Raw genomic sequence first — 288,358 nt, forward strand, 5'->3', positions numbered from 1 at the left:
TGATACATTTATTTACTGTGATCTGCTCCATTGTTATGTTTTAAAACCAGAGTGGACAAGTGAAGTCATCAAAACACCAAAATATTTCCACTAGGGATGCACCGATATATCGGCCGAACATCGGTAGCGGCCGATATTCGCCTCGTTTACTGATATCGGCTTATCGGTAATAAACTTGACTTTCACCGATATCATTGGCCGATGTTCATATTTGTGGTAAAACCGCTGGGCACGTGCCGCGGCTGGGGGAGCAGTCGCTCCGTCGCCCTCCTCTCCGCGCCGCCGGAGGCTCAGTGTGCGGCACCGGGAGGTCCTCATCCGGTGGCACCTCACGGCGCCGGTGCGGAAGGCGGGCCGTTGGAGGGGACTGGGTAAGCGGTCAGCGGCGGCCACTCTGGACGCGTGTCGGGCCCTTCTCGCGGATCACCTCAGCTACGGCGACCGCTGGGCGAACCCTCCGGATGGCGCCTAGCAGCTGACTGAGAACTGGTGCGGACCAGGGGAATCCGACTGTTTAATTCAAACAAGCATCGCGAAGGGCCACGGTGGGTGTTGACACGATGTGATTTCTGCCCGACACTCAAAACAGGTAAAACTGAGGAGGGCTTGTTAAGTTATCTTGACTCACGCAGTGTAACTTGGTGTAAAAAGTATGAGTGTAGCGTCTGTTTAAGTACTTTATTCTCATGTGCACCGGCTCTATTCATCCGTCTCATGCACAGGTAACAAGGGAATTGACAACATACGTTATACACACAGAAGCCGTAACACATCTAATAAACGGGCAATACTGCTACCGTAAATCAATGAGAAGAGCGTTCTCTATAATGATACTTTAACAGGGCTGTTTTAGACAGGGTAAAAAGGTGCTGTTTTAAATTATCCTTGTGGTATTTTGACCAAAATATGTTACAGACATTTCATTAAGATCCCAAGGAACCATTTCAACTTGCGGTAAAATGGGCCTAATATGTCTCTGTTAAATAAAGTTTAGTTAAATCAGAGATTGTTTCATAAATCTGATTCAATTTGTGCTCATTAAAAGATAAGAGTGATGAATAGTGCTTTTTTAATAATGATTTAATTATTTTTCTGGCACAAAAGTGTGAATGAATAACAACAAAAAGAAAATAAACAAATATCGGTATCGGCTATCGGCCAGATTGTTATTTTAAATATCGGTATCGGCCAAGAATTTCCATATCGGTGCATCCCTAATTTCCACCTATCGATGTAAATATAGTTCTGCTCTTCATTACATGTCGAGTTTGTCCCTGTCAGGAACCTGTAGAAATGATATACTGTATAGTGATCTGATTAGTCAGTTGCTGACAGGTTTTGATTCATTATTCTGATCTGGAGCCAGTGATGTGTGTAGGGTAAGTAACCATGGCAATGTTCCGTCCGTTAGGAAGTGAGCCACTGTGGAAACTCTGAAAGGTTTAAGATTAAACCACAGGTTATAAAATCCAGTTTCATAATCCTCCCTGTGGTCTGTTCCTCCAGTCACAGAGATGCGTGTTTAACTTGAAAAAAGTGTGAGTCGTTTCGGCTGAAACTCTTCTGGAACAAAGACAACTGGATGAATACAGAATATATAAATAAATTGACATATTGTGGCCACCAGGTTGATCTTTAGCAGCTGGAATTACCTCAGGACCTCTGCTGCCCACGTTTACATTAGAAAAGTATCTGCTTCGTAGGCGGTGGTGCAAGAAGAATTCGATTCTGGTTCGATCCCGGCTCAGTCTTTCTTTGAGGAGTTTGCTATTCTCCCCAGGTTGCGCTGGGTTTTCTCTGGGGACTACAGCTTCCTCCCACATGCCAAAGACCTGCAGATTGGGGTCAGATTGCTTGTAGCCGTGAATGGTTGTGTGCTGGCCCTGTGCTGGGCTTTGACCTCTCCACCAGGAGGTATCCCGCCTTACATCAAATGTCAGCCGGCATTTGCTCCAACTTCCCCCGAGATAGGATAATGGATGGAGGGAGAATCTGCAAGAAAGACTGCAGACAAGCCAATTTTGGGGAACAAGGGAACTATGTATGTTTAGGTGTAGGTTTAATCTATCCTTTTTTTTGTCAAAACCTGGCATGATTTAAAATGGACCCTGATAAATTTATCATTCGTAAGGTTTAAAATACAGAGAGCAGACTCAGGAGAAGGATTCATCATACTGTATGCACCGGGGTGCTTTTTCCTTCTGCACGAGCGGGGGGAGCCGCAGGCACATGCACGCCTTAGGTCGCTATAAATAGCTTGATTTTCCCAGCATCCCTTGAGGCCAAGGGAGGAGATGGATGGATTGATTGAGGGGCAACGAGAGGGGGTGAGGGAAAGGTGCTAATATCACTGTCAATCAACATCTAATGCAGCGGCAGCAGCGAGAGTGAGCGAGAGAGAGAGAGGAAACGAGAGAGAGAGAGAGCAGGTCCTGATCCTGTGTACATAAAAACGACGGAGGAGTGCCGCTCATTAGCAGCGATAGAGGACAACATCAAGGCCCAGCATTCAGGCAAGATGCACCTGAGATAATGAACGTTATGGAGGAGCAATTGATTTATGAATTTACATTATTTGTGCATTAGTTCGAATATTAAATCTGAAAGAATGAAAGAATGTTGAAACTAAGAGAAGGTGGAGTACTCATCGGTCTCGTCACTCCATCCAGACTCTGAGGAAGCTAGAAACGATTCCTTTGCTCCTTAATTGTTTAAATACTTATTCACCAAATGATTATGTGGTAATTAGTCGGGTCGTGTGAGTTTCCTTTTTTTTTTGTCCTTTAATAAGACTTGATGTCTTAATGCTTGAGTAAGTCTAATGAACACTGGTCGCTGTCTGTCAACCAGGGTCGTAATTATGTTCGCTTGTCACTTCCTGACACAGCCTGTAGCTTAGCAACCTGCCACGGAGACAGGGCTAAAGTTGGATCTCATTTGAATAATTCCCAGAGACATACAAGAAAGAAAAGTTCAGACGGTTTCATGCCGCAGAGTTTGCATCCTCTAAACTTGAAGGCAGCATCTGGACATCTCCCAGAATCCTCTCTCACGCACCCTCACAGCGCCCCAAGTTCTGCAGACAGAATTTCGCAGAACGTGATATGGATGTGGGCGGGTTTCATAAATTACTGTGTGCTGTTAATAAATCAAAACATATGTTTTGGCCGCTCTGCCCACTGAACTCCCACCACTCTCATATTAATAGAACCTTTTTCTCCATGTGCTGTAATTGTTTTGATCAAGGTGCGAGGAGATGGCACGTTTTCAGGTTCATGTGCATTATATAAGTTTGAGAGTATACGTGTTATACAGTATTTTTCTTACAGCATATAATATCTAAATGGGATTTCTGTTTTTGTCAAAAGCAGGGATGCCAAACAGACTCATTTAATTTTCCTTGTACATTGTATCATTTTATTGAAATCTACATTATTTGATATTCATCACAGAGATATTTAGACTTTTAGTGCATGATATAGTGGAAAGCTGGAGCCTACATTTACCTAATGCATTGCATTAGTGTCCTACATTAGGCTATTGGCTATATGCATAGAAATTAGGTAACCATGAAGCAATATATGACCTAACAACTTGTGGAAGAGACAATTAGACCCCTGTCTTTTTTTTATTAGGGGATAAAATGACATTAAAGTCTAGTGTGTATGATTTCGTGCCATCTAGTGGTGTAGTTGCACATTGCAGCCAACTCTTTACCACTCACCCCTCCCTTTCTAAGCATGCGGGGAGAATCTATGGTTGGCTCCAGTTAACATCAACACATGAAAAGGCCGTCTTTGAGAAAATAATTACTAGACCTGTACTTTTTAGTTTGATTAATGTCCTATACACTAACATGGAGGAAGCGTGGCGTATGACCTATACTACAGCCAGCCACCAGATGGCGGTCAAAATAATTTGTGTTCATAATGAGCCATCATGTTTATGCTCATCATATTTAAACAGTCTATGGATTAGACTCTCCCTACTCCTCAAAACACCCATGACCCCACAAACTGTAACGTACATTATATCTATTATCTATTATTATATCTAATATAAATTTGCATTCACCTAGCTCCCCTCTTCTGCTCCTTAAAAACAAGATGAGTGTCAACATACGGCTCCCTCTGCACTCGCATCTGTTCCTCTATGTCCCCATGTTTACTCTGGAGGTGTGTGATCAAAGCACAAACTGCAATCGCAGCTTACTCTCAAATATAATTGATAATTTGTTTTGGAGTCATTATTACAGAGTGGGGGTAATTACGTTCTGATCAAATGGAGCGAAGCTTAATATCTGATGTTGAACAGCCACCGTCTGCATCATGGGGGTGAAACAGAAAAAAAGAGACCCCTAAGAGGGAGAGGAAGTTTTATTTCTGTTGATATGAAATAAATGAAGATAATTACTGACCCTGCTTCTTCTTCATTATAGTCCACACACAACAACACCAACAGAGTTTAAGTGAGATTAAACACCAACTAAGCCACTTACTTGACAAATGGCTTTTATTGTGCTTGATGGGTTTAATCAGTGGATGCCAAACACACACACACACAAACACACACACACACACAAACACACACACACACACACACACACTCTCTCTCTCTCTCTCTCTCTCACTCTCTCTGTAACCTGGCCTGATACATTATGCATCACAGCTAAACGCTTCTGTGTGGGTCCTAACTGTGTGTAAGCATGCGTGAGTGAGAGTGTTTTCCCTCCTCACCTACCGATGCATTATGCAGGGAGACAGGAGGCAGATGCATGGAGTGTTGGCAGCCTCATCGTCTTGTAAGAGTGTGTGTCTGTGTGTGTGTGTGTGAGTGAGTGAGAGAAAGAGAAGCTAAAAGGTGACTGGGGAAACAAGGGAGTTTCTGATATGTTATATGCATCGTTTGGTCTCCAGCCAGTGTGACTACTGTTGAGTTCCATGTGAATGTGAATACATTTATTGTGCGCTGAGATGTAGTGTATGTGTGGGTGTGTAGGAAGATGACTGATGTACAGTGACGGACCGAGAATGTCGTAAGACTTAAACAATCATCTGACATCACAGCTATGCACACATACACACACATTGTATGCTATATGTTGTTCTTCTTGAATTTCTAAATAAGATGGACGACATGACATTTTTTTAATATTGGTCTCATTGTCTCTTTTATAGGTTAAAATGGCCAAATAGGCTATTGCTACATAGTGGCCTCATTTTTATGCATATTTACCCATTTATATAATAAGAGTACATTTCGCTGCATGACACAATATTTACATACACTATCATTTGCAGTGAGTGAGTCAATCGTGATTAGCTGATGCTTAAATGGTTAAACCTTTTTTGTTCAACTCCAATCCACTGCTCTCACCGGAGAAATAACACGGTAAGGAAATAGCCCCAAGACGATCATGACTCATGACAAAAGAAAAACATTTATTCCGAGCTCCATCTCACAGGACCCTGACGCGCACCCGGCAGAGGAGGCAGAATGGAATATGAAAAGGTCTCTGTTGTAACCACCCACTGTAAGGGTGATAATAATTATCAGGAATGGCATGTATGCGCCTTCTGAAATAATGTCAGTGACAGTTGGAGGCAGCGTATTGCTTCTCCAGCCAGCAGCTCCAATAAACTGAGGGATTGCAAAGGACACTGCAGGGATATACTGAGTTATACAGAACTGCAATACACACACTCTGAGATATTGCGTACATGTCTCCATCTTAAACATGCATCTCATAACACATTGTCTGGAGGAAGGATTTATGTAATGATAGTGCTATATTTTTAAAGGAACTTGTTTATTGTGACACTTTGCCGGTGGAGCAGAAGGCAGTGATGGTAAATAGATTGTGTTTATACAGCTCAAGCACTTTTACAGCAGAATTCACGCACACACGCACACACACACACACACACACACACACACACACACACACACACACCAAGCACACACACCATTTTATACACTATGGCAATTTGGGGTTGAGTATCTTTGAAGTATCTAGGACTACATACTACCACCGACCCTCTAGCAAATGGATAAACCCGCTTTACCTCCTGGGCCACAGCTGCCCCAAGTACCTGATCATTAATGTTTAAATCTTTGAAGCCCTTTTACATATAACATCACATCCATCACACTCGTGGCTGTTTACCTGAAGTAGTTGCAAATGTTCAGTGTACAATGGCCCTGGTGCTATTTTTGTAAACCCTCTATCTTTTGCAATGTGTTTCATTTGTTTTCTACACTTGTATGATGTTGTCGGTCTGTCAAGTACTTTTAATAAGAGGGAGATCAGTCGTCACAAAATACCATGAAAGTTAACTGAGTTGTGACAGTGGGCAGAAGATTGTGAGTTGAATTTACTCTACTTGCCTCGCAAGTAATAACTTTTCCATAGGAAACAGCTCCGTGAATTTGAGTCATTCATTATAACTATGTAAATAACCAAGTGGTGGAAAACAAAGAAGTCTCAACCTGATTAAGCCAACACGCAAAGTAATATTTGATACGAGCACTGTGACAATCACACATAAAGAATAAAATGGAGAACTCGTAAGCCTAGAAATATCACATGTTAACCTGTTAAGGTGACAGGGTGGGGTCGTTGAAGAACAAAAGGAAAATCCTGGATCTGCCTCAAAATGTAATGGATCCTTCCTCTTGACCCATGTACCATTCGAGTTTCATGGAAATGTGTTTGGCTATAGATTTTGAGTAATCCTAGTGACAGAAACAGAAACAGGCAAACAGACGGTGGCCAAAGCAGACAGACAACTGCACAAAGAGAGAATATTAGTCAGACAGGCAAACAGTCAGGAACAGGAATCAGGCAGATGAGCAAACTGTGGTCTGGAGAGTTTGGCTGTGAGGACACTGGAGCGTCCGGCTGGTGGGACACTGAGCAGAGCGGTGGCTGGGTCTGAAATATTATAAATAATAAGTTAGTGACTGGCAGATTCACTGGTAGAAGTGGGAACCATGACAAGAAAACAGTTAATGTGCCTTTTTAAAACATGAACAGCAACTTCAACAAACGAGCCGTCTCATGTGTAACGAGATTTTCCCTGTTCTCTCATTCCGTCTATACATCCCTCCGGCTCCTTGTACCTCTCCACCTCCTCCTCCAGATGGCTTACCCTAATTATTTCTCTGCTCCTGCAACTTTTATATAGAGAGCAAATCTAAGAAACAAATGTGTCTCTGTGTCTTTCTGTGCTTTTCTGTCCTCACCTTTGGCTCCAGGAAACAAAAGGCTCTCTCTGGAGGCTCCTCTTCTAATTAATGGTTCAGAGCCTCCGACACTTACACAAGCTAAATGTGTGTGTGTGTGTGTGTGTGTGTGTGTGTGTGTGTGTAGGATGGGGATATGAAAAACAAAAAAGTGCTTTGCTCTAATGCAAAAATATTAGTGTGTGTGCATGTGAAAATATCAAATCTAATAACTAACCTAGTTTTATGTGAGCAAATTTTGAATACAAAAAATGTGTTTAAGCTGTAATTCCTGCTGCTGCACAACTTGTACAGACGAGTATCTCTGACAAACATATGCTCACAACAAATCCAAGCTACAACCAGTTAATCCATAAATCCGCTATAAACAACGTTTTGGACTCACAAGCCTGTTTCTTTGAGCTGCTAAAGAACAAAATAAACATTATTATTCCCACATCACTCTCCCACATTTGTTGCTACAGCCGTTTGGCTACACTTTGCATAAAGATTGGAATCAGGAGGGAAAAACCAATCTCGCTCTGCCTCAGGTTAAAACAATCCACCAACACCTGCAATTTGATTGTTAAATCTTGCAAAACACAAAGTCCACTAACGATAATTTGGCATTTTACAGATGTTTATGCACTGGATTTCTTTCTTTCCCACGACTGGCAACTTTCTCAAGTTTCAGCTGTTGCCTGACAACAGCTCAGAACCAGAGAAATAAAGATGAGAAAATGTAAAACATGAAGTGAAGCCAAAGCCTCTCAGTCATAAACCCTCCATGTCAGTGAATGAGACATTGACCAAGATAATATTGTTGTACACGTGAGATACATTTTTCTCAACGTCATTTTAGTTTGCTCCTATCACACTGATGATTGTTTATTAAGTCTGATGTAGATATGGCTCCAAATGCACCCATATGAGGAGTATTGTGGCTTTATTTCTAGATAGAGGGAGGAAGCCGAGACTTGTTGATTGATTGTTTTCCAGTCAAATTTATAATTATGTGTTTAATTATATATTATAACATGATTGTGATAATTATGATATGAATATAGCAGCTTCGGCTTTGCAGCCTCTCTCCATAAAGTGTAGAAACAACATAAAACGAGAGTCACTGACAGAAAGTGAACATTTCTGACCGTTAAAAGAACAAGTCCCTACTTGTGTTTCCAGTTTGATTTAGACGGGGGAATCTGTGCTTTTTCATCCCTCCAAATTGAGAGAGAGAGAGAGAGAGAGAGAGAGAGAGAGAGAGAGAGAGAGAGAGAGAGAGAGAGAGAGCTAAAATACTGTATTTACCAAGTCATTTCCCCTGTGAACACTCAAACTCTACAGACTGTAGGTCCTTCTGACTGTATAATCAACATTTGTATAATCATCCCAGTTTGATTTTATGAAAGTCTCTCCTGTGAGCCGGCCCCACGCTGCTTGATGTAATTAGAAACTGCGTGATATGGGTCAGATGGAGAGCAGCCATCGTGCCACTTGTTTGCCTCTTCCTCCCACATGTGCTTTTCACTTCCAACGTAATGAAGATCACTCCGAAGTACACGAGCAACAAAGCAAATCAATCCTTGTTATAATTATTATTATGATCACATACCGAGGATTCTTATTATGAGATCAGGCCGCCTGGGTCTAATCTTTGTCCGTCGTTTGTTTAGCGAGAGTTTGATTGGTTTTTCATCTTCAGGTTAAATGATACGTTCTCTTCAAAGGGAATATAAAAACTTTGTCTTATAGCACCATCTAGGGTCCAGGTTGGGCAGTAACGTGTGAGTCAGGGCTCAAAACAGGAGTCACATTTAAAAATCTTTGAACATGTGAATCGACTTCAAGCATATTTAAACAGCTGTGTGTGTGTTAGTGTGTGTGTGTGTGTGTGTGTGTGTGTGTGTGTGTGTGTGATCGTGTGTGCGTGTGTATTTCTATTACTTAGTTTACCTTTACTTTTATATTATTATTTCTGTGTTATCTTATTTTTGGGTTTAATCTTGTGTAAATGGAGGACAAGCTATGTAAGAATTTCCCATTTTTGCTGTACATATGAAAATCTATTCAATAGGCATAGCTACTCTCTATACCCAACTTTCCTGTCTAATATGAACTGTAAGACGCACGAGAATAATATGATGAAACAACACACTTTTAATTTGATTAAACACTCGATTCACATGTTTATGTACTATTTAAAAAAAAAATAAGAGTCTGTATTGGATGAGTCACTTTATTCAAATCTTAACATAAGATTGTATCAGCAGGGGAGCAGCAAACAGCTGTATGGAAAGGAAGTTTGGTACATAGGCAGAAAATAGGTAGACACAGACACAGCAACGAGACGCAGATACAGGTGAAACACACAGATGAGGAATTACACTGAATAAATCGGAGAAGTTAGTTAATTGGGCAGAAACACTACGAACTCGGGATGACATCATCTGTTGCAATTAAATCACAAAGCATAAAAAAAAAATAAAAAATTAAAAATCAAGACACAAACACTTAAATGAGCACGTTTCTGAAACACCTCTGCTGCGTCCCTATGGCTTGGCAAAGTACTAATCAAGTTACAAAACAAAGGATATTACATTTGTTGCATTTAGTCCATTAATAATAATAATATTAAAAATAGTAATAATAAAGTTGTCCGTCAATTATGTGTGTTCTTCCCTTCCAAAAAGCAAAAAATGTCATTCATTACAGCACACTGTATTTATTCTATATGGCTATGTCATTTTTGGTCTCTTTATTTTTCATATTTCATGTCAACAGTCATTGATTCATAGAGCTGCACAATATTTACAGTACAAAACTGCTCACCATAAGAAAAACACCTGCAAAAAACAAAATACGTTATATGTTTTCTACCCTGGAGAATAATCAACATTTAAACAACAAAGAGCTCAGGTTCAGTAGAAAATGAATACTTTGAATATTCTTGGTCTTGTTCATGTAACTTTGAACTGATTCACAGTGAACTGGCAGACTTTGTAGTAGGTTTGGAGTCTTTGTCAGTGAAAATACATTATAAGCCTAAAAACCTGGACATTTAACTCAGTGTTATGCGGTTTTTCAGTCATTACCTCCACCCAAGTCTGTTAAGCAAAAAATACTGAACCGATTTTATTGAGACTTGGGGGAAAAGTGGCATATGAGCCAAAGAGGAAGCCATTAACTTTTTGAACGGATTTAATTCAGGTGGTTGAACCAGGAATGCCATTTCACTTTCTTTAACATTGCAAGATATTTAACATATTTGTGAATGTCTCCAGAAATAACGCAGAAATCCTTATGAGAAAACGTCAGGCATTGTTAGGAGTCGGATATCTATTAGGGTACGTGTTCCAGTGCTGCTTAATTGAATTTAAGGGCCGTGGGCGTCAGTATTTGCTCTACTGAGTTCCACTCTACTTTTAATTTTAAATATCGCGATCCTAGATCTAGTACAAGCTGTAGCCAAGCGAATATTGTAGCTGAACTGTGTATGAAACACCAGTTGAACAGAAATGACATGAATATATGAGCCATTTTGGTCTGTCACTGAGATGTAACAGAGATTTTGCTTTGACTTTTGAGATGTCACATGTGTTGTGCTTCTCTGGGAAAATCCTTTGACGCCAATCGATGTTTGAGTCCAGCACCTCCTGATATCTGACACCAGAAGCACTACCTCACTCGCCTCTTGTCTTCACCACATGAATCTCTGCGTGGCTGGGCTGTCTGGCCAGTGGAAAGTCTTAGTGATGAAAATGTAAATCGTGGCAGCATTGACCACCGTGTAGAGGGCAAACTCCACTCCGAGTCTGGGAAGAGAAGGGAGGGGCATGTGCAGGCGATACATCAGGTAGGGGACAATGAAGTATCTAAACTCCAGCAGCTTCTGGGGCACCGTGGCCGCCAGGAGGCACGCCAGGAACGCCAAACTCCAGAAGAGCGAGCGCGACCTTAAGGAGTCCAGAAAATTCCACCCGGCGAACACGTACACAGGGACAAGGAGGAAGCGCACCAGCTCGTGACTCTGGTAAAGCTTCCTCCACACGTAGAAGGGGAAATGGCGGTTATCTGCCAAGAGGTACTTGTGGACGAAGGTGAACTTCCACACCAGGAGCAGTGAGACGCCGGTGATGAAGAGGAAGAGCAGATGCTGTTTTTTCAGGGACTGCAGGAACTGGAGGACGCGTTGGTGACAAAGTGAGACGGGGAGGGAGAAGAAGAGGGTGAAGGAGAGGAAGTAGAAGAGCTGAGGAAAATTGAGGCAAGCCTCGTGGCTCGTCCTGTCACCCACCACGATCCCATCATTCAGCACCCCAAACACCACGAAACCAAGGCCGACCACTGCATATGGCCACGCCACCAGCAGCACTGACTTCATGTTACTGGGTGACGTTAGGAACTCCAGTGTGAATAGTATTATTTTCTTTGCCCCGCTTAATGTCAGAGGAACTTGGGATGGCGGAGACTTCTCATCCCTTTTTTTCGATTGCTCCACCCGCCAGGCTTCATCCATTTTGGCAGCCACCAGCGTGCCTGCGCAGAACGCCACCCAGATGATGTTGGTCTGGCGGAAGAGTACGGAGCACACACCCAGGAGCGCAGAGGCCTTGTGGCAACCGTAGAGAGTCATTAGGTAGGTGAAGAGGATGAAGAAAGTAGATCCGGCATCGGTGTAGTAGAGGAAGTTGAAGAAGTAGAGCACAGGGAAGGTTGAGAGAGACAACGCTGACAGGATGCGGCGTGAGGTTGTTCGTGTCTGGAAGAGAAGAAACAGATCAGGAAAACAAGAAAATGACAAAAGTCAGGCATGTCAAATTCGTAGTGCTCTGGGTCTGATCTGACCTTCTCCTTGAGGTGCAGTTTGCAGATGAGCAGGTAGAGCAGGTAAAGGATGCCACAGTTGAAGAGCAGGTTGACGAAGCGCAGCATCGCCGTGGAACATACTACCGCGCCTGTCAGGTCAGCCAGCCACACCACGGGCTTGATGACTCCCACGGTGATGAGGTACAGGCCTGGGAGGGTGGTGATCATCGGGTCCCACTGCATCAGGATCAGAAACATGTTAATGGGGCGCTCCATCCATTTCAAACATGAACATTAAAAACTTAATAAACTCATTTTCAGCCATTTAAAGGAAGTACATGTTGCACGTTCCTATTATATTTGTTTGAACTCTTCTTCAGGTGTGACCTTCAAACTAAATCATAAAAGAAGTTCTCTGTCATTCATTCTCTGTACCTACTTGATTTTCAGAGCAAGGCCATACAAAAATGATAAAAAGCATCACTTCCATACAAGGTCAAAAGCAATCGGTTGCAAAATGTTTTACTCTGCTGTTCTCTACTGGATGGGAAGGATTGTGCTTTTGTGTGAACTACATCATGTTTTTAAAATACGATTCATAAATCTATCCCACATTTATACTGCTTCACTCTCAGTCACATACACACTGACACCATCATCAAATGTATGTAGGACAGGGAGATTAAGTCCCTGCACCACGATTAACGACAGGATTATAAACAATGGCGGACTGGCCTCGGAGAAAAACCCGCTTTACCTCATTGAATCTGCCCTGACAGTATTTCTGAGCCTGCGGGACGTGGAACACCTCGTCCATGTAGGGCAGCCTCTGCTCCCGGGTCACTGCGGAGAACAGCAGGCAGGAGATTAGGAAGTTGCTGCTGCACAGTGCAGTGAAGATGTAGCCTTCAAATTTCTCCATGTTTGACGGCTTAACAGTGAATGATGTCCAGAAGTTAAATGTGATGATGCGTTAGACGCATAACGACGACCCCGCGTGTTAAAATCCCCGCACAGCCACTGATCGTAGGGGAACAGCTCAAAGTCACTGTTGTTGTTTGTTATAAACGGAAGAGATCTATGTCAGCTGGACGGTACGTTTCTGAAACACGCTCGGTACGAAACTCATCTTAAATCGTTAGTTCCTAGGCTGCGCGACGTTGTTTATCGCCATTATTAAATTGTTAATTGACAAGTAAATTCATCTATGTGATAAATACATTTTTAAAACGTAATTGTAGACAACATTTTTTAATTTTGTGGGGATTTCCCCTCTACTTTGCTAAACTTCCGGTGAAGCGGCGTCACCGTGTTTTGGTTCCCGCAGTGCGTAGACCTCATGTGAACATCTGTTCCCTTCTTGTCGGGATTCTCCTACATTTCCTCTCGAATCTTTTCAACATGCATCACACACACGAGCTGGAGCTTTTCCCCGATCGCACAGTGACTCAGGTCCTTTTTAAGGAGGTGAAAAACGCCGCAGAGCTCAGAAAGAGTGCAGTGGACGGTCAAATAAACGCAGCTCTGATCAACCCCACGATGGTAGAACAATTTTTAGCGAAGATTTCATAAAACGCTGACGAGTCACATGTCAAATTTTTGTGTGCATATTTACTACAATCTTCTGTCTTTTCTCATCTACAGCTGGTGCATCCTCTCCAGGTGCTGGTCGCTGCCAACAAAGCTGTTCACCTGCAGAACACTGGGAAAATGAAGACAAGGAGTCTGAACTCAGAGATAATCTTCAACATGTCACCGACTAATAAAGTCAGTACACTCCTGTCGTGATGCCTGTGCATTACCCACACACACTTAGTCTCAGTCTCTGTCTCCTCTTTTCCACGGTATTGTTCATTCATTTTCGTGATTGTTTTCAGGAGTATTTTCAGGACTTTGGACCCTTATGAGGGTCCAAACATGAGCATATTATTTAGTTGCACACAACACACACAGGTTGACTACAAACATTTTGTGGCGTCTCTCTTTAGTTGTTTTGTCTTTGTGGTCCTTCTTTAACTTTGTGACGTTTTGTTTTGTGATAACTTTTCAATAATCTGATTTTTAGTCATTAAAGTGACTTAGAGATCTTGAAATACAGTGTAGTAGTAGGTCTTGAATATGCTTCTGTATATCTGGATTTTGTTGACATGAATTTAACACTACTTCTCTTCAAATAAGTTACGTTTCTGTGTTAGAAAACTCTTTTGGTAGCATGCATGTTTATATCCATGTGCTATGGTTTTCCTCACCGATACAGGTATCTTCGCATTTAATAGAACTACGAACAAGACAAGGAATACCCACTTTCTCTGCCTGTAGTTTGAGAGATAACGTAGGGAGAAACCTCTGGGACTCTGATAGTCCATCATATCTGTTCATACTGACCATAAACCTGCAGAAACAATCTTTGACTTTTTAAACTTGTGTTGTTTCTCTTTTTGGCCATTTCATGTCTCTCTTAAGTTTTTTTTAAATTTATTTCTTTTTAGTCATTTTGCGTCTCATCAAAGTTTTCAAGTGCAGTCAGGCAATGATAAGTCAGGTTAACCCAGGTCTGTGCCCCGTAGTCTCATTCACTGTGTATTTTTCCTTCCTTTCATAAAACAGATCTCCGAGGCCTTTAAGAGGTTTGGGATCTCAGATGGCGATGACTCTGTGATGGTGGTCATGGTTCATGACAAAAACGAGTCGCAGCTTGTGGAGGACATCGCGACCAAGGTGGACGGACGACAGGTTCCAGTGGAAGAGCTTTCCTCATTGTCGGACTCTGCAAGCATCAGAAAGGTTCAACTTCAATCCTTAAAATTATGTGACTCATTCAACAGCATATTGACTAATACGTGCTTCTGTGTGAGTTTGACTGGACAATTACTTTTGTCAAATATACATAATGTTTATGTATGTTATATATATATATATATATATATACTACATATTGAATAAGCTGAATATACAGATTTATTTCTCTGCATATTTGATTACTAACTGTTAATTACATGGACATTATTGATTGAAAATTATAAGTTACGTAGCAGATTTGATTACAAAATGGGTTTTCCTCTCCTCTCCACTCCATCCCTGTATTTGTGGACCTGGATGTTTGCTCTCTTGAAGTTACTGGGTTGATTTCAGAAGCATTAAAAAAATTCTATTCCCTTTTTCTGTCTCCATACCAGTTGTATAAAGTTTGTCCTCAGGAGGAGACGTGTGGGACTCTACTTGATGCGGTCATCTGCAGAATGGCCACCAAGGACGTCATGTAGCTACAACAAGAAATAAGAGCAGGACACAACTTTTCTTACTGAACACTTGTTGCATTTTTTCATATAAGCAAAGTTAAGATGGGTTTTTCTTGATACTGTTATTTCACTTCATTGTCCCAAGCCTGCAAACACTGTCCTTCTTGTTTTCATTGCAAACTGAACTGTATATCAGCTGTGGAAAATTATTTCTCCCAGCTGAGCTGAATATATCTTATTTTCCCTAAATCTTTTCATGAACTTTTCTTGATTTCTTTTTATTTGATCATTGCTAACATCATAGTTAGACACTAAGACATATGGAAAAAAGTTGAGGATTTGCTGCCCATTATTTAGCATCACTAGTTACTACATCAAATTTAAATGCTTCTTGTTAATCTGACACTTTCCAGGGATTTTACTAAAAGGGACATTTGTAAAAGCTGCTCTCATACCAGCAGGGGTAACAATCAAAGTGGTTTGGGCCAAATATTAGCTTAGTCCTGGATGCAGCTTTTGGCAGATGTGTATTTGCTACAGCTTTGTTCTTCTGAATCACCTTGATAGATTTAAAGAACTCTAACAATTTAAAAGTTAAAATATCAGCGCATCACGGCCGTGGGTGTTTATTTTCATATGCTAAAAGTTTGCTCTCTTCAAACCTTGATTTTCAATCTCAGCTTTTCTGAGGACAAACACATTTACATAGTCAAAATAAAATGACATGAGATTGTTTATTAAAATAGACTATATTTCCATACATTTCAGAAAACTAACCTTCCATTGAAATTAAATGTGAATTGATTTACTTGAAAAGTGCCACTTTAAATGCAAACGAAGAGATGCAGCATAAACTCAGTTTATCATTCGATTAGTCCTTGATTTTCTTCTCAGCAGCAAAACATTGGCTCAAACTAGTCAGGATCAGTCACATGATGAGGAGCTGACAGACATCTTGTCAGTCTGGGAAGTTCGCGAGCTCGTCCTTTCCGATGTTCCCTCCGCTGAGGATGCACACAACGTTCTTCCCCTCCAGGTCAGGGATCTTGTTGTTAACGATGGCAGCGAAGGCAGCCGAGCCAGACGGCTCCACCACCAGTCCTGACCTGTAGAGGGTGGTCACCGCCGCCTGTAGCTCCTCATCGCTCACCAGGACTATCGCCTCCACGAAGCGCTGGCACAACTCGTATGGAAGCCTGCCTTGAGCCAGAGTTCAGGATCAGTGACATTCATTCAACAGAAAAGTCTGTTTTTCAATCACCAAGAACAAAATTCTACTTTTTTATATTGACTTATTTTTTGGCAGAATATTATGATAAGACAATTTGTTCTTGGGCCTTTCCCAAATAATGAATATTACAAAACTTTGGTGCTACAGTAATATTTCTGGTACAAAAGCACATTACAGTAAAAGTATTTCAGACCGTGACCACACCTACATGCCAAAAAGATGTGAGTCAGTAATAGGTATATATGACTGGTATATGAGCTGACCAGTAAAAATCAGCTGATATGAGACTTTCAAAGATGATCAGCATTTCTGTAAATTTTCCCTCTTTTTTATTGATAGTTGTATTTATAATTACAGCTTTCTAACTATTTTATGGTTAAAGTGTAAAATATCAAGCCTCACTTACATTTCTTTGTAAGAAGGGGTTGATAATGACATCTTAGCAATCAAAGACATGTTTTTAAATACATATAGAGTGGATATATAGGTACTAGAAATGCTTTACTCTGTAATATCAGCATTAGCATCAGCCCCTAAAAATCCTTGAAGTTCTTATATATAATCAAAACAAAGTCTTTGAAATTTGGAATCATACCCAGGGGCGTGGCTAGAAATGTGGGGCCCTGTGAAAGAATATTTTCTCACAGTTTTACAGATTGCTGACCCTGATACATCACCTCGATGAAAGAAAAACCTTTTTCAGATCCGGCTTTGTTTAGCAATGGACTTCTACTGGAACACAGGCAAGTTAGTGCATTGAAAGATTGTAATGTTGATTCTCTAAAGTTTTATTATCATAAAAAAGTTTATTTCTTCCACTCTTTGTTATTGTCTCTCCTTTCTGACGACCATTTTACCATTTCTATCACAAAATAAGAACTGATTGATTTGTATAGCCCATGTTCACAAATGACAATTTGTCTCATAGGGCTTAACAAGGTGCGACATTCTCTGTTCTTAACCCTCGACTAGAGTAAAGAAAAACTACCATCAAACCTTTTAACAGGGGAAGAAAACTGTAGAAACCTCAAGGTGAGTCACATGAGGAGCAACCCATGTTTGTAGCAGAGCAAAGCAACATAATAATATTTGCAACCTTCATGACCGAAAGGTTGAGTTATTCTTACCTGCAAAAGGTGGTGCAAGACCTGAGGCGATGCTCTTGGTGTCCATCCCCACTGGTTTCTTCTCAATGAAGCTTTTGTACATGGTGCAGGCTGAATTTAAACACAAACACAAAATTAATGTTAAGGAACTGGGTGACTGCTGATGTCACAGATGATTCTTTGAACACGACTGTAAGGGAGTTTTTACCTCCTTCTGGTTCCACGCCGTAGATCCTGGTCTTTTCACAGCCTGACAGTTTGATGGCAGCAGCTACACCGGCCAGCAGCCCCCCACCACCGCAACACACCACCACCACATCTGGCTCACAGACCACCTCAAGCACCTCCATACCCAGACTACACACACACAAAAAAACCACACACAAGAACAGAGAATAGATTCAAATGTACACAATAAGCTCACAATCTGAATCCCCAAAACATGTGCACATCTATTTCTCATTCAGTGGTGTAATTGCTGTAGGGACAAATGATTTGCTGTACCTTGATGTTTACATTTTTCTGCTTCGGAATTCTGCAAATTGACCAACTACTCTCTGAATTTGAGCTGGAGAGAATGATTAGGATCATTGAGGATCTGCTTCGCCTTTCATGTGCTCCAGTTTGGCGTGATCTTGTGGTTGCATATTTCCAATGGTGCAGAGTAGGAAGGACAGAACGCACTGCAGTACAGCTTTGTAGTACAGCGGTAGGATGTGACGGTCTGCTCTAAAATGATTCAGTTTCCTTAGAAAGAACATCCTCTGTTCTAGTCTTTTAGACTTTGCTCCCTGCACATTCGTTACATTTTTAGCGATTGTCAGACCAGCTCAATAATTCACCCTCGATCCTGGTGGAATGATTGTATGAAGTACAATGAGTATACCTGGCATGTCCCGCTATCAGATCCAGGTCATCATATGAGTGCAGGAATGTCATGTTGTCCTCCTGAATGCAGCGGTTAACCACGTTCATCAGACTGGAGGTGGGAACTCGCTCAACCTCGACCCCAAAGCTCTGAGGACGAGAACAAATGAGTTCAAACATATCTGAAGGAATGCTTCAGAAAATAATCACAATCTCACAATCTAATTGGTATTCATATTGCCACAACTTATTTTGTGGAAACACTTCTGTAGTTAGAGAGAACCATACAGTTTTCTCTAGGAAGTGTTTTAAATTGAGGTCTCATAAGTAAAATGTAAGCAGGGTGGAATTGTAATGTCTTGTAGGGGAGAGCGGGGTAATGTGGGACAGAGGGTAATGCGAGAAACCCCCTGTATCTAGGCAACGGAACAAATTTGTGGTCATTTGACCATTATGTTTTCAAGCCCCTCCCATTCCCCCCTTGCAATGAAGGAGAAGTTGGTGCTGGTGCTGTGGAAAGTATGTTTTTTCACAAAAATGTGTTTTTTGCATGTAAAAGTAAATTTTCTTGCTTTGAACTTAATCAACTGTTGTGTCAAAACAAATTGAATCAGGTAGAAAAACTTATATCATACATGTTGGTGAACCTCCAACATATAAAACCATGTGATTGATGCTAGCTGAAGATTAGCCTGAATTGCTAAAAGATGTTGTTTTTCTAAAATGGTGGCTTCGGGGTAAAGTGGGACAAATGTTGTGGGGTAAAGTGGGACACTGTCTCACTTTACCCCACCATGAACCACAAGTTAAGTTTAGTCTTAAACATATTTTAGTGTTATACTACATTATGTATGTTTTATTTTTAATGTCATAAACATTGTAGAAAAGCCATCATGCCAAGAAAATATACACCAGGAAGACAACCTGGGGCCAAACACCCCTCACAGAGATGGAGAGTGCAGCCACTGAGGTCATGCAAGGAAAGAAGTCCTTAAGAAAAGCTGGAAGGGATACAAATATTGATAAGACAACCCTCAAAAGATTCATAAAGAAAAAAGAGAAAGGGGAAGTAAAATCAGTAGCCTGGGGTGCAGTAGCTTAGGTAAAGAGAATATTCACAGATGAGATGGAGGAGGAGCTTGCCAAACACTTGAAACAACTAGCTGACCAGTTCCATGTCCTTGCTTCAGTTAAGTGCTGTGAACTGGCATTTGAATACGCAGAGAAAAACAATATCCCTGTCCCTGCCAATTGGACAGAGAAACAATGCAAGAGATCACATGAATCATAATAATAATAAATGTGCTTAATTGACCAATCCCCATGATTCTGTTACTAGTCCGATATTAGTGGTTGTCAATCTAGCTGTCAGGATTTTAACTATTACAACATGTGTTGTTATGGTAGTTTAAAAGTGGTAAAAGTAAGTGTCCCACTTTACCCCGTAGCCGCGGTAAAGTGGGACACAAGACCACTTTTCTTAAAACAATCATATTTTCACTGCCCTTTGTCCTGAAGACATTCTGATCATTTCCATTGCTAGGAGACATCCTGAATTAATGGGAAATGTGTAAATTTGACTGATATATCATTTTAGCTCGCCTAGAGGGGAGCAAATGTAAAAAATGTCCCACATTACCCCGCTCTCCCCTATTGGTTCCATTTGATACGTATTATTTCCCACTGTAACCTTAGCATTTGAATATAAAATGAAACATTGCTTCTTTAAATTATTTCAAATATAATTTTTGAGGGTTTAAGGGAGAAATCGAGCACATGCTGATAAAACATATAAAATAAGGTAAATATCTTAGTCCCTTTCTTGACCTATTACATCTTGTGATTTATATTTAGATACGTCTAAAAGTAGAATTAATATGTGATTCTTCAGGTTTAACCTCTGATGTCAAATCCTGCTTCTGTCTGTCTGTCTGTCAGTCAGCAGATGACCTCTGACCTGTATGAGGATGGATCTGGAAACTGGGGCAGTTTCGGGCATCACCACCATACCCCTCGACCCATAGTGTTTTGAAGCGTATGCAAACGATTTCCCATAGTTCCCTGCAGACATGGTGACAAAATGACCGCCCTCTGGTCTCCTGGCAAACTGATTGGCCACCCCTCTGATCTTAAAGGACCCTGTCAATAAAAAAACATGCGGACACTAGTGTCATTACATCAGCTCAGAACTGCAAGAAAACATTTATGAGTGAGAGTCCGAGTGTTTCCCACCGGTTCTCTGCATGTTTTCCAGTTTGATGTGAATGTTGCAGTTGACGTCGAGAGGCAGGGTGGTCTGGCACCAGGGGATCATGGGAGTGTTGATGACATCCAGGGGACTGAGACGCACCGTCTCCCTGGCGTCTCTCAGCAAATCCAAGGTGACAGCATCTGCCGACACCTCAGCCATCTGTGTCAGAAACACAAACATCAGGAATACCATTGTATTGTTTGGGCACCATTTTATTCATCAATCATTATTATTATTATTTATTATTATTATTATTGTTATTTTTATCATTGTTGTTAATTTTGTATTAGCTTTCCCAAGCCCCAATAAGCCATGTTATTATTTGTAGTATATTAATGGGTTATAACATCATAATAGTCATTGTATTTTATTTATTATTTATCTATTATTCATATATTATCGTAAGAATGTCATGTAACCCGGAAACTCTCAATGATCCCCTGCACAAAATAGCTATAATAATATTAGTTAAAATCTATAAAATTTGTCTGAAGGATTTTGGTTAGTTAAAAGTAGTCAGATGAACAGTTCAACACATTCCTGAGCACTTTAACATTTATTAAGAGGAAAAAACAAAGTCCGTTATATAACAAAGCGTTTGATCATAGAAAAAGTCGTTGAATTGACGTGTTTAGTGTTTTTTGCCTACCTTATCCTTTCCTTGGACTTTTCTTCTTCTCTGAAAAACAAGTGAGAGCTCCGCGTTGTTTACGGTGTTACAACATCTGCGGCCCCGGTCACCGCTACGGTTCCGGTTTGAGTGGTGTTTCCAGACGGAGGTTATAATCAAACGGACCCTAAACATGGCGGCTTCTGTGTGTCAATGGTATAAATTGTGTAAACTTTCCTCAGCTGCAACAACAGTGTGTTAATGAAGATTTTACTTTGAAAACATGGGTTTAGTTAGGCATGTCGTGTGCGCCATGTCAGGCGGCGTCGACAGCTCGGTCACTGCTTTGTTACTGAAAAGAAGAGGTGAGAAAAAACAACAACACAGAGAGAAATAACAAGCTAATGTCAAATATTATTAAGTAAAACATAAAAAATCAAAGACTTTCAGATGTGGATGTATTTTCTGACTGCTGCCTCTCATGTGAAGGCTTCAGTGTGACAGGGGTTTATATGAAGAACTGGGACCCTGTGGATGAGAGTGGAGTGTGTACCACAGAGAAGGACTGTGAGGACGCCTACAGAGTGTGTCACACTCTGGACATCCCCTTCCACCAGGTGTCCTATGTCAAAGAGTACTGGCATGAAGTTTTCAGGTATTTTCCATTATTCTGCTCCAATCGATTAAGATGTAAAGGTGAAATATGTCTCAACAGCCGCGGAAAACAGGAAAGTCTTCAGCATTGATTTTAAATATAAAATTTGCAGCTGGCCTGCAATTCTCCTGGAGACTTCAGAGACTCATTTTTGCTCCCGAGTGAAGATTGTGATTTTAAAATCTCTTTAATGACAAACACTTGATAAATAGCAAAACATTCTACAAAACTTAGGTCAATCAGTGTAAATTATATTGTGATGATTATTCATATTGTTTTATTGCACAGCCCTAATTTGCCAAAGCTGTAATATTGAGTCACCCTTTATTATTATTATTATTATTATTATTGTTGTTGTTATGGTTTTATACATGTCACATCTGTCCTGTTCCATTTGCAGTTATCTGTTGAAAGAGTATGAGAAGGGCAGGACACCAAACCCAGACATAATTTGCAACAAGCACATCAAATTCAACCATTTCCACAAGTATGCAATCAACACTCTGGGTATGTTGTCGTCGCAAAGATCATACACTGATTCTCTGTTGTTTAACATTAGTTTGACTTATTTATTTTATTAAATTGATTTCCTACCAATCAGAGTCAAATACTTTTAATTTCTATGGATTAAGGTGCGGATGCCATGGCAACAGGCCACTATGCCAGAACGTCACAGGAAGATGAAGATGTCTTCCAGCAGACGCACATAGCTCCGTCCACCACGCTCTTCAGAGATCGATTTGAGATCAGAAATCGTAAGTGGCTCCTGATCATAGCTAAAACTTAGCAGTGATAGTTTTCTGGCTTTAAGGCCAGATCCTCCAACTGACGGTTTGTGTTCTGTCTGTCTTGCATCAGCGGCGAGGTTGTACAAAGGAGCAGATCTCCTCAAAGACCAAACCTTCTTCCTCAGTCAGATCTCCCAGGATGCCTTGCGACAAACCATGTTCCCGCTCGCTGGACTCACCAAAGAGTTTGTCAAAAAGATTGCTGCTGAAGCAGGGTTTCACCACGTTCTGAAGAAGAAAGAGGTACACAACCAACAAATGATGTAATTAATCATCAGAAAAGCATACGGGGGAAATGTGTTAGAAACACATTGTATTCTAAATATATCTGAATGTGTTTCTTTTTGTCAGAGCATGGGCATTTGCTTCATCGGGGAGAGAAACTTTGAAAACTTTATTTTGGAGGTGAGAAAATTCCTCGATTTGTTCCACATCACAATTTACCTGGGGTTTTTCTTCAGTGTTTCCTTTGCTTTGGACCAGAGCCTCTGTTTGTTAGTCAATTGTTTGAAGCCATCATTTCTTAACATACATGTAAACTTTGTTTTCAGTATCTAGAGCCGAAACCAGGAAACTTTGTCTCCATTGAAGATGGGAAAGTATTGGGAACACACAAAGGTTTGTAGTTCAGAGACTCTCAAGTTGTGAACATCTCTGATAAATTCAAGACGTGTGTATGTCTGGCTTTTACTATCTTATGTTAGGCCAATTAAAACAAACCAAAAATCCCTGTTTTCTGTTTATATATTTTCCACTGTGTTCTCATGTTTAGTCTTCATCCTGTCCTGACTTGGTGTTTTCCCGACTGTTTGTGTCCACACAGGCTGGTTCACTCTGACTCTGGGCCAGAGGGCGAGGATAGGGGGTCAGAGAGACGCTATGTTTGTGGTGGATAAAGACATTACAACAGGAGAGGTGTTTGTGGTGAGATTGGGGAAATATATTACTGTCCCTCTGTTGTAGCCTCCATTTAGACCAGACTAGATCTACAGATCTAGATTTGGAGTGATTAGTTGCTTTTGTCACTGCTGATTTCTTCATTGATTTTCAAACACAACATGCATTTTAGTGATTGTTGTTTTCTCTCCCTGCACATTTATCTAATCCTGAGTACGTTGTGTTGTTCAGGCTCCGACGACAAATCACCCAGCTCTTTTCCGTGACACTGTACGGACAGACCGCTTCCACTGGCTCACAGTGGACCCGCCCCCTGAACTTGTCAAGACCAAGATGATGGATTGTCACTTCCGCTTCATCCACCAGATGCCGCTCAGTGAGTGTTGTGTTGTCAGCGTCTGTTCACAGTGGTGCGGAGTAACAAAGTACATTAACTCAAGTATTGTATTCAAGAACATATCTGAACATTTTTTAGTTGAATATTTTCTTGTTCTGTGAATTAATACTTCTATATCTTCCAGTTCCCTGCACGGTGACTCTAAACATGAACGGCTCTGTCTGGATCTCACTCTCCCAGCCAATCAGAGCTCTGACTACTGGACAGGTAACTACTCCCACACCAGTTACAGAATACAGTGTAATCGCTCACGGCGATGCTGTTACACCAGTTACAATAACAAAATATATTTTTTTTAAAACATACATTTCCTTTGTTGTATAGGTGCAAATTATTTTCGTTTTTCCCTGTGTTTGACTTTCTTCACCAGTTTGCTGTGCTCTACAAAGGGGACGAGTGTCTGGGCAGTGGGAAGATCACCCAGCTGGGGCCCAGTGAATACACACTCCAGCAGGGCCGAGAAAGGTTAATGGCAGCGGCGCGGCAAAGGGAGGAGCTGACGCCACAACCGCCCAGCTGAGAAGACCTCATAGGTCCAGATGTTGTCTGTGCGACACATTAGGTAGAGCAACACTGTTCATGAAAACAGGCCTTAAATGTCCCCCTGGTGGCCAAACCTAGGTGGCTGTGAACAGTTGACTGGGTTGTTTAATACTCATATTTGACATCTCAGCAGTGTTGAAGACAAAGGAACCAAATAGTTGCTTTCTGTGTCTGCTCACTGCTCAGATATATCTTCCACATTCAAGGTTTTTATTAAACTTGGGCTAAAATAAGATGTGTTTTACAAAAAGAGCTGAATCACGCTCAACCTTTTGCAGAATTTTTCATATTTTATTCTTGTTGTTGATTAAAAACCGTCCACAAACTCAAGCTGCTATTTGGAGCTTTTTTAGCTCTTCGTGATTCTGGTGGGATTAGATGTCAGCCAGCCAAGCGACGTGTGGATTTACAGATGTTGTACATGACGATGACACAGTCTGGTGGAATCAGACTAATCTGTAAATTAAAACAACTGTAATATTCTTCAGATTCAAACCTCCCTCTCTTCTTTCTCACTGTCACTCATGTTCACTCTGCCTCTGAGCCGACTGCAAACCTCCACAGCATTTTTTTAAATATGTGTCATGAAACTTAAAGCTACATGCAGACATATTATCTGATGTTGTAGTAACCGGTGACTCTGCGTAGTTCTTTGATTCACTGTCACAAAATGAGACTTGAATTGTAGTTTTTCAACTACAATTAAGGAATTCACTTCTTAAGCACTAAAGTTAGAACAATGTACTGCGAAGTGTCTTAACCCTTTTTTGCGTTGTTTCCTCTTATGTGAAACTCTGTAAATTATGGTAGGCGAATAACAGATGTGTGCAGCTGACAAATCTGCAGAAATGATGGGATGCATCATCTCAACATGGAGCGGAACCTCAAATAAATGTGTCCAACCTCTTGTTGATATGAAGAAATTGAGTGAGGGAGGCTGAACCCAGTGATTAGTACAGTGTTTCAGGTAAAGTGCTCAGTGAGTGTCTGTCCTCTGCTTATTTATTACTTAGACGTGTATCCGCAAGGGGGCGCTATTATACAAGGTTATTCTCCAGGGTGAACCTGTCATTCTCTAATATGCATGGATTTGCATAACAACATGTTGCATATTTTCATTAAACAAATAACAGTCACGTCAAAGCAACCTTTGACTTTATTGTATAATCTTTTTTCCCGGAAAGAGATCTCTCTTTTTTAAACTTTCTCTGTTTAGCATAACACTTTTTTTGTGTTTGTGGAAAAAAGTAATGGGGCTCAAACGACCCTCATAACCCTATGAAATACAAGTTTTTCTTTAGTTTTTCTCTATTTAAAGAAGCAAAAACAGACTGCTGTAATATCAAAAATAATCTTACAACAAATTTCCAACACAGAAATAGTAAATGTGAATCTCACACTTTCCACTATAACTGTTTAAGCTCAAGGAGAAGAAGCCATGTTGATTTTCTGAGCTACAACTTTTCCCTGTTACTGTGTGATAATGATGATGATGAGATCCCCCCATTACAACACATAACAGAAGAAATAACACATTCATAATTCAGTTTATAAAATTGTATCAGTCCTATGATTTACTGAAAATAGTTATGTTTTGAAGGTGTGACAGTTGTGATTCATGGGGCTGAAAATAAGTTTACAATTTTCTAAAGTTTTGGACTTGTTAAACTACTTGTATGTCTTATTTTAAAGTATTTTTAATAAAGAGTTTGGGAGGCATTAGAATGTTTTCCCCTCCAACTCCCAGCCCATTTTAATAACAATGCACTTGTGCGCGTTGAGCCACTTCCCTAAATCTGCATGAGAAAAAGAATAAAGAAGCAAGCCCCCCCCCCCACCACCCCTCCCTTGAAAGCGTCCCAGAGGGGGAACACAGCAGGTTCATGGTAATACGCTCCTGGGGAGGAGGAGGAGGAGGAGTGGAAGATCCACGGAGCCATTTTGTACTCATTTTAAACTCAGTGCTGGTTAACGCAGCCGCCGCGCGCCCTGGATACGCAGGGACTATGGATACCGTGCGTCTTTTTCCACACTGAAACTTCACCATGAGGGATAAAAGCAAAGCGCGGTGTCGGGAAAGTTAATGCGCGTGTGGAGGTGTTTCTGTGAAGTTGAGAGTGGTTTTTTTTGGCAGCTTTACGAGCATGGAGCCACAGAAGTATTGGATGTGGGTCTGTGTCCTGCTCAACGTGCCGCTTGCGAGGTGTCTGGAGATGCGTCTTTCGGAGACTTCACTGCCCGGGACCGTCCTTGCTAACCTGTCGCTGGGACCTGGATGGACTTATAAAATTGACAGGACTTTATCCCACAACTTCCCCCAGAGCCTTTTCCAAGTGGGGAGGCAGGATGGGGTCGTCCGCCTGTCCCGAGAAGTTCAGTGCGCGAACACACTGAGGAACCCTGCGCCTGTTTATTTCAGTTCAGGTTCCTCCACATCTGAGGACGTCGTTTTGACACAGTTCAACGTGTTTGTCCATGGCCGAGACTGTTTTATTAAATACAAGAGAAGGAAAGCGTCAGGTAAGCCAGACATCCTCATAAAACACCTTTATGAAGTGGAGGCAACTTCCTGCTTACCCGCAGGTAAAGTGCTGTTGAATGTAACAGAACATCTGCCTGCTTTTACGCGCAACATCGCTTTTTTGGACACTGAATGCGTCGGGAGAGACTTGGTTGCAGTGTTCAGACGTGGGGATTTATTCTTGGCCAGGGACTTGTGTTTAGGTCACAGAGGACAGCCAGAAGTTAACTTGCACTGCGCCTTGCACAGCTCCCAAGGCGGCATACTCTCCGTGCAGCTGAGTCTGACACTCGTGAAAGTGCCCAAACCGCATGGATCCTTGTCAGATTCTGTCCAGGAAAAGTCTGGCAGAGTGAGCCGCAGGGGAAAGAGACAGGTAAACACGTCTCCCCAGTTCCAGCTCCCCAACTATCAGGTGTCCGTGCCCGAGAATGAGCCTGCGGGAACGCGCGTAATCACCCTGAAGGCCACTGACCCGGATGATGGAGAGGCAGGGAGGCTGGAGTACAGCATGGAAGCCTTTTTTGACAGCAGGTCCAGTGACTTTTTCAATATTGATTCTCAGACAGGGAGCATAACAACTGTCCAGCCCTTAGACAGAGAAGTCAAAAACACCCATGTGTTCAAAGTCACAGTGACTGACAGTGGCACCCCAAAAAGATCTGCTACTTCTTACCTCTATGTCACTGTAAGTGACACTAATGATCACAGCCCGGTGTTTGAGCAAACTGAGTACCGTGTTAGTATCCGGGAGAATGTAGAAGTGGGTTTTGAAGTGATGACAATCCGAGCCACTGATGGTGACTCCCCCTCCAACGCCAACATGATCTATAAGATTGTGAACGGCGAAGGGGTCAACACTGTCTTTGAAATCGACCACCGCAACGGCCTGGTCCGGATCAGAGAAAGGCCTGACAGAGAGACCCGGTCCCAGTACCAGCTGATTGTAGAGGCCAACGACCAAGGCAAAGACCCAGGCCCCCGCAGTGCGACCGCCACTGTCAACATTTCCGTGGAGGATGAGAATGACAACTACCCGCAGTTCAGTGAAAAGAGATATGTGGTGCAGATCCCAGAGAATGTGGCAGTCAACACAAAAGTCATTCAGGTGGATGCTACGGACAAAGATGAGGGGAACAACGCCAAAGTCCATTACAGCATCATCAGTGGGAATGTTAAAGGACAGTTCTATATTCACTCCCCCACTGGTGTGATTGATGTCATCAATCCTCTGGATTATGAGATAATTAAGGAATATAAATTGCGGATTAAGGCACAGGACGGTGGGAGGCCTCCGCTGATAAATGGCACAGGAATGGTGGTGGTACAAGTGGTGGATGTGAATGACAACGCCCCCATGTTTGTGAGCACACCTTTCCAAGCTACTGTGTTGGAAAATGTGGCCATTGGTTACTCTGTGATCCACATTCAAGCTATTGATAGTGATGCAGGAGAAAACGCTCGATTGGAATACCGGCTCACTGACACCTCACCAGATTTTCCATTCACCATCAATAACAGCACAGGCTGGATCACTGTGAGTGTTGAACTTGACAGAGAGACCACCGACTTCTACACCTTTGGCGTGGAGGCAAGAGATCAGGGGATGCCTCAGATGTCCTCCTCCGCCAGCGTCAGCATCACGGTGCTTGATGTGAATGACAACGTTCCCACGTTTACAGAGAAAATGTACGCGCTGAAAATAAATGAAGACGCTGTGGTGGGGACCAGCGTGTTGACAGTTACAGCTGTGGATAGAGATGTAAACAGCGTCGTCACATATCAGATCTCCAGTGGCAACACGAGGAACCGATTCGCCATCACCAGCCAGAGTGGTGGCGGTCTCATCACCTTAGCCCTCACCTTGGACTACAAACAGGAACGCCAGTACGTCCTGACCGTCACCGCCAGTGATGGAACACGCTCCGACACAGCTCAAGTGTTCATCAATGTGACAGACGCCAACACACATCAGCCTATCTTCCAAAGTGCCAACTACCAGGTGATGATCAGTGAAGAAAAACCAGTGGGCTCCACTGTGGCGCTAATCAGTGCAACGGACGAGGACACGGGGGAAAATGCTCGCATCACTTATGTGATGGAAGACAAGGTTCCTCAGTTTAAAATTGACCCGGATACAGGTGCCATCACAACACAAATGGAGATTGACTATGAAGACCAGGCCTCCTACACGTTAGCCATCATTGCTAGAGACAACGGCATCCCTCAGAAATCTGACACCACATATGTGGAGATTATCATCCTTGATGCTAATGATAATACTCCTCAGTTTCTCAGAGATATGTACCAGGGGTCTGTATTTGAAGATGCACCTGTCTACACCAGTGTTCTCCAGATCTCTGCTTCAGACAGAGACTCTGGTTCGAACGGCAGATTGAGCTACACATTTCAGGGTGGCGATGATGGAGAAGGGGATTTCTTCATAGAGACGTACTCTGGTATCGTGAGAACAGCTCGCAAACTGGACCGGGAGAATGTTGCTGTGTATAATCTAAAGGCCTTTGCTGTAGATAAGGGAGTTCCACCTCTAAAGGCAGCTGTTTCCATTCATGTTGTAGTGCAAGACATAAATGACAATGCCCCAGTGTTTGAGAAGGATGAGCTGTTTATTGATGTGGAGGAGAACAGCCAGGTCGGATCCGTCGTGGCCCGGATAACTGCTGCAGATCCCGATGAGGGCACCAATGCTCAGATCATGTATCAGATCGTAGAAGGAAATATCCCAGAAGTTTTCCAACTGGACATTTTTAACGGTGACCTCGTTGCACTCACAGATTTGGATTATGAGACCAAAACAGAATATGTCATAGTGGTCCAGGCCACCTCAGCACCACTAGTGAGCAGAGCCACTGTTCACATCCGCCTGGTAGACATGAATGACAATCAGCCTGTGCTGCAGAACTTTGAGATTATTTTCAACAACTATGTCACCAACAAGTCTAACAGTTTTCCATCAGGAATAATAGGAAAAGTACCAGCCCATGACCCGGATGTATCGGATAAGCTACGGTACAAGTTTGAGTCTGGAAATGAGCTACGTCTTCTGCTGTTGAATGAGGACACCGGGGATCTGAGGCTGAGCAGGGATCTGGACAACGACAGGCCCCTGGAAGCACCCATGACCATCTCTGTTTCAGGTAGAGTTCAATTTTCTTATCTGTTTACCTGTGTGCATGCTATGTGTTTTTTCTCCGTGGAAATTCTAACTTTTCACGTCAGTGACATGTGTCTGAACCTGCAAAGAAAAATCGAATAAGCGGGTTAAAATGGCAAGTCACATGTGGTGGCTCGTTGTGTTTTGTCACCACGTGGTGTGTATCCTTTAACTGCAGAGTGGATGAAGAATTCTCTGTTGAATAGACACAGGGCAGGTCTCTGCTGTGTGCTGTTGACGGTATGTTCAGTCAGTGTTTGCTGGAGGCTCTCTGCAGGATCCGGTTGTGCTGCTTTTATGCCATTCGGATGATAAATGAATTACGTGCAAGTGGTTGGTTGGGGTTGTAAAAAGTGCTATTAGAAGGGTGCCCTTATAACTGAGCCGCTTTGTTGTTGCAAATATGTGAGTTTGTGTCACAAGTAGGAACTCACACATGCATATGGTGCAAGCATATGCACACTCGTGATTTATCCCCCTGAGAGCCCGTACAGGCCGCACTCTTTGAGGAGCCAGACGTTTTTCGGCATTTTGCAGGTGCGCTGCAGGGGTGTGAATCAACAGCTTGTGGCAAGATGTTTCGCTAATGTTGCTTTTCACACTTGAGAAGTGTTAAATCCAGAATTATGTTTGGAAGAGGTTTCTATATCAAGTGGTTTGAAGCAGAAGGCGTGTGAGTTCATGCTACAAGGTCATGCACAAGGAATTTCTGTTAAGTTGCTTTTTCTTCCCCCACTACAGAAGCAGACTTTGTTCTTTTAAGTTAAAGATTAGACAAACGCAAACACTTGGAAATTCACACACCTAAATTGGCAAGTTAACAGCTACAGTCCAGTCAAACACACACACACACACACACACACACACACACGAGAAAGCACAGTGGCATTAATCAGGCAGTCAGAGGCAGGCAGGGTAAATCCAATACCCTGACAGAATAACTACCCTGTCACATACTGACAGCTGGTTGCCCAACCTTTCTTTCTTTCTGTCTTTCTCTCTCTCTTGTCTCTCCCTATGTCTGTATTAGTTGCTCTCTCTCGAAGCACATTAAGCGGAAAATGGGCAAACAGCCCAACGTAGCCCTCCTGCTCTCGGTGTCATCCGATCATCTCTCAGAGCTCGAGAATTCCAGCATATCGTACATAAAGTGACAATACACATGAGCTGCTGTGGACATGTCTGCACCACGGCAAACTCACATTCGCAGCACAAAGTCAAGCCTTTGGTCATTTTATGGCTCTGGATATATATTGTTAATGACTTTGCATGCATTATCTTTTTTCCATGCCCATTCTTGGAAACTTTTGGCAACTTGAACATCCTTCTTCAATCACATTCTCTCCCAGTGTCTCTGGGCTAGTGACAGAAACATTGATGGGCTTAATGCAGTGGTTTCCTCGCTGGTCTTAATGTTTGAGTTAATGCAACACACGGTGGTTCATCAGGCCGTGTTAGGCTTGAACCAGATGTCTCTCCTTTTACCTCTGACAGGATTTTTGCTGAAGTATTTATGGCTTCCCTTTGTCTCGGAATAAAGACAGACTCTCCTCTTACAAACGCCTCTCATAGTTGTTAAAGACGACCTGCGGAGCATCTGAAGAGGCAGTTACTGACCACAATAGTTATGGCCCTCATTCAGCGCCTCTGCATTCATGTTCGTCAATAACGGTTGACAGTGCCTGAAGTATCCCTGACAACAGTGACCTCACGGTAGTCCCCAAGAGGAGTGGACATCATTAGTTGTGGCCATGTCCACACACATACACATGCATACAAGTAAGCGCGTGACTATGCACAATTGAATGAATGTAAACTTAGATTAAATAACAGCTCCAACCCCTCCTTTCCTGGTGGCGCACTCTGATGTCAAATGTTAGGTAACCATTACGGCGGATTTCTTGACCTTTTAACCTAGTACTCCTGGGAGAGGAAAGCGTGTGTGTGGTGGGGGGGAATTGGTGAGCTAACAGCGCCCTTAACAAGCACTAAGAGACAAGACTCTGGTTTTGTGGAGCATTCAGTTTAATGGCGTGTTTGTTGTCTGTTTTGACCTTTTCCCTGTCACCATCTGTTTGTTTCAGGCTTGTTTGTCAGAATTTTAGGTTCGGCTGGGTCCAAATTATACTCAATCTGGGTTAGGGTCTGGTTTTACACTTATAGATCTCAGATCAATACCTCATGTAGAGTAGAACCAAAATAATTAAAGGTATGACAAAAACATTTGTTCATAGCTGCTTGTTAATTGACAGTCCATCATGCTGCTGTCGATGCACTCTCAATTAGGGTCTCTCTAGGTTGACAGCATTTCATATCTAATCTTATTATCCCTATCTGTTTGGATGTGTCCTAACTGTTCTTGGAACAGGTGCTTTTATTCTGGCGAGCAAAAGGCCTGAGAAGAGTTCTCAAGCCCTACCCTGAAACACAAGAATGCCTTGATAACTCCTGAGATACACTCACTTAACACACTCTGCTAGCCATAACACTGTTGAGTCTGTCCTCGTTCTCACTCCCCCTCCGCCTGTGTGGATGGGTCTGTGAAACTGTAGCTCATTGGTTTGATTGCTGAGGGCTATGTGTTCTCACTGTAAGAGCTCTTATCTGCACTTGTTAAATTTCACCTAAAACCTTTGGAGTTTTCACTCTGTTTTCCAAAAGATGAGTATCTGTCAGTTTCTTTTGACTGCATTGAGTGTCACTGAATCAGAGAGGTGCAGCATTTCAGTGCACTGCAGCTTCATCCCTCCCTCACAGCCAGTTGACTCTCAGGCCCACAATGCCAAAATTTACCAGCACTTGACTGACCTTTTTTTTAATAAGACTTAACCATCTGCAATCCAGAGAGAGACTTTCTAAAATGGCGATAAAAAGAAAGGCTTGCTTTTTAATCAGCCCTGAAGGGACTTCTGATCTTTGGGAAAATGTTGACATAGAGTTAAATTGATCCCAAGGAACCAATCAGAGTTGATGCAGTTTATGGCCACTGCACAAGGGTTCACTGTCAAAGTGTAGACTTCTAAAAGTAATAAAAGAAGCAGCATGCTACATGTGACAGAGGAGAGTGTCTTATTAGTCAGTAGGTGCAGAGTAGAGAACAGAAGCATGTGAATGGAGGTGTCGTCTGTGATTACCCATCTCCCTCTGAGTTTGATTCTGCCCTTTTTCCTGTTGTGACATTCACATGTTTGTCTTTTAATGCAGCAGAATGTTGTCCTGGTCCATTGCTTTCACAGCAACAGCAAAAATCTCCAAAACACAGAGTTTTGGTTTACTGTGCCGGTCCTTATCGCCAAAAGCTCTCAAATCTCACTGTCTCTACAAGCGCACATCTTTGTAAGTGTCCTCCGTGTGTGGCACCTGTACTTCATCGTTCGATTTTTGTATTTTTCCCATTTCACATTTGTTTGATTGTTTCATCATCTACAAACCAACTCTTTCACTTCGGACATGTTCCTGCTGTATTCTCACATAGGACATTTGAGCTCTCACATAAAGACCGTCCAGATCATTTCAGGAAAATGTTCGGCCCTCAGTGCATGAGTCTCTCTGAAGCAGATGATGTTGCATGTGTCTTTCAGGGCAGGGAAGGCATTTACGAGCAGTGTAATATGTCCCCGCTACCAGCTTAGTCAGACATGTAGCTGCCACATTCTTGAAGTTTTCTGCTTCCTGATATGCAAAAGGCATCACCTAATGTGCACTTGAGGTTTTTTTTCTAGGCTGATGTGTGTTTTTTCCTTCGAGTTCAAACTGCAAATGTTAAATCTTGCTTGAACTGGCTATAGGTAAAGCTGTGCTGTGATTGTTACTTAAATGATTAGAAATGATTGATGCTAAATCATTTTTTCCACCCTGGCTCTGATCTCTTTCCTTACCCTGTGTGAGCGGGACAGCGTGCTGCTACATGCAGTTATACCCTTGAAACGCCCCCAACCCCCCCTTTTCCCCCATGATGCTTTGCTTCCAGCTGCTTCTGCATTGGCTCTTAATCCAGAACAAGGAGCAGCATAGCTAAGCTTTTTAACATTTCTTTTCTCATCCGTTCCCCCAATACACACCTCCTGTGCTTTCTCTCACCACTCCCTCTCTCACTATTCTTAATTAGATTTCTACTGTGACAAAAGAACTTGAGCTCAGCTGAGATAAAATGCATCTGCTGCTGAACTTTCACAGGAAGACCACTTGATAACATTCCAGTTAAAACTAAAGCTTTGTCATTTATAAGGAAAGAAAAGTATATTACTCCGTCTTTATGAGGCTCAATTACACTGGAGACTTTTGCTTGTGATGCGTGGATCTCTGTATGAATTCATTAATTTCACCCGGCAAGAATCCTTCCTCTCAACTCTCTGCATCCTTTTTTCTTGGCGTTCTTTTGCTTTCAAACCGTTACGCTTGTTTTTGAGATCACACAAAGGCAAATTGCTCCCTGTGTGAGTCAAGGGACCAACCCTTTCCTGGCGCCCTTCTATTGCAGTTTTCCCATCTTTTGCTGTATGTTCTGACTTGAGAAATGTGACTCCTCACTAGAGCACAGGCGTGTCAGCGATGCGCAGACACAGATAGTGATGCCTTTTGACCTCTCACGTGGGAGATCAAAGCAAGACATGGGGTTTAACAAAGATATAACCCTTTACTTTTCGACAAGACTTAAGCCGATGGAGAAAGTGGTTGTAGTAAAAGGGTGCTCTACCATGCTCTAACTTAAATCATGGTGTTTGTGTGTGTGTGTTTGTGTGTGTGTTTACTTGGTAGAGGTCTGTGTGTCTCAGCCGTATCTACAGCAGCTCATATGTTTTCCTGCTGTGTCAGTGTGAGATATGCTGCCATTCCAGGGCTTGGCACCCTCAGTAACTGATATCAGGAGATCCCGTTCATTCCTAAGATATCACACACTCTGGCTTGGTTACAAAATTTGCCCCTCACCTCATTCCCCTCCGTCTCCTCCCTTCTACTACATAAATCTTACAGGTCTGTCCTCTCAACTTCAGTCTTATTGTTTTTCTATTTGTCCTTTAAGTCCTCTCTGTACATTTTCAAAGAAGGAACCTGTTGCCCGTCCCAATTGCTTTGTGTGTTGTTCATGTCTCAATCAAAACATGTGTCTTTCTTTACCCATTACCCTGTCTTCATCTTAAGCTTTTTTTGTGCAGCAAATGCTCAACATACACAATACATGTTAAATGTTTTCTTGCACCTCATATATTTTAGCACCAAAGACTCAGTTTAATCATGGGATGTTTCCTGGGTTGGAAGCAGGGAAGGAGAGTTATTATAGAACACTTGCAGGTGTCTCCATATTTGTGTGCTCAATGAATGGGAGAGGAATCACATTCATGCTTAATCTTGTACATCCACACTGTGCTTTAGTGTGTGTATATGTGTGGGTGTGTGTATGTGTTTGCCTGCAGGCTGTAGTCTAGTTTGAAGTGTAAATTCCACAGGACCGGTCAGTGTTCCAACTCCACTGATGTCTGAACGCTCAATTACAGGGTAGAGAGACGTTTAAGGATCCAAGGCTGTCTTCTAATGCCGTCACTGCGAGTGAGAAGCATTATAGCCACACTCGGACTGTGGGTTGGGTGCCCCCAACCACTCCCCCAAGAGAGATGCTTCCCTTTAATTTGTGTGAAAGATGAATTAAAAGTGTTGAGGTCAAAAGGTTTTGATTCACAGGAAAGCATGGTCGTTTTTTAACATGCAAATCCATTTCTGTCAGAAATCCGCCATACATTTTTCTTCCCACACACTTAATCCATGCGCTGCTGTCTCCAGATCAGTGTTTTTATTTCCACCAGGAAATCTCTGTGAGCGTTTCGCTGGGTTCTGTCGCTGGATGGAAAGTGAGGTGCAAAGTGTGGTATCTTCCCATCATGCAAGTGTGTTTGTTGTGGGGATTTCAAAGAGGGATTGTTTGTTTGCAAACACCTAGGCGTTGGGCTCGGGCTCAGCAAGGTAAGGGGGGTAAAAGTGGGGGTAGGAGAACAAGGCTTAGTTTTTCCATGTGGTGTGTGATAATTCTTTGGATTTTTGCAATACCTTTTTAAAACATTTGAGTGTATAATTGTATTTTTAAAGTGTGTGTGTGGATGTCTGTGCTGTGTTGGGATCCGCATCCAGTTATACACACAGATGACACACACACCTTTTCTCCCCTCACTGTCACACGGCCAGGGTTATCTCTCGTTTACATGCTGCAGGACAGTGATTTCACCACTCAAACTCCAACAGGCTTTAGGTGGTGGAGGGGTCATATTTGATTGTAACCCGACACACCTCCGTCAGCCTCTTGTTCCAATTCATTCCCTCTCACTCGGATGGCGACACAATACTTGTCTTTGTCTCCCTCGCTGTGGAGGCAAGGGAAGCATCGCGGCTCGCAGGCAGCTCACGAGTGTGACATTACATGCGTCATGATGCACGATGACCAGCTGCTGGAATGTTAAGTGGTGGCAGTGGAGGTTGAGTTTGGTGGGCCCTGAGGGTTCAGCTATACAGTATGTAGCTAGAGTGAACGACGAGTATGACAGTAAGGGGGGAAGAGGCAAAAGAAGAGAAGGAAGCGGGAGATAGGGAGACAGCTGAAGCCCTCTTTTTTTGTGTGTTGGCCAGTGTTCACACCGCAGGGCCTCATGCTCAGTTATTAATTGTGGCTCATATCTGATTTTGTGGGATGTAGTTTACGTTGCCCGTAGGAACCTGCATGATTGACTGAAAGGGATGTCTAATGATGCTGTTGCAGAAAAATAACTTATTCCAAACACATCCCTGTTTATCTGCTTGTGGCTTTTGCTCCATTGTTTTGTCCTCCCATACAAACTCTGGCTCAGGCGAACTGCTCTGGTGCCACATGTGAGTGACATGACATTTACTTGCTGTCAAAGCAGCACTGACAAATTTAGACCTGAACATTAAAATTCCAGTCGTGTGTCTATTGCATGCCATGGGGTCAAATTTTATGCGGATGCACTGTAAACATGTGTTCATCAGTTTGAGTTTGATTTTTACGTTTCTCGGGTTACTTTATAAATGGTTTGGCCTTAAGCTCCATCGTTGACCTTTTTACTTGGGGAAACCAGACTTTACCTTGAGGAATCCCGTCTGGTCCCCAGTCTAGACCAAAGACCAGGGGAAGCAAAATAGTCACCACTAGGGCCCCTACGATGATGAACAACCTGCCTGAGGAGCAGCGGTCATTTGTCTCATTGTATTTAGCTTGCTGCTTCTTGAAAAGCACAAATTAGGCACATAACAGTCCTAAAAGCTCCTCATCCAGGACATAGAGAAAAAACAGTAAGTATTTTTTAGATTGGATCGTAATAAGTATCCCTCAAAATGTTGAATTGCCTCCTAAACTGACTCATCTCCATCAACACCCTCTTTTGGTATACGTCTGTCCTGTCACTTTTTCTGCCATGCCCTGTAACTTTATATCTTAGCCATTACTAATAAAGAAATCCTTGCTTGCGGTGTGACAGTTCTATGCGTGATGCAATGGGCTACAATCTTCTCAGCTATTAAGACTTGGCATTGGCTCTGACAATGCAGGTATTAAAATGAAATGTCAGACGGCTTAAATGGATTGAGGTCCCTGGCAAGAACAAACCATTATCTGTTTAACGTTTAAGGAACTTTTGCTTAATCCAGAGCTAAATAAACAGTTTCCCTTTTGCAGAAACATAGTTCAAACACCAATTCCGACATATATGGAACGTTTTTTAAATAAGGACAATCCCACTAACTTTCACATTGTCAATAGCTGAATTGCCTATTTGTTCAGACTGAGTGAACCGCCACCTGTCATCAATCTGTTGCTTCTCGTTCACTTGTGGTTTTGTCAGTATTCAGGCCTCTGTGTTTTACAACTTGTTCCAGCACTGCGCTCGCTCTTGCAGCCCCAAGTGTAGCCCACTCTCAGTGAATACTCTCAGTGTATACAAATAAGTTGTAGCCACATGGGGGTTAGATGTTAATGTCTTTTTTCTCCAGTGTGACAGAGGCTTAATAAACACCTAGTTAAAAACAAACCAGAATAGCTTTTTGAGTTACAGATAGATGAAAACTTTTCTAAGAGCAACTTTCCCGCAAACTGACACCTTCCCGTAATTGCCCTACTTCAAGAAGTCCTTGATTGGGGCTTGATCGCTGATCCTCTGTGAATGCTGATCTTGGACTCCACAGAAAGACTTCATGCCAGATTTAGTTCTCAGAGGTGTCATTCCCCCATCACCAGAAAAGAAGTTGGTGACAGGTGTAATCTTGACAGTTAATAGCTTGTGTGTGGGAACTTGTCGATTCTCGCCCGGCTCTCAAATTGTTGTCCCTTTTATGCCGTACTGTCTGTCAAACAGCACTCGACATTCTCAAAATGTTATCTTTTGATTCGTTTGGTTTTGTTTATAGGTTACAGGTGGTGTAGATGGATCTGTGGTTTCTGCTTTTCCCTGTAAGATTTATAACTGAAGTCGTTGGCAGCATGATAGATTACCATACTTTCAAAGCCTTTAATTATATAGATTGTATAGACAGTATTTCTTCCAGGGCATTGAGTACAACCTCGCCTCACCAGGTAAATTGAAGTGAAAAAGGGACGTTAAACTGGTGGCCGGCTGCTGTTTAAGTCACTGTATGGCGGCTGCCTCCTCCGTGTAAGCCAACAGACATGAGCCAAAGTAAAAAGCCACAGTACTTTCAAAATACATTTTTCCCAAAGATTCTTGCTGATGTTTTAGGTCATTATTATCACGCTGATGTTTGTTGTGTGTTAGTTTTGTGTGTTAGTTTTCCGGTAGGTTCGGTTTTGAATGGGGTGAATGTTATGATTGACAGCTGAGACTGGCAGGATCTCGCTACTGCGGATCCATCTCCTGATCGCTACCACATAGGCTCCATCTTTAAATAAGATCTTTTCTGCATAGTGGGAGAGAGTGGAGATGTTTTACATACATATGGTGCATCCTCACATCTGCCAGTGTGGTTATAGAGTTGTATTTGCTGAAAGGATGTCACTTGTCTATGATAAATCAGTGTTGTCAATCATCTTTAGATTCAGATATTGATCACATGACTTATATTACAAAATGTATGTTTTAAGACTCCATCTATTCCCACAAAGGTAAAATTGCTTCCTCTTGAGCAGGTCAAGCACAAAATAATTGAATATCTTGCTCACAGGCACTTCAGTGGCCTGGACATTTACTGTCATGGAGGATTTTGAACTCTGACTTAGAGGGGACACTGATTTTGGGTTGACCCCTACCCCCTGTCTTTCTCTGGTATGTCAGTCACAGACAACTGCTGTCATCATGGGTGTCCCTTTACAACCTCCTGACAGCTTCTGTTCTACTCTGACAGCCCCTTCCAGGTTTGAGTTGGAAAATACACGTGAATACACACTTACATATTAACACAAAGCAAACATTTATTTGTGAATGCATCTGCAACAAATGACCCATTACCTCATATTTTATTATAAAGAGTGGAGCAGGGTTAGCAGGAAAAGTTTACACCACACCCTGAGCCATACTTGGCTCCTACTGGCGGAGCGGCTTAGGCCTCTATAAGCATTTCAAAGGAAGAGTCTAAGAAGTGCGGATTGAAGCTTTGTATGTTTTCTCCAGACCCTCCAGGCCTGCTCTTTTAACAGAGAGTGGGAGACACGGATAGCTGTAGACAGAGGGAGCTCCAAGGTGTATTTGGTTTGCTTTGCCGTTTGATGGGGTGTCAAAATGCTCCTTTTGAACTGAGACATCCTCCTGTTACATTTTGGATAGGGTGACTCGTGCACACAGGTAAAAAAAAACACACATTAACTGTACAGAAGCATGCATTTGCATCTGCTCTCGCACATGAACAAACAGGTACGGTCCCCTGCCTCATGTCACACACGATCTAGGTCGTAAACCGGACGTGGACTTTGCAGTGGCCGACCTCTTCCCCTGGAGTGTTAAGGCCAAGTTTCACACAAAGATCTTCTCCTTCTTTTATACAGCACACACAAAAAAAACCTCACCCTTCTAAAATGTCTTCAGTTACATGTGTATCAAAGTCGAGGCTACTTAATCCTTCAAGAACAGCTTTTACCCAGCAACTTTAAAATGCTGTCTAAGGTTTCCAGGGATTTTTTTCTGGCACTTGTTGTTACATCCATATAAAAAACTATGAAGCATATTTATATAGATTTTAAATAGTACTTTACTAATTCTGAAAAACTTTCCCTTTATTTTTTAAAGTTGACTAATGAATGGGTGCATTCATCACTCAAACTACATATACATGTTATTATCGTTTACAAGAAGATATAAGGACATTTGAAGTGTTACCACCCTTTCCCCTCATCAGCTACTCCCACAAATAGAATCTACTTCTGTATGGAACACTGATTAAAGTGTTTTTATCAATATGAGTATTAGATGTTCAGGAACACTCCTGACACCTCTGCCATGGAGCAGGACCCACAATGCTCCTCTCTGTTTGTCCCATGTGATGTTGGGAAATAACAGTCGTGCTGCTGTCTCCCTTCAATAGCCGCTTATCAAATTACAGTCTGGTTTAAAATGAGAAGCTGTTTGTCTGTGTTTGCACGAGTTTAGTGTCTTTGTGTTTCTGTTTGTTTGTGTGTGTGTGTGTGTGTGTTTGTGCGTCTTACCGGACTGCAAACTTTCTTATTAGAAGGAGAAACTCGGGGTAAAGATGTGACGGTGCCGCTCAAACTAGCAAACTGAACTTCTGTGACCTAATTTTTTTTCCACTTGACGTCACCTCCCTTCTTTTTTGTTCCTGCCGGTCGGTGTCAACACTGATGCACTGCAACAAAGTGGGTACATCGGCTTGTACCAGTGCGTCAGTCTAGGCTGTTAGCCAACTCCTAATCCTCCTGGAGTGCTGTAAGAGACTGATGGCGGCACTCGCTGTCTGACTGCAGACGCTCCTGATAGCACACTGACTGACTGGCTACCTCCACTCTGCTCAGGAACCTCGAAGACACTACCTTGATTGATTTCCACTTTGATTTAGCTCAGTCAGTAATGTAGCCGTCAGACTCATTACACTTTTATAATGCTTGTAGAGGAACTGCTGCTGCCACTCAGAACTAGAATAGTTTGTTTTTAATTGTCAGTTTATCAGAATATGAAAAATAACATTTCAACGTTGAAATCCATGTCTCCTAAATAGCACTTAAGCCAATTATAGAGCGCTGGTATCGTCAAGAATCTCCTTCGTTCCATGTCTGCTTTCTGTCAGGTCAAAAAGTAACTTACCTGATGAGGCAGTGCAATTTCACAGTTTGTGACCTCTGACTTTGGACTTTTTCAACTTTGACACCCAGGAGGTCAGGCAGACAAAGTGGAGGGCTCAGGCTGAAGCAGCTGAGGGCTCAGTGGCTTTAAACACAGGTCTTATCTGAGTGAACCTCCACTTACTGTGGGGTCATCTTGACTGCCACTGTCTGTGCATCACAGATAATGTCACAGCCTCCTTTTATGCCGTACTGTCTGTCAAAGAGCACTCCACATTTTTGTTTGTTTTTCTTATAGGTTACAGGTGGTGTAGATGGATCTGTGGTTTCGGCCCATCCCTGTAAGATGTATTACTGAAGTGGTTGGCAGCATGATAGATTATCAGACATGGAATAAGTTACATTCCTGGTTTCATCAAGCTTTAATGGGACCCTTTTCTGTTTTTGTTGTGTTACATGCATGTTCCTTCCAGCCTTTTATGGGATTTTTACTTAAAGATGATGTCCAAACTGAATTACAGATATTTTCCTGAAGGGCTGTATGTGAGAATGCAAAGTCCGAGCTTTCCTGCCTGTCTTCTACTAAAATGTCAGAGAAATGTTGGAGAAGACGGCAAGAAAATGTTTAGACATTTTTCAGCAAGCGAGTAGGCTTGTTGAAATTATTTCTTACATGTGGTGAAACACAACTGAAAAAATCTATCTCTGGGTGAAAAATAGGTGCCATACACATAGAAGTTGCTGATGAAGATAGCAAATTGGAAAGACCACGGGATTCGAGAGCTTTTGGTTTTAATTCAATGGGCCTTAAAGAAAAACATGTGATTTCTGCAGCACTACAACATGCCCTGTGTCCAGGTATGCTCCACCCAGACTCCACCCCTCACCTGAATATTCCAGACATTTTCCTGTTGTTCGAATTCCTTCATGCGGTCCTTGTCCAAACCCAATTTTCATACATCATTTGGAGCTTATGTCTGAAAACAGCTTTAGAGAGTTGCAATGCTCACATGATATTTGGTGCCTGGTGTGAGAAGTACTACTACTACTGAAGATCAGCTGTAAGTTGAAAGGTCGATATGAAAGAAAGACACGTGTTTTCTGATCCCTCACATGCGGCATCAGGATTTTTGACTTTTGTGGGCATCTTTTCTCACAGTAAATCATTTTCTTATCTGATTCATCCTTTACTTCAAAGCCAATACAATTGCCTGTTTCACAATGTTTGGCAGTGTACAGGCATAAACCGTTAAAACCTGTTTGCCCACCTGCTGTGATTAATTTAGCTGGATATTAATTTCAATAACGCACTTGAAAATAGAATGAACATGACGTTCAGATCTGATGAAGATTGAAACTGATTGGAGTTAGTGTGCCGGTGTTCTTCTGTGACATTTTAAATTACAATCAGGTTTACTGTAAAGCTGCACTGTTTACAAGGGCCTTAAGACAGGGAAACAAACAAGGACATTTATAGGAGTGGATGCTTTTACATTGGCAGATGATTTCCTCTCTTCCATTAGGCCTCAGTGTTTGTCTGATTGATTTTGAGCTGTTTGCACAGTGAGTCCTATCTTCCGCTCTAACGGCTGGTATTCGCCCATGCAAACTGCACTGCGATTGATTTACCTTGCGGCCATAAATTATCATTTAGTCGTGCAACGTTTCCTCATAAAATATTTAATAGCACATTCTCACTTAATAGCCAGATGCAGTTGTTTTCATTCTAATTTCATGCGAAGTATTCGGCGCGCTCATGGTTTACACATTTAAAAATCAAACCTCATGAAATCTGTTAATGGTTGGTCCAAAATAATGATTTACACATCAGAATAATGGTTTACAGACTTAGTGAGTGAGACGTGGATGTTTTCCTCTAAGTAAACTATGCAGTAGAGAGCGGTGGTGATGCCAGAAGCAGGTAGACCATTGGCATTTCAGGCTGACGCGACCAAGCCCATGGTTTCAGACAAACAAATGTTCCCGGTGCTGACATTCAAGCGTCAGGCTATCATTTGCATTTTTTATCTTCCTGTATATGGGAACTTTTTTCTGTTGGGGGATACATTACCTCTTCTCTGTTTTAACATGTTAAAAGTCTGGATTTGTTTGTGCCTTTAAATGCTGATTGCCTTCTAAAGAGCCAGTGAGCAGCTTTCTGTTTTAGGTGTGAAGTGCTGATCTCAGCGTGTCAAGAGTCACACAGGTTATAATGGGCTCACAGGACAATGCATTTCAACAGAGACTTAAGAGTTTCAGTGGAAACCCATTATTATTTGGACCACTGTTAGGTTGAGTACATTTAAAGGCTCTGGAAGGTTTGTCACATCCAATTGTTTTCAGTTTGCTTTTAGCCACAATTCCCCTTTTTTTTTTTGTGGGACAACATATTATCATGTTGTGTTTTTAATGTGAACCCTAATTTAACATATGTGTATCAATGAAATGATCTACATAAGCCCTAAATAAAGTCTGGAAATGGCAGAGTGACCTCTGAGTGCTTCATCTTTGCACTGGGCCGCTTCCTGAGGTATTCAGTGTGTGGTGGTCGCGGCAGCTTTGAGGAATTGGTCATACATCTGAGCCGTGAAACCCTGGGGCCCGAGAGAGGCCCCTTCGTGTCCCACCAATGTGTGTGATGTGCGGAATGAGTCGGTTCAGCTCCAGACTCCAGTGCTTACGATCCCCTTACTGAGGGTACAGGGCTGACAGCTGGCTCCTCATGCCTGGCATGCTCCTGCATACTGGTGCCATCGAACACATTCATCACTACGTATACACACAAACCTATACTTGTATATAACATTCCACTGTCGATGGAGAATAGCTGGCTACTGCTCCTATTAGTTTGGATAACAAGCTTGGTTGAAGCAAATGGAAAACTACTTTTACTTTCCTGTGCATATAAACACAGTCATGAAATATATATACACAGAGAAGAACTAAAATAAATGTCATATAAACTGTTTTTCATTTAAACTTTTGATGCAACATTTCTCATTTTACAAGCAAAATAACAAGAAGAAACAGTGCTTCCAAATTCTTTACAGTTATTTCCCCCATGTCTTTTTCTAAATGTTGTGATGGACATGATTTGTGTCTGTCATTTTTGAAGAATCAAGAAATAAGGGGATTTTTCAGTAATAATATTTAGTTGGCCTTCTTTACTTCAGGGAAACAGCTAATCTGGGTCAGTCCAAAGGTAACAAGATTCACGGTTTATATATTTTCAGCAAGTTTGGAAAAGCGCTTGGTCTACAGGCTGTATATTCTTATTAATTGAACAGATGCTTTAGGAAAGTGGTACAAAATTAAAAAGTGTATTTCCCCAAAGTTCTTTTAAACAGACTGATTCATACATTCCTTTCACCTGCAGGTCAGCGTGTTGTTGGACAAAAAAGGCGACGTACTGTGAAGGCTTTTAAAGAACATGGGAAATGTGATTGGCTTTTCATTACAGAACACGTTTTTGCTTGCTAAGTATCCAACCAATTGAACCAGAGTTCCTCGAGTCCTCAGCTCTATAGGAAATGAACAGATTTCCCCTACTTCTATTTGTGTTGCTTGAAGGGTGAGCACACTTATTTACTCTTTAAGGTGTGTTTCAAGGTTGACAAAGACAACACACACACACACACACACACACACACACACACACACACACACACACACACACACACACACACATCTGTGTGTTTATGGCGGGACTCTCCCCTACACACTGTGCATATAGGACACACAAATGTGAGTCAGTGTTGTAAGACAGTATCCACATGAAATTATAGAGGAGAGCTGTGGTTAGTTGTTGTGGTTTTGCTTCGGGGGGATATTGGTTCACTGTGGGGATTATCACCCCACACACACATTCACATGTATGAACACAACACACAACCACCCTTGTGTTCACATCCATACCTGCTCTCTGTAGTCACTCATTTATTCAGTGGGGTCCAGAGGGCTGCAGGGCTGATTAAGTGGAAATGGTCTATTATTACTAAAGCGATGACAGTAGTTGTTTGAAGGCATCAAACATAGGCATACCTCTGGCAGTGTGTAAGCGGAACTGTCCTTTATTGCAGTTTGCACACTTTTATTCTTTTTCTGCAATTCAGTGTGTTTTTTAGTAGTGTTCATCCTACACATTCTTATTTAAAGACTGTTTTCTCTTCAGCAAATTTGACTTTCTCAGAGACAACTATCTGTAACACGTTTGAGAAACATATATTATTTAGAAGACTTGTGTACTCACATTTCTATTTCCATACAAATTAAATATGTACTATGTTTCTGAAAGTAAATCTATGCATAGTTATAGTGTTTATTTTTAGCTGTGCCAGCAGCATGGCTCTATGAATTTTGGGTTGGCCATTAGTTCCTAAGGCGTTCCAACGCATTAATGAAAAGCTATTAGATTAATTGAAAGTTCATACAGACATTCATCGTCTCCAGGGGATGATCCCCCAAAGTTTCATCTAGTGCCACTACCAGCTAAAAACTAATATTTGTCCCACACTTATTATGCTAACACGATCAGCTGAGATTCTAACCATGGTAATTGGTAGAAGTATAGACACACGCGCAGACACTTTTCTACGACCATTAAAGGGCAGTTATCGTTCCCTCTGGTTATCAAGTCTTGTGATGACCTCCCACCAGGATCACACTGGATAACTTGGCACAGATGCAGGATCAATAGAGTGCTCAAACTCGTTTGTGCTGTACTTGGCGTTATGTTTTGGATGTCTCCCACAGATTTCTTTTCCTACTTAATAGTCTCCACATTCCAGCCTGCACCACAGGAATGACTTCACCTGCAAGCTAAACCAAGAAACATCCTTGTAATTTGATCGAGATTTACCAATAAATGTGTGTGCAATCATGCGAGTGCACCTTCATGGAGCATGTGTTCAGCTTTTGCCAATAGATCTCAAAGTACACCCTCAAAACAGATGCATAACATTAGCAAACTACCAAGTTAGAGACATAACCGAGGAACCTAATAAAACCTTTAGCTTTTGTCTTATTCTAGTGACCTTGTTCCTTTTCTTTCCTTCATGTCGTAACATATCTCCCAACTTCAGTAGCCTTCCTTTTTTTTTTTTTGCAGAAATATTCTCGTTTTGTGATTGATTGAGGGTTAGACAGTAATTTATGGAACTATTAAAATGTGTCTCTCTGGGGGTCGAGTCAATAGCTGTGTGATGTTGGGGCTTGTACCTGCAGGTTGAGCCGAAAACAAATCTTCAGTGTTTCCCCACTCTAATAAATCCCCCTTCATGAGCAGAGAGGGGGACGTAGTAATTTAAGGTGACAAGAAAAACACATCTGAATTGTTAAAGCTGGTTGGACAAAGACCAGACAAATGTCTGTATGTTGTGTAGGGTCATACCTCCTTGTTTGAGTATTAATATCTATAGCATGATTGCGAAACAGGGAGTAGAAAAGTAAAGTGGTTTTGGTCTGAATATTGAACATGGCGCTACTGCCCCCATTAGAATAAGCTGTTAGTAGTGCTATATGACACGCTGACAGTAATAACTACCTTGATTTAAGTTAGGAATGTTGTCAATTTGTCAGGAAGGGTGAGAATCAGAGAGAACACACATGCTAAAACTATGTGGGTATGTAGCACATATCCACCAGTCTGTAATACTACTTTGCCGATATATAGACCACAATCAGAAAGGTGCAAAAAACAGCTGCAAAGCTGGAACTAGTGGATTTATTTAGGCCCTTCTGCTTGAAAATGTTCTCAAAGGCCCCTCTATTTATTAGCATAGCTGGTATTGATTGTTTTTCTGTCAATCTGTATATTGGAGGTAGTTTATTGGTCTTAATCAGGTCTGAATTGGAATAACTTTATTATTTATTGAATGGCTTTCAATAAAAGTTCTTTCTGAATGTATCAATAATTGGCCATAGGAGCAAACACTGTTAAACCAGATAATTAATTATATAAAATATTAACTGTCGACACTTTTAGGAAAGTGCATTGCCAAACAGAACCTGAACTACATCGAGATTCACCAGAAAGCACCTAGTAGGTTGACAGAAACTGATCCGTTTCGCTGCCTCCCTCCTTTTCTTCCTTGAAGCTGACTCATTACCACGCACCATTCTTGTCAGCCATGTCAGCGAGCACAATACAGTGACATTTAGCTGACCCTCAGGAGGAGAAGAGGAGGGGAGAAGGAGAGGGGTAAACAGAGGATGAAGGAAGAGACAGATACAGAGCGAGAGGATGGAGGGTCTGGCTGCGATAAGCCATGAGAAGAAGGGAGTAAAGTGAGAAATAAGGAGGAGGGAAGACAGGAAGGAAGGATAGAGGATAGTGGGAAGAGGTGGGGGGTCATCTCCCTGTTTTACCCTCACATTCCCTCTTTTTCTGACTTCAAAGAAACTCCTGGTGAGAAGGAATTATTCCCCTCCGCTCAACCGTACTGCTTTGTTACACCACTGTTTTCTACCCTTTCTTCCTCCTCCTCTACAACCCCCACCACAGCCATCTACTTCTTTGCTTTTAGTCTTGTAAATGGGATGTTACCCACTTTATTTAAAACCTTCTAGTGGTGCTAAGTGTCTTTGCTGTTACTTTATTTTATTTTTGCAGTAGCTATCTCTCTAAAGCCACTAACATCTGGATTTTGTCTTCAGCTATCGCCATTCATTCCTGTAACTTGTGTTGAGGTCAAGTTTACCCATGTTTAAAGAAGGCTGCATATTTGCACTAGTTTTGTTGAAAAAATAGGATGGATTTTTCTTCCTTCAAAGGAACACAAACCTTAGGGAATTACTAAGATCCCTGGAGATTAACGAGATGAAAGCCCCAACCATTAAAAACCCAGTTAAGGGCCCATAAAACCCAGACACACGGGGAAAAAAACACAAGGAGCACAAACGGCCTTTGTGAAATGCACCTGAGCTGCCCCTTTTCAATCTTTCGGCGACCTTTTAAATCAGAGAAAAGGAGAGAGAGTAAAATGTTCCAGTTGTGGCCCGTCCAGCCTGAATCGCTGACGGCAAAGGGCCAGAGGAGGATAGAAACATCAAGAGGTCATCTGGCAGCCAGCAGCTCCTGGTGGGCTTTGAGCCTGGTTGAGTCTGAGATGTCTGTGCAAGCGCTCAGACATCTGTGTCTGTATCAGCATTGTTTCAAGCTACAGGCTGGATCGCTTGGTGACTAACTGATGGACTGAATGCATGAATGAATCAATGAATTTGACTGCTTGACTGGGTGCCGGGCTGACTCGTTTAATTACCTCATGAATGACTCATTGATTGAGCAAATGTTTGGCTGGTCGACCAACTGGCCCACTGTGCATGAACAGCTGATACACTACATATGTTACAACTAGAGGTGGGAGCGATTAATGGATGTATTCTCAGCCTCCCGAGAATCTTCAAAAAAACTGTAAATCCATACACATATAGGATTAAGAAGTTAAAACAGTCTTAAAGGTCAGATAATCTACAGGTGTACACATTCCATCTGAATCATGAATGGAACTGGGGACTACAACACAACAAGTAGAACTGATATTGGTGATTTGTTTCACTAGATTGTTCCATTTCTGACATTTTTTCCCATTGACATCAGAGATAATTGTATTCGAGGAAAAGGTAATGTCAGATTTGATATAAAAATATGAGTCTCATGCAGATTTGTTATGACAGCATTGTTGGTGATTATGTAGTAAGGGTTTTTATGAAGTCCATTTGAATTCTCTCATTTACCTGTGCACCTCTGCCTCTGGTGCAACTTTTGATATCATTGATAAGGTGGCCAATACTATAACCAATGCTCAGTTCAAGCTACGTGATTTTATCCGGAATTTCTGAGTAATTTGATTCGTCAATTGCTATGTTTGAACTATCCAAAGATATAATTCGAGAGCAGATCAGTCACAGGTTTTTCCTGGAGAAAGATCATGTATCATGCCACCAACTGCAACATTTCCAACTTTCAACTTTCAGAGTTTGTGTATTTAAAGTTGATTTGAGAGCACCACAATGCCCCCGGACTTTGTACTACAGACATTATCGTTGCCTCATGTCTGTCGCTGGGCCTACCCCTCCCTCACAGTTTTAAAACCCCTGGAAAATAGTTTCGGTTTCTGCCCGGAGCAAAACTGGAGGTAACTTAGTAAAAACTGGAGGTAACTTAGTAAAAACTGGAGGTAACTTAGTAAATATGCTGAATATCAATTTTTGAGACTCAACACAGCATCAAAACAGGATTTTATTCAATGAATGTGTGGTGATCGACTACCCTCTGCTCAGTTGAGGACACATCATTTATTCAAGAAACATCTCTGAAGACCGTTTACAACCCCAGTGTGTATATAACTCTGCTCGCTCAGCATTTGTCGCTCTGTCTTCTGATAATTGTCGGTTTTCGCTCTTCCTCTGACAGCCCCACGGATCCGGCTAATACATTAACAATTTATAGTGTTTCTCTAGACTTCCTGAAGTTGACAGCATGTCTGAAAGCGAGCCTCCAGGCATGGAATTCTCGACAGGAGAACAAAGGCAGAGGTGGCTGGGGAGTTTTACCGTGTCTAATTAGGAACGAAAACTAACAATTATAGCAACCTGCTTCTGCAAAAGTCACTATTCTGTGGAGTTTGATCAGCTTTTTCCTGCCTTGGTAGGAGCTGACAGAGGACCTAAAGTGAGGCATGGCTGGTATTCTCTTCTTTTAGCTCACCATGTAACCGTCACACTTGCCACTTGCTGAGGGGCACTTGGACAAAACGCGGGAGGATGTCCTGTAACATCTCAATTTAACATGTCTGCCCAACACTTTTAAAAGATCAACAACATATTAGCAATACATTGTCAGTTATAGTGATGCGATGTAGTATTCTGAATGTATCAGGCAATTTGAGTGAAATAAGGGGAGAAAAAATAAGAAATACTTAATTGTAAATTGAGACTTGACTTGTATTTCTGTGTACTCTTCGTGGTTAAAATTGTACGAAAATAGAATTAGAATCATCATGTTGTTAATTTCTACAGTATCATTAAGTCTTCAGTGGATTTAATAGATTTGTTGTCGTCTATGTCATTGTCGTATGTAAAACAAGAGTTTTTGTGCCAAAATGTAAATCAAATATATTGTTTTCAGCCTAGGAAGGACAATTACTGTTCTGGGTGGGATCATTCTTAACCAACTGTCCCTTGACTTTGTCTGTGTAAAGGGGGCGGAGTTTGGCAGAGTGCCCCTTCAATGCCAGCGGGGGGAGGAGGCAGGAAGGGGGGTATTCAGGGGGCATTCAGCAGGTGTCGGTGGGCTGTTCAGGGGGTGTTGTTAGGGTCAGTGTCTCCCAAGCTTTGTCCCAGCGCAGACGACGAAAACAACTCCATGTTCGCACGTATCCACATCCACACACTTGAGTGTTCTCCCATGCACGAACAGATGCAAACACACACACACACACACACACACACACACACACACACACACACACACACACACACACACACACACACACACACACACACACACACACACACACACACACACACACACACACACACACACACACACACACACACACACACACACACACACACACACACGTCTTGAAGACTTGCCTGACTCTATTTAAATTGACACAAGTCTCATGGTTTCCCAGAGTGACACCCCCCCTCCTTTCCCCAGTAACACACACACCAACCTGCCCCTCTCCCGCCTGCTTTGTTGAAAAGAGCCAATCGTGCGTTGGCCGGTAACTAGGCACCCTATTTATCTGTTACCAGCGCCAACAATAACTGTAACCCGACACCTCCGCCGAAAGAAAGAGACGGAAGAAAGTAGAGAGAGTTGGAATGAGATGGAGAACGAAAAGGAACGAAAACAGAAAGTCAGGAATTTTCAATCAAAATTAGTTCGAATTCAGTTGATGGTTATATTTAAACGATTTCTTTCATCATTCGCCTCATTTGTTTATGTAGCTATGTCCACCTTTTGTTTTTGGCAGTTAAAATGGTAATCTTTTTACAACACCAATAACTTTTCAGTAATAAAAGTAAAATAATGAAATATGTGGCATTAAGCCAGGATGAGCAGGAGCTAACGACAGAGGCAGAGAGAAAGAGAGGATCCAGTGTCGCTGTAATGGATACTCGGGTCCTATTAGGCCATTCATGGCTGGGTAGCTCTTAAGAGAGTGGTGCAGGCTGACCTGTGAGGAGGCTTATGATCAGTGTGCCCTCCTACTGCTCCAGCTATTTGTCCACTGTTAGCTTATCAAACGGGATCAATACAATAGTGGTTGGAAAGGAGGAGCACTGTGTGCATATGTACATGTGTTTGTGTGTGTGCAGAACAGCAGAGAATGAGCAACTGAAGGCTGAATCGCCACAACATAGTGTGTACTTGTGTTTGTGTGCATTCCGGAGTTAAAGTTGATTGATTCCATCCTACGAACTCGAGAATGGCCCGTTTGACTCTTCACCTTTCTATGATCTTTGAACGAGGACTTTGAAAAGATCTAATAATGCTAATACTAATGAGCTGACCACCCACACACACACTCACACACATACAGAAAGGCCTGAACACCATAGTGATACTACAGCTAGTCTGTTAATGCATATGTAAGACAGGTGTAGTCTCTTTATTTTGTATTTAGAAAAAATAAAGCTTATTAATTCCTTATTGCTTATTGAAAGTTCTGATATTCAGCAGAGGATCTCAGTGGAAGAATGTGGTATAAGCTAGGAAAGAGGGGGTGGATCCCGGAATTTAGCTAATTACAGATATTCCATCATAAAATCCAGCCCCTTGTTTGCTTTGTTTTTACACCACAAATGAGCTGCACCAGATTCAACTGAAGTCGAGATTGGTTCACAGCTTTTATGTCAACAAACCAATGTATGAATCAAAATCAGTCGGTCTGAACTATGAAAACAAATAGGTCAGGTATGAAATCACTGATAGTTTTCTTCTTATTCATCTTCCTTTCATAATGCTGCTCTGACAGGTGATAATGATGCTCACTCTAGTTTTTACATGATGTCAGGGGCTAATGGCTACCTGGAGGTGATTTACATTACAAGTCTGGACTTGTGCTGGAGTAGAAATGTGGTCTTTGCCTCAACTGATCTCTGTACAACTCAATCTCTCATCTAATGTATTTGTCTCCAAGTCTCTGTTAAACAACTACCTCACTCGTTCCACTTATCTTTTCCATCCTTTCTTCCATTTCCCCCGTCTTCCCCTCCAATTTGAGAGAAACAATGAACGACATTCGCCTATAAAAAAACAGGTAGCTGCAGTTGTTGAATTACAAATTGGATTAAAAACAAACCGTGATATCAGTTGAAGGTCTTCTGTGGAAACTGGATGACACTTCTACCACCAGATCTTTAAATGATAAAATATAAGTGACGGTTAAATTACATTTAGCAATAGAGGTCTTCAATTAAACTGTCTCTCAGTTGTTAAACAAGACAGAGGAGCTGTTCCTGGATAATTTTTCTGTCTCGTTAATTAAACCTTCCGACAGTGTTAAAACTTGGCACTTATTTTAGCCTAAAGTTTTTTTTCCCCCCATTTCGTCATCAGCTGAAAACAGAGCCAGGCGGCACCTGGAAGCCGTGACCTTTGAACCTTTAATAAGAGTAAGTGTGGGGCTTTAACATGATTAGTCGGCTCAGGAGGAAGGACAACAGATATTAGAAGAGAGAGAGAGAGAGCGAGGGTTGACACAGCTAAAAGTCAGAGATCCCAAAGTGCTGGAGTGGAACAGCTAAGTGGATTTAACAGTGTTTAAAAATCAATTATGAAACCAGTGCTGAGATTTGATTGTGCTTTTATATTTAGAGAGCTTATGGTACGTTATACATGTGCTGGTGCCATCTCAAGGCCCGATCCTGTCCCATGCAAGTGATGCTTTGCACTGCAATGTTAGAATTAGGTTTGTTCATCGCATGACACTCACATAATTTAATCGACAAAGAATTTATTTCTCAGTGATTTACTCAGGTTTTTTGGCTTAATGCAGTTCCTCACTCCCCGTCTTCCATTCCTACTCATCTCTGTCCCGAGGGTGTCGTCTCCAGCTTGTTAAACACCAGAATGTGATGTACACCGCCAGCTGCTGATAGTATCATCGGTAACCGTGTCACAAAAACAAGCCCTGATGCCCTTTTTCTCCCTCTCTGCTTTCAATCTCATGTCCACATCTGCACTTAACCGATCAAGCTCTCTCCAAGATCTTGGTGATTAATTACCTTCATTGGCAGTCGTCAGGTGGGCGATGAGCTAACAAGTGCGCTAACGCCAGTCAGCCCTCAGGCACCAAAACAAGCCCGGCGTTCATTTGGGCTCGTTCGGCATTGTCTGGCTTCCTCATCCGGGCTTCGTTCGCATTGTCTGGGCAGCAACAGTGCCTCTATTCTCCTCACCCCTCTCTCCCAGGGATCCTAAATGGGACATAGATATTCAAGTCGGGTCAATTTTTGGCCCCGGTGCTCGATGCCCCTGAGTGCTCTGCTTAAGCACAGTCACTAAGGGCACTTGTGGACGGCTTGTGAAAGTCCATTCGGCCTCAAGGTGAAGGTGGAGGAGAAGTTGATGTGGCGGGCGTAAGCTTCCGAACTCCCTCGTGTGCCAAGAGCGAGAGGTTTCAAAGTGTGACATCCCAGTGTGTGGATGGTTTCTCGCTCCAAGTGTAAACAGTACAACATTTCAGATGCAAATGAGACTTTACTACCGTGCTGGACATAAATATGTTTTTATCAAAACAGCTGTTTATAATAGAATGTGGTGCTTGATGCATTTTTCTGTCCGGGCTCAGTTTAAGTATAGAAACCCTAGAACAAGAACAATATCATCACACTCGTACTTTAATGGGCTTTACTGAGATTGTGTTGCAATGTGCTGGACATGGTATTAAGAACAGCAGAAGAGTGAACAGCAGAACTAAACCAATTAAACACTCCCATTCTAATAAATGAGGAACGTATGTTATTTAATGTACTGCTTTTGTGTGTCTTAACATGGCAAATGGTATAATCCAATTTATATTCTCTAGTGCTGTGGGATAGTCCTATATAGTCAAGTCCTTAAATGTGCTTGATTTGGTATAGTTTTCAGTCTAGTGCAAAAAGGATTCATGGTCATGGGTTTCTTACTTCTGCTCTGCACACTGTCGTCCCACCTGTTCGTTCAAAGGGCTGTTTGATTGCTTCAATCGCTGATCCTGGTCTAGTCAGCGCGTCTGTGTGTAATCCCACCTGTTCTCCAGCTGTAGTCGGGATGTTATCCTTCTGACAAGCATGCACCCACCCACCTGAACACCCCCACCCACAGTCCTCCCCTCATGTCCACCACTTACTGCTGGGGTGAATGGAGTCGTTTCTGTGTGCCTGCCTAGTGTGGTCACTGCAGTGAGAGGAGGGTGAAGAGTGGAAGTGAAGAAGAGGTGGAAGGGTGGATATTAGACCGCAGCAGCTGTGTCTTTATGTGAATGTGTTTGTCTGTGCGTGTGAGATAATATATGGTCACACATGCACACACAATTGGCAACTCTGCCACCATAGTACACTACAGGACATCAGTGAAATACACTATTTCTTATACACATTGGTCATTCCAGTTCTTTATTGTTATTTTTACTCCCTCTTACTCATGATGCATATTAAACATTGTACAGTGTAGAATCTGCATCGCCTGCCATCCTCTAAGTCCTTAGATTCCCTCCATTTCCAGATTTCACCCTGGTGTCCGACAGCCAAGTGGTCTTCACGTCCGTCAAACTTTATCTGCACGTGTCTGTGTAAGTGTTCAAATCTCAGCCCCCATCTCTCCTCAGCCCTTTGAACAGACGGACACACGGGCATGCATACCTGTGAGAAATATGGCCGACAGCTTGTGGAAGGAGATGAGAGGGTTTTTGAGTGCTTCCAGATCGAAAGCACACACACACACACGCAGATACACACACACACAGACACACACACACACAGACACACACACACACACACACACACACACACATACACAGAGGAAGGAGCAGATGAGTGACAGCAGATAGAAGCGCTCTGATGCTGAGTGTAAGCCGATAGTTGCTGTGGAGCAGAGTTGTGGCTCGGTCAGTTTTCGTGTGAAGCTGCGATTACAGTGATAGCGAAGCTGTCCTTGGCCGTGACCGCACTTGTGCAACAGCCTTGACTTTTGGCTTTGTTCCTCCAGAAGAAATCATATCGTCACTGCTGGAATTACTCCCCCTTCGATGTGAAAATAATTATTCTAAGTAGCCATGATATAAAACACAGCAGGAGTCATGGTCTTCTGTATTTCTTTCTATGCGTATATAAAACTCTCTCTGTGGTCTGTTTCTGTTAACCTACTGCCTCTGGCATTCCTGTAGTTAATTATCTACTCCTGGTTAGCCGGTGTTTGCATTTGAATTACCACTCTGTCATTGTTATACCTGAAGAATTAAAACACATTTTTTATGATAGGAAACATTATAATTCTGAGCTGTAGTGATATTATGCCCAAGAAAGAATAGTGAGTGTTTCTTTTTTAAAAGAGGAGGACGCTGATTTCGACTGATTTAGTCCCAGATTATTTCTTTCTTTCTTTTTTATATCCAGCAGGGGTGACCAGGCTCAGGGGGAAGAGAGGGTTGTCCACTAACCAATTTGGTGGTACGATCCCAGGCTCCTCTGGTCTGCATTTTGAAGTGTCCTTGGGCAAGATACTGAACCCATATTTCTCCTCACAGCTGTGGCAACACTGTATGATAGAAGAAGGGCTGTCCATATACCAAAGTTTGGCAGGTCCCACAATAGGCAGATGCTCTATATCATCATTCAAACACATTTTATTAGTGATATTTTCCAGGTAAATTGAATGACCTTGTCTGAGTTGGGGGATATGGATATTTTATACATTTTAAAATGTACCCCTAGTTTTGTCCCGTCCAGTCTCCCTCGTTTCGCTCATTTCCTGCTCTTGCTTAATCTCCTTTTTCCTGTTCGTCTTTCTGGATCTGCAGAGCTGGCTATGGCATCTTTTGATTGATGGTGCTTTGATTGCATTCGCCTCGGTGTGATTTTTGCCCGGTGATTTCTCTCCTCTTCCAGTGCACAGGATGTCAGTCAGTGTGTCTGCAGGCGGCTGATACAGGGTCTGATGTCATGAGATAAAAGAAGAGAAAAGGAGATGAGACTTGGCATGATATTAGACTCAGTTTAAAACTATACCACAAGCGTGGGACAACACTGTCATTTGTGGGAAAATTTTAATTGGAGAGAAGAAAACACGGGAAGAGTAGAGATGCTGCCAGATTACATTGTTCATCGTGTGTGTGAGAGAGTGTGTGATCACTTCCAAAGCTTTGTGTGTTTCTCTCTTCCTGATAGGCCAGAGGTGTTCAGGTGGGTCCAATAAGGAGGAGCTTAAGTTTAAATCTCTAACCAGCGATTGGCTGGAGGCCACTCATCTTACTGCCTTTGTAATGGTTCAAATATTTGAAACCTTCTTTTTTATAGGAGAACCAGAGAGACAGTGGGAGAAAGGGGAAAAGAAAGGGAGGACGAGAGCTCTGCTATGAAGGATTTTGACGAAAGTTTTTAATTGGCTTCTCTGCTGTAAAACTGTAACTGTGCTGTAAAAAGTGTTGCGGGGCGAGAAAAAATGCCAGATATTCTTTTTTTAACAATGCCCTGTCATAAAGGCTTCCTGCTTTCATAATGTCAGGCCTCCCCTTAAGCTTGTAACATTTAAAGCTCTCAATTGCTAATCTCTCGTTATTGGAAGGTATTTACACTAGGAAAACTTTTTGAAGATCATTTTACAAGAATGAAAATCCAGAAAGAGTTTATAAAAAGAACAGAAATGGAACCAGTTTCTTGTTTTTAATTCTAAATGTATATAACGTTCTAGATTTCAGTTCTTTCTAGTGTTTTAGGGGTTGATCTTTCTTTGTGTGTGTCTCTGTGGTGGGTTTGACACTCGTGTGAAACCTGCCACAGCTACAGATGTCACGTTGGTTTGCTGTTGTTTTACTGACCCTCCCTGTCACTAACTGACCAAACACTTCTGTTTATTTTACGCCAGGGGGTTGGGGATGGGGGTGGGGGTCGGGAGGGGCCACCAGAGTTGAAGTTGACTGTGTCTCTTTACAACAAGAATATGCAAATTCATAAATGAAATGTTTGCTTTATAAAACCGTTAAATATTCATGATTATTTTGTGATTATAGAATTATATTTCGAATACTTTTTTATTATAAACTTAATATGTCGAATGATTGCCAGGCTTTGAATAAGCTCTATATGTAATTTAAAATGTGCTTTTATATAATCGAAAAAAAATTCTTACATGTATTTCTTAACACAACCACATAGACTTTGATGTAATTTAGGCATATAGTGCGTTCATATATATATATATATCAATGTGTGTGTGTCTGTGTTTATTTGTATGTTGTGGAAAGCTGTGTGTATTGTAGCTTATGATGACAGCTGTCCGAAGACACCTGTGTGCGTGGTGTGTGTGTGGGACTGTTTGAGATAGAGAGAGAGAGAGAGAGCAACATAACCAGGGAAGCATACAGACAGCTGCCAGACAAATGTATGAGCTTTTTGTGTATCCGTATTTGTGTGTGGTCACTTGTCCTCAGACACAAACACGGGCGTGTCATTGGTTAATGAGCTTCACAGCTCATTAACAGCCCTTATCACCTCTGCTGCCTCCAACACATACACAGACGGAATCAAACCGTGTGGCCTGTGATATCTAATCTACCTCGCAGCGCAACAAATCCTAACCGCAATGATGACTGAGCTATTAGACTCCAATTACTGTGTTCAATCGTGCAAATGTTTTATCATGGATACTCATTTATTAGTGCTGTTGGGCTGTAAAAGTGCTGTAATGTTTGTGTTATATCAACAGCGGAGATACTGAATGTGCCACGTTAGAGATAAGGCAGTGTGTGTGTAGTTAATAAATGATTCACCCGTTCTATATCAAACATGGTCAGATTACGGTGCAGCTTTGATGCTCCCACCTCTTGTTTTTACTTGGAGGGTCATCTATGAAAACCTTCTCAGTAGTAATAAGTCCTTTTAAACCTGTGCGTCCGTTTGTGCTCATCTGTGGTTGGCAGTGTCTGTGTGTGTGATAACATGCTTACACACACAGAATTCTCTTTTCCATGGCGTCTGTCTGTGACACACCCGTTCCATGGTTCAGCCCATCCTCTACATGTGTGTGTCATCCCAGGGGAGCAGCTGGTGGGCTCTATAAATAATGTTGGATGGGGTTGCCCCTGGAGAGAGGAAGAAAACAAGCAAGTGTCTTGTAAAAATCTGTCAAAGCTAAAATATGAACAAAGTTATTCTATTAAATTCTTGGTCATACTTTTGAGGTCACAGATACTGCCCTCTCTCTTCTCGCCGATGCGATCTCAATCAGGTTTCCCAGCTCCCCCCTTGTGTTTGGCTGCCTCATTAATTTTATTTTACATCTTTCCATGACTGAGTGATCATTTCCGTCATGCTCCAACAGTTTTGGATCCAGTGCTGGTCTCCAACAGCGCCCTTTAGTGCTTCTTGGTCCTTCACACCAACGGTTCCCCCCGCCGTCCTGTGCCAGTCACACTGTCTCAGCTGTGCACATCACTTTGGGAGGCGAGGACTGTAAATCACGCAGTGCTGACTGTGCCCGAGTGCTAATCTGCAATAGTTTATTTAGTCAAGAAATAACTTGGCTTGTAGCGTCGGTGTTGAAGTCTCATGTCAGTCAGTGTGTATAAGCCGTGAGCTGCCATTGCTTTCAGTCTGTTATTTAGTGGGAAATAAAGTGGGCATGAGCCATCAAATCAGAATTGCATATATAGTGTGACTCCATGCAGGATATTTTGTATCTGTATGTGTTTAAACCAAGGAGCTGAAGATTCTCTGTCAGCCTCAGGAATGCCATTGTATTCCCAGACCCAGAGGGTAAGACAGTAGCCAGCAGATCTGTTAGCAGTGTGTTTAATGAAAACCTCCATTACAGCAGCCGAACACACCACAGCAGCTGCTTAATGTCACCGTCCTGCAGAGTGACTTGTTAATGTGAGTCTAAATTTGCACGTATGCCTTTTGTTACTCTTCGTCCCACCCACCTTTATTTGTCACTGCAGTATCTTGGCTTTACTCAAGCGGCTGACCCTCATGTTACCTCCCTTTGTGGGTTATCCATCCTGACGCTGTTGGAGTTGACCTCCAGTCTGGTTAGCCGTTAGCACGAGGCTTGCCTGACGAGCGGGCCTGTCCACACCCTCGCTCTGATTGACGGTGCGTCTGTGTTTGAGTGAGGAGAGTGTGAGGTCCTGAGAAGTGACCTCATGTGTGTCGTGAGACTGACAGGGCACCTGTGGTCAAACCTCCACCGTGACTCTTTCACCCCTGAACCTACACACTGGGATACACCACACACTCAAGTGCTCGGTATGGTGAGGCAAAGCCGTGCAACCTGACCCATCTCACTGCCCCTGCTTGAACAGTATTATACCCCCTGCCAATTTCATCTGGCCTCACCACCTGTCGTCAGCTGTATTTCACGCTTGTGCAGCTTATAGCCTTCTGCTTCCCTCCATAGGCACCAGAGCGTACAGTAGTGAAGAACAAGGTATAAGAACCAGACCCAGACCTCCCCAGAGGCAGAAATCCTAGACTGATCCAATTACTCTCACCCGAGGCTGGAATCACACAGAATCTGCACCAACTGGCAACTACTTAATTTAATCTAGTTGGAACAGTGTTACACGGTAAACAAGTCGAGCTGTTAAGCTTCACAGCAGAGAACACAGAGAAGCAGAAGAGACAGAATCTGGTTTAACATATGTGGGTTTAAGCTGTTAAGGGAAAGCAATTTGCATACAATCAGTTTAAAGCCATATTCAGGCTTGAAAGTGACAACAGTTGTATGAAGGTGTGACGTTTAGTGTTGAGCATTAACGTCAGTTTTTTGCTCCTCTAGGTTTCAGGAGGTTTTTCTTTGAATGACTTTGCCTTTTTATTTTAGAATGTTTTTTCTATTTGTTTTACCATTAAAGTACATTTCTATCACTCGGATCGTCTGCTAGCGAGGATGCGCACATTTAGCTTGTTTTACATTTAACAGATATTTAATTAAAAACACTTTCATGCATCTCCACATTGATTGTGTTGAATACAGTGGGATAATAGCAGTTGAGAAAGACCAGCAGCTCAGGCAGGAAATACAAGTCTTATTGTAACATGATAGTATTAAGGAAATAGGTAAAGAAAGACTCTATTTACACATAATTAAAACAGCATAGTACAACAGGTCTATTATATTCACGACTTTCTCTTTCCCTGTTACTCCTTTTAAACCTTGGGAACATGCTTGGCTTCCAGCAGTGTGTTGTTGTTGAATGTTCTGGTTTCTTGGTATGCACAGTATCTAGGCACTCATCTTAATGAAAGCTGACCTCATGTCTAAGAATAGGTAACCCGTCTTTGTGCTTCTGTATCAGTCTGTTCTGTTTATTTTCCTTTCTCTTATGTTTTGTTATTTAAAAAATGTATGGGGTGTATAACGGTGAATCTTCTCTCTTTCCTCCAGATGGTGTCCATACTGTCGTGGGCCGCTGCACGCTGCGCGTCACCATCATCACTGACGACATGCTGACCAACAGCATCACCGTGCGTCTGGAGAACATGTCCCAGGAGCGCTTCCTCTCTCCCCTGCTCAGCCTCTTCCTCGAGGGCGTAGCGGCTGTGCTCTCCACCAAACGGGAGTCAGTGTTTGTGTTCAACATCCAAAACGACACAGACGTGCAAGGCTCCATCCTCAACGTCACCTTTTCGGCAATGCAGCCTGGAGGCGTCCCGGGTAAAGGGACGTTCTTCCCCTCGGAGGAGCTGCAGGAGCAGATCTACCTCAACAGGACCCTGCTCAGGCTGATATCATCTCAGGAGGTACATGAGCACACAATCTGAAAGTTGTATATTTCAGAACTCCAAAACCAAATCAATTAATGTGCCCAAAATGTCATCCTCTCTCCAGGTGTTGCCGTTCGATGACAACATCTGCCTGCGCGAGCCCTGCGAGAACTACATGAAGTGCGTATCGGTGCTGAAGTTCGACAGCTCCCCTCCCTTCATCGCCTCAGAGACGGTTCTGTTCAGGCCCATCCACCCCATCAACGGGCTGCGCTGCCGCTGTCCCCTCGGTTTCACCGGGGACTACTGTGAGACCGAGATCGACCTGTGCTACTCAGGGCCGTGCAAGAACAACGGCAGGTGCCGCAGCCGAGAGGGAGGATACACCTGCGAATGCCCGGAAGATTTTACCGGTGAGTTGGCTAAATGGAAAATTAGACCTATTTAAATAATTAATACTTATTATTTTACTTTTAAAACAAGTACAATGTTATCTTAAAAATGTTCTTCTGCTCTGACCCAATTTAAGACAATCTGGGCAAAGCCCTTTGAATCACAGGAGGGCCGGATCATCTGTGTCAGGCTGCCAATAGCAGCATCACACAAGCATAGGTTTAATATGTATTATGATTATTACAAAAAGAAAGCCTCAACAACACTATACTGTAATATGCCTAATACAAATAACTATTATAGTAATATCTGTATGAACATTTTTTCAAAGAAACCACGTAAAGTCTTTTTAAGTATGTGCGATCTTTCCTCTTGTGTCTGACAATGGCTCTAATGACTTGTACAAAATGGCTTAACCGCACTGACAGGTTGTGAGAGCTCTCAACCGCCTATTGTTGTAGCTTGAGGTCGACCCCGGTGCAGGGAGCAGAAAGCGTGCTTTGTTATACTGTAGGTTTACAGCCACCTGCACTCAGAGACACACGTATGCACATGCAATACAGTTGATTTATTGCTGTATAGGTGTGTGAGGAATGCTGACGACACTGGTCCAACCAGATCTCACTAGAATATCAGTTAATCCATCAACCCCAAACCACATTGACTGAAATAACTTTAAAACTCAAAATAATTGTGAAAGACGGAATTATAACTAAACTAAATTATAACTTTTATCAGTATCTTTTTATATACAGTACAATGGAAAAAAGCTATTTGAAATTACAAATATTCTCTCTTTCTGCCTGGAAGCCGCTCGTAAACATGACTCTGCACAGCATTAAGTGAACTATGGGAAGATTCTAAGGCTTTCATCGTTTCTATTCAAATCATTTTTGTGAAATATTTCCCGATGTCAGTGATCTTCCGCCCGTAACTTCCCCCTGGTACATCTGATACCTGAGCGACTGTCTCCGCTCCTCTGTGACTCCCTAATAGTCTAGTGGACTTCTGACAGCCTTCATCCCTCCTTTCCCCCCCAACACTCCACCTCTCCTCTCCTTCTCTTCCTCTATCTTATCTGATCTAATTACCTGATTATAGCTGCCTTTGTCACTCACTGGCCCTCTCGCGCCTTCTTCTCCTTCTGGGCATGTCCATCTTTTCCGCCCGCCGTCATATTTCTTCCCCTTACCTACATCTCGGTGTCCCCTTATCGAAGGTCACAGTTCAACTAAGATAGCCAGGGCCCATCAGGGGCCATTATGGGGCTGATGACAGCGGGGTGGGGGCCCGCTCTGTCCTCCTTGGGTTACCTACATTACAGGGAAACAGATCCTTATAATTCCCCCCCTCGGAAAAAGGATTACGCTGAGGAGAGAAGGGCCATTAGCTGGTTCCAAGCGGCGGTGTTAGGGTTCTTTCTGTGGGTATCCAGGCTGGACAGATTTTGTCTGGACATCAAGCTGACACATAACACTGCCTGGGACATTGAGGCACCTACTGCAAATAATATTACTGTCAGAAAGAGGTCTCCTGCTGTGTTAGTGGAGGAATGTAAATGGGGCAGAGACAGGAAACTTGGCCCAACCGATTTTGAGCAAAACTAGATTCACGTGGTCATTTGGGAGGAATTTCCCATGATAGTCACACTGCAGTAAGTCATAAATTACATAATAATATCAAAAAGATTAATATCAACATGCAGCATCAAAGTTGGACGCGAAACCTGACCCATAAAATGTAGTTGCACACATAGAGGACGTCCTATATAGATAAATTCTATATATATAATTTAAATGGTTTGACCCACAGACTTTATATAAAGACGCACGACATGACAGCTCACAAAAGTGAAGCAAAAGCATCTTGATCTCCACCTGTTGGCTGGCTGCAGTAAAGGTTTTAAACCCTACCTCCTCAATGTCAATGGTTGGGACATATATCCAACTAAAAAGTCAAAGAACACGTCAAATAAGTTTTTCTCAACGATGGTTTCCATCATTTTAGGTAGTTTGAATCAGACGGTTGTAGGTTTTGATTTAATTACATATTTGATGCCATAGTAATCCCCTGATTTCTACTGGGCAGACTGGCTCCCAATGCGCAAGATGGCAGTGTTCGTATCTGGGATATTTAAGCTTCATTTCTGGAGGGAAGTGGAGACGTGTTGTCCATCTATATATACATCCTATATTTTGACCATGAAGTGACCAACTCTACACTCCCCTAAACTAAATATGAATTGGTTAATACAACACACTATAGACTGATAGACTCAAGAAATTTGGACCAGGTCAATTTGTAGAGAGCAGGGTTAAACTCCCATCTACTGAGGTAAATGTTACTACTGCTCAGTCATTTTATGGACCAGTTTATATTTTGTTTTCTATCTTTTTTCAATTTGGCAAGACACAAAAATATATATCCATTTTACCACTGCTTTATTTTACATGCAAATTGTAGGAATGTAGTTTAGTGTTCTCGACAGGCCATTTTCTGACACTTCCTAAATCCAAGCTGCTGTGATGCTTAGAGGGATTTAATTGGTCAGCATTTTACCGATCTTCATATTGCAGGAGAAACTATGTGTTGGGCTTAAATGTCTCATCCCTCCTCAACTCCACTCTTTTTTTCTCTCCATATCACTCCCCTTCCATTCTCTTTGCTCCTCTTTATCTCCCATCCTCTCTCTTCTCTCCAAACATGGCCAAATTACTTGGTTGCTAAGACCTGCTCTTCCCAGAAAAAGCATAAACACAGAGCTCTGCAGTTTGCTGCTAATGTTTAGACCGAGAAAGGCTTTTTTTGAACCAGTGTTTGAGAAGGAACCATAACAACATTATACTGACGCTGTTTTTGACCTGCAGATTCAATAGAAGAAGGTAGAAGTTACGTGTTTAAATTAAAGTAAAGTTTTAAGATTGATTGATCAAGCACAGTTTTTTAATCATCTCTTACGAAGGTTTGAATATGAGGCCTATTCAAACCAAGGCAGGTGTCAACCACAGCTGGAAGTAAAACATCAAAACACAAATGACACTGAAATACATACAACAGCTGCACCACAACTCTGAAACTGTGTTAAAATGGTTCCTCCTCATTTTCTCTCGCAGGTGAACACTGTGAGCTGAATGCATCATCAGACCGCTGTGTGCCTGGCGTGTGCAAGAATGGCGGCCAGTGCGTCAACCGTCTCGCAGGTGGTTTCATGTGCGAGTGTCCACCAGGGGAGTACGAGAAGCCCTACTGCGAGATGACCACCCGCAGCTTCCCCGGACAGTCCTTCATCACCTTCCGAGGCCTGCGGCAAAGGTTCCACTTCACCGTCTCTTTCATGTGAGTACACTTTCTAACCCTACGTTCTTCCTTTGTTCCCTTCACTCCTGTCTTCGTTAATTACCTCAAACGGCCAAACGCTCCCTTTTTAATAATTGTGTCTGGATGAAATTCAAGACTACGCCTGTAACAATTTCCACTCTCTCACTGATAAAAGATAAAACTATATTTGTGCTAGTTATATATATATATATATACACAACATCAGACTGGTTTGGGAAAAGCTAACAAAAACTTCTTAAATTGACAAATATTGCTTTTAGATAGTAGAATAGCTTGTAAGAATGAATTACTTATTTTAGCTTCATGTATCTTCCACTAAATTTGAGTAATTCTCTTGAGCATTGTAAAGGTCTACAAATAAACTTAATTTACTAAATCTTGGCTGGATAATCTAGATAATAGTTTTATTCTCGCCCATGCAAGTTTGCTAAACCACATAACTTCTAATTGTAGACTGTAGCAGCAGTACATCTGAGATATTGTAGCAAATGGTAATCAGTGGAACTGCACAAATAAACATAGTTGGGCTAAACGGTCACAACTGGGGCGTATCGAGACATGTGCACACTTTTTCCATTGTGTCTCAGTTCCCTCATATCAATATGTGCATACCTACACATGGGAGAGCAGGGAAGACACACACACACACTCCGCCTAAACGTGCAAATTTATGAGGCGTGCTTGTGTTCTCAAACAAACTGAAACTGCTGCAGGTAAACAATCCTGGTTCGGCAAGTTTCTGACACAGAGGTAAGATCAGTTTAAAAGTGCGAGTTCATCGGCCACACGGCGACGGTGAGAGAGGTTTTTGCAGTGCGGTGAAAACAGGAAAGGCTGTCTGATGAGTTTCCCTTATCAGTGTTTGGCTACAGCCGTCCTGACTTCCTGCCCTCCTGGTCTCACTGGCATCTGCTTGCTGACTCCTCTGCCCTCACCTTGCGCTCCCGGCACACACACAAACAAGCCCAAATGTGAACTTTTCACGCTAGTAGAAAAAACACACGGGAAGGTACTGGCTCAGTTACCAGGTATTTCTCCCTCTCTCACATGTGGACATGTTCATGCATCATCTAAAGCACGGGAGCCGCTTCCTCTCTGCTGCCCACCGGGTTTACACATCCTGCCTTTCCTTTCCAGGCGACTTTTCCTTAAGAGCTCCTCGGCCCTTTCATCCTGAATGCATTTAACTGCTCTGTCTGTTTGCGTTGGATAGGTGCTTAGAAATGTGATGGGAAACTTAAGAATTCAGAGAAGAGAAAAACAACTGGAAATCACTCCACCTTTTCTGATCCCCTAACCGAAATGATCCATGTTTGGTTTTAAGTCTTACTTTAGAAATAATAATCTTTTAAACAGCAAATTCTAAAAAAAAATTCTCCCTGTGACCTTCCTGTAGACCTATCTAATAATAATAATAATAATAATGTTTAATAATATTAAATAATAAAGCCCTTTTACGTTCACCATGAATTCTTTATTATTATCTTCATAAATTTTTGGCTTGATCAATATCCTTGTCTTGCATTCTTGCTTGACAGTATTTAGGAATAAAGAACCTTAAACAGCGGAATCTCATTTGTCTTTGCAGGTTCGCCAGCAGAAAAAGAAACGCTCTGCTTCTCTATAACGGCAGATTTAACGAGAAACACGACTTCATCGCCCTGGAGATCATCGACGAGCAGATTCAGCTCACCTTCTCTGGAGGTGAGGCCTCGCCGTGTGTGTGTGTTATTCTGCCTGTGCATTTGTGGTCACCACTTACAGTAACTGCACTGCTAGTAGATTAACTCGGGTGTAAACACACATTACCTCAAGTGACTTTCACAAAGAGGTCGCTAAATAATTCTTATCAGCGTGTGCATTCTTTTGACAAGAGTGTGTGTCAGTCCGTGTCTGCATGTATCCAAATGTTCAGAGTTTTGATGAGGGATGGGTGTGTGTTACCATTTTGAAAACAGCTGCTTTCTCAGAGTGGAAGCTGCCACACTGATTAATGATGGCCAAAAAACACCTTCATTACACACCCAAACACACACACACAGAGTTTAAACCCGATCAAACAAACAGCCGTACTGATTGCCAGACCTGGTAACCGTTGGATTGCAGATCAAACGCATGTTCCTTGGACTGGTGACTCTTGTTCTCAGAGTCGCTCCACTTTCCCATGGTACTGCACAGGGAGGAATCCAGTTCAGTATGATTATGTTGGGCGAAGCCTGTTTGGGAACCAGGCCAAGTCCTTGTGCCCTGCTTCACATCTGAACTAGAACCAAATGCTGAACGCAGGAATCGTCAAATCCGTCTGATTCTCAAGTGCACAGCCAGTAAACAGATATCATTTATTAACTTATTAACACACACACTCACACATACACACACACACACACACTCACACACACACACACACACACACACACATAAATACAAACCCTGGCATTGCTTGTCAGTGTAGCTGTACGGCTTACTGATTTCCAGAGCAGTGGATTCCTGCCCAGGCTGCCCCTGCCCTTGACAAACAGAGTATAACCCCCAGTAAATCTGGGGCCATTGTGCTCTACAATCTTCTCAACTGAGAGCCATTGATACCGCAGACTAATTCTGGCTTTCCCAACAGTTGATTTACGACGGCGGTGTGTGCGTATCTTAGAGTATTAATCTGCGTACGCCAAGTAAGGACACAGAGTTTTCCCTTTAATAGCAACTTATCGACAACCTGCAGGATATATTGAGTGATGTAGATATCCCTCCTCTCATTGGCCCACATTAAAGCAAGACAATTTAACTTCTGAAAGATAAGAAAACACACAGCTTCCTTTTTATAGATGAAAAGCTGAATTCATTAGAAACTAGCATGGCACTTAGAAGAGTACAAAGTCCCAACAGTCCCCTTACATTCTATAAACCAGCACCAAACTGCCAAAACTATTGCTGCTTTCATACAATAGGACATTTTCTGGATGAGGTGACGTATGTGAGAATGCAAATGTCCAGGTCACTTGCTGTGGACGCTTTTCTTGCTAGCCCCCTAGTAAACTTTCTGGTGAATAAATGAGGGAGCCCTCGTGAGAATACAATTGTGTCTTCTTTTTTGTTTGGAGTTCATTTCTGAAAACGGCTTTAGAAATATGGGGCCCCTAAAAACGCAGATTTTTTCAATCAAGATCCATGAATAATTATGTTTTGGTGGAGGTAATAAAATGCACACTTGTTCAGTTCAATACACTCAATGCTTTTACAGTTACAGCCTTTCTTGGCCTGACCAGTAGTTTATAATGGCACATGTTTGTCTACATCATCAGGAAACAGGTTTATTTTAGCGCAGTGCCACTCACAGAAATGTTTTTCATACTGTTGTTTGAAATTGACACGGTGAAAATATTAAAGATCTGAACTGACTTTTCTCTTCTGCTCTGGTTCTTTCTTTCCTCTTCCTTCCACTCATCTTTCCTCTCACCCCAACGTCACCATTTTCATTTCACTCGCTACCTTCTCTTCCTTCTCATTCTCTTAACTCCCCTATTCCACCAACTTAACTCCCATCTTTCGTTGCCTCGTCTCTCACCCGGCTTTTCCTCCCTCTCTCCTTCTTCCCGCCTTCCCTTGTTACCCAGGTGAGACAAAGACCACAGTGTCTCCCTTCATCCCAGGCGGGGTTAGCGACGGCGAGTGGCACTCTGTTCAGCTCCATTACTACAACAAGGTAAGGAACTCAACCAACCAACTGACCGACCGTGGCTTCTCCTGCTTCACTAGGCTTTTTAAAAACAGCCTTTTGAGCTCAAGAAAAATGAGATGAGACTGAAAATATAGCATTGTTCCTTAAAGTGTACAGCCCATATAAAAGTTCAAGATCTTACTTGGCTACTGCTAAGGCTGAGCGGTGATGTTGTTGGAGTAAAGAGGATGATATGTGGCTTTCTTTGAGGGTTGAAAGCGATTGACCTTGGCTGCTGATTTTGGAGATTATCGTCAGAGTACAGCTTTGACTGGTGATGTTCAGTCTGAGACGAGATCACCGCTCTGCTCTTATGAGCGCAGAGGCCTGGCTTCAGCCTCAAGGGTTAAAAGTTCATCATCTGTATGCTCAACAGCTTAGATACACATGTGTCTCTGAGTCAAAGGTGGATGCAATGGAACAATCTTTACCACCAACAAGAGTTCTTCTATCTTAGTTCACTTCATTCTCAGAGTCTAAAGTCATTATTCAAGATGTTCCCACGATGGTCGAGTCTCAGAATAGAGACTCAAGTAACCACTTCAGTTGTGGTATCATATTAGAAGGGCTTACAGTGCAGTCAATTGCTGGTGTTGTTTTCGAACAAACTTCCAGAGCCTGGGGACATTGTTCTTATAATATTAAACCAGACAGGAAATTAGATAACACCGGCCTTCTGAAGAGGTGCAACAGTATAGTATTGCCCGGTTACTGTATATTTTTCGCATGAAAACTGGGAGTTTAACAAAACTCCTCCAAAATAAAATGACACATCTCAAGGGGTTCATACCATAACAACACATTTCTAACCTTTCTTTCCGTCTATCCATGTGATTGTGATATTGTGAACATGATATTTCAAGAACGCCCTGAAGGAATCTCTTCAAACTTGATACAAACATTCTCTTAGACTCACGGATGAACTGATTAGAATTTGGTGGTTAAAGGTCAAGGTCCCTGTGACCTTACATATCACGTTTTAGGTCTTGTGAACGCAATATCTCAGGTACACCAAATTTGGTACAACAAAATGTATGTAGACTGAAACTGCACTGGTTAGCGGTGGCATAACCGCAGGGTGGTATTTCTAGTTTTCCCCTGATTCAAAGTTGTTAGAGCAGTTCATTTGTCATCTTCCCAAAGGCAAGCTATTGGTTCAAACTCAAGCATCTGAGAGTCGCTATGTTCTGGCTTTATCTCATAGCCTTTCAAAGCTAGTATTCTTTCAGGTATGCATGTGCTGTGCTATGCTGTTACATCTATCTTTTTTTATTTCAGCACTTTCCCTCATCTCTTTTCTTCTCTCTCTGGCTCCTCCTTCTTGTATCTGACTCTGGGAGCTGTGGCATCACCTGGCTCGACCCAAGACAATTGTTTTGCAACTTGTTAAAAAAAAAGAATCTGCTGCTTCTTGAGCCACCGCCAGCCTGCAATGCACAACATCTCACATTTCACTCGCTGTTGGCCTCTTTGTTTCCAGGTATAGAGCCCATAGCATACTCTGCAGCCTTGACAGTGAAGTGTGCATCAAAGGAGATGAATCATGCTTGAATACCGTTCTGTGTTAGCTGCAGGGTGACACCTGTATCTATTGTTTGAGGTGTATTCTGGCTGTATGTCCCTCTCTTCAACGGACGGCCTTTATGATGATAGAGACAATGGCTGAATCCTTGTAGGGCTTGGTGAAAACTGCTGCCAGGCTATTGACGACCACAGATATTATTCGCAGGATACAGAGCATTGGCACCAGAGTATTCTTTGTTTTGTTGGTTTGCTGGGTTGTCTAGTGTTTGTAGGGATCACCGTGGAAATGAGAGATTAATTTCCATGTACGAACAGATTTCCTGCTTCGTTCCTCTTTGATGGAGTTTACTTCTCTTATTTATTCAGCTTTACCGATCACAAATGCCTCCTGTTTGCTGTTCTGCACACAAACGCACTCACACACACTATTACATGGGTTTATGGGCATATCCTTGTGTTATTAGTTTGTAAAACAGGGGGGTGGGTGCGTTCCACCGATGTCAGTCTTAATGAAGACCAGGGATTTGCAGAGCTGGTGACACATTCCGTTAAATTAGCCTGAGGCTCGACTGCAGAGCTCATGCAGGGTCAGCTTTTTCTTCACGTGTTGAATGATCAGAAGTCAAATTGAGTGATGGTAATCTAACCAGACATGAGTTGCTGCAGGGATTATTGGAAATGAATATGGCAGATCGCGGTAATGTTCTCACAATAGATTAGACGTGTTGACGTGTGAATGTACGGACGTGAATGAAGGCGCGCACATGTTTGCTGGATATGAAGTAAGACTCACATTTCTCTGGAGGTACCATTGTTGGCATAGTCAGGAGAGACTTGATACCAAATCTTAGACAGTGATGTAATCCAGATTTATGTAATGCATTCACAAACAATCACACATATAAATACTGTTCTTTTTCTTTCCTCACATCTAATGGAAGGTTTTGTAGCTGTTGTAAGTTACCTGTTGCATTTAGTTTACTGTGGTTATAAAGTATTTTAGTGTTTAAGTGGAGGTTTATTTTAAATTTAAGTTTGTCCCACTCAATAAAGTAATTTAATTAAATTGTGTTATTTATTAGTCAATCAGTTAGGTGATACTAAACACTTCTTTGTGATCTTTCTGAGAAACATATCTGATCATAAATTCCATCAAAATGCTGTTTGATATAAAATATCTTACAATGCAATTTACACCAAAACAACCACATTTAAACCCCTACATTTGAACTTAAATACATTTTTAAAATAGTTATATTACAATAACAGTGTCAAGGGAAAAGTTTAGAGGTTTTATGGAATATGGTCCATATTCCATAAAACTATCCCTGACAGATGTCTGACAGGAAAGCTGATACTTGTTAATGAACTGGCAAGATTTTAAAATAACATTTAGCAAATATAATTCTGATAACTCTGACACTTGTTTCTCCATTTATTATAATATTGTTATTATCATTACTGTTAGTAGTTGTAGTAACAGCAGTAGTAGTAGTAGTTGTATTCTCTAAATAACACACTTCATTCTTCTGACTTTCTATTTTTATGAAAAGATTTGATTACAAGTAAACAATATAAACATTACTTAAGTTTTTTTACTTGACACATTCAATATTAGAATCAGCTTTAGTAAATCAGTAGTAATAAATAAGTAATAAATTGATTCATTAAGTGCTGGTGCAAACTAATCCAGGGTTATTCATCTTATATGAGCCCAAGTTGTTTTTAACGGTCCTCACAGAGTAAACAAACACACACTCACACACACACACACACACACACTCGCAAACACAGATGGTGATTTATTGGGTCAGTCGATGATGCTCTTAAAGTTGTGCAGGGCTGTACGGGTGCCCCCTTTTAAATCCGCTGCAGCTCTCTTCAGAAGAACTGGGGTGCCTCCGTTAAAAAACAGAGGTCAAAGGTCGGGGAGGGTTGGCATGACAACAGACGTGGACCTGCTATTGTTACAATGATCTGGGTCGTTTGGAAAGCTGTGGATGCGTGTGTTTGCATCTGTTGGGGGGGCAGACAAACAGAGGGTGTTTCTGTGTGTGGGGGTGTCTGGGTGTGTGTTTGTGTGCTTTTGAATGCCTGCATGTGTCCATACAACTATTAGGAATATTACACAATAGTGGTGGAAGGATAAAAACATTTAGGAAATTCCAGAATGTAACGTCTCAAGGACAGTTGACTGTCAGCATGACAAATTTAAACAGAAAATAAACACACACACACACACATACAGATTAAGTGCAAAGGTGGATGTTCTTGAAGCAGCAGGAGGTTTTGTCTTGGGTTTTTATGTGTGCTAACTACAGGAAATTATGTCTTTGGTCGCAGGAAGTGATGCTATTTAGCTGGAGACTGGACAGGATGTCAGTTGTATCATTGTCTCCTCCACACCACTAGCAAGAATTACACTGGGATAAAATAGAGCCCAACAGAAGAGGAACGCATGTTTTATCCCTGATCTTTACCATGACTACAATGATAGTCTCACACTAATTGTTCCATTCAAAACAAATGCAATTTAATAAAGGAGCTTGTCTTTAATGGAACACGAGATGAACACTTATTGTCGTAATTGACTTTGGAAGTTTGAAAAAATAAACTTTTTTCATTTTCAGACCCACACACACTGATCCTGTTGCAGCTGTTGCACATTGGACTGTTTTGGCTTTTTGTTTTACTTCTATCTTTTGGTCTTGCAGCTGTCATTAATGAATAAGAATCTCATTTGTAACTTTTCATTTGATGTAGTTCAGAGTGGTGACAGGAAACATGATGAGCCTGCAGTTCTGGGCAGAGTCAATTTGATTTAACATGGGACGAAGACGTCCAACATGAAGAATCTTAATGACTTTTGCATTTATCAGCTCGCCTTTAAACAAGAATAGAGTTTGATTGCATTTGAACCTCAGCTATAAATATATTATAATTACCCCCCATGTGATCCATACACATGCTTTCAGTGCAGCGAAGCAGAGCACGACTGCAGATATGACGAGCCTGTGTGTTTGCAGCATTTTTCTAATGCTGCCTGAGCAGCCTCAATGCTAGACATGTTTAATAGTGTAATACTGGCTATTATGGGATGTGGTATTTACAGCCAGGGTCTATGGACAGCATTCCCAGACAGGCTTAGTTGGCTCTTATCACCAGCCAGTATCAAAAGTTCACTCTTTCTACCTCTGCTGTTCCTCCGCCACTCTCACTTCGTTGCTGTTTACACGCCAGCGCTTTAATCATCAGAACATACCTGCAAATTACTTCACAGCATAGCTTGAAGTACTTTTGAATGTACCATGGGTGTATTTTTGCATTCCACCTCTGCTGGGTTGAAACACTTATGTAAGTCAAACACTCAGCTGAATAAGGAAACCAACTGGGTTTACTTGAATAAAGAAGACACTCCGTATGTGTCTGTCTCTCTTGTCTCTTTGTTGTTGTTTCAGGGTTTATTGCACGGACAACCTGATATTCAAACGCACATACACACACACACACAGTGACACACACTGCATAGTTACAATACATAAACTGCAGAGAGCCCGTAAGAGCCTGGAGTTGTCATCTCTCTCTTTGTGATGTCGTTTTAAGTGGTACTTTCCTGGGTGGCCGCACTGACTAAGAGACTCGCCTCCACACACACTTACACAGACACACACACACGATGAGAGACTGCTCATCATCATGTGTTCCTGCACACACACGGGTGCAGGTTTGTGTATTTTCGCTGCCACGTCCTTTTTGGAAAGGTTAAGTAGTTATTTTTCGAGTTGAAGCCCCAGACTCCACATTCCCCCGCAGGGTGTGTTGTTAGAGGAAGAGGCCATGTTAGTCTTTGTTCTTCTTTGACGCACTGTATGATTCCACAGACCACAAACATTTAAGTTTATCATCACTTGTCAGTGCACACATTACCTTTCAATAACAGGAGTTTCTCTTTCACCAGATATAACGCATTTAGACACAATTCATAAATAGCAAATGGTGTTATACTCCCTCTCAGAAGATATGAAAAGTATGGTGTTTAGTACTTAATTAATCAGACACAATCAGAACACTTTGTAATTTAATACTGTTGCGTGTAAACAGACACAAAATGTATGTTTTGTGTTCGTTGTGTGGTGAATCTGCTCTTGTAGACACACAGTAGCTGCTTTTGGGTTTTTTCACACGCTTGTGCCGAAAGGAATATTCCCTATGTTCTTCCTACTGTAAATTTCACCTGCTTGTCACATAGTGTGACACTTCACAGGGGGATACATATCTAAAAGAGACACCTTTGTCCGAAGGTGGCGAGCATGAGATGTCGCCTATTGTGTGAGGTAGTGGGGGGGGGGGGTTCTTGAAGTTGGCACAGAGGAATAACGTTTTGTCAAGGATGTAGTTATTGTTGTGGCAAAGTGGCTGGTAGCAAGTGCAATCACAGACAGATCAGCGGGTGTCTGCACGTACACATGCGTATGTGCAATAAATGATGACAGCAGTGTTTGTCTTAATATTTCTGCTGTCCTACTGTGTAGTGCACACACTGTTTATGTACAGTTAAGTAAATGTCAAGAGCCCGACTGATTTCGATTTTTTGGGCCCGATATAGAGGGTATTAAAAAAATGCAACACTGATATTATTGGAAAACCGATAAATCAGTCAGGCTCTCGAAAATACTATAGATGTACTGTCATGATGGTTTGTTATTGAGCGCTATTAATACAGTTCTTTCTGCACTCAAAAAAAGGCAAACAATCTATATGTGATGAGACTTTGTCATAAATATGGACAAACATCATACACACATACACACAGTGCTGTGGCTTGGTTGTGAGCTGCAGGTCTAATGCGGTGTGTCTCTCTCTCACGGTGTCTCTCTACCAGGAAGGGGGGAGTCTGGTGGACTCCAGTGGGGCTCTGCGGCTCCCATTCTTTACTGCCTGGCTGGAGCTCAATCAGAAGGAGGTAACCTTTGACCTCTAGCCTGTAGTCCCCACTGGTGCTCTTTTCTCCCCCCCTCCATGGTCTTATTTAGTCCCTGCTCTCCTTCTAGTCTGCTTGACTAACTACTGTACTTGCTTCCCTCAGGTAGCCAGAGGTGTCATGGCTGCTAACAACAGGGTGTGTAGTTTAGTGTGGCTCTGGTCAGGTGTTGACTGTAGACGGGGTTGTAGTAGGTTTTGGTGCTTTTGTGGTTTGGCTGATGAAGGTTTGTGGTAACCTGACTTTATTCCCTCTCCTCTGTATTTGACATTTAGGTTTATTGTTAACATATATACGTTTGTCTGTTCTTTGCTTGCCACCATACACCGCTTTCAGACCTGCATTGAAGTCTGAATTTTTTCCTGAATTCTTCCCAAAAAGAACGTAGATATCAGCCAGTTTTCTGGGAATTCTTCAGAGTAAAATGTCTGAAAAATGTCTGATGATGAAAAAGCAGTGCTATACATGTAGGAGACACCAACAAAGACGCCAACTAAGAATGACACAGAGATCCCTGAGCCTTTGGTGATAAGGACCGACGCCGATTCAATGTGCTGTAAACAAACACACGTGGTTCGGGACATCTTCCTCATGTTGTTAACGCATTTCACTTGGACAGTTTACTGCTGCGCTCTTTGTTTGTGAAAGGCAAACTCCAAAAAACTCCATGTCTGAAAATGGCCTATCAGTGTAACACCACTAGATAAAACAATGTGCATCATGTTTCCAATGTAATGTGTGTTCTTGTGCACATATATGAGTAACATAAAAAGGGACCCAACGCTCAAATACTCCACAAGGTGCCCTGTATCAAATTTAAAAGTAGATTTCACTGTGCTTTCCTGCCTCAGCCTGGTTTTTGCATGTTCAGGTTCTCTGCTCAACATTTGACACAGATGTTTTGAGAGCCAGTGCTTTGTAGCTTTGGAGGATACTGACCTTACTTTACTTCATCAATCAACACTTGCCCTTGTCATGTTTATCCAGAGGGGTCAGAGGTAAAGGTCTGTGCAGGTGAGGCAGGTAGGGACAACTCTCAGACAGGGATGAATTAAGTCTGTGGTCTCTGGTACAGATCATCTCTCATCGTCACTGAGGACTGTCATTTCATCACTACTGCATCTTTCTGGCTTTTATTGAAATGTTAAGCCATACACAGTTTTATTCTTCCTATCACTCATCTCTCATCTGCTTCGCTCTATTTATGTTTTGTGTTGAGAACCTACTAATATCTATAAATGAACCAGTGAAGTATCAGCATGACTGAAACAGTAACAGGCTTCTTGCTCATCTGTCAGCTCTCATGACGTCCTCCACTGAGGTTTGTTCAGGTGTAGTAAACATGTCTGAGCCTCTGCAGACAGGCAGGCAGGTAGGTGGACTCCCACAGAGCAGTGATTGTGTTTTCCTTGGCAGCACAGTGGCAGGCCTAAGCACCCATTCAGTCAAAGACAAGGAACAACATAGTTGAAGATGTCGCTCCTGTAATGAGCATGGACAGCAAATGTCTGAGAGATGACATGCGTCGGGTTAGACTGTAGGTCAGTTTTAATTTTAGATTGCGTGCTTAGTCTTGTCTTGTGATACACTAACATGAGTCTTTGTTGGTTCTTATACACTCAAAAGAAAAATGATTTCCTTCCATTCAGGCTTTTTAGCTCTGTGTCAGAAATCACCTCTGTCAATATAACGCACCTGTAAATGCATATATCACATGACCAATTACACCGGGACTGATTGGTTGATAAAACCAAGGACTTTCACACAGAAGACCGCTCTCTGTTTCCTGTGGTTTGTATTATTACCCTTCACCATTTGGCAACCGGAAACTGAGTGTTTATTGTTATAATTATGACCTCAAAGATCCTCTAGACTTAAGGAAGTACTTATATTAACCCAGACCACTAGATTTTCCTAAACCTAACCAAATCGTGATCCCTGCCACCTAAATCATGTGTCTATTATTGTTATCATCACCATGAAGATTTGATGCCCGGGCTTTTGAATTCAAGGGTACAGACAAGCCACCTAAATGGTCCTTTAGGTTGGAGGACTGGTTAATCACGAGCCTCTGCCTTTATAAATATATGGTGGCCCAGTGGCAACTGCCATATGAGTTTATCTTCTTGCTTCAGAAACCAAACCATTCTCTACATATAACCCAAGTCTAACAAACTAACCCACACCGTCAAACAGTTTGTTGCTGGTGGCCAGGGATACCAGAACAACTTCCTTGATCAAAAAAGCTAGAGAAAATTTTTATATCTAATGGGGGGTTGTACTTGCCGTATTTGAAGGTATTTTGGCACAAAGGTTGTGACAATCAACACAGGTTTAAAATTCACATCAAAATCAAAAGTGCTATGAAAGAGATCAAAAGTCTTTAAACACACACTATCATTAAACCTTAATGTACAGACTTTGTCTTCGTGTGTGTGTGTGTGTGTGTGTGTGTGTGTGTGTGTGTGTGTGTGTGTGTGTGTGTGTGTGTGTGTGTGTGTGTGTGTGTGTGTGAGTGTGTGAGTGTGTGTAGATGAGTAGATGAGTAGATGAGTGAGTTACCAGTCAGCAGGAACAGCGGATGTATATAGCATTGTGTCATAGAGGAATGACGATAAATCTGATAAATCTGTCACTACAGACCACCTCCATATCTGACTGACTAACCCACTGCATCTTTATCCTTGTCTCATGTCTACTTTCTCCCCACCCTCTCCCATTTTTACATTCCTCTCCCGCTCTTGTGATGTGAGGGAGTGTGTGTGTGTATGTGTCAATGCGAGGAGGAAATTTCACACACCTCACCTAGCATGACCCAAACCTCTTATTAACGTTAAGAGAGACAGGCAGACAGTGGAATTTGGGGGAGAAGAGAAAAGAACAGATACAAATGCTGTGTAGGAAGTGTAGAGAGAGAAATATAGTCCATATATATTATAACCAGGCCCTAATGTGTCTTCCTGATCCCTCTCTTTCGCCTCTCCGTCTCCACATCACTCTCTCTTATCTTTTTACACTCTTATGATGCCTATCAGGCCTTGTTTTATTGTCCTACTGCTTTTACTGCCAAACATAAGCATCAATCGCCGATGTTCATGGTTGTTAAGATGAAGGTTAGATGGTCACCGTTGAGGCTCCACTGCCAAGATTTAGATAAGAAGATTGATACGACTGTCATATGCAAGATATGAAGCTCGACAGCCTAGCTGAGCTTTAAGACTTATAAACGTCAAACCATAGCTTGTTGATTTTACGTTATGTTTTGTTATGGTTTAAAAAATCACATACAACATGACGGTGACACAGAAGAGGAAGGGGGGAATAAAAAACGATTAATCTAACAAAATAATTGAGAGACAAAACCTGTCTGTGAAATATGCTTTAACAAATGGATGAAAAGAAGCTAATACCGTTGATGTCAGTGCACATGCAGGTGACCACATTTGTCGTGTTGTCGGAGGAATTTTCCAAACAGGATACGGTTTCCCTTACCTCAGATTTTATGGCATCTGCACATTTGTTTCACCTCTTGAAAGCCAAAAAACAACAATGGCCACTGTCCATCTGTTACGCTGATAGATGTGAGACACCAGTAACATGTCGGCGGCTTGAAAACAGGACATCGTAGCTCTGTGTAAAGCCTCTGGGAACCGTGTGTGTGTGTGTGTGTGTTTGTGTGTTTGAATAATTCACACTTCTAGGTTTACATAGCCAGAGGGCAGGTGAGGTAATGTGGACATGATAGAGTCTGCCAGAGGGAAGGTTGGACATACTAGCCTCGGCATGACAAGGCCTAAAATGAACTCCAAACACACTCACATTCACACTCACACCTCTCATGTTCTAATATCCATCAAGAGTCACTTTTTCACAGGAACAATAGCACATCCTCAGGCGAGCCCAAATATAATAAAAGACTGTGCGCCCCCTTTTTCCTTTATTATCGAAATGAACTGTTTGGCTCTCTGCAGCTCCGCTAGCTGCTTCCTGGTTTACACATTAACACACACACACACACACACCCACACACACACACACGTGCACACACTGCTTGCTCAGTCAACACATTGCACAAGCACCACAAACACATTATGCAGACATCCTTCCTATACTCCCCAAACACGCGCACAAACACATAATCACCACCAGGCATTCCCTCCATCTCATCCTCTACACACACAAACCCACAGACACACACTACAGGGTCATTAGGGGCTCATTTTGACAGTGTGTGTTTTTTTACGAACTATGTTTAGCATGTAACTCCATCTGAGCGGCAAAACTCTTTGTCCCGGCCGCAGGGCTGGTTGAGTTATCTTGTCGGCTTTGACAGGCAGCCTTGTCGTAATAGAGGTGTCAGTGTGTGTGCCCCCATTGGTGGGAGGGATAATGTGTGCAAATGTGTTAGTGTGTGTGTGGGGGTGTGTGTTTGCAACTTGGGTGGGTCTGTGTGTAGACTGTTATTGTTGGGAGAAAGTGAAGGTGCTTCGATTGCAGTTGGCATCGTTTTTGGTGAAGGCGGAAGATTTTAACTGTTACTGTGAGTTTGTTTGGGAGTTCGGTGTGTGTGTGTGTGTGTGTGTGTGTGTGTGTGTGTGTGTGTGTGTGTGTGTGTGTGTGTGTGTGTGTGTGTGTGTGTGTGTGTGTGTGTGTGTGTGTGTGTGTGTGTGTGTGTGTGTGTGTGTGTGTGTGTGTGTGTGTGTGTGTCTGTGTCTGTGTGTGTGTGTGTGTGTGTGTGTGTGCGGGTCACTGCATCTGTCCACCCGTGTCCTCTGCCTTCCTCGCCTTTGTGGCTAGCTGTGGGGATCAAGTGCGTTGCCATGGCCGCAGCAAGCATTTCGCCCCTGGAGACGACACCTGAGAGAGAGGGAATCTTCAGCAGGTCACAGTCGGGGGGGGGGGGGAGGGTACATAAGAGACTCTCATGGGGCCCCTCACTGTCAGGGCCAATTGCACTTAAAACGAGGGTCCAGACAGAAGCTTGAAACTAAATACAGTGCAACCAGCCACACGCACATTCAGTTGAGGGTAAATGTTAAATTGAGAACATGGCCTCCACTGAGTGAAGTCGTTTTATAAAGGAATATCGTCCATATACAAAATCGTGGTAATTTATTTGATTATAGCCAGAGGTTGTCTGCAATAAACATCACCTTTATGTAAAAGCAATCGTTAAGTTAAAAAACTTTTTTTTTCATTGATTGATTTACTTCCTTAAACTTTTCCTTGAAGTTTTCCTTTTACGGTTTATGACATTTACTTTATACAGGTTCAGATTCAGAGGGCATTCCTTTTTTGTCATGGACATATAAGGATTTATTTGTATTGAATTTCTCTATCATACTACTTATTTATTAATATTCTATTGTATGAGTTCAATTTTAAATACAAAGCAAGACAAGACTTTTTTATTACCACTCATCACAGTATACAGTATGGGTACAGCTCCATGCATGACATCATAATAAACTTGATTAATTTGTTCAAACATACTGTTCGTCACATGCAGAGCATCTGAATATGTGTGTCGAATAATTGTGCAGAGTAAGAACTCTGTGCCTGAAACAACAGCAGCTTTTATATCCCTCACAAATTACACACATACATTACACACATTCCATAAATACACAGTTTAGCGCTTACACAGTGTGTACTGTACACTATATTGTACATGCATGCTTGTGTGTGCGTGTGTGTATGTGTGTGTGTGTGTGAGTGAGTCTATAAGTTACCAGCACATGTAACAGCTGCAGATCTTAGGTTGTGGGTCCATTATGTGGGTATGCTCTCTCTCTCCCATGTTTTGCTTCCTGTCTTTCTTTATCTCATCCCCTCCTCACTCCACTGAATTCTTTAAGCGATGATAAGATTTTAATCAGCGTGACTTCATATTAACCCGAAGAGTCTTTCTCATACCATGGTTTTATTTATCTTCAACCTCTTGCCTTTTGTAGCATGTGAAAACCTTATATACAGTTATCTATCACACGTATCTTCTCATTTTCTCACTGGTTTGAAAAGGAATTTGAGTTCATTGTCTTGTCATTGATTACTTTTAAAAATATTGAAACAATGTGAACATGTAGCACAGTGTACTGTAAAACAGTGGGGGAGTAAAAGTGAAAATAATGCTACATAAATAAAGTAAAGATTAATCAAAATTGAGGTGAAAGGATAAGGAAAGCAAATTAGTGCATTTCTCAAATTGAAGAGAAATAAAAAATGAGGACAGCAAAATAAATAGTAGTAATCAAATTGTGCTGTTGTTCAATAAACAATGCCGAAGAGGACATTGGACATTTTCTTTTTTCTCTCTTCCTCCTTTAAGTGTATTTTCCTTTTCCACTGTGGAATCTCTTTGATTATTTTGGTTGCTCGTGTTCGGGTCGTCATTGTTCTCCTTCAGGCTCGACTGCTTTCTGAATAAAATCAGATCTTTTTTTGTATTTTTCTCCCAGGCTTGCCACAGGGGACTTTTCTCCATGTGTATCTCACAGCAAGTTTATGCATGAGGTTGTCCTAATTACCAGGATACTGCTTAATCAACAATCTGGCCTCAAGTCTGTGTTCATTTCCAACCTTGCTGAGCACGTGGTGTGTACCATTCATGTGCCTCACCTGAAAGCAGCTGTGACATAGATTTCCTGAAGTGCAGCTCATGTTCTCTCAGGAAGAATCCGAGTTACATAAGGACACATTCAATCATGAGACTCGTCCTTCTTTTCTGCCTTGAGTTATGGCGCTCCGGCCAGCAGTGGGAGGCCCCGACACGAATTTACTGGTTCGCGCGTGTGCCGTCTGGATAGAGACAGATGTCTGTGGTCGCCATGGTGACGCTGGGAGGTGGACTGGGTGGGTTTTATTTAACGCCTGTAGATACCTGTGCCGAGACAGGGGTGTGGTTTCCTACCAGCATGATTGTGTTCGACATGCAAGGTTGATTATACAGGAGGCTACTGATGACACACACACAAACTCAAACCCAGAGGGAGAAGTTTGGCGTGAAGCATGTGACCAAATATGTATTCAAGCAACAGGGAATTCTTATTTCCTTAATTAAGAATTGTATGATTATATGAAATATATAATAACTAGAAAACCACAAAGTTAATGGAAAGTAAATAAGTTGTATGTACCTAGAAATAGATTTATACTTTCACCACAGCTTGGTCACTCAAGTGTCTGTGTGTGACAGGATTATACCTGGGATTAAGTGAAAAAACATGCTAGAGAACCTCCGCAAAGATCCAAGATTCATTTTATCAAACCAAATTTAAATTCACTAGATCTAGATTTTTTATTTGGATCTGCACCAAATTGCAGAAACTGATAAATATCATTTTTTTCTGGATCCGCACCCTGATCCATTTCTACACCCCAAAAACCTAAACCTAATGGGTTCTCTCCTGATTTATTCAGTTTCGTGTTTGTACTTTTTGAAAACGTAAGAGCAGCAGTTGTGTGAGAGGATGTTTTACTGTCTCTTTGTCTTTATGGAAAGTGTAGACTTGTTTTTCAGCAGAATTAGTGGAAACAGCACATTAGCGGGAGGGGCAGAGACAAACTACAACAACTCTCCCCCTGGGTCGGAAAATATGCTGAGGCGAAGTCCACCTGAGCCAAAATAGAAAACACTGCACCCCTCTGTCGCTCTTTTTTTTCTACCCGTCCCGTCTGCCGGTCTCTCTTTTGTCTTTCTCTTTCAGTCTCCTGTGTCTGACCCTATTTCTCCCTGTCGCTCTTTCTTTTCTATTTTTCTCCCTCTTTTATTTCCTCTTCCTTTACTGTGTGTCTGCCCCGCCAGTATCTCATTACTCTAATCCTATTTGTGTAGGAGACAAACACATGCGCACACATTGTCTTTCTATCCAGGCCTGGGTTTCCCCTCCGTCTCTTCTGTTACTTTCTCTGGTAGTTACTTTTCTCTTATTTTATATTAAATCAGACAAAATACCAGAAATGTTGTGTCTTAAAAGCATTGAGCAAATTTTATTTAAATTGTTTTTCTTTTTTCCTTAATCGACCCGTCACCTCAGCGGTTTGAAAGTCTCTCTTGCTCTCTGTCAACCTGTCAGCCTTTAAGGAGGCCGGGTGCCTAGTGTAAACACAGCGCTGTGATCAGATCTGGGATCTGCTGTCCCTTTGTTATGTGTTTTTGTAGTCTAGAGATGTACCATTCTCCCAGGAGAGATAGAAGAGAGAGCAGACTAATCACCACTCAAAAAGGAAATGACACGGTTCTTTATTTGATTTCAAATTGAAAGTGTTTTAGAATGACTCATATCCTCACCCGCATTATTTCTCTTGCTTCACTTTCATGCCTGTAATGAAAGGAGGTGTTATTTTCTAATTGGTGGAAACATTTGGAGTTTAACATTTGATTAAACTCCTCAAATACCTCCAGCTCCCTGTTGCAAGTCCGCTATTATCAAGAACATGCTCCAGTAAACTTCGGTCTCAGGTTCGATATTACAAGAACTAAAGCGATTTGTTGGCCTGGTTTTCTAAGCTGATCCAACATTCGTCGGCCACAAGCCTTGATGGAGGAATTAGCCTACTTTGTAATCATTAGTTGCGAGCAAGCGCACAATGGGCTTCTTGTCGTCTTAAGCCAGCAGAGCCTGTGTGCCTCCGCGGCAGGTTGGCTAAAGCCAGCGAGACATTGTTTGTGTAGCGCTGACCCGCAGCGATCGAGCAGCAGAAAGCCGTCCCGGCCGACCTGAGAAGAAACTGAGAAGGAAAACTAAATCTCGAACTAAATTCAGTTGGCTGAGGTCATTTATCATTACAATAGTGTGATAAGCACAAGAGGAGACGATAGATCTGCTTCCTGTCCACTTTCTATTTATCAACACACATCCACAGCCTTTCATCAACACTTCCTGTCAATAATTGCCTTATGGGGACTTTTTGTCGATGCTGGTATTAGGGAGTACAAAGTGCATTATTTTATGAAGAAAATTATACAGATTCCTAAAATGCCGTCATCAATTAATCCCTAATTACCAAGAAATGCACCTGAGGGTTGATATTTTACAGTTTAACCACAAAGTTTATTTTAAGTAACTAAAAATGAAAAAAAAAAAAAAAATATTTAGAAAAAATACTTTTTTAATCGTTTTTTTTAGATCAACAAACATAAACGCAGATACTGATATGTCTGATGTTTATTGGAGATTAGTTAATAAATAATCATATAAAAAGTGTGATATAACAGTTTTGTTTATTTGTGATGTCAACTGACAATTAAGCTTTTTTTTTTTTTACCATTTATCCCTTATTATTATCTTTCTATTTCATGTAAGGTATCTCAAACATGTATCCACTAGATAAACACTAAATGTCATTGATTAACTGTTACGGTTGTAATTTCTTTTGCTCTTCAGCCTAACATCGGGCGCCTGGGCATCCCTCATGGACCCTCTGGAGAGAAGGTGGCTGTGGTTGCAGTGGACGACTGTGACATCTCCATGGCGATTCGCTTCGGGAGGCAGATCGGCAACTACTCCTGCGCTGCCCAGGGCACCCAGACCGGACAGAAGAAGTAAGCTCTTCTTTTTCTCTTTCTTTTCATGCATCCTTTATCTTTTTCTCCCCTGTCAAACGTCAGGTCTGGACCACTTAGAAACTTATGGGACAATTTTGTACCTCGGAGGCCACAATCGCCTCCATTACACCAGATTACCCATCTCTCTTTTCACCACCCTCTCCTCCTTTTGTATTTTAATCTGTGCACTCATCCTTGTGGTATTCCTGCTGTCAGACACGGCCTTAGACAACGAATAGCTCCTCAAAACACGGGCTTAAAATGACTTACCGTGCGTTTGCCAGAGACTAATTGATTTTTATTTCTATAGCGTGAGACATTTTTACTTTAATGAGTCTTTTGAAGAGCTAACATGCTGAGGCCCATTTAGTATGCAGAGGGTGGGGACACAGCGCTTCGAGGGGAGATAATGAGGTTACATTCTTTAAGGAACTTGTTGCACAGGTAAAAGACGCTGAGAGGAGTTCAGAGGTACTTAAACTGTGTCTCGCCTGAATTTGCAATCATACGGTACATTACAATGTTATGTAATGTGCTGCCTGAACAGTTTCACTTTTAGAAATGCATGTCACTAACACAAAGGAAGAAACCACTTGGCTTTCAGTGCTGGGAAAGTGTGATTTGTTTTCACATGATTTCCTCCCAAAGGCACCGTCTTATATATAGGAAGTATAAGATACTTGGCCAAACATTATAACAGGCTATTGTTTTATTTTCAGATTTTGGATATGAGAGAGGCATCTGGTTAATTCTAATCGTCTTACAAACTTTTTAATGACATGTTTCTGTAAATACTTCACTTGTGAAACTTAGAACTAGAGCTAGAAATTAATTCACAACCTAATACCACTGGTGTTGATCCATAAATCTGGATTATTAATAATTTCACATGCAAATTGTCACATTAATATTCTTGGGGAGGTATTTCTAAATTAAAACAGCTTTAAAATCAGTAGCAGTTTGCAACAGAATTGATTTATTTAGGGATTTAATTCTTTAATTCTAAGACTCCTCGACTAAGCTCCACATGCTCCTGGTCACACAACACTGTTTGTACTTTACTGTACATGCCCACAATTTATAAAGTCGCTGTTTGAACATGTTTTTGTGCAGCGTTGCTTCACATTAAGTCTCACAAAGCCTTGTGGCTATTGATGTTGAGGGGTTTGTGGGTGTAAGCAGCTTCCTCAATGACCTACTGTGTAGATCCGGACTCAGTTGTGGTGATGGTAGCCCTTAGCCTTGTGCCAGCCTTAATCCTCAGGAAAAATAACTTTATTTTACAAATGGCAGTCATGCTAAGGGTTGATGCTTTACCTCGGTCGCCCTTTCTGGGGCAAAGTTGGGGCATCGATGGGTTGTTACAGTCCAGTCAGTTACATTTTGAATGTTATGTTTTCAAAGTGTCAAAATATGAGTTTGATCCTTGTAGACCCTAAATCCAAAGAATTACTCTGCAAAATAAATCAGATTGTTTATTTTTGTTTTGGACGCTATTCTGATTTACTGTCTGTGTTGTCTGCAGGTCACTGGACTTAACAGGCCCGTTGTTGCTAGGCGGCGTTCCCAACCTCCCCGAGGACTTCCCCGTCAGGAACCGAGACTTTGTGGGCTGCATGAGAAACCTCAACATCGACAACAAACCCATCGATATGGCCAGCCACATCGCCAACAACGGCACCACAGAAGGTTCGGCGTGCTGCAATTTAAACCAAAACGGTTCACAGACACTGAACATACACTACACGTACAGATTAGAGACATACTGCACTTCAATGAAATATATGACTGTTCTTTGATGAGTAACGTAGATTCGAAAGCGATAACACATTAACGTTTTACACGTCTTTACTCATGACATTTATTTATATGTGAAAAACTTAACACCCTCTAATCAAAAGTGTGACCCTTGACATTTGGATATTCGCGTATGTGTGATCCGGCCCCAAACCACCACATCGTTTGTAGGTAGGCGGGTCTCAGGGTGAAGTTACACTTTAACAAATTATTATTTGTGTGTGTTTAATGTCCAGGTTGTCCGGCGAAGAAAGACTTTTGCGCAAACATTGTGTGTAAGAACGGAGGAGTGTGTGACAACAAGTGGAACACCTACGGCTGCAACTGCCCAACGGGTTACGGAGGCAAGAACTGTGAACAAGGTAAAAGATGCAACTGTGTGTGTGTGTTTGTGTGTTAGTGTGTTCAACAGGGAGACAGAGAGTGTGTTTTTCAGTTTCTAGTCATTAAACATGAATTATCTCTTAAAATAGTCAAAAAATGTCTGGGTTTACAGTTGGTGTCTGCCTGCATCCCGGTGAGCTTGTGTGTGCAGACAAGTGTGTGTGTGTGTGTGTGTGTGTGTTTGTGTTTACTAGCAGTAAGTGTATGGGTCTCGAGGACTTCCAGGAAATGGTGTGAGCACGGGGGATCAACTGGGATAGTGGGATAAGGAACTCCTCCCTTGTCTCAGTCTGACTCATGCAGCAGTCACAATAGAAAGTCAGAGTAAAGCCCCCCCCACGTGCTGCTGTACACACACACACACACACACACACACACACACACACACACACACACACACACACACACACACACACAAACACACACTGCAGTAAACCCATAGCTGTCCCAGTTGCCACCTCAGCTGCCATGTGACAAGCAGCTCATGTTATAGTGTGTGGTTCGACTGTATACAGTTTATCTGCAGCCATACGTGCTGAAAGATTGATCAGGACTTAAGTAATAATAAATGTGTCAGGGAACATAAAATCATCACTTCCCAACAGTGTTGATATTTACCTCCATCTCATGTTCTCCTAATGTAAGGCGAGAACTTTGATTCCCCTCCTTCAGGGCGAACTTCCAAACAATATGCGAAGGTGTGAATACCTCTCGCTGCCATCTCGTCTATGAGGTAGCCGCCTCGGCAGTGCCAGCCTCCGGTATCCGGTTTCTGAACTGGGCCCGGGATCACAGCGGCCTGGGAAGAGGGTTTTTGGCTGCTCGGCCGCATTGTTGACACGTTTGGTTTGAGGCTCCGTGCGACCTCGACGCCACCGCAAGAGAAACAAGGGATTTGTCATCATTTATTTTTCCACTGCCAAACGCATCCAAACTGGAGACGTTTTTTCTTTGTATTCAATAAGAAGAGGTTTCAACTGTACAGACAGATTTTTTTAAACCAGGGAATGAGTTGTGTCATGCTAACTGAAAGCCGGGCTATGTATAAGCTTACTATACACTGGAAATAGGTCTGCATGCTCACGGGTGGCATTAACTTGTTATGACAAGTAGAGTTTAAATCTCTGTACTGGTGTCAAACAAGGTGGTGTAGCAATTAAACGTGTTTAATGTCAGTATATCTGGTGACCGGTTTTGGAGTCTTCACAAAAGGAATCATGGAAGTGGATATGGTTCTCAATGTAGGGTCTAATTTGTTTCTGGTCAATGCTGTCCTGTGTCTGCTCTCCCATCCACAAACTGCAGCTCTGTTTGAGCTTCACCCTTATCCGGAAGAATTTAAAGACTCAGATTAGGACCACTAACCAGCTTTATGCCCAATTGCCTCTTAACACTATTCCAAGAAAAGATGTGAGGTTTGAAAACGCTAAATAAAGCCATTTGTACACATGAACTTTGCCTTTTTCTCATATGAACGACACAGCAGGTGATGGTTAGAGTCAGACGCGTCCACTGAAATCAGTGTTTTGTGTTTACAGCACAACGACACCCTCATTACAGAAAGATCTCAAGTGTCGTCTTTCCAAGTCTGTGTCTTCCACGTGAATGACACCTCTTTTTCATCCTGACATAGTCTTTTTGTCTGTTATTCAGTTTTATGATCACAACACCTACTTTCCTCGCTATGGACTCTCCAGACATTTTCCTGGTGTGTAATCACATAGACTCACTCAAACATTCTCGAGTAGTTGATCATTAGTTGCTGTTTCATGACATTTAAGAACTCATCTTTTTATTTCGAAGATGAAAGTTTTGTTTTAATGTCTTAAAGAGGTTTAAAGGTTTTGTTTTAATGCAAACAAATAAGAGGAGGAAAATCTGCTTCACTCAACATATTTTGCAGGTTGTCAATAAGTTACTATTCAAAGGAAACTCTGTGTGTGTCCTTAAATGACGTTCGCAGGTTCACAAGGAAATATCTTTTTTCATTTAGCCCATAGCAAAAGTAATCAGGGATTTTCTGTCAGCCACAGAAGAATCATAGTTCTAGTGCTGATTAGCAGATGATAGCACACTGAAGGATTGGCTCACAGAAGCCCTCTTCCTGCCTTCTTCTTCTTCTTCTTGAAAGAGTAAATGAGAACCGAGAAGTGGATGTTTTTTCCTTTTACGCCGCACTAAGCTTTTAGCAAAGTGCTCCGACTCAAACGGCTGCAGCTACCTGCGACGGGGAACAAATATGTGGTTTATCTCTTAATTGCAGCTTTTGTGCGCCTGTGTTTGCGATCGCTTCAGTTGAAATCTGTGCCCCGAGGAGCCATACATTGTCTACGCTGCAGATTTTGCAGGAGGAAACACAGACCATATGCTCTGCTGAAAGGTTGACCCATAGTGTGTACAAGTTCATACATATAAAGCACCTTTTTTCTGTATCGGATATTGTGTGACGTCTGCAGACATTGGATTGGGAGTAACAAACCATACAAATTCATCATTGTTACCAAACTCTAAGTACTTTTCTGTGACACTTCTGTATAATCTCTATAAATGAGAAATTCAGTGGTTGCAGATGACTTTATTTGCTAAGTATAAAGCTTTTGGTCTTTACAAAAAAAAAGGCTCACGTCCATTGTTTGATTCTTTCTCTTTCACTGCACCCAAGCGGATAATTATGTGGGATTTCACAATTGGCTGTTCCCTCTGCGAAATTCTGAAAGCTTGTCCTGTCCTGTATAAAACTGCCTCTCAGCAGACGTCTGATAATTTTTTTTGTGAGTTACATAATTGTCTCTGTTTAAATATAGCAACGTCTTGCCCTTGAAGGTTATTCATAGCACCTTTAAACAAATAACACCAATCAAATTCTTCTGTCGTGTCTTTCCCCAGTGATGCGGTCTCCCCAGTTCTTCGACGGTCAGGCGCTGGTTTCCTTGAGCGACCCGGACATCACCGTCGCTGTTCCCTGGTACATGGGCCTCATGTTCCGCACCAGGCAGCCCTCTGGCACCCTCATTCAGGCCAACGTCGGACCCTCCTCCACCATCAATCTCATGGTAAGATGAATAGCTTATTGTCAACGGAAATGCCAGCAGCTTCACCATATAGTGCAATATTTTACAACTTTTCTACAATTTCGCATTAATTAAGAGTTCCTTGTCAATAAATGTAATCTTCCCCATCGCCCAGGTGAGTGAGCAGCAGGTCCGTATGGAAGTGTGGCTGAGGAAGCAGCTTTTGGCGTCGCTGAGCTTCCCCCAAGTTCGGGTCAATGACGGAGAGTGGCACCACTTGCTGGTAGAATTGAGGAGTATTAAAGACGGCAAGGACATTAAATACATGGTCACGGTTTCCCTGGACTATAGCATGTACAAGGTAAAAGGCACATTATATTACGAGTTGTAAACGTGCTGCATTAAGTTTCATGCATGAAAAAGTATAACTTTTTCTTTCTTGCAAATTCTTCTTTATTCAGAAGTCAGTGGAGATTGGTAACGACTTGCCAGGTTTGAAACTGCAAACTCTGCATGTTGGAGGTTTGCCTGGAGAAGGAAACCATGTCAACAAAGGATTTGTTGGCTGCATACAGGTCAGTGTGTGAGTGGGTGTGTGTGTGTGTGTGTATGTGTGACTGTGTGTGTGTATATTTCATTTGTTTCGCAAAAAATAGTTTGAGAAATATTGCGGTCTTAAAAGGTATCAAGCAACTTTTTACCATTTTCTTTTCTCGTCCTTCTTCCTCGTCCTTATGCCTCCACTCTTTATCACTTTGTCCTGTCCATCAGGGTGTCCGTGTGGGTGAGACATCCACCAATGTAGTCAACGTGAACATGGCTCAGGGCCTGAAGATCCGTGTGGAGGACGGCTGCGACTTGGACGACCCCTGCGACTCCAACATCTGCCCCGACAACAGCCACTGCAGCGACGACTGGAGCACGTACACCTGTTTGTGTGACTCAGGTAAAAATACACACAAGCATCAACACAAGAACTTTTATAAAGTGTTTATTTGACTCAGTTACTTCATTACTCACTTTTTATCTGTCCAGGTTACTTTGGTAAGGGGTGTGTGGACGCTTGTCAGCTCAACCCCTGTGAGCATGTTTCCTCCTGTGTTCGCAAACCAAGTTCCTCCCATGGATACACCTGTGAATGTGGACCGAACTACTATGGCCAGTACTGTGAAAACAAGTAAGGTCACCTCCTCTCTCTGTGTATGTGTCTTTTCAGATGCTTTCAGACTTGCACTGAACTCTGGAGAGATCATCTGGAGTTTCTCTGGAGGAGGTGCATGCTTGAACGTGAATATTTGAGTGAACCCTCTGGACTTTCTCCACGTAGCCCCTTAGTCGATGTGAGAACACAGCAGGGGATCTTCTAGTCTGCAGGATTCACTTCGAGAGAGTGGGTGTGTTCTAACGCACGGTGGACGCAAAAACTAAAATATAAATAAAGAAAAACAAATATCTCCGCACTGACACCTGCAGAGGATTTGTAGCTGTTGCGAATGCGTATCTACACAGCATCTCCACATGTGCATGTGTGAAAGGCAAACAGCGGTGAATGTCAGCACCCAGTCTTAAACAAAGAAGCATCCAATTCATTTCAGCAACTTCCTCAAAGTGATACTGCACACTTGAATGTGTTTTTTGAGCTGTAACCTAAACTAAACGACTGTTCTTTAATGAAATATGTTAATGCTGGTTTTTAAATCACACTTATTACCAAATTCGTTAAAAGTCTGCAGGCTGCATAAAGCTTTGCCTCTCAACACTGCCTTCTAAAGGCAATTTTAAAATGCCCCGGTAAAGACACTTCAGGATATTCCTTTAAATCCTCATTGAAAGACATTTGAAAGACAGAAACGTTTTGTGCCCAATGATCCCTCCAAGACATACCAGAGTCCTTCGTATCCAGATGTTAAAAATAACCAGACTAAAAGTGGACTTTGCCTCCCTCTGAGACAAAGCCCACTAATCCTCTTTGTTGTGTTAGGCCCTTGCTCCTTTCGTAATGTTGCCAATGTCCTGAGTCTCTGAGAGCAGCTTTATTACTAAGTAATCCAAGCTGGAGAGAGTGTGTGTGCCTGTGTGTGTGAGGAGAGAAAGACAAAGAGAAAGAGTGTGAGATATCAAAAAGAGAAGAAATTAATTTATTCATTCAGAGAGAGGTGTGTTGACTTGCACAGTCAGCGTTGTCATACAGTTCCCGTGAATTAGCCAACCCTGATTGAGAACCAGTCATTTCCTCCCTTAACCCTGACCCTTCTGACACGCATCACTTCCTGTCTGGAGCAGGATGTGGGATTCCCTCGTCACACCTCACTGATCCTCTATAGGTGTTTAGTCTCAGTTCCCTCATACCAGCGCTTGTCCCCTATCAGATCACATCACTCCACCGGAGATCCCATCTCTCTCTCTCTCTCTTGGGTGAAAGGAAGTCTCTGTGTGTTGAGTCACACTTGATTCAGTGACTTCAAACTGTGGAGGCAGTTTATTCTAGATTCAGGCCAGCACAAGACGTTTAGTGAGAGATAAAGTTAACTGATAGGAAGTAATCAGATTTGTACAAGCTGATACCAAGTCAGCAACATGTTGACACCTGATCAAACATCACGTTGAATATACAGCAGATGTAGTGTGTTTTTTGTTGTTTTTTTCAACTTATTCTCCTGAGCTGGTATAAAGAGCAGCTGGAGGAAGAAAATTCTACTTATTCAGTTTGTAATTTGAAGAAAAAATACAAATCTGAGGCTGCATGCGAGATTAACCTGCATTTCTGGAAGAATTAGTGCATTAGAGCTTGACTGATTTATCGGTTAGAGAATGAAATTGGCTGATATATCGGTATTAAACCTTTATTATTTGTGTGTTATTTATTCTTACTTACCTGTAAAATATCAAGCCCCAATTACATTTCCGTGTCATAAGGGTCTTCAATAATTCCAGGTTATATTTTCTTTCAGTTTAAACGTAATAAATATATGTGTGTGCTGAGTCTAATTCAATTTGTCCATGTCTTTCGATGACAGAGTGGAGAAGCCGTGTCCCCTGGGCTGGTGGGGCAGTCCCATGTGTGGTCCCTGTAACTGTGATACTTCCAGAGGATTTCACAAAGACTGCAACAAGACCTCAGGAGAGTGTCGCTGCAAGGTACAAAAACACACACCATGAGATTTCACAGGTTAAAAGGGAATATACAAGGGTTTGTGTCGTGATTAAGGACAATGATTAGAAGAAAGGTTACACAGGACATTTTTGTGGAAACCATGTGGTGTGGTTTGACATGTAGCTCGAGAACTCATGAATTATTGAACCATTTATCTAACATGACTTATTTTCGCTTGCACATCTTTAACATGTCTCAGTATCATACTGTAAGCGTGGCTTATTGCTGCTGTTAGGGAAAAACTACCTGGACTCATTTCAAAGATGCACAGATGGCGCCTCAAAATATCTTAATGTCCTCCGGCTCTCTTTTAATGTACTGAATATTTCATTAGTGTAACTCGTCTTCTTGTCCCACAGGACAACCACTATCGTCCCGAGGGCGAGGACACCTGTTACCCCTGTGAGTGCTTCTCAGTCGGCTCTGAGTCTCGGACGTGCGACCCCATCACCGGACAGTGCCCCTGTAAGGGAGGAGTTATCGGTCGTCAGTGCAACCGCTGCGATCACCCCTTTTCTGAAGTTACGACCTCTGGATGTAAAGGTATTTGAATTCATTCATTTTCCGAACGTAATGTGATATTTCCCAATTCTTTACACCTTTTTTGCAAGCGACATTTAAATTATCCTCAACTGGAAATTGTGATATTGAAATCAAAACTCATATTTGTTAAGGTTAAGTTAAAAGTAATAAAGAAGAAGCAAAATTACGCTACAGCTGTTTCAGCCAAGAATAGAAATATATAGACAGATCAAGACAATATCAAGAAAAATAGAAATGCAAAATATAGGTATTAAAGTAGTATACAAAATAAAAACAAAAATAAAATAATTAGGTTGTAAAAAATATGTGCACTATAATACAAAATATAAAATACACAACATAAGATAACTTAACATAGCTTGTCCGTATCTGTGCCAAAAGGCTGACTAATCACATAAATAACACGCTGTTCATGAGAAGTGAAACCATCCATGAAGGTCAGATATTTATGACAAGGACAGCTTCGGGTGTATTGGGTGTATTTTTCCTTTAACTGTTCTGGTTCACAACGTGTACCCGGATGAATTGATGAAGTGTCAGGGGGAGACAAATGGTGTCGCTCACATCTGCCGGTGCTGCAGTCGAGCTAACTTCTCTGGCTTTGTCGCCAGCCAGCCAAGCAGAAGAGGCGAGTCTGGCTTGTGGGCAAACTTGGCAGCGGCCGTGCACACACACAATACAGTAGAAATGAATGGAAGACAAAACCGCGAAGGCCCGAGAACAAATGTCAATGTCGTTACTGTTTGACCCAATTTGAAGCTCTAGCACGCCTCGGAACGTGCTCAGACTTTGAATGGAGCTGGATGTGGTTCTCTTTGTTAATGACAGATGTTCCAAATCAGTGGGTTTTATTTGTTTGATATGATTTCAGATATGATAGTTTCGTGTGGATATGCTTAAATGAATCCTGACACGAGGAATTGACTAAGGAAAGTGGCGAGGATGAAAAAAAGACAGAGTTCTTTGGTTATGCTGTACGGGTCACTGAGATGTAACCATCCATGTCAGGCCTCATACCGATCTGTCAGCTCTGCAGCCCAGACGACAGGAAGCCTCTTGAAAACTCAGTTAATGTCACCATAGCCGCTGATGATGACAGATGCTCTCATGGTTTAGAAAGAAATTACCCTCGAGGAAAAGGAGATGGAAATGTAAAAGTGATCATTTATTATTATTATATTAATAATGTATTATTTCTATTGAAAAATGAAAAAGGTTTTTCGATCGCATTTCACAAACAGGCCCATATTAAACAGACTTGGAGAAGTTATTGGTTACTGCAGTGAATTTGCTACAGAAAGTGAATTACACAATGTGGGACTGTCCTGGACGTTTATAACTCAGATATGCTGAACCTCAACGTGGTTTACTGCTTATGCAATAGAGAGAGCGGCGCCGGCCACAATTCCCTGTCCGACCCACTCACATAAGGAACTGAAGTTTCATCCAGGCAACAACAGCGTATGTAATCAGCGTAAATACAAATCGTACTATTGTCAGTTGTCTTTATGTTCATGAACCTTTCTTGAACTCAACTGTACCTTTTGTCAATGGAACTACTTAGCTAAACCAACCATCATTGTTTATTTGGACTTGTTGTCTGCAGTTGTTGCCAGGTAAATATCACAGATTAGCCCCGTATCCCCAACAAAGACAGAAAGTCCTAAATTTGATAAATAATTCTATAGTTTCAAGCAATTTACACCAGATCGGGTAACCACACTCTATTGTGCAGTGGCTCTGTAGGATTCATTTGTCACAAATATCACTGTGTTAGTTTGTGTGGCTGTTTTTTTGACAGTGTGGGAGATGTAACCAGAGCCCATGTCAAGTTAATCTCAAGTATTTCAGGTTCAGTTAACGATTTAACTTCTTAAAGGGCAAATTTTGTCCGACATCACACCACCTGAACCATCTACTCTCCTTCTTTCCTCCACAGCGGTGAAGATGGGCTGCCCCAAGGCGTTCGACGCAGGCATCTGGTGGCCCAAGACCAACCCTGGCCGGCCCGCGGCCATGAACTGTCCCAAAGGATCCATTGGTGAGTGCTCTTGAAGGTGATGGTTTGTGACTGTGGAGAAGGACACCCCCTCTTCACTGCTCCTTCAGAACCTCCACCCCCCACATTCATGCATCGCCAATAAGGTGAAACACTGATTTCAACAAACATTAGCATTAAAACCCTCTGATGCCAGCTGCATAGTGTGGGGTAATTATTGTGTTCTCCGAAACAACTAAGCATGAGGCCACAAATGGTCAAAATTATAACAAGGTCAATGACAAGGTTGAGGTCAAGTTGTATTTGTAGGGGGTAATATGACATTTTATTTTAAGAGTAAATATAGTTTTGCTTTCATCAGTTTTTATGCCAAAGTAATCAGAGTTTTTGTGTCACACCAGTTTAATTCACCTGTGTGTGTCTGTCTGTTTGTTCTTGAGTGATTATATATTAAGGCATACACTGAAAAAAACTGTAATGAAGCTCCCTGATTGGTCAGTTAATCCAGCAGAGCTTTTCTCACCCAAAACCCCCATGTACATTTACTTAGAGTAATACCCGCCTCCGCCAGTTCTGTGTCTGTGTCTGTGTCTGTGTGTGTGTGTGTGTGTGTGTGTGTGTGTGTGTGTGTGTGTGTGTGTGTGTGTGTGTGTGTGTGTGTGTGTGTGTGTGTGTGTGTGTGTGTGGTTGACACGAGAGAATGGAGGTGAACTCAGAACTTGAGCTCGCTGACCCGTTCTCAGTACAGCGCCATCACTTTCCTTGTTACAGCCCCTTAGTAACCGCCATCACCATGGTGACCCCTTTTGTCGACCGCCCCCAACTTTCTTTAGCCATTTCTTCTTCTTAACAAAAGCACGAGAATCGACTTCCCATTTGGATGAAGTCTTGACGGATTCAGATTTTCAAACATTTTTAACTGTTTAACTTCGGCACATATTCTGACCAGTTTCTGATCACACATGTGCTTTTACTATAAAGAGCACAGCCATGGTCTTTTCCATCAGAACTTTTGACTAATGTCTTTTCAAAGAATCTTTTTAAGACAATACTACACAAAAATGAAAGTATAGATTATAAGATTTCTTATAAAACCCCTACAGTCATACAATGCAGTTTATTTTATTAGCTCAGCCTGTAGGTATTTCCTACTGTACATCCAGCAACCTGAGAGGAAAAACCCAGGACATAAAATATTATTTTTTCTTTTGATTTCTAAAATAAAGTAGTTATTTAGTGACGTAAAGTAATTTTTTTAATTTATTGGTTCTCTGTTTGAGCGTGAATTGAATTTTCTTTCTCTGTTTTCGTATTTTCAGGCACCGCCATCCGCCACTGTAGTGAGGAGAAAGGCTGGTTGTCGCCCGAGCTCTTCAACTGCACCACCGTCACCTTTTCCCACCTGAAGAAGCTGGTGAGTGAAATGAAATTGAACTGTTTGAGATGAAAATCCTCCACTCAGGTGTTTGTCGTGACAATGTCCGTTGAGTAAAGTGCAAAATCAACTCTGGTCTTTCTATAATTATTATTCAGAGATGCACAAATGAGCACAGAGAAAAGGAAATATCAGTGTTTTAAACCTGCTGGTTGCTTCACATATGAGTTAATCTGTTCTCAGCATTGTCCTCAGTCAAGTGTAATTTGATCAGCAGTCTATTGGAGGTTTTTCACATATTGTGTTGGAACCTGAACCTAATACTTTAGTCTTGAACTTTCTCAAAGTCTCACTAATCCTGGAATTGACCAGTTTCTGTTCTGTTTCATTGCACCCACTCAGCGCTCCTTCTCGTTCTCTTTTCACCCCTCCCTCCCTCCCTTCCTTCTTTCAGAGCGACGACCTTCGGCGCAACAGCTCAAGGATGGACGGCGAGCAGTCCAAGAACATTGTGCGCTTGCTTAACATCGCCACCAGCAACACCCCGCATTACTACGGCAACGACGTGAAGACGGCCGCCCAGCTGCTGAATCTTGTGCTGCTGTATGAGAGCCAGCAGGCGGGATTCGACCTCACCGCCATGAGGGACGCAGAGTTCAATGAGGTAGAAAAGAAAAGTGTCTGGATATAATAATAATCTTAGATTTAATGACTTTTCAAAAGGCTTTAAAAGGGATCGGAAAGATTTCCACTTGGAAAATAACTTAAAGCAATGCTTTTACATAGCAACAGCGCCCTCTGCAGCCATACGTGGGGTTTATTTATGTTTAGCTCCATGTGTAGCGATAAGGAATTTTCATGTAGAAACTGAAACACAACTGAACATTGGATATAACCCTTGATCCTCGGCTTCCTGAACAAATACACCAAACTCTGTTTAGAAATCTTAAAAAGTTTCCAGGAAGAATATTGGAGATAAAACTGTTTTGAATGAATTGCTCGTCTTTATAACAGATTACAGTTCAGCATTTCTTTTAATCTTGCTGGGCCTGATTCTGGTAATTTAAGCTGCTATTATTGGAGACGGTACCCAATCACCATAGTTACAGTTCATGGAAGATCAGGCGTTCAGGATGAGGAGTGGGAATGAAAGCAGCGCAATTCTCCCTTTTCCAACACACACAATGGGAAATTGTGTGTGTGTCTTCAAATTTCCCACTCATGCTACATGTTTATATTTTTATCCAGAATTTGGTACGAGCAGGCAGTGCCATCCTGGATCCTGAAACCAAGGAGCACTGGGAGCAGATCCAGAAGACCGACGGCGGCACGGCACATCTGCTCCGCAACTTTGAGGACTACGCCAACACGCTGGCTAAGAACGTCAGGAAGACCTACCTGAAACCCTTCACCATTGTTACGTCGAACATGAGTGAGTGGAAGATTAGAAAACCCGCTGAGGGACAAACAGGTTTCACGGTGATGATCACACCATGATCACAATTTTCCCTCTTTGCCTGTTTTCTAGTTCTAACCGTGGACTACCTCGATGTGTCGGATCCTGAAAGGGCGACGTTTCCTCGATTCCAGGAAATCAAGGAGACTTATCCCAAAGAGCTCGGGTCGTCGGTCCACTTCTCCCAGTTCCACTTCGGCTCCCAGGACCACAGAGGTACAATAAAACCACACTAGTTTCATAAGTCTAGTGAAACACACTTGATTGAAACAGCATTCTCAGTCAATCACTTTATCTTTCCATCTAACTCAGCTGAACCCAGTCCGGCCCCTCCGACTCCGACGGACCCCCCCCAGGAGGAGGACCACACAGTGTCTGACAGGAGACGCCGACACCTCGAGCCCGCCGTCCCTCTGCCGGTTGCCGTGGTGATAGTGTACAAATCACTGGGAGAGCTGCTCCCGGAAAGATACGACCCCGATCGCAGGAGTCTGAGGTAGACGATTGCATTTTATCTATAAAGTACTTTCAGGCTTTAAGTCAAAATGTTCAGACCTATACACAGTTACATTTACTCCCACTTTCTCACATACTCTGCTGGGATTAAATCATGATGTGTAAAGCAGTCAAACAGACGAAGAGTGATACTAAACAGAGGCCAAAAGAAAGAGCCCACACTCTGTCTGAACTCTATACCCTCTATATATCATAATGTTCTGTAAACTGAGAGACCCCACATCACATTTCCTCTTAGATGTTAAAACAAATCATATTTACATTGAGTGTGTTTGAAAGAGCCACGTTATCCCTGCCCACGTAGGCCTCTGTGATACTGAGAAAATATTGAGTCGGGGACCAAAAAATATGATACTGAGACAAGAATGGGACATTAACAAAATGATAAGATAAGAGAATAAAGTGTTTTCAAACATCTGGGCCTCCTGAATAGACTGTATGTAGCTCCCAAAAGGGAGGCAAAAGCACCTTGACCAACCCCTGGTGGCTGGTGGAAGTATAAGTCATGATTGGTGAGCGCATGTTATCCAGGGAAGTGGAGAGGCGTCGTCCATTTGTATTTACAGGCTATGAATCTATGGTCTGTTGTGAAAACTTGCTAAAGCTCAGTGTTTAAAAACTGAATTGTGTTTCCAGGCTCCCCAACCGTCCGGTGATCAACACGGCCATAGTGAGCGCCACAGTCCACAATGAGGGCATGCCTCTCCCACCCACCTTAGACCCCCCCATCACCCTGGAGTACATCCTGCTGGAGACAGAGGAGAGGACCAAGCCTGTCTGCGTCTTTTGGGACCACTCCATTGCGTAAGTTGGACTTTAGTTTTCAGAATCTCAGAGATAAGCTTTTGCAGGGTTAGTGGATGTAGCTATGTTCTTTGATTCTCCAAGCAGTCTGTTGTACTTTTCTACATTCCTGATTTTGGTGTATGTGTGTGCGTTGGTGTCTAGGATCGGAGGAACAGGCGGCTGGTCTTCTAAAGGCTGCGAGGTGCTGAACAGAAACAACAGCCACATTAGCTGTCAGTGTAATCACCTGACCAGCTTCGCTGTGCTGATGGATATCTCCAAGAGAGAGGTGCGTCCCTAAACCTTTGTCTCTGCTGCTTCATCGCTTTATAAAAAGTTTCCTTTGTATGCATTTCCTGACTCCACCTCTGAATCTCTCTCCGCAGCACGGTGACGTTCTCCCCCTGAAAATCGTCACCTACACCACAGTGTCCGTCTCCCTCACCCTGCTCCTCCTCACCTTCATCTTGCTGTGCCTCTTGCGCCGGCTCCGCTCCAATCTCCACGCCATCCATCGGAACCTGGTGGCAGCGCTGTTCTTCTCTGAGCTCGTCTTCCTGTTTGGCATCAATCAGACCGACAATCCGGTGAGTGTGTTTTTTTGTTGGACATAACCCCACAACCCCGTCAGATGGACTCATGTTCACGTTCATCAGCACCACCAAGCATGTTCCAAACCTGTTCTTTTAAAGGGATTTAAAATTGGATGTTATTCAACACTATTATTTACACCAGAGTGGTTATTGTTACACTGATGTTTGCAGAGAATTGAACTGTCTGCCTCTGTGGTTTTATCGAGTTTCCACTTATACAACTTGTAGTGGCAGAAGGTGGACGTTTTCAGGTCTTATCCTTCCATTACTTTAAGCTTTTTCAACTGTTAATTAAACACACTCAGCAACAGTATTGAATTTCAGTGCATTCAAGTGTTACAGGTGACTCAGGGATATATGCTTACCTCTGCCATGGAGGTTGTGTTTTCACCCCTGTTGGTTTGTTTGTTACACAAAGATAATTGGAAGGATTTTCACGAAACTTGGTGGAAAGAGGCAGAATGGGTCAGGAAAGATCACATTCGATTTTGGTGTGGATCCAGATCAGGGAGCGGATCCAGCCATTTTATTCCCTTACTTTAACATTGTTAGAGAGGGGACGTTTTTTTGAATTTTGTTCGATTGTGTTGGATATCTTGAGTGATGTATAGAAACAAGATAAAAAATACATCCAGGGCATTTTGATGGAAACAACACAGACTGCAAAATGAATACAGACACACACCAGTTAGTACATTTTCCTGTGCTTGTGGTGCACTTTTGTGGAACATGAAGCGGGAAAAAGATGTCTCTGTGTTTACTGTATTAAACTGCCAGGCATCCGACAATAATTTGTTTGGCCTGCGGGCTGCCGTCTAACGTCGTGTTGACAGGGGTTTACCACGCTCAATGGGCCGAGGATTACCTGAGAGTCAGTCTTTATACGACAGATTATGTGTTTGGACGATCAGCTAATGACTATATTAGTTAGGAATACACTGGTTGCCAGAAACCTCTTTGAACAAAACCTGATATAACCAGTTTATTATACTGTCTAAGTTAAAAATGACCCTAAATTGTTTTAATTAAAGAGCTATAGGATGTAGGCTGAGAACCTCTACAGTCTGAGTCTGTCCACTGAGCTGATTAGTGTAGATTATTGCATTCATAATTTATTTTGGAGTTAGGTCGGTCACAGAAACATATACGCACACATGCACAGTGAACATACAGTTAAGGATCAAACAGTGTGTTTGATCCTTTACACACAGCTGTACAGCTACACACACACACACACACACACACACACACACACACCTCCGTGGGCCAGTAGCGGAGGAGACGTGCTGTGACTCGTACCTCTCTTCAGAAGCAGGCCCCGGGGTTGAAGACCTCGGCAAAGGTTTCCCAAAACGACTCCTTAGTTTTCACTGGATGAATCTCTTACGTGTCTGCTACAGAAAACATCATTAATCTCTTAATTTACAGGTGCTGCTCATTCATTTTGAATGCACTGGGGTTTGGAAGGTCAAAATACTTGATAGCTCTTGGGGAGATGTAAAAAACAAGCAGTTACGTCGTAAAAGTAAAATATTTGAAAAATGTGAAAAGTGGCTTTGTGAATTTGATAGTGACACGGATGCCACGTTGGCCTGTGGAACTTAATTGTTGTTGTCATTCAGACACTTGATGGGTGCATATTGAGGCCTTTAGCTTTCCATAGCTACTGTGTCTCCTGAGGTTCAAGTCTTCAAAATAAGGCACATGCAAAGTAACAATGCCTTCACGTGGTGGCGGAATAATCTGAATCATTTGTTCAAGTCCGGGAAAATTCATGTGAACGCCCTCTCAAGTTGCCAAACTGCTGATGTTACTTATAAACCAATTAACGTAACTTTGCTATTCAAATTTAACTTATTTAATGTTACACTTTTGTCACTTGCAAACTGTTTGTCCTTTGTGTGTTTTTATGATAAATGCATATAGGTTTTTAATTAGTTTTATTATATTGTAAGGAGGTTTGAAGGTGTTTTTTTAAACGTTATAAACACATAAATACAAACTCTCTTTTTGTAAAGTAAAGTAAAGTGTATAAAACAGAAGAGTCACAAAATCAACAGATAGAAAGTAGGAGAATAGCAAACAGATTTTAATTAATTTAATTACATCTTTCATCTCTTCTTTCACAAGTTACACAATCTCCCTTTGTAACCAATGTGTCAGTTCTGAGTTGCTGGCTCAACCAGATGTTTACAGTCGTTACACAAAGACGTCACCGGATCATCAGATCCAACTGTCAATCCTGAACCACCATCATGGGTAGAAGCTGCTGAACGCCAGCTGTCAGCCAGATGTTTGGCTCTGACCATGACACTGGAAAAAAGTGAAGAATAACCTTATATCATAGACAATATATCAGTGGAGGTTACGAGCTAATACTGCAAACAATTTTTTAATTATTTCTGTCTAGTTCTCATCATATTTGGACAAGAGACATAAAAGTAAATCTTTCCAGACAGCATTCTGATTCTTCCAATACAGAGTAGATGACCTATTCTGTACCATCCATAGCATAATATCTCTGTCCGAGTCCGACCACCAAACCAGAATAAAAGATTAGGAGCATGTATGTTTACAGGTTCCAGGGGATCTGCGGGAGTTTTGTTTTGTTCCTGTGACAAATGTTCTGACTCACAGTGTTTTGACTGGGAATGGGGGGACTGAGTTACACGCTGCGTTATCAGCACCTGTATGAATTGTAGAAGCCAAGACTGCAGGGAGTTCTTTGAGGAAAGGTTTTCATCTGTGGTTTTCCTTTACATATCTGAATTCGTAAGTGTGTTTCTGTGCAATGTGCAAGCACGTCCTTGTGTGTGTGTGTGTGTGTGTGTGTGTGTGTGTGTGTGTGTGTGTGTGTGTGTGTGTGTGTGTGTGTGTGTGTGTGTGTGTGTGTGTGTGTGTGTGTGTCAGTACTGTGGAATGCTGTCAGTGTGTGCCCAGGGCCATCTGCACGGTGATTTATAACCCTGTCAAGGTAGTCTATATCTTTCTTTCTCTCTCTCTGTCTTTCTCTCTCTCTCTGAATCATTGCTTCATTACATGAGTTGGTGAAGTTTGGCATAAAAAACATTGAGATATACTGCCGAAAGCCTGAAAGTATTATTTTACCCCTCGACTAATCTGTTTATACCTTTTTTGACAACGTGATTCGTTAATAGGTCTATTTAAGTGCTGGAAGGTCGAAAACATCATCATAATTTCGGTGACATACAAATAAAATCAAAGAGCTTGTTATGACTGCCAAACAGCCCAGTATTTATATCTGTTTGATACACATTGGAAAACCTCAAATGCTCACATTGAAGAAGCTCACAACCTGTCTTGAATGGATGAACTCACTGAGTGGTTCAAAATAAAGCAGCTTCTCTTATTGCTCGACTGGATTCCATCAAAATGTAAACACATACTTACAGATCTCTGTCTCTTCTCCCCTCCTCCCTGCAGTTCGTGTGCACGGTGATCGCCATCCTCCTGCATTACTTCTACATGTGCACCTTTGCCTGGATGTTCGTGGAAGGGTTGCATATCTACCGCATGCTGACCGAGCTGCGCAACATCAACCACGGCCACATGAGGTTCTACTACGCCATGGGCTGGGGCATACCGGCCATCATCACAGGTGAGGCCCTCACACACAGAGACACACACACCCACACACTCACAGATACAAAGCAAATGAAGATGGCAGGTTGTCAGGGAGATTCGTGCTGGGACTTGTCTCCTCTCTTTAATCCTCGTGGGAAAATTAATGAACAAGAAACAGAGGAGATTTCAAAGACTGAGACAGACATATTGTATCGTGCCATGTTTTAGAAACCCACAATATAACACAAAAGTATTATGCGTCTTTTTATTCTTTCCTAATTTCTAAGATTTCTTTTAACCTGCTCATATCTCCAATTAGTCACTGTTCATTAAGCCTGTCACTTTCTACATATTTTACTGTTGTAACCCATCTTGTAATGGATCAAATGCTTTGTGATGTACTGACATGCTTGATTGGAGACCAGCAGAGCTTCACCTGATTGGAATTTGGATTGAGAAATAGTGCGAGACAGAGGCAGCGCTAAATACACAGAGATCCAAAGGATAGGAAATTGCAAATGACAGCGATAAGTGACGGATATGACAGTCGGAAAATTGGAATAGGAAGAAAAACAAACAGGCACCTTGTGTTATCAAACACAGACGTCAGGGAAGTTTTTTAAATAAGTTCAGAGAATAATACTGTGTGTGTTTGTGTGTGGTCAGGTCTGGCGGTAGGTCTCGACCCTCAGGGATACGGGAACCCAGACTTCTGTTGGCTCTCTGTCCACGACACACTCATCTGGAGCTTCGCGGGACCCATCTTTGTTGTCGTCCTGGTACGTACACGATCTAAAGTCGTCCGCACGCAGCTCAACACGGAGCAAACTCTCAAAGCATCAATTGACTCGAATTAATTTGAAAACAGATGTGATTTGAAATGTACACCGATGTGAATAACCTATGAAATATACAGCGAAAGACAGATGCAACTGTGTGTATCGAAAGAAAGTGTAATAAAACTAACTTTCTCCCTCATCTCCTCCTTCCTCTTCAGGTGAACATTGTGATCTTTATCCTCGCTGCAAAGGCTTCCTGTGGACGCAGGCAGAAAGCAATGGAGAAGTCAGGAGCGATGTATGTTTCACTGTCACATAGGACACAACACGTGCATGTTCATTTAACATTGGCATCTTTATTTTGGAAAGAGCAGCAGCGTAAGTCTCAGGAATCTCATCGTGTGTGTGTGTGTGTGTGTGTGTGTGATTCACTCTTCAGCCCTGCGCTCCGGATGGCCTTCCTCCTCTTGCTGCTCATCAGCGCCACCTGGCTGCTCGGCCTAATGGCAGTCAACAGTGACGTGATGACTTTCCACTACCTTTTCGCCGTCTTCAGCTGTCTGCAGGTAACACAGGGTTGACGCTGGACCTCTCAATAGAGATTCTGCTCTCATTCTCTATTCGTTTAAACACATGCACAGAGGTGTATCCTTCCCCATACACACGCTGCTGTTAAAACAAATGTTATTGCTTTTTTTTTATCACAGGGAGTCTTCATCTTCTTCTTCTATGTGGTCTTCAACAAAGAGGTGAGGAAAAACCTCAAGAACGTGTTCACGGGGAATAAGAGCGTGCCCGACGAGTCCAGCACCACGAGGGCGTCTTTGCTCACAGTGAGTGATCAGACACACAAACACTGTGTTTCCTCCCCTTGCAGTTCATATCACAGAAGGCTGTGTGCCATTTGTTTGGGACCGTTATTTTAAATGTGCTCAAACTCCTTCCTCCATTTTCAGCGTTCTCTCAACTGCAACAACACGTTCACAGAAGACGGCCCGTTGTACCGCTCGGGCATCGGAGAGTCCACCGTGTCCCTGGACAGTACGCTCAGGTCAGCTAAGAGCCGCAGCAGCTACCTGGCTTACGCGCTCAGGTACAACACGCTCACTGACTGCATGGCTGCTTTTACTACACTGCTGCACCACATGTGTGTGTGTGTGCAACAAAGCATGTTTATTTTTGGACCTGTTTCCCTTTCCCTCTCTGGTTTTTCTTAGTCGTGCTTGCCGCGCTTCTGTCGATGCTTCAAATATCTCACACATACTAACACATTTCAGGCTCCATGTTTATGCCCACACGCTTGACGGTCACCCTCTGTCACCCTGTCCTTATTCCAAGCTCTGTCCAAAACTGGGGATATATCAAGCGGCTAAGTTTCTTTACACTTTTGTTATCTCTGTTTCCATACGTGAATGCTGCCACATAATGGCACCTGCACGGAGATGTAATCGGGTTTGCATGTAAGATGAGGCTGAGCTTTGCCAGCGCATGGTGCACGGCCTTGTTGCAAAACACCATACAGACATACCCGTACCTACTTTCACAGATACCCAGACAAAGGAGCATCATATCCACTGTGCATCCATTCACTCTACTCAGCCATTACTCATTGTTGAGTGTTGTGTGTTTTATTTTAACTTTGATCATGCTAATTTTGATTTGATGCATTGTGTTGTTGAAGTGAACACTTTATGGTATGCAGACATAAAAAACGGCAGCAGTAACTAGGAGGAGGGCAGCAGCAGACATTTAGGCTAAGAATGTTTTTTAATGTTTCAGATCAAGCTCGGTGTAGTTTACTAGAATTAAAATGTTTTAGTCTAAATTACAAACTGCATATACATCAATATCCTTTCTTCAACAAACATATTAAATCAGTCTCAGGCACTTCTACACTGTAAATATGTCTAATTTATTATAAAACATGCTGTAGCATGTCCTTCTTTTACTTTTTATTTATTGCAGCTTTTAAAGAAACATAGGGTGTAAATAATGTCAAAAACCAATTGAGTGTCGTAGATTTTTATTAGCATGTATAAATCTTCATTCTTTGTTTGGATTTTCTTAATCAGCACCTGAGCAACAGCACAGGTAACGTTGACATGTTGAGATACAGCCCTCCCACGATCGAGTGGCTCCTCATCACAGGCTAATCTCCCCTGTTTCAGACTATCACAGGCGTGTTTTCATCGCAGTGGGGTGGTGTTACATGTACCTGGTGTTTTAAAAGAGTTTTACAGATTCAAGTTGAGGTCTGACTGTGCGCCTTGACTCATAAAGCTGTCATCTGGGTAACGCGAACTGACACTGGGGTCAGTAAGAGAGCAAAAATGCTGGGGGCGAGCAATGTGGCGTGCTGTCTATCAGAGACTGAGTGAGGGAAAAGGGGAGAGGTTAAGGAAAGGAGGGTATATACACACACACACATACATGTATGTATATATATATATACACACATCTTCCCTGGGGCTGTTGGCATGTTTGCAGCTGCTTCCAGAAACTCCTCTCAGAACAACCATCAGATAACCAGAGTCTCCGGTATCATGTTTTCCCTCCAGCTAAAATCTAAATCCAACCTGGAATAAGCAGGAGGAGATGACTGAGGAGTTGACTCAATTAACAAATCACTGAAAGAAACTATATAAATATACTATAAATAGACCGAAACAGATGATGCACGTGTAATGATTTGAATTTGTATCCATTCGTCTTATTTGCGTTGATGATCAAGACTTTAACCTGATGCAAGGACACCTAAACCACCTGTTATTTGTTATTCTTCTCTTATTTGAAGCCAACAACAGAGGCAGATGTTTGTATAAAAGTTGTCTCAACCCTTAAGTTGGGGCTTGAATTTATTTCCAGAGACGCTGTACTTCCCCCCTCTTTATCCTGTTTATCTCAACCTCTTCTTTTTCACTCCCATTTCTTCCACTCCCTGTCCTCCTCTCCCTTCCTCGCTGCTGTATCTGTCTTTATCTATGAAGGGAGGAGACGGGTCAGAAGCCCAGCGGCTCCTCAGGAGCAGCTAAAGGACGCACAGATCTGGATGGACCTCTGTTCCATAGAAACGGCACCAAGGGAGATGGTGAGTTCGCCGTAGTTTTTCAGGGGCTTGTACCAGATCAAAGTTTCTCAGTTCACTAACCCTCCTTGCTCCCTCCCCCCCCCCCCCCCCCCCCCCCCAGACTCGGACTCAGACAGTGAGCTGTCAGTGGATGAGCACAGCTCCTCCTATGCCTCCTCGCACTCCTCGGACAGCGAGGACGACGACATCGACGTCAAGCCGAAGTGGAACAACGAGAGGCAGCCCGTTCACAGCACGCCTAAAGGTATGTGGGGTCCGACTGAGGCTAATGGTGAAGCTCAGTCAGTGGTTAGGGAGGTACTCTAAAAATGTCATACTTTAGACATAGTTTTTTCATTATATGCTACTTAAATTATTCTACCCGCCTTCATGAGATCAGCAACGATTTGGCATTTTTAAACATTTCCGTAATTTTTCTGGAAATAATTCAAGGATCTTGATTAAAAATAAATCAGGAATGTTTAGGGGACTGATATAAGAGTCTGGCATGTTGGGCCTTGGTGGAGGTATGCAGGCTTCTGCTTCAAATGTGTATCTTTCCCCCCCCATCAGTGGATTCAGTGCCGAATCATAGAAAGCCCTACTGGCCCACAGAGCCCACCACAGCCAGCGACAGCGAGGATCCAGCTGGGGCCGAGAGGCTGAGGGTGGAGACCAAGGTGAACGTGGAGCTGCACTCGGAAAATAAGCTCAACCACACCGGAGAAAGAGGGAGGGAGTCGCCCCAGGAGAGAGACAGACAGACGACCAGTAATGCGAAAGACACAGCCCCACCTAGCCAGCACAACAGTAACCATCAACCGGAGCAGAGGAAAGGTAAGAGAGAAGAACTCAATTGAGTTCAATCAAATTAATTCATTAAGATAATTGTTTAACACTGGAACTGGTTGTCCAAACTCAGGCATCTTAAAGAACAAGATCAGCTACCCTCCTCCGCTCACCGACAAGAACATGAAGAACCGCCTGAGGGAGAAGCTGAGCGACTACCACTCCCCCACCATCACCTCGCCGCCCCCCAACAACAACAACACCACGTCTTCCCCGCCTCTGTCCTCCGTCAACATCATGACCCCGTCTTCTCGGCCGCCCTCGCTGGCCTCCAACGACGGTGGCCACCCTGGCAACCACGAAAACAGCTCCCTCATCAAGCCGCCCGTGGCCCCGCGGCCACAGGTCCCTGTCGGACCCCCGCCGGCGGGCATCTACCGGGAGACCAACGGGGGGCTGGCCATGCACTTGAAGTCAGGGACCGTCAACGGAGACAACGAGTCAGACTCAGAGTAGGTATTGTTTGAGCGAACAATGGCAGCTGGCACCCTTCTGTGGCCTAATACAACATAAATAATAATATAGCTGAAGTGAATGATCCAAAATCAATCAACTAGCTTGTGGAAATTCATTTTCAGCAACCATATGGAGGGGAATGAAATTATGTCAACCATTATACATGAAGAGTTCAACATATTGAAAACTTGTTTAACTTATTAAACACTTCTTGCTGAGAAAATGAATACCAATCGCATGTCTGTAAAGCTGTTTTCAGACAGAACTCCAGAAAATTGGGTTTCAACATTTTCCGGACTATTAGAACCTCCTCAGGTCTATCATGTAATGAAAACACAGCAGGAGATAGTCCAAATCGGACACGTGTACAACACCAGTAAGATGTGCATGCATGAGGCAGGACGTGACATATAAATGCAGAAATCTCATGTTTTTCTTTTGCAGCACAGCAACACAGACCATCAAGTCAAACTTTTCATTTGATTATAGTAGAAATTAGATACGATTTGTGTTGTTTCATCCTCCACCCTTTCTCCCCTCTTCTTTCCCTCACAGAGGCAGTAACGAGACTTCAATCTGACCTGTCAGGACAAACCCAGACCGGCCCGCCCCTGGGAAAGAAGGGAGCGAGCGGGACAAACCACCAGGGAAGGAGAGCCAAGAGTGGAGGGGAGTCGAATGAAAGAAGAAATTAAGATGGAGGGCAGCCGAAGACAAGGGTGAATTGAGTGGGAAAAAGCTCCTCTGCCTGATCCGTCCTTCCATCCCTCTGGTGTTCCCTGTCTCTGGAGAGCAGTATTAATTGCAGACTTTAAGACTGCCTGAGAAGCAGAGATAACGAAAAGATTTGAGAAATAATAAAGGGAATACCGTGTTGGACAGAGGATGAAATGGAGCCACGTGTGCCAAAACCACTAAAGTAAAGGGGAAGAAGATGAAGAATGCCCCCAGAATGCATTGCAATCCCCAAAAGGATCGTTATTATGACACTTCAGTCAAAAAGCTGGACAATATTTTGGGACTTTGCTTTTTTTCTCATGGAGAAAATCGGACGTATAATCACTGTGCAGGAACCATACGTGCCGGTACTGCGGACGTAAACCCGGCACAAGCTGTTCCCGACACACGCCAAGTGCTTTTCTTCTTCTCCTCTTTTTTTTAACTCCAAGAAAGACATTCAGTGCATTTAGAGTGTAATTAATGTGTAGATATTGTTAAAGAAAATGATCTATTTTGTATTTCAGCGCTGCAGCAGGGATGAGTTTCGACAACTAAAACAATCATTATGCCTGTGTTGCACTAGGAATGCTTTCCCGTTGAGAAAATCACTTGATATGCTGGTGTAATCGACTGAGAACAATTACCTGCGTGCCTTCAGGCCTCAATCCAGGGCGCACACACACACACACAAACACACACCGGCTTACATACTCTTACTGTATAAGCCCGGAGTGGGGTTCCAGGTGATGTAACTCACTCTGGCAGCATTTGTTGCCGTACAGACAGACACACACACACACACACACACACACACACACACACACACACACACACACACACAACGGATTAAAGACTGTTGTGTTTGAGTGTGTATGGAGTTTTTCAGTTGGAGCACTATGATCCTAAAACCTTCTCTTTCCAGTGTCCGTCCTGCCTCTTTTTTCAATGCAACAAATATTCCTGGTTACCAAAGTCCTCACATACAGTCAACATGCAGATTTAAGTTTGGGTCATTTCACTTTGAACTTAGTTTCTTGCAGGAAGCATGTTGTACAACATAAAACGCATCATGTTATAACGTCATTACTTATTGTTAAACATAAATCTTTCCACGTCATAAATTGTTGAACATATTACGTTATTAAGTGATTACATACATTTTTAATATTGTGACTTAAAATATATCAAGTTATAATGTAATGATCAATTTTTATTTTTCTGACTTGTCAGCTGTACGTTTCCAAAATGTTTCAAAAGCAAAACCATAATTAATGTAAACTCTAGAGCATAAATACAAATTGTTCCTTTATTACCATATGTCTGAATCTAAATTCAAAGTGAAATTTGCACCATCTGTATCCTGCAGCTTGTATAATGCCACTTAAAGCCTTGTTTACCACTCACTGAACGCCTTAGTACCACACAGACTGTTCGTCCTCAGTGTTTCGCCGTCACGCAGTCGAGGCGGCCGATAAATGTCCTCGTTGTTTTATTGATCCCAGACACTGGAAATGTTTTGTAACATAATGTATATTTATTTTTTATGGTTTTCAGACACTGGAAAGAAAGAAATGATTGTGACTGTAAAATTAAAGATGACATGATGACTTTTTAAAACTGTGTTCTAGTCATTTAGTGAAGTTAGCAGTACACTAACCAATGAAGATCAGTGTGGTAAAAAAGAGAGGTCTCAGCTCCTTCATAGTTACTGTTGCCCCAGCAGGAAGGAGCTGATGTCAGCACATCTGCAAACCAATCATGACTCTGCAATATTTAAACCAACCTGTGATGACAGACAATGTACTTTAACTGCGCACACTGGGTTTAGACTCAGAACTTGTTTTTTAAATCATGAATAATTAATTGAAAAATTTGAATATTAATTATTAATTGAAAGTAGAATAGAATAATTATTTTTGGTAGTGGGGGGGGAGAGAAACTTAAATAGACAAAGAATCCACCAAAAAAGATTGATTTAAAACACAGTTTCAAACTGAAGGCCTGTGTTTGCGATGTAGATGTTGTCCATACAAGGTCATGTATTGAGAGAGCAGTCTGACTGTCTGAGACAACTGAGTAAATCTAATGTGTGTCGGTACATAGTGAGTGGCTCTGATAGGCTGCCTCACTTTGATATAGGCACACACACACACACACACACACAGAATCTAAACACATCCTTCCTTTGGAATTTAGGAAAATACTTGAAAATATTGAAATTCTGACAATTCAATAGTAAGACAATGACAAACATTGCCAGAATGAGTAGTCTAATTTCTATTTGTTGAAAAGCAACAATATAAAATGCAATGAAAAGTGAAAGAAGCTATTTATTTATAAAATAAACCCAACTCTTGAGCTTCATGAATCTTACTGATTACTCACTGCAGAGTCTTTTCCCCCAATTCACATTATTTACATTTTTGGTCCACAGCTCAACTGGATTTAGAGCCGAACACTTGGCTCTGGCATTCAAAGGTAAAGCCGACTATGCGCAACCCTTCGCTTTAACTTTTGTCTGCAGGAATGTGTTTTCAGCCATATGCAGCAAATGCACTTAAGGTGGTGGCAGATCAAAGAGCCAGGGGGAGGGTTTCAAAGGCCACAAATGTTCTTTTCACTTCAACTGGGATGGGAGACAGAAGTGAATTATAAGGGGCATGCAATCCTCTTTTTTCTTATCTACATTTCTCAGTATAAATCAGCAAAGTGTCCTGATGTCACTGTTAAAGTAGTTTTCTTGTGTGGGGTTAAAAGGTAAGATGTCATGTCAGGGCCCGGAAATGGCCTCCATGCCCAGTCCGTCACAAAGACACATACACATGCAACCTGCTGCCGCTGGGTACTGCCAAGTAAGTTATTGTAAGCAGGCAGACTGCAAGGCTAGATGAGAGGGTCAGGTTTCAGAAGGCTATTGGATAGGTAGTTGTTATGGCGACAGACCACCCGTTCCCTTTCGGTGGCACAAGGTGTAAAAATGAAGAAACCGTGGTGGCCTGTTAAATTAATGCAGGATTACTCGTCACAGAGATGCAACATGTTTGTTGTTAGTCTACATTTTGTTACACTCTGACATTAGATTACACCGACTTCCATTACAGTAGTGATAACTCAATCAAACAGGCGTGACTCCATCGGGTGGTCTATGTTTCACTGGACTGAAACCTGAGGAGTGGAGGAGGCAGTGGTGACACGCTCAGATCAGACTGACCCTCTACCCTCCTCTTTATCTCTGCTCCATCACAGCCAGGCTGACTGAATAATTTACACTGTGGAGAAACACTGGGTGATCTGAGCTCAACAGTTCCCTGGTAGGACGAGAGAGGACAACTGATGCTATTGTGCCCTCTACTGGTCGATAAATGTAAAGACAGGACGAAGGGATGCCATGTCACTTAAAAAAAAGAGGAAAAACCAAATTATTTCTCATTATAATCAAAACATGAATTCACAAGTGATAAAACTCATCACTGCAGAAGACTTGCAGTTTTTTTTTTAATGTGAACTTTATTTGATCAGGCAGTTGAGATTGTCTGTCTTTCTCAAGAGAGACCTGAGAAGAAGAAACATTTACATACAACACAACAAATATGTTTAATCATCAAGATAAGACTTCAAACAGACAAGCAAACAAGCACAGAGGAAATCATACAATCCTCTTTGTAAACCTCCTGATAAATGGTTACCCTCGTGATGTTTGAGGAGGTAATAACCTTCTCCTCAAACTTCAAGGGGGTTTAACTGTTTATCATTGACCCACTGTTGGGATTATGAGACATTAAATCTGCTTCTCTTGTTTTGTCACCACAGAATGTTTGTGTTTCCCTGAGTCACTGTTTTGCTAATTTTCCCCCTCGGTGTCTTTCAGGCTTTTATTACTTTATTTGACGGGCGCAGTGCATATTAATACCATTTCTGAAAATATGCCAGAGTGAGCCACAGAGGCTAATTTCCATCTGTAGTCCCTGGGCAGGCAATAAGAGTGCAGAAAGAAAACACAAACAGCTATAAAAGCAGAAAAAAACACATACACAGAGCCTGCAGTGCATAAAAGCAAGAGCAACAGATGTTAGAATACACAGAAGGAACAGTACATGAAAACAATTAACAAATAGCAAGACAACACAATATTAATATGAGTTCCTGGTGACATTAAAGACACGATGATAAGCAGCTGTCAAACTGCAGGCACAACACATGCAAGACAACAGATAACACGAATACCTATTTAGTGTTCACAGTTTGGGTTTTTAATAAATCAGGCTCTTCACGAGAAGGAAAGTTAAGTTGTGGTAATTCGTTCCAATCCTGTGACTCTGACAAAAGAAGTCTGCTGTTTGTCTTCTAGCTGTAAGACAATCATCTCTAGTTGTTGCTCTATACTTGTTTTTAACGTTATATAGGTACGGAGTGGGAGAGGAGCCATGTTGTTTAACACCTTAGAAAAAAAGACACAATCTACTGAATTAGATCATGTTCTTCCAGCTTAGTAAATTTAATCGAATTGAAATACAATAAAGATTTGAATATTCCAGTGACGGTATCCTCGTGGTGTCTTTTCTTGTCAGTGTTTATTGTTCGATGGTATATTGATTCTATTGGCTTCAGTGTAGTTTTATTGACGTTTCCTTGTCAGACAGCTTGTGATTGGTGGAGGAGGATCATAGCTCCTCCTCCACCATTCACTCCTTTCACCTGAGCTTCATCACTGTCAATCAACTGCTCACCTGCTGCAGTATGTAACCTTCAGTCGGATCTCCACCTCATCTTATCAAGTTTCTGGTCTGTAAGTTATCAATGATTGCACATTTATTCACATTAACATTTCTGCCAGTTTTGGAAAAAAAATTGACATCACAACAGACGGTAAACTTGGCTGTAGGTCTATCCAAGGAATGTGAAATTAGTTTTTAAGACAATTCTAACACACTATTACAACCAAAGAAATCCTCTCAGTTTGTGTCTAATGTTATCTACGTCATGTTCTACGTTTTTGCATGAGATTGGCTACACAGAGCTCTATAAAACGAAACGAATGTTTTTTTAATTGATATGTTTTGTACATGTTGCATTGCAGTTACAGCTCCTCACCAATAGAGAGTGCTGCAGCTGGGTCCACCATTAGGTTATTTCAGTTCAGTGAGACTTCACAGTCGGAGGTGAAACCACTGAATCACCGGATATGGAGTCTAATAGAATTAAATATAGTCAAGTTACATAGTGTTGCTTTAATGCCACGTAGGAGAAGGTCCATGGAGCTTAAAGGTTAAAGTTGAAACAAGGTGTCATGAGAGGAGGATCCTCAGAAATATAGAAATACAATCAATCCAAACGCTGGCACAAAAACAATAGGGCATCATCAGCCATAATGTTATCTATTTCTTGTATATTTCATGTTTTCATTAAAACGTGTTTCTGTTGGTAAATGACGTCTTATAATTTAATCAATCATGTAATTCAAATGTTGATTTGCAACAGCACCCTCGCCTCCCTCTCTGTCCAATAGTTCGGTAATTGAATCTAGATACTCTGTCAGTTGCATAAGACGAGTGGTTGTGCAACCCTGTGGAAAATGGCCGGTTTGGGATTAAGGGGTTTACTGCAGGGTTACTAAATTGGCGCAGAGGGAGGATTTTGGGAAATCTAAACAGCAGTACTTTTACTGGAAGACATCAGAAGAGGATCACAAACCAGAAACCATTGTGTGTGTGTATGTGTGTATGTATCTGTTAAGCGTTTGTTAGGGGAATCCCATCTAAAAGCTTGAGTCATTGTTGCCTATACAAACTCTGAAGAGCTTACAGTATTTACAGAAGTATACTGACTGAGATATAGATAGAACATAGAAACAGATTTTAGTTATGTCTGAGCCAACATGCATGTGGATTGACTTATTCAAAATGATTATGTAACTGGGATTAATAAAATAGATTCCTGATTATTCCATATTTGAATAAATATTTTCATGATAAATTGGTTTTCTACGAAGTCATTGGTTCCCAGTGATTTTAACTGAACTTGTATAGATGCATCAGTGCTGCCCCAGTGTATTAAGGTAACACTATAATATGCAAACTATGAACAAACACCCACTATAAAGATATCTTGATGGAAACATTTATGTAGACTGTTTATGCTAATTTGTTTCCGGTTACCTTGCAAATCTACCTCCATTGTTCACTTTTCTTTTAGCTCCATTTTTGGTCTCCACCATCTGAGTGAAATATGGGGCTGCTATGCTCTCAGGTTCATCATCTAGGTGCTGACTTTGCTGTTCGATGCTTGGTAGATGGCGTGCTGTGGTTTTTAGAGACATTTTTGCTGAAACCAGCCGCGGAGAGCCATGACAGCAAACCAAACAAAAAGCTGAAAGACAATTCAAAGACGGAGCTTCGTAGAGCTGACAAACTCTCCTGTAGAAATCCTCTCTCAGTTCATCACAACAAATAACCACATTCACACAATAGACACAATTATTATTTTTTTCATCGCTAACATGAACATATTAATAACAGCTAATGAACCTCAGAGTGTAGTTCGATGATACTGGGGGGAAAGGGAAAGCGGTGCAGGAATTCAAGAGTACTTTAAAGACTTGATGGCACAGACCTGCCAGCACCCAGTCCTTCAGTCAAGTGGTTCCATTAAAAGCTAAATTAATGTGGAATCATAGCTAATTATTCCAATGTGTGGAAAGGACTGCAAACATTGTTAGCTGGAGTCACACTCACACTTTAATTCCTGGGTGATTTTCATATCATCAGATCACTGACGCAAAAGACTATGGGATGTAGATAATCTAGGGCTTTAAATGTACCCTGTCATGTAAGGTCTACAGAAGGTGGACGGGAGATGGAAACTGCTCTTTCGGTGCTGCAGACATTTGCCTACACAAATATGAAGCTAATCTAAACCACCACAAGCGACTGAAGCCACATAGACGTGGACCTGTCAACAGAAGCTGCACTGGTAAGACCTTAAAAAACACAGCCATGACTTTTTCTGTCTGTCTCAGGTCTTACATGCAGAAAGCAACTCATCATGTGGGAATAGCTGGCAGCACCTCAAAGTCTGATCCACTTTCATGCTAACATGCTGAGATCTTACGTAGGCTGACCGTGTGATATTGTGAGGAGGTGGCAGCCGCCGGACAACCAGGCCAATGAGTTTCAGCGAGGACACTGATCCTCATTTCTAGTCTGACAGCGGTCGTAGAAAATACTTGTGATTACGTCCTCGTTATCTACGCCCTCATCTCTGGGGTCAGGAGTCAGTCTCCTCAGGTTGCTCACGTTCTATCACATTCACTCCTCGGCCCTTCAAACCCGCTCCTCTTGTTTTGTCTCTTCGACTCGTGCACAGAAGGATCCGTTAACCCAACACCAGGATTGCTGAAATAAGGGGGATAACTGGATTCAGATGACCAAAGAATCCCACAGACTGACATGGCAACCATCCAAAGGTCAGCACTTCAAAACACTTGTGTAATCTCTATTTATTTTTGGGCTGTGTGGAAAACCCCTTACTTGCAAATAGAATGCTCGAGTCTTTATCTCTTCTGTCTACTTGAGTCCATAGTCTCGTTTTGAAAGAGGTCAAATACAGATACCACATCTATCTGATTAGTTCCACTTAAATAAATTATCTATGGTTTGGATTAGATCAAAGCTTTTGAGGTCACAGGAGTAAAAATTGATTTTCTACAACAGAAATAATCTCATTGCGAAATTTAAACAATGCAGTAGCTGTTATTTACTGGAATTTAGAGGCCTGTAAGAGTCGGGGCCTACCTCAACAGAGGTTGCATTTTCACTCCTGTTTATTTTTTTGTTAGTTTGTATGTTTGTAATCAGGATTATACAAAAACTACCCGAAGGATCGACAAGAAACTTGCTGGAAAGCTGTGGTATGTGTCAAGGAAGAACCCGTTATTGGTTTCAACATAAGAAAACAAAAGAGGAAACAAATAAGTAGACGCAATCATTTAATAGTTAAAAGGTGAAAGGAAAAAACACAGACAAAACCCCCCGGAAGACAGAAGAAAAACTAAGTAAACACAACAAACCAAACAAACCTCTTTCTTTAACTACTGGATAGACTTCCATCACTTGATGGAAGGTTTTTTGCTTATTCCACAGGAAATAATTAATGGATGTAGACAAAGAAAATCTTGCAGGTTTAAAGAACTGATATTGATTCCTACAGTGGAGGTGTCCTAACTATGAACAGCTTTTATACAGCAGAGTGGTTGAAAATGTTGGTAACCTTCATTCCTGAAAGTGTGAAGATAGGGTTGGAATAGCATTGAGACAGTTATAAATATAACCTTAATACCTAATTTCACCATAGCATCCTTATAATTTCTGACAACTTCCTCCTACATGAATGAGGATACTCCTTTTTATAATACATGTGCAATACCATATCAATGCTACTTATTTCCATCACAGTATATTTGTGTTGTTATTTTAATTTATTTAAACTATTATATTGTTTTTGATGGTAGCAGCCCCAGTTTGTTCTATGCAGTACTAACAATAACGATAAGGGCTTTCTGATGAAAAAGTTACCGGGAATGAAGCATGTTATAAATTGTGTTGATTTTAAGAAGAAAACAAACAGTAGAGGAACTAGTACATTTTAATTATACAGCAAAATGAATGAAACAGCATTTAAAACTAATAACAAAGGAGACTAACAGGGCATTGAAGTATTTTCAAATATATGATTGCAGTACTGGTGCCGCAGTAATACTATACTTCATCTTTTTGTTCTACATCATAATGAGGCCATTGTTCATGCACCTGTATTTCTTCTGGCGCTCCACATGACGGTGGCAGCCACAGGGCGGTGGTAAAGGAGAAAGTGTCCGTGTTAGCTGTCTCTGTCTGGGGCCTCTTCCTCCTCCTCTTCCTCCTCCTCCTCCGCGGCTAACGGCCCCTTTAAGAACTCGGCGCCGAGCTCTGACGGAACTTCCTCGGCCTCGGCTCGTGTCTCTCCTCGGCCTGTGCCCGTTTCTCCTCGGGAGTCAACACGAGAAGCACCAACCTGCGAGAGCTATAACGGGGACCCCGCTGCTCCTCTCGGGGGAAGAAGAAGTAGAAGAAGGGAGGGTGGACGCAACTGGTATTTCTCTGTTCCTTTTCTGTGTGTCGGTGTCGCTGCTCGAGCCGAAGCGGGAGACGACGCTCCGTTAAGCGGGCACAGAGGAGCGGGCACCGCGGGGATGGACCGACCTGGTGAGAGGTCGTCGCCGTGAGACAGGCGCTAATCCGGCGGTGGTGATCAGCAGGTGTACGGAAGGATAAACGGAGACCAGCGGGAATCTCAGTGTTCATGAAACTTTGCTACGATTTACGTGCTGGGTAAGACGAACGTTTCCCATTTGGTCCCTATTGAAACACTATGACAATGTCCATCAATTTAAGATAAAATGAAGGCTGTTGTTTTGTATCATCCGCTTGTCCCGCGATGCTTTCAGGGTCATGTCTCCTTGTGTCTCCTTGTTACAGACATAAACACATGTCCCACCATCTTTAAACTATGCACTCGAGGCCTAATTCAGATACAACTGAGAACTATGAATTAAGCAAAGATGTGAAGGACATATTCACACAACAACACTGTGGTTTGGCCAAGCTGTGGTCTTTTTGTATTTTACAATAACGTCTTTTAAAAGCTCAATATTCTGTGTTTTTGAACCCAAACACCAACAACTCTTTACTTGAACAGTGATACAGTTGGGCTAGTTTTGTGTTTCATGTTTTTAAATACATTCTCAGGCAGCCATTGTGTCAGCGTTTCATTCAAGTTCCTAGAAAATGAACTTGAAACTCAATCTGTGATCTACATATTTATTTATGTTTGGTCAAAGTTACTTTATGTACCTGAAAGTGCTGCCGTGGTGTGTTCAGGGACAGGGAGAAGCTCTGAGACTTGAGAGTTTTACATGTTCTCAGCCCCCATTCAAATTCTCTGTTCAACTGGGGACACTGGGTTTCAGTTTTTTGTTGTTGTCCCTGAGCTGAGGCAGCTGTGTTCACCTCACACAGGTCGAATCTGATCACACTTTGGCCCAGAGTCACCGATGTCCAAATCGAGAGACGGGGCAGATTGACCCGTTTTTGCGAGAGAATTGATTGTGGATATCCTTGTTTATATAACTGCATGGTGGAGTGATAGCAGCAGGGTTGGGGTGGATGCTGCACGACTGGCACAGTTACAGGACGTCCGCAACCGTGTATTTTCATGCTATCTCCACTACATTTGTTCTGTTTTTCTACTTAATGTGAAGAACAAGATTGTGCATGTGAATATGCAGAATCTGTAGGCGAGGGCCGGAGCAGTCTGGTTTTCACCTTCTAGTTTGTGTTGAGAAACGTGATAAAATAAACTAGTGCAAACAGTGTAGGCCAAACAGAAGACTTAGACCCTGATATATGCTGTCTACACCGGAGGCCCCAAAATATTGGCTGTTGCCCCAAAGGTTAATTCGTCGCCACGTGATGCCTGATGTTCTTTGAGATGGGTTGTCTCTGTACTCTCATGAGCTGCTTTCAGACACGAAGTGCAAACATTCTCCAGAAATTTTGTGCAAATGAGAAAGCAAATTTTCAAGGGGGTTGCACCTCACAGCAAACATGGGCATGTTGATAATGTTTCTTACATGCAACAGATGACCTAAAATAATACAAATCTCAGGATGAAAGGAGGTGTCATACCGGTAAAAGAATCCAACAAAGACGTCAACTTGGAAAGACGAGATTTGATAGCTTTTTGCGATAAAGGCTGACGCCAGTGAAAGGTAAACCCCAAAGTGCTTTGAGTTTATACGTCATGGCCTGCCTCTTGCTTGATCTACCTCTACTCTGGCTTCAGCAGACTTTAAAATGTAATTTTTACAGTTTAAGTGCCAATACAGATAATTCACATGCATATATGATATGAAAAACACAATCTGACGAGTAGCGTTTAAAAACTACACTGACAAAAACACAAGCATGAGGATGGCTTTGGAAAATGCAATACCAAAACGGACTTTTATTTTGGTTCACTCAACAACGCGCTGCCCAGAGGGTTGCATTACTGGGCTAGAAAAAACCAGCACATTCTTCTCGTTTCTACCCTTTCTTTATCTCTCTTTTCTCCAAATTTGATGACTGACTCCACTTGCACATGTTTCTCTTCTGTTGTTTAGCCTCCGACTACAAACAGGGGGTAATGGGTCTAATTAAATTCCATCAAATCTGCACTCTCCTCCCTTCCTCCTGCTTCATCCCCAGGGCTGACATAAAATAAACAAGAAGTGGCATGATGAAAACATTAACAGGAACAATATGCGTCAAGTTTAGGATTATGCTCCAGCTTAATAAGACCGTGGATCCTTTGGGCTGATTTGTATTTGTCAGAATTTGGGCAGTTTTGATGGAGAAGTGATACAATAATTACTGATTAAAACTCTTTCAATTTTTTTTTAATCTTTTTGTTCTGGCATCAGGCATTGTTCTTGACCCTCTGTCAACTGTCACTTTATTATGATTGCATTAAAATTAACTGGGGGAAGGTTGCAGCTGTTTATTGGAATATTTTGGTGAGTGCCTTGGAAGATTCAAGTTGAGATAAGCTCCACCGGTGAGTGTCTTCCTTACCCGAGCCTAGTTTCTGCAGAAATTAAGCACCATAGCTGATGATGAGAACGTAGTTTTTAGGCAGCACATTTTCCTGAGAGCACCTGTAAAAGGAAACAAGCTTGGCATCAGCTACCTCAAGCGGAAACGCTACACTGTGGCATTTCCACCTAACAAGTAGCTATTGTCAATCTCTCTGTCATTGCGAAATGGAACCCGACTGCCTAATGTCCCAGAAAATGCACTTTCAAAGAGAGAGGCCTACTTGTGCGAGTGCTCCAGCCTCTGTTGTATTCAACAGTATGTGCCTGTTTGAGTGCATCCACTCCCAGGTCATGTGACTGTCATGCCAGCATACTCAGAGGTGATGGAGAGATAGCAATGCTCCTAGATAGATATTCAAGTCTTAGTGTGTTGGTGTAGCAGAGGATATGTAGGTTTGCTAGACAACCATTTGGTCCAAATAATAAATCAAGGTAGGAAACGACCAGACCTTTCATATACAGTCTATGGACCTGATAGACCCCAGTCTGGATCGAAACTTTGTTTAATTACATTTCCTGTGGCACGGAGTGGCATAAGTCTCTTTTTGTTTTTTATTTAAGCACATAATAAATCAAACAAATTGATACTGAGATCAAAAGATCTAAAAGGTCTCTGACTCAGTTGAGCAAATAGCTCTGCCAAGACCCAAAAGTCTGCTTAAATTCAGCATCAAATACATCATGTTGGGACATAGTTCTAAAAGTATTGATTGCTACTGGACTTTACCCTACCACCTTATGAAACCATTTTATTTAGTTTTTGGTTTCTCACCAACTCATAGATATTAGTCCTCTAAATATTCCTGATTAATTCTATTTAAGCCCATTAAATGAATACAAATAAAAGTTACAATGTTAAAGAAAGTGATAACAAAATTATAGAACAATCATGGACCCTCCCTTGTCTGTTCTAAATTGACTGGGTTATTTCTTAACCTATGCCTTATCTGTCCACCAAGTTTTGTGAAAGTTTTTTGTGGAGTCTTTGCGTAAACCTGCTGACAGAGACTATGCAGTGCGATGTTATGATCACACACTTGAACTCAATTCAACGGATTAATGTTCCTCTTATGTTATAATGCTTAATATTTCAGTCCTGGTTGACTTGGCAACATGCGTTACTGTATTGTGTGGTACACACAGTTTAGATGAATGTTTGCTGTTTGTGCTAACAACAGGGACAATTGGTACATTGCGTTTGCTGCAACCGCTACACAAAAGTAATCCCATGTTTTTGACCGCTGAAAGTAAATGTAATGCAACAGTGTAGGATGTTACACAGCTGTGATACAGTGTTGAGTGACCTGAGATACAATCATGCTGGATTACGTGAATGCATTGTTTCCTGTGAAGGCTGTTTGAACTCAGCTCAGCAATGACAGGCACTGTAACTATCAACGAAAACAAAATATAGAGGTAATGACTGAATTAATGTAAGTAAATTACTTTTAGAAAAACTCTGCTTACCCTTACCATAACTTATTCTATCGTATCTTATTTTAATTCTTGTATCTTGAAATGTTTCCCCAAATAGTGGAGATTTTAATGTTTCTTTAATGGTAGTTTTTCATTAAATATTAATCATAGAAAATGCTGATTGTTTTCCCGATCCATCAGTTGGTCCAGCAGAAACAAATGAAGACAATAAACATACACCCTTCCCCATAGGACAAGGTAATTGTGGGTATTATTGTGGGTTCCTCTAATGGTGTTGTGCTGCACCACTGTGGGTGTTTGTTGTGTTTTCAGTCCTGGTTTAAGATTCGCCACAACCCTACATGAGACCTCTCCTGTGATTCTGTATTAAAACTGAAAAACACAGATGTAGGGCAAAAGGCACGGAACACTCTCTCTCTCTCTCTCTCTCTCTCTCTCTCTCTCTCTCTCTCTCTCTCTCTCTCTCTCTCTCTCTCTCTCTCTCTCTCTCTCTCTCTCTCTCTCTCTCTCTCTCTCTCTCTCTCCCCAACACCCTGAGATCCATCTATGACTGTGATTGGCTGTTTCTATGAGTGTGACCTGTTTGACCAAGAGTAACCTCCAGATACCACAGGTCATTAGCAGAAGATTTACTCACACATGCACACACAGTATATTCGCTTGTGTAGGGGCTTGTAAAGCTACTCACACTTGACTAATGTATGCTGTTATGAACAACCTCTCTCAGCCTTGGTGTATGTGTTGCTTCAAAGTTAATTTGTGTCATATATCGACGTTTGTGTGTTTGTGTGCGCATCTTTCCATTTATTGTTATTTTTTATACGTGCACTGTGAGCCTCTCCCCCAGCCGGTGTAAGCAGTGACTTACGATTAGGTAAAAGGTGGATGGAGGCGTCTTTGTGCTCGTACTCAGCCGAGCAAATGACTCACGACGGTTGTTTGTGTTTGTGTGTTCCCCAGAGTCACATTCACAGTGATCAGACCTTGAGCTGGAACCTCTTTCCCCTCCTCCTCTTTCATTTCTGAACAAAATGTGGTTGCAACAGATCTGGAGAAGGAAATCTTTTAAAAGGAAATGAATAAGAAATGGTGTAATGATATTAGCCCTTACTGCAGGTTAACAGATTTTCAATATAACACTGAGGTTGTTTTGAACTAGCGTACGTACATCTGATGCTGTGTTATGGGTAGATCGCGTAGTAAGTTATCATAGGTAGTTTGGGTTTACAAGTGACTGACTGAGCTGTTGCCTGCAGCAGGCTGTAACTGGATGTTGGTGGTTATTGTGAGAACACATTTCACAGTTGCAGGTGGCCTGACGTGGGGGGGTGGCCCCCTAAGTGTTTATTAACCTGCCACTCGCCATGTTTCCACTCCCCCCCTCTGGGAGGAAATATCAACCCACCAGTCACCTCTGCAATTTCCACTTACCTGGGCCCATGATGTTGGGTGGTTGTTCCTGTGTGAAAATCCAATATCTCCACCTATTGTTGCCTGTGTGCTTGTTTTGTCTTCTTGTCTGAGAATCCAGTTTAGTGCCTTTCAGTGAGAATACGTGGACACTAGAGATGCGAGGAAATTGGAATTGACAAACAGTCTGTAGACAAATTGAGTTTGTCAAGTTTTGCCCAGTTAATAAGGTTACTAACAATGCTATTGAAATAAGCAAGTAAATTATTAGTCTGTGCATGGTTCCCCTTAAAAGCTTTGTCCTCATTTATTGTGCGGGTACATAGTTAACATGTAAGAATAATTTATTTTATCAAAGTGCAATAGCAAATTATAACGGACATGTTTTGGCATTTTAATCATTTTTGTAGCTGTGATTTTCCTGTATCAGTTATTGGAAAATTGGCTTTGTTTTAACTAAAATCATTCCCTTATGTTTTCTTTATATTTGTGAATTGTATTTTGATATTCATCAATATTCTGCCAAACTACAGAATTGGTAGCATTTAACCAAACCGTATGGACCGAGGAAAGAACTTTGTAAAGGCTATCACAAGACCTTAATTTTCTCTTAGTGAAGACTTTCCAAATCCATTCGTGATGTTTCTTTAGGGTCATTATTCCACTGGACCACTCAGATTAATACAAAATGTAAAGAGCATCTGTGCTGTCTCCATATAATAGTTGTTTTCATTATTGATTAATCTTTCAATCATTGCCACCGGGTTCACAGATTTCTTTTGTCAATTCAATGTAGATCTGAGGGGGGTGTTACAGTAGTTATGGGCCGTGTTACCAGGTGATTCAGCATTTTTATACTTTAGTAAAGCTCCAATCCAAATTTGGATCACCTGGTATCACGACTCGTAAATCCCATAACACCTGCCATCTCTTGCTTTTTCCTCTGAGGATGTTCACTGATCTCAAGGCCTCTGTGGTCCAGATGTCAGGAGTAGGTCATGGCAAGATCGAACGTCTGTGTCAGTGAAATGACAGAACATTTTATAAACGCCTGTTATAATTTAATTTAGCCAAAGGTAATGTATTTGTACATCTTGTTTGGTGTGACACAGTAAAAAATCTATATCCAATTTATGTACCAACACAACTAAAAATGTTACATTTTCCCATTTAAGAAGCTAGAACGATTAAATGTTTGATGTCTTTGCTCAAAGAAATTGCTGAGTTACCCACTATGGTAAATCATTATTATATTTATGAGAATTGACAGTGGTGACGTACCATTCCCCCACAGTACACAAAAAGAAAGTGAGTGGGTGACTTTACTTTCATTACTTTAGTCAGGCCAAAAAAAACCTAAATGTGTGCTTAGCCATTTAGAAAACTACGCCTGTGGGTGTTGGCATTTAGACGGCTATCTTGCTAAACAACAGTTTCTTGAAACCGAGTGAGACAGCAAAGTAGACTAGCAGTCATTCAATCAGTCATTCAGAAAAAGCAGTCCGACAGTTTATCGGTCAGACAACCTTCCTGGCAGCCTGACAGTTTGTCATCCAGTCAAACAGATTAGGTAATCTCTAAGGATTACAACTAGAAGAACTACACTTAATCTCTTTCCAAATGACAAACCCCAGCAGTCCAAAACAACGCAGTCATGTTTACTAGATGTACTGAGGCTCCCTGGTCAGCTGCTGGAAAGCGTGATGGATCATTGTGAGAGCGTTTTTGACATACTGCATTGAAATGGATCAGGAAGGACCCCATAGAGGAGGAGTACTACGGGCCAATCTCACTGTTTTGTTCAGTCAGCAGCACTTTTTGTTCAAAGAGTGACCTTAATGCAGGTGGAGGCTTGTAAAGTCAACAATTACTAGATGGGAACTAAATGATGGATAGATTCATAAGGAGTGTATGTATAAATATACGTTTTGATACTTATACTACACAGTCATTGCTTATTTAAAATGTTCTATATTGGGCCAAGCTGGGTCCCAGCGGGCAACAATCGTTAACTTATAGCAGTGAGCAGCCTGTGTTAAGTTTGCCAGTAACAGTTTAGCACCTGTTGTGGTTTAATAGTGGAACCAATTTCAATACTTATAATGATTAATGGCACCCTTTTTTATTATTATATTGGCTTACCAAAAATGATTAATGAGGTTACAAATACCATCTCTATTTAATTGCTATCAATGGGATTCATTTTTACTGCAGAGGGAAGCGTCTGCTGCTGAATGCAGAAGAGATGCTGCAGTAGTTTGAGTTGTGTGGCTCTATGTGCGATGACACAACAGCATTCCTGATCTGTCATCATTACATCTTGGCCTTAAATACTTAAAAAATTAAAAATAAAACAACCACTAAGCTTTTCACAACATGTGTCCAGCACTGCCACTGGTCCCGCTGTGAAAATCTAATCAATAAGTGAGATGTGCAGATCTGCTTTTTAAAAGGATGGAGGAGTGAAAGGATGTGGTTATCATGGGTCTAACGTGGTTACTGGTTCCATCTTCCTGTGTAGGCTGGAAGGAAGAGCAAATCACAAGCAAAAACTAGGTTAGAGCACCGACGCTTGTGAAAGGTTCGAGGTTGGATGCAAGGCTCGTTTTTTTGTGTTACACATTTCACCAAGGCAATTCACACGGATTTACCTTGAATATAAAAGGTTTCAAGACTAAATGTATTGCAAATTGCAAATTAAAAAGAAAAAATTGAGAATTAACAAAATAGATAAACTGAGAAGAGATTACAAGGGTAAAAATTCATAGCAATTATTTAGTTTGAATAAGAGGCAGTGGCAAACGAAAATAATTTCTGCAGTTCTCTGGCAAAAGAAGTTGCATACAAACTGACTTTTTTGTCCCTGCAGGGTTGCCGTCCGCCATGTTAAGGTAAAGCCCAGGTGCGCGGTGTTGACCATGCTAAAGCGCCTGGACAAGATCCGCTTCAGAGGCCCCAGGACGAGAGACGAATTTCCGGACTTGGCGGAGTCGCCACCCGCCTCTGACAATGAATGTAGCGATGACATGCCGGTGAAGCCCAAGTCAGCTTTACGGGACACGGAGGACCTCCTGCGAGACCCTGTGAGTACTTGCTTCGTATGCGTTTGTATGAATGTCCAGGGGTGCGTTTGGGTGCGGCTTTTTTCCTATGGCCACATGCAGTTGGTCACATTTGAGGGAGGAAGAAGAGAAGTTAATTGTTTAATTTCCCCTTCTTGCTTTTGCAATCTTGGCCTGTCATTTTATCCATCGCCATGTCACCCTCCTCTTTGTAGCTTTGTCTGTAACTTGTTTTTTGGTTAAACATGTATACAATTAGCCATGAGTTGCTCAGTCAACCACACATAAATACAATTATAATATAATCATTTAAAAAAATATATCAATAATTATACTCTTTGAAAAGAATCTGACCTCTGTGTGACGCCACCATCATTTCAAATAAAAAACTGAAGCGATGAGAATGTGCAGTAGCCTCTGTTTCACCTTTATTATAGTTCAGCATCCTTAATAATGATGGCAAATGAATTGGGAGTGATCTAGCCTGATTCTAGAGTCTGAAGTGGCTTTATCTAAGCTACATTTTCTCTCTTTATACTTTGTGCCATTGAGCTGTAGAGAAGAGGGAAATGATGGATGGAAGGCTTGTTATGATAGAGAAAAATGGAAGAGATGACAGCGATAAAATGTTTCCAATGGTGCCAACCAGCCACAGACATGAACAGAAATAGAAGTGGTGAGATAAACAGATATTGCATAGCAGGAAGGGAATGAAAAATAGAGGGAGAGAACAGATGAAAGTAGGGAAAGTGATAAAGGGCACTAGAGGACAGGAGGGTAGCCTCAGAAGAGTGGACTCTGTGATGTCTAGAAGGGAGGAGATGGACAGGATGGAGAGGAAATGCTTAGAAAAGACGATCCAGATAACGTTTTCTGATATTTCCTCTACCCGCGCTTGATACTATTCATCTTTCATGAAATCTGCAGTTTGCTCTTGTCGTCGTGGATTACTTCAAACGCCAGCATTGTCATCATCATCATGCACATGCAATGAGAGGAAGACACCGGAGTCAATAAACACAGTTTCATCGTGCCTCTTCAAAAAGACAACTGATGCAACCTTTGTATTTGTGGGTTTTCCTGCACTCTGTTGAAATCTGCTCAAGCCCTGCTGTCAATTCAGTGGTACTGAGTGAAATAGACAAATACACCTTTAAACCACAAAAGTCCTCATCGTATCCAAATTAGGGTCAAATATAACTGCTGATTTTTTTATTTGGTTATAAGCAATAGCAGGATATATTGATGTTGTGATCTGCAGACTATGGGCATGTGACACGCGTGTCTGCATTTGCACGTATGCACTTGAGTTTTCCTCTGTCCACCAGAGTGACTGTGAGCTGGTGTTTGTATGTCTGTATGTGCACTGCTGTTTGGCTGCATGATTACCAGCCCACCGGGAGAGCATCGCCCACATAACGGCAGTGATGAGTCACACTCTGAAGCCCCGAAATAGACCAAGCTAGCTGTTATCCCTGCTGGGACACAAACACACACACGTGCACACACAAAGCATGCTGTTGCATTCAGTATATCAGAGGTGCCGCTGCTTTAGTGGAGATTTCATCTTTCCTGCATATTGCCCTTCATAGATCCCCGGTCCCTCAGAGTAGATGGATGGGCCTTTATAGTCCCACTCATCTTAATTCGATGTCTATCTCTCCTGTAGCCAGATCACACCACATGACCTGGGTCCTAAGCTCACCTTCATTACCTCATCTGTTTACAAGAGGACACGCTGTGCCCTTGGGCTGCATAAACATGAAGTGAGACTTTATGACAAACTAGCTTGTGTCATCCATACTAAGTAGGTAGAATGTCATCAAGCAGATGGTGTTCAGTCCTTGCACAAGCGACTGCACACGACCTGCATCACTTTCCCTGCTGATCACATGGCTCCCTCCCTGCATCTGACTATTTAAATTATATCTAAAGAACACAGTGTTATGTTGCAGGTAGAGACAACGAAACATACTCGCACATTCATTTCATCAATATATATGAAGAAAGGTGCATTGTTTCACAGGCAAGGGAAAAAAAATGAAAGTAGAAAGAACAACTGAGATAATTTAATCTGTCAAGTTGAGTGTAACTGTATAATTATCTGTTACAGTAACAGCATTTTCAGCGGAGGATTTATCATCATCTCTTCTGTCTTGATTTGTTTTTTTCTCAATAAATCCCTCATTGATTTGACAGCAGGTGTCATAAAGGCCTAATATTTAGAGATTATAGTCGCTGTTTTTATTTTCTTTACTTCAACTGCTCTTTTCTTTTTCTTTTAAAGCTGCTGCCACCTCATCTGACAAAATGCACATTCACAACTATTGCTTTTGCTTGGGACAGGCCAGATTGGATATCGCTGATCAAAAGTGTAGACAACAAGACTGCCACATTGCGAGAAGGTCTCCTGAGATATTTGTGTTTACGTACAGAACAAGGCCTTGAAAATAACACCTTCTGTTTTTGTACTTGCACACCAAACCTCCTGAGAGAGTTGCAGGCTCAAAATGCACATGGCTTTTCACAACAGAGAAGTGTGAGAACATGTAAAAAGCATTTGATGTCCTTGTGGCTGCTCTCTACGATAAACCAGATACTCCTGTATCACTTATTCGCTGAGGTACACCACCTAACCTGTGCACAATGTCCTTCTACAGGCTGAGTATGGTGTTATATTAATGTGCTTATAAAAGTGTAAGGAAATTAAGATTTACCATCTTCAGCTGAGCATAGACAGGGGAGGAATGGAATGAGGGGAGAAGAAGGATGAGATGACAAGTATGAGTTTGAGCAGTATGTTTTGGATCAGTCAGTGGAAGTCTGGAAGCAAGAAGTTTCTAAAAACCTAAAATCATGAAAATGAGTTCATCAAGCTTATTGCAAAGAAGCATAAAAGAACAGTGACAGGATAAGAAGCGATGCAGAGCAGCGTTCACAGTGAGCTGAGTGTTGAAACTACAGAGAGAGGAGTTACTGAGAAGAATCTTTCAGACAAACCAGAAATATTGTTTAGTCTTAAGGAAAAGTAGCTTCTTCTCTTATCACATACTAAGTTAAAGGATAAACATGTTTGACTATCAGTGGCCAAACAGCTTAAAAAATAAATCCTATTTCAGGTAAACATGAATGTGTCTTTTTTAGTTCATGTATTTTGTGGTAGACTATCGATTGCATTTCTCTGGGAGTTGTGGATTGGGGATTATTTGCAATTTAGTTTCACATTCCTGTTCTAGAAAATGTTCCTGGCAACATCTGTCCATCTCTGTTCTACACCACACAGAGGAGATTCCCTTATTGCTCAATGACCTTATGTGCACTTTCAAATGATTGGAGGATGACTGAATGCAGTAGTAGTTAATCTCTGATGCGTAACGAATTTCTTTAAGAATATTTTCTTAAAAAATGGTGTTAAAATAGTCGTAGAAGAGACTGTGCTTTTCAACCAGCAGGACAACATCTCATTCCTCTACGCTCATGAAAGAGTGAGAGGGGGAACACTATAATTAATCAGCCGATAATCGCCCGGGTGACGTCATGGCTTGACCTACTTTTGAGGACGCTCTGACCGATTATAAAATTAGGCACATGAAGTTGTGCTGATGCGTCATTTACTCAAATACAAAGCTGTCAAAATTTAAACCAAAGACCAGAATAGAGCGCCCCATCTATTACTGCCTTTTTTGCTTTCTTTTACGTTCCATCCAACTGTCTCAATTCAATTCTCACAAACTGTCACTGTCCCTTTTGTCTCGTTTGTTTTCTCTATTCTGAGACACTCTCCATCTCTCCATTCCGCCTGTCTTGTTGGTTTCTGTCTCCTTCTCAAAACACTTTTTCTTTTGAGGTCAATTCCAGGTTTGTGCAATCTCTCCCTCACTCTCCTTCTCCATCTCTCCCTCTCTCTTTTTCGCAGAGAGCACATCAGCTAAAGATATTGCAGTATTCAGACACACACTCACACGCCATGCTGGTTGCAGCCTGGGAGAAGCTGCTGCAGCCTGTCTGTGTGTGTGTGTGTGTGTGTGTGTGTGTGTTTGCCTCTTAAAGGACCCTTGCTCTTGCTGAGCACCGATGCTGCTAAACCTGCAGAGCTAAACATCCTGCTAACACTGCCACCTCTCCTCTCGTTCTCTCCTCTTTTCTCCCCCCTCCGTTATCCACTCACCGCTAATACCTCACACTTTCTCCCTTGTTCCCCTCTTCTCTCACGCAGTCGTCATCTCTTATCCGTTGGACTTTCACTCTGTTCACCTACACACACGTTGTGCCGCTAGTTGTGTGTTTGTGTCCGTGCGAAAGCCCTTAGTCAGGGGTGTGTGAGTCATCAGTGTTGCTGCTGTCGGAAGAGAGGGAATATCCTCTTTTTTTTCTTCTCCTCCCCTGATCTCACTCCTGCTGGACCTAAATCGGGAGAGGAAACATTACCGTGAGTCATGCCCAGGGCTCAAGTGTGTGCCTGCATGCATGTGTGTTAGATCAGCTGGGATATTCCTGCTTGTGCTTGCATTCTATAACCAAACATGTTTTTCTTTCTTCTCTATTTGTGAATGCAACCGTTTGTGTGTGCGCATGGGTCCATGTGTGACTGTATGTATGTGTTTGTCCTCTATGCATAAATGTGTATGTGTGTGTGTGCATGTGTGTGTGCACAGGCAGGTTCAGGGTCTCCCACCATGGCTGCGGCCATCCAGGAGTTCCAGAGGTCAGAGTCAGACCGACTGAATGAAGTCAAAGGTCACCTGGAAATTGCCTTACTGGAGAAACATTTCTTGCGTGAGTACGCACACACACACATATGCAGTTTCCATATCTTTGTGGTTGAGTCACATGTGGCAGAACATGCTTAAAATACATGTTAGTGTCCCTGCTGTTGCAGTGGAGGGTCAGTAAAGTGTCTTAGGATTGCCTGTTTAGTATATAGACCAAATGTTAGCTGGAAGACCATTTGGTACGTTATACCTTTCAGTAAGAGGTTCGAGTCTGTGTTGTCCAGTGGAGATTTCCCACTGTGTCTAAGTCTAGTGAGAGATTTTCGCTTACTACAGAGCGCCCCTGGTTAGCTCCCAGAGAGAGCCTTGATCTTGTGTCATTCAGCTCCTTGTAATAAACAACACATAGATGGTGAGCAAGAAATCAACAGAATGAGGAAAAGGTAAGTTTTAAAAGGGATTATTTATATTGTGGAGATCCTGCCTCTCTTTACTTCTCTTATCTACAGTCACTTTCTCATACAATTTATTCTACTCTTAAATAGTGAATGAAGGAAGCCTTTCTCTCATAGATGAAAAGATCCAGTTAAACTGGGTTGTAGCTGAAATGAAAATCTCTCCCTGACATGCCAGCACTTCCTGATGTCTATCGAACTATAAGCATCTCTTGATATCAGTCTGCTTTGTGGTTTCACAGTTTGGCAGGAGGTGGGTTTTGTTCTTTGCTCTTGGTTGCCGCGTGCAACTTGACTCTAACAAAAAACTCAAAAGGCTTACATTTTCTTCTTTGTTCTAGTGCAAACATTGTCAGTCAAACGCTTAAATTCTAGTGTTTTATTCTGTCTTATCTTTCAAGCGAAGGGTTTTTAAGAGTCAACACAGAAAGCTGCATGGACTTAGCTTATCTAATCTGATGTTTACAATTGGCAATGAAGGCAGTAACATCCTGTTTTGGTAGTTGTAGGTTAGCAACCCTGAAATTGCAGAGGAAGAGTAATGGAAGCAAGCAGCTGCTGAGCATATGTTCATCAATTTAACATGTTCACCAGAGAGGACTCACTGTGAGGGGAAGCATCCATGAAGCAGCACTGCATCCTCAATTACCCTACAAACCTTTCTGTTTATTCGTTTGCTTTTTCTTTATTGCATATCATTATAATGTCTACAGGGACCAGTGACTGCAAAACAATCACACAAATTTATTAACATAAATTAGGATGAATCTAACATAATATAATCCAGGTTCTATTACTTTACACCTACTTACTGTACTTAAATTAATGAAACTAGTTCTGAGCTTTAGAAAAAAAAAAGATTTACATCTTCAATAGGAACCCAATGTCTTGCTGCCCAGTGTCAAAGAAAGGGTTGAGGAGTCAAAAAGAGACACAGATTTATGTATAATTGATTTAGACTGAAAAAACTGTTAATTAGAAAAAATATTTAAATACCTGCCTTAAACTCTTTTACACAGAGCTTCTAACTGCATCCAAATTAACACGGATATTCGTGCTGACCAGTACAAAGAGTCAATATTTAGAATCCCGCCCCTTCTTAGGACCAGGACTGACTTTGCATAATCGACAGTGACCACCTATTCCTATGGTTCAATGACCCATTGAAACATAGTACTATATTGATAAGTACCACACAGAGGCAGTTGAATTTGAAACCAACCACCAAGCCTTACAATCCTAATGGTAAGAAAGAACTGTTACACTTAAAAGATGTCCAGCTTCCTGTAGCAAAATGATGGCACCGCTGTTAATCTTCTGTGTTATATTTTCAGTGTAGTTTCAGGGTGTACTTGTCAATACTTGCAAAGTGAATGTAACTGTATAATGACAGAGATAAACTGATGGTTGAAGATGTGATGGATTATCTGTCACTGGTGGAGGAACGAATGGGTGATGCAGAGGCAGGGAGAAAAGAGGGGAAACGAACTGTATGATGCTCATCCCTAGTCCACCCCCTCAACCTGCACACATTTCCAGTGCAGCACGTTGTCAGCCGTGTGGCGTGTAGAGTGTATGTGAAAGAGAATACCTCAGGCTATGTGCTCCCTCATAATGCCTGTGCCTGAGTTAAAAGGGCTGAATCCATTGTCACATTGTCAGGCAGCTAGCTAGACTAGACCCTCCTTCCTTCCTGTTTGCCCTTTCCTTGCCTCCTCCCATCTTTCTTCCCTCCCACCTTTTTCTTTTAAAGAATTCCTCCAGGGATCCCTTTGCCTTTTCCCTCCATCCCGCTGAGCTGCTCTTTCAAAATCTGTCCGCTATTCTCTCCTCCTCGTCTCTGGATCAGTTTCGACGCTCCCTCTCCTCATTTATCCTCTTCTCCTTTTTTGTTCGTTGGATTTCCCCTTCCCTTTATGCTCCCTCTCCGTCAGACACAGTATCCTGAGGTTCCTCTAAGATCTGACAAACACATGTGTTTGCACACAAAGCAGGTGAAATGGCTGCGACCGTTTCATAAGCTCAAAGAGTTACGAAGAGAAATGTCATCTTAGCGTTACCTAAGATGGCAGCCGCTTGGCATTTTCTGAGGGGATGAACCTCAATACACTTTGCCTTCTGTTGGTGATGGGGAAAGGGTAGTAGCACCTCGGGTAATTCTTTTTTTCTTTTCACGTTATCTCAAGCTTTTTGTGGGTTTTTTTTTTGTTGCTCCCTGTGATTTCTTGTAGCCGCCTGATGCTTCACCCTGACCATCTCATTTTCTGCTTATCAATTTCTCTCATGCCTCTCAATCTCCTTTCCAATCTCTGCCCAGTGCAATTGTCCTTCAGGGAACACTGAAGCATGGAAATCCATTAGCACCTAATGGAGTCCTAAGCTCCCTGCCCTGCACTCTAGTTACTGTGTATTCTATTTCTACCATTTTCCTTTGCACTGGCACTGTGCTTTGTGTAGTCATCGTGTAAGGAAAGCGTGGGCTGCCCAGTACAGCTAACTTCAGAACGACCTACACAAGTGTGCATTCATCGTGTCCTTAGTTATGTGTTGAGATCAGATGAACACCGACTTAAACACTCATATACCGTTTGTCATTAGCTAGAGTTAATAAGATTATTGGGGGGAAACAAAAGATTCCTTGTTGCAAAACTTAACTAGTTTGTGTTGTGTAATGGCTTTATCTGGTAATATAGGAACTAGTGCTGTCAGTTAAACGCGTCATTAACGGCGTTAACGCAAACCCATTTTAACGCCGTTTTTTTATCGCGAGATTAACGCAGAGCTGCCAACTCTCACACGTGTGAGTGTGTGTGTGTGTGTCCTCCCAGATAGCGCACCGGTCCGGCGGCTCCGCCCACCGCCACCGCGCACTCGCTCAGAGAGACACAGTGAGATCAGAGCTCATTCACGTGAAGTCGGTCACGCTCAGTGACTGACTGCCTCTTAACTATGGAAACAGTGAAAACAGAGTTTCTCTGGTCTCAGCTGATCAGAGATCAGCGCCTCAGCGTCTTGATCAGAGCAGAAGCTGCGGTTGGTTTCTACCGATCTTCAGTATCCGTTTTCGCCTCCAGTCTGCCCTGCTCTCGCTTTTTGTTTTAATATTTCGCCAACTAAAATATATATTTTTAAGCTATTAGGCTGCAGCTATATGTTTTTATTTATTTAAAAATAGGGTACCGGTACTTCTTATTTCATACATTTTCAACAAATATGGGGAGGACTCAAATAGCCCTACAAAGTTCTGTGTTTAATTTATTTCAAAGTAGGCCGACACTTGCCTGTGTATTTTGTGTGTTTGTTATTTTGTTGCTCGTCTGTTTGAGTAGCTGGCTGAAAGCAAAGAAGTAGTAGGCTTACCTTTTATTGGTAACCTAACTGTTACGGTTCATTGTTTCTGAAATAAGAGGCCTGAAGGCTATGTTCACAGCAAACTTGAAAAAAAGAAAATATTAAGCCATGGTTTAGCTGCACTATAGGCTGAGTCCTTGTTTACCTGAAATGTGCACTTTATAATTTTATTTTGTATCGCCCTGTTTGGCAATGTTGTTTTTCAATAAAATAAAACATTTGCATAAAGCAAGCCAATTCACTTTTCAATGTTCATAAGAGCATTAAAAAGAAAAAAAATTATGGAAAAAAAATAAATGAAGGGACATTTGGAATAGATAAAAATTTGCGATTAATCGCGAGTTAACTATGAAATAAATGCGATTAATCACGATTAAATATTTTAATCGTTTGACAGCACTTATAGGAACACAACATACCAGTACATGAGAGAGCTAAATAGTTTGCTCAAAGGATGTAATGTAGAACCACAGTGTCTGACTCAAAGGGTAATTCTGCTTTATTTCAGCCTGGAACATTTACCAAAATTGTGGCTGTTGTATTATGGTTAACAACGTTTGCCCTTACCACCTCCACTGTAAGGACCCTGGGAAATTGGTGCTTGGCCAAAATAGCAAGAAGAGATAAATGTGATTCTTCTTATTCCTGAAAATATACACAGAAAGGAGTAATCTGGATCGGCCATCATCCTGCATCTTCAAATACATACACCCTAAACCTTCTCAATCAAATGTCACAATGATTAAACATATCTCTCAGCTAGCATAGTCATTTCAGCCCATAGCAGTTGCAGGAGTTTAAACAGATGCTTGTGTTTTTACCTTCTGGGACAAACATGATGTCTCTCACTCAGCTTTTTACGTGTTGTGATTGTTTTTTCTTATCACATGGAAGAGCTGAACTTCTGGCCAGACAGTAATAATTTTCTCCGGCAGATTTGGGGAAGGTAAAATATTGTATTCTTATTAAACTGCTGGAGACATCAATTGTCAAATCAATGTCAATTTCTGGAATCATAAGCTCCATTTCTCTGCAGCAAAGGTTTACCTCCATACAACTGTGGAACCGCTGTGTTGTTTTTCTGTCTATGGCTTTAGTCTCGACACTAGATTCCAACTAGTTAAGTACTCTGTTTTTATCTTCTGTCATTGTTATTAGATACAAATCATATTTATCGGAGGGGGGCAACCTGTCGCCTTCAGCTCTTCATCAGTGTGGACGCTCATGACTTAAAGTGAACTGAGTCAAGGCATTTTCTCTATCTCTTATTTTTCTCTCTCTCTCCCTCCCTCTGACTTCTATCTTTTTGCTGCCTGAAATAAAGCTGGGGCCCACGCATATGCTAAAACAAGCACACCGCTTAAGTATATTGTCTCCTGCCTTCACAGGAGGCGTGACTTTCCATTTCAGATGGTGCTTGAGTGTTTGTGTCTATTTGTGTGTGTTTGGTGTGAATACACAGACCCATGTCTTTTCTTTTGGCTTCTGTTGTGATTGTCCCATGCTATTCCGAAGGCTATTTATTGGTTAATTTGTAACCATGAACGTGAGCGCACATAGAAGGAGCCTAAAACACACACACACACACACACACACACACGGTTGTGATTCCCTTCTGCCATGTTACGCTTGTGCCTCCTTCCTGTCTTCTCTTTTCCTTTTTCGGTTCCCCTGGTTCTCATCTATTCCCTTCCTCTAATCTACTCCCTTCAGTTATTTCTTTTTTCTCCCTGGTCCGTGAGTATGCACACACAGATCCCATAATAAACTATTCTCATTAGTTTAAAGGGCCAGCAGTGTGCTCTCTTTCTTATTTTCTTCATTATGAATTCATACATAAATATTGATATTCACCTTGTTCAAATGAATTGTTGCAGTCATTTGTCTGAGTGTTGGTTTTATCAAATCATTAAAAACTGAATTTATTACATACTCTTATTGTTTGCGATACATTTTAACTTAAGAAATTACATTTGAAAATGTCTTCAGGAGCTTTGTTCTGGTCACACATGCAGGATAATCCGCAGATGTAGAGCGAGAACTGCAGATCCTGATAAACTGTCTGCAGTGAGGTATGGGGATTATCCTCTGAAACTGAACATGTTCTGTGTCAGCTGGTCTTTGTCATGTTACTGTGAGACCTATAAGTGTGCAGTGAAGATCAATTTCATTATTTTGCAAGCTGGAATACATGCAAATGTTACTATGTTCTTGAAATTTAACAGTGGGATTAACTTGAGGTTGAATTCAACCTTGTGCTTAAGTCGTAGACAGTAATGGTTGTATTTCACTTGCAAGGTATTTCACGGTTGAACAATATAAATGTGCTAGCAATACATGTGTAAATTTTACAGACACTAGGTTTTCTGTTCACATGAAAAGCAAACAGTTCTCATCAGGCAGGCAAACCTCAGATTAACACTGGCCCTGCGCTTTACGAATGCACTGTGTGTTGTCATCCCCCTGCTCCCCCAACCGATAAGCTCCAAAAGTTAATCATCTGGATAGACCCTCCCAAGTAATATTCCCACCAAGATTGGGGAAGTCCTGTCACGTGTAGTTGAGTTATTTTGTACACACAGTCAGCGGGTGAAAACAATATCCTGGAGATGCTGGTGCTCAGTGTAATAATCATTCAGTCAAACATCCCTGGAGTATATGCAGACTGTGCTGCTTCATCGTCTGTTATACAAACCTGCAGAGCTTTGACGGGTCGGAGCTTTATAGCAGCAGCCACAGAAGACACAGAAATGTAAATTATGCAAGTGTTTTACCATAAAAACTGCACAGTACTCTGCTCCTCGAGTGTGTGTGTGTGTGGGTGTGTTTCTAAATGACCACGTTTTTAATTGTATTTTTGGGAGCCTCTCAGTTTGCATATGCTACACACCAAGATTTATAACAGGCACTCTGAGAACAGTTTCCCTGAGAGATAACCCTGTGATAGTTCAGTCATAATTAAATTAAAGTCGGAGGGATAGACATCTAGAAGGTGTACCGTGGGTAACAAAGCTGAACTGAACCTTCCACCGGTGCTGAAGTGGCAGAAGCCATGGCAGTGTGAAACACCTTATGTGCAAACTTAAAGTGCTTAGTTTTATCTGCTTCCTTTCTCTTTCTACCCTGCATTTATTCTTATTTTCTTTCAATTCTATCTCTAAACATCACTGCCTTTCTTCCTTTGTCCTTGTGGCTTCTTTTTACTTTTTTCTCGCTTACATTTTATTCTTGGCTTGTTGTGGTTACCTCTAGCTTATTCTGTTAAGTTAATTTTACTACACTGCAAACCTCATTTGTATCTAGAGCTTGGGAGGCAAAAAGAGAATTGCACAGATGCACAGTCGGACTTTGTCTGTATAATAGCCAGTCTCTCCCTTAATTGTGGTCTATTGGTTTTACTGCTAGTAGTTCTGTGACATTTGAAAGAACTAATTGTGGATGCGTGTGTGTGTGTGTGGCAATTCTGTTTGAGGTCGTGTGTTGAAGGTCAGTGCGAGGGATCAGGCCACGCTCCGTACTCTACAGTGACTGGCTGATCAATAGTGTCCTAGCTGCTGTCCTACTTCATACTGCAGGGGAACAGACACACACACAAGCACACACATACACACACCAACAAGCACAACCAAAAGCTAATGGATTCAGAGATGAGCTACAATAGGGCTGTAATGCAAAGCCTTCTTTCACATACCCTCTGGTACTGTGTAAACCCACTGGTAGTGGGAAGCCACCCAGAATAATAATTTCTGTGGCATATTTCAAACTGAAATAATCAAGTGTCTCGTTCCCTACTGACATAAAAAAAATCATATGTTAGGAATTCTGAGTTATGCCTACTTAGTAGACAGGTTGGACAAAAACCTTGAAATGATAATCGCATTAGGGTCAGGTTTGGTGATATTGGCTAGGGACTCGATTATTTTAAACTGCATGTGCCTCTTATCATGGAAACATTGATCTGTGGTCAGGTTCAGTTGCAAAAAAACAAGGGTGCAGGTCAGGCTCGGTAATTTTTTCTTTGGGGGTTGGACAGAAAACTGCAGCCTGAGACGCACTTCATATACCGATAGTCTGGACTATGGTCTTAAGGAGAGTTTAAAACTCTCTGCTAACAAGTTAGCAACTTTTCAAACTCTCAATTGCATCAGTATTCAAGTTTTACCAGTGACTCAGCGGATATATTATTTTTTAGGTCAAATCAACCCTTTTTTCAAAATGGTTGTGCTAGTCTAAAATATTTCCTGTCTACTGCAGAAGTAACCTTTGGGATCTGTTTGAGAAAGAAACTGATATTGGTCTTTGTAATGTGTGTTAAATACAATTTTCTTTACAATTTCATGACGTTAAAAAAATTCTGCTGTCAGCCGGAATAGACAGACTGGAATAGATTCACAGCAGCCATTTTGACATGAATTATTAGGTAAACACAAGTGTTGCTAATCACATTATTTCAGCTTGGCTCCATTTAGATAGAACCTCGATCAATGTGATTAGTTACACTTGTTTTTACCTAATAAGTCATGTCAAAATGGCTGCCGTGAATATATGGGTATTGTAGCAGCCCTGAAAACATCTTGCCATGATCCAACCATGTCTGCATTTGTTAGTTATCTGCCATAGGATATGTAGCAAAAATGCTGATTACATAAGATGAATACTAAGAAACGATACTGAACAAGCTTATTAATGCATTCATTTAAAAGTGCAATACGAAATATTCGTACTGGGTGTAATTATGACTTGGGTCCTGGAGAGTACGTCTACAGTGAAGAATGGAAGCAACTGGAAATTCATTTTTTTATTCTTTGAGCTAATTATCTGTGATTGAGTATTCTGTGGGACACTACCTCATTACTCATACTTGTAATCTGGTGGTGATGATGATTCATTCTACCTCTAAATAGGCAGCTCCAGTACATGCTGCATGTTAATGAAGACATCATGCTCAGTGCTAAAGAGACGTCTGTCAGTGCTGAGCTCTGCTCCCCAGGAAATTAAGTCCACGAGGCAGACTGGTTTCCTGTCAGAAGCAGAGGTTTCTGTAATTAGATTATTGAGATTGTTGAATAGAACCTAAATTCATGTAAGCTCCATATTAATGTAGATATTTAATTTAACATTAGTTTTTCTCAATGTGCTGTAGTTCATGTTGCAGTTTTTGCAGGTTATTTTTGTTGTACTCTCATAAGTTAAGACGCGGCATCAGTGTTAAGTCGTAATTTGTTTGCTGCAGCAGAGAATGTGGGATTGCAACAGGTGGTCATGTGGGTAGAGAGACTTAATTCCTGAGTAAAAAACTCTCAAACTCTGTTTTGAACAGGCAGCATGCCCAGAAATAATGTACTGTACGTTCTGTCTGTGTTTTTAAGCAAGACCTTGAACTTTCACTTTACTAAAGCAGGGGAGTTTCTCATTTCAGTTGCCTGAATTTACTGGCAAAACCATGGAAATGTCTTGTTTTGTTTATCTTACGGTTTCCGTGACACCGCTTGGTTCCCAGTGCTTGGCGGAGACTGCGCTGCCTTGACCAGATAACAATGATGTAATGAAATCTATGATGTGATAACTGTTCTCCAAACAGGCAGATGCTATGCTCCCTGCTGACACAACATTGGATTATGGAACTTGTTGATCTCGATTATTAATGGCATGTTTATTTCGCATTCACTAGTAAATATTGAGCATGAACACAACAAAGACTGCAACAAAAGAGAGCGAGAGGAGGCGGACGTATTGTTAGTTCCCTCTCACACACGCAGCCTGTCAAGGAGTCTGGCTCTGCTCCATGTGGACAATAGGTCAGTGAAGACACCATGGCACAAGACAGAAAGCCTGTTGATTTGATGTTGAGGGGAGGAGCGTGAAGTTTGAGATTTAGCCGTAAAGTCAGGAAAATTTTTGAAAAGTGAAACAAGTGAGTGAAATCCAGGTCACTCAAAGATAACATGGCCAGAGTGGAAGGAGGCCACTGAGCGGACAGAGGATTCAAAAGACACAGGACAAAAGGAAGACAAAGTACAGGACTTGCCTTGTTCATGTCCGATGAGAAACTGCATAATAACTTCACAGTGAAAAATTGGAAATAAGTGTCAAAACATATTAGTCTGAAATCAATTTAACTAATTCCCATATATTATGATTAGTATAAATGAATTAATATAAGAAACTTTTATATGGACACCAATAATCTGATTTTAAACTTAAAACAATAGTCCAAATAAGACACTGCCATTTAAACAGCATTTTCTGATTACCTTAACCTGAATAAGGTCATACTCTTCATTGCATTATAACGTCATATTTGTTTTCACAGCATTTTGTGACATTGACATATGGCAGATGCTTGACGACTCATGCCCTGTGTTCGAGTGTAAACAAGTTGTAGGACGTAATCTTCACAAGAGTGGTTATTACACTTCATGGAAACAGGAATATGATTGAATATTCTAATGGCAGCTAACATCATAATCGAAATTACGTCTAATTCAGAGAGGGGTCATTAGTCCGAATTTTGCTGTCCATGTAAACATGATCACTGGCAATCCCCTAAAAACATTAAACTAATTATATGGTTGTAACCCATGCACAATGAGAATAAACAGGTTCAGTTTCTAGGGCAAAGGTCAATTTGAAAGAGCGTGATGTCCCAACACAAATCATGTTTCGGTTTAGATTAGTGGTTAGAATAAGTCTTTCCTCTAATTCGCAAATACAGTTTAGGCTTTCCTCAAACCCTCCACTTTCTAGTGCTGGCTTCATATTGTTTTTCTAAACTTTATCATCTGCTCCTTTTCTTTTTAATGGTTAGTGTCTTTAATGGTGTATTGTCATTTGCTGATTGGCTGTGACAAACACTGTGGTGAGTGGTAACAATGTGAAGCCGACGTGAAGTAGCTGCTTCTCTCTTTCTCTCTCTCTCTCTCTCTCTGACCGCCACCCCTCTCACCCCCATGTGCCCCCACCTTCCTTCAATGAAAGGATCTATTGTCTCTGGCCTGGATTGAACAACCCTCACAGTACTTTTCCTTTGAGCTCTTTAAAACTTTGCCTGTTCAGATGAAAAGCGATTTGCTTTGCTTGCGTACGTACAGTAGCTCATGCATGCTCACGCTGCTGCACACAAATGTGAACATGCACAAACTAGAACACAATAGACACATACCTCCTGCTCACATATGTAGTTCGGATAAAAGCAGTCACATATACCCGTACTGACACATGAACATGCATGATGCGCGTGTCAGACGGCTCCTTGTGTACACAGAAATCTCAGATTCCTGGCCCTCTTATCCGCTGGCCTCCCAGCAAAGCCACACCTCTTCCTACCTCCTCTGCCCTCCTATTTCTTCACATTCATACAGGCTCCGGTCACTGACCGCTGTGTGTAGAGACCTGTCAAAGTATTGACAGAGTAGCCTGTCCTTGATCTGTGCTTTGTCTCTGGATTGGACAAGTAAACATGGAGCATAAACCTAAACTTTGATGAGCTTTGAGGAGTATTGAGGTCATAAGGAAGCAGACGGTGCAATACAAGCTGGGTCAGACCTGGAGATCCTGCAGCCGTGGCTCGGTTTCAAGAGAGGACCAAGGCAGCCACTCTGCCGACCCGATCTTATTCGAGCTTCCCAGGGACAGATCGACTGCAGAGACGAACGGATTTATGCAAAATGGAGGATTTAACCGTTGACAGCTTCGAGTTCCTTTACAGTGGAGCCGTCGATAAGATTAAAAGCCATAAAAGTAACCTCAACCTCAGTAAGTTTCATCAGCTTCAGCATCAGGAATTCCTCGTAAACTTGTAAACTTGAATAAGGTAACTTATTAGGTAACACTGCACTGTTTCAAACTACTACTACAAACTAACTTCATCTTGATTTAATCACTCAAATAAATCTCATGTCAGCAGGTACCGTAGACATAGCGAGAATTTGATAACATTGTCTTTACTGGAAAGACATTATCAATTTCAACAAGTGGTTAACCTTAACTCATCTGTCAAAATGAAAACAGAAACTCAACCTCACTTTATGATAGCTCTATAAGTTTTTCCTCATTTAACCCTCCTCAGTTTTAACCTGGGTTGTGTGTAATCAAACATTGCCCCACAACCAGATTGGGAAAAAAAATGAGAGAGGGTACAAGAGCATCAGAAGGCTACTCGACATAAAAGCCTAAACCCAGTTGCACAAGTAGTCTAGAAAGAGACGTAAAATACAAATACCAAAACACTAGTTTGGGGTAAGATTAGACTGTAGTTTTATTTTCCACAATATCTGGAGACGAATGCAAAAACACTGTATAATTCAGCTGATTCAATTTTAAGTAGCATCAAATAAGCTATCAATCTTTTTTTAATTACAACTTTATCACTGAAATATCAGTTGGAGTCTGTGTTAATGTGAGTGATTGTGCCTTACGTTTGCATAAGCAGTTTTAAATATACCCCTGTTTTATCTCTCTTTATTTGATCATTGGTAAGCAAATATCAAGAAGTGTGATCTCATAGATTACATCGAAGGGAACAGTAGATATAGTATTTGCATTGTATATCTGAAAGATGGAAACAGGTCAGATATGGTGACGTGATCTCCACTTGTCAGACTAACTGTAAAATGGGGTGTTGCAATATTAACACAGTTTATCCAACCTTTTTTGACCCTATCAGCACCATTTGTGTTTACATTTTATGGAGTGGAGAAATACATTCTGAGAAAAAATATTCCTAATGTAGGCCTAGTCCACATGGAAAAATGAAATTTACGGGCTGTTGCATTTCCCAGATCTGTTGGAAATTTGAGCAACCGGAGCAAAATTTTAAATAGCTGCGTGCTGAGTACGTGCACATGTACATGTTTTCACTTTGGCATATTACAGCCATTTATCCCTCCTTAAATCCAATATCCAACAAAATGAAGTGTGTAAAAAAGTGAAGGGCTCTGTACACTCTTAACACACTTTATATAGAAGATGGATTTATTTTAGAAGCAGGGCGGGCATGTTGACAGAATTATTAATAGCCTATCTGATGTAGAGGGCCTCTGTGAGACAGAAAAATTATTGTACTCTCTGTTTGTCGCACATAGCATATTTGTGCCATGCTGTATCACACAGACAGAGCCCCACACCTAATACAATGTTATGGGTGCTTGGAACAAGGAGTCTCTTTTTCTGGTGTTAGGAAGGATAAAAGCTATATGTCTTAATTCAGCAGCTGCATCCTGCGGAGGACACGATCTACCTATCTATCCTTCGTTGCTCGTTGCTGGAAGGTAACATTTGGAGGAGCCTGCGTTTTGGGACAGCCTAGTCGCACCTCTGTGATGCAATCGTCTATGAATACAGTCGACAAAGGATGCAGCTCCTAATTTGGGACGCGGCTATAATTAGTGTTGAAGGAAGGAAGGAGCTGGGAAGAGGAAGAGGCTGGAGACAGGCCAAAGGAGTTGTAGACGATCCTAAACAGGGAATGACGGGAATGATAGGAATGACAACACACGGAAAAGGACGGATGTCACTGTGTGGTTTAAAAAGTGTAAAATAGTGGCATGGATCTGGTACGTATAACAGAGTATGAATTAGTTTAGCCTTTGCAGAGCAGCATTATAAATGAATAAACAAATATATTATTGTAAATCATTATTTAGGATTGGAACAAAATATGGAGCTGCATTTCTTTTCATCTAAACCACATTAGCAATGGTGTGAAGGTATTAAATTTGCGCTGCAGTTTGATTTAATCTTAGCTTCTTCCTGCTCATTGTTTTGGTTGATAGCTAATGGACACAGTTAGATGCTAGCTTGTGATCATAGTGGAGCATTTAGCTGCTATAATGCACATGTTGTCCTCAGGAGCTTGCGAAAGCTTAATTTGAATGTTTAGTGTTTCTCCATGTTTGTTGGATCTATAAGTCTGAATTTTTGCTAACCTGTTCGCCATTTCAACTTATAAGGTTGTAATGTGACTTTGATGTGTTAACAGGTTCTTAAATGACTAAGGGCATTTTCAAACGTGGTTTGGTCTGGACTTTTGGACTTGAAGTTCATCCTGAACCAAAATAACAGGTGTGGAAGGTGCCTCAGAGCAAAGCCCAGTCCAAGAGACCAAAATAAAAGAGTGGTCTCTGTCCAGATCAAATTGAACCACGGTTTGGTTCATTTGTTGTTGACACAAACAATAGAGGAAGAAAAAAAAGCAGAAGTAACTCTAAGAATAGGTTGCAAATTCACCTTAAACAATACAATGAGAGTCAAGGACATTCATTTGGTCCGTACGAGCTAGTGTGGAGTACTCCACCTGAAGTAGTGATACCATAAAATTACAGTGGCAGCAAAATGAACCAATTGATTCATTTTCTCCATTAAATGGAAAGATAACTACCTGCTGAACTGACAACACTCCAGCATCAGAGGCACACGGGTCGACAAACCAATCAGTGTCAAGTATAGTTAGATGCAGCCAACTTCGGTGAGGACAGGACGTACGTATTTAATGGAACATTCTTAAATGCACCCCCTGAATTACAATGTGAAACCAAAACTAACCAGACAAAATGTAAACAGTGTAACACAAACATGAAGCCTGTTTCTGACTTACAGGTGTCAAGTAATGTTGCTGTTAATCCTTGCTCTGTAAACTTCTGATCTAGTTTTATCTACACCACCCATGGTGCACTGCTGCTGCGGTTACCCATTTGACTAAAAGGTTTACAGTTGGCCTTGGATCTCCTGGCACAAGGTAGCCAGCGCTAAGCTGCTTAGCCCACAGCAACCTTTGGCCGACCTCTGGCTTTCTGTGTCTCCTGCGTACACCCAGGCGCGCACACGCACTCTTTTTTTTTTTGTTTTCGAAAATTAATACTGCACCTTACACTCTTTGTTATGTTGTCATATTACACAGAGGAAAAACCCATGTGATTTTTGTCTTAATGCCCCGATGCACATGCTTTTCAAAGGACAGAGCAAGCTGCTTTGCAAGCTACAAAAGAAGAGCCTACTTATCAGGTACACTATATTTGATGAGAGGATACAGTATATGTCCCCTCTCGGTTGGAACACCCAGTGATGTGGCCGACGCTGAAGCTGCAGGAGGTGCTGGCAATGAATGTTTCATTAGCATTAATGGGAAGTGACACAAGACGAGAGTGAGGTATTAGATTAGGTGACGGGAAAGAAAGAAAGAGAATTTGCCAGCAAAGTTCTTGCAATACGATCCCCTACTGTGTGGGAGATGTAATGATCTCAGGGAAAGCGAGCGGGAGGACAAGGTGATGTTTATTTTCATTAGCAGGGGATGCACAATCTTTGCTTATGTGTGTGTTGTCCTTTAGGTGGGTGGAGTGTCCTAGTGTTACGATGCTTAATGTTCTTATAAATCCTCAATATGACGTTTTTAAATTAAGAAATTATGTCAAATCAAGAGGTTTGGCTATAAGTATTTTATATGCACTCATTCTTGTTTTTGTGCCTCCGGTTATAATCACCTAAATAAACTATATTCTACATGTTCGCCCACTTTTATTGCCTCCCCCTCCTCCAATATTCATGTGTCCCTTTAGTCAGGAACAATAGACTGAGAGGAAACGCTGCTGATGTTGGTTTCAAAGCCCTGATACCTGATACCACTTAATGCTAGGAGCTGATTGACGAGGAGGGAGAGTGGGGGACAGGTGAAGGTGGGAAGGATGGATGGAGGGCGAGATGGAAAGAGAGACACATGAGTTTGGGCAGATGTTTTATCTATTCTACTTATAGAGTTTGACTTCAGTACTTAACCATAATTGAATTATCTTATTTACAATGTTGTGATGTTGAGGAACATTTTAAGTTGTCTTACCCCCCAAAAATGTAAATGATGGCTGGACTGCTTTCATGACCATGTAAACACTTGTGTGGAGCCTCTTTCAGTTGAATTGGTTTCCTCTCAAGCTCATGTTTTTGTCGTATTTGTTTTCCCCAGAGGAGGAGCTGAGGAAGCTGCGGGAAGAGACAAATGTGGACTCCCTGCGACAGGAGCTGGACAAGGAGCGAACCAAGAGGATAGACCTGGAACAGAAGATGAATGAGGTGCTCAAGTCCAGGTATAACAGGAAGACTGAGACACACAGAGCTAAGTGCACTGACGTGGGAGATAGGAGATGAGGTTCAAATGTGTGAAGTGGGAAGTAATAACAAGGGAAGGACAGGAAATGATGACATTGCACTTCATAACATTTCATCTCAGCTGGGTTTATAATGGGTCAAGTGCATATGTGCGTGTGTGCCTGTGGGTGTGTGTGTGTGTTAGTCCCAGTGCTGCCCAATGTTTCTGTTATAAATAGACGCCTCAGCAGCTTGGTAGGCATGGAATTCCACAAGGAGGTGTTTGTGCGCGTGTATGTTTCAAGTGAGATGATTGATAGAGTGAAAGAAAAACAAGAAACGAGTCACGCGCTGCTGTGCGTCTCTCAACTGCGCACTGTGACACTGTAGCTATGCTGGTGTCAGGGAAAACCTGTGTCCCCTGACACCAGCCAAGCCAACCTTAAACCCAGGGTGCACATCAACTGTGTGTGGGGGTGTGTGTGTGGTGTGTGCTTGTGAGATCAGATGATTCCTCCGTGGCTGCCAATGGGGAAATTCCATTGGTGCTCCTCAAGAGATTACCAGCAAAGAAGAACAGCCTCAAGATTGTCAGACACTTCAGGATTTTGTTAAAGGGGAACTAATTTATGACAACCTCAGTTTTCCTAATTTGGTCACGTGTCAGGAGAGATAGATGCATGCCAAGTTAACTGACATTTAACATTACTTCTCTCACTAATATCCAAGCAGACTTTATAAAAGGCAGAAGAGTTTCTTTGTGAACATATTTATCAGACATGATTCTCCAGGAAGAGCTTTACTTCAATATCGTAAGTAACTTGTGGCTTGACATAGGAGAATAATGAAGTAATTACAGTAAAAATTGTGATAAGTCATAGAAACAAGAAATACATTTACCTCTGCCAAAAAGAATATGTTTTCACCCCTGTCTGTTTGTTTATAAGCAAAATATTGTGCAAAAAAAAAAAAACACTCTGCAGATTCCTATGAATTTGGTGGAAGGATGAGGTATGTGTTAGGAGAGAACCCAGTCGTTTTTGTTGCGGATTCACATTAGTTTTTGTTTACTTACTTGGGAAGATTGTCATTTTTCCACAATTTCACAATTTTCCCAGGGAATAGTTCATAGACCTTGTTGAAAAATAATCTGGCTCTTTAGGAGACTGATATCTGTGAGTGTCTGAAATTTGGTGCAACTTGATTGACTTCACGGTGACTGTCGGGCCTTAGAGGAGATATGAGTTCTACTGAGTACCACTCACACAGGCTGAAAATAAGTTAGGGATTACAGGTCACAGTTGCAAAGATACAATACTTACTGCATGTGAGAGAAATACTATAGGACCACCCGACATCTTGGTGTTGGGGCTTTCTTTTACTCTTTGTTATGATTGTTCTAAAAAATATTAACTTCACAAAGGTAGGGGACTGAAATAGCGTCTCCTCATCCTCTCTGTCTCTAACTCTTTTGACCGTTGTTGATATGTCCAACATTGAACTTCCTGAGACTAGTCTGGTTGGACTGCAGCTCTTGACTATAGAGAAGTGAGACCATGACTTGACAAAAATTCTCTCTCCCTCCCCCTCAGGCTGGAGGACTCTCCACCACAGCCTCCCCGGAAACAGCAGTCGCCCTCCAACAATGGAACAGGTAAGGCCCTCAAGAAAAAAAGTGGGAGGGGTGAGTGAGAGGATATGAGTAGGGAAGGAAGACGTGTGGATGTAAGTAATGAGGTGTGTGTGTGCATTCGTGCAAAGGAGCTGGGGAAGTAGGAAGTGTGTGGTGGAGTGCCTAACAGGAACAGAGTGTGTCAGAAGTGTTCTTGGTTATCAAGAACATTTGACACGCATGACAGACATCATGACAAACACACACTTCCAGGGTGAAGTGTTAACAAGAAAAAGCACACAACTGGATCTGCTTTAAAAAACAATTACTGTTATCACTATAGATCAGCTCTGCCATTGTTAGTGTCACAAGAGGGACTGGGTGTGTGGTCAGTCTATTTTTGGCTGAATAACAATTTTTGCCATGGTTTGACCTCCAGTGACCTAGTGATACCGATGTGTGTTTTTTCAGCAATGGAAAGGGACGGGGAGACGGTGGCTAATTTTGGAAAATGGGTTATGATTGTAGATCACTTTATCTGGGGCAGACAAGCCTGAGCTCTAACTAGCGTGTGTGGGTATCAGTGTTTTTTTGGAATGGATTAAGTCTGTGTATGTGTGTGTGTGTGGAGGGGGCGGGGGCTTATTGGTGTGGATTAGAGGACAGAGAGAAAGTGAGTATCATGTGTTGGATAAAGGAGAAAGGCGTGATGACATAATCGCACAAAAGTGCCACTGGACTGAGCCCAGGCGGATTTTATTTTAGTTTTTTCACTCAGTCACCTGTGGTCACTGCTCAGTACAACCTGTCAGTACGTGCAGTGCTTCCCAACTTCTACCCTCTGACAAGGGGCCAACCAACGCTAATGTTACAAATGTGTTTGAATTGATTTAAACTGGATGTCATTTATATTATTTATATAACACTGGGTATACTAAGCTCACCACTCTTTCTTACTGTTGCTATGCCACTCAGGCTTTTTGTTCTTGCATGGCACAGTAGTTCACAGGGATGATCCTGGCAGATTAACCTTAGAAATTCATAGTAGTGTTTGAAATAATTTGTCTTGATTACATACAGAGGTAAACAAAAGCAAGCTTCTGATCCGAACAACCAGATTTTATCAGCTCATGCCTTCTAGTACAAAATGTGTATGTTGGTTGAAACCCCTCCCTCTTACTTTTAAAAGGTTTTCGATTGGTTAAAAAACTGAATGGTCTAATTATGATGAATAAACATGATGGGGTTTTGTGATGTTACTGTGTCTAAAGATGAAACCTGCAAGTTCATGAGAAAACATCAACCTCTTCATCAGCTGATTGTTCTTGTAGAAGAAGCACAAATTAATCAGTATCTAAATTATTTGTGGTTTGGATGGGATGGCGAGTTTTTTGTACTAACATAACCTTTGGATGGTTTGAAAAAGGTTACTATAGACAAACATAGTTGAACAAGCAAAACAGTGGTTAGATTTATGCTTCACTAAGCATGATATCAAACTGCATGCTTCACTTCAGGATGTGAGGATGAGGAATAACCTGAGTAAAGTAAATGAAACACTAACTTGTCCGAGGGAATGTAAGTTCACCATATAAAATAAACTGAGAATCTCCAAGTCTTAAAGTCTTACTACCTCTTTTTAAGAGTCTTAAGTATGACTTTTAATTTATATGAATCGGATCGAGGGCTGTGATTTGATTGTGCAACACAGGATGTTGTTCCTTCAGTATTTATTTACATTGCTATACTTTTTTTTTGTGGAGTTTCAGACATAAACAAAAACTTGCATTAACTTCAATCATTAGCAGAGAAACAGCAGAAGGAGGTGTGGAGCTCACGGCTGCAGAAGTGGCTGCACGAGCGCTTCGGGGTTTACATCGAAGACTTCCGCTTCCAGCCAGAGGAGAGCACCGTGGAGACAGAGGAACCGCTAAGTGCAAAACGGTGAGTGAAGGGCTTCTCCAGTGTAGCACATGAAGTTCTGTTATGAGTTGTAGCATCTGTGCTTGTTCAGAGGCGTGAAGACAGAGTGCAGCTCAGTCATCATCTCAGATGTTCATTTCTCACCTTGCACTTTAGATCATCATTTCTTCAAAACCATTTAAAGTTGTGCATCCCATTTTAAAAAGGGCTAACTGCTCTAGTTGCAGTCGGTTGATTGCTCTATTTGATATGTTCAGATCAGCTTTTATAACACAGGACGAAAGGACGTGAAATTACAGGCTCCTTTCTCTGTTCATTCTTTTCTCTACTATTAAAGATGAATCTGTCAGGCCAGCCTTATGAAGGCCAAATTGTCACCACCTCCTCTCACACTAAAAGCAGCCCTCTTTGTGTGCGTGTTTGTTTGAACACAAGCAGCTACTTGTGTGTGTTCTGACTTTCATGTTTTGTGTCCCCCATGCAGGTTGACAGAAAATATGAGGCGACTCAGTGAGTACTGCAAGATAAACCACATACACAGAAAGCTATAAAAACAACAACTTTGCCTTTATTATCAATATGTTTTGAGTAGATGTTTGGAATTTATGTATCAACAACTCACAGACTCATTTTAGGAAATACTAAAACATGTGATGCATTTTAATGCTTTGAAAACAATGCTAATGTGACTGAATTGTTTTTATGATACAAATCCAGCTAAAGGTTCTTCTATCCTTGTTTCAGAGCGAGGAGCCAGACCTGTCACCAACTTCTTAAGGAACCTCTCTGCCTTATCCAATTGGCACTCTGTCTACACCTCAGCTATTGCCTTCATTGTGAGTCTCACCGATTTAACAATGTATTATTGTTGTTTTTGTTATCCTTTTGTGATGCACTTAGGGTTATAGTTAGAAAAGTGCTACACTATATAATAATACAAATTTATTTGTCATCATTTATGACACATGACTGTAAAGTTAATTTCTGTTTGATCTTTATACTTTTGTATATGACAAAACCTCTCAATATGTCATTTCATTTACAAAAAAGGGAGATCTATGAATGTACCCAAAGCCAGCAACCCCAAATTACATGGCTGTGAAGGGAAATAAATGGAAGAACAGTTTTTCCTCAACCAAACACTGCGAAGGTCCAATCAGAAAGTTCAACCCACTTATTGTGGCCATACATAGGAAAGCTTTCTTTAAAATCTTGCTCTTGTGTTCACATTTGACTTAAAGCATCTTAGGCTGCCCTAAATCGAATGCTTGTGTAAGAGTGAGCCTCCCACATCGTCATTACAAACCATCTCTAGCTTCTCCCTGTCAAACCACACACTTTTCTTCAGCGGAAGTCTGTCAAATACAGCTAGTACCTGTTGGCTGTTGTGAAAAATATACTTAGTGAGAGCTCAAGAAATACTTGTTATAAAAGTTTAACTTGAAGCCTCTACAACTATACAGAAAGTACAATAAGTTCAGCCAACAATGACACATCATTGTTGGCTGAAATAATTCTAATGATGAATCTGCAATGCACCAAATGATGAACTGCTGTATACTGAGCTGTACTTCCTTGTGTCTGCAGATCTATATGAATGCTGCATGGCATGGTTGGGCCATTCCCATGCTCCTCTTCCTGGCTATCCTGCGATTGTCCTTAAATTACCTCATTGCCAGGTAAGAACATTTCTCACATATTCAAGTGGCAGCTCTAGTAGAGGGAGATTTTATTATATGGTTACCACACTGCTGTTGGAAGATTTACTGTACATTTTGTCTAATAACACTTTATTTAACTTAATAATGGATGCTACTTCTGGGTTACAGATGCTCTCTGTGGACACACAGTGAATGTGGTTATAATTAAAGATTTTTAAGACCTGCTCACACGCTTGTATTTATGACCATAATAATGCACCACAGAAGACCAATACATTCAAACAAGCCTAACTCCAGCCTTCACTCACAGCTGCAAACACACACATATAATTCAATCATTTAAACCTTTTTTACCCTGGATTATTATGAAATGAAGGCAATTAATCAAACTGGTGTTTTTAAAGATCGAAGTTTGGTGGCCTAGTTATATACATACAAAAAGCCTTAAATCCAAAGCACTCACATTTTCTCCCAATTTTCCAGAGGTTGGAGGATCCAGTGGAGCATAGTGCCTGAGGTGTTTGAACCCATGGTAAGAAAACAGCTTCCTGTCTGTCAGAAACAAAAATCTATCCACCAGCAGAGGTCAACATGTCTCTCGTCATTTCTGCAGGAGCCTCCAAAGGAAGACTTGACAGTGTCTGAAAAGTTCCAGCTTGTACTTGACGTTGCACAAAAAGCACAGGTACAACCCGCATCAGGATTCCTGTTGGATTAGAGAACACAGATAATGAAACATGTATTGGTTCACGGTTCACACAGTGATTCAACTCTCTTTGCAGAACCTTTTTGGTAAGATGGCAGATGTTTTGGAGAAAATAAAGAAGTAAGTTTGAAAAAAATTATCTGCATTGCAAGCAGTGTTAATAAATGACTCAAATATTGATTTATAATGTGCTTCTCTTCTCCTTCGTGTGTGATCTGGTGCATTTGCCCGTCAGCCTGTTCATGTGGGTGCAGCCGGAGAGCACCAGGAAACTTTATATCTGCCTGTGGATGGCTTTCATCACTTCCTGCGTCATGCCATACAAACTGATGGGCTTCATGATGGGTGAGAGAAAGTCGTTCCTTATATTTCAGAACCCCTTTGCTTATTAGAGTTTTGTTCTGCTTCAGCTTTATGCTGAAATCATTGCCACTCCGTGCACCAGTATCTTTTGAGAGTAGAGTGATGAGGAAAACATGTATTTAAATATTTTTTAAATGCCTGAATACTTTCTGAATGCTCTGTACATGCGCAAACACATACAAAGCTTCTTGATCATGTCACATACTGAATGTTTACTGCATTTGGCTCTGAATGAATGCAAACGCTTATTCTCAATCCAATGCACACAAACAAATACATTCATACAGCAATTGTGTAACCGTCCTCCCTGTGAGGGGCAGCTGTAGGCTGTCGGCATTTCTCTCTGATTATTATAGTTTTCAGCTATTTCTTCTAAGCAACTGGTCTCCGACATGCTTCAGGTTGATATTTCTTTAAAGGTGTTTACAGAAAAAATTATAGCTGACACGTTGAGGGTTGCTTGAGCCCTAAATATACTCGACTTGCCTGCTTTCATATCTCTCAATCGCTAGCCACTTCTGAGACTTGTTAAGTTTACATAAACCTTTGTAAAAAAAAGAATTACCTTTGATTACAAGTCAGAAACAGCAGATGATGCTAAGATACACAACTGATGATGTGTCACCAACATCCACTGGTGATCGCTAAGATCTGCTGGTGGTTGGCAACTTATCATCAAAGAAATGCAGAGAACCTTCAAACGTACAAGGGATATTTACAATCTTATATTGATTGACCAATCAGAGCTTAGTAGGTGGACTTAAGAACAGGGTTATCCATTCCATACATTGTTAACTAGCTATATTGAAGAAAAATTGATCAGTGAAATGAGGACGAAGAGAGATCATTGTAGCTGTCCAAGTATTTGTACAATGTCAGTGTATGGAAACTCATTTGTCATTGATCAATGGACACTAATGGAGGCAGCTGCAGCGTAAATGTTCGTTAAAAATGACATCCTTGTGGCTGAATGAATGCCATCAAACAAAATGGCAGTTCAGTCTGATAATCAGGCAACTGGTGACTACATTCAGCGTATTCGCTGTCTGCTTATTATCAATGTTCACTGTTGGGTTTCAAGTTAGTTTAAAGAGCTGAGCTCCATTCGTACATTCAGTGCCATTGTCTCCCTGTTCTGTTGAAATATGTACAGAAGGATCCAAGGCTTTTATTATTAAAAACTGCTCCTTTATCCTAAACTCTGGTTTTATGAATAAAGCCAGTAAAAACTTCAGCTCTCCACGTTATGCCTGATAAAAAATACTGAAATGTGCAAGATATTGAAAAGGAAATTATCTAAAAGAATTTTAACCATGAAATTAAATGATGATATAAGACAAAAACAAAGCTGCACCTTAAATGGCACCGAGGTTTGAAATTAACTGGAATCTTAAGTAATCTTAAAGTCTGAGATTATTTGAAGACTCTGAAAGGAGGACGTGACTTATCTTTTTACCAGGATCGCTAAACAAGATTTAGTTGATCACCGCTGTTTCCATAGCAACGTTTTTTTTCCCCATCCTTTCTCCAATTTTTTTCTGTTTTCCTCTCCCCAGGCTTGTATGCCGGCATCAAGTTCTTCATCATAGACTTCCTTTTTAAGAGCTGTCCGAAGCTGCGGGACAAGTACGACACACCTCACATCGTGTGGAACAGCCTCCCCACCGACCCCCAGCTAAAAGAGAGGACCAACGCCACTGTGTCACGGAGGGTAAGAGGGCGAAAACTCAAACTCATCTTTATCACCTCCCTCACAGGGCTTTGTTTTCTGAACTATCTCTCTCTGTCTCTCACACACACACACACACACACACACACACACACACACACACACACACACACACACACACACACACACGCTAACCTAAAAACAAGAAGGGTGAACAGTTTCGTATCTTTAGAGGGTTTGCATTTGTGTCACAGAACTTTCAGCAACTACTATTGTGTGGCCGATTGGGGATTTAACAGCAGCTTTGTGAACACAATAGCCCCAAATCTCTGAATTTGGGTCATTTCTACATACAGTACATCAATGAGGCAGTTAAGCCAAGAAGTTTATTGTAATAAACATTTTAAAATGCTCTAAATGTGCATATTTTCATTTAACACAAGATGGATATGCAAATTATGTCATGCTTGAGTGGCAGAATATTATATGAGCTGATCTTTTAGCTTCTGTTTCAACCCACCACTGACCAGAAGGAAAAAAAAGTGGTCAGTAAAGTATGGAACCAATATGAGTCCTAGCAATAAGTTGCACCCTCTTACTGGCTGGGGTCTTCTTGTGTGGACACCACTCAGTGTCTGCATCTGTCAGTTTGAGTGTGTGAGCATTTGTGAGTGTTTGCTCTGGCTTCAGTCACAGGTCTACTCTGTCGTTTCTCTCTCTCAGCTCTCTGGCATTGAGAAGGTAGGGACTCTGGTGTGTGTTCAGTGCCTGGGTGTGCTGCCAGCTCACCTCTAAGCGCGTGTGTGGACGTATGTTTGTGTGTGGGTGGGAGATGCCTGACACCTTGGTAATGGGCGTCAGTGATCGTTATCAAAATGGATCAAAATCTCAGAATACACTGTAACCTATAAATTAATAATAGATTTTAATTCGCAATTTCTCATAAAAATTCCAGTGGTCTATTTGTGTATATATATATAAACGTTCCTTTGATAACTGACATTTTTGATCCATTGACATAGATGCCCGGTGAGAAATAGCAGTGTGTTTACTGAGTAGTTTACATGCACGTAGAATAGCTCCTTGTCCGCTGTAATTTCATATTGGCTCATTTAATCCTTACTGTTCTCCACTGTATGTAGTTATGTAACTACCTTTTAATGCAATTGCATTTTGAGCTGAAATGTCAATTGATTACCTGCAACCTTTTTGTCATAATGTAAACACTTGTCTTAACAAGATTGTTATTCCAACGTCAACACGTTAAGCAGGATATTTTTAGTAGAACTTTGTATACCTACACCTTCATAATTATGTAAATTTAAAGCAACACTATGGAACTTTTTACTTTTCATTCCTACTCTTTACTCATAACATCTCTTCTTGCTAATACAGTATTTCTCCTGGTTCAGGAAGCTTGGTATCATTGGTAACATTGGTAACATTCAGCATTCAGGTGTTTCAGTTCAGTGAGTGGAAATACGCAGTCAACAGAATTAATGACTGTGTGACTGCAGAGGGCGCTGTTGCTCAGTAAAAGTTGCTTACTGTTGCTTTAATTTTCACGTATTTTACACGATCTCTTTACAGAAAATGTTTGTGTGATGAATGAATGACGGCCTCACTCTGTGCTTTGCATGTCACACCTGCTGCAAACAATGCACATGCAGAGAAGCACATGATGCGGCAGCACAGGCTGAGCTGTTTGAAGCGTGGCCACTTGTCTAACAGATCTGGAAACATGCAGTCCCATTGGATGGTTTCCACCTAACTTAAAGGGATGCTTGATTCTAAATATGTCTCCCTCTTCTTCCCTTTCCATCACATTGTCTTTCTCCTCCTCCCTGGCCATTTTTCTCTCACTCCCCATCATCCTGTGTGGTCCCCCCCTCCCTCCCTCCCTCCTTTCTTTCCCGCCTTCCCTCTCTGTTGTGTGTCATTCTCTCTCTCCAGGTCCAGCCGCTAGTCTCTCGCAGCAGCCTCGCCACGGTCCCATGTGGGGTGAGCAGAGAGGAGGAGACTGGTCGCTCCCACAGCACCAAGAAGGGAGCCTTTCATGAGATTTTCAGCCTGTCAGAGTTAGAGCGCCCTCTGGCCGGTAAGAGACCTTACTGCAGAATATAAAAAAAAACACAACAACCAAAAAAACTTGCATCTGTTTTCTTAAGCATGTATATGAACAATTCGAGACTGAGAAACAAGAGAAAAATAGAAGTCCTCAAAACAGATTACAACTAGATTGTTTACTTTATGGGTTAGTACCAGGATTTTTCAACCATTTTCTCTTTTCTGTCTGTTCTCAGTGTGTGAGAACGGCTGGAGGTGTTGCCTGATAAACCGAGACAGGAAGATGCCTACAGACTACATCAGGAACGGAGTCCTTTACGTCACAGAAAGGTAAGTGGGGCATTATCTCTCATGAGTCTCTTTTATCGTCATAGGTCTCGACTGCAACAGAGAAAAATAAGTCACTTCAAAGGAGGGAGCAGAGATGTGGAATCACTTGAGCGAGGGCTGTGGTATTACGTTCTGTGCAAAGAGATACACCACATCCTTTCTCTCTCTCTCTCCCTCCCTGTGTGGAGGTGTCAATCATTCAGTTAACAGTGTATCAAGTAGGACGGGCCTCCTCCCGAGAGTATGTCTGATCTTTAAATCTCTTCACCTCTTTGGATGTTGAACTGACAAGAAGTCCATTAAGGTTGTTCTCTGTTTTGCTGCCCTGCGGTTTTCCTTTTTCAACGCGCCCCTTTCAACTTGTCATTCTCTCCATCCCTCTCTCCCTTCCAGCTACCTGTGCTTTGAGAGCTCCAGCTCCAGATCCAGCGCCTCTAAAAAGAACAAAGTTATTAAGCTGGTGGACATCACGGACATACAAAAGGTAATCACTCTTAATTATGTTTAATTACTAATTTAAAAAAGCCAATTGAATGTTTCAGCTAAGTGAACTTTTACAAATGCAGCTAAACATAAACAAGTGTCATGGAAATTATGATAAAGAATTTGAATAATATATAAGCATTTGTAAAATAAACGTGCATTTACTGGTTAATTATAATAAAATTTGTATTTTTTTGTTATATAATTCACCATTTTATTAGACAATACAATATCAAATGATTACTTGCTTTGTATTGTTGATTGAAACATTCATTTGTGAAGAGATTTATGAAGGCATACGTTTATTGTACTTGTTATTAATTAGCTAGATTCATACCAGTAGATTTCATTGCATCCTTTAACCGTTTCTATTGATCATAAATCATTGGTGTATTTTATCAATTTCCAGCATGAAGTTATTTACCTGCTGGTGGTTTATTGTGAGAGTTTGGGATTTCAAATACTCATCTCTATGTTTTTTTTTACCTAATCTCAGTACAAAGTGCTGTCAGTCCTGCCAGGAAGTGGAATGGGAATCTCCATAGCAACCCCTTCTACCCAGAAGGTACTATACAGTTTTCTTTCCCATTTTACTGTGGATTCATTTGATGATCGTTTCATCGTGGATTCATTTGTTGCACTGTTGATAGATGTAATGACTATTTTTTTAAATTAATTAGTGTCTAGATCAGTTCTAACACACAGGTCTTCAGTTATCTAGCCTGAATAACTGCACATTAGCATCTCCTAGTGGAAAAATTAGGTCAGTGTAGAAATCCTGCAGACTTCAGAAATGGGACTACATTATCAGTTAATTCAGTTTACACATACTTTTTTTTTAAATTTATTTTTATGATGGGCGTACTGATTTGCTCATGTAAGCTGTAGATATGTTTTAATGACTCAGCATCTCAATATCTCCTCCAGCCGTTGGTGTTTGGTGCCATGATCCACAGAGACGAGGCTTTCGAGGCCATCTTCACACAGTACATGAAGATCATGACCACCACCAAACCACCAGCCAGTGCAGAGCTCTAGACAGACTCCATCCCTGCAGCACGTCTCTGCACTGGGGCTTCAGTCTGAGGCAGAGAGCCTCCTGAGTTTTTACTGGAATGGCAGATACTTTCAAACACCACACTCCTCTGCTCTGCGAAAGTCTTCTCCTCTTGTGACGGTCACCAGCTTCCTCATTGGTGGCCATCAGCCGGCTTTGATAGGCGGCTTCTCTGTCCAGGACACGTCTGAGGGGATATGGGGGTGTCGTCTGGATTTGGACATTCTGTGGGTGTGTGGGACAATGGATCACATTTTCCAGGGTGAGGGGCTAAAGAGTGGTTTTTATCAATCAGCAGATGGCTGTTGAGGAGGCTGGTTCTCCTCTCCCTCTGACTGACCAACTGGTGACTTGTGTCTGACCTACCTGTGTGTGTGCACGTGTGTGTGTATTTTGGGGGTGGGTTAATGTCACTGTGGTTTGCTATAGTAGGAAGATTTCAAAAAGTGCTCCACCTGGCTGTAAAAATCAGAAAACTAGAAATAGTAGCGTCCACACCTCTGCCAAGGCCCTGTAGTCCCCTTTAAATTCAATCAAGCAGCACCACATTTCACACTCATAGATCTCAGTCCCCTTAATATGCCTGATATTTTTCACCCAAATCAATGAATTATTTTATAGTTATTAAATGCAAACTTTATTGGGTCCTTCCGACAAGTTTTGTGGAAATGCATCACTATTAGTTTTTACATAATCGTGCTGACATACGAAATCATAACTTGGCAGATGTGACAAATAATAGAAACTTAAACTGCCAGATTTGATATATCTGTAAGTATAGCCTCATAAATCTGTGTAAAAACAGCTTATAGTGAAGTGATGAAATATTTTGACGTTAAACTGGATGATTGGTGCCCTCTTGGAATGGCCCAACAAAACTGAAAGAGTGCACAAGTGTGAGTGGACAGTGATTTTGTGTGTGTGTGTGTGTGTGTGTTTAAATATATATTAGCTGTGAGCGTGTCAGATCACCGTTTGACTGACACAGAGCCTTTCTGTTAGTTTACACTGCTGCTGTCTAACTCCTGGATTCTCTTCTTTTTAGACGCGTGTCGGCAGCTTCAGAACGCGTTAGTCACCCAACGAACATGAAACAGGCGCTGCATTCAGTATCCGCTTCTGTGTTTGTAAGTGTGCATATGTGAAACTTACAGTGAGGTGTTTTTTTTCTCAACAAATGCCTTTTTTCTTTTGAGATTTTTTTGTTTTCCTCGTAACAAACAGCCTTCTGGATGAGTAGCTGTTGGTCCTAGAGATGAGAGCACAACACTGACTGCCATTTAGAGGCACAGTGGAGAACACAGCCTCCCATGTCTACGCTTCTGTTTTCAAGGCACAATCTTCACACGTATACAGAGATTTTCTTTTTTTCCCCTCAATAGTATTCTACCTGCACTTTATAAGAGCGTCCCCTTGAAATTCTGACACCTGTTGCAGTGAACATAATTCAAATCCAATGTCAGTGTTTGCAGCTAGTTTCAAAGCTGCCATATAGTTGTTTTTGTGCCGGAGTCGGCGCAGGTCGCAGACGGCCGCTTGCCGGGGCGGCTCAAAGCTCAGTCGGAGCACTCTGTATTAAAACAGGATTGAAGTCGACCACAGCGAGGAGGTTTCTCTGAGTCAGACGACCTTCAAACCCCGAGATGTAAAAGAAGAAGGTTCTTTACCTTGAGAACAAAATACTGGCAGATTACTGTCACAGCCCCTTCACACATTAAAGCGTCAAGGTATCTCAGATATAAACCCAAGCTTCATCCGAAACGAGTGCAGAAATATCTGTTGAAGTCAACTTCTTCTGATTGGCTGTTCTCACTTAAAATAGATGCCAGCTGGTGAGGCTGCTCGAGGTTAGATGAGCTGTTTTAAAAAAATCCCAAAACCAGGATTATGAGCTACAAAGACATGCCTAATTGTTTATCTCATTCGTTCTTGTTTCTGCTTTTGTGTAACGCCACAGTGAGTCGAGACTGTCATCTGGGTGCTCTTCCACTTTGTTCCGGATCCTCTTAACCTATAGGCTTTGTATGAAGTATACGGATAAATGTCTCGACTGAATATTTCACCGTCACTTTATTTTAAGACACCGTTCGCAAGCATAAAGCCGGCCTTTGCGATTGCGGAACGGTGCGATATGTAGAAGTATAATGCCAAACTGCATCGGACACTTGACTGTGTTTCATGAGACGAGATGTAACACGGGAGGTCTTGATTAATCTTCAGTTTTTATGATGAGAGACGCTGGGGTGGCTGCTCCTTACTCCCATCACTTATTCACTAAAAGTCCAGCAGCACAGGCTTTAGTTTCCTTGTAAATCTTACAAAACACTGTTCAAAGGGAGACCTTGACTTTTATTTTCATTCACTGAACACGTCCTTCTAGTTTTACAATCCTTAATCACGTCTGTGTCACCCCTTCTCAAGAACACCAGATTATTTTCAGTTCTCTGCCCTTTAGAACTGTCCTTGGTCCAAAATGTCAAGGTTTCTCTTGAAGTCTGTTCAAATCCTCATGTCGTCGTTATTAATCATCAACGGGACTGGATATGAAGTTGCCAGAGCTGCAACGGACCAGTTCAAACAACCACTTTATTTGAGTTTCTCATGGGTATTTAGCCTGTTATTTAATAGGCTGCCTTTCCACACATGGATGTCTATTTTTTGTTTAGGAATAACATGTTATCCATGAACGGTGGAAAACCCGAGCAGATGAAATCAGTGACTGCTGTGTCACTGTGTGATTGGACGGCTCGTCGTAGTCTTAAAGCTTTTACCTGAAGCCTTTTGTTGATCTGTTGACTCTGAAAGCAGCTCCCTGGGCTTCGCTTGCCCCAACGAGGCTGCACTCGGATAAAGCATAGAATGTATCACGTTTTTTTTGTTCTTTTTCTTTTGCCAAATCTTAAAATTTCTGTCTGCCATATTCTGCCTACGCTCATGTTTACAGATGCTTGTAAATATAATTTCTTTTTTTTTAAGAAGCCAGTTTGAATTCCTTTGACTCTGGAGTTATGAAGACTGGACGGCTGCACTGTTGTTGAACTAATGTCTCATTGGCTCCGCACCACTTGACTATCTCTGCTCAATCGATAGGAAACCCGAACCATAGCGACAGGAGCAGTATTTAAAAGCGCATACAGCATGGACACTGTCATATCCAACATCTCGGTACTTGGTTACGTTGTAGTGTAAGTTGCAGTATAACACCAGATTCACAGGTTGCTCACATGGAGCAGAGATGGTCATGATGGACCGAAACGGCAACATTAGTGTTTTTGACGTTAAGTTTGCTCATTTTGACTTGATGCACCTTTTTGAAGATTATAGAGAAAGACGAATAGAACGACAGCTTGATACCTATTGTTTTTAAAAGGCACTAGAATGTGTGCACTCTACTGTAATGTGCACTAGAAGTGTCCAGCTGTGGCTTAAAGAAACCGTTTTAGTCATTTTGGAAAATTGGATCACTTTGCTTTCTTGCCAGGATATTTGATGATGTTGCTACTGTCACGTCTGCACAAATAAATATGAAGCTAATGACACGGGATGAACTCTGGAGTCACCACTTTGAAATCGTTTTCTATAACGGGCAAGTGTGTGGTTTTACCTTCTGGCAAAATCAACTAGTGTGTACGTTCCGAAGATTTGTAATTGCAAATTGGTTTAACCTGTCATGATGTCTGTGGTTGAAAATCCTCTCGTGTGCAGCAGCTCTCCGTGTGTGCCTGTCATAGGAGCTGTGCATGAGTTCCAACAACAAAGTTTGTTAGGGGTTCATTAAAACACTGTTTCCATTTGTTGACTTCTCCTCCATAGTAGATTTTATTACCTTTGGCCAGAGCTCGACTTATTGTGTCTGACTGTTTTCAGACACCGTGTTGAGCTACGCTGACCAACTGCTGTTACTAGCTTCATAATAACCCTGCAAGAAATGCTCCTTCTCCAAAATGTTGCAATATTCCTTTAACGCCATTAAGGCCAGATACATAACGACTGCCACACTGTGTGTATCGCTACTGGTGAACAATGGAGAAAGGTTTGAGGATGTTACTGCCGTCGTATTCAAGGAGGGACTGAGTCAAAAAACAGTGTTGTCTTTTCAAGGTCCCCTCCATTGAAGCTGGTGTCCTCGCTGTTGTATTAAATATGTAGTTCCTCTAACTGTGTGTAAATGTTAGGTAAGGGTTTTCCAAAAAGCATGTCAACATACAAACACGGAGTGGACAAAGTGCTCACGTCTCATTCTAACATGAACAAATTATCTGTGTGCACCTGACATTATGAGGTGAATGTAAAAGCTCAAACAAATCTCAAGGATTCAGTCCTTTTTCTTTATTTTTTTCTGGACGGACACAAAGCTCATGATATTTGGTCCAGGCAGTGAATTTCCAATTAAAGCCCAAGTATTACTGGGATAAATAACGACGAGTAAATCACTTCTCATTTGTGACACTGTAAGGCCTTTTTCTTTTCTTTTTTTTCTTTTTGGCAAAGAGGAATTTGTATACAGATTATTGAAATGTACAGTGAAGAAAAGGAAAACCACTGAGTTTTTAAAAGACATGTCTATTGTAAAGGATAATGTGATGTACATTTTTTAATTTAAGTAAATGAATTTAAGCTATCTTTCCTTTGTCTGTTTCCGCTTAATTTCTTTCCCTTTATTGGCTCGACACTGCAGTACCTATGTTCACCCATGTGAGGTCACTGTGACACCTCGTGTGAACGCGAACAGACCGCAGAGATTTCTCACTCAGCCCCCCACCCCCCCTCTCTCTCTCTCCACTGGAAGGTCAGAGGTCACGGTTGGCTGCGTGACCTTCTCACTCAGGGATATTTCAGCCCTTTATCCTCGGCGCAGGAATAAGAAAGTGGGCAGTTTGACACGTTATGCATTCCTACCAAATCTCACTCCATTTCTATAGAGATTGCGCCGGCCAAGGGATCGATGTGGAGGAAGACGTGGTTACACTCTCTGTTGCTCCCGTGACCTTCACGAGTTCAGGCAGCAATACTCTAAGGCTGTTGAATTAAGTAAATGTCCTGGCAAAACGATAAAAATCCTTTATAAAGTCAGCGACAGCCATGTACACTGTAGTTACAACCTGCAACCACTTTTCAACGTTTTATTTATTTTTGTTATGAATTATATTTATCACACCTTGAATGACGGCTGCAAGATACTTAATAATGATTTTTGAGATCTTCTACATTCAGTGCAATTTGGCTTAAATGAGACTGTTTCTGTTTTCTTTTGGACGAGCGGGTGACGAGTTGTCTTTGTGCCACAGTAGAGATGAAGTCCATGGACTGGATTCAGGCAGGGGCAATATCCATCTGTCCATGTGACAAATACCAGTTATTTCTGTGCAGGTGAAGGGTGACTACAACTGGAAAGCAGGAGAGCCAGGAGATGCAGTGTATCCAAAGAAAATGTTTTTAAAAGACGGATTTGAAATAAAAAAATATAATAACTTGATCCAAATACAGATTTTGAGATGAGCCGCTCCGGATGTAACTATAAAGAATTTAAATATAAACACCCCATTCTAGGGTAAATAAAACAGTTAGTAGTGCCATTTAGATCACTAGGATTATTTTATATTTAATTTCCGCCAATAGATCGCTTTCTCCTAAATCTTACACCAAGAATTAATGAAAGTCTTCCACTAACAGTAACTCTTTTATTAGCATTAGTTATTTATTAAGAGTATATCAACACTATATGTTTTATGACGAACTCTCTGTATTAAATTTGCTGTGATGCAAACTGTTGATTCAAGCACCTTACAGTACTTAATCTTATTTAAATTCAAAGTACTCTTTACACCAATGCATTTATTTTTCATTTATTCAAAGTTAGTGCATTTAATTTTTACACAAGATAAAACAATACTACTACTAATGATACAAATAATTATACATAATAATCCTGTTCTACACAGTGCACTAGTATAAAATCATATGGAGGTTTTGCTTCACCTCTCAACCCATCTGATGTGTCCTCTATCATATATACACACAACATGTCTCCTCATATACAGTCATTATTAGCAACACCATTATCATTACTATTGTCATTGCATTTCATTTGTATAAATACTGTAAACATTGATAAACCTCTCCAATCATGTGAGGCGCCATCTTTTTTCAGGAGTGTTTTAAATGTTGTGTTTTCAGTTCACTGCCTCCTGACTGATCAGAAGGTTTCCTCATCAACAATCTATTTACATCAACAGCTTTCTCCGAAGGGAGGAGTCGAGTGAGTCTCTTTAGAGGAGCATCTTCCTCAGGACCCCGTGGATTGTTGATAGAAAGATGTGGTTTCCTTCCTGGGTGAAGTGCACTCCGTCAGGGAGATAGAGGTTTCTCTTGAAAAACCTGAGGCGTGGATGTTGAACCGCTTCACCTCCAAAGTAGCAACCAGCCCTGATCATCTGTTCGTTGACTGTCCTCCTGTCCCCGTTGATGACCTCTGGTTCACCGTAGCGCCACGCCTGCCGCTCATTGATGCAGGAGAACAGAATCCTCATGGAGGGGAAGTCTTTGTGGAGCTGCATCAAGCCCCTCGTCATTTCAACGCCGAGTTTCTTGGCTGGCACGAGTCCCAGATCGTTGCCACCGGCGTGAACGACCAGGATGTCCGGGGGACTCTGCGTGGACAGCGCGCTGTAGAAGCGAGGAAGGACTCCATTCCACCGGAGGCCTCCTTTGCCAAACCACTCCACTTTAGCATCGAGTCCAAAGTTCTGGCCAAAACAGTCAAAGGCAGCTTTCTCCCCACGGTGGATGTAGCTGGATCCAATGATCCAGATCTTTTTGTGTGAGACTTTTCTCTCTGTCACCTTCTCCTTAGTGTCAGGTGAACTCTGTCGTTTGAAACGAATACAAGAAAATGTTGTTAAAATCAATATTTTCTTTCTGAGACCATAAATATAAATTCTTGTAGTTGAGATAGAACAACAAACTTTAAATTCTTTATACTTTTTTTTAATCTTGGACTAATATACATTATCAATGGTAAAGTAAATAAAAGTAGATAATAAAAAGTTACCTTTGAATAGCAGAGGTTCCATCGCCTCCTCTTGACCGGAGCCTCAGTGCGAGGAGCCTCAGTGTTCTTCACCGCTTCCCTCCTCCTCCTCTTGGGGGACGGGGACATCTCCTGGGGACATTCCATGTCCTCAGTCATCTCAGTGAAGGACCATTTATTGCCTGTGCAGCTCAGCCTCTGGACGGGATGACGACGAGGCCTCCTCTCTCCGTGGAGTCGGATCCCCGCCCTCTCTCGTCCTGGTTCCTTCTTGCGGTGTCCCATCTGCGAGTCCTCACAGACATGTCTCTTCCTGGACTCGCGGGGCCTGGTCCACTCGTCCACAGTCACGAAGCCACGCGTAGCAGACATCTCTCCAAACTTTCTGAAGGCACAGACAGAGCTCGTGGAATCAAGTGTCACTCGAACCTGGAGCAGAACAGACGTCTACCTGAATGCCAGCGGTTGTCATGGAGACCAACGATGCATTTTTTCACACGTGACTTCAAAGCCACTGTATCAGACTCAAACTGAAAAGTCCCTCCAGATCCATACGTCATGTCACGTGTGTACCTCCCCTGTAAACAGCAGTTAGTTTACATGGAGGAAATATGTTACCACGCTGTTGCGTTTATTACGTTAGCTGAATGCTAATGCGGGCTAACGCTAGCAAGCAGACTCGTATACCCTGACAACAGGGGACACGTGTTTTCTCCGTTCACACACTGTGACAGCGGAGAGCTGAACTGATGTGAGGGAGAGGGACAGATCCTGGATCTGCAGAGAGGAGGAGGAGGATCTTTTGAATGTTATTGTTTTTCTTTTGGTATTTTCACACATTTGCTTTGAAATGGTTTGTTCAATTGAGTTTACACTGAAATGAAAAGTGCAATAATAAAAGGGACATTAAACAGATTTGCTGTATTTATTTTGTATATATATTATATACATAAACAGTTTTTTTACACAGGTTGGTTTGCCTGAGAGGCACCAGGATTCAGCTTTGCTTTTCAAGGACGAATAGTGATCTCCCATCTGGATCATTCCACATCACCAGCTGCATGGATTAGTGGTTCTGCTGAAACTTATTAAATTATAATACTAAAGCATTCCAGTTATTTGATAGAAATGATCAAACTGTCGTCAGAAAGGAGAGACAATAACAAAGGTTTGAAGAAATAAACTTTTTGATGATAATAAAACATTAGAAAATCAACATTACAATCTTTCATTGCATCATTAACTTGTCTGTGTTCCAGTGGAAACTCCATTGCTAAGCAAAGCTGGATCTGAAAAGGGTTTTATTTCATCGGAGTTGATGTATCAGGGTCAAACACTTGACTCTACATGTTTTACACAGACATTTGTTACAGTACCAATGTCCTCTCAGTCCAAACCTGTGAAGATATCACTACAGAAATCAAGATTAGATTTTTATTCAGAAGAACAAGTTACACATCTCATCTGTGACAGATTTCCTGCAGAGAACCTGTCAAAGCTCAAAACCAACACAGATTCATTTTCTTCTCTTACACTGACTTTTGAGAAGATGCCTCGTCCTCTGATCTGTGTTGACGTGCGAGTTTGATGAATTCCTTCTCTAACGCACAGCAACTTTTTCTTTTGTTCTTAAACACTCGACTTGAAACTCCAGCGGGAGAAAAAACGTGTCAGGAACTGTGGATCAGTAAAGGTTGTTTTGAAGCAACACTCTGTAAATGACACCTCAGAGTCATTGGGAGCTCTCTGTCTTCCCCGCTGCTTGGCTTGATGGATCTGGCATATTTTTAGTCTGCCCAAAAGAGACATAGCCACACGTGTCACCTTTTGCCATTTGTACACCGTACAAAATGGTGACACGGTTGGACAGCACTGCTCTGTCTCCTTGTCCACTTCAGGGTGTGTTTGTGTGTACATGTTGTACATATCAAACACACTCACTTAAACTAAGTTCATAAAATGTATGAACTGCTCCACTGCATGGACCATTGTTAGCTGCTCATTTGTTGACCTGGACACTTTATTTTCAAACTACAACAGCTAAAGGACTACATTTTTACTTTTCAATATTCTGCGAAATAATGAAATATATAAGAATGTAATGTTGTCGTAAACACAGATAAATTTATATTAACAACTAATTAATTGGATTTAATGTAATAATACATCATTAAAACTTTCCATTCCTCTTGAGTTAGACTTGTTATATTGCTAATGATGAACATGGTATATAGATAATTATTGATATTGTTTTATTGCATAGCCCTACACTAGCAGTTCTTATTTAGGGAGACATTGTGTAGTCTACTGCAGCTCCTATAACAGAAGCTTTACACCTTTAGAAGCATAATGTTGTTTATCTACACAAGTTCTACTTCAGTGCCTAATTGGACCACCCCCCCCCCCCCCCTGCAGGACCGAGGGAGTGGACACACTGTGTTACATGAAATGTTTGTAGCTTCATTTAATTTAACAATTTAACTTCATCTGTAAAAACTATTCACAAAGCAGGAGGTGTAACCAGAGTTTACTGACCTTGTCCTTACATACACATGTTCAAGGGTGTGTTTGTGTGTGTGTGTGTGTGTGTGTGTGTGTGTGTGTGTGTGTGTGTGTGTGTGTGTGTGTGTGTGTGTGTGTGTGTGTGTGTGTGTGTGTGTGTGTGTGTGTGTGTGTGTGTGTGTGTGTGTGTGTGTCCAGCCGTGAGCTGTGGTGGGTTGAGGTGACCTCTCTCTCTGAATGTGTGTGTGTGTGTGTGCTGCGGTAGAGAGGACAGGCATGTGGCTGCCAGGCCATCAGTCAGGAGTTAAATGTTGAAATGAAGCTTCCCTAAAGTACAGCAGCCCAGTCTGTTCACAGCTCTCCTCTAGCACCCAGAGCACACACACACACACACACACACACACACAGACACAGTCGGATCCCTTAATATAATGCATCTACTTACTGAAGCACTCGTCATGAGTGAGTGTTAATGACTACAATAATTATCATAACATAAACCCAAATGGTAATTTGGTAACATTTACTTCTGCTCAAAATCTTGGGATGTGTCCAGGATAAACATCATTTCTTGAACTGGGATTATCTCATGTTTCCCCTGCAACCCATTAAGGATAAGTGGTATAGATGATGGGATGGATGGACTGACTTTTGGTCAACTTAGAGACCTATTATGCTTTGTCATGTTTTTCTGTCTTCTAGTGTGGTATGGTTTTATTGTGTAAAGGGAGTTCGTTTAAAGAGAAGATGATGTAGATGACAGAGTAGGAGCAGCCACACTGAATAATATTTTAGCACGGAATAATAATTCAGTTGGCCACTGATACATTTGAGAACGTGTGACCATGTATTAACCTTCAGGGTCAAAGAGAGGTGGGTTTCAAAGTGAAATGGTCGCCATCATAAATCGGGGCCAACATACAGAGACCATTCACACGTAGGATTTAGAGTCTCCAAATAACCGTACAACAATCTGCGTCTTGGATTGTGGGAGAGAAAACCCACATAGACACAGGAAGAACATGCAAAATTCACACAGAAAAGAACCGGCCATTACAGGAATCCAGCTTGGAACCTTCTTCCTGTGATGCTAAGATCCTTTTCGATATTTGAATTATATTCCCACCATTTTCCTCCTTTTTTTCTTATTTATGAGAGCTGAGTTCGTCAGGGTAGGATCACCTTATTGACCTGATGACGCTCTCTAGGCCAAATCACCACAGAGATATATTTTCTTTGGTTATTAGCCCCCCGCCCCTTCCTTATAAATTTTGGTCTCTCCCTCATCACGGAAACACCAACGCTCATCTGTGAAGATTAACACGAGTGCAGAATATATGAGATAAAACATCCTGAAAATGTGAAATACATACGTAACGTCTGACATGTCATAAAATATTAAAATATATAGTATAATTAGGTGGAGCTATAATAAACGAGAGGCACTTGAGCGGCTTAATGTCGCACCATATCTCTGTGATATATTGAACTTAAGTAGTTATGTTAATGAGGCCATTAATTAAGCTAATTCAAGTTCATTAGCAAATAATTCTGTGTCAGCGTCCTTGTCTCCACATAATGGCGATTATTAATGGCAGCGCTGCATCTTAACTTATTAAGGACTTATAAGAGTTTGCAGGCATTTTTCCCCCCCTCTCCCCTCATTAGAATCTAAATCTATCCACTGAGGTGTTTCGGGCTTTAATCAGCTCATCGACTCTGCTGAACACACACAGCTCACCGATGAGGTTTTAGTATATGTCAGTGTTGCAGTAGAGTTTGTACAGGGAGAGACGAGGCAGAAAGGACAAATGTTTATTGTATATACCTCTAAACTGTCATTTAAAATCAAACCTGATTTCATTTGTAAAGCCCATGTTCACAAATCACAGTTGGCCTCATAGGGCTTAACATCCTCTGTCTTTAACCCTCACCTGAAACCTCAGAGAGTCACAGAGGTGCAATAGATGTCGCATGTTACAGAGCACGTCAATGAAATAACAATATTTACAACACTCACGCGAACAGAAAGTGGCTGTGTCTCAATTCAGTGGCTGCATTTGAAGACTTATTCTAGAGCAGCTAGTCTTTCCCATTCTGAAGGCTCCATCCGGTAGCACAACCTATCCCAGGATTCATTGCGCTTCAGGGTCAAACTGTTTTAAAGGTAATGGAAATGCTAACAGTATTTATACAATATGAAAATGTTGGACAACGATGAAAGGAGCAGCAATGACAGCATGTGTTATGGTCAGTAATAGTAGTATATGTATAAGCCATATTCAAAACAGTCTAGTTGTAATCCTAATATAAGAGGAGGAGGAGGAGGAGGAGAGAGAAGCCCCAAGTGTCTCTGGAGGAGACGGTGATATTCCCCAAACTGTGTGCGCCTCCGGACCCACACACAACAGCCCTGACTGTTCTTCTTCTCCACTCCAGGTCCAATGCAGCAATAGTACTCACTTCAGCCAGTACTCCTCCTCCTCCTCTTCTCTGGATGAGAATGGATGAATACTCTGGGACCGTCTTTCTCCAAATGAGCCTGCAGTGAAACTCTGCTTTAGGAGATTTTAGGCACGACAAGTGAGCCTGAAGTTCAGGTTGTGTACCAGTCTCAGTCTCTTTTGTTTGTTCGTTTTAATAAACTGCCTGAAGCGCTCAGATGCTGAAAGTCACTCTGGGGTTGGCTCACTTAGTCGCACTCATGCTCCGCAACGTACAGGGGTGCCAGCGTGGTTCACAGGAACATTTGACACGTCGGCGCCAATTAGGTCTGAAACCTGCCCTCACGACTCTCTCTCTCTCTCTCTCTCTCTCACACACACACACATATACATACATACACACACACACACAAAAACTCAAGACCTTCCCAGAGGCCTCCAGCTGTTTGCTGTAAAATGAAGACTGAGAGTGGAGAAGGGAGAAGTCAACTCCTGTTGTTGCTACGGAGTTGTGCGACTGCGGTCTGGGCAGCAACAATGTATTAATGCATCAGATGTAATAAGTCAGACGTGTGCTGTAGACACAATCGTCAGCTTATGCTCGGATCGCTCTGCTGAGGTTTGTTTGCACTCGTGAATCCTTCCCGCCGCCTGTGTCTGATTCCCTGTTTAATGAGGCCCTTTTTTGTTTGCTCTGCTCAGCTGTTAAGTTAAACTGTGTTTGTCTGTTAATTCTCTTCTTGCACTGGAAGCCTGACACACTGTGTAACTACATCTCTCGTCTGTCTTTTTTAATGGGCTGGATTTTTCAGGCTTCGCTTCAACGTGGGCCTTCAGCCAGATTATTAGTGAACACACTGCGGAGGAGGTTTTTTCTCCAGGATCGTTTATGCTGCTTTTATGAAACGAAAAAAGAATTGTTCTCATCAAATGATGTAACTGTCAACGCCCACATATTTCTGTGTGTCCTTGTTGGCACCTTCGTAATTTAATACGTCCACCAGAGGGTAGCGCAGAGTCAGGAGTACCTGACAACGAACATGTTGATGGTGGAGGACATTGGGATCTTTGTTCCTGTGCGATATCAAATGCAGACGACAGACAGAAGGCTCCGGCTGTTTCTGTACAAGCATCTAACGTTGATCATGAACCCATACGTTTCGGCAGCATAGGTCATAAACCCCGCCTCCATGTTAGTGGAACAGACATGAACCAAATTAAAGAGTCAAAGATGATCTCTGTCATTTTCGGAAGCTCTTTTCACACTGGTTTTGGTCAAGGGTTTTAATTCATTATTTAATTTGAAAAAAGTGGCAAACATCATAATTGACAGCTAAGACTGACTTGTGATTGGTCGAGAGCATGTATTGCTGGGACCTCTACATTGCGGCTCCATCCCCTGATTGCCTTTGTCGTCAGTGTAAGATGGCAGCGTTCGCATCCGGGACACTGTGGCATCATTTTTGGACAGTGGGAGGTTTGGGCTTTTCACTGCATTAACACTGAGAAATATGTAGAATACGGCCAAACTTAACTTTTAATCTTTTCTGTGACAAACAGAAAGTGGTCTGCCAAATATATGCAAAGCCTTTAAAGGCATTAAAGACTTCTTGAATTCCTTAAGATGTTGTCATCTCAACATTTGCATCACCGCTGCGAAAGGTTTCAAATCACTGACACTAGTTCTCCAGCTGTCTCAGTTTTTCGCTCGCGCTGCCGTTTAAATGAGCTCGACCCGACTAAACCTGCTGAGGAGCTCATGAATATTTTAACACCAGTTTTGCTTATTGCACAATGAGCTGCCCCCCCCCCCTCACTTGAGCCATATAAATGGAGGCGCTCATGCATATAGTGTCGTGAGCACACACATGAACATGTAGAACTATTTCTCTTCTCACTGTTACGCTACCCACTGCACTTAAAGTGAATCTTCCCACACACACACACACACACACACACACACACACACTGTAATCTGATGGCTATGGATGCTAATGAGCTGCTGTGGTGTTTACCCGACATGCATGGTGGGTGTCGCATGGGGGCGTCCGCTGCCTGCTTTTAATGATGTTTATTTGGCACACGTCTGAGGAGTGTACAGGGAGATGGTATGTCTCTGTGTGTGTGTGTGTGTCTGTGTGTGTGTGTGTGGGACTGGCAGCTGTGTGAGATGAGGGAGGGGACGCATCAAGCAGATAACTCCCACAGATGACTGAGGAGTGTCACGACCCAGCGTTCGGCGAATGAAGGAACACGTTGCATCTCTGATTTGACTATTTAAAGGCTCTGATCCATAATCTCTCGTCTTGCCGACTGTGGCAGATTTGTTAGGTCGTCAAAGGGCAAGCTTCAACTCACGTTATGGCTTCGTGGGGTCGAGCGCTGAAAAAAAGAAAACCGACCCTGGAGATGAGCAGCAGTGTCGTCTGGATATTTTAGTCATCATTAAATCTGTTCAGTGAGGTGGAAAAAACTTGTTTGTGAATGTTAGTTTGAACCACAGGCTGTAAATGAAGATGGACGACGTGGGTCCTCCTCCTTCCACTATCCAGAAATGAAGCCACAACATCCTGGATACAAACGCTGTCCTCTTGCGCCGATGATGTCATTTGCAGCAAGAGTCTACGCAGAGGTGATAAGAGTCGAGGTCCCACAGATCCAACATTCGACCAATCAGGAGTCAGTCTCAGCTGTCAATCATGACAGTTCGCCTTGTTTTTATAGCATCAAATAAAAAGTCACAGCATTTAAAGCCAACATACTGGATATTCCTTCAATATTTGGCAGTAAACAAGTGGAATGAATGTTGGAATTTGATGAAGTGGCTAAATGATTCACTAACAGCACATATAAAACTCATCTGTTCAATCTGAGTGACTTTCATATTTTCAGTCTCCAAATGGTTTGGAGAAAACTGTGTGTTTCCTCATGACATCGAAGGCTATGGTTATCAAACAATTCTCCAAAGCAATATCTCTCTCTCTCTCTCTCTCTGTTTGTGTGTGTGTGTGTGTGTGTGTAATAGATATTGTGCCACTGCTTGTCACTTGCAAAACATTGGAAAATCTGATGAAAGCTGTTGTTGTTGGCACCTTATATTCTCTTCTCCAGAAGGAAAGCATGGAATTGTGTGTGTGTGTGTGTGTGTGTTTGTGTGTGTGTGTGTGTGTGTGTGTGTGTGTGTGTGTGTGTGTGTGTGTGTGTGTGTGTGTGTGTGTGTGTGTGTGTGTGTGTGTGTGTGTGTGTGTGTGTGTGTGTGTGTGTGTGTGTGTGTGTGTGTGTATCAGTTTTAGGCAGTGAAGGGTATCTTGGTGTTTGTCGTACTAGTGGAGCTAGTCTTACCTCCACCACTCATTGATTATTGTTAGTTTGTTATTTTATTTGTGTGTGAACAGATTACACAACAGCTACTTAACTGATTTCCATTGACTTTTTGAAGTGGTGGGACAAGACCCAAGAAAGAACCATAATATATTAAACACAAAAAAATATTTTGGAGCAGATCCGAATAAACGGATGGATTCAGGATTTATTTATTTCACATAATTGTTTTCATTTTCCATAACAATGACAAGATAGGGCGATAACCTGGGCGGAGGTTAAGTTCTCAACTGATTCAGTCTAATTAGGTTTAATTTAAAATCCCTCGAAAGGAGATTTCTTGCATCTGTTCTCCTGCTGAGAGCTGAACACAGGAGGTGTCCATCATGAAAGTGAAGAGTCTCTTTTCTTCTTTCAGGGAAAAACAAACCGTTTGTTTCTCGGTGGCAGGAGAAGCACCGCACCTGTGTCCTCTCGTGTGAGATAATTCACTGTCTCTGCTTCTATTGGCCGGTCAGAGCTGGAGAAGCCAGATGATGGTGATAAAAGAACATCTGTGACTCTCTCTCTCGCTTCTTCTCTCCTGAGCTGAGATTTAAAGCTGTGTTTGTTCTCTCTGAAACTGCCATCTGCTTTTTACATCTATATAAAGGTGTGAAGCTATGGATTCAGTCCCTTTTAATCCTGTGGGTTTTATTTACATTTATTCGTCTAACAATTTCTATTCCACCTATTGAGTCTTAGGATCTTTATTATTTCAGTTCCACTGTTGGACATGGCCACTGGCAGGAAACTGACATGTTAAACAGCAGGTGATGAATCAAACTGAGAATTAGTCCCCAATAGAGAAACAAGTTGTATAATATGATTCACGTCGTTTTTTAAATTCCTTTGCAGATAAAAAGAAACTGGGACGGATGAAACATTTAAGAAATGAAACTTTGGTTTTGTAAAATGTATTTTTCAGATGAACAGAGTTTTAACTCCACATGACACGGAGGCAGATCTGTCTCAACTTAAACTGTTTCTCCCTGACGTTTGCTTTCATTTAGGCTAAAAGAGACACGTCTTTAAGATTCAAACCCACACTGTCCATCTTTATTTCCCCTTTTTCTCTCAGACTAATCAAACTAAAATTACAGAGGCTCCTCACACCCGGCCTCACTTCATCTTACCCATCCCTCTCATTTTCCTGTCGTCCGTCCTGACACTCAAAAGTTATTTCCCAAGCTTTTTTGTTGTCTTGATTTTAATTACACAAAGCCTTCTTCTTTTTTTTTTTTCTTGGCGTAGGAGGCTTGTGCTGCATCACGGAGCCGGGGATAATTGTTATGTGGTTATTCATGTCACATCCAAAATGAAGGAAGGCAGGAGGGAGATGGAAGTTATTGAGTGCACCGCGCAAACACACACACACACACACACACACACACACACACACACACACACACACACACACACACACACACTGCTCTGCTGAGACCAGAGGGTAATAAGCTGAAGTGTTGTCTGGATGTTAATCAGTCTGTCGGCCCATATGTTGGTCTGTTTTTATACTTGTCAGTCACCCTGACAGGTGGAGGAATTAAACTTCCGACTCTCGATTTTGACTCTTTGTCAAATTCGTTTTTGATAGCTAGGGAAAGGCGAGATCCAGAAGACACTGGATAACGTGTAGGGTGCATCGTGAAACACGCTTGTGTTGCTGCTGACGTGAGAAATGCTGCTGAGAGTCTCTACAGTCAAATTAGCAGTGTGAGGCGTAAGTGTCACATTTGATGATATTTCCGTGTCTTCAGGATATCAGTGAAATAAACATTGTTGTTTAAATTGACCATTTATCACCTTTTTTAAACCTTCAAAAGGCTTTGGTAAATCATTGTAAGTTCCTGCACACTGTTGACCTGTACTCACTTCATACAAACTAAAACTTGTTATGGAACCCTTCATGTATTTTAAATGATCAAAAAAAGAATTAAATATACTTTATGTCATAAAATATTTGTAGTGAGTAAGTACTTGCAGATAGTAACCTATTCCCTAATGTCACTCCATCATCATGACTGCTGCAGGAGGCGGGGTCTAATGTTACCTTTACACTCTGATTGGATCAGTGGACAAATCCCCCTGTCGGTTTTGATTACTTTAAAAAACATTAAGAACTCTGTGATCTTGTACACGATGCTCTGTGGAGTAGACGGTTCAGATATTTTCTGATATATTGGAGTAAAAGTGAAAATAAATCTAGTTATGTAAAGTACAGATACATGAAAAATGTATAAGGGGGAAACAGATTTGAAAGAGTTAACACAGAGAGTTAGGCCTTCCAGAAAATATACCAAAAATACATTATCAGTTCTTTTTTTCAGCCCAATCTACTTATTTTGAAAACCAACTTTAATCTTTGTAACTTTCACATTAAAATGTGATTCACTGAAGTTCAAGCTGCTTCTTTAATCAGAGGTGAGGGTCTTTAGTGTCTCTCATAATGTCTTAGTCAGGAGCAGAGGGCTGTAGGTGGGGGTGTAGGTTGCACAGTGTGCTCAGCTGTTTTCCCCTCCCTCCGCAGCACAATAACACTCACTGTACCGACGATGGTGATAAATGATCTAATCCGAGGAAGACCAACATTTCACTTCTCCCCCCGGGCCCCAGATGAGACAATCAACTCCTCATATTTACTGTCTGTGCTGTGATTTAGTGAAGAGCTAAGAAGTGCTTACCTTCATCGTTATGGCCCTGTGGGGAAAGTCAGCATTTGCCGGTGCCAATTTAAATATGTTTGCTGAGCCCTCACTGCTGATGGTGCCGATTGTTTTATTTTCTTTACTTTACTCTAAGCGCCTGTTTCCTCTTCTTCTCGCCCCTGTGAGATCCATCCCTCTTTCCTTCCTCCCTCCACTTGCTCCTTGCCTCAGGTCTTATACCCTAGAGATAAATACTGAACCAGGACTGTGAAGTTGGACCCACATATTATTCTTTATTTGATGTAGTCACATCATTTTTATCATCAAATATGAGTGCAGAAAAGAATTTGCACTCTCATCCATTTCCTCTTTCGGCCACTTGATGGCAGTCTCAGCACACAGTGGACTAATGGCTGGCCTTGATGTACATGCACATTCATTCTGTATATGTTTATGTGGATGGTTGCAAATGCTCGTAGGGTTTGGACAGGAGACATATCTCTGATTCATGGATTTATACATTCATACTAATAAAACCAGGAGTTACACGTCTTTCAATATACAATTATCAACAATGCACTGCTGTCACATGCACATTTTCACCTGAGTATATGCAGCTCCGAGCTTTATCAAATATCACGCATGATTCACCTTGACCTGGCTCCCGTCAGATAACAAAGCTCAAAGTCTCAACTGAAGGTGAAATATTCTAACTGAAATACTGTAGATGCAAATCAAGTCATTTTAATTGTGAGTGTCACATAAAGGGCAAATATCAAGCAAATGTGCAGAGAGGATTTGAGGATTGAGTTGAGGTTGAAACACTGAAGGGAGCCCAAGTGTCTGTCGGAGCGTTAACTGTTTCCGAAAGGATCAGCTGAGATGAAGCTGAACCGGTGGCAGCTGACGAACAATTAATAACCAGATGAAAGTTACTTTTTGTTTTGTTTTTGTGAGTGCGAGTCACAGCCAATCATCTGGCTGCTTCTCAAGTGAGCGGGCGAGCTGATTGGTTATTTACTGGCTCATTTTGGGATTAGACATGTGAGGTGTTCCAATTGTGATCCCGTTATTCTCATTCAACAGAAGTTTCCTCTCGATGTGAGGATTCTGCGTGATACAGAATGACGTTGAGTGAGTTAAACAAAATAATCTGCGGGGGTGAGAGTGCTTGGCATTCAGATGAGAGAGAGAGAGAGAGAGAGAGAGAGAGAGGTGAGTTGATGAGATCAGCAGGTACCTGTTGACTAATCACAATCTCTCTGTTAGATGCAGAAGTGTTCTGCAGCTGGGAGGACGACACACTCAGCACAAAGAGAAAACCAGTGAGGACAAAAACATGTTAGTGTTTGTGTATGTGTTTGTGTGTGTATACAGATATCTTTGTGAAGATCATTTTAAGTCCATAACGTAAAACTTGTGTGTGTGTGTGTGTGTGTGTGTGTGTGTGTGTGTGTGTGTGTGTGTGTGTGTGTGTGTGTGTGTGTGTGTGTGTGTGTGTGTGTGTGTGTGTGTGTGTGTGCGTTCAGCTGGAGTTCAAGTACTTCAAGGAGTTGAAATGTCACCAGACGTGTACGGTCAGAGATAAATTCAGCTGGAAGGGTCAGTCCCAGTTGAAGTTGTAAAAGAAATGTCAGTTTAAGTGTATAAAGCCAAGGGAGATGTAAGTTGAAGTGGAATGAAAGTGAGAAGCAGCTTGAGTAAATTGTGTGTCGCTAAAAGCTGAAGATTTGAGACATGAAATGTCAATAAGCATTTAAAATAGCTGAGATGTTAAAGGACTAGCAGCCGGGTTTCACCCCCCTGTCTTCAATGAGCACATACAAAAAAGGAATTTGGAAATGCCAAGATTCACAAATACTAGTTGCATGTTCTCCGTATGCAAAAGTTTAAAAGTGACATACAGATTATTTTGATGAACCAAATTCTATTATTCATAATAAACTCATGTGAAGTTGTTTTCTTACATTTGGCCAAAGTTTGGCTGGAAACCTGGCGACTGAAACTAACTGCAATTAGTGAAAGTGTTGATGAAGAGCTTTAAAGTTTCCACTCAGCTGGTTGTCTCACGTGGGAAACTGGAGAGTAACTGGCTCATCTGTTGGGAACCGTTTAGTGATGTTCCACCTCTGTGATCTGATTTCCAGTCTCTTCATCTCTAATCTCTAAATAAACCTGGCTTCTCACCGGGTTTTGAGGTTACCATGGAGACGTGACGTGGGCGAGGGAACCGGCGAGTGTCGAAGATGAAGATGAAGATGAAGATGAAGATGAAAGGAGGTAGAAGGCCGTAATCAGATTGTCTCCTTCGGTCACGGCTCGGATCCATCTTCCCCCCTCCACCGGCCCGCGCCCCGTACGCCCGAACCTGCCGCCACATAAATCACAATTGGCCACGAGTCACCTCTCATTGCTGCACCCAACCACAGACCCACAGATGGAGGGGGGGGGGGTTGAGAGAGAGGGGCCTCAGACTCAGAGTTGTGGGTTACAGGGGGGGGGCAGCGGTCCGAGCCCCCGCTCCACCCCATTTCCACTCGACTCCACTCGACTCCAAGAAGCTCCATGGCTTCTTTACTGATATAGTTTCTTACAGCACAGTAAAATGAAGATGGATCGGGGGTTAACGGTGTAATGATTGTGTTTTACAGGCCCCTCGCTGCCACTTCCCTCCACGGAGAGTCCTGCTGAGAAGACTGCAGCTGAGGGACAGCTGTTCCTGTTCCCTCACTGTTTGCTGTTTGTCTTTCTCTTCGCTTATCCGTCCTCTCTCTCTCGTCTCTGAAGTAGTGGAAACGGACCCCCACTGGTTCCCATCCGTTCCCTTCATCCTTATACTTCCCGTCTGTGCTGCTGCAGCCCGTAAAAGAGAAAATAGAAGAAAGGAAAGAAAAGTTTCAGTGGTCGACGCCGAACCACCAGAGTGCATCATAATTAGAAAACAGCTCATAATTACAGCGTGGTCACAGGCTGCTAGCCCGCTCACTCGGCCACCCTGCATGGGACGCCGGCCTCCTGTGCTGTGTGTGTTTGCATTGTCAACTTCCCTCAAAGAGGTCGGGCTGAAGTTGAGAAGGATAACAGATGCGCTAGCCCATCCTGCCGATACAACAGCTGGCTGCTCTGTCAAAATACTATTAGTCACAATCAAGGAAAAGCGGAAAAGCAAACGCTGATGTCTCTTCTTCTGTGTTTGTCTGCTGCGTTGTTCCAGCTCCAGGCTCTGGGAGGTCTGGGGCCTGTTGAGCTCAGTTCACTGATCAGGATCTCAGTTTAAAGACCGTCTGAAGGGCCACAGTTGTATTTGTTGCCCGGTAACGGTTGTTTCTTTGTCATGATTTTAATTAACATTGTGCGTGGGAGTTCCTTAAATTCTGCGAGGAATAAAAGAAGACAATTTGGGCTTTTGACAAATCTGTCTGTGTAATATGAAAACCTTTTTATAAGGTCAGGAAAGTAGCTCTTTTAGCACAGCACTCTCTCCAGAGCTGCTTTCAGATGGCACTGAAGTACAGACATTGGGGCTGTATGCGAAAACGCAAATGCCCGAGTCAGTTGCTCCGGACTTTCTCTGGAACTTTACCTCGAGTAGACCTGTCGATGACGTTGATTGCCCCCCCTCTTTTTTTAAATTAAAAATATTACATTGTAACGGACGAGCTTTATAGGCACTTGTAAGGTATTTATTTTGTTACCTCTGTTATCTGTGTCGGATCTTTTTATAATAAATTAGATTACCTAGCTTTATCTTCATGACCCATTCAAGTTTTGTAGCTGAGCTGACGTAAAACAGAATAATAAGTGATGCTTCAACATGAGCAGTGGATAACCCTAATAGGTTGGGATCACTGTAGTTATTCAGAAAACTTCATTGGGTCTTAGGAGTGAAGAAGGGATTGAGTGTGACTCCTGTTTGGCCTTTTTAAATGTTATGAATTATTTCAGGGTTGCTGCCATGCGAGGTGTTTACCTGGGTTTCTCGCCAGGTGGATGCAGCTGATCCCCCCCCCCCCCCCCCCCCCCCCCCAGTTTCCTCGATACGCTGGTTCCTGCCTCTGCCATTTGGCCTCCATCCCTCCCCATGATACCTGAGCATGTTAGTGACAGTGGCCATGGGAGTGGAAAGTGGACATCTGGTGCACCTGTCCAACACCGCACACACTCGTGGACACTCCTCAACCCTCGCCTCTCCCCTGTTCAGAGAGGACACGAGCAGTGTGAGTGTGTGTGTGTGTTGATTTGGCGATCGTGCGTGGAGGAGGAGCTCAGGATCAACGAGACCTGACTAGTGGCCCACCGACCAACTGGCTGACCATATGGATGGAAGCTGCACTCGGCTCCGCGCTCCACTTCTCCGCATTGACCACCCCCCATGCCACCCGCCCCCTCGCCTGCCCAAGTATCCCAGCTCGCCACAGCACTCATGCTGACTTGCTCGTTCTTTTTAATGAATCACTGGGTTCACCTGCACTGGAGTGGAAATTCCACTCTCGTCATCCCCCATGTGTCACACTGGGTTTTATTCCCTGCTCCTGGTGGAGATTCAGAGGGACAGGCAGGCGCATGATGCATGGAAACTATAAGACGAGAGGATATTTTAATCATCCCACTGCAAAAAGAGGGCTCCTGCATTAACAAATAATAACAGAGGGGGGGAGTACTATTTTTAGTTTTTGATGAGAGATGATTAACTAAAACCAACCAACCAAATAAACCTTTCAGGATTGTAGCAATGTTAAAGACACTTTATTTGATCGTGCTTGAAAGCTACACTTTCCCGCCAAAATATTTCCCAAATGTTTGCAGGTTGCATCTCATAGTGATGTTTCATATTAGCTTTTTCTACCATCCGCCAAAAGTGGGATGTGTCATTTATATTCTATCATGAATGAGTTCGGATTGCAAACAAGCTGAAATTGTGTCAAGCAGAGAAATTAAATATACATCAACATAAACACTCGATAAACTTGTCAAAGAACGCTGCCACCTCGGACATTTACAGCCAGTCTGTACTGTAGTGATCAGGGGATGGAGGTGTGGTCCTCTCTGTGACACATGTTCGACCAATCACGAGTCAGTCTCAGCTGTCAATCACGACGTTTCACTCTGTTTTTATAGCATTTTATAAGTAATTAAAACTTACCAGAAAAAGTTGCTATTGAACAAGCAACAAAGGGATAAGAACTCCCACAAATGACATGAACTCTCTTTGACAAAAAAAGTGTTTCACATGACCTTTGGCTATTTACTTTGGTGCATGTCCCACCTGTTAACATTGAGGAGGCAGGATTTATAACCTATGCTGCAGCCAGCCAGAGTCCTTGGCTTCATGTCATTTCGTAAACATTTGTATATATATATATATATATAGACAATGTTTAAGAAACTATGAAATGTAACATTAGCATTATTTGGCTTTAATTCTGCATTAAAAATGGATTCAAGAAAATTAAGAGCTTGCTCGACTTCTGCTTGTAGCTGAGCACCGGGAACAAAATAAACAGAACCCATAAATATCTCAAAGTGAATATCTCTAGTTAGGCCATTTAAAGAAAAACTAAATATGAGTAATTATGCTTTTCTCCTCCTCTCCCTGCACCTAAACTCCCCTGATGTTGTACGTGTATCACCGCCCACTGATTCCTCTGCCCTCTTTATGACAAAAGTAACAATTAGTGTGAGTTCCACCGCGGCGCCGGCTTCGTACTTCACTATCACATCGTCCTGAACCTATTCCCAGGCTACACCCGGGCACAATGCTATTACCCAGGTCAGCCCATAGGAAATAGACTGAGAAGAGAGCTTATTGATTGTCTCTGTGTGAGGGCTGGTTGATTTTCTCTCTCACCTGTATCATCCCCCCCCCCCCTCTCTCTTTCACTCCCTCGCTTCATGTCTGTTGCCTTCTCTCCTCTGTCTCCACATCGCATTACGACCCAAGGCTGCATCCAAGGGAAGAAAAGAGAAGCACACAAAGTACACACACACCCTCCTTTGTTTCCATCCACTCCTCTTTCTGTGCGAATATATGCACTGACCCTGTGCAGTAAACGACAAGGCATGGATACACACTTACACACACACACACACACACACACACACACACTCCAACATACACACACTCATGCATATACAAGTGCACTCAGCTGTGTGAGATGTTAGAGCAAATGATGAGATAAAACCAGTACTATAGCTCTCCTTGTTATGGCTTATTGGAAGTGTGTGTATGTGTGTGTGTGTGTGTGTGTGTGTGTGTGTGTCCAAGCTTTGGCATTGACAAATCAAAGCCGTTAGGCAACTCCAACACTTCACTCTGTGTCTTCTCACGTGGGGAGAATTCTACTTCGGCATCATCCATGAAAGTAGTCAATTTATTATCTGCCCTTTCCCACTTGGTTCGGTTTCAGTCCTCTCCAACACACCACTGTTTGATTTACAAGAGGCAATTTAATATTCACCGTGCCTGGGAGACATCAGCCGAGCTCACCGGAGACAGCTGCGGATTTATAGTCTTTGTGTGCTCTTTTGCTTTGTGTCAATTTGCGATCACGCACCCAAACCGCCAACTCGTTTCATCTCGCTCAGAAACTGTTGTCTTTCGCATCTCAATTATCTCCATCCCTCATTGTCTTTCCCTTCATCTTCTACCCTCCTCCTTTTGGGTTAGGGTGGTGTATCGCTGATGATGAGATGGGGGGGTCCTTCCTCCACGTCTCCTGCAGGCATCGTGCCATATGCCCTGATTTGTAAAGACCTGCTCGCTCCCACAGGGAGAGAAGTGGAAGAGATAAGAAACCAAGGAACATCCAATATTTCTGAATGTCAACTACACTAATAGCAAAGACCTTTAATACTCCCATAGAAGTGTCAGCCCCAACACGTGCTCCTCAGATTGCATAATGAGACGGGGAGTACTTCTGTGTTCCCCTCCGCATGTGTGTGCGACAACATGCCTCTTTCCAATATTTGTTGGCATTTCTGTGTGTGTGTTTGTGTGTGTGTCTGTGAGCCACATGTGCGCATTTCTCTTTAATATGTCTCAAAGGGGAAGCGTATTGTAGATTGGCTGGTGGTTTGTGGCTAGATCTTGCACTTCTTGTTTGCACTGGCAACAGGCGTAACCTTTTCCATGACAAATCCTTATCCAACCACACACACACACACACACACACACACTCTCACGTGCATGCATAAAGATTTCCAAACACACATGCAGACACGCGGGACTCGAGAAAGAGAAGCCAACTGTCAGCAACGAGAAATCATTGGCACTATCATCTGCACTCTCCTCTAGTCTCCAGTGGGTGTAGGCTATATATCTCCGAATCTGCCTGCATGTATGCACAAACATTTGTCTTTGCGTCTTTGTGTGCACGTGCCTGTGTGTGTGTGTGTGTGTGTGTGTGTGTGTGTGCGTGTGCGTGTGTGTGTGTGAACGCTGTCTGGCTGTGTAGAGGGGCTGAGGTGAGTGATTGCCTTGTTTCTGTGGGCGGCAAGCTGTGGCGGTTCGCTCTCACTGTAAATTTAGAAGAATTCTTAATGGAACTCTAGAGCTGTCAGACCTCAGACCTTTTTCTTAAATCTTTAAATAAGAGCCATGCCTCGATCTTCCATAGACAAATTTATGTTCAGTGTCATGAGAAGAAGACGTTAGTGGGTGCATATGTGTTGCGAGACATAGAAAAGTGCTTATTTGGAAACTTTTTGTGCGAACCATGGTGACCTTGTGGTGAGAAGAAGCCTGTATCCTTGTAGATTAAAATGCAATTTTAAACTGCATAAGTCAAACAATGTGGGGGTGGCTATCTTCCCCATATATCCTACACCTCTCACTTGTGTGATTATTTTCACAGTAGATGTTATCAGAGCTCTAGACCTGCCTTATATACACTGTAAAAAATGAGGTTCAAGGCCAAATACAGCATCTCATGGTTATCTAATTACATTGGGGGGTCCCACACTGTAGTGTTATGGACACACTGTTGTTTCCATTCTAAATTATTATGGATGTACTTTTACTTAACTTAACTTGTACTTAAAATGTATTCTCATGTTAATTAAAAAGTTTTTTTATTTCCCCATGAGTATGAAATCAAAGAAAAGACTAAAAACACGTAATTAATGTCTTGTGTTTCATATCATCAAAACTGAATTGATTTCATTTGGATCAAAACCTAAATTGTGGATAGGATGTTTGTTAGACAGAAGTTTGGATGGAGAGACTATGAAAATCATGTCTATGACAATTGGGAAGCAGGCTTTTGGTGAAAAGCAAAGTTAATTGTTAAAAGAGACTCTGTGGCTGCTGCACTTTATTTGTTTGGTTTATTCAATCTATTCCCGGTTTGAACGTCTGGAAAACGCATGTATATAATTGTCATAGGTGCAAGAATTTGAGTTATTTATATTGTATATATATTTGTTTTTGAAGTATTTGTAAGATGCATTTAATCTAGGAGTGCTGCATCAAGGATCACAAATCGACTTTGTTGTGTTATCCTTGACGTTTTGATCTTGTCATCCTTTCATTATGTTTTTACAGGAACTCTATTTATATACTTTTATTTACTACTATTATTCAACCTAGACCCTCTCCTCTCAATAATTACAGACCTGTTTAAAATTCTCTTTCTTATCCAAGCTCCTTGAAAAATCTTCAAACAATAAGTAGCATACGTGACAGAAAAGAACTTATTTGAAACATTCCAATCCCGTTTTCAGTCCTGACACAGAACAGAAACAACTCTTCTGAAAGTTTTCAATGAGCCTCTAATGACTGAAGATGCTTGTAAATGTGTTACTTGTATTTAAAAGTGTTATTATGATTAAGATTATTATTACAAATGTTACTGCTATAAAGAGCGGCAGAGGGTTAGACATAAACTCGTGTGTCTCAGATATGGAGTCACATCCTGTTAAATCTGTTGATGAATAGGAAAGTGTTCCTGTGTTGTAGGTTGATTCATTCATCCATGTTGAATACGTGTGTGTAGAGTGTGTTTGCATTTGACCTTAAACATTCAGACAAAGTGTCTGAAGTCTCAGGTAAAACATTTTCGGTCATGTTTTAACAGCCTTTTAATATCAAAGTTTTTTAGCTGGAGAAAAGGAGCTTCATCCGGTCCCTCTGTGTTTGGAGAATAGTGGCTCAGAGCCCTATCACTGACCAGAATCACCCATGGGTGTTCTGTTGGGTTAAGATCAGGTGACTGTGAAGGTCATTGTGTATGATTCACACACAATTTCCATACTCATTAAACCACTCAGTGACCCTGATCTGCACGACGCGTCTGCAGTTGTTACATTTAAAGACTTTTCCTCTGTCACCAGGAGCTGAAGGGTTTGTGTCAACCCCACTCGAGTGAGTAACTCAGCTGAATTAAATTTAAAAAAAAAGGTATACGAGCAAAATTTGCTTCCCCAGGTTTGTAAATCAGCCCAAGATCTGAAATGTGAGCGCCAGAGATGATACTTTTAAGCGGGAGCGGGGCGGGATGATGAAGGAAGGAAGGCACGGAGACATGACAGGCGATAAAAACAGGGCAGCAGATTGGTTTTTGATAGTCTGCGTGGTGCAGGAAGGCGACAGCCAAGATGGATATTTGATTGGCTAATGCGATGAGGCGGGTAGCGGCAGAGGGCATCCCGTTTGGCCCTGCTCCTCTTCTCTCCCTTTTTCTCTCTCCCTCGTTTTCTCTCAGCCTTGACGGAACAAGACCACCCATTGGGGATGTCTCTGATCAATGCAGTCATTATCCTTGCTGCAGACACACACACACACACACTGTCGTAGGGGACAAATGAGGGAGAGATTTGCTATGACGAGGTCAGAGCGGCAGCCAATGTAAATGTGTCAGGTGAAATATGCTGGAGAATGTCGCACCATTAGCCAGGCTGCGGAGCGAGCTGACTCTCTGGCCTCAGGTACAATAACCAGTGGAGATGTGGGTTTGTCTCTGCCTTTCTCTCGGCTCGCTGTCTTTCTTTCTAGTTGTCCTCCTCTGTCTGTCCTCTCTTCAGGAACTGGAGTTGAGATAAAGCGATGCACCTGTAAGCCTGTATTGGCATGCTTTTATTTTGATATACCTGTGCAGCATATCTGATTGATTCTGTGTGTGTGTGTTTGTGCGTGCGCGTGCACCCCTCGACGTGTATGTCAGGCCTGTGGAGCCTGGGTCCCAGCGGACCTGCAGCGATCCAGGAGGAACAGTGTAATGATTCCTGTCTGTTGGCTCTGCACCACCTCTACGCACAACACTGTTTGCAGACCCGACGGTTCTGTTTGCCGTTTCTTAATGGCTTCACCCAACGGCAATACAGTGGGGTTTCCTGACTCACACCATAAATAGATATGAGCAGAGAGAGGACTGAAAAAGAAATATTGTGGTGGAGGGGAGAAGAAGAAGGAAAATGTGATGTTGAGGATGGAGGAAGGCATGAACAGAGGTGCAGTGGAGGTGCAGAGAAGATCCTGACGGGGGCACTGGAGGACCTGCAATCAGGAAGCAGATAGTGGGGGGCCCCAGCTCACAGGCTCAAGAAGATCTATTTTTGAGAGCACCATGGGATGAGTGTGTTTATGGGAAATACATATTGAAGGTAATACTTGTTTCCTAACATTCTCAGTGGTAGCAGGTTGTCAGTTTTATGCACACCTCTCGAGGAGTGCTTGAAGGAGAGCAGCTCATAGACCCGATCCTTTGAGATGCACAGTATTGCCTTTAGATGTAACGACCACTTGTAGGAACGAGGTTCTCGGGAAAGATGTAAGGTCAGATGATGATAGACTGAAGGTCTGTCGATTGAAAGCAACACTGTGAACTTCTGCTTAGAAGAGGCAACAGTGGCCTCCGGTGCCACAAGTAAGAATGGCAGGACGTTGGAGTATTTAACTCAGTTGGTACAAGCAGATATTATATATGCTAAAAGTAGCATACACCCGGGGGGGTGGGTTTCAAGGGACTTTGGCTTTGGGGCCTCAGGCAAAAGGGAACTGAGGGGGCCTTCCTCTACCCAAAATACTTCCCCCCCAAGAAAGATATGATACCAGACAGTATAATTCCATCATCAAACGACTTCTTTACGAAAAAAATTATAAGCAAAGTGCATGCACATAAATAATAGTAAAGAGGATACAAAAAGATCACAACATACACACATTTAAAAATTCTAGTATTCAACAAAAGCTCTAAAATTAAGCTTTCGGCTAAAAGTTTGGTTTCTCATTAGGGAGTTGGCAACTAAGGTCTTTTCTATTACTTTATTTGCCTTTTTTATGTCGTCCCCTTTTTATCATTCCTATTTTTTTTATTGGTAATTACAACTTTTATACTGTTGTCTTATTGCTTTTGTTGTTATCTGTGTAAATGCATTTTTGCAATTCCCCCTCAGTCTGTCTATATGCTATATCTGCTTCGTCTGTCATAGTACTTTGTAAACTCTGTTTTTCAAAGTTTCTGTACATCTTCTTACAAAATTGGCTTTCTTGGGGTGCCCCCTCTCAGCTTGGGGCCCCTGGGAATTCCCTGCTCTGCCTACGCCCCTGCTTACCTGGAGAAAGTAACAGCTCTTATGTAGAAAACGAAATCTCTCAGCAGGGAAACACAAAATCATAATTTCAGTACAAACCATTAATCATTGGATCATCTGCTCGAAAACATCCGAACCCACAGCAATTATGCACTAAACTGAAGGTGCTGGGAGCCGAGCTTATGCATTGTGCACTTCCTCTAGCCAGCATACATACATAGTGCAGGAAGAGGGATTCATGAGACTGGGATGGGAGAGTAAGTTTATTATTACAACTCAGCTTCCATCACTATGATTTTGAAGCTTTTATTTCAAGGTAAAGTAGCTTCAGTTCTGTCCAGAATTCAAATGTTCTAGCGCGTTTCCCTAGAAAATTAAAACTTGACTGTGATCCCATAGTCTCTCTCTAGTACAGGGGTGGGCAAACTTCTTCAAACTACTTCTAAAATTTGACAGAGGGGCCGGGCCAGGACCAGATGGATGGAGTGTTTTTGTGAACTAATATAAATGACATGGAAAAATCATTACATGAAAGGATTTGGCCTTTAACAAGTAGCAAAGCATTTATTTGCAAGGCAATTTAACAAAAACTCGCCTTCGGAGAAAGGCTTGCTAGCCTTTGCTATTTCGAATGCCACCAAAAAACTTGACTTGGTAGTTGACTCTTGAATCGCAGTTTGTCGGTGAATTTTTTTTTTGCTGAGTCTGTAAATTAGCCGCCAACCTCTGAGCCGTAGCCGCCAATTCTTGCGTTGACTGCTTGCTAGCGTAGTTAGCATGCTTCGTAGCAAAGTGACGGCTGATGTTGTACTCCTTGAAAACTGTGACAGTTTCTCAGCATATAGGCATACAGCCTTCGATTGGACTTCAGTGAAAAAGTATTTTGTTGTCCACTCCGTGTTAAACACTCATTGTCCACTTTTCGTTTCCTTGATGCGCTCAGTTTACAGAAGGGCTCACAGGGCAAAGCGAAAAAGTGAAGGGAGATCATGTGCCCTATACACCAAATTCCCGGTCAATTTTAATTTAGCTGACGGTTTTATCCAAAGTGACTGACAATAAGTGCATTCAACCCCGAGGGTACAAACCCAGAACAACAAGAAGCAAGAAAGTACAATTTCTTAAAAAATAAAGCAAAACTACAAAGTGCTATAAGTAAGTTCCATTTAAGTGCTACTAAATTGGAAAAGTTCGGCAGGCTGGATTAAAAAGCCCGCGGGCCGTACTTTGCCCATGTCTGCTCTAGTAGATATGCTGTAGACCAGCATCTGTTGCAGGATGGATGGTTGGGTGGAGACCATCATCGTGGCTGGTCACCCTCTAAGTAAGTGTACAACTGTTAATGGAGGAACACTTTGCAAAATGGCAGTAGGCTTCCAACTAAGTGCTTGTTGACGTGTCTGCAGCCCCGTCACCTGGGTTCTGACGATATTTGCAGCTTTTCAAAAAAATGACTTCACCAAGACTTTGTCAGGCGTTGGGAGGAAAGGAAGTAAGCAGGATTTTGTTCCACTTGTTTGTACGATCAAGTGCAAGATCTTTGGGCTCCATTATCCTCATCCCTCTGTGGCAGAGTTCACCTCGCTTTGCAGTGTGTCCCAATCTAAACAATGACCAACCCTGTTGTCTTCAGACGTGTTTGGACAATCTGTGTCCAGTATGTTCATGGTTTTGTGGTGAAGTCTTACTGGACGTGATCGTGTAGTGCAGAGAGATTTGGATCTATCCTGTTGTCAACACGCGTTTCATCTCTGATCCTGGACTCCTGGAGGCGAGTGTCATAAAAAGTGACGGCCCCACTTCCCACCGATGATTTGTCACAACATATAATCACACTGGTAGGGAAACAAGAAGGAAAATGAATTTATCTTGTGCTGTAGACAAAGCTCAACAGGACATGAATAGACGTCCGGTGACTCGTTGACTGTGCTGTTTCCAGCATGAACCCACCACCTATCAAATCTGTCGGACACCCACCTTTTATATGTCAGCCCATGTCAGATATGGCAGCTTGGTTTCTCTGTCTGCCACAGACAAACGCGGCGTGCTCCAACACTCTGGATGATCCTGTTAGGAATTTCTTTCCTTACCTTTCCGCCTCCATTTCCATGTCTCCGAGAGTTGGTCTGCGATGGCTGGTTGCAGAGTAAAGTAGGACGCCCTATGGTCCTGTCACTGCAGGTAAATCAGAAAGTCTCTTTATCCATTCTCACCCACGGCACATCTTTGCACCGACATATTGGCCTGTTTTTCCTCACAGACGCCGCTGAGATAAGATGTCAGCCCCCAGGGAGGAGGTCGCATGCTCGTACACACACACACAACCACACACACACACACACATACACACACACACTCTCAGACACTGACACTCATCCCCCCCCTATGCCAGTTGAACCACGCGTAGAAGGTGACAGTTTTGGTTTGTCCGTGTCCTACTGCGTTCTCCCCTGGAGCGGGAGTGTCGCGCCTCCATCATCCACAGTCATAAACAGAAAATAAGTGTGTGACATGAAATGTATGAGGAAGAAGAGGAGGAGGAAGAGGCAGGGAGGCAGGGAGGAGAAGGGAGATGGACACAGGAGGAAATGACTTAAACAAAATATTCCTCAGGGGCTTTGGAGACTAGGGTCGTAAGGGTGATTGGAGAGCGGAGGTATCGGTGTGAATTTTCTGGAGGGCAAACTGACTCACAGCACCAAGCAGTGCAGTCACAGCGGCTGAGGTGCATTAATATTGGATTGGGCTGCATCTTGTCTTGACACAGACCAAGAGCCAGTGGAAAGGAACGTATCCATCCTGTGCTGCAGGAAGAAGGCACTACACAGACAACACCGTGCCATGTTAAATCCAAGGCTGAAGGTTATACAGGAGGCATTAAATAGAGGACATTAAAGGTGACAGCGCGGGTCCTCGGGTTTACTTAAAGCTCCTGACAGGTGAGTTTCACATCATGTTTCACGAGTTCAACAGTGAAAACAGAAGTAAAACACTGTCACTGCCTGACAACTTAAAGCAGTTTGATTTTGAATTATTCTTAAACTGACAGCACAAAAAAACAACAGTGTGAGTTATATATTTCCACCCACCTACTGCAAACCAATTAAAAAGACCACATAGGTTTTCAGGGCCTTTATTCAAATTGCGCATAATATTTAACAGCGTAAATTTTAGACAGAGGGGGAATATGGAAGAAAAAACTATTCTGAGATTTCTAGGAGTCTTAATATTACAAGAAGAAAGTCATAATTCAATGGGAAAAAAGTCTTTATTATTACGAGAATAATGTTATTATTTAACATGAATGATATGACCAGAATAAAGTTGTAATTCAAAAAGAATAAATAATTAATTTGACGAGAAAAAAGTCTCAATATTACAAGAGGAAAAAAGTAATTTAACGAAAAATAAGTTTGTATAATAAGAAATAGAAGAAACAAAAAAGTTGTCATATTAAGTCATAGTTTAATGTGGACAAAAGTCATAGGAATATGAGAATAAAGAAAATGTAATGTTTTATGAAATGTGCTGTAAGGACAAACCATGCTTGCCAGAGTCCAACTTCGTCTGGATGTAAAATCTTGAACCAATCTCATTGTTGTGATGCTTATACAAGTATAACTCGACAAGATGATTCGTATTCTTCATTATAATGCAGGAGAAGGATGGATCCTCTGATATTCACTCTCTAACATGACAAGAAGCCTGAAACAACAACTTTATTCTCATAAAGTTATGACTTTATTCTCGAAATTTCTGATTTATTTTTATTTAATGTGGCCTTAATACTCTGTCATAATAGACAAATGCATTAGTGACCTCAGTTTTTTGGTGTGTATCCGGATCTGTCGTGTGCAGCGTGGCAGCGTCGTGACATAATGTCCTCACCGTTTCCAAAACTCAGGGCATCACTCCCGGGGAAAGTTGCAGACGACTGCATCAATGCCGGAGTTTCTCAAATGTATTCAACTACTTTGTCTCACATTCAATTAAACCACTTCCACAATGGAATTGCAAAGTGTCTTTTTTCAGATGTTTGTTCGACAGCATTTTGTCTCAAACTTCTCCCAGATCTTTAAGCGCTATCACACACACACACACACACACACACACACACACACACACACACACACACACACACACACACACACACACACACACACACACACACAAAGGCAGTAAACACACATTTCTCTCTGTTTGCTCCTGCTGACCAGCCACCCTGTGTGTACAGTCAGTTAGGCTGTCGCTGAAGCATGCTTCATATTCTTGCACAAGACAAAGCAATTGCAGATGCCTTCTGGTTAATGGAGTCATTGTGGTGCTTAGGAGAGAATGGCAGAGTGAGTGTGTGTGTACTTCTGAACCGAGCTACCACGCTGAGGCTTGCTGGAGAGGACTAGACGGCGAGTAACATTAGAGCGTAATTACTTCAAGCACCATTAGGAACACAATAACGCTCGTGCTTAGCGGAAAACAAAGTCCAGCGTGCTCGCCGGATGTGTCTGTGCGTGTGGCGCTCGGTTTATGCGCGGCTGTACAAACAAGACCTCCTCTTCAAGTGATTAACAAGTAATGAGTAGATTGCTCCGGCTACACATCCTCTGTTTGCTAACAAAGTGCCAGCAGAGGTAATGACTTATCACTGAGGAGCACTCTGCAGTCGCCCGCTGGCCCAGGCCGAAGTGATTCTGTGGGCCCAGCAGCTACGACTGCAGCAGCAGCTTCCCAGTGTGTCGCTGAGGATGGAGTCTGGTCCGTCTTCAGGTTCTTTGGAAGTAATTAGTGACACATTAGATTGATCCGCTTTTAAGGGGAAGCACAACTTCACCACAAAACTGATTTTCTCACTTTCCCGTGGTGACAAGACGATAGTAGTTTTACCCGTCTACTCCTCAAAGTTGTGCTTCCATTCATCCATCCATACATCCTTCCCCCTTCCATCCATCTATCCATCTATCCATCTTTCCATCTATCCATTCATCCATCTATCCATCTATCCATCTTTCCATCTATCCATTCATCCATCTATCCATCCATCCATCCTTCCCCCTTCCATCCATCTATCCATTCATCCATTCATCCATCCATCCATCCTTCCCCCTTCCATCCATCTATCCATCCATCCAACCTTCCCCCTTCCATCCATCTATCCATTCATCCATTCATCCATCCATCCTTCCCCCTTCCATCCATCTATCCATCCATCCATTCATCCATCCATCCCTCCATGCACAGGTCAGCTATCGGTCTTAAAATGCAGCCTCAGAAGGATGAGGTCCATGAATTGCTAGACTTATTGAGTCCACTACACTGTGTCTCTGTTCTATTATGAACACGTAATAGAAACCTGCTGAGAGTTGATCTGAATGAAGGCCTATGGAGTTGCGTTTCCACACGAGACGACCTGAGAGACACGAAAAGGGAATCCTGCAGACGCACTGAAATGATTGGTCCAAATCCCATTTTCGAAACTTCTCTATTTATCATTCATCCACTACGGGGACCGACCTTCCCTCTCTCAGTATTCCTGTAAAAGGAGCTCTGCTTTCCATCCTCACTATCTGTGACCTCTATGGTCACGTTGACAACAATTATTTGTGAGGCTCATTGGTGACTTTCTCTTTACGTATATCGATCGTGTGTGTTAGAGCCCGTCACTGCTCCCAGCTTTGTTCCGTTTGAATCATCTGTGCTTGATGACATATTGAAATGTTTAATCATTAGTGTTTATCCCAAAGCACCATTGTTACATCGTGAGTGATGGACTATTCAGAGTGGGAGAGGTTTCCATTGATTTAGACAGTTATTAGTCATGAGTTTGTAATTGCCTGGTTTTCGCTGTCCACTGATGAGGCACTTTAATGCTAATTATTATAAAGGAACTTTTTAAATATGGTTTTTCAAATGAGATGACACTTAAACATTAACTGAGAGAAAATTACCAATCTGACTGTGTTAACACCTTATGTCAACATTAACAAACATCATCACTGGCTGCTTATGGCCAGGAGGGGATTTTTAAAAAGTGTTAATCCAAACATAAAATGATGCATTGAATTCCTCATCACAGCAAGAATGAGGACAATGCCACCCACAAACATTTATCTGCCACCTGAAGCTTTTTCCCTTTTCCACGACTACAGCTGCACCACACACTACAAAGTCTGGTTTTATTTAGCATAGAATGGGCCCTTTATATTTTGATACTTTATATCCACATTTGGAGCAGGTCCTGTCTACTGAGGCCGCCATGTTTTTTTTACAGTAGCCCAGACTGGACAAACTCAACACCTTTTGAACTCCTAGATGTCACTGAACTCTACACACTGAACCTTTGACATGTCTTCTATGCTGTTTCTGTGTTTTGTTTTCTACAGATTTTATAAATGCACAAGTGAAGCCACAACTCATTCAGTGTGAAGACGGCCCATGTAAGGAGTTTTCATTGCGAGTGCACATGAGGCCACGCTTCCTCTACAGTGAAAACACTGTTGAGTGAATTACACATCGCTGCAGTACTTTGAGATGATGATTATGATTTTCCAGATTACTAAAATGCCGTATAAGCTTTTGCTAATTGCTGCATTAATGCTGATTCAAGGGCCTCTCACTGTGAGTGTTGGCTTTTACTGCAAAGTAGCATTATAAGGAAAATGGTTAGCACTCAAGGATGAATAACATGATTGAAAGAAGGAACACACTATGAGATGGTATTTGCTGCTGCTTCAATCACATACTTACAACGATCATAATAAACAACCCTCATGGTGATCACATCTGTTTGAACGTGGATGTTTTCTACTTTACTCTTGAAACACACCAGAGGTTGAAAGGATTTATTTTTCTTACCATAATTTGTATTAATGTCTGATTCCTGACAAACCTTAAATTATTCTTATTTTTGGCTTTTAGATGATTGATAATAACCTTATCTTATCTTATCTTCTTATCTTAATTTAACTTACCTTATCCTATCTTACCATACCTTACATCATCAGAGCTTTCAGTTCAGAGCTGCCTTACTTGGATGACACAGCATGGAGACATGTTATGTTTTCTCCGTTTGCAGTCACCATTTACCTCAATTGTATCGGATTTGGCTGCAACACTGTTTACCCCTGAAACTCCAAAAGTGTTTTGTGGACTCAAACACTTCACCCAACCCTCCATCGGCATAGTGGTGACTAGATAATGAGGGACTTTTTTCATTTCTGGGTGAACTATCCCTTTGAGGTCAGACCTCCAGCGTGTGTGACTGCATTAGTGAGTTGAAATGTGTGTGTGTGTGAGAGACAGAGACAGAGAGTGAGAGATAAGTGGCCGGTAGTGGCTCCTGACTGAGAAGATGGACTTTTATGGCCTCATTGATCTAAATCTCTCACAGGGAGCTCGCTCCAATCAATACTGGGAGAAGTGTTGCTTGGACCGCCGCCCCTGCATTATCTGCTCCCGCTGTTTCCCAGCTGCAAAGCTTTCACACCACCCACATCATTCCCTTCAGTCTCTCAGACCAGCAAAAGCGTTTATGCTTTTGTTTGGCTCTTGTTGCCCGACCTGCGCTGGGAAAACAGTAATTTTCCATAGTGGGCCGCTGTAATTGTTTACTGTATGTCACGCAAGCCGTGGCAGGTGCAATGCGGCCTCAACCTTTTCAGCTCAGGAGAGTTTGTTTAGCTTATTGGAGACTGGCTCTCCTGCTGTACTGTATGTGAGAATCACAGATGAGGTAAAGGTTACAGGAAGAAAGTGAAGTTGGAGGTGGTTGAAGGCGCAAACATCTTTCATACTTTGCTTGTGATTGGAGGGACTAGTTGAAAAGGCCAAATCAGACCAATAATAATGGGATTAGTCTCAATACAGCTCAGCAAGCCACAAAGTCTCATGGGAGAGAATGCGTGAGGTCATATTCTGGTAGAAATAAAAAGAGAAGATGGGAGCTTGTTGTAGGTGTGAGACTTCACGTGGGAGAGGAAAGAGAGACATGTTGATGTGAGTGTGAGTGTGTATGTGTGAGGGTGAGAGAGGGGCAGAGTGTGAATAAGAGAGGGGGGGGGGGGGCGGCGGCGGCGCTGTCACGTCCTGTTTGGAACCTATTCTTTGAGAGAAGTCGCTGGGGGAATTGGGGACAGCCGCCGCGCTCTCTGTGTGTGTTTGCCACCGTTTTGGTTTCACCTTGTGTCTCGGGTGGGTTGTGGGAATGAGACAGCGGCTCTCGTGGGCCTCCGACAAGCAGATGGAGGGTAAATCAATATGAAAGTGGTAAAGCAAGAAAATGAGAGGAGAAAATGAGAGAGCGAGGGGAAACAACTTTTGGTCGCAGCTGCAGACTGGAGAGAGGCTGTGAAATCCCCCCGTGGTGTTTGTTGCCACACTCGTGCTTGTATTAGATTATGAGACCAGTCAGTCACTTTGTTAGAGAATATTAAATACGTGTAGGTAACAGCAGCATAGCACAGTTCCATTGTGGTGGTCAAAAGGGATTGCAGAATATATCTATAGTAGAACTCAGTAGAACATATGCCTGCAGCACTGCATCACCGTAAATGTGTGAGCAGGGAAGATGGAAGTCAGTCAGAGTCTGTGGTGATCAGAGAAAATCTACACAATTAACATTAAACATACAAATAAATACAAATTATAAAATTCAACACTACAACGAAAGCAACCTGCTACATGTTTATTCAGCTCTCTGAGGGCTGCTCAAGCAAACAAAAGGATGCTCTAGTTGTTGCCCACAGAGCGACCGACACACGGGGATTCCTTCCAGTGATCTTGATGGCTGCAAGTAAATAATGGCCAAGGACTTCCTCACTCAGACCAGCCCCAAAGTAAAGCAACTGCACCTCAGTCCTGAAACTGCAGCCTCTGGTATTACAGGAATCGCACACTCCACGATACAGTTTTGCTTTGGCATGACATCTACATCAGATAACTGCTGCATCACGTACATAGAGGGGGGTTGGTGCAAGGACACATCAGAATGTGAGGTTCAAGCCCAACAGAGAGGCAGAGCCAATGGGATTCCTCCTGATGATCCCGAAACAAACAGAAGGGTGAAAAACTAGAGTATCAGTTTATAAAATATCGACAGAGTGAGACATCTTACTTATTTTCTGGTCTCTGATCTGAGATCCAACCCCAGGTGTGCAGCATCAGCAACAAGCAGCCGCAGTGCTTTCTGGGAGAAAGAGGGTTCGAGGAGCGAGCTGCAGAACCGGAGCAACGTGACCACACTGAGTCGGACAAGTCCAGTTGGAGTGGAGGGAAAGCAGTAAGTGTTCGCACAACAGCACAGTGACAGACACGCACTGTGGGAGTGACAACAACAACACAGTAGAGACTCACACTGACACTGAAACAGACAATGGAGGAGAAACATGTGCTGCTGTTCACACTTGCGATGATTTGTGTTTGCGTGTAGTTCAGTCAATGTTCAATCTGCTCTGGAGTCAGTTCTTTGCTCTCAGGGGGACGTTCTTATAGAAAACAGCTTTTTAATGGACTCGTAGTGATACTGTCACTGAAGTGACTCTTTAACAAGCTGATGACAAACTCCTTCAATCTTATTGTTGCAAATTTAATAAGCTGCTTCAGCGTTACGTCTACAAAATATTTTCAGTGAGATTTAAATCATTGTCAGAACATTATAACAATAATACTGTAAATGATATACAAAACTTTCACACAATTTCATCTCTACATCTGAGATCTATCATCTAAATACTGTTCTGCTGTTATATCTCTAAATATTAACAGAAAAAACATTGGACAAAACAGGAAATTTGAATTTCATTTGATGTTCATGAAATCATACTGGGAGTTTTCTCTTTCCTTTCCAAAGTCGCCAGTGTGGGAAGTGTTAGGTTTCTTTATAATTTTTGAAGGTCTCCGCCTCACTATGTAAAGTGCTTTCATATAATTTATTTTGTGATTTGATTTATACAAATACAAGTGAGTTGAGTTTGCTGAAGCCTTGACATTTTCTTTGAAGTAAAGTGATCAGTAACAGTTTACAGGGTAGGAGATCTTATGGACATTGAATGGCTGCTCTGGCACTGCCTTTTAACTGTTGGTGAGGAACAGACTTTTGCTGTTGTGGTATATTTTGGAACCAGATTCCATGAGCTCCACTCACAGATCAAAAGTTTGATCATCAGCATGCATCATCATCGGGATCACTCCGACTATGGATTGATATTTTTGAACAACACGGATGCCAAATTCCACCTTCCCTTCTCCTTTGCCCGCCTGACACTTTTGCAATTGCCTGGCGGTATCGAAAAGAAGAAACAAGCTCCAGACTGTGTGCAGAATGAGCACAGCTTGAAATACCACTCCATCTCAGCAGAGACCTTTGATGTTTGATGTTCTTTAATGAAACATCTCGCTCACATCAGAGCACCCCATTAAATTCCACTCATACAGGGGGAGACAGAGAAAGATTGAGAAAGCCAGAGCAAGGGTGTTCTGACCTTTCTGTGCATGAGTGGGAGAGAAAAAGAAAAGGAGGGAATGGAACATCAGTGGCGTCCAACACAGCGTGGAGATAACACACAGGACAGAGAGACGCACTTCAGAGGCACTTTATTAAGCATTTCCATAAAATAGGTCAAGTCTACTTACATCACAGTATCTGCTCACATCACAGTTTCATTTGTGTTTTCACAAATACGGGGAGCACAACAAGATTAAATAAAAAAACTTGTCAAGCTGAAATGCAAATTATCTTCTGCTAAGAAATCAGCGTATATTATATTCTTGACATCTGAGCTTTGTGAGCCTGGGGTTTCCTCATCAACGACTTTTACTCCTCACAAAGTGAAACCAAATATTAGTTACTTTGAGTTGTGATACAAGATTGTCGTCTTATTATGAGCTGGGCTAATGCTAGCCAGATTTGTATAATGTAAGGACATGTAACACGTGCCAATGTTAGCTAGCCGAGCGGAATTGTTGTGTTTTAATTGGCCTAAAATGGCAGAAAGGACAAACCAAACACCGGCTCTCAAGAGGACCTTCACATGTTAGCACAACCTGTGTAGCCACCACATGTTCTCCTACTTGAAGGGTCCATGAGGCAAGGCTGGTTTAATTGGTCGTAATAGGCACATTTACAACTAGATGGCAATAAATCCTGCACGCCGAACCTTTAACGTTTATTACACAAAAGAGAAAAGACACTTCCAATTTTCATCTGGACTTTTTTCAGCTTTTGCATTGTCAGTCACTAATTGCTAAAATTCTCAAACAATCCTTGCTGTAGGCACATGTTTGTGTTGAGGCCTTAAAAGCATCTGAGACTCAAAGTGCAGATTGTCAAAAGCCAGTGCTGAAGGTGAAGCATCACAGACATTCTGAGTGAGTATTAACTAAACTGGAGAGGATTCAAAGAGTGGACAGAGCTTTTATGGTGTTAAAAGTTAAAGAGCGTGTGTGTGTGTGTGTGTGTGTGTGCATTAGAGAAACTGTGTGTTTGTGTGTGTGCCTGTCTAGATACTTGTTTTAGCAGTGTGTTGGCTGCAGTGAGAGAGCATCTGCAAAATAGCAGTCATGAGGCTAATTGTGATAAAACAAACTCAGCACATTGGCACCGTTGCAAACACGTACACACAAAAACACACACTTGTTTCTCTATACGTGTGAGGACACTCATTGGCATGATGCATTTCCTAGCCCCTTACCTTAACCTTAAACATCACAACTAAATGCCTAACCCCAACTCCAAGAAAAAACCAAGTCTTAACCCTCTAACAGTCCTTTGAATTTGTAAGGATATATGGTGTTGAACCAAAATTGTCCCTCATAACAATAGATAGACATTCGGACACTCAAACACACATACACACATTTTCATTTCGTTTAGATATTATTATCATAGAGGCAGTTCTATGAAGTTTTATTGAAGCAGCAGTAGGAATAATAAAAGCTGCCGCTGTCCTTCTGCAGGGACCTTTCTTCAGACACATCAAGACCAGCTTGACCTGCTAATTTCAGAGCCGTACAATAGATTATCTCTAGTAACATTATCAACGTATAGTTCTGGCTGATCCCAGGCGATGACTGAACTGCCGGTAGCTTCTCAGCCAGAGGGGAGCAGAGCTGGGAGCCACAGGTGCAGCGCAGCAGTGCTGAGACCCAGTGAATCACTTAGCAACCACTTTGCCTTATTACCCAGAAGCCACCGGGGTCCTGTTAGTGTATTAGCAGGGTATTCAGTTCTTTTCATTAGTGCCCCTGGCTCGTATCGGCTTTAACCTTGGTGAAAAGAAAATGAAATATTTTTTGTGCCAAAAAGGACCAGCAGATTACCTGCGTGGGTCTTTTTGGTGCAGCCTAGGCATTTAAAATCTTTTCATATTATCAGTTTACTTCACAGGTATTTCTCTAATTCATCCTTCTCACAAAGCTGTATCTCCTTGGCTGTCCCTCCTCTGTGTATAGGGAGAAATCCTATTTGCCTTCTCATTCATGGCAGCGTGGAAACCTTTGTCTGATTGCTTTGAGTCCATGAATCCAGCTCAGTCCAGGTCAGCTCTGTTTCATGTGGACGTGTGAAAATCCAAACAGTCTCTTTGGATCTCCATCTTTCATTTTCTTATGGCTGATAGTGGCAGTTTTCCATCTTTTTCAATCATTCCGTCACTTCTTCTGCAGATAGTGCACGTTTCCCTCCGGCAAACACACTGAAAGAGAGACGTGGATGCCACCATTTGGAGTTTACACTTATGTGATGTGCAGTTTTCCAGGAAAACTTTTGCAGAGTTTGTGTTTTTCTAGTGGCCCATCCAGCTCTCAGTCCACTCACTCAGTGTGTGTTTGGCTCCGGGGCCCACAGTGTGCAGGGGTCTTCAGAAACACACTGCTGCTGCTCCTCGATACCACGGGCAAACAGCCTGATCAGCTGGCACTGGACACTACAGAGAAAAAACACAAACATGACACATCGTTTAGCGTAACTAACCATCAACTTAACGACTATGCTCATTTCGATGACACTTCACTGTCCATGTGGCGGATGTAAACGGAATGGAACGGCGCCCCTGTAGGCAAACTTGACACAAACTTTTAAGTGAGCCGGTTTTTGTAGTGTGTTAAGTATAAAGAGCTGCCAGAACAGATGTTATAAATCCGATGGGCCTGACGTACTTTATTGACATGCATAACACACCCTGATTCATACAAGTAAAAGTACACTGATTTAAAACAGTACAGTAGTGTTGTATCGCCTGTGGCTTTGTCTGGCACCTGTGTTTCTACTGGAACACCTGTTGTTTACTTGCAGGCTTCAGCTGCGGTTGGAATACTGGAGTGGCATGATAACTTCTCCTTTTCAGCTGAATGAGAAAGGTTTATTTCCTGTAATACATCATGTAAACCCCCCAAAAGACTCAGAACATCACGTAAATCAAAGTACAGCAGCATATTTAGCGTTGGTTCAGCTTGTGTCATTTGTTTGCACCTTGACTTTCTCTTCCAAACATATGTGCAACTTCCCAAATAAAACTCTTCACCTCCTTCTTTCTGACTTTCTTTCTATTTCGCCCGGGCCATCACCATTAATTATCCGCACTCTGGCTGGCTCACTCTTAGAACGATTAGCAGAGCGGAAGAGGCAATAAAAGGACGGACTTCTGCTTTAATTAAAGGGGAGTAGCCTTTTAACACGGGAAGGGCCATTAAATTAGCCACATTACAGCGCCATGCATCATTGGCAAAATACAATGGAGCATGAAATAAATGATGCGTGGCTCGGCGGCCCGCTGGTTGTATAGAGATCTGATAGTGAGGTAGGCTGAGGTGCGGACGGGGACGGAATAATGAGGAGTGGCTGGTTCCACCGCAGTGCCGGGATGATCCAGCAGAGAACAATGAAAGAGTCTCTGCAGAGCTAATGGCACGACTGCTGTCATTCCTGTCTCACCAAGTAGGACAGCTCCTTCCTTACTTTTCACTGATATTCAAAATTTTACATATTAATATTTGCATTTTGCAGGATTTTAAATTTGGCCTTGTTGTTGTTGTAGCATGTGTGTGGGTGGGACCTCGATACCACGGCTCAACACAACAATCACTACTTCGCAGACTCTTATGGAAAAAAAGCCCAAGATAGAAACAACGGTATTGTGTTATCTTAAATTGTTGTACAACAGGAGGAAGCGGAGACACGTCGTCCATCTTTATTCACAGTCTATGCTCCTAACACACAGTAAAGTTATCTCAAGCGACATATTCCATGCTTTTCTGTTTTTATAAGCCATAAAGTTGCTCAACTGAAAACAATAAGAAAGACAAAATCCGTTGTAGAGAATGAATAAGAACCCTGGCAGCCAGCAGTGGAAAAAAAAACAAGTTATTGTTACTTGTAGTGATGAATGTTTGCTCGTGTACATGGCTTTTTAACACTGGCACACAGACGAATTTTGCCTGCTAAAGAAAGGCACATTTCAATCATTTTCCCACCGTGCCTGCTTATTCTCTGTATTTCGAAGCCTGTGACGAAAATGATGATGAGGCAGGCAGGCGGGCAGGATCACTCTGTGCTTAGATGACGACTGGCAAATGGCTTTGAATCTGTGCACATAATATTGTAGAGGCGCTGTAATGGAAGAAGTATTGAAACACTCTCAGAGCTCATACCCATTGCACCACCATGGCTGGCTATTCAGGGTAAAGACTCTTCTTTTGGGTATTCGGCTTTAATGTTGGTTTAAATTTCCCTAAAATGTTACTGAGTGTCATGAACATAGGGAGGAATAAACCATGTTCTATGTGCCTGGGACTTCTGGGCTCACAGTGCACTGGAAACTCACACGGACAATTTAGAGCCACGCTTCTTTGGTCTAGAATAAAATATCTCAATTATCTGTTTTTAATTCTGGAATTTATGGTCCTCTGAAAATGAATCCTCACCATTCAATTATTATTATTATAATTATTGATATTTTTCCTTTACTTTGGTTCAGTGGCTGTAATGGTGCATACAGGACACCCACCTCTGGATAGGGGACATTTCCACATATCTATCTAAAAAGTAGCAAGAGACCAGGTAGAAACTCAATAGAAGTCTGCAGCAATCAGAATAGTTTAGTTTGAAAAGAATTAAAGCTTGTAGCAGACTGTAAATGTATTTTGAAGTTGTGTTTTATTTTGGTCCAAGTCCCATCCACTAACATAGATGAGGCGGGGTTAATGAACTATCCGTCAGCCTCAGCCACCACAGAGCTATTCAGATGATTTGGCTTCACTTTGAGGGAGCTGTCATGTCGTCCTATGGTTTATTTGGAGAGTGCAGTCGATTGGTTACCTGACTTGGATGGCGGCGTGGGGCAGGATCTCCCCGTCGCAGCACCAGCTGCTGTGGGCTTTGCTGCAGGAGGTTGTTTGGACGGAGCACATGGGACCGGAGGCAGTCTTCTCTAACCCAGTCTCACTCTGGTCCTCGAGCGAAACCGGCTCCTGGTCCCGCGGCAGGAAGCGAAACATCTTCACGCGGTAGACCTCCACAAAGGAGTGGTCAAACTGGGGGGAGGGAGATGGAGACAGATGCAGGAGTGGATGAAAGAGAGGAGGGGGATGGAGAGATGAACGGATGAAGGAACAGATGTGGCTACAGATGGGGCAGAGGTTACAGACCCCAAGTCTCTTGAATGATTTAAGGAGTTTTATTTATTTTGTGTTATTACCTTCGATTACATAAATTATTACCTAAGAACTTAAGAATGTTTTAATGGTAAATTACGTTTTATCCCAAAACATTCTATTGAAAATTAGAATAAACAAATCTTCCGGATGTTTAGCTGAATATTTATTCATAATTTCTATCTGTTAAATGAATAGTAAGAACAAAAAATAAAAGACTTATGTTACATTCACTTGTAGAGGCATGATTTTCTGGAGCAAAAGCTAATTTAAGATTTTCAGTTTTGATGCTGAAAATTCTGTTAACGAACTCCGAATAGGGTTTAAAAAATATTTCTAGAAATAATTTTGTCACGTTATTGAACAGTCAGTCCATTTATTGAGACCTCAGTAGCTTCCTCTGATTCAAAGCATAAGATGAGATTTCATTGTACCGCATTCCTTCTATTTCTTATTTCATTATAGTTTTGGGAGGTGATACTTAAATCTCTGTCACACGTTAAGTGTTTTTATTCTTTATTTATTCTTTCATAGCTGAGTTTGTACTTGTTTTTATGTGTCTTAATGTATTCTTCCTTGTGTTTTTTGTAAGTGAAGCACTTTGCAACTTTATTTTAAGAAGCACTATTACTATAATAATAATTATTGTTTATTTTTTAAATGTTTTTCTGCTTAATCTCCATTATTGGGTCTATGGCTCTACTTGAAGTCAGAACAATAAAACAATTGCATCATCACTGAAACTAAATCCATTAGTGTTCACGCTGAGCTCAGGCCGTCTTCAGAAAACAACATAAACTTTTTGAACATCTAAACGTCTAAACTACTTTAGTTTATACACAAATCAACCCTGAAAATGGGCAGTGGACCATTTCTCTGAAATATGATGATTGCATTGCACGGTAAACCGATTCCTTGGTATGTAATTTCCTTTTTTTTTTGCTCGCAATCTCCTGGTGAGAGGTAAAAATTTAATATCTCCTCTATTGTCTCTTTCAAGGACTCCTACTGATTTTGTAATGAAGTGCAAAACTACATGTGGGTTTATCCTTCATTTCCACTATTTACCATAAAACAGCAAACAGGAGAACAAATCTAAAATGGAAGGAGGGAGAGAGGAGGTCGGGATAAAGTTCAGGTGCTTTAAAAAAAAAACATGTTAATGCCAGAGGAGTGAAGAGTGGAGGGAGAGCGAGGTGAAAATAAATTATTTTGTCAGAATCCCCTTTCATCTCCCTCTGCGGCGCAGAAAGGTTCAGCTCGGTCGGCCGCACTCTTTTCTCCAACTTCACGTTGTGGAACTTTCTCTCTATTCTCCTCTTTTCTCCTCCTCCGTTCTCTCTCCCTCTCCTCTCCTCCTCTTCCTCCGTCGTCTCGAAAAGCGGAGTGACAGCCATTTATTTCACATCAGACCCACTTTATGACTGCAGCCGTTTTGCATTCATGCCGGTCGGTCTGCCTAAAAGGCTTTCTGACAAGGCCATGAATACGCTTAGTGGCTTCTCACTCCTTGTTTCTCTCTGCTTGGCTGGACAGTGATGCTGATATTAAGTGAACTCTGATGCAAAGTCCCGCTCCGCCCGCTCCTACGACCACTTGTCTACCGTTAGGCTGCTGCAAGGAAAGCAGCCAAGACATCCCGAAGCTGGAGTCTTTCTTAACTGCCGGCACCAGAGCAGGGATACTGAGATATACTGTGATCCCGAGGCAAAGGTTTACGATAAATCACGTTTCTTTTTTCATGGTAAATCAAAAGTGTTAAACATGCTGGTGGCGCTGGAGTAAAGGTCACTGGATCTTCAACATCTAACCAGGAGTGCAGAATTAAATGGTCCTAAAAACTTTGATTAGTCAACAAATTGCAAAGTGATTTTAAAGTGAGTGACATGCAAAGAACTCAAGATATACGCAGATATTCTCCAGGAATGTGTGAGCCCAAATATCCAAGTAAGAGGCTCCTGACATCTTGCAGAGTTTCTCCTACCGGCCCCCTTGTGAAAACCCCGGAGAATGTCAGGAGCTTGGACACTCGTGTTCACGCATACAACCCCTCTGGAGCATCCATGGAGATTATCTAGAGTTAGGTGATTGTAAAGGGAGTCTCTCTGAAGGTAAGGTGCACATGTGCTCCAGATAATCTCTGGACATTCTCCTGAGCGGCTGTATGTGTGAACACAGACGTTCTATTGCCAGAGAACCTATAAAGCAGAATATACGAATGGTTGTTGTACAATGATTTATTTTTTCTCCACAGCCACCTGGAGACCCCCAGAAATCATTTCACAGCTCCTGTGAGGGTCGGTAACCCTTTGTTAGAATCACTGCTCGAGGTGTCTTATATTGATACAGTAACATCTTGCTCGTGTCTCATTATTGAAATTTACTGTAATATTCTGTCATAAAACTGATTTAATGCGTCTCTGTAGCAGTATCACCTGGGAAAAGTTGGTAATTTGACCTTCACCACGCACACGCTGGTAATTACATTCAGCGTGTCACCATTTTCATGTCGTCTGGATGGAAGCAATCCAAGGACACGCTTCATGTCACAGAGCCGCATCCAATTTCCTCCAGTTAATACATTTCACCATCATCTGCTCTCGTTTCTCTAAAAACATCATCTCTCGGTTTTACCTGACGCCGAGGGTTAAACTCTTCCTTTTGATGCACAAAGTCGTGAGCACGAGGCAAAATGTTGATCTCAAAGAGTTTAAACTCACCTCAGGATGTCAGTGTTGGCTGAAAATACACTTTGCAATGCATTTTCTTGTACCGAGGCAGCAACTCAAATTACTCTACACGATTCTTCTAAATGGGATAAACTTTCCCGAGGACTTTCCTGAGGTAATAATTACTAATCACCAGACTTCCCCTGGTAATACTTGCGCTACCCTAAGAGGGCATTAGTCTGGTATCAGCCTGCTTTCTAGTATACAGCATATCCCTGATGCAGCGATTACCGGCGCCTCTCCGGACCCAGGTGGAGGTTATTTATGATACGTGGGAAGGCACAAGGGCTGAGGCATTTGAACTAAATTGAACCATAGTTGGGAAATTGAGCGGAGTCAGCAAACGGAGGTGCTAGCACAGCAAGCGGGCTCATTCACAGACTTAACACGCTCTCAATTCATCAGCGCACAGATGGAGAAACGCTTGATGCCGAGCACTGAACTCTGCAGCAGGGCGGGCGATTGGTGGGGGGGGGGGCGTTTTGAAATGAAATCGTCTCAAAAGTTTTGTGGTTTTTGGAGAGATTTCTTCGCCCTTTGAAGACGGGGCTTCTTTTATCCCTGCTGGATCCAACTCATATCGAATTGACTGGCTCATTTCAGCTCTGAAATACGTTGCACTCATGCCCAGTGCTCATGTGCTGTAAACTGCCATATGAGGTGTGGGGGGGGAGACAAGCTGCAGATAGAGAATATACAGAGCCAGTTAAGGCTGCACGTGTTAACACCAGCGGCCTCTCTCCTACCTGGTCGTCTTGGTTGGTGTGTCGGAGAAGGTGTCTGAGGAAGTCCCAACGGGAACACTTCCTGACCAGGATGAGGTCGGTGGTGCCGTCGGCCAGGTGGGCGTATGGCGACAGGCCCTGTGGGCTGCGGGGACACGCGCAGCTCATACTGGCGGCGTTAATGGCGATGAACTTTCCACGGATCACACCCAAACCACTGTCGTCATCTGAAACAGGGGTCAAGGGTTATTATCAGTATGACCATGTTTACTATACTTCTGTGCAACCCTTTTAAATTCACAGTTTGGATTAATGTGTCTGACGAGTTGATCTTGATTAAATAAATCTCGTAATAACAAGTATATCCACTTGTTTGATACCTTGTCTAAGGAGGTTTCATTTTTTTCTGCCTTGTTTATTTGTTAGTTATTAGGATAATAACTAACAAAAAATACAGGGAAGATATCCAGGGTTTAGAATTAAAAAAATCATACTGATTCAGCCAATCAGAGAGCAGGGATGACAAATGATGGCAGCCAATGGCATTGTCAACCAAAAGGGTTTATAACCGTGCTCTAACATAGAGATAGAATTTTTTTGAATGTATTTTTGGATGAGGAAAAAATGAAACAAACAAAATAATAATACAACTGAATCCTGCCCTTTTAAGGTGAATGTGAGCTTTTTTATATATTGGTTGTTGTGATGCTACACAAAACCACTGTAGGCAAGTTTAAATATTTAAAAAGTCGCCTGTGAGGTTTTTTAGCAGGCAGCAAGCTCCAAATAACTCTAGACCAAATAAGTGGACTCCCTTCGCTTGAAATCAAATGAAATTCGGCACGTTCACACTGGGAGACCAGTCGGTTTGAAGCCAAAATAAAAAATTAAAAAATCAAGCGTCGGGCCTCGTCCACCAAGCATTTATTAAGCTGCTCTCTTTTCCTGCAGCATTAAAGCTCCTCCGTCTGACACTGACGATGTAAAATGAAGAGAGCCGGTGCCGCAGTGAATATGCTGCACTGCGATTATGACTTTACAGCACAGCACTCGAGTTTGTCTGTGTTTTGTATGTGAGACGTGCATACGTGTGAAATAGATGAGAGATAAATATAAACTACTAAATTCCTCTCAGCCTCCAGTTTCTGAAACCAATCATCTGTGTTCGAGCCGGTATTTGGTTTTGAAATCACGCTGTGTATTTTTTTCCGAGGGCTTTATGAGTCCTGAGGTTAAGTCCCAAGCTTGTCACAGTACGGCAGAGTTGCTGATGAGGCTCCATTAAGATCCAGATGTCTTGGCTGGAAGCCTCAGAGCGGCGTTACCCTGGCGACTGAGCCCAGATAGAAACTTTGATACAGAAGCCGAAATGTCTTCTGTGCCAAAACGCAATTAGGTTTGGGTGAGGAAGGGGCTCGGCCTTATCTGGAGATAAGTCGTGGAGATGGAAGACAGGCTGCGTTCACTTCAAGTTGTTTTGTTGTGATTAGACGCAGCCGTGGCCCCCGAGTCTCAAGTGACAGACGCGATGGCTGCACTTCACAAATCGCCGCCCTGCTCCTCGGAGATTAAGCGACTGTTTACAAGCGACGGCGTATCAAAAAGACACAGTGGCGTCACCCGTGGGAGCGGAGGCGCCTGTCACCGGCGTGATAGTCAGCGGAGTGAGCTGCAAAAAAGTGATCACAGACGTCCAAATTAGCATCTGACTGTTTTTACGAGCCTCTCGGAGGGAAAATTATATGATCTCGCAAAGCAAAACGATTCATTACCTTTCCCCCTCATTTCGCAAAACAAACCGACGGAGGTGATAACGCGAACCGATGATAACAAGCCCGCTGAGGCTACATAAAAACAACAATATTCTAATTGGGAAGAAGTGATTAAAGCGAAATTTAAAAAAAAAAAAAAAAAAACTCCCAAAAAACTAAACAACAGATCCAACTGTGGCCTTCAGGCTCTTCATTAGCTGAAATGTTTCCAAATGAGTGTTTGCTTTCGGAGGAGAGGCTGGGGCTCATTTGCAGAGAGAGTGAGTGTGTCGTGCCTCATTGATTTAGCAGTTGTCGGAGATTTCCCACGCCAGGAAGGAGAAAGAGAGGATCGCAAAGCAAGCAGCGGTGGTGGCGTGAGGCGAACCCCCCCCCTCAGAGCCGGCAGAGCCAAATTTCATCCTGATTAGTGGGAGTCTGTCACACATCACACACAAACAGGTTGCGCTCGCTTGAATATTTACACAAGATAACACACGCACACACATGTGCCATAGGAAGCCTCAGTTAGCCAGGATAGAGAAATCTGGAATTAAACATCAGGACACTAATTAGAGAGGGAAAGAACGCATACACATACACACACAGACACACACACACGTACATGTGCACCCAAACAGGAGTCAGTATTTCATCAGCCTCCAGAGGCTTGTGCTGCATGTGTTGAGAGGATTGTAGATAATGAAGTCTGTGTGTGTGTGTGTGTGTGTGTGTGTGTGTGTGTGTGTGTGTGTGTGTGTGTGTGTGTGTGTGTGTGTGTGTGTGTGTGTGTGTGTGTGTGTGTCCCATGGTCAGGGGGGGGACAGGCGATGGATTAGGTGAGGTAATGTTGTCCTACCCAAAGCTGAGTGCACACACACACACCAGTCTCATCGAGGAACAAGTAAACTGATCAAGCAGGGTGAAGGGGGTGGATTATGGAGATTTGGAAATCGATAGGGACACAAAAAAGCCTCCAAGGCGGGGGGGGGGGGGGGGGGGGGGGGGTGTCGTGCACTGTCACTAAAATCGTTTTATATTTTCTCGTCAATAACTCATCAAGAATCTCATCAACAGTTTCAGCGTGCTCCCGAGGGAGGGACAAAATAGCCCCGAAAGAAAACACTTTTATACACTTTGAAAAGAGAGCAAAATGCAAATCTCCCCTGATTTGGTTTTGTGTGATTGTGTGTGTGTGTGTGTTACTTCAAGAGAAAAGAAAGTCTTTGTGCGATTGTCTCGTCTCTGCTTTGTTTTTTCCTCCTCTCCTACCACAGGTTTAGAAATGCTCATTTTCACAAGCGGTTTTCGAAATAGACAAACAAGCCGATAACGAGGCAGAAATGATTTATTTGACACATTCCCAGGAACATCCCCCGAACTCGTACCTTTACCAGACTTTTCCTTCTCCGCTGACATCTCCCGCCGCTTGCCGTTCGACGAGGCCTTGCGCTGACACACGTGGCACCTGAAACATGAGCGTCACTTTGTTTTCACAGTCATCGAACCATCAGCTCCCTAACAAGCCTAAATGATTCATTAAGCGGGAATGAATCGGGTCCATCTTCAACTGAAGTGCACTGTACCTGCGTTTTAAATATCAGAGGGTTTTTATATCAGAGCTGCTCACAGAAGTCAAGGGCGCCCTTTGTGCAGCGCAGTCAAACCACTTTTTTATGGTGAAGTGAGCTGTCGGGGAACATGGCGTTATTTTTTACAGATTAATGGCTCTCAGCCCTCTTTTCAGTCGCCGTAACAAATGCAAACAATGTCTGCATCTCAAACAGAAAAAAAACAACAAAGCACTTAGTCAAGCACTTTTCAGAAAAGAGCCAACGTGTTTTGGGTCCGCCATAAATCAGTTAGGCTACCTGACACCGTAAAACTGGCCCATTTAAGCTCTGGCAGGTGCAGCGCCGCTATTGAACTACAGCACATCAGATAAGTTAGCACCTTTTGAAAGAGTGTCGGGAGGCGGCAGGGAAATAGATATCTGCGATGGTTTATTTACCCGGATCGACACAGCAGCTCGTCCCTCGGGTTCCCCACGTCGTCCCCGGCGGGGAGGAAGGAGACGGTGCCTTCGTAGCATTTGTGGCTCAGGAAAGTTTTCACCCCTGGAAGAAAAAACCACACAGTGTGGGCCACGGACTGCTTGTCAATGTGTTTTTGTATTTGACGAGACAATTAAGAGGAGAAATGTGTCATCCGCATAACCAACTGCAATACTCGTCTTTTTCTCTATCGAAGCCGCTGGAAGTTAACATGCGTCATGTCTGGTTGAGTTTAATGCAGTCCAGTGGCCTCCTTCAGAAATGCAGTGTAGTGTGATCGTTTTGTCCTTGATTCACTCGTTTCCACACAGTTTTGGTTTTGTGTCCATAAATCCGTTTCATATACGGTGCTCGTATACGAATTGGTGATAAATTCATGAAATGCATATATCTTACAGATAGAGAGAGAAGGCTGATTTGGTCAGTTTTTTGCAATTTCGTGATATCACGACCAATAAAAAACCAGACCAATAGCATTCCATTATTGCTAATAAATCTATTAATATAAATGAATGGGATAATGAATTCTTCAACATTTATATTAAATAGTCATAGAATTCTCGGACTAACAGAACGAGACTCTCAGGAGCCCCGTCTCGGCTCGGGGGCAACACCCCTGCTTATATTGGGTTGTTGTTGTATAAGAACAAATAAAAAAAAAGACACAGTGAAATCTTATGTTTTAACACTGGTATCCTTGTGGGAAAAGACATAAAATAAACCTAAAGATTTTGTTGCCTGTTGCCTGTGTGCTTGCTGCTTTACAGCACAGTGCATCATAGTGTAAAGATGTCAGAGTTAAATGCAAACTTTTGTGTTCATGCTGAGACACACTTAAGGACTTGTTTTATGCATGCGTTGATAAACAAGGCCCCAGGTTTCCATTTCAAGATAGTTTTTCTCCTCTGTACAGTTGGCTCTACTTTAATTTAGCCTGGCTCCATAACTGGCATCACATGGTGGGTGCCTTTAGACCACAATGAATGTGAGTATTTATGTGTGGCCCCAGTGCAAAGAGAAATCTTGGAGGTGTTAGTGATTCAGGTGGTGGAAGTGAGTCTCACTGCAGAACTACACGGGAGTGCGAGCCGGAGGCTGTGTGTATTATTTATATCTTTAATCCCCCTGAATCCTGGACCTGGAGCGGGACCAGGAAGCTCCGGGATCAACTCCAGTTGTTTTACCCGACATTAATATAAGCAGGCGTGTGGTCATTAAAGCTCTGAGACCGGTGAGCCACAGCAGGATTAGCCTGGACAGTCAGTCGAGTTTGTAGAGCCGGGGCCCTCGTACCTGACAGGTCGTATCTGGCCGGACCCAGCCACCTCTTCCTCTCGCTGTCTGTCAGCAGGTCTCCGTAGAAGCCGTAGCCGAGCAGCGAGACCGAGTATCGGAGGAGGACGTCGTCGTGGAGAACCGAGCACACGTCCATCGGCTGAGTGTCACCTGGGGAGACAAGTCCAGTGGAGGCTGTGAGCTGGCACGTGGCTTTGTGGCGGTTAAAGCATGCAACTCAAACAGAGGGCTGCTGTGATTATCATCCACAGGTTGTTGTGACTTGTTACACAAACCCTATGAGAGGGAAACAGGAGGCAACCCTGAACCCACTGAGATACACAACACGTGCGCTGCAAGCTTTTCTACTGACCCACAATGATGTGTAGAGCAGAAGTCACTGGGTCGTTGGTTCCCACTGTGGCAAAGCAGATGCAATCGGTGGACCCTGGTGGACGAGAGGCACATAGGTCGATGGTTAGCGTTCCATTTAAGAGAGTCAGACGCATAGATTTGATTGTAACAAAAACAAACATTCACTATTTGGAGGAAACAATATGCTCGTATTCAGGTTCATATTTTGGGTTGTTACTTGAAAAGGTTTACATGCTCTAATGTTTCCTCATATTTCCATTTCTGCTGCTTCTCTTTTCAGCCTCTGTCTGATTGGCCAGTTTCATCTGGATTGTCTCAACTTTACAACAGGAACATTTTATTATAGCTGTTGAGACACTTGACTAAAAACCACAACAATGTATTTTATCTTACTTATTCTAGATTCTTTATTTATGTCTTACTGCATTTTCCCCTGCTGCTGTGTCAGTTTTGAATTTCCCCATCTTATCTGCAGAGAAAAACCCCATCTCTCCCTTATTAATGTTCCATTAGATGACCCATGTGTTTTTTCCTTGAAATGAATGGATCATTCAACTATGTCAAGGTCTGGTTTGGCTGGTCGGCCAATCCCAGTATAGTTACAAGGATGGTTCAAGTGAAGTGAATCAGATGCAGGACTCATTCTACAAATAAAAAAATGGGTTCTGGTTTTTAGTGGATATGAAATTCTTATCATAAGCACATTCTTAAAAGAAGTCAGCATCACAGTACAACTGCTGCCAAGTGAGAAATATTCAGTTGAGGGATTTTATTTTATTAAGCGGAAGTGAGGAGTCAACCAATCGGAGAGCTGCGGACCCCTGGGCGATCATCAGCTCCCTTCAGCCAGGAAATGAAGGATAAGAGGCCCGCCCCCTACCCTGGCTGAAATGCTCAGTTTGACATAAAATCTTTCAACTTGAGAGGCAATAAGGCTCCATCCCTCTTTTTTTCCCCTCGCGCAATAATTTCAGACCCATCCATCGGACTTTGATCACCTTCCAGTGGTGAAATTGACCCACTGCCGCAGATAAAAGACGGAGAGGAGTGAGTGAAATCTAACTAGTGATGTTTTTGACATGGCTCACGGAAGCGTGGCGGAGGAGATCAGGCCCGTCACTCGGCGGCGGGCACAGATGAGTAGGAAGACGAGCTCCCCCATTCTCTTGACTCTGGCCCTTTCTGCCTCCTCTCCTCGGAGCTTTGTAATCACATCCGAACACTTCGCGATCGCTCTTGACAAGCGCCGCGCCGCCTGCTCTTTGCCGTGCGGAGAAAAAGCGGTGACATATGCCATTCGACTCCTCTGAAGCAACACAGTAAAAGCCACCCAACTTTGAATGGATTTAAGTGGTGCTCACAGATGCTCAATGGTGTTCAGCCCCTCAGATGTTCAATGTTTTATTCCCCCTTAAGTTGCTCAAGCACAGGAGTCTGTTGGAATATTCAGACGAGCGAGCGGGAACTGTCACAAGACATATCCTCAGAGGAGAAGTTCCAGTTTTTATCCGCGTATCCTCCCCCAAACTGTCTCGCCAGTAAGATCATCTTGACAGGGAGATCATCTTTATCTCCGGGACAACAATGGGGTCGAGACGCTTTTTAGTGCAGGATGTTTTCCACTGTTGGAATCCTCAGTGCATGAATGGATTTATGGCTGCACTTGTGACAGTATCACATAACGACATCAGTGAGCCCTTTGGAATCCCACAGGGGATCTTTGTACAACTTATACTTTCCTTGAATAATAATCGTCTTTTAAAGTTTCGGGGGTTAATTGACATCCTCTTTAAAACCAAAGGTGGTTATAGAAGTTTATGTGACAAGGCCATGAATGACCTCATTTGAAGTATGGCACACAGGACTTTGGTACCACAGTTATAACGAAGGATTACTTTGATAGCAATATTGATACTACATCGATGAAATCATAAACAACACCCAGGTGGATACGGTACAGTCCTTTGTGATAGTATAATCAGGAATCACCACAGAATCAAGTTTACAACTGTATGGCTGGGCGATAATACTTAAAATCAATATCATGATTACTTCAAACTTCTACCTCAATTGTTTTACGCCCTTTGCGATCTGACTCCTCAAGGTGCCTTTAGAAATCAACAACTGCTCATTAACATGTCTGTGCTTATTCAATGTTCTTGAGTGCATTTTATAAATCACTGAAGAGAAACCGGCCTTGGCCATGAGACGGGCTGTTTAAGTCGGTGTCATCAAGAAAAGAAAGCACTTTTAATACCACATCCAACCAATAAAGTATTTAAAAGCCATAGCGTTGACATTTAAAAACCTCTTGGCAACAGGTGTTGAACAGTGAGACTTTTCATCGTGGCGGCCCTGACGTTTTTTTTTTGCTGACAGATTAAAGTACCTGAGCAGGAGTGTAATGATAAGATGTTAGACCTTTTGAATGGTCGTCTGAAAGGATTCGACACCACAGTGTTTCACAGCTAACATTGTTATTCATCTGCTTTTGTAATGGAAAACTAATAATGATGATAATTTGATCCCCACATCCAAATCATGAAAATTTCAAAACAATTTCAAAGTGTCACCCAGCACGTTTCCCATTGATCGCGTTGAATGACTGACCCTCCACGGGGGCCCGAGCGGGACCCCCTGACCCGTTGCCATAGCGTTTCTCTTGTGTAACTCAGGGATCAGCTGATCCTCACAATGAGAATCAATTACAGCTCTGATGGGAGGTTTATGCAGGAGTGACCGATTAAGTCTATTTTTAAAACTTCAGCACCTCAATTGTACATTTTAAAGAGAAACTCGACCTCCATCCAACACCAGCATCAAACGTGTCTTCACAAGTACATTAGAATGACTGAAGCCCTCTTACACAGTCTACTCTCCCTTTATGACTGCCGGACTTCTTCGATGTATGTGTTCTTAACTTTCACCATGGAGTCACAAGTTATTTCCTCCATTTCCCAGGGACATTTTGACAACAGCGAGACACCTGGCGTCTCACATTCTCGTGTGAGGGTGGAGAGAGGAACAGCGGGGGGGGGGGGGGGAAGTGAGGGGATTACCACTAAAACCACAAATTATGTTTTCAAAACCCGGATATGTGTTTTACATGATGTAATCATTGGCTGTGTAAAAAGATGGACAACACGGATCCATTTCCTTACCCTATCCAGTAGTGAAGCCAACATTTCCTATTATTTATGATGCTATACTGCAGCCAGCCACCAGGGGGCAATCAAGAGCCTTTGGCTTCACTTTTGGGGAGCAGTCACGTCGTCCATCTTCATATATAGTCTTTGAGCATGATGGAGAAGGCTCACCTGCAGGAATGATCCCTATGCGCAGAGAACACGGCACCAGCTCAGCTTCTGGTTGGTTCTGGTCCACACCATGGTCAGTCTGGGTCCTGGTGACCAACCCGTGCAGGATCTCACTGAACATGCCATCTCCACCCACACACACCACCCTGGACGGAGAGATGACAAGTTGCACACATGGCTCAAAGTTCTTACCTCTAACCTTGACATTAACACATCTGGGCAGCAGCTTTAACTGTGAAACCCTCTAATAAATAAGAATATCACGCGGTGCCAACCTGCATTACAGTCTTTTAGGTCTATCTCACCAAACCTTAGCGAAGTGGTCGTATAAATTGTCTGAACTGCCAGTTGAAAGCAAAATGGCTCTAACCCCTCGCTGCTGAAATGAATGTCTGATAGACAGAGGCCGGAGTTGGGCTCTATGCAGGAAAACCCTTTCATGTTACTGATACCTTTTTATGTGCGATTACAATTATCATTTGCACTTTACTTCACACTCTCCCCTCACTCAGACCTGAGCGGCAGCATCGTGTACAGTTTGAATTGAAAACATAAACGGTGAATTGACTTATCTGTATTGTCAGTGCTTCTACATGCTGGGTATGATGGTTAAATGTGGAAATAGCTATTTTATTGCTTTTAGAGCTAAACTGCTGCTTTTGCTCCAGTTGACCACTTAATTTTCAAGTCTGCATGCCAAAGTGTCCTCGGGCAAGACACTGTACCCCAAGATAGCCCCTGAAGGCTGTGCCAGCAACAGAGTGTGATAGGAAAAGTGCTGCGTATAGATGCACTATATGAATGTGTTTGCAAATGGGTGGATATGATTTATAGTATAAAGCCTTCGGAGTGATCGAGAAGACTGGAAAAGCAGGATATAAATACTTTATATAAATAACTCATTTAGAATTTGTTTGCTGTATGACCATGTACGAGTTTGTTGATGTTTATCTGTGTGGAGAAGGGAAGTCAGGTCAGTGTCTGAGATCAGCATAATGATGGTGGTTAAGTGTGAGAAACTCGCAGGGCTTTATCCCAGTCATTAAACACAGCAGGGCCTTAAAAAATAAAAGCCTCTAATACCCAATAAGTGACATAGAGCTCATGGTCGAGCCTCTTAGTGGCTTTATAACAGTCAACTCTATTCATGCCACGGAGAAGTACCAGTGTTAAAAGCCTGAAAGCTCGAGCACTCACCCGTCAAATTTATCCAGACTGGCCTCTGTTTTCAAGTGGTCCCTGGCATGATTGGCACGCTCTGTAACTATAGAAACAAATGACAAGTGTCAATGAAAGGGAACATGTAGACTAAAAATGACTTGACTCTGTGGACTGAAGAGTACAGCAAGTGAGCTATTACTGGCATTTTGAAATAAAAGACTATTAACCCGGAACGAGTTGTGCAGATTAATGTTCCAAAAAAGGCACAAGGGCACACGCCAATGTAATTCAGCTGTTTCACATTAGTCCGGCAAGTGAGTCCAGAGCCCATAAAAACAAAAGTAATATTTCAAAAGTAAACCTGTTCACTGGCCGTAGAATGTCAACACAGATACGATCCTGCAATTCATGGTTACCGTAGGAAGCCCAGTGAGCAGCATTCACTCTGATGGACTATCAACACACCAGACTGTGTGTAGCAGTAGCAAGCACTTATTGAATAATAGATGTGTTTGGATTCCCGAGCTTATCAACTATCACAGCTACCATTAAGGTGCTGATGTGATTGATGGCGCCATAAGCCACATCATATCCTCGCCAGCCTCTGCGGTACCCACACGAGGCCACGGCCGCCACAGAGATCTATATGGATGCCACCGGGACTCATTTTTTATTTAAATGTTGAAGAACACCACTGAGAGGGACATACCAATCACATCGGCCGAGATGCAGGCGCGGCGAAAGAGTGGAGCCACCTTCTGCTCGTAAATACGCGTCCCGCGCTGCTTTCCGCCAAAGGGATTGATGTACACCAGGAGGCTCCTCGGCCGGTTGGCTGCAAAGTGAAGGAGAGGTTTGAGATAGTCATTAAAAAGACCCAGTGTTTACCTTCTTTTTTTTTTTTTCAAATGTGTGGTCGACAGCAACCTGATGAAGTTTTCATTAACAACAGACCTTTCTCAAAATGCTCCGTCAAACTGACTGCTCTCCAAAATGCGCTGCTGGAGAAATAATGGTGCGTCTACTGGCTTTGGGTGGAGCGAGGAGCGATTCAGAGGTGCTGCATCATTTGGTGATAAACCTACAAAGTGCTGCGATGGAGCATGGTAAATGGTTTGTTTATGGCTGCTGCGGAAGACTGCGTTCGGGACAACAAACCGAGATAGTTGAGAACAAAGCATGCTGCTGAGATGGAGAACGAATGGATTGGGATCAAGTGGTAAATGAGCACGAACGAAAACAGGGTGATGTAAGGGTGCACTGTGGAGGAGAGGAACACTGTTGGAGCACAACGAGCCTTCAAATTCACGATGAATGTCATTCGTTTCATGGAATTGACTCATCTCTCCAGGAAAAATGAGGCCAAGTAAACGCTTATCTCCACATGCTAGATCCTTTAGAGCCCAATAGAACGATCGTGAAATCATCCCAAGTCCTAAAGGGCTGCACAATGTGTTTTCTTCAGTCAAACATGTAACAAAGCTTAATATGTTCTGACAGATGGTGTAATAACATTTTTATGGTAATGTAACATGCTCATAAATTACTGGAAAACACATGAATAACTTAGACCATAGAGAGGTAGATCTATTATTTCCAAACATTTCTAATGGATGATGTGTTATATGTAGGAAGTAGATATTAACCCACGTTTTATATTTTTTTAATCTACAATCTCCACCAATTTGACAAGTTGTGGCAGATATGGACGACACGTCTCCATGTGCTCCCACTGCACAGAAATGAAGCAGAAATATCCTGGCTATGAACGCAGAGCCAGAGTCTGCGATATAATAAACGTTTTACTGGGTTTTCAAAGCATCAAATAATGACATAAAACCAAACTCATTGTAAACATGAACATAAATCAGTGTACTGTCATTATCTAAAATGGCAAAAAACATGAGAACATTTTGATCAGTCAAATTCTTTAACATGGTCTCTAACACTGTTTATGTGGCCCTCAATACATATATCATTTAATCTCTTCATAACTTGACGGGAGGAAGTGTCATGAATAAAACGGACCTTACGGTAAATGCTGAGGGAGGCTGAGGGAATCGCTTTCTTTGAGACATAACAGTAACTTATCATACATGCTGTACGGCGTCCCTGTGAAGAAGTCCGTAAACAAAGTATGGAAAAACACTGTGTTGTTTATTCACGGCCCAGAGCTGCTGTCAGCTGTTCCAACTGCTCGAGAGGTCAAATCGCCAGATTCTCACAGAACGCACTGTGCCTACAAACACAATATACACATTCTGGTCTTATCTTGGCCTGACAGGCAAATTACAGCTGTAGCAGCTTCCAAACCATAATTCAGACCAAGTGTAGCTGTACAGCATGGACCACAATTACAATGAAATTTCAAAATGTATTCTTGCCATTTAGCTGCCACTTTGATGTGACTAAGTGCAATGTTCCTAGAAATAAGAGCAACTTAACAAAAAAATGTAAAACATAAAAAATACCTTAAACCTTAATAAATATAATGTATAGATCAGAAACAAGCCCCCGTAAGTTGATAATCAGCAGCCGTGACCCACTAAAGTACATACTAGTATCACAGATGTGCGAATAAAAGTAGATGGCTGGATAATAATAAATGCATGCTCTTATTAAAAAATGACTGAAACATATTTATGTAATGTAATGTATTGGATATGTATTTTGACTTTTTAGTTTGGCTTATGTCCTGTCTGCTAACGTGGAGGAGGAAGGGTTTAGGAATTCACAGCTCTGCTGCTATAAATGACACTTTTTTGCATCTAATCAATAAACATCATCAAATTCTTTATAGAATCTAAAAAATAAATGAGTTTACGCACTGAGTAGTGACAACTGCTCATTGATAACTTGGATCCACTGCTCACAGAGCGTCAGATCGGCAGAGTGGAAGGTGACGTCACTACAGCACCACTGGTGCTGCCGAGTCCTACTCACGTAGGAAACTGTCGAGAAAAGAACAGACAGTTAGAAAAAACTAATACTTTTGAGGGTGGCTTATTTTTTACATTTCACAAAGGTACTTTCAGGTCACGTAGACTGATCAACCTCTCACCACTTACAGCAGCACGTCACGGTTCCTAGACCAACATTGTAAAAAAAGAAAGGCAAAGGAACATAGATGAATTCTTAAATCTGATTCAAAAGTGCTAAGTAAACCCTGAGATAGGTTTTTCCCTTCATATCATGTTTGCCCATCAGCCATCTAAAAGTGCTTCCCCAGCTCTGAATCGCTGTCAGTGCTGCTGGGCTTCAGTGCAGGCCTTTTTGTGCATACTTTCCCCATATGTTCTTTTTGGCTCCGACTACCTGACTTTCCTCCGGTGCAGCCTTGCTTCTGAGAATGAACCCCGACTTTATCTCCACCCGACAGGTCAAAACAAAATCAGATATGTGAACGAGTAAAAAATAAGGCCATGATGGGGAAAAAGAGAGGAGAAGAAGCTAGGTAAGAGGAAGTGGCATGTGGAGATGGAAGTCGCGAATTTCTCTCGAGGAACATTACTGAAATATTTACGTTAAAGACCGTTTGAAATTCCCTCGCTAAGCACTTTGACAGCGGATTCACTCATTAAGCATTTCAAAGTGAAGTTATCACATAAGCATTTTTTCTCTCTCTCCATCAGATAATGAAGTTAACTTTCCAGGCAGGAGTCTTCACTTAGGGCTCTTACAGTGAGGTAGGCAGGAGAGATGTTGAATCATCCTTTTTAGTGAGTTACATAATCAGGACAGGACGCGTCTTTGAAGTTTCCGCCGATTCTGCCCTGTCAGAGTCAACTAATGCCAGTAATGTTGTAATTTCTTCTACAACATTTGGCTGCGATAAATAATGTAAATCCGATCTTGTTTTGGATATAATCTAATGGCTCCAAAATCAAGCATTAGCTCATAAGTCAGGGGCACGCTGCCATCCTAGACCCAGTCAGGCTAAGCTCTGACTGACTCTCTTGTTAATGCATTACTTTCAAGACTGTGGAGCTGTCTACCGGCTTATTCCCCACTGGCAGATCGCTTGTGATTGGTACCACTTGGCACGCTCACCACCCCCACCACCAAAAAAAACAGTGATATGGCATTTACCTACTGCAAATCAAATGAGATCGACTGATGAAAACCAGCTTCAGTCAATGTTGTTGGAAGGACAAAAGAAAAAAGATCCTGCAAGTGTTTCTGAAAGTGGCACTTCCGCAATTAAGCTCTGCACTCCAAGAAAGATGGAGGATGAAGGGCAGGTTTTTCAAAGAATTGGAAAATCATTGCAGTAAAAGCAAAGATGTCGAATGCACACTAGTGAACATTTAATGGCCTTAAAGCAACACCAGGCAACTTTTTTACCTTCAAAATTAGCTTGATGCGTGGTTTGAATTATGAAGGTGCTAAACCCCTGAAAGCCGACTTGTGGACATCTAAAGGGAAGCTCTGACACTTGATCCGTTTTTGTTTCAGGTAACAGACTTTGAAGTTCATGAGTCAAGTCTGAAGTCACGTGATTTGCAAGACTTAGAAGTTCATAAAAAGTTTGGTTCCATAATTTGAAAAGGAAACATGATTTTATTTTGATTTCTTAAACCTCTTCTGGTTCAGGGAGCTGGGGATCATGGGTAATATCCAGCATTCAGTTGAGTTTCAGTTCATTTTCTACATAAAAAAACACTTAATCACTTGGAGCCCAACGGAATTGATAAGTAAAAAGGGACACAGTGTTATTTTAATCAAACGTAGTACCTGTGAATGCATGGGGATACAGCTGAGAGCCGAGCTTCTTCTTCTTTGTGTTGTCATCTTCTGTCTTGCAGACGGCGACTATCTCGCACACCGGAACAACGTGACTGTGAGCTGCGGAGGTCCACAAAAGAATGAATGAATGAATTAACACTGAGCCGAGGAAGCAATAATCAAGCGACAATGTTCCTTCGCTGTCACAGTTAGTCCCTCTTATTAGGAAGAAGTCTGTTTTTCACAGAAAGTATAATTACACTCGTATACACACACAATGACAAAGCAGCTGTTGAGTCCTCCCTCCAGCATGCACAAAGGACATATTCATAAAGAAAACGCCAGCGCCTTTGTGAAGATTACAGCGGCTATAATATTTAATCTTTAAACATTACCAATAATCAAATATCTACGTGTAATATCAAAGGACTCATCCCCTGGCCCTGCTGTTCTCCACGCCGCTACAGACTGTTTTGGCAGGTTTCAGATCCGCGTTGTAAAACTTTACTGTCTCGGATCAGTACTGCTTTCATCAGACTCACTGGAAGTCTATCAGTGCCGGAACAAGCAGTAAAACGAGCGTGAGGTATCACAAGGCTGAATCCCAAGAGGGAAGGTGGGGGGGTCGGAGGAGGAACAACAATCTGCCTGGATTTCATTCCCATGGAAACGGGATTTAGGCCGCTGGATTAAAAATGACTCTGGGATGAAAGGGCTTTGGTAAAGTTTGAATGGTTTGTTCGTTATTGTGGTGGAAACTTGACCTGGTGAGACTTCTGGAATAAAGAGATCTGACAATAATAGTCTTTTAAGTAGACTTGATTCCTTGCAAGGAAGGTCAGGCTGTCATGGTTCATTATTTGATTCTGGCACACAGCAGGTCGGCTGCCTGAAGGAACTGCTGAGTGACACTAAAGAACTGAAGTGTTCATTTACTTCAATGGGAAGGCAGAGATAAGGAAATTAAAGGGAATTTAGGGAAACTGTTTCTTTTGTTGTTCTCTGCAGTAACGTAGCTGCTGTCAGTCAAGGAAGTCTGGACACTCTTCTGAAATATCCTGCAGTGGAGGAAATACTCAAGGATTCAATTTATGTGAAAGTACAAATAGACAAAATGTACTCAAGTAATAGTACCACAATAACTTAGGTCAGAAGTAAGTAAGTGCCTGATTTAAATATACTTAAAGTATCAAAAGTTGAATTACTTGCTGAATGTAGCCTCTCCAATAGTACATCATTATGGCTGCTGCAGAAGGCGGAGTCTAATGTTACCTGCCCACTCTGATCGTATCAATGGACCAATCGCCCCATTGTTGTTGATCGCTTATTAAAATATATATAGAGACAATGTAAACATGTAAAAAAAAAAAGACATTGTAAAACTTTAAGGTAGAACAGAGAACAGATATTTGCTGATATATGTTGAGGAGTAAAAGTGAAAAATAACTGGAAATAAATCTACTTAAAACATGAAACTTAAGTACAGAAATAAAGTGAATGGACTGTGTTACATCCCGTCAGTGCAAATATCTCAGGCCAAAGAGGATGGCAGCTTTGAAATAATAAGATGCAAGAGCTGTCGGCGATAAGACACCAGCATCAATGTGCTGTAAACACAAACACTGGGCTGTCTACACAGGAATTTATATGTCCCATTTGCCCCCCCATCCCCTCCTCGACCTGAATGTTCAGCATATTTTCCCGTTGTTGTGAACGTGTCCGACACCGACAATCTCCTGCTGCGTTCTTCAAATGTGAAAGCCCGACTTCAAAGTTCATGTCTGAAAACAGCTTATGACGCAGAGTGACCAGAGAGAATCCAGGCGAAGGCATTGAAATCACTTTAAAAAGAGGAAGACATGGACTGTAGAAAAAAGTGCAACTCTGCAGGGGGAGGTTGATGCTTCGATGCTCTATACTAGATCTCGCAATATGTCTCGCCATTGTAAATAGTTTCTATATCGAGATTCAGATATTCGAGGCGCTCGAGCTCAACCGATGGCTTTGCTACTCACTGAACAAATTCACAAGAGCACTCCTGCACTCGGAGGGGACGATATTACTTGAAAAGAGTTTAACTGACCTCCTCAACTGCATCTCTCTCTCTCTCTCACACACACACACACACACACAGATATTCCAGTCTCTCCTACAAATTTATTCAAGTGATATAGTGAAATGGATGGGAGGGAGGCATGACATATTATTTCCCTCCTGGGAGTCTGAGGGAATAGGATTTCATTTCTTTCTCAAATAAAGATGATGCGCCATGCAGGCATGAATAACTTTATGGCCATCGATATTCACACTTTGACAAATAAGAAGAAGAGTTATGGCCGTGTGGGTAATGGCTTTATTTCAGAAAAAAAAAAAAAGTATGGAGGTGTTTAATCCAGCTATTTGAAAAATGACACCTAGTGCTCTGCCAAAGTGATAGTTGGTGTTGTGTTAAAACATATAATGAATGACTGAAGGTTGTTCAGACTTTAACATTCAATCCATTTTCTAAGCTGTTTATCCTGTTGAGGGCTGCCGGAAACTGAACCATCACTAGTGAAGTTGTCCATGTATCACACAGAGATCAATTCAATTTAGAGTTTTTAAATCACACAACCTATATGTCATTAAGCTGAGAGATACAGCAGAGCCAGAGGAGAAGTCATACTGGGCATAGAGCTCTCACCTCTGAATAGTAGTTAAGAACAGTACCTGTGTTTTTTACTTAGGTTATGTTTTCATGTGTGTCTGTTTTTTTTTTTACATCCCCCCACGGAGGCAGCATGTTACTGACTAACAGCTGTTCATGTTTACACTGAGTCTGACTGGAAGGGCCCATCAGTGAGCACTTTTACTGTCGGAGCTGTTGATTTACGCACAACCTTCCACCTTCCACACAGCAGGAAGACTCTGCTGCTGCTGCTGTAAAAGTCGTGCAACGTGTACCAACCCCACATTTTGACTTATCACCGAGGCGTGCCGACAAAACAGACGCGTCACATTGATCTGGAGGTTCCACTGTGTCGCAGATCATTTCTTGCGAGCGTGAGTAGATAAGCAGAGGCAGATTATCTTTTGGGGAAACGTTGCACATCGATGGCGACAATTAAAGTCGCACTGAACCCAGGATTATAACAAAGTGGAGATGATTCAACACCAAACTTTTAACTGAGATGTGCCAAAACACTGAGTGGAATAAATAATATATTATCTTGTATTTTACGCAGTTGCACGTTTGTTATTTTAAGCACCCTGGTTTATGGTGACTTAAAAAAAATATAAAAATGCATGAAATATTTTCTGCGTTCATCCGGTATTCACGACCTGGGGGGGCACTGAGTACATGTAACGTCTCGCTCTCTCTCGCCCCCTCTGCCTTTGAACGACTTGGTCAAATTAACGCCACAAACAAGCACAAAGCCAATAATCCCAGTGAAGTGTGTTCGAGGGAAGGAACTGGGGACAATGGCTGACATTCTCACTGTCTCACACACACACACACACACACACACACACACACACACACACACACACACACACACACACACACACACACACACACACACACACACACACACACACACACACACACACACACACACACACACACACACACACACACACACACACACACACACACACACACACACACACGACTTTTTTTAGCTCAGTGCAGTCCCTATAAGCTACATGCTAAGCCCTCGGCCATACAAGCCAGATCCTCTCGACTCTGCGCTGACATACTTTTCTTTGTGCTTGAAAAGAATCTTAGCACTGGCAGTCAGCCAGTACACTGCACTGCCTTTTCATACCATAGCGCTCAGTGTGTGAGTGTGTGAGAGAGGACTGCTATCTGCACAAAGTCAACTTTTTAGGAACAGGAGGGCAAAGGGTTTATTCTGCAGTGTCTGCACTCAAAGGAAAAATGATTTGTTTAAAACTTAAAATCTGTCCATCCTCCAGTCGAAGGTCAAGCATCGACTAATCAGCAAACAAAAGTTATCACCCTAGCCTCTGTAATTGCACGTAGAAAAACTATTTTTGTGAAACTCCCCTCTGCCCCTCTGATTTAAAGATCTGCTGCTTGACACTTTATGTCTCTTGAAATTGAAATAGAAATAAAGTTCCCCTCCGATAAGTTCTATTCCTGATGGGGACTGCTGATCGACTTTGCGGCTCGCCTTCCCCCGAGCGATATGCCGCCATCGCATCTCATCTCATGGGTCTCTCAGCCAGGTCCACGCCTCGCTGCCTGTGTGCAAAACCCTTACAGCCAGACCCCCACATTTAGACTGTGCATGTGTGGCATTGCCTGGATGTAAGCATCCCTTTATTTCAATTTATTTATTTCCTTTTCTCCGCGGCTGTGTCCAAAATCACTCTCTTATAACTATATCATCCATAGCTGACCGTGAGTTGCTTCCCACAATGCATTTCAGTCTTGTCTTAGCCGATTCTACTCTATATGTAATCAGAGCAAGTGTAAAATAAACATTTAATTCATTTTAACAACAATTGTTGCTGTGCATCATAATGCTGCGACAATTACGTAAATACCAGCGCAGAGGAAATGCGATGAGATCTGTCCAAATTTTTTTTGCAGATGAGCTCACTGTGTGGTCCTCTACATATAATCCCTAGATAGTTGGAAGTGAATGGGTGGGTGTGGCCAGCCAATAACTCATATGCACTATGTATCTTATTTGACCTTCTACTTTGGCTATTTTATTCCTGTGATCAAGTGATTTAGGATTTACATTTACTTTATTTTTTCATCACTTTCAAAATAATCTAAGTTTTAACATTACTGCAGCTTCAGTTGCTCCAAAGATTTGAATGTGAAGACAGTGCCTAAGAGGAAGAGCTCTAACATTTCAGGGACACAAGCTAAGAACGATCAGTCACGAGGAGAGCGCCCTCCACTGCATGAAAATTAAAACCAAACAATATTATTTTCATTTCAACCACAGTCAAAGCATGAGTGATCAGTGCGACCTGGAGCGTGACCCTTTGTGTTTGCGATTTCCCGACTGAGCCCACTGCAAACACTAAACATTTCTTGGTCGTATTGATATCAGTATTTTCTTACAAAGACTTAACTGTGAGTTGTGGAAAAAATAAAGAACTTCTTTTAAACTTATATCTCCCACTGCCCCAGAAGCTGTTCAAATAGAGCTAGGCAGAGGTAGATGTATAGACTTATGGAGATGATTCTATAAATGGTTGCGTACAGGTAGTAATAATATTAGAGGGGCAAATACAGTATAACCTTTAGGGAAATAGGTTTGCTTGTAGAGTTAAAGAAGACTTAAACAAAGAAAAATATTCCAGTTTAAACGATATGCACCCATGAGTCTAAAGCTAAATTCAATAAAGTATATGGACTTAACTGCACCACATCCCCTTCAAAATTGCTCCAGTCTAATTTTCTAGCTTTCAGTTGTTAATGAGTGAACGGTTTACGTTGCTTTTGTTGATGATTTTCTCATTTCCAGTAAATCTTATCGAATCCATGTGATTCTACTGTTTGTACCTTAGAAGCTTACAAAGTAACACATATCTTTTTAATATTGGTACAAGAGTTCTTGGCACGCAAGTGTAAACAACCTGTCAGGTTTTGAGTTCAGGTTTCAGTTGATCACACAAGAGGTTGACTGCCACGGGAACGAGGCCAGGTTCAGAGAGACGGTCACGTGAAATGAGAACAAGGAGTGAAACAGAGATTTATTCCCTAAGCCTGGCATGTGTAACTGGATCTCAAGTTCTGGCAGTGGCACGGCGATGCTCTGCCCTCAGTGGGAGTGTAATCCCTCGCACTGGCATTGTTACTGCCTTTCTCCACTGGGCTAGACACATCTGAGTCCTCAGGGGCCACGGTGAGACCGCTTTCCACCGCGGCCACATGAGATGGATTAACACCTGCGCTTCACAGTGAACAGAGTTAAAGAGCCATGACTGGTGTGCAGATATTTGAACAATCTGTGAATTTGTTATGCACAGGATTATTTACACCGGTGGTTTATTAAAATGAGGCAGATTGTGTAAATCTACAGGTGGTGACCTGTGTAACCAAGCTGTGATTATTACTTCTCAGAGGGCCTGTCGGTAAAATTAAGTCTGGGTGAAGTCTGCATAGGAAATTTTGATGAAATATGTTTTGTGATGATCGACCTCCGCTCACTGATAACTACAATCTGTAATCTGTTGTTTTGTCACTCTTAATCCTATATGTGAGAATGCCCCCCCAATTCAGGTGTAGAACAGAGGCTACTAGTGTTTTTTTAAGAATGTCTAATATATGACGAAAAAATCTGTAAAGAGGCCAAGAGTCAAGCAGGACTCGTTTGACAGCCACTGGTCTTGGTAATAACTTTGTCCGATAATAATGGAACAAAGAGGATCTTTGTGTTAATGTAACAGAGCTCATGAGGTTTTGGTAGAAACACAATCCACCATGTAATATCAAGAGTATGACGCTGAAGGCTATGAAGGCTCGGCTCGGCCAGACCCAGAGGACCCAAAGGTGACATGCATCTGCACTTCTTGGCGACATATTTTGGTTTTAGAAGCTTTGTTTGCATTGTAAGGTATTGTAGGGTTAGTTTTTGAACTACTGTTGCAGGAGAATTCACAGCTATGCATTTGCAAACTAACAGCAATTTTTTTTACAGGTACTTGGGAAAAAAAGAGATCAAAAAGAAGATAAATGAGCAGCAGACTTTACAACCTATTTACAGTACATAAAGGACAATGGGTCTCAACTTCCTCCCTTTGAACAAAATTGCGATTACATATCTGAGATACGGTACCTCCACCTCGCACTTCTGACGTCATTTGGAGCCACATGTTTGTGCAGTGGTGTATGTGAAATTTGGAAATGTTTTTTTACTCTATTGGATCTTAATTCAGCTTAATACATGAAAGTATGTTTGTCCGCAAGAGTTGACGTTTGTTTACAAGATATCTGTGACAGCGCGGCTCCTTTCCTTCGTCATCTTTTTAGTCCTCCGACAACACGAAGCTGTCATCATATTCACATTTTGCTGTTGTCTTCTGCACCAGTCCCTGTACACAGTGGATCAATATGTAATCCCTTTATTGTTTCTCTCGTTTGGCACTGACAACGTGTTAGAGGACAAGCCAGTGCAAGCTTAAGAAAATACTTACTTAGGCGTTCCAACACCGTTTCTGTTGTGTTTTATGTCATTCCCGTTTTGCTCATACATACTGTTTACCAAGTGACATGCAACGCAGGTGGAAGCGAGGAGATAAGACTCAACTGAGGGTGTGATCAAACTGTTAATGTTCTTGAGGATTCAACCTCATATTTAAGATTAGTGAGCTGTTATCTGGTTTCGGTTTCTAGTTTGACCAATCATGTTTGAGCAGGATTTGTTTGCCTGCAGGTAAACAGTCCCTGTGGAGAACAAAAGAGGCGGAACACATGAACTGAAAAGGATTGTCCATCGGCTTGGTAATTTATCTGTATTCACATGTCGTCTGGATAAAATAGCTCAAAAAGGTAATGCCTTCTGTATACAAGAGGCCCAAAAATATTACACACAGAGGCTAATTCATCATCAGGCGATAGCTGAGGGGCTCCGTCATTGTTCTTCAGGTAATTGCAGAGCGTAATTAGCTTTAGAAATCCTATTCTTTACTTTTATTGAACATAGTCTCGGGTAACTGTACACATAAGGTATAAACCAGTGCAGTTTACCCAGACTCCAGCTGTCGTTTTCTGGCAGCGTTTATTTCCCTGTATCTCTCTCCCTCCCTCTGTAGCTGTCTCTCAATGTACAGACAGGGCTGTGCATTGAGCACCAGCTTTAGATTACAAAGCACAGATCTGCCTGGGTACACATGGCAATGAGCTGTCAGACAAGACGTGGATCTCCCCCCAGGTGCGCCGGTTTTGTTAAGCCAATGCTTAGGCAAACAGATGGAGGAGAAAGGGCAGCCAAGGTGGAAGGGATAACAGGAGAACAGCCGCTGGAGGTGCAGTAGTGATACTGTGAGTTCACTACCCGTGCCAAAACGGGTACCAGTCAATTAGAGGCAAATTAAACTGGATTCTCTGTAATTGTCGTGAGCTTCTCTTGGATTTTTGCACTGCTTTGAATTTCTTTGTGAATTGTCCTCTGTAGTTGGCAGGAAAAGTTCCGGATAATGTCCAGGTATTTGTAAGTCCTCACATACAACCCCTCTATACATTTTTCAGTGCATGTCCAAAAGCAGCTTGATTAACTAATCGATCACATCCAGAAGACTGGCTGAATTACCTTGACATGTATGGTCCCTTGAGAATGTACACTAATTGTTCTATTGACTAATCAACAAAAGGATAACAATGTTCACTCAAATATCTAGATTGAGACAAAAACAAATTCAGGTTTAGCTTCTTTACATATAATATGAGCTCCTGTATCCTATATACCTCTTGGAAAAGCTAATACCTAAGCCCCCCCTGGCCAGGAGAAATACCCCAGCTCAGAGGGCCTCAGGAACTACTCCTCGCTAAGCAAAGAGATTTGGAGGGAAGGGGAGACGCTCTCTACAGCATATGCGATCATTTATTCTAGATTTACTCTAGACACTGAGATCATGCCTCCTCAGCGACTGGATTTGATGTGTGTATCTGTGACAGCGAGTCTTTGTGTGTATACAAATAACATCTGACTAGGGATATCCTGACTGACGGATGCTCTGATTCGACCAAATCCACTTAAATATCAACCAGTAACACGCACTAATGCTGTGTAAGTCAAAACATAAAAGGCCAGTGAGTGATGTTTACTGCTCAAAACAATTCATCTGGACATGTAGAGCACTCGCACATCAGTTTGATGTTTGGGTAAAAATGGAAAATACAGGCTGAGGAAGACTAGTCTAATTTGAGTCACGCTGCATGATTTTCTGCGAGGATGAACTTTTCCTTACCTCTCTCCACTCATTCATTCTCTCAATGTTTCTTAATAGAAACATTCTAAATTTGTACCAGCTTCCACGTCTCATCCTATCTACCATATTTCTCCCAGAATTCTGATTCGTCACACTTTTTATTTTTCATTTTCAGTAAACTTAATTGAAAAATTAGACGGTAAGCGGCAAGGAAAAATAACACATCCTGCCACTGACATACTTCTTCATCTGCGGTATTTGAGCTCAATTTAAGCCCGTGTATGTGAGGAGCTGGTTTCTAAACACACCAAACGAAAGAGAGGAAACAAATCTGCCAGCTCGAGAGACGTATCTCAAGGACATTCATTTCACCTGATAGACTCAGACAGCTGTGAAATTTGGGCTGTTCCAAATCTAAGGTAAACACACACAGGGAAGTGTGGGGTGTTTCAGCAGCCGATGATATCAACAACATGTAAAACACTTGGAGCCCAGACACAGCGAGAAACCATATCTCTACTAGAGTAACTGATTAACTCCAATGTATCAGCCACGACTGATAAACCAGAATCAGCCATTTTCGCTTTCAAGTTATTTGAATTTCTCAGAAATGAAGGTGACACCATTCCTTTTTATTAACAACAATATTTATTGTCGAAGAAATTATGTATTGTGTATTATTACTGGCAAACATTCTTTGTTTGATTTCTAACTCAAGCGTGAACTGAACTGCTCTTGTCACAATGCTTTGGTGTCGCTGCGTTGAGCGTTGACTCAACAAATGAAAGTCTTTATGGCAGGTTATTATGGGGCACTTGATACCACTTTGAGGAAGGTCAATGGCCGGGTTTAAACCTGAGTGTGCAGTGCCAGCTGTAATCACACCTCTGGATGTGGGAGAGCAATTGCAGACCAGGGACCTCATCTAGATGAACAAACATTAGCCCCGGGAGGTCAGAGGGACGTCTAGATTAAATGGTTTCCGATAGAAAGGATGGAAAAGACCAACGTTTGGGACACCACTCTGCAACAGCAGTGAAATTAAAGAGAATTTAAGATACATACCGTTAATCCAGTGTATGCTCAGAGTCTAGCTTGTTTAGAACTTGGAAGGTGGTGCATAGCTGTCTGTTGACACAACATATGAGGTCGGCCTTCAACAGTACTTTAGGAAGAGGGAAATTTTTGAGGAGAAACCAGCCTCTGATTTCAGAAAAAACTGTTTTATCCCCAAAAAATGTCTGAGCTTGGAACCTTTCTGAAGGTTCAATCTACATTCACTCTCAGGTCAAACTCTGCAGTTGACACAGGTTTTGAAGCGGCTTAGTTAATAATTTGAAACAACAGTGAGGTGAGAGTGTCTCTGTGTGTTCATGACGTCAAACATGAACCATCACGGAAAGAAAACGGAGATCAAACTTCCCCACTGGCAGTGGAAAAAGAGTTAATGACCTATTTTTAACTTGGTTTACCCAAATTTAAAAACATGCATACGTCATTATTTGGGTGTAAAAGACAAGGACACTCCTCTCGTGGCAAACAAGAATGAGGACGCAGCAGCTCCAGAGATGTTATGATGAGGAGGTACAGTCTTTTTCAGATCTTGATCTGGTATTCGTGACTTGGCACATTCTTAACATACAAACTCATAGGAAAGCATTTTTAACTTTTATGCCGGGGCCTGTGTGAAACCAGCTGATTGCGATCTTAGAAGCAATTAGCTTGTTAGCTTTTGCCAATAAATAAGAAACAAATTGCTGTTTTGGGGGGTTTTGCTCATTCTCCGTATGAGGAAGCTGTAGACTGTGTACCCATATCTGATGTGTGGCTGGGAGAAATGTCAAAGTCTCTGAACCCAGAGAGACTGAGATTATATAATGAAGATAAAAGATGATATGGGACCCTGAAGTTAACTGGAGGTGGGAAATAAAATGTTGAATCTGATGTGAAGAACCTGGCTGTGTGTCCCTTTTTGTTATCATCACCATATACCTGCTTCAACTGTGACTTTGGTTATAATTGTGTTATTCATGATGTGCGCTGTTACTTTTGAATTTTTATTCCTTTTCTTCTGTCAGTTTGTAATCTGGCTATGCAGGAAAAAATAAACACTTATGAGAAGGAAAATGACATTTTAAAACCATGAGCAAATAAAACTGTAAAGCTCGATTTATGCACCATCATCCCAGTGTATTGTCACTCATACAAATAATGTGAAGGCACTTTCCAGAGTTCAACAGTCTAATTTGCTGTATCTGCACATCAGGGCTTTGGCTCCGCAGTAGAAACATAAATCACTGAGCGCTGCAGGAACATTTACCCTGGAGGGGAAGTTCCTGAACTTATATGTTTCAGAAACCTTTGGTGGAAAAGAACATTGTGTCTGTGGGTCAAGTTTCCCCTTAGTTATAAGTAACTACGAGCTGGTTTCAGATAACCGGTTTATTTAATTAGGTAGAGACATTCAAACATAACGTTCTTCTAAGCCTGTTAAAACATTTGTTGAATACAAATAGCCATCAGCTACGTAAGTAGCTAGTCACATGTTGGAGCAGAAATGGAAAAACCAACCGTTTTATGACGCCGTGTGACACATATGTAAAACAAGTTGTGATGTTTAATAGTTGCGATGCATAATAAAAGGTTGAAATAAGTCTAAAATGATAAAGACTTTGTGCAATACACTCCAGCTTTGAGGTCAAGTCAGAGTCAAACCAGAGGTATGAATGAATGGGTTTAGTATTGCATGTAAAGATTTTTGAGATGCATTTATTGTATGAAAGGGGCTAGACAAATAAAGTTAATTATTATCATTATTAAGACTAGAAAATCGTATGTCCTGCCTAGTTTGTCTTTCTCCAACTCTCTGGATAAATACCCAGACATGGGATGACATGGGGCAGAAGAGCAGCTTTCATGCATGAGTCTGAGGTGGGGGGGGGGGGGGGGGGGGTAGTGAATCCACTCTTATCCTGGGAGACTTGCATCAAATGACAGTCAGCCTCTGGTAGTGCTCGCTTGTAAGTAACAGGGTCTGCTAATTGTCTCTGCCTGAGAAGCCTGCACCTATGTGACCTGCTGCTGTCACTGTGCAGACCCCTGCCACTGTCACTGGCTGACCTGACAGCTGCTGCTTCAACCCGACCCTGACAAACAGAGTTCTTATATCCACGAGGAAAGGATTTACAGGGAGAACGAGTTCTTTTAGACATGTTATGATTGTTTCCTCATGTTGTGCCAGACTGTGTACACTCGAGTTGTTTAGCACGTGTTCCTGAAGTTTAGAGACACGACACCGAAGCTGTTTTCCGTGGAATCGCGACCAAATCTCTATAACTCACCGGTTCCGGATAAACTGCTGAATCCTGAGCTTCGTTTTCTGCTCCGGTCAGTGTCCTTCCAGCCCAACACACTGTTGTTCAGGGCCACCTCCACCTGCGTGTGTCCCCGGAGGAGCCTCGAACACAGGAGCCTCGGCTGCTTCTCCATTACTGCGCCCACACGTGTTGCTCTATGGTCCGGTTCTTGTCATGTCCGCTTTGGCACGGCACGGCACGGCTCCTGGGCGTATGGAGTGAGGTGAGGAGTCCGGTGAGTGAGCCCGAGCTGACAGGAGGAGAAGAGACCAAAAAACCAAGATCGTCTGTGAGCGAGATGATTCACTCCAGCAGTAAAATAAGTCAAACCGGCCCACATCCGGCTACATATGTATTAAAGAGCTGATGACGAAGAGGAAATGATGTTATGATAATAATAATAACAACAGCAACAATATTAATAATAACAATAATAAATATGATATATAGTATATTTCAAATCACAGTTAAATGTGCTTTACAAGTCAAGGTAATTTTATTTATAAAGCTCCTTTCATAAACAGTGCTGCATAGGGACATGCCAGAACGACATACAATTAAATAAAACAATTTGAAGTCTGAAATCATAGTTAAAGACTATTTTCAAGCTAAATCAAAGATCACAAAAAGGATTTTAAAAATAAGGTAGTAGAAATAAAAAGGATGAATGAGGAGGAGGATTTAGAAATAAGTTGGGAGGTAAAATGTATTGAAATTAAGTAAAGTAAAGCAGTGATGAATGAACAAGTTTTCGACCTGCTGCAATGTTCAATACCAATAGCAAAGCTGAGGCTTGCAGGAGCTGAAAATAGTGTCAGAGTGATAGCTCCTGGCTCTGTGAACAGAAACCTGTATCAGTAGCTGCAGGGACACGTAAACTCTGTCTGACTCAGAGCAGCTGGGTGCTTCCCTGCAGGTCAACACAGCACAGTGCTTATCTCAACCTGTCCTAACACTCAGACACTGATCATTATGACACAACACAACTAAGTTATGATCAAACTGTGTTTAAGTTGCTTGCACCTATGTTTGCGTGTTCACCTCAAACTCTTGAAAGAGACTGGGCTGATTTCAAGATAATACAAATAATGTGTCAACAGACAATGCACGACGTTTTTTCAGTTTTTTACTCATAGTCTGGAAAAGTACTCATGGGTGTGACCTTGCGAGTGACAGTGACAAAGAGGAAGACAGTTCATGAGGAATTTAAACAGGTTTTTTTTTCAGTAAAGCTGCTTCATATCATAAACAAAAAACAGGAGGAAGTACAAACTGTTCAGATTTTAAACTGCGGAACCAAATCAGCAAATGACATTCAGACACAAACCTAAGTCCCTGACCTATAGTGGAGTTTCTTCAGGAAGCCATGGGTGAGGAGACATTTTCTTCAGAATTATGAACGAAGTCGTCTTCTACTGTTTCATGTTTTTTTTCCCACCATGAAAAATCCATGCTTTAAACCGAAAGGAACCGGATACCGGAACAATTTACTATGTTGTGCGCACAAGATACAAAAGTTGTGCACACAGAGTTAATATTTGCATAGTCAAGACATGACTGGACGATGGTTTAAAGACAACATTAAGTTGCGTTTATAGTTTTTAAGAGTCTGTCGGCTGAGGCTGTTTTTCTTCAGTATGCAAAACAAATGTGCAAGAGCAACAAGAATTATATAGTACGACATAAAACTGGATTGAGTTTTCTCCATGCTATATTACAGATCTGGCGGCTGTGTGAAGCTTAATAAATCAATAAAAAAAATCATCTTTTGGGAATTCAGGGGCTTAGATATGAATATAGTTTAATAAATTAACAGACCATCTAGCTTGTTCTCTGGTCTACAATTTCAAAAAAGGGTACACACATCATCCCCTGTCTGCACTTTTATTTCATATTTCATGATTTTAATATTACAGTACAGTATTGCTTCTTTGTACTACTCATGCTGGTAACAAAATACAGATCCAGTTTTATTGTGTACATACTCTCATGGTGTATACTTATGGTGTTGGTCCTAAGATCCAATATACTGCATAGTCTCCAGCTTTCTTTCCACCTGCTATGGCAATGTGGAACCGGAGTCAAATCATTTGTATGTGTTCACATGCTTGGTCAATAAAGCTGATTCTGATTCTAATGAAAGCTTACATTGATAAACTGACATAATGATGAGACAGAAATGAAAAGATGTCAGTTAATGATCATCATTACATTTGTCAATATACCACAGAACATAACATTATCTTCTCTTCTGTGGAAGATCTATCTTTATAAAGTTGTGTATGAATTAAAGTATATGGAACGTATATAAATACGTGTATATAATACCCAAACTTTAATAAAGTACAACTACATCAGTTAATAAAACTTATCAGTTAATAAAACTTATTTATTCTGTGGTCCTGATGCTATGCTGGGGGTCTCTTTATTTATTCTGTGGTCCTGATGCTGGGGGTCTCTCTCTCTCTCTCTCTCTCTCTCTCTCTCTCTCTCTCTCTCTCTCTCTCTCTCTCTCTCTCTCTCTCTCTCTCTCTCTCTCTCTCTCTCTCTCTCTCTCTCTCTCTCTTTTGATTGACCACTACAGTTTCTCTGTCAACAAACGCACAGACGGCGGGTTGTGACGTCAGCTGCTGCCCGAGCCACCTCACCACGGAACTCACTTGTGATTGGCCCACGCTGATCAAGTCGCGCTTCGGCCAATCACAGCCGCGCTTGCTCGCCCATCAGGCAGTGGCAACATGGCAGCTCTCTGAGTTTTGGTGAGCTGTAAATAAACACATTTTCCACGTCTCGCGGACCACGACAGCGCCCGGGTGTTTGCGTCGAGGACCGGCAGGAGCCGCGGAGGGAAGATGTCGACTGACGGGACCAGGAAACAGTTCTGGAAGAGAAACGCAGCCAAGGTTCCTGGCAGGTTAGTGACGTGTTCCCTGCTGGCGGCTAGCTTAGCAGCAACTAGCCTAGCTCATCTGACGCTGCACCGTTCAGCCTCAAACGCAACTTTAACTTTCGCGGACTGTCCTGATGTCTCCCGGCGATGTTCGCACGTCCATTGCCTCATAATGTATTGAAGTCTGTGCTGAAAGAGTCTCAAGACACTTCACACCGAGCTGCTGCTAGCCTGCTAGGTTGCTAACAGCGGCTAACATTTAAGTGATTTCCCTACAGCCAATCCACAGAGTTGCAAATAACTCTACAATTACATGTAGTATCTAAATGTAACTATGGGTTTCAATGTCCGTCACTGTTATGTGTACTGCTACAGCTTTAATGGCAAATCGTTTGGGGCAACTCCAAGCTAGCATTGCTAACTTGACAGCTACGAGCTCATTCATTGACATTTCCTCTTCCTCACTTCCTCAGCATTCAACATGTATACGGAGCCCAGCATCCCCCCTTTGACCCGCTCCTCCATGCGAAGTAAGTCCAATGCACCTCTTTGTATTTGTCAAGCGTGCTGTGATTTTCGTGTGAACTTTTGATTCCCTTAGTTTCTATGTCTGAACAGTGGGTCTCAGTTTAGAAAACTATATCTGAAAACCTAAATATAGCTCTCATCCTTTAAATAAAGCTTTGTCTAGATACACAAGAGGATGAGCATATCTTTCCTCCTCATGGATAATCCCATCCTGTGCTTTTTATTTTGATAATCAAACAGGTTATACAAGTGTCTATTAATTAAAAGTGTTATCTTCTTTAGATGAGACCTTGATCGATCTGCAAGTCCCTTTGTAAGAATTAACAATATTTGGCAAATCTTAATATATATTCATATTGACTGATTCTGCATCTGCCAGAAGTTCCTATGGTTCTATTTAAGTTATATTCACTATGATAGCCCATAGTGAGATAATAAGGTATTGTTTTATACTTTAAGCCACACACCAATCAGGACTGTAAATCCATTATTTAGCTATTAGACAGCTGACAATGACATGGGCTGTGATTTCATAGGTGTGACCATAACTGCACTGTGCTTTAATGTATGAAAATATACCTAGTTGGTAATTCTGGAAACCTTTTGTTTGAACTGAGTTGGTCACTAATTGTATTAGAGGAAGTGAACCTACCAGTAAATCTAGTTGGGGGACTGGCTGACTGCTGAATAGCCTCAAGTGACTCTATCATACTTTCACTTTCATGTTAACTTATATGAAAGGCTTGCAACCCTGCCCTGTGTAAACAGATTAGGTTACATGGAGTGAAGATTTAAGAGGTATATGTGATTTGTAAAGCATGTTAATGAGTGTAATAAGGAAAATACTGGACTTCACAGTGGGTATTACATATTAAGAACACAGAAAACTGTAGAATCTTGAAGTGGAAGGTGTGTGGAAAGCATTAATTGTTAAAGCGTCCTAATCGTTCACCTCTGCTTTGGAAATATTTTGTGCTAATTTGGACTTTTTTTATTTTGTTGACTGTACCCATCTTGTTCCAGTCCCCCCACGCACTCACAGATAAAAAAAGCAGCCTGTTACTCATTAAAAATCCTTTTCTTGCTTCTCTCTGATGTTTAATCATGTAGATTTCAATAGAGGGTTGAATTTAATTTGCTTGTTTTTTTGTCAGGATGAAAGTTCAAGCTTTCTCTTTTCTTCCAAGTTATGATGGAAGTTACCTAATATGGACAAGTCTCTTTATCATGGCAATCTTTATCTTTGTAAGAAATTAAAGCACCTTCGCAGTACAAAGGAAGCCACGGAGTGAAACTTTTTCTTTTAAACATGACTAGATTCCATCCTGTTAGATGTTTGATGCCTGCTTTTTATTCAAGTGTTTAAGATTAAGAGGCTCATGTACCTGAGTATTTCATTTTGAGTGTTGTGAATTACTGGCAGGTATCATTATTTTTATATGCAAATATTTTACATTTCTTCATGAGTTGAAACGGTAGTTATATAAGCTCTTCTTTTTTCCAAGTGGCTGGTATTTCTTTCTCCATCTGTCAATGCCACAATGATTAACTGTTCATCCCTACCCATTTTGTACCTTATCCTACTCACTGTGTTTATTTACTTTATCTCTCTCTTTCCTTTCCCCCCTTTCCTGCCCACACCTTCCCCTTTTTTCTCAATTCTTTTAATCACATTTTCGTCTCTTTCTTCATGGCCCTCTCTCTCTCTCTCTCTGTTCTCCAGTCTAATTAAAGCAGCCAACAAACATCCTCCGGCCACACCAGGCAAGCCTAAGAAGGCGACCACCTTCCAGGAGTTTGAGAGCATCACAAGTGACGCTTGGGACGTTGGGGATGATGACGATGAGCTGCTGGCCATGGCTGCACAGAACCTTAACATCGAGGTGGTCATGGAGACGGCCAATAAGGTGAACAAACTCATGCAGAGGCTCGTGGATGGATACTTTTCTGTCATAAGGGTTTGGTCAAAGGACAGTTGCCATATTCACTGTGCCCCCTTATTTTCCCCTTTCTTCTTTTCTGTCTATTTTAAGGATTTCACCAACGTCTGAACCTTTCAAACTTATTTTCTAGACAATTTAATAACATTTAATCACACACTGGCAGCAGTGTACATCACAGATATTGAGTTGTTGTTATTATAAGTTTAGTCTGCTGGGACTCTGCTTTGACACATGCATAATTGGTATTATTGTGATGTAAAGGCCACACCGACCATGTTCTTAGCAAAACGGAATGTACTCGGGCGTTCACATAGAGCCTTGCTTATACTTGCTGATGATAAAATTGACATAATTTGCTCCTTCGCTTATTTGCAGATGTGAAGTATAATACGAATGTTACTGTACTTTTTATTTATATGTCTGTTCATTTTAGAGGGATTCATGCTAATGCATTATTATTCATGTAGAAATTGGATCTTTCATAGGTTTATACAATTTTGCAGTGTGTGTCTCTTTACACTGGACATTTTTAACACTGTATATACTGAAGACTTCAATGGCTTGAGTTCATCAGGGTTTTCTCTGAACTCTACAGGTGATTGAGAATCACAGCAAGCAACAGGAACAACAGCGGCTGGATGACTCCACAGACCTGGAACAGAGAGACGAGGACACACAGGACGAGACGGTGGAGGACGAAGAGGAGGACGAGGAGAATGAGGAGAAGGAGGTGGAGGAGAGAGTGGAGGAAGGCGACGTGACCAGCCCAGAGGTGTCGTTTGCCTCCCAGAGCAGCCCTTTCACTGATGGTCGCCTGGTTAAATCCCACAGCGAAGCTCCAATTGGGTCACCCAAAGGTGAGTCAACACCATTGCTCAGTGTCCAAAGTTTTCTGGCTTACCTGCATACTAAAAGCCAGACTGTATTTATCAGTAGTGCAACAGTGACATGGAATATTTTTGAAACTTCTGTGTTACTGCCTATAACTTTTTTCTGAGCCTCAATTTAGGTTTGTTTATTATTCTCTTCTTGTTTCATCTGAATCCTATTGCAAACAGTGTGTTTTGATGCTACACATCCTTTAACAATAGAGTTTAAAACACCACATTGACATTTAATAATCCACAATGAATAGAATACTTGAGCATATACTTTTGTAGGTGTTTTTATATGGCTGTATTTGATAGTGGCAGTGACAGGTTTACAGGAAATGAGGGAGAGAGACTAGAAGAATTGCACACCTTAAACCATCCAGCTGGTCGGGATTTGAACTGGGGACCAAAGTCCAGCACGAGTCCATATTTGTAAACCCACCCTCATCCGCAAAGCTGCATACCGGACCAGTTACCCGCTATTATCTCTAATTCAAACCCAGACCAGTGTATACCTGTTATCGTATGACCAAAAATCTGCCCTGTCACCCGTGATTAAACACGCATGCTACATACACAGCACCTCCCACCAACAGGGTTATTGGCTCCTTCTCATTCCGTCTTTGTGGTTGAGTTGTTATCTTCGAAAAGTTTCTGTCAATTATCTCAGCATCTGTGCTCCTGCCGCTGTCAATGTGTTTCCATAGCGACGACGTGCCTAGCTTGCAGCTATCAAAACCTCATACGTTGTGGCACTACAAGCAGAGAAAGCATTCACCTCTCTGTTTATGTGATCTTTACTGGGAACCCATTGCCCAAGGCGCATGTGCCTATTTGCTTTGCACAATAACCATTGGGTCATCAGGAGGTCCCTAGATGAGAATCTGAGCTTTGTTGTCTTTTTGTGTCACCACATTCAACTGATATCCTGATTCAACAGAATCATCCATCATCCAAACAGCAGAGAAATGAGCCATGGGTATTTGACTGATGTTATCCCTGTGTAGAGCTGTGTTACTGATAGACTGCCAATGTTGTGCTTTGGCTGAACTTGCTTGTGGATTTGACAGTGTACACTTAGAGAACATGGAAATGAATCACAAATCATTTAAATAAAAAAATAGACTCATGTATTTAAATGTAAACTCGGGTACGGCAGCACCATGTTCCTTCTAAACATAGACTGTTTTGCTGTTGCTCTGCTCATAGACTGTAACATCAGCGAGTGTAGCAGACGTCAAACGTCTGCGTGACTGTTGTCCTGTCTGGCAGGTCATCTGCTCGTCTGGCTGGGTGTCTGCTGTTTTGCCTGTTGCTGTGTGTAGATACAGATGACATAACCAGTCTGTTGCCTTCAGGCGCTTCCTCTTATCTCCTCAGATGAGACGCAGCCCAGGCTTGCATGGTCTGTCACAACACGAGCATGTCCCAAAAACACTGACGCTTATATGCAAACCTGAATACTCGAGCAAGTGACATGCACATGAACTGTAAGGCCCACTGCTGGGTTTGTTGGTGTTTTATTTCATTCTTTCTTTCCAGTCTCTTTTTGTCTCTTCTCTTCTTCCTCTCCCTCTTCCTCAGAATAGTGTGAACACACTTGGCCCAGTCTAATAGGATAATGGCATACAGCATGGCTTTTGTTAGTGAGGCTCCATCTACCTACCTAGATACTTTGCATAGTACTCACATGTCCTTCCTCACTTGTAATAGTTGATGCAGTGTATTGTGAGAGACAAGTGGACACAACTATCTTCCTCTGACCTTTTCTTTTACTGGACCATTGTGAATTGTGAATGTGCTGTAAAAGGAGGTAGCTTGTTACAGCGATACATAAGATTCCACTACAAAGACACTGCTGCCGCCTCTAATAATCTTTTTTAATTATTCAAAGTGCAAATAAAGTTGGTAACAGATTTGTAGCCTTTCATTTGGTCTTGTAAACATTTAAAGGGGTTATTCAAATAGGCAACCTTCCAGTTTTATTAATTGCTATGGAGTTGATGGGACTCTTTCCACATAGTAGAAATGTTGTGGTTGTATGAAAAATGTTGTCAGGGTTAGCAACCCTAACCCTTTTATGGACACACAAGGTTCTTTATGAACTGTTTGTTTAGTGCTCATGTCACAAGGACCGTCCCTCTGCACACTATCTTGTCTGTTTTTCTTGTGTGTCACTTTTCGTCTCTTTCCGCACATCTGGGGGAACATGTGGACCTCAGCAGACTGAATTAATGTGCATCACACAAAATGTGCAACTGCTGCCACCCTGGAGGCTTTTCACTAAACAAACCATTAACAGTAACTACATTCATTCCCACTTGGCTGGAGCCATACAGTAATGTTAAAGAGCCATTGGATTCCAAGTGTAAGTGTCTGTGGTGTTATGTAGACCATGTGTTGGCCTGATTCCTACTTTTACTTTTTAGTAATACAGATTAGACTTGTAGTAATACAGATTAGATTTGTAGTGAAAAGCTAGGGCTGGTATGGTTGGAAAAGCTAGCAAGAGCAGGTTACACTTAGAAAATATGCAATCTATACATCCCAATGTCCTCCAATCAGCACTTTCATGAAAGCTAAGACCTCTAAACACATGACTATGTGACTCGCCCACCAACTTAGTCTCCGCTTTGGTGGTGTATGTCTCTCCTGCATGGGAGGCAGACGGGGACACCAGCCAATCATATCCTTCGGTCCATGGTTATTTTAGTCCTTTATTTATTGATGGCCTGATGGCTATTGGGATGTGAAAAGGATTTTCAACAAATTAGATAAAAAATCTTCCAGGAACAAATTACCAACCCTACCTTTTATATCTATTGGCTCTGTGTTCATGAATAAGCAGATCTTCAGTTTGATTTTGATAAAAGTCTAACTATCAAGTGAGATGCTGTGCACAGCAGTTACTGATTAACTGATCAGTGCCAGACATGTCCTGTCACCTCAATGCTGCTCAGATTTAATCGGGGGAATATTTCTTCTCTCTCCTGAAAAAGGGCACATTTGAAAGTGTAATAGAACAAGACGAAACACGCCCTCTAAACAGAATTAATGGAATTTTCTGTATAGAAGAAACTGGGCTCACTGATGTTACAGTGAAATAAAAGTGAGAGCATCTATATTCTCAGCAGTGTGAGGTGAAAATGAATATATGGGCTGGGATGTGTTCCAGAAGAGATTTAAATCAAATCCTTGGGATTTGATTGGATCACTCAAAGGTCGCCATGGTTTAGTGAGTACAGAGCAATACGGAGCCGTTGAATACTTTTATCTTCCGCCCACACCTCCCCTCACCCATGTTGTCAGATCAGGAGGATGAGATTCATAAATAACAAAGTTTGTGCAGACTGAGAACCAAACCCAGACGTCTGAGCATATTCCATAGATCATTTCTGGGGCTTAACACAAAATGTCATGCATGTACTGAAATACGTTGCCTTCAATATGACAATGGACCTTTATCGTGTCCACAAGATCCTGTACTGCATCATATAAAATCCCTGTATATGTTGTGTTTGTGGTGAAGTAACCCTTCTTCCCTTCTCATGTCATTGTCTGCCCACCAGATGCAGCAGGTGAATATGCAGGCCTCCAAAGACAGCGGTCTCTGCCCCACCGGCCACCCCTCATCCCTTTAGTGGCTCGCATGGCCGACCAGAACACGTCTGGCACCCCAGCCATGACCGAAAGGGAAGCGTCCCGTCTGGACAAGTTCAAACAGTTGCTGGCCGGCCCCAACACAGATCTAGGTAAGAGACACTCATCCAACAAGAACTCCATGTTCTCCACTGTCATCATCTGTCATTTCCTCGCGCTCCTTCGCTTCTCACTCATAGTTTGCTCGGTCGGGCTGCCAGCTGTGCTGCGCTGTTAGCGACGCTGCAAGGGAGAAAGTCATCCCGCCATCTGGACATGCAGATTACAAGGGGGAAAATTCCACCAACAACAAAAGCAAATGACAGGCCTTTGTTCTAACCAAACGACAGGCCTTTATTGTTTGTCCTACCCCAGAGACTGTTTGCTAACCACCGCTACCCCCCTGGCCATGATATCCTCGCAGACATCCCTCTTTGCAGCTGACCTTTTGTCCTCTGAAACTTAAGTTGTCTGCTCTGCGCTAACTTGTTGCAGCGACTTTTTTCAAGTCGATAAAACTACATCAAAGAGAAGTTTTTGAACCAAGCCACTCTGGGTGTAGAGTTTGAATCTCAAGAATCCAGCAAGTGGCCAGTGTGTAACTGATGGCATAAAGTTATGGAATGAAATACTACATATGTATCTTGAACCTGTAGTTTATCAGCAACAACTTCAGTTATATGCAGCAGTGTTGGGCACCAGAAATAAAACTATAGACTTGGACTCGCTGAAGTGTATATATATTACAACATTCTATTTACTTGTATACCGGTTTACTGCATAAAAGAACATATGAAGTGGTTTTATCCTAAAAAATACGATGTTATCTTAATATAATGTGTAATCCTAATTTGTCTTAATCTCATTGTATTTAATCACACCATTCAACTTCTTTGTCAGTGCTGCCAGTGTACTGTTGCCAGAGATGTTTAATTCTTATTTGTATTATGTTAATAGAGCAAATATAATTTAGCATGTGGTGAGATCAATAGAAGTTGCTTTGATTTGTGTCTGTGACCTCAGAGACTGTTTCATGAAAAATATGGAAGTGGATGAATGGAGGAGGAGGCACTGTCAAACTACGTTAAAAGCCCCTTTGGGTTCAGAGCTCGTCTATGTCAAGAGAAAGAATGTACATCTGATGTCCTTGGGTTCTTTTTAATGCCTTGAACTTGTATGTGTGTGTCTGTTGAGTGTGTTGAGTGTGTTGAGTGTGTTGAGTGTGTTGAGTGTGTGTGTGTTGAGTCTGCCTGATCGAAGGGTAGCCTGAAGTGTGACCAGTGGAGAGAATTATGAAAGTGCTGTAGTTAGCAAGAGCATGGGTTATGTGCCTGTCTAAATACCTTAAATATGCTAAATGGAAAACGACTGTGTCAGAGATATTTCACTGCAGAAATGACACCGCTTAAACACCGCAGCCGCCGTCCTCAAGTGGTAGCTGTGGGCCTAATTTACCACATCTAAAGAGGCTAGCAGGCATTTATTTCAGACAGGCTAGTATTAGAGGCAAGTTTTCATCTCTTTAGATTCCTGCAGTGAAGGAATTTGGTGTCACTGCTGCTGCCGATGCAAAGTAACTCATTGGCATCCTCTTTCACAATAAGTGGTCCTCAGAGATCTGAATATCTGCACGGGAAGGCCTTTATTGTAAAATAGTCAAGCTGATACTGGATTTATGTAAGAAATGTTATTATGAAATATCAGTAGAACCACAAACACACGTCCTGGCGCCTACATTACCTGCATAGCAGCTCGACTGCTGACAATCTGCTCTCAGATTCGGAGGCGGTTATGTCAGTGGCGGTTCATGTCAAGCAGAGATGAGGAGCACGTCACGGAGGTCTACTCTTTCTAACCTCACACGTTTAATTTTCAAACTTGTCCCCAAACGTGCTCATGCAAGTGACATCCCTTGATGCAATTCCTCATACTTTATAAATGTTTTTTTCCACATAGTAATAGTGATACTCTACGACACCTGTACACGGACATTAGTATGTAAAATCAGGGGTTTCTACTTTTAATCATTAGTGATCATATAATCATTGCCTCCACTAGAACATCTTGGTGATGGCAACCTACAAACACAAATCCTCTGCCGTCAACATGGGTGGCTGATTGCTTTGCTGTTTGAACAAATGGGCAGGTTTGCATCAGTCGAAGCACTTTGCCACTGCCTTACTCGCCTCATGTAGATTACTCTTAGCATTGGCCAAGATCCTAAAATGTAAATGCAGGATTTCATTAAGTTTGAATGGCCTTAGTCAGCACAGTAATTCACCTCTGTGTTCGCGATCCCCTTGAAAACTTTTTGAGAGAAACAAACTGGTTCACAAGTCATCAGCATTAGTCAACTTTGGTTGCAGCCGTCTGAGCCAGAGTGTATCCTGTACATCAGCAGATTGTCTTGAGACGTCAGCCGCCATTAGGGCCCGCCAGGCATCACACGCCGGCTGTCTAAATTTAGTTTGGTCTGTGCGCCATGATTGGATAGCCCAGAACGGGTGAGCCATGCTGCCGGCTGCTGGCAGCATGAAAGATGAACTTCATTCATGGGACATAATTAAGTGAAGGACTGTTGGAGGAGGGGGCGACGAGGGGGCGATGAGAGGGTGATAACGGAGGGGAGAGGGATAGGGGCAGATAAGATAAGATAAGATGAAACTTTAATGATCCCCATGGGGAAATTGGGTCATTGCAGCAGCAAAGAATGGGATATAGATGAGACTCCAAAAGGAAAAATAATGAAATATTCACCATGCGGAAGAATTCATACCTAAGCCATATTCAGACAAAAATGTATGGACATTCGGGTCTGGAGTTTCTGTGGAGTTTGCCTTTGACATATGAACAACGCAGCTGTCGGACGTGCTCACAAAGAGACATAAATTGAAGCGTTAATGTAAGAGATGTCGCAGCAGGCAAAAGAGGTAACTTCTTAGTTTCGCTGCAGAGATCATCAGCATCAGCTCTTAACACCAGGGGTGTACTATTTCCTCAGTGTATTCTATATGTGTGGCACAGTTTTTTTTAAATGCTGAGATGTTTGTACTTGGAATTTTTGTGTGTGTTGCGTGTTAGAAACGTCGTCAACACACCCACTTGCTCGTGGTTAATCCTGCAGAGTTCCATGCATTTCTGAAAGTAGCTCTAGTGTATACATGTCTGGCACAAAACTGAACCATATAAATATATTCTCGTGATAATGAGTCATTTTTTGAGAGTTTTTCTTGGTTGGTTTAAAATACCGAGTTCATATTTCAACATCTACACATGAGCAGATTGTAGTAGTGTCCAGTTAAGAGGGCGACGACAAGATGGATTAAACTTCCTGCTAAAGCGTAGGTCACTTTCCCCCGCATGCTGCCTTTGACATATTCACACTCATACAAATTCCCCACACAGATCGGTACACTGTCAGCAGGGATGACGCCCCCTTGTGTAAAGGAGAAACTCGACCGACTGTCCTTGAGCTCAAAGGAAATGGGGGGGGAAGCGGCACTGGGATGATACATTGGCCGGTCCCTCAGTTGAATGGTGTCATTAATTGCAGCAGCAGCCATGTTTTTCTCGGGACAAACCGTGGCGACATGTCAGGGCTGGAGGTCTCTGGGGTTTCCACTCAGTCCATTTTTGATTGTGTGTGCCGGGCATTGTGTGATGTTGTTGAACTGGATGAACTTAGCATTATAGCTGCCTCGACTCTGCGCAGCAACCGAGTTAGTCCTGTCACGGGTGCTGGCAGCTTCGAGTTGCACTTCTCGCGTCTGAAGTGATTTTGAAAAACTTTGCCTGTACAACAGATGAAACCTGTGTAGAGTTGAAGGGGAAATAAGACAAGAGTATGAACCTTCACTCACCCGCTCCCACCTCCACCTCCTCACTTGTCAGTGTCATCTCCTCAGTCTTTTTGATCAGAATACCTGTCCAACTTGCCTCCACGATCCCCTTTGCATTCAGATCTTTAACATCCTTGTCAGTTTCTCTCTGTCTCTTTAACTCCCTCCCTCTCTCTCCCCCTCTCACTCTGTCGAGCCTTGTGACAGGTTGTGACTGTGGTCTGTTTAGCATGTAAGGTCGCGTAGAGGTTGATGACCCTGTGCGTGTGCGAGAGGAGAGTGATTGATGTGGGGTTGATCTCACCTAATTATTGCTGATGTCCCGAGGCGAGCCTGTCTTTCGCATGAACCTGAACACACCATCTAACGCTAGGTGAGGAGGAGGAGGGAGTCATATCAGCTTGGAACATTTTTTACATTACATTAGTTGTCAGATGGAAAGTTTGTACTTGAATGTTTAGTCAATCACTAGATTTTCCTGTGTAGCCCAGCACAATCCATAAGCACTGTTCATATCTACAAAATATATATTGTATTGCTAAGTCTGTCTCCGATATTTGAAACTAAAATGTGTAACATCTAAAATACTAAATACTATTTAAAATAGTTTACTTTTTTTTGCACCTATCTGATTTTATCATTCTGTGAGCATACACCAGGCCACCAGCCCAGTCTCCGTGCGGAGAAATGAATCAGTTGAACAGCCACACGTGCAGCCCGCTGCAGAGAGCAAATATGCCATCCTTCCCATTCGGTCCCTTCCACTTTAAAAATAAACAACACTGAATAGTTTATAGCTTGCAGATAAAAGTACTGTCTGTTTCTTTTGGGTGGGAACAGTCCTCCTGGCCCCCCGGGGCCTGCCCATAATGACGTGTCTGACAAGATAGTCTGTCATATTTTTCTGTAGCTTGTTATAGATTAAATTTGTCTTCAGTTGCTTTTGAAAAAATTTATTAAAAAAACTTATTTTTTGCCAGCTCTGATCAAAATTCAGGAATAAGCAGTGTTAGGGTTCAATTTTGTAAAGGTTCTGTGATGAGTTATAATCCACGATGCCAGGTTTAACAGACTTTCTGCATATCTTTTTCTTATTTAATAGATTTTAAGACCAAGAGCTGGCATCTGACATCAAGCAGTTATAGTTGGATCACAGAAATACTGCTGTTGCTATGGCAATGGTCCGTCCTTCTCTTTCCCTTTCTTGGCAATTTATTCTTACCGTCTTTTACTGCCTCTTTTCATCAGTACCTTTACTTGTTTGTCTCCTCTACTTCTTTTCTATTATCTGTTTGCTTTTCTATTCGTCATATCAGAGGCAGAGTCCATTTCACACATAAACTCCAGCATACATTTACAAACAACTATTGGTCATGAACACTAAATAACACATAGCAAACATAAAGAAGCTACCAACCACTAATAAGAACACAGAAAATACATTAAATAACTGCCCACGAGAACATGCAGACACACTTTCATTGCTGCTTCCAATGCCTCGGTGCCTGTCGGTGTGTCTCCTCTCTGTTGGGGGTGCTGCAGCTCTTTGTTACACATCCACCGCCACAGCGCTGCTTCATCCTCACTGCAGCAACTGTTAGCAGGCCTGCTACTCTCCTGCCATGGGTTGCCTATAGTGCTACAATCTGCAATCCTGTTACACAGCAGCCACCATATGATAGGCTTACCATCAGCGCTGTTTGCCAAGTTAATAGCTGCCATCAAAGTGGGAAGTGGCGATGTAATTCAATTTAACTCAGTCCTAATGCCTCTGTGCATGTGTGTGTGACAACTTCGGGAGTGTGTGTGTGTCAGTAGCTGGGAAAGTGTAAAAGAACAGATGATGCAGCATTAGATTGGCCAGGTAGTTAAATCTCGGTGGAAGGTTTCTTTTTATTTGAGACTTCAATCATAAGCTTTTGATGAGGAAAGCGAGAAAATGCAGTGTACGTTGTTTTCTGTATAATATGCGACCTGTTCTTAGAAGGTAGATACAGGCAGAAACTCAAAATCTCAGCATTTTACCCTCCCTTCTCTTCACTTTCTCTGCTTTCATGAAGAGTTCTCCACGGTGTGTTTCTTGCACAATCACCATGCTTACAGTCAGGGATGTATGTATATTATATATGCACATGAATGTCAGTGCATGTTCTGCCTCCTAGCATGTCCCCAGGCAAAACACCTGACTTAATAAGGTTGGTGAAACCAGAAGCTGTCCCCTGTGTCAGGAGCCTCCCTGACTGCATGGCTTAGTTTATTCATATGTTACAGCGGGTCGTGCTTCCATGTGAATCTTTTCTTTTCAACGAGCAGCTTCAATAAACTTAGTTCAGCCTCAACAGGTCACATCTACTCTCTGCCAGCAAATAGCAACTGCAGATTTATACTTCCCCCATTTTTTGTTTAAATCCACAGTTATGTACATTTACTGATTTACCAACTTAACTTAGCCAGAGGTTTTTCATCAATTATATAAAGTCTGTTTAAATCATAGATTCATACATGATTCATAATACTGTCCTATGTTAGTTTTTTTTTTTCTTACCCTGCCTCTCCCTCAAACCATCAACCTACCCAATGTTAAAGTCATGCAAACACACATATCTCAAATGAAAGTCCAGATTTGATTTCATGGCCGACCACACCAAAAGGACTCAAAAGTAATAAGTTTCAAGGCTTCAAGATATATTTTTGAAGATGAAAAAAGGCCAATGCTGTATTGTACAGGCCCAACCAGTTATTCATTTTTTTATGTAATTTTTAACTCAAGACTCAGTTCATGATTATAATCAGTGATCATTGATTAATAAATGATAATGTTGATATTCAATTAATCTTTTAGTCACTAAAAAGCAACAAATAGAATAAAAGGTTATATCTTCAAACATTTTGTTATGTTTGACTGACGGTCCAAAACATTCAAACTTTTAAAGGCTGGAATCAGATTTTAAAATATTTCTGAAATGGTTAATGTACTAATTATAATTTTTCCACATCTACCAGTTAAACCTCGTCATCCACACTGGGTTAAGCACATTAATGACAAATGTAGAAAACTGCACCTCCAAAAAGAATCGCTACAAACTAAAATCTGAATATAATAAAATTCTAAATTTCTGCATATTCCAACATAAAATGTCGCCACGTTAAAAAAAAAAATAGTCACTAGGTCAGATATTTGTGAGCCTGTTTCATCTAAATCAGTTAAAGGCAAAGCAAGCTCCAGAGAATTCAATATACAAGTCCTTGTTATAGTGCGCACACACACCCATCCTCACACCTGTTCACTCATTTATGCTCGGTGTCCTCTCCCAGCCATCTGGGCCATCCATCAGGCCTCCTGAGCAGGTATAATCCAGGGGGGAGTATCTTTTTACAAGAGTCCCATTAGTTTATGAGCCGTCTGCTCCCTGGCGCCATCACTTTGTCCTCTAGATGAGTTAGACTGTTCAGGACTCTCACAGTATTCAAGGTTTATAGGAGGGGAGCTTAACTTTTTAATACACTGCATGATAAAGGTGTCCGTCCTGACTGTATTGTTTTTCTGACCTCGCTGGCAAAATGGTTTCAGTTGACACCGATTGTCCCAGTGCGAGAAGGGATGGCATTCATCCACTTTTTTCACCGTTGTAATATTATACAGGACAGGTATTTGTGAGGACATACCACTGTGTTTAAATTTTTAAAGGCTGATAGACACAACCGCTGACTGTTGTGTTTCTTATGGTTTAGACCCGTAGGCTCCAAAAGTCTGAGCCCAAGTTCCCATTGAGACTTTTGGACCCTTCTGGATGTGAAAAACACACCATTGACCCCTGATTTGCCAAGGCAACCCCCCCATTGCAGAATCTGAATGCCAGTTTTGTCAGGTGTGTGTGCTGCCGTGAACCTTGTGGTGTTTTGCCCCAGTGGTCGCGCTCCGTCTGAATGCTGCCTGAATAGTGCATGGCTCCGGCCCGCCAACCGTCTTCCCTCCTGCTCCCATCAGTTCCTTGTTCAGCCAGCACTGACTGACAGCACTTCTTCCCTCCTCGCCGTCCTCTGGTCTTCTTCCTGGCCTTCATACAGAAGCATGCACACAGGTAGGCAGACTGAGTGACAGGCAGGGAGACAGGCAGACATGGAAGGTGTGTGCAGGTTCAGTTTTTACACTTACAATCACACACACACTCTTTATTGATTTTCTTTCCATGTTGCATGGTTGTTCATTGTAAGTGCCCTCACTCGGCCAGAAAAGCTCCTCAAGCTCCATTGTTCCTGTCCACTCAGGAGGCAAACAGTCAATTATCATTGCATGCATGATTCTAATGCTTGCACTTGAATTCATTCTTGCCCTTTGTGTGTCATGCACATTATAATCTAAATTGAATTGTTTAAGGATCCTTAACCCCACTCCCCATCTCCTTCGTCGTCGTCGTTTCTGGAAACACAATGAAATCCTGAGTTTACTTTTCACATTTTCAGTCAAAGTGGCATCCAACAATGAATTTGTCATCGAACAACTATAGTTCCATGAACATTTGCCAGCACAGCATGCAAGGGCACTAACAACGCTGCCAACGCATTAAGAACTTGGTGGAAGGATGGGCCAAGGGAATGGATCCATAGGGGTAGATCCCAAAAATGTTGTTTTCACTTTCTTGAACATTTCTACCAATGTCCCAGGGAATACTTCATGGATATTTGGGGTACTATTATTAATTAATGCGTGTTATTGGTTAGGAGTGATGCAGATTCAAATAAATATCTGCGTCTAGTGGATTTAATTGTCGTTTTATAAGTCGACTGTTGGGCCTTGGCGGAGGTATTTTTATATGAGGAGCCAAACCTCTTAATTCTAGTTTCACTCTCTTTAGGCCCTTGCCATTGAAAATGTGTTCTGTAGCCAAATAGTAAAGAACCGGTCCTGTGACCCACATGTAAGTGTTTCAAATCCCCAAGCAGACTGAGAGAATCTGGGCCAGAAAGGTGAATAAGACACATCCTCTCCTCCCCCAGCAAGTACACTACACTTGAGGTGGCCTTTATCAAGACATCCATCCCCCATCTGCTTCAGTGGAGCTGCTGTAGGCTAAAGTACATGAGTGCCTGCAACGGGCAACTCCATGTTTTGTTCCTTTTAAAAACTACGCTTCTCAGGCTGCCGTTGTGTAATCCTTCTGGTTCTCTTGGCTGGATTAAATACGTTTTAATGGAATGAAAAACATGATATTTTTGTTATATTTTGCCCTCTGAATGTTTCAAGAGTCATCGAGCGTTCATTACCTCCGAGGGTCCCACATCAGAGCAGCTGTTGTGGGTGTTCAACAGAAGGTACACGGTGTCCTAATCACCCCCTGTGGTCCCCAGCTTTACTCCAGCCAAGACAAAGTGCAACCCTGTAAGTTCATGCATAATGGAATACAGTAGACATGCAGAGGAAAGACTAGCGGCCGCTGCCCTTGAGTTGCACATTGCTAATGTTACAGGTGTTTTTGCTTCTCCCCGACCAATCCCCTGAGGCGTGTGCCACCAGCATATTAAACATCCATGAATGTGATCACACTAGTTCCAATGCACATGTATAATAATGTGATATTTTATTAGTCCCATTAGGGAAGATGTTCCAGCTCTTGTACCAGCTTGCATTTCTATATGTATATACTTTTAAAGGATTGCCCGTGGGGTTAATTAAGTGTATGGATCGTTTTTGCTTTAATGAGTTACAGCTGCATTGTTTGTTTGCAGAGTTTATTCCAGCACAGACTGGAATAAACTATATGTAACGGTGGGGTGACAAATTTGTCAGCCAAAATTTGGCTTGTTGCACCGTTAACTTTGCCAGCAGCACGTCGCCTCCAGGACAGTTGCTGAAACTTTTTCTAACCCACATTGTGACAAGTGCCCGCTGAGCAAAAACAACTGATTCATTTTCAAAATGTCACAGAATGTCTTTAATTTATTCCAGAGGAGCGAGGACTTGACTGTCTCATTCATAATGCACAAGAGATGCCCCGGAGAGTCAGATATGTTTTCTGAGAGATGAGCTAGCCGCACACTAATGAAACGACATCTGCAATTTAGCCTGCACGTCAACTGTGCTCGCATCGCCCCCTCTCTGGGAAATGGAGATTTCTTCTTCAGAAATGATTTCTCAGGAATTAGAGCTCACATGAGTGTGGCTACTACATAGTGTAGTGGGTATTTAGGAAATGGGGGGTTTACACATTTCCTATGAGAGGCTATTTGCATTAGAATAAAGCATCACCACAGAATCTATTTCACAGATGGATTAGGGATTATGTGTTTCCATTTGGAGATCTCTTCTCAAAGCAGCCTTTTTGCCCAGGACTAATTAAAATGTGTGAAACTGGAAGGATATGATGAAACATTTATCCTCGTAGAGTTAACCATTGTTCTTTCATGTGCTGACCGGTGCAGAGCATCAGTTATTTGACAGTCAACTGTGGGTCTATAAGTCACCCAGGCTCACGTTGGGGTCACTGTGATTTGGATTCTGTGACGGTCTGGCTTGCAGAAAGAGAGGAATACAGAGAAGAAGCAAAAGCTGTCTATGGTTTGCTGTGTATGATGTATGGGTGTAACAGGCACAACTACTTCTGCCGGCTACATTGCCAAGTACATATTTGCTCCTTGATCTTTCCACACATCGGTACCTGCCCACACAGAGGCGCTACAATGGACCTCATGCAAGATACATTCATACAAACTGATTTGTACTTTTTTGACCGATTCAGGAGAACTTGTGAAGAGATGATGATTTCATATTTTAACATGTATAGTATGAAATGGATGTAGGATGTGCAGTGTCTGTTCAAGCATTTAGAGAAAATTGCTGGAATCGCATTAGCAGAATTGCTTTAGTCCGTTTTTTATTCCATTTCTGAAGCTGCTGAAAAGTCTAGATCTCTCTACATCGCTGAAATCTGGACCTTAAACTCTGATCTTTTTAATTTCTTCATTTTACTCATTGATGTCTTTTCATGAATGAATGCTTCTGACATTGAGCAGGAAGCACAGCCATATACGGCATTATTGGGGTGTTAAACATGATAGTTTGTTAACCTTGTGCACGTAACAGATGGAGTTCATCATGTTACTTGTTCTTGCATGAGACCAAATGTTCATTTTCCCCAAAACATTCCCGTTAAAATCTTTGATCAGAGAGGATGGGGCTTTCTGCAGATCACTGCAGCATTGGGATGGGAACATTAACCAAGTGGTGCCCCTAACTCCCCCTCTCCAAACCCCCAACGGTGAGATTAATGCCAGGTGGGGGAAATATAACATAGTTTAATTAAGCCCGAGTCCACAAGATTCATGGAGTAATTTCTTTGTCTGACAGTGCAAATGAAGGTTCAAAGGGTGCAAGGCAAGAGGAGAGACACCCATGACTAGCTGTTCAGAGTGTAATGAATGTAGAGGTGCATGTTGGGTAACGATTTCACCCCTAAAGACTTAAATGAAATCTGTTTAACAGCTGTAGCGGCACCACTCTATGTGTAAAAGGAAGTTGTCACTGCGAGTGGCCTACTGGTTCATTCATGTAAAAATCCATCCAGCAGTCTCTAATGGGAAGCTGTGAAAGTTGGAAAAAAAAGAATACTCAAGTCCTTTGGCGTGCACTTGTGGCAATCAATAGTCACACCTCATGAATCCGTCTTTTCTGAGCCTGCAAAACAGGATGTGGCCTAACGAACCACGCTGGGACCATCATTTCAACAAGGACAGGATCACACTATTTTGTCCTCTGTGGTATCGGTGTTGTTCTATACCACATCAGTAACCTGATGTGTTGCATGAAAACAAGTTTCTGTGATAAAACGGACAAGTGAAATTCTTTAAGAGATCTCTCCAAAGCGTAGAAGTCATAACATTGTCAGACTCAGTATGTTAAGATTAAGAAAGGATCAAAGTAGATGCAACAGAACCTGGGATATTTTCCTCCTTTATTCCATATTGTAGCAGGTTTGTGTTGGGTAGATCACCCAACACAAACCACAGACGAACCAAGAGCGTTTTATTGTTAGACACTCCGATAAACATAAAGCGTTGTGATGCTCTGCTTGGCTTCTGTGGCGCATAGGGTCAGTCTCTTTAATCATATATCGTATGGCATTGGTGTGACCTTCGACGTCCATGGCGTCTCCCTCCAGGTCAATTACGCTGCTGCGTTTGAGAGAGGGAGTGATTAGATAACTGGTGACCGCTGTGCTAATCAACTGGCCTAGCACTGGTCTCCTGAGTCGCCTGCACACCTCTCACCTTCAGAATCAGAATCAGCAATACCTTATTGATCCAAGGGGGAAATTGTGTTCGTTCCAATAGCTCCATGCAAGATTAGAATGCAATATTCATATTTACGTGTTCATGGATAAATGGTGGGTCACACTCTAGCGCTTGTGTCCTCGTTCCTGTCTCGCTTAAAGGTTCAGTGTGTCGAACTTAGTGACATCTAGTGGTAAAGTTGCATGTTTCAGCTGAATAGCCCTCACCTCACACTCTCCTTCCTAACATGAAAGATAACCTGTGGTAGCCTTCAGTTGTCATAAAAACTAAAAAGATGTTTAGTTTGTCCAGTCTGGGCTACTGTAAAAAAAAGAGAGGACCTGCTCCCACTATTAATATAAAGTATTTAAATATAAAGCGCCCGTTCTAGGTTAAAGAAAACCACAATTCTTACAACTTAGGTGAAACACCCGTGAAAATGTAACTTGTATTATGTTATATTGAATTTCTGCCAATACATCCTTTTAACCTAAATCCTCCACACACAACCTTTAACACCAACTGGTGATCACATGTATTTAGTTATTAATCGATGATGTCGTATCATTCCCGTCCCTTTAATCCTGATGTACTTGCTATGCATGTCATATTACGGATTTTGTGTTGTGTGTGAGCCGCATGCGCGCAAAATGTTGGACTTTCTGTCAATGTGTTTAAACACATTAGTTAATCAAACATACACAAAGTGCATCAAGTCCTGTAGCCTATGTGTCCTAATAACTTCTGATTCGTGTTGGTTTTAATTGTTAACGTGTAATGTGAGCGCAGGTCAGAGGGACAGTGAGAAGGAAGGACATGCAGCAGGGTGATGCATTGAATGTAGTGGGTACCCGACAACTGGTCAGTTAGAGGTTCAGTGTTTCCCCCAGTAAATGTCTCAGTCAAGGTGGTAAGCAGGTGGCGGTGCTGTTGGCGCGGTGTGTAGCGGTGCTGTTGGCGCGGCGCGTAGCGGCGCGGCGAAAATTTTTGGGGGTATTTTGCTCAAAGATGCCAGTACGCATGAATGAAATAAACAACTGTTTATTTCAATATAAATAAACAACAGTAGGTACAAATGTTGTGGAAAACATGCAGACACTACAAAATAAAATTAAAGAACAGTGCAAATTAAATACAAATAATGGACAATACACTTAACTTTTGTATGCACATAAAAGGGCAAATTCAACTATTTACAGTTCCTTTCTGGATCTTCTTATTTGCGGCACAGCTGACAAGAGGCATCAGTGCATGCTATTCTGCGTGGCTGTGCAAAGAACAGTTCCAGCGCCCTGCTGAAATTAAACTTAGACACTGGTGGGCCATTGATGCTGATCTTCATGCAGGCTGTAAGACTCTTGCCCTGCAGCCTGTTTCGCAGGTCTGTCTTTATCTACACATAGAGTGAATGAAGTCAATGTTGTATTTAATATTTTAAATACAACATTTTAAAGGATGCTAGCTAGCTGTGCTGTCAGTCAGACTGTCACTGGATTACTATCGTATTGCTTATTTCTACAGCCAGGGAGTCAGATTGGTGAGTCAGAAACTTTTTGGGGGTTTATTTAATAATAAAGTTGGATGAATTGATACCGAGTGCAATCCATTCTGCATTTTATATTCAATTGAGCAGTTGTGTTTTCATTGTTACTGACGGACACACCTAAGCTCTGCAATGTGGATAAATGGTTACATTCTGATGCTGGACAGGTCCATGGGGCATATGCTACTGGTACTATATCTATTAAGATAAAGTTTATGGAGTGGAGTTGCCATCAGTTATGCTGTAGTCCTACATAATGATGAATGCTGTCTTTTATTTTTAAGTTGAATAGAAGTAGTACCGGTAGTTTGAATCGGCGAAGGTTTGACTTGTTGCCTTACGTTTATTCTGCCCTCGGTGTGAGGGACGGGTCCGTTAAGTCGATGGATGCGATGTTTAATCATTTAGACCAAACTACAGTAGGCTACGGGCAAACCTGAAGTCACCGTCGTGACATTTCATATACGTCCCGTCTGTGTGTGTGAGTGAGTGAGTGAGTGAGAGAGAAAGAAAGAAAGAAAGGGAGGAACTTATTTGAAATCGGCCGTGCGTGCCTGTTTGTTGTTTATTGTTTTTGATTTAACAATATATAGGTTTAGAGAAATCTGGCTTTCAGAACTCAGTGCCTACCCACTCACTGACCTCACCGCACGTCACTGGCGGTAGATTGACAGGTGACTATGATAGACTATGCAACAATATATTCAACCACCAGATGTCGCCGTCTCAATTACACTCAAAAAACTTTATTGGCACGACTAATGTTGTAAACAGTATTACCTGAGTATTATCAATGCCATTTTTTTTTTTTTTTTTTTCAACTTTTTTTTTTTTTTTTTTTTTTTTTCAATACATTGGTAGTCAAGGCGGGGCCCTAGTCTTGTTAAGGCGGCCGCCTTAACAAGATAGTGCTGGGGGAAACCCTGAGGTTATAAATATCGGATTAGTTACATTTTCTGTTAATTGCCCGGCCCTACGGGCTCCTCAAACAGAGGTCTCAATTACTCACTTTTTTCATATTGAAACCATCGATTAGTGTAGAAAGATGGACGACCCACTTCACCCACTGAATACAAACGTCGCTATGTTGTGTAGTCTTTGATGTAGCGATCAATGGCTTGAGCACTGGTATTGAGGTCCTGCCAATACACACATTTGACCAATTGCAATTGTTGTCAATTGTTTTGTTTCCCACTTGCCATATGTCAAGGTGGTAAGAATTGTCTAAAATGACAGAAACCAGGTTTGAGAAATGTGTACCATTTCCCAACAGCTACCATGAAGGATGCAGGTTTATGACCTATACTGCAGCCAGCCACCAGGTGGCGATCAAGATGCTTTGGCTCCACTTCATGTTGTTCTTCCTTATAGACATTGTACGGTTAGATAATATGCACAGATTTTCATACACTGCCCTCCACTTGTTAGATGAAGCGACTATCCATTGAGAACCTGCAGCGCTTTCGCTGTACAACTTTTATGCTCTGTGTCATGTCTGAGAGAGTTTTTTAAAATCTTTATTTTAAATGCATCTTACTCCTGCACACTATGCCTTGGGGTAATCTAAACCTTCCTATACTCTGGGGCTCTGTCAGCCTCCAAACCAACAGAGCCATGCTGTGCACTAGATCACCGTATTGAATTTCTATATAATTAAAGTCACTGGGGGACAAGGTAAGAGAGAACTTTTAAGTGGAAGATGCACAGGAACTATAGGGAATAAATAGCTACTCCCATCAGTTGAACAAGCTCTAATGCGTTTCACTCAATTTAGCCAATGGACTTAGCCCATTGCTGTTTAGGTGATTGCTATTTCCTATTCTGCTATCTGTCACTGACTCTCCATTGCATTTGCCTTGAAGAACAGGCACGGCAGAGTAATTTGGCAGCACTAATCAATACTATTCACTCTGTGCGAAGGGCTTATCAATTTCCAGCCAGTGGTTTGAATAAGAGTCGAAGAATTTGGCTTATCCATTAGGTATATTTGCTTCTTTTTTCCCCCTTTCTTTTCTACGTCTTTCTACGTATTTTAAGACAATGCCATTTCGTTCGCACATAAATCCATTTACGCTTCTCCTCTTCACTCTTGAAATGCAGGTAAAAACAGTGGCAGCGCAATTACAAGTGAAAATCACTGTGTTTTTATGTTTGTCTCGGTTCGGCAGTGACAACTCGTCTTATTGAATGCTAATATGGGGTTTGTGGACTTGCAGGGTCCGGGAAGAGGGAGACCTATCTGTGAATAATGGATGAGTTAATGCCATCCAGAAACCCCTTTCTCCTGAAAAACACACAGTTATCTTTAATATCCTAGCCTCCTTTGTAAACTTGAGCCCATTTTCCACTGGTCAGAAAAAAAACACTATCATCTGGCTTTTGTCTGCAATGGGAATGGATACAATTGGCATTCACTCCAGGGTCATTTTGCAGTCGAGACAGGATCTTCTCAACTCAGGCGCTGATCGGCAGTGGAGTCAATTGCCTTTTTTCTCAGTTTTTGCCCACATTTTGGTATTAGTAACTTAACTATTAAATCATACTCCAAAAGAAGGCACTGATACAAACAATAGCTTAAGTTCTATTTAGGAACATGATCTCTTTCCAGTGCAGGTACATTATCCTACACTGAAAATAGCTTGAAACAAAAGACACAGTTTGCTAAGTACCTCAGGACAAAGCACTATCCCATGTCACTGTTAATCCTTACACCCATCGTCTTTGTGAGTGTTAGTGAGAGAGATGGGTATGGTTTGGATAGCATCTAGGCATTAAGCCATATTTTCTGGATCTTCATAGACCAAAGGGAATGAGTCTCTGCCAATTTAAAACTCCAATTTGCACCTCTCCTCTCCGTCAGATTTATTTTACGTTACAACCCATCGGCTCCACCCCCCACCCAGCCCGAGGAGTCCAAGTCAATAATCCACTTCTATCCCATCACATAATTTCAGTCGAGGGAAAGACACACAGACAGGAAGGAAAGTTTAGATAGTGAGGTTATGGATAGGCGGCTGGTTGTTTAACTTGATTGATTTAGCTGCTCACTTATCCAATAATGGGTTCGAAATTGTTTTTATTGGGATTTTTTTGTGTCATGTAAACAGAATTATTTTATACAGCAAATATATGTTACAAAGCCATCGGAATTTAGTTTAGCATGGGTGACTGTTGTGAAAGTGGGAATATGTTAATATAAACTTAAAATTGTATTGTTTATCTCTTGCACCACATTCTGGAATAACTCCGTCGTAATGAATACAAACAGCAAATGATGAACGAACACAGAAAGCTGATGAACATATTTTTACTTTAAACATCATTTTTTTTATTCTGTTCTCACTTTCCTTTTAATGTTATCATTTCTTAATTTCCTAAGTAATTTGAGCGATCTGTCAAAAGTATTTTACCCTGCTTATGTGGTATTAAAATAATCACATTGCATAAACTTTTAAAGACGCTCAAATTGTTATGAATAATTTGAAATGTATAATTCAATATAGAAAATATGTTCTAGGTCTCAAACTAATGATTGTTTTCATAATAATTTACAAAAAATCTGCAAATCTTCACATCCAGTAAATGTTTTGAATTTTTACTTGAACATTATGATAAAAATTCTGTTTGACTGATCATTTAATTGAGTGATCATTACAGCTTTAATATGTACTAAGTGAAACATTTCACTGATGCTCTGTGGTTGATTAAATATTTATAGACATGTTTTCAAAATGACCTCAGACATGTTTTAAGCCTTTTATACTGAAATATTTTTTTCCTTAGTGGCCAACAGTGTAGATGTTGATCTGGGTAGATCTGTCAGAAACTCATATTGGCTTATGCTATGGAGGATGTTCTAGAGGGAATCCATTCCTTTGTTGAATCTCAAAATTAACTCTCTGGTATTTTGGTTATGCTTACAGACGAGCTACGGAAACTCAGCTGGTCTGGAATCCCAAGACAGGTCCGACCAATTACGTGGAAGCTCCTCTCGGTAAGTTTGACGCACTCGCATGCAAATACAGTTAATATACACTGTGCATTCAAGCTCCAACACAGTGATACAATCACTAATCTTTGTAAGATGTAGACACACTTGGATACAAAAGCACTCCGAGACAAAAACGGGTTCCACCTCATACCGCATGGGATGACACAGTGTAATCAAGTCCACACACTTGCACACACAGATAAAATCACACAAATAATTAACACATTACAGCAGATCTTAGGCCCACACACACGCACACACACGCAACCACACGCAAAGTTGCTGTCATGTTGTATTGGCGTACCCCCTCCCTTTTATGATTTATGGAGACTGGTTATAGTCCTGCTTTTTTCCAAACTTCAATAGGGAAAATTAATTACGGGGCACAAATAATTTATTCATGAGAGGCGCTGTGTGTTTACTCATTAAGCTATTGTTGTGGTATACAACTCCTAGTCTGCAGAGAGAAGACTGGCTTTTTGAGAACCATGACTCTTCCATTAATTACCGCACAATAGCTAATGTGCCGCAGAAAAGATGTCATTAAGGTGTGTGTGCGTGTTTGTGTTTTTTTCCTTCTTGTGGTGGGAGGGTTACCTACTGGGTGCTTTAACCATTAACGGCTGCTTTTTTTTATTGCTTGACTGAAGCGAAGGCTCATAGGCCTGCATGAAGCACTGGCAGTAGTGTGGGCAGCCGGGTTCAAGGGAGGGTAGGGGCACCTTGGTAATTTAACTGTTTGTGTGTATTTGTGTATATATGCGTGACTGGGTGTTTCATCTTTCTATAAATCCTCTATAGAATGTGTTGCATATATGTGTGGGCGTGTACGTCTTTATTGACGTATGTTTATTTGTGTTGTATACATATGTAAAGAAAAGGCTGCAGTGAACCTTAGGGTAAGAATGCACATATGGCCTATGGCCTGTATATATTACAGCTGGACCGCCTCTTCTTCCCTGCAGAGAAATTAAACCGGAGGCTGCGGAGGAAGGGATTGTGTAGAGAGCAAAGAAGCAAAGAAAACCACAAAATATCTCGAAAGTATTAAGGAACAAAACCACAGTCGGTAGTGTAAAGAAAAAGAAAGTTAAAAAAAAATGATGACAAGAGAGAAATATCCTCCAGAAGTTCTTCCTCCAATGTTAATCAAATCTTAGCCTCAAGGGAAAAGTTTGACATTTTGGGAAAGCCAACTGGACAATTAGACCTTCAGTGGTGCTGATGGTCAGGTTTGTGGAACTTTGGAGAGATCCAGACTAACTGTCTCCTCTTGATATCCATCTTTATGCTAAACTAAGCCAATTGCCCCTTGGCTCTGGCTCGAAGATTCAATTGTGGGCTCATTCTTCTCTTCGAACTCTTACTAAGAAAGTTAATTTGCCAAAATGTTTCTTCAAAGTTATAATTCGCCCGAAGTCTTAACGTGTAAAATATTCACCCTGTGTAGCATAGGAAGCTTGGCGTAGTTGTCGAAGTATGCCACTTGCCGCTACACGCACAGTTGCACCTGAAACTATGAGGTCTGACTGTCTGCATTTACAGTAACAACTTCTTGCCCTGAGTCTGCATGTGGCAAATAGTACTCAACACAGCTATACAATGCAGCAACAGTGCAAATTGCCAAATTAGATATCTATTATGTTATTATAAGTAGTGTACAGATTTATTTTGTTTAATTGTGAAACAAACTAGAATATGGTCATCCGCCAATTTCAGGATAATTAATAGGACACACACTACTGGTCTATTAAAACGCTTAGGAGTGGTTCACTGAAGCCTCATTCACTGTTTTATCACAGTAAATGCAGGTCTTAAAGTTTTCAATTCACCCTTGTCAGAAAATCCCTTCAGTTGAAATATAAATAGTTGAATTGTTCATATCAGCTCAGCTTCGGTAGCGTGGGCACTCATTGTCATACAAAGGGCAAGTGTCAATTTAAAAAAAAAAAAATGCATCATAGTAAAGTAATTAATCATTTTTAATTAGTTATTCCATCTGTCAATTCTGTGGCAATTATGCAGATTCAGGTCATCATTATTTAATTTGTCATGATAAATCATTGTAACATGTCTGGGGAATCCTGAAATAATTGGGGCATTATCCATCCGACTTTTATACTAATGTTAAATTGTGTAACAGGTATTAAATGGCATTATGTCCAAACTTCCAATGCAATATAGCAGACTGTAACTCATCTTCATTGAGGACTGAATTTAGATTAAAATGTTGGAGTTATTTTGACACTGCAAACCTCCATAGACCCACAGATAAAGTAATCTTCACACCTCATGAGTATTTCAATTGCTTTCTAGATCTTGTGTCTCGTGCAGTCTGAATTATCTCAGGGTTAAATCCAAGGTTCAGATTAAAGTGAAAAGTGGGCACGGTGTCAGAAGCTATCATATCTCGTGAAGTTTCATAACACTTGACTGCCTTTTCTGTCCTGTGTGGGGTATGACCCAGTGGAGAAATAGATAGGAGGGGATCAGGCTCAAAAAATCTATTCTCCCTCTTGCGGACACGTACACACACATTGAGACTCACAGCCCATGCTGTATTCTGTAACCTTGTCCGAGGCACCTAATAAAACTTCACTCCAGTGGCGTCCCTTGTGCCCTTCTCCTGCTCACCAGTGTGCACCAACTTATTTGATTTTTTTCCAAGCAGGCACGCTTGAGCCCCACTTCTTTCCTTTACCTGACAAAGACGAGATCAAGATTTCCCACTGTGGTCAGCACTCGGCAGCGCTCTCCCAAGGGCCTTCATTTACCACCACATCACAGAAAGTATCCACTCTCATTAGGCAGAGTGAAAATTAAATAGCAAGCAACTTTTAGCCTGACTTTAATGCTCCCTCTACCTCTGTCCATGTTTTCGAGCAGCAGCCTGCACACGTCGCCCCCAGCCCCAGTAACACATCCGGTTAAACCACACGTTATTTCAGAAATAATACCTTTTTATTTAATTTGTTTAAAGAGCACTTGGTGTCCGAGCCTTGAGCAGAAAAGGAGGAAATTAAATGGATTTTCTGCTTTGTGAAAGAATGTCAGCCTTTGGCAATATGTACATTTGCTAATGGAGTGTGGCTATTAAATGTGAAGTAGTGGGAGAGGAGAAAACTAACTGGCTGTGGAAATATTGATAAGGCTAAAGGGTTAGATGAGATGCATCAAGAAGCAGCGGCAGCAGAGACAGATTTAGCGATTATTATGTTAAACTCTTACCTTACAACAGCACGCATAATTATATCGCCTGAGAGAATAGATCAATGTGATTTCATTCATTTGAGGCAAAGTTGTACTGAACCGCCATACTGTTAGAGGCATCTCACAACTTGCTGGAACATTTAGTTCCATTTCAGTTATACTGGACAATTAACAAGAAAAGTATGCGTTGGCTTTGATCTGTAGAGCACTAAGTATGATCTTTAACATTAGATTTCACAGTGTTTCCGATTAATTACCCACATTTTGCGCAGCCAGTTCTTATTTTATCATTAATGATTTCTTTCTTAATTAAGTACCAACTTCTCGCTGCACCCTTCTGTCTCTCTTGCTCTTTCGCTGTGAGCTGCGGGACCTTGAAAACATCCATAAAATTTGACCATCCTTTAAAATCAAATTCTCATCATCCTTATTGTGTCGATGTGGATTCGGGGACCTTTTTTACTGTCTCAGTATTGTTGGGCCTTGGTGGAGGTCTGTGCTCTACTAAGTGCCATTCTTGTTTCATACGTGTCATTGTTATCATATGAAATTGATTCTCAATGCATGTTTCCAAACACACCAAAGCTAAGCCTGCCTGATTTCTGTATAAATGGTTCATGTATAGACTCAGAGACACATTTTAAAAGGAAGTATTATTTAGTTTCTACATCTTTCGCTGAGCCTTCAGCAGGAGAGTTTGTTTTTAGTCGGCTCTACCAGGATGATGTGCTCCTGCTAAGCAGAAGTCAATTAAGACTGTAAAGGCAGTTTTCATTTAAATTCCCCTAATGGATTCCCTGAGCATATTTCCCCTGTTTTTCACAGAAAGTTTACTGATGTGGAGGAGTGAGCAGTAGAATGTTGTGAGGGAGAATGAGGAGATGAACTTTCTGGAGAATGACAAACTCAAAGCTTTTAGCCTTCCATTATCTATTTTCTTCTAATCTCCACTCACCCTTTTTAACCAGTCGACCACAAAGTAGATAAAAATGAGTCACTCAGTTTTCAGGATGAATTCACTTGGACCTTGGTTATTTTTAATGCTGTCCTTTTTAAAAGACAGGCAAGCTGCTTGTGCTTTTTGCATGCTTTTATTTCTACCCAGTTATTCTCGAAACTTAAAAAACTGTAAAAAATATATGTATAAGAATTTAAATGATTTAGAAAACTTTATGCGTGAGAAACCAGCGAAAAATTACATCTAACAGGTATTAAAAAAATTGAACATCTCTCAAAGTAATATGATTAGTAGATAAATATATTATTTCGGCCAATTCTTCATTAAAATGCATAAAAACAACACGACCTATATAATATGCTTTGTTGACTTGTGTTCTTGCACTATGCAACCATGTTCAAACTCTGAGAAATCCACAACATTAGTCAAGGTAACAGGACATTTAATTTACTGCTCAAATATTTCCCATTCCTCGTAGGTTCCAAAGTCAGAAATCTGTTGAACAAAGAAAAATCCCCTCATTAGACTTTTTCTGTGTCTTCTTCTCCTTGCAATCGTTCTCTTCATCCGTATATCTCCACCTTATTTGCATCTTATCTGTTTAACCCTTGACTTTGCCCGTCCCTTCGCTCGACGTTTGATGTCGTAGATTCACACGGCAAGCCAGTTGGCCAGTCAGGTTTTTCCTTCCACCATTCATATTAGTTACTAAATGTGAATAAAACTTAACTACATTACCTAATACGTGAACTGGATTTGCACCTAAGGCGTGTGATTTTATTCGGCAAACTATGTCTTTTGTCATTTTTGAATGAGATACCTCTAGTGACTGAAGTTACATGTTGTACATTTAATAGTAATGATAAAGACAGGGAAGTGTGACTGACCTCCAATAAGCTGTCTATTAACCTTCCAGACACACACACACACTATTTGGCAGAGTGTACCCCCCACCGGTGCCCACTGCTCTGTAGCTGACCCTGCTGTGTTTGTGTTTGTGTTCATGTGTCATGTGTGTTTGCACATGAAGCAGTTCCATCATGTGATGATGTGTGGACTTTTTGGCAGAGAGACAGCAAGATTATGGAAATCGTCCCAGTTGGTGCATCATCTTGATTCCTGCCGGCACAAATGTGAACATTTTGGCGGACTGGCAGAAGTCCGAGAGGTGGGGGCAGGAAGTGTAGATGAGTGAGGACTCTGCCTCCTTCGGAGAGCTGTGGCCGAGCAAGGATTCACATATTGCTCTCAGGGTTAGTGAGAGAAACCAGCAGATCAAGAGAGTGAGAAATCATTTGTATGATCCTTACAGAGAACGATAAAATTGCTAGGGTTGGTAGAGCCAGGTGTATATGTCAGTTTCTGTCTGCAAGCCACGGTTGTTACCAATAATCCATTAGACTCTTTAGAGTTCTCCTGGGGCCTTTACCAAGAAATTAAAACAAATCTAGATAAGATAAACTTTTTGCTGCTTTTTCTATTGATTTTCTTTTTGACAGTGGCCCAAGAATTCATAGTCTGTGCGTGTCTGTATGCTGGTGTTAAAAAAAAAAATGGTAGCCTGCTTTCAAACATAACAGACAGTGAAGTCGTCACAAAGACAGAAAGCACACAGGTAGCAAACCTTGATCCCCCTTTAAGGCCTGTTATGTTTTCATGTGTTTTCGCTTTATGTTACATGTGATTTTGGCTGACGCTTTTGTCTAAAGCGACTGACAATTAGTACACTCAACATTCATGAGGGGCCATTTAGGGGTTCAGTATCTTGCCAAGGACACTTCGGCATGCAGATGGGAGAGAGTGGGGTTTGAACCGGCAACCTTCTTGTTGGAGAATCACCACTCTAACCACTAGGCCACACCGCCCAAACCGCTCACATCGCTCTTTTATGTGCGAAATTATCTCTGTTGGTGCAGGTAGAGGAGTTTAGTTTGATGATGATTCTACTAAAGCCAATCCAAAACAGAGCTGTGTATGAACTGCAGCCAAATGGGCTGTCAGAAGAAAAAATGCTAAGTTTAAATTGTAAATGATGTCAAACTAAAGAAAGAGACACCGACTGTTGAACAGAGCCTTTTCTACTGTGTCTTAAAAACGATGTGCAGCCTGGAGCAATGCAATTCTGAAGGGGGAAATATACTTACACTGCTCATCGGATGGTACAATAGCCCCCCCACCACACACACACACACACACACAAACACGCACACGCACACGTACATCTTCGCAAAAAACGATTTGTGGGGGTTTGTATCTACTCAATCTGTAACTTTCTCAAACCAGCAATCTGACGTAGAAGGTCTTCCAGATTGTCTGGAAACGTACAATGTTTTCCCCATTTCTAAACAACATTAGGTCTCCCTCTTTTCTATCATGGCTGGTTTTGACTGTGGCTGGATCAGGTAAAAACATTAGCACGGTCAGACAAGACGTCAAATAAACCACTTATAACCTGACCCATATGTTGACCTACATGTAACAGAATTGGCTCCAAGATCCGTTACTTTGAGCTTTAAGGAGGTCGCAGCTGCATCTATTGATAATCTTTAATGGATGGCGTTGGCTCAGGTTGCCTTCCGTGACCCAAGAGTGTCAGTTTTTTTACATCCTATTAGACGTTATTCAAAACAAATTTGAAACAAATTGGCTTAAATGACCCAGAAAATTTGAGGAACGATTGATTTATGAACTCTGTGAATCTCTCCAGCAACAAAACACAGACTTGGGCGCACAAGGCATTGTAAAACATGTCACAGCTACATGAAGGACATTTTTCTGGGTAGAGCTTGACAATCCAGCTTTTTATCACAGGGACAAGTTTTCAGAGCCAGCAGTCAGGTTTGAGTCGTGTTTTTTAAGATTTTAACTTTGTGAATATTTCAGAGCCCCTGGTCCCAGCTCGCGCTTTTAATAGACCTTAGATTTGTTGTTCAGTTTGGAGAGGACTTTCTCATCGTTGCATAAGCCTGACTGCACAAGGAGGATACGCACTTTCGCAAATGTATACTTGCAAACTGTCTGACAAACACACATACAGACACACACACAGAAAGGGAAAGGTACCTCCCCAAAGAAGCAGAAAGCATTTGGGTAAGCAGCCGCAGTAAGTTTTCTTTGCAAAGTGATGCGTGTCATTGATAGACTTTGTAATCCCCGGTGGTGGCGTTTGGTTTCTGATTGGCTAAAAGACTTGGAACAAGACGAGGGTTTAGAACAAGAGTTTTTAAATAAAGGCTCATTAAATCTTATATACTGACGGATAAATAAGCTTGAGACATGAAACACTGTGCGGTCTCTGGGAAGATGGTCTGACTGAGTATTTATGGATCTCAATTAACGAGTCCCATGTGGAACCCACTCGAATATCAGTGTTGTTTAAAACAGACAGGTTTATTAGTTTGGAGACTATCACCAGTGACTTTGTTGTGCTTTTGTTTCACCCTATACTGCTTCCTATACAAGGCCACAAGGCATAACAAAAGTTTACAAAAATGTACATTTAGTTGTAATTAAGATTTCAGGAGAATGATAACAAATAGCTTGCCGCAATTTATACAAGATTAACTCCAGCCTTCCCGGCAGTCATTTAGATTTGTGTTGACTTGAAACAGCAGAAAAAGGCTTGACTAACTCTGTCCAAAGCTTACACTCTTACAAATGCCTGTTAACATCTTTAAATTTCACACATTACCGGTTCTCATAAATTGATCTGAAGAATAGCTGTGCATAGAAACAGCTAGTTGCACCGTTCTCCCCATAAAACCAGCTTTTGTTGTTTTTACGCCTCAGTGTTTCTATAAAAAAAAAAAAAGGTTCAGTGTATTAAATTCATCTGTTCACACATGGCAATGAACTGCCTCTTTAAGTGTCTCCTTTATTTACAACACGTGTGCGTTTTTTCTGTTACTGAAGACCAAATTACGTTGTATTTACCCAGTTTTAAAGGTCTCTACAGGTGTGTCCACCGGTGTGTTATTGTGTCTGTGTGTCGTTGCAAGCAAGAGATGTAAAGAGAGAGAGAACGCGTGGAGTCAGGAGGAACTGAGTGAATCAATGCCCGGCACTGCTCTGCTATTGAATAAGATTTAGCCTATTCCAAAAAAAATAACTGAAATGATTATGTGGCCACAAACGAATAAGTGTGTGGGACTGTAGAAATGAATTTGATTCTTTATGAAACTCGAGCAGGTCAGAGGATGTCAACTGAGTAGGTGCTCCTTCATATGGTGCCCAGGAGGCACTTGCATTCACACTGCCAAAATAATTTGGCCAGGACACATTTGGGTGAATTCAGACCTGCACTTAGCCCCTGTTATCTGATCAGTCAGGAGAGATGTTAACACCAGGTCTGAACAGGGTCAGCAGATCTCTAACTGGCAGACAGAGCACGGCCTGTCGTTTGCGCAGAGATCGTCAGAGTAGTATCAGTCCTCTCATTCATCTCTCAGCAAATATGCAAATATTATCAAAGCTTTATTTTCCATTTTTACTTTCAAACTGAGCTCTTACTGCTCAAATATTTCCCATTCCTCGTAGGTTCCAAAGTCAGAAATCTGTTGAACAAAGAAAAATCCCCTCATTAGACTTTTTCTGTGTCTTCTTCTCCTTGCAATCGTTCTCTTCATCCGTATATCTCCACCTTTTCCACAGGGTTACCTGCCCGCCAACGCAGAGAGGAGAGAGAGCGTCCTACAGAGGAAGAGACAAGAATACTTCGGCTTCATCCAGCAATACTATGACTCCCGCAACGACGAGCCCCATCAAGACACATACAGACAGGTACGTACACATAGAAGCCTACACACAAACACATTCCCAGTACAGTTCACATGTGTGTTTTATAATGTCTTCAACATGTGACTTCTCATTTTAATAAACACCTCTGAATCCAAGAGCATGAAGGACAGATTGATCGACGGAAGCAAAGGATTGAATTTCCATTAAAACGTCTTGTCCCTATTGTGTTTCCTCCCAGCCGACCTAGGACACAAAGCTTTGTATGTGTATGTTTGTCTTGGTTGTGACAGGATTGGACCCTGCAGAAAGGATTACGAGAACTAGAACAATAAATGATGTGCTTTTTTTTTCATGTCCTTTTCTTCCTCTCCCTCATGTACTCATTGGACTTTTGTCTGTCTGTGTGTCTGTCTGTGTGTCTCTCATTGAGGAAGTGAGTTCACAGTCTTTTCACAGAGTCACCGCAATCCGCCCCGAGCTTCAGAGAGCTGCTTAAATGAGCACTTATATTTGGCTTTGAAAACAGTATCTGCGTTTACTCTCTCTCCCTCTCTCTCTCTCTCTCTGTTTATCTCTCTCTCCCACTCCCCCACATACTCCTTCTCTTTTTTAACACTTGACAACTTCCTATTCATTTCAGGCAGATAAGAAACATCAAAGTGAGCTGTCGATAGCAAAAACACACATTCCTCACACTCTGTCCAATTTCCCATTGATCTCCTCTACACTGTGGCAGAAAGCTGGCACACTTTGTTTTGAAGATTACTTGGATCACGTCTGGATAATTTTTTTTTTTTGGGGTAAATTCTGCACATCCATCACTTTTTGTGTTGACAGGGATTTGTAGAGAATTTTTTATTTATTTGTTTGTGTGATTATGTTTGTTTGTTCATATGTTTCTCTGGCGCTCAAATCCCACATGGCGGCGGATTTGTATGTACTCTGTCTATATGTTTAAGTGGCTGTATATGCGTTTGCATACATATGTGTGTCTGATTCTCAGTCTTTGTAAATGTCTGTGTCAATATGGGTCCATCATCCACCCTGAGTCTCCATCTGTATCCACAGTCGATTTATTTTCTCTTTTCTGTCCATCTGTCTTTTCATATATGTATGTTGTTGGTGATTTGCCAAAACAGCTTGTGTGTATGAGTGTGCACGGATTAATATAGATAACTCCATGGTGGAAGTCCCAGCTTGCACTGTAGTCCCTTTTGAAGTACTGCTGCAGTTACATTGTATCCCAAGAAAAAATCTTTTTTTTTTGAGCCATCAGAAGGAAAAAGATTGGTTTGGTGCTGTGTGTTTTAAATGACAAATTAAGCTCCATTAAACAATGCATTTGACCGTCACTGTAGAAAAAGACTCAATTTCCCTTCAAGAGTAAATATGCTCCTTTCGTTCTTTAAAACACCGAAGGGAGCTGATCATTGGCCAAAACTGGTTTGCATGCAGATTAGCATGGGGAGGAGAACCAAGGCACTTTACTGTTTACTCTTGTTTATGGTGAATCATACATACACCCATAATTAACATAATACACACGCACACAGAGGAGAGTATCTATAGAAGCAGATGTCTCTATAGCGTCCCACTATCCAGAAATGAATTGCTATATATCCCGGAAAGGGATATGGCGATCGAGGGACAGAGTTGTGGTATTGATTGGTATCAACCAATCACAAATCAGTCTTACCTGTCAATAATGACATTCACCCGGTTTGTATACCATCAAATGACTTATAAAACGAAACAAACCAAAAATGAATTGTGTTGGCCATCTACTAACATAGAGGGGGTGGGGCCTATTATATATACTCTAGCCAGCAACCAGATGATCGAGGCGCTTCAGCTTTACTTTTGGGGAGACATCATGTTGCCCATCTTTATATGCAGTTTGTGCTTGAAGGGACTTCTACACTTGTGTGAGTGTGTGTGTGTCTGTATGTGTTTGAAAGTCTGTGCGAGTGTGTGTCTAACATTTCTCTCCCATGTTAGATCCAGATAGACATTCCTAGGATGAGTCCTGATTCTTTGGTGCTGCAGCCAAAGGTGACAGAGGTAAGGTGGACAGTGCGGACAGGTTCTGTGGACACAACTCGACCTACAGTCCTGTCAAGCCCCTCACACCCTCACAAACAGTCCAGTAAGGACTGTTTCAGCTGGCTTGGCTCCAGTCGCTGTCCTGCATCCGTCTGGCTCCCTTCTGACGAATCTGTCCTCCTGTTGTCCTGTTCATCCGCAGGGTCGATGCTCTGAAATGGTGCAAACGTGGTCTCTCCCTCACACACAAAACCACACACTCTCAATTCTATCACAGAGACAGATTGACATTCATAGACACACATGCACACACAAGAGACCATGGTTGCTATCCATTTCAGATTCACCAAACCCCCTGTTTGCCTTCAATCAAGGACACCAATCCACTAACTGTTGCTGTCTCTCTGTCTCTGTCACTGCCTGTAACGGCCAGATCTGTGCTAGCCTGCCCGTTGCTTCAGTGTTTGTCTTTTTTTTCTCCCTCTTTCTCTCTGCAGATTCACATTGACATACCGAGAACTAATCCTCTTATTCCTCTTTTCCAACAAGCTTCTGTCCAAGAGGTGAGATCACCCCCAATCCCCAAATCCCTCCTCTGCACACACTCCACCTCACCTAGCAGGGTTTTCCCTCCTCTGCTTTCAGGCAGCTGTATACTGGCATCAGCCAGTGACTTGAATCAAAGTAATTGACGATACAAAAAAATCACTCAGACACAGAGAGAGTAAATGACAGTATCCGGTGTTTTAATGGCATCAGTGGCTTGTCGCATTGGCATAATCATACAACTGAAGGAAAATTGAAGATGTCCAATTATGTTTTTTTGTAGTTCCCAATCTGCATCTGGAGTTTGAATTGGGAAAACCTTTGCTTCAGCACACTGCATGGTCTGGCATGCGTCACTTACAAACAAAAAGACAAACTAAGGCTACATCCATTCTACTAAAACAGTGTTTTCAAACTAAAACGATCTCTGTCCACTCAAGTGTTTTGGCTTCATATCAGTTTTAATCTCCATCATTACTTACACACCTGAAAACGCATATCAAGCGCCCAATCGCATACTCTGGGCATGCACGTACATCGGAAGCATTTGTTAGTTGCAGAAAGAGCTAGGCTACACAAGAGATTTGCTCGAGCTTTGGCAATTATGTCCTACACATATAAGCATTTGTGTCATTGTAAGATGCAGAATTTAACAGGGTAAGCAACGTTGCATTCTACAGTAGTAGCCAATGGTGAATGCCCGTTGTTTTCTTACGGAAGTGTGATAGGAGCCCGAATTTAAAAAAAAAAGTTTTCCTATGTCTTCAAATTTAAACCGGGTCAGCAGTTTTCAAAGGTCAGTTTTCAGAGAAGTTTGTTGTAGTTTGGATGTAGCTTTAGAACACAAACAGAGGAAACCAAGCATACCTGGAGTCTGCCCATTATCAGATCCAAATAAACTTTCACTCTGCCTAGCACTCGTATCTCTTTGTTCTACTTTGTTTGTTCTACACAACAAAGCATGTCTTGTTATCGTTGGGTGCTGTGTTGCGGGGGATATAAGAACTAATTATCTGAAAGACCTTTTAAGCATTATATTTGATGAAACGGGAACTATCATTGGTATTTAGGGCACATTAAGAAAACATACAGCAAGGCAGACATTTCTAGAATCTGTTTATATTCACTCAGTTTAAGTTGCTTGGGAGAACAGAGTCGCTAATACCTAAAATGTAAATATGGTGTTTTATGTTCCAGCTGTAATAAGAATACGTTTGTGTAGGAAGTTTGCTCATCAGGCCTGAGGGACTATCAGAGCTCCTCTCCCGACACAGCTTAACAAGGAAATTAACTCGACGTCATTCATATCTATCGGGTTAAGCTGATCTTATTATTGCAGTGCTTCTGGGAAGTCCTGTCATACATAGAACCACTGGCCTGAGAAGCAGAGAACTGAAAACACCGATAGGAAAATCCCATAATGAGGTGTAGGCTAATGAGGTGGCCAGTGCTCTGGACTGCTCTGTGTACACACCTACACATAGGTGTGCAGGAGAACACACACACACACACACACCGATATACATAGGCATGCATTATAAATGGGAAATGAGGAGGCCTGCTATGATCTGTGCACTAAGGCGCACACAAGAACAAGCACATTAATTCATACTCAAACACAGTCACAAATCGCGCCCCAGGCAACATCAACACCTTATACTGCCCCAGTCTCGCACTGGTTGCAACTCGGGGCTGTGACCAGGGAGGTTAGGAGGAGGAAAAAATGATATCAGATAATGATGAGGCCGACTCTTTTTTCATGTTCAGTATGTACGGCTATACTGTAGTGCACAGTGTTTCGCCTGTCACCTCATTTTCCCCTCTCCCAGAAACAACATCTCTCTCCCTCCCTGTCCCCACACACCAGCTCTCCGTCCCACTTGGTTTTTCCAAATGAAAGCCACCGGTGAGCTTTGAAATATTCAAGCAGCGTGCTCCTCATATATTTTGGTATGCAACAGACTCCAAAGACCCCCTTTTTTTCATATGGTTTTGCTGCGGCGCCACCTGAAAATCACCTCTGCTTCATTTCATTAACTTGTTTGTCTCCGCCAACCTCCCCTCTCCCTCTGCCCCCTCCCTCCCACGGGGCTCGCTTAGATTTTGTGGAGATGGAAGGCAACGAAACTGCCTGTTCCATTTTCGGGTAGAGAGGGATATTGAAGCAGTTCTGCAATGATTTCCTAAGTGCTATCTAAGTGTTTTGAGGTTTTCTTGTTGTGGAGAACAATACAGTCTTGACAGGATATTGATAATCAGCAATTACAATGTTCCCGACGTGGAAAGAAAGCTTACACTTCTGCCTCCGAATCCTGATCATAGGCAAAAAGAAAGGAAGGAAGAATTTCAATCATTGAAGTGATGCATTTGGAATGACCGGGTGCATTGTAGCAGAAAGAAAGTGTGTAGTGGTTGTGGTTTAATTTGTTGGACATTTAATGATTTGAGAGTGGGCTGACATTTTTAATCTCTGGCCCTTCTTTTTGTCTGAAGACTTTTAGACTTGACAACACATCTTATCTGTCTACCTCTTGAGATTGCCAAGGGATTGGGAAAACAGATTCCTTGTCTAAAAGATTATGGAAGAATCTGAAATTAAAATCAGGTGAACATAATTTGCAAGAATCTGTTTTGCTGTCCTTGGAGGACTGATGTCCTGTCCACACATATGTGGATATTATAAAAAAAACTTGATGTCGTCCAAAGTGCAGATTTACAGAATCACTGTTTCTGTGTTCGCATGTGCTCATTTAAAACAGCATTTAGAAAACTGTACCGTCACAGTGACTTCGCTCATGCCCACTGTTGCTTTGTGTACATCATAACAATTGCAGAAAACAACCGACATTTGCCTTGGCTACCAGTGTAGAAAGCAATATAGATTATCAATTACAAGCATTGCTAACCCTTGTTGTCTTTGCTAGTGGCGACAGTGCAGTGGAATTCTGTATTTTACAATGATACAACTGCTAACATGAGTAGGAGACGAGCTGTTATTGAAGCACGCACATGCCCAGTGTACTTGAGTGTCACTTGATTTGCGTTTTCAGACGTTTTAGTATGGACAAGGCTTAAAAGTGACACGCAGTCAAAATGCACTTGTGGTCAGAGATTGTTTAAGTTTGAAATCATAATAACACATAGTACTATGGATGTAGCCTCAGCTCACTGAGCATGCTCACTGTGTTCTCTGATATTTGACAAATTGCTGATGTAGACTTTCACCTGTTTTTATGTTCTTGTCTAGACTGTGCTATTTAGTAAAACAAAGGTTGTTTAATAAACAGAGGTGAAAATAATTCATAAAAAACCCATCTGCTGTAGTGAAAACTAGGCTTGACTGAACTCAGGGTAAACATGAAGACAGCGTTGTTTTGGTTAGAATCGGAAGTTTCCCTATTCCTTTGTTTTTAGTCTTTCACAGACAAACGTCGCTACACACAAGAACACTGCGGGGGGCACTTCTTTGCCCATACCACAGTGGATGTAGGCAGCGTGTGTACGTGCACAGATTCACTCAAAGTTGTTCTGTGCGTCGGTGCCAAATGTGAAATATGTATGTCAGCGTTTGAGGTTGCATGAAAAGAAAGTCCCATTACTTCCCCCCCATGCTAGCACCAGCACCTCTCTTTGTTTGATGGATGGGGCTTTGATAAGGGATGAGGAGGTGTGGGGTGCGGAGGCAAGTGAAGGTGGTTGGAGGAGAGAGTGCAGTGGGAAGCAAGAGAGAGTTGCATCTTACCAATCAAGCTGTCTTAACAAATAAAAATGAGAGATTTGCGCGCGGAGCTTCCAAAGAACGACATTGTTGTGCTTGTGTATAAAACAATGAGCTATGAGGTTATTTGTAAAGTGACAGAAACACAAGATATCCCAAAGAAATAAGAGAGCGCTTGATGGGTCTGGCACAGCTAGATGAGAGAGTGTGTATTTTGGGGGAAAGCATATGCACCAGAAAAACAGTGTGTCCCTTAATTCAATGGGGCTGACAGCATTAAACAGCCACCCATAACCAAGATGGAAGGAGAGAGAGAGAGAGAGAGAGAGAGAGAGAGAGAGAGAGAGAGAGAGAGAGAGAGAGAGAGAGAGAGAGAGAGAGAGAGAGAGAGAGAGAGAGAGAGAGAGAGAGAGAGAGAGAGAGAGAGAGAGAGAGAGAGAGAGAGAGAGAGAGAGAGAGAGAGAGAGAGAGAGAGAGAGAGAGAGAGCAAAATCTCCCCTTCTGTTCCCAAGTTATGGTGCAAAATGAGCGGCCAGCAGTCTCCATTAGTTAAGCCAAGTTTGAAAGTATTAAAACTTAATTTTGCTAAATTAAATATAAATAAATATCTTACATAGTTTTGTATCTGATGCTTTGTTTGTCATTAAGAAACAGTCTCGAAGTGCAGTCGTTGTGCCATCAAGCTTTCTTCCAAAGAAGTAAAGGTTATATTTTTATAGAATATACATGTAGGTCCCTGAGGGCCAATACAGATGTTGTATGTATTTCCTACCTCATAAAATATTTACAGACCGATTTTTAGCAATACATAACATGAAGACAAGTTCCTCTCCCTCTATCTCACTTACTCTTTGTTAGCACATTGCTACACTTTTTATACCATAATGCAGCCGCCAACAGGTATTCTGTGGACTGTCTCCTCTCCGAACAACTGCTCTATAGCACTCTCAGTGGTCCAAAGACAAAGGAGATGATGATAATTAAAATTCAGTGTCTGAAATTGCATTTAATCCACAATAAATCATAACAAATAAACATCAACTTTAAAATTGATTTCTACATCTTTAGTCGTATAGGCATACTCCCACAGCAAGTAAGGTGCTTCAGTTCAGCTGCTTTCTTCTAAATTAGCATGGCATGCCTCAATTTCTGCTCTCCACACTCACACTTTCAGAAATATACGCTCTTGTGATTATAACCTGTAATTCGAATTGCCTAAATTTGAGCAATAGAGTTATAATTTATTCTCCTTTTTTAGAGAAAGAGTCCAGTGAATGTGAAAGTTGTGCTTCATCATCAACGATCATTTGTGTGACAAAATTGGCAGAAACTTATTATGATAAAAAACTTGCCAGATGGTTATTTGTTAAAATATATTTTTTTCTACAAAATGTTCTCTACTTTATATTCTCTACCAAATTGAGACGTATTGCTCTTCTATTTCATAGCTTTTCTAGATTGACTTATTGTCTGTGTAATGTAAATGTATGTTTTCTCATTAACTAATGTTTTGACTCTTTCTCTCTGTGCGTGTTTGTGTGTAAGATTTTCGAGCGGATCCTGTTTATTTGGGCGATCCGGCACCCCGCCAGCGGCTACGTGCAAGGAATCAACGACCTGGTCACGCCGTTCTTCGTGGTCTATGTCTTTGAATACATCGGTGAGTGCCATCTCTCTCTCTCTTTCTCTCTCCCTCTCTCTTTTTTCCATTTTCTCTTTCCTAGTCTTTTTGTGATCTAAAAGTGAGGATCATTTGAGGATCATTTCTTTTGCCGACCCTCATTTGAAAATGCTGCGGTTCTCAGTTCAGGGTGGCACCTTTTATTGCTGGCAAGACTGAGGATTTACTCACTGGTTCACCCCCGCAGGTCACAGGGAATCAACCCTCGGACCCTTGGGACAGTTTCTTTATTCACAACCTTTTGGCAAATGAACTCCACCTACAGCTCTTTACCCTCTGGTCCTGTCTTTTCAGATTTTAGCTCTATAGACTCTTTTCTTCAAGCTACATTTTCTCTTCCTCTTTCCTCTTTTCAAACTTGCTGTCCTATCAATTCTATGAAAATGCCCATCCTGTGGACGGCAGGAGGAAAAGTAACAACAGGTTTAGTACATAAAACTGATGCTCAGTTACTTGGTGGCAAACCTCCAGTCCAACAGGTGGCAGTAATTCACCCCACACTAGATTTGATTCACCAAAGGAAGCGATTTGTTAAATTTTCCTAGCCTGACGTTGTCAGACTCACAATTCTAGTCAGAATGTGAGTCTGAGACCGCTCCATTGGGCTGTGATTATGGGGCGTGTTTCAACTGACCAGGAAGTAAAATTCTTCTTCGCTCAATTGGATAGACCTACAACCAATCAGAGCAACGTAGTATGTGACGTATGCTAAGCAACGCATTGTGAGTTATTTACTAACGCCGGGTTCACACCGGACGCTTCAGCGCAGCGCCAAGCCTTAAATAACAGCTGGCTCCCATCCACTCCCATGTTAAAACTTTGTGCCGGTCACACCGGAGGCTGAAGCACCGCGAGGCAGCCTTGGCGCAGCGCGGTGCTTCAGCCTCCGGTGTGACTGGCACAAAGCCGTGCAGCGATCTACTGGATCAACGGGTGATATTATTAGCGCTGCCCGGCGGTTCAGCGTCGCTTCAGTGTCCGGTGTGAACAGCCAAGCGCCGGGGCGATAGGGATTAGCGCGGTGCTTTGGCGTCGCCTCCACGTTCTGTGTTCCTCTTTCAAAATGAATGCGCTGTCGATGTCTTCTAAAACAGACTCAATGGCAGCATCTACACATCTCAGCTCGCCAGCGGCAGGCATGTTTGTTGAAAACGAATTCAACCCGAGGGCACTTTGATGACGTGGTTGATTACGTTACCGTTGATTATCTGTCAATCATCGTATGAAGCCCGCCCTGACAATCTGATTGGCCCGGTCGGGCCATAATTTTTCCTCAACAGAGCGACTCCAGACCGAACTGCCCAACCTAAAATGTTGTGGGCGGGGCTAAGTTCGTCTGGCATCCAGGCTAAAATTTTACCTTAAAATTCAAAGAATTAATGTTACTCACTAATGGGGTTCTCCGAACAACTCCCGCCTCAGGCTCGATGCCGAATACTTAAAATGCCGAAATCACTTTTGCTCTACATTTCTTTGAGACATTTCGTCCGAAAGGAAGAGCATGCAGAATGAAACCACGTTTGTGTCTCGTAGCGGCAGAGTCAAGGGGTTGTAGTTGATGACATATGTTTTTTGCAAGAAGAATATCCATGAGAATATCCTGCAGATGAGCAACCCTCCGTGGATGAGTTGACATACTGATTTTTGGATGTGCAAATCAAAGAATTTGTTACGGGCGTGTGAATGTACTCAAGTCTCCCCCTGCTGTGTGTGTTTAGGATCTGCCACATCTACGCAGATAATTGCTTTGTTTTACTTCCGCAATTCATGCTTGTGACAGTATAACCAGATCTGTTAGCAGCTGGTCGAGAAAAGAAGACAGTCTGTCTTTCAAGGGTGATTTTAATTGTCAGAACAGACGAGCTGCTCAAACATGTCTGCGTTACACCATCATCCATCCAGAATGTTGGATGAAAAGACAATAGTGACATGCAGTCATGATCTGAGTTATGTGTCAATCATCACAATATACTGTATGGATTATTTGTATACATTTTTTTTTAACCACATTAATAATTATATTCTTGTACACCAGAAACACGAAAAAGTCTAGAGCAACAAATATATTTGATCAAACCTCCATGTTTTTCATAATCTGCATATTTGTTCCTTTTGATTACAACTGCTCAGAGTTTTCGTGAGTTTCTCCGGCACTAAGAAAACAGCGTTTTTTTGCAGACAGTGCATGGGAGATGTAAGAAGTCAATGTCTCTGCATGCCTTCTTTGTGTGAAGAGTTTTTCTATACATATTCTCTGCTCATTTAGCTTTTTGTTCGATGCTTTTGTCCAAAAAGCTTTACTTAACCACAATGCTCCGAACAGCACCTTATATAGTTCGGACCGATTGTAGTCGCAGAGACACAATTAGCATCCACATGTTTTAAATGCTGGGAAACATGTGAGAGGTGTGTCGTGGCAATTTCTACAATCCCACCATTAGCAAGGAGGAAACGAGACACAATTCTCTTACAGTATTGTCACACATTTAATGCTCGAGCATGGTACATACAACAGAGTTGAGTTTGTCATATGCACCCAGATGGAAGACAGTGGTTGGTATTTATACATTTGGCTAACCCCACCCATTCGGGAGGGGGTTGTTAAACAGTTAATGACACAGGAGAAGCAGGACTTCAAACATCTTCAAGCTCCTCCTAGAGAGGAACAAACTTATTGATCAGCCTCTTTGATATAAAGGAAATAGGTGACGGGTATCCTGTCCCCTGCTCTCAGACCCCTGGAGTGTAACATCTGTCTCCAAGATCCCTTCTTATTGTCTACAACCACCACAAATCCCCCGTGCTGTAAGGTCTTTGTTAGGTGAGTTTGTGTAAGGAACATCAAAGTAGTTCCTTACATCAATCATAATGCCTGAATAGCTAATTACTATCACACTGTGTCCGGACTAATTAGATTACTGTGACTGGAGTAATCAGGCCAACACTCACTCAGTTCTACAGGAAACAGCAACATCAAAGTTACATTTGTTAGAGATTCAATGATGATCAATCCAAGTATACATAAACATGATTATATTATGGTCACATGTTACATTTCCCTTACAATCCGTCATTTTGATCATTATGGATCAATAACACTTTATAAGGTGGGGGAAATCCCACTCTGTCCGAAGTTGACGATTGAGGGTACTTCAGTTGTGTGATATATTATCAACGTCATCATATGGTGGAATCCAGTCTGAGATAGGGTAGAGGTCAATTTGCATAGCGGTAACAATGGCCTAAGTGCATTGTTTGCGAATCAGACCAATCTTACAAGTGATAACAGAAATGGCAATCAAAAACATGAACAAACGACTGTGGGATTCTCTTGGTAAGCAGCTGTAACACTGGTCCCCACAGACTAAATACACCTTCTCTGGCAGTGCAGACTGTCTGTTAAAAGAAACAGTTTTTGTTTGATTTAAATAAGCATTTGCTGTAATTATTTGGCTAGGATCCTGTACACAGAAGAAACATTTGACATAGGATGCACTGGCAGAGGATGCCAAGCGACTGAGCAGTTGCGGGCTGAGGATTTAGATGAAAATATAGGCTTTGAACAATAATTCAGATTTAAATTCTAAGAACATTATTTGGGTTTGAGTTTTCCACGGTGCTATCCACATTCCTGCCATGACGCAAAAAGTATATTCTGGATTACTTACTGGCCAGCATTCTGTGTCATTGAAGCTAGCAGGCAGAGCTAGGAATTCTACATGTGGTTGGAGCATTGCATGCACAATGATCTTGAATTTGGATATTTTCTACAGTCAGTTTTGAACTCACTTGGTCTGTGCGCTCTGTTAAATAATTATAAGATAAAATAAATGATGTCCATTTTACTGTCGGGTTGGTTTATGATGAGTTGGTACTGGTCTTTCTTCTCTTTTTTTTTTTTTTTTTTTTAGTTCCTTCTGTCTCTTTCTCGCCGTTTCTTCCTTTATCTGCAACAGCTGTTGGTTGTTGGTATGGTTTTACACCTCAGTGAGAGCTGTCGTCTTTCTTCTGCTTTGTTCCTCGTCTGTGAGGGAAGCGACACTCTCTCCCTGGGCCTCCGTCTCAAGTGGCGGACTTATATCAGCACCCAGTCTCCTGGTTTCCATTTATGCAACTGGCCCTCTGCTGGTTGCGGGATTGCTGCATTTACCTGTGTGTATAAGGCTCAACATTTTGGTTATGTACACACAGTACATACCTGTTCTGGCCCTTCCCCTCCCTCTCATGGTCAGTAAACACTACCGGTAGTGCTTTGATCCATGAGAGTTCTGTGTCATCACAGCACTTGACCATTTGTTTTGAATTGTTCCAATGTTCTCTTTCAACTGCTCCACCCCTTGTTGATTTCATGTGGGATTTCTAGGGTGAATTTTTTCTCGCACTAACACCGTTGCTACTGCAGAGGCATCTGCTTTATCTGTAGGGAAAACATGTCAACAGCCACATGACAATGCTCCTTTCCTTCACATGGTGTTAGTTCAATGAACTCCATTTGCAAGCGATCAATCGGTTGGCCAGGGGGTTGTACGTCCTGGCCTCCTGTAGTGTTGCCTGTCAGAACATTTAAACATTTTGAAATAAAACGTAAAGGAGTAGTTTGGGAAACCAGACAATTTTCAATAAAACAGAAACAAACAAAACAACAAATAAACATTTAAACACACATGGACGGCCGTCCTTAGATTGACATACATTGTTAAAACATTTACATTCTGCTTTCTCTATGTTGTTAGCATGGCTCTGTGCTTCTGCTAAATCTGTGAGAGAAAGGAAAAAGGAATATCAATGACAATATGTTGGTTAGTTGCCGCTTCCTCTGCTGCTGTATCTGCTTGAGCATTACCTGTTGAAAAAACAGAATCACCTTTAGTGTGAGCTTCACACTTTACAGAGTAAAATGGCTGTTAATAGAATTAGGTTGCTGCTCTAGCAGAATGGACGATCCAGAATATGGCATTAACAATGTGACCTCTTGATATCATTCTGCTCTTAGACAGAGAGGCTGACCCTATGCCAAGCTATCTAATTTCTTTGAGGAGAAATACGCCACTGGTCGTTTGCACTAAACTGTTGTCATGAAACCCCGTTTCTCATTTACAGTCTGTGTAAATGATCTGTTTTGATCTGGTGGTCCCAGTGTAGGTGTCGAAGTCAGTCTGTTGTAGTTAGGTAAATGCTGTGTCAGCGTCTGTCATTCACGTCAGGTTGTCGGTTGGTGTCAGTCCTTGGCCATGCATAACATACAGGAGTGGAGCCTCCAGGGATGCATAATCACAGATCCACTGTTTACAGTAGTCCGTCATCCCTAAAAAAATTACATTAATTGTTTTTTAGAACGCGGTGTTAGAATCTTTAGGATGGCTTCCACTCGTTTGAGCTCAATGTTTTTACCGCTACTAGAAATTTTGTGTCCTAGGAAAGTTACACTTTTCTGGACAAATTGCAGCTTAGCCAGGCTGGCCTCGTGGCCCTGGTCTGCAAGATATTTTAGCATGCTACTGTGTCGACTTTAAAGGCCCGTGTTGTTGGTGAACAAATCATCGAATCATCAACATTTATATCAGCGCGCTTACCGCTGGTAATGCCAAGTCCTCCAGACTCACTTGCTTACCGCTGGTAATGCCAAGTCCTCCAGACTCACTTGCTTACCGCTGGTAATGCCAAGTCCTCCAGACTCACTTGCATAACCCGTGACCTGACTGCGCGGGATTCCACAAAACCTTTGGACATACGTCTGAACGTATATGATTTATCCGGAATTGTGAAAGCAAACCAATACCGAGAGTGTGGATGAACTGGGACACTGAAAAATGTATTAGCAAAATAAACAATTCAAAATAAACAAAAACTACATGCTTTCTGGTGGAACCAGAGAATCTTTTATATTATCCTCTCTTTTTTGTTTTATTTTAATCTATTTAATAGGCATTCTTACTGGTGAGTGTGCACATGGAATGATGACTCCGGTTTTCTACCAGTTTTAAAATTCTGGTGTTATACCTGCTGCTGCTTCTGGATTGAGTGGATGTGCGCTCGAACATTAACGTTATGTGCTCTTTGGTGTCACATTGAGATGTTCAGTTTAAAATAATCCCAGATCATACTTATCATTAGTCCATACATTTTGTTGCACTTTTTGTAACTCTGAAGAGTCAATTGTTAAACTGCAAACCTTTTGTTTAAATTTAGCGGTTTGTTCTAAATACACATTTTTGTTTTCCCCCATAAAAATGCTCTGAAAATGGACATCTGTGTGTTTGCATTGAGGAAGAATATTGAATTCCTTCTCCCCTATCCTCCCATTTACAATCTTGTGAACACTCAGTGACCATGTGTGCCAAATTTTCCCACTGCACATCATTTGCTTTAGCTAGAAATATATCTGGTGATGGGTTAAGTATATTAAAGATTTGCCTATTGTGGGGTCAACACAACAGTCAATGCTTACAATCTATTATCATAATACACCAAATCACTACTAATACAATTGCTTTCTTTAATCTTCCTGGAACCAGTTTTTTTTTTTAATGTCTGGTCCTTCACTAACTGTTGCTGTGCAATGTAAGTCAGATACTTGCATGACGCAGTGTGTGTGTGTGTGTGTGCTATTTCAAGCAGATCTGAGGTTATATACCTTGGCCCAGTGGGTAACAGGTCCCATTGGTGTAGGTACAGTGGCTAACCATGATCTGGTTGTACATATTCACTATGGATATCTCATGTTCTGGTGACTTAAACCCCTTCCTGTTTACAATGCAAAAATCAAGCCTAAGACCACATTTGGTGTCCTCCTAACAAATTTTCAAGTCAACATGTATTTTATATCCCCATCTGTTTTGGTAACAGACCGTGGTGTGGTATATGATTATTTAATTTTGGTGCCTGATGCCCCAACAGTGAAAATATATATACCAACCAATTTTGGAAGATAATGTTGTTTTGCGTCCCCAGAATCAACCAGAAATTAGATATTTTGCCTGCTACCTGTAGAGATATTTCAGGTAAAACTTCAGATCCACTTGCTTTTTGCAATGTTAAACAATTCTTTGTAATGTTTGTACGTGTGGTGTTGGGGGTGCGTTCACCTGAATCTGGAGTCTCCTCCGCCTCTGCCTCAAGCCATGCCTCATCCTCTGTGCAGTCTCTGGGATACGTGAAAAATAAGTCGAGTGGATCTCCTTTTCAGCCTTGTCGTGTTACAGTCTCTCGCACAGTGGTCTGGGTCTTCTGGTGGCAACATTCAGCGGTTATCTTTGAAGACTTTAATAGATTTGACCACCTTTCCAGCAGGTTGTTCTCATAGAGTCTCTTCACATGTCCGCGAAACCGCATCTGTTCTCCAGTCATAGCGCATGTCTGTCCCTGGCCAGTCCCTTTATACTTGGCCCCTTGCCATTTCAGTTTTATGCTGTGGAGCAAGAGACTTCTGGTTTCTCTCAAAGTCTGCCTTTACTGTTATACAATTTGGGACAGTACTTCGAAAATTGCAGGCCCTCCTTGTGACGCTATGTCTGACAGTTCACTGGAAATTCAGCACATCTCCTCTGGTGTCCAGGCTCTGTACATCACTGCATCTGCGTCTGCTCTTGTTCTTGTTGAGATGGGACTGAGTCTGTCTGACCCAAGACTGTCTTGTGCCGCGATGGTTGCAGCAGCCTCACCCTGATTCTGGTGACATGGAGTTGGAGCGAATGCTGCGCCTGATGTGGTGCGTCCTGTTGAGGCAGACTGTCCTTGGAGGTCTCGGTATGAGATAGCAGGCTGTTGGTTCAGGTGGCTCTGATGAGCGGCTGAGGCAGGGAGGAGATCCAGTTCTTTCTGTGAATGTGAGAGCTGAGGACATTGATTAGTTTCCCTTCCCCCCCTCTTGCACCCCTGCTCACTACTTATCTGTTACATTTAACAATTCTGAATCACACATTATCAATGCTATCTAATTTATTTAGTTTTACCCTTCATTTGGTCATATTTTCCCAATTCAACTTGTAGCGCCTGTTTTTGAATTATACGAAAACTACCGTCCTCAGAAAATGCAAACTTTTCTATCCACACCAGAAGCTGTTTACAGGAGTCATCACCATGTTTCTCACACATCATTTTTGCACATCCCATTAGATCACACACTTCAGTAAAAGGCTTGCTATTAAGTTTCCCCATTTAAATTAAATTCGCAGTCACTCACTTACCAGCACATAGATGACATTAATTGATATTATTCTTATTAATTCCTTTATCAATGGGTCATCACCCCTAAGTAATGTCACTCTACCTCACACGTCACCCTGTGCTCTTCAATACTGTATCCTCCTTCAAAGAAAAATTTCAGATGCCGTATCGAAC

The 288,358-nt window shown here is 42.0% G+C and overlaps 8 protein-coding genes and 1 long non-coding RNA gene across 17 annotated transcripts in view; 5 read left to right on the plus strand and 4 right to left on the minus strand.

The window, feature by feature from the left end:
- Nucleotides 1-9,449: 9,449 nt before the first annotated feature.
- alg10 (ALG10 alpha-1,2-mannosyltransferase) lies at nucleotides 9,450-13,130 on the minus strand. Its single transcript, XM_053414782.1, has 3 exons — nucleotides 12,791-13,130; nucleotides 12,073-12,270; nucleotides 9,450-11,986 (listed from the first exon to the last, which is right to left on the minus strand). The coding sequence occupies exons 1-3, from the start codon at nucleotides 12,953-12,955 to the stop codon at nucleotides 10,925-10,927; spliced, it is 1,425 nt and encodes a 474-aa protein (XP_053270757.1). The 5' UTR covers nucleotides 12,956-13,130; the 3' UTR covers nucleotides 9,450-10,924.
- A 201-nt stretch (nucleotides 13,131-13,331) lies between these two features.
- tprkb (Tp53rk binding protein) lies at nucleotides 13,332-15,525 on the plus strand. Its single transcript, XM_053415212.1, has 4 exons — nucleotides 13,332-13,575; nucleotides 13,678-13,800; nucleotides 14,641-14,817; nucleotides 15,210-15,525. Exons 1-4 carry the CDS (start codon nucleotides 13,435-13,437, stop codon nucleotides 15,294-15,296), a joined length of 528 nt encoding a protein of 175 aa, XP_053271187.1. The 5' UTR covers nucleotides 13,332-13,434; the 3' UTR covers nucleotides 15,297-15,525.
- A 76-nt stretch (nucleotides 15,526-15,601) lies between these two features.
- srr (serine racemase) lies at nucleotides 15,602-21,463 on the minus strand. 2 transcript variants are annotated; one of them, XM_053415211.1, is made up of 7 exons: nucleotides 21,377-21,463; nucleotides 20,709-20,886; nucleotides 20,434-20,615; nucleotides 18,496-18,626; nucleotides 17,818-17,966; nucleotides 17,631-17,720; nucleotides 15,605-16,472 (listed from the first exon to the last, which is right to left on the minus strand). In XM_053415211.1, the coding sequence occupies exons 2-7, from the start codon at nucleotides 20,884-20,886 to the stop codon at nucleotides 16,231-16,233; spliced, it is 972 nt and encodes a 323-aa protein (XP_053271186.1). In that variant the 5' UTR covers nucleotides 21,377-21,463; the 3' UTR covers nucleotides 15,605-16,230. The 2 variants fall into 2 exon arrangements, with proteins under 2 accessions (XP_053271185.1, XP_053271186.1); XM_053415210.1 differs by lacking the exon at nucleotides 21,377-21,463 and having other exon boundaries at nucleotides 15,602-16,472; nucleotides 20,709-20,907.
- A 27-nt stretch (nucleotides 21,464-21,490) lies between these two features.
- trmu (tRNA 5-methylaminomethyl-2-thiouridylate methyltransferase) lies at nucleotides 21,491-25,106 on the plus strand. The gene is made up of 11 exons (XM_053415209.1): nucleotides 21,491-21,702; nucleotides 21,827-21,992; nucleotides 22,393-22,499; nucleotides 22,625-22,747; nucleotides 22,851-23,023; nucleotides 23,132-23,185; nucleotides 23,332-23,398; nucleotides 23,604-23,704; nucleotides 23,909-24,053; nucleotides 24,199-24,281; nucleotides 24,445-25,106. The coding sequence occupies exons 1-11, from the start codon at nucleotides 21,621-21,623 to the stop codon at nucleotides 24,592-24,594; spliced, it is 1,251 nt and encodes a 416-aa protein (XP_053271184.1). The 5' UTR covers nucleotides 21,491-21,620; the 3' UTR covers nucleotides 24,595-25,106.
- A 1,611-nt stretch (nucleotides 25,107-26,717) lies between these two features.
- celsr1a (cadherin EGF LAG seven-pass G-type receptor 1a) lies at nucleotides 26,718-111,661 on the plus strand. The gene is made up of 36 exons (XM_053415327.1): nucleotides 26,718-30,296; nucleotides 61,156-61,511; nucleotides 61,600-61,888; nucleotides 64,982-65,204; nucleotides 66,796-66,911; nucleotides 68,819-68,907; nucleotides 84,814-84,971; nucleotides 86,500-86,663; nucleotides 87,008-87,133; nucleotides 90,042-90,208; nucleotides 90,342-90,527; nucleotides 90,628-90,741; nucleotides 90,938-91,112; nucleotides 91,202-91,343; nucleotides 93,184-93,304; nucleotides 93,680-93,863; nucleotides 95,803-95,904; nucleotides 97,182-97,276; nucleotides 97,692-97,901; nucleotides 98,486-98,669; nucleotides 98,766-98,909; nucleotides 99,006-99,189; nucleotides 99,846-100,013; nucleotides 100,158-100,284; nucleotides 100,382-100,582; nucleotides 104,033-104,207; nucleotides 104,840-104,952; nucleotides 105,171-105,250; nucleotides 105,392-105,518; nucleotides 105,660-105,785; nucleotides 105,909-106,003; nucleotides 107,940-108,040; nucleotides 108,141-108,284; nucleotides 108,593-108,856; nucleotides 108,942-109,320; nucleotides 109,880-111,661. Exons 1-36 carry the CDS (start codon nucleotides 26,762-26,764, stop codon nucleotides 109,902-109,904), a joined length of 9,189 nt encoding a protein of 3,062 aa, XP_053271302.1. The 5' UTR covers nucleotides 26,718-26,761; the 3' UTR covers nucleotides 109,905-111,661.
- A 7,320-nt stretch (nucleotides 111,662-118,981) lies between these two features.
- gramd4a (GRAM domain containing 4a) lies at nucleotides 118,982-164,713 on the plus strand. Of its 7 annotated transcripts, none has more exons than XM_053414590.1 (20): nucleotides 118,982-119,409; nucleotides 127,432-127,645; nucleotides 132,280-132,400; nucleotides 148,099-148,219; nucleotides 149,813-149,874; nucleotides 151,641-151,776; nucleotides 152,240-152,265; nucleotides 152,500-152,591; nucleotides 153,343-153,434; nucleotides 153,900-153,948; nucleotides 154,030-154,101; nucleotides 154,199-154,242; nucleotides 154,358-154,467; nucleotides 156,042-156,196; nucleotides 156,878-156,895; nucleotides 158,108-158,252; nucleotides 158,458-158,551; nucleotides 158,945-159,035; nucleotides 159,531-159,599; nucleotides 159,962-164,713. In XM_053414590.1, the coding sequence occupies exons 1-20, from the start codon at nucleotides 119,381-119,383 to the stop codon at nucleotides 160,070-160,072; spliced, it is 1,851 nt and encodes a 616-aa protein (XP_053270565.1). In that variant the 5' UTR covers nucleotides 118,982-119,380; the 3' UTR covers nucleotides 160,073-164,713. The 7 variants fall into 7 exon arrangements, with proteins under 7 accessions (XP_053270565.1, XP_053270564.1, XP_053270567.1 ...); XM_053414589.1 differs by having other exon boundaries at nucleotides 118,983-119,409; nucleotides 151,638-151,776; XM_053414592.1 differs by lacking the exon at nucleotides 156,878-156,895 and having other exon boundaries at nucleotides 118,983-119,409.
- Nucleotides 164,714-200,174: 35,461 nt separating this feature from the next.
- On the minus strand, nucleotides 200,175-235,930 carry cerk (ceramide kinase). The gene is made up of 13 exons (XM_053414888.1): nucleotides 235,598-235,930; nucleotides 223,368-223,478; nucleotides 221,462-221,584; nucleotides 219,343-219,468; nucleotides 218,670-218,736; nucleotides 217,473-217,618; nucleotides 214,154-214,228; nucleotides 213,799-213,951; nucleotides 212,463-212,568; nucleotides 211,840-211,919; nucleotides 208,722-208,927; nucleotides 204,912-205,126; nucleotides 200,175-202,521 (listed from the first exon to the last, which is right to left on the minus strand). Exons 1-13 carry the CDS (start codon nucleotides 235,743-235,745, stop codon nucleotides 202,413-202,415), a joined length of 1,665 nt encoding a protein of 554 aa, XP_053270863.1. The 5' UTR covers nucleotides 235,746-235,930; the 3' UTR covers nucleotides 200,175-202,412.
- A 925-nt stretch (nucleotides 235,931-236,855) lies between these two features.
- The window catches only part of tbc1d22a (TBC1 domain family, member 22a), a 127,178-nt gene continuing 75,675 nt past the window's right edge, over nucleotides 236,856-288,358 (plus strand). Inside the window, exons 1-10 of one of the 2 annotated variants that reach the window (XM_053414712.1) lie at nucleotides 236,856-236,982; nucleotides 238,197-238,526; nucleotides 238,976-239,032; nucleotides 240,754-240,937; nucleotides 241,569-241,830; nucleotides 245,415-245,597; nucleotides 263,058-263,128; nucleotides 271,944-272,072; nucleotides 274,029-274,091; nucleotides 279,883-279,997. In XM_053414712.1, the coding sequence (XP_053270687.1) occupies nucleotides 238,465-238,526; nucleotides 238,976-239,032; nucleotides 240,754-240,937; nucleotides 241,569-241,830; nucleotides 245,415-245,597; nucleotides 263,058-263,128; nucleotides 271,944-272,072; nucleotides 274,029-274,091; nucleotides 279,883-279,997 (1,126 nt within the window). In that variant the 5' untranslated portion in view covers nucleotides 236,856-236,982; nucleotides 238,197-238,464. Of the gene's footprint in view, nucleotides 236,983-238,196; nucleotides 238,527-238,975; nucleotides 239,033-240,753; nucleotides 240,938-241,568; nucleotides 241,831-245,414; nucleotides 245,598-263,057; nucleotides 263,129-271,943; nucleotides 272,073-274,028; nucleotides 274,092-274,570; nucleotides 274,637-279,882; nucleotides 279,998-288,358 lie in introns of both variants that reach the window. The other variant, XM_053414711.1, reaches the window with a different exon arrangement.
- LOC128428515 (uncharacterized) lies at nucleotides 282,481-287,575 on the minus strand. The gene is made up of 2 exons (XR_008333800.1): nucleotides 287,104-287,575; nucleotides 282,481-284,168 (listed from the first exon to the last, which is right to left on the minus strand). It is a non-coding gene; the product is annotated as an uncharacterized LOC128428515 (long non-coding RNA).

This window comes from Pleuronectes platessa, chromosome 22, assembly GCF_947347685.1.
Source record: "Pleuronectes platessa chromosome 22, fPlePla1.1, whole genome shotgun sequence".
Lineage (NCBI taxonomy): Eukaryota > Metazoa > Chordata > Actinopteri > Pleuronectiformes > Pleuronectidae > Pleuronectes > Pleuronectes platessa.

What these genes read in the sequence shown, in the direction of transcription:
- trmu (XM_053415209.1), top strand. Translation starts at nt 21,621, where the DNA reads ATGGGTTTAGTTAGGCATGTCGTGTGCGCCATGTCAGGCGGCGTCGAC. An exon ending in TTTGTTACTGAAAAGAAGAG is followed by an intron (nt 21,703 to 21,826) that starts GTGAGAAAAAAC and finishes TCTCATGTGAAG; the next exon opens with GCTTCAGTGTGACAGGGGTT. An exon ending in GAGCTCTGACTACTGGACAG is followed by an intron (nt 24,282 to 24,444) that starts GTAACTACTCCC and finishes TTTCTTCACCAG; the next exon opens with TTTGCTGTGCTCTACAAAGG.
- celsr1a (XM_053415327.1), top strand. Translation starts at nt 26,762, where the DNA reads ATGGAGCCACAGAAGTATTGGATGTGGGTCTGTGTCCTGCTCAACGTG. An exon ending in CCATCTTTGTTGTCGTCCTG is followed by an intron (nt 104,953 to 105,170) that starts GTACGTACACGA and finishes CTTCCTCTTCAG; the next exon opens with GTGAACATTGTGATCTTTAT. An exon ending in GACAACGAGTCAGACTCAGA is followed by an intron (nt 109,321 to 109,879) that starts GTAGGTATTGTT and finishes TTTCCCTCACAG; the next exon opens with AGGCAGTAACGAGACTTCAA.
- alg10 (XM_053414782.1), bottom strand. Translation starts at nt 12,955, where the DNA reads ATGGAGAAATTTGAAGGCTACATCTTCACTGCACTGTGCAGCAGCAAC. An exon ending in GTCAGGGCAGATTCAATGAG is followed by an intron (nt 12,271 to 12,790) that starts GTAAAGCGGGTT and finishes ATCCTGATGCAG; the next exon opens with TGGGACCCGATGATCACCAC. An exon ending in AACTGCACCTCAAGGAGAAG is followed by an intron (nt 11,987 to 12,072) that starts GTCAGATCAGAC and finishes CTTCTCTTCCAG; the next exon opens with ACACGAACAACCTCACGCCG.
- gramd4a (XM_053414589.1), top strand. Translation starts at nt 119,381, where the DNA reads ATGAAACTTTGCTACGATTTACGTGCTGG. An exon ending in CCTCAGCTATTGCCTTCATT is followed by an intron (nt 152,592 to 153,342) that starts GTGAGTCTCACC and finishes TTGTGTCTGCAG; the next exon opens with ATCTATATGAATGCTGCATG. An exon ending in ACTGATGGGCTTCATGATGG is followed by an intron (nt 154,468 to 156,041) that starts GTGAGAGAAAGT and finishes TCCTCTCCCCAG; the next exon opens with GCTTGTATGCCGGCATCAAG.
- tprkb (XM_053415212.1), top strand. Translation starts at nt 13,435, where the DNA reads ATGCATCACACACACGAGCTGGAGCTTTTCCCCGATCGCACAGTGACT. An exon ending in CTCTGATCAACCCCACGATG is followed by an intron (nt 13,576 to 13,677) that starts GTAGAACAATTT and finishes TCTCATCTACAG; the next exon opens with CTGGTGCATCCTCTCCAGGT. An exon ending in ACATGTCACCGACTAATAAA is followed by an intron (nt 13,801 to 14,640) that starts GTCAGTACACTC and finishes TTCATAAAACAG; the next exon opens with ATCTCCGAGGCCTTTAAGAG.
- srr (XM_053415210.1), bottom strand. Translation starts at nt 20,907, where the DNA reads ATGTTTGTGTTTCTGACACAGATGGCTGAGGTGTCGGCAGATGCTGTC. An exon ending in GGAAAACATGCAGAGAACCG is followed by an intron (nt 20,616 to 20,708) that starts GTGGGAAACACT and finishes TTTTATTGACAG; the next exon opens with GGTCCTTTAAGATCAGAGGG. An exon ending in CCAGATCCATCCTCATACAG is followed by an intron (nt 18,627 to 20,433) that starts GTCAGAGGTCAT and finishes TCTCGTCCTCAG; the next exon opens with AGCTTTGGGGTCGAGGTTGA.
- cerk (XM_053414888.1), bottom strand. Translation starts at nt 235,745, where the DNA reads ATGGAGAAGCAGCCGAGGCTCCTGTGTTCGAGGCTCCTCCGGGGACAC. An exon ending in CATAGGGATCATTCCTGCAG is followed by an intron (nt 214,229 to 217,472) that starts GTGAGCCTTCTC and finishes CTCGTCCACCAG; the next exon opens with GGTCCACCGATTGCATCTGC. An exon ending in TGCTCTACACATCATTGTGG is followed by an intron (nt 213,952 to 214,153) that starts GTCAGTAGAAAA and finishes TTGTCTCCCCAG; the next exon opens with GTGACACTCAGCCGATGGAC.